This window comes from Gorilla gorilla, chromosome 7, assembly GCF_029281585.2.
Source record: "Gorilla gorilla gorilla isolate KB3781 chromosome 7, NHGRI_mGorGor1-v2.1_pri, whole genome shotgun sequence".
Taxonomy (NCBI): domain Eukaryota; kingdom Metazoa; phylum Chordata; class Mammalia; order Primates; family Hominidae; genus Gorilla; species Gorilla gorilla.
This window is the reverse complement of record NC_073231.2, coordinates 138,732,973-139,014,825: the sequence shown is the minus strand read 5'-3', so window position 1 is coordinate 139,014,825 and position 281,853 is coordinate 138,732,973. Positions and strand designations below refer to the sequence as shown.

Genomic DNA, 281,853 nt, shown 5'->3' with positions numbered 1-281,853 from the left:
TTTTTTGAGACAGAGTCTCGCTCTGTCGGCCAGGCTGGAGTGCAGTGGCGCGATCTCTGCTCACTGCAACCTCTGTCTCCCAGGCTCAAGCAATTCTCCTGCCTCAGCCTCCTGAATAGCTGAGATTACAGGCATGTGCCACCACACCCAGCTGATTTTTGTATTTTTAGTTAGAGACGAGGTTTCACCATGTTGGCCAGGCTGGTCTCAAACTCCTGACCTCAGGTAATCCGCCCACATCAGCCTCCCAAAGTGCTGGGATTACAGGCGTGAGGCATTGCGCCCGACCCTACTTCTGGTTTTCATTTGTCCTCTTGCACTCCCCTCTACCTAGCTGCAAGCGAAAGAGGCGGCTTTCAGTCCACCCATCTAGAAATGATAGGAATTCACAAATAGAATGAGCTCTGAGGCTCAGATTACAGCATCACCTTCATGACACGTGAAAGCCACGGTAACGCATTTGCTGTTTGCCTTCTCTGCTCATTGGTCAGAAGCCGTTTGGTGCTGGAGCTGTCCCCACGTGTCTCTGGATGCTTGCTATCCCTGGGGGGTTGGGTTTCCTGGCCTGCACCCTTATTGCACTGCTGCCACTGAGTCTCTTCCTTGGGCAAGAAAGGAGATGGGATGTCTTCTATGGGCTGTCCTAGTCCAGCCCTGTGCTCACCATGGGGACCGCTGCCACAGCCTCCTGACTGATACCCAGCCTCCCTGCCCACCTTCTACCATCCACACATCTCAGAACAATCCTTGAACTAGCGTCATGTATAGATCATCTTCTGGATACAACTGTCCAAAGCCTGCCCATCACACAGCACAGAATCCCCAGTCCTGGTGTGGCCCCTGGGCCGGCCAGCTCCCTGTACACTTCTTCCTCTCTCCCTTTTGTGCACCATGCCCAACCACAATGGCCTCCTTGCAACTCCTCTCACACCTTGGCAAGTTCTCAGCATCTCCAGGTCTCAGTAGGAATACTCGACACTGAGGTTTAAATGACAGTTACTCCTTCTCTTCTCTTTTCCTGTAGCTTATTAACAAGGGATGCTGAAGCATGTGTGGCTGCTTGGAGGTAGCAGCAGGCTTGTGTTCATGGAAGAGGTTTATGATCCCTATAGACATGACCCCAGAAGAGATGGTGCTGATGATTTCTCCATTTACTGACCTAGGGATGTGCCTCTGATCCAATTCCGGCCAATGAGACATAAGGGAAACCTGCTAGGGTCTTCTAGAAAAGATTCCCTTCCTCAGGAAGAGAATGACCATCTACTCATTCTTTTCTTTCCTTGTGTGCAAATGTGATGGTTGGAGCTGCAGCAGCCATTTTGGGTATATGAGGCTGAGAATAAAAAGTCAACAAACTGAGGATGGCAGAGTGGAAGCAAAAAAAAGGTCTGAGTCGTTGGGACTTCATGTTGTTGTTGGAACCACCATTCAGACTTCTCATTATGTGAAATAATTTAATATTTTATTGCTTAAACTGTAGTTAGTCTGAATTTTCATTTGTTGGAGTCAAGTTGTATACTAATTGATACATGAGGATTACTAAAATCATATATGTAAAATTAAAGGGCAGGGTATGTGGGGGGCACGTAAGGACTGCCCAATAAATGTCAGTCATTTTCTTCTCATTAATTTATTGATGCTTAAAAACAAATCCCAGGCTGGGCGCGGTGGCTCACACCTGTAATCCCAGCACTCTGGGAGGCCGAGGCAGGCAGATCACAAGGTCAGGAGATCGAGACCACCCTGGCTAACACAGTGAAACCCTGTCTGTACTAAAAATATAAAAAATTAGCCAGGCATGGTGGCGGGCACCTGTAGTCCCAGGTACTCAGGAGGCTGAGGCAGGAGAATGGCGTGAACCCCGGAGGCAGAGGTTGCAGTGAGCCGAGATCGCGCCACTGCACTGCAGCCTGGGTGACAGAGCAAGACTGTCTCAAAAAACAAAACAAAACAAACAAACATAGCAAAAAATAAATCCTAGGAAGCCAGCATTGTTGACAGGTGTCATTAATAAATAACCCAAGGTGTTAGGGGCCAATCTAGGCTCACTTGGCTTTTGATGAACACTAAGTATGAACAGGCTCTGTGCTGTAGAGCATCTCATGACTACAAGGCAGACAGTGTTATGAAATAGGTGGAACACATCTCAGAGATGCTAGATGGTTTCAGAGCACACGTATGAGTAGTAGATCTGAGGCTGAAACTAAAGTCTCTTAACCTCAGACAAGGCACAGAGTCAGGACCAGACATTTCCAAGCCAGCTTGACCTGCCAAAGCCTCTCAATGTTAAGTGTAACAAGAGCCTGCAGAGCTGGAAGCCATTGAACTCCACCATCATTTTTAGGAAATCCAATTGTCTCGAGCAATTGAAGCAGGTACCCCAAAACATGATCAAAGTGCTGACCCTTCCACCTGTGGGTGAAACCTCACATGACCCGGTGGGCCTCATGGGCACCTGCCATTCTTCAGTGTCAGTGAAACTGAAAACAAACGGCCCAGTGACCTGGCCAGGATGGTAGATTTGGAGGCAAAATGCCAAGGTGTCCCCCAGCTCTTCCATTTACTGGGGGCCTCGGACAATCAACAACCTCTCTGTGCCTCAGTTTTGCTTGTTTAAAGAAATGATGTTAGTGTCTACCAGATAGGGTCCTCAGGAGGCCAAAAGGAGATAATTGGTGTGTTCCCACTTTCCTGATTAGAGGAGCCAGTATGGGCTGCAGCCTAGGCTGCTACGATTGAGTTGTTGTGTGTCCATCCCCACAAGAGCCGGGCAAACACTAAGTGTCTGGCCAGTGGACCAGAACAATAGTTGCCGTGTTCCAGGTGACACCATCTCACCAAATCCTCATCTCAATTCATTCTCACAACCAGTCTCCCATTAGACATTATTATCCCCATTCGACAGATGAGGAAATGGAGGCATGGAGAGATAAGTAACATTTCCCTGCCATTCGGCTAGTACATGGCAAAATTGTGACCTGAACACAGATCTGTGCAGCTTCAAACAATTTTTTGCCCAAGTAGACCCAGCTTCCTCATGTGTTGAACAAATAAATGAATAAGTAAGGAATGAATGAATTCAGTAGATGATGGATGGATGGGCAGAGGGATGGATGCACTCAAGTGTGGGGAGATCATACCACTGTTTGGAATGTCCCATTTCCCAGGACTTCCAGGGACAGTCTTCCGCAAGGATGTCCCCCTGTCCTAATCACTTCGTCTAAATAGGCCCTCCGGGCTGGTCTGTAGCTCAATCACCCACCTTCTTCCTTCATGGTTCTAGCCCTGTGTGCCATTGTTTGTTTATTGAGTATTGATCATTTCCCTCATAGATTTTGAGGTCCAAGGGTGAGACCAGGCCCACATCTTCCTATCTATACTGTGTCCACAGCATCAGCACAGAGCCTGGCATGCAGAGGGTACTTGAGACATATTTTTTAGTGAATGACCAAATGAACCAATGAAGAAGTAGATGAATGAGGTGGTGAAGGGATGTATGGGTTGATGAATGAAGGGAGGAAGGAGGAAATACTTGGAGGAGAAGACAAATGTGTCCACACATGCTCCTCAAGAGCCAAACTCTGCTCCCTCAAGGTGCTGAGAGGAAGATGAAGCCCATTTCAGGTCTCCAGGAACCACTTATGGAGGGAGCATCAAGGGGTAAATGAAAGACGGAGGTGGCCGTCATCCTGGCTGAGCTCAGGTAGGAGTGTGCAGATTGCAGGTCCTGGGGGTGATCTTCTGCCTTTTCTCCAGGAGTCAGGCCCATAGGCATCACACAGGGTGACTTATTTTCATTGTCAATGGTGATTTATTGGTACCGGTGCTGCAGAGGGTTCATGGCATTCTGCCAAGGCTACACAGGGTCCCCCACTGAACAGGGTCCCCTCTAAACAATTTACCAATGTTCTCCCTTGATCCTAATTCCCCATGCCTCTCCTCTGCTCCCCACTGACAACAGGATCTGCATCCCTGAACTTGGATGATTTGCCTGCACGTGTCCTTGTAAACACAGTGAGGTTGTTCATTCAATAATCACATACGGAGTACATACTATGTGCTAAGCGCCTTTGAGATAGGTGCTCAAACCACGTCCTCCTTATATTTGAGGAAATCAAGGCACAGAAAGCTAAAGGAACTGGCTCCAGGTCTCACAGCTAGCAGGCATTTGACTACAGACTGGAGCCAGAGAGTGGGCTCCTGAGTCCTGCGCCTTTGTGAGTTTTTAATATAGGTAGGTGGTGGGTGCTACAGCCTCCTTCCATTTTTCCTCTTTTCCACTGAGTTCTATATTTTTCAGATCTGTCTGGCAGCCCCTTCCTAGTGAGTGGCTCCTGACTGCTGCCTTGGTTTCCCCAGTGTGACTTCATCCCATCCCCCATGAGGGACCCTTAAGTTCCCTCCAACTCCCACCAGCAGACCCAGCCACTGCTCCTTTCAGGCCTGTTAAGGAATTCCTCTGGGATTCAGGGCTTGCCACCTTGGCTGATGTCATTCTCATGTGGCTGATGGTACAAAGCTGTCCACACAGGCCTGGGTTGAACTTCTACCTCCTGCTACTTACTGCTGTGCGCCCTGGGAGAAGTCACATAACCTCTCTGTGTTCTGGTTCCCTTGTCTATAAAGTGGAGATGAGAGAGGTACTGATCACTCTTTTTTTTTTTTCTCTTGACGGAGTCTTGCTCCATCTCCCAGGCTGGAGTGCAGTGGCGCGATCTCGGCTCACTGCAAGCTTTGCCTCCCAGGTTCACGCCATTCTCCTGCCTCAGCCTCTGGAGTAGCTGGGACTACAGGTGCCTGCCACCACGCCCAGCTAATTTTTTTTGTATTTGTAGAGACGGGGTTTCACCGTGTTAGCCAGGATGGTCTCGATCGATCTCATAACCTCCTGATCCGCCCGCCTTGGCCTCCCAAAGTGCTGGGATTACAGGCATGAGCCACTGCGCCCGGCCAGTACCAATCACTCTTAACTGCTCCTGGCACTGAGTAAGAGATGTAGAAGGATTTATTACACAGCTTAGCACATGGTACGTGCTCAATAAAACCCCTCATCTAGGATGCATATTCTTGTCACTTGCCCTTGCACCTTGAAGGCAGGGTCCGGCTTGGGTCACTTCTGTGTCCCACATTTGGGCCTGGCACATAGTAGGTGCTTCTGATGTGTGTGGCAAGGACAGGGGAGCCCATGGTGGGGACATTGTTTGGGTTCCGGCCTGCATTTAACCTTGCACTGGAGGTGGGGCCTCACACTTCCTCCTCTTTGGGCCTGGGGTCCCTGCATCCAGCTCTGAGCAGGGCTTCCAGGCAGGTCCTGCAGCAGATCTCTCAGGGCAGCTGTAAATAAATTCCAGAGAGGGGCTGGTGGAGGGGGCTCAAGAACAGAGGCCAGGCAAGAGCTTTCCTATACCAAACAGTAAGACCGCCTTGACCACAGACAGATGCACAGAAGATTCCAGAGGCTGCCTCAGGACCAGGCACCCCAGAGTCCCCTGCAGCTCCCATCTGCACCAGATTTACTCATAGCCTATTTGTTTGCCGTTTATTTGTCCCATGAACATGCACAGAGCCCACACTGTACAGAAGGCAAGGTGCCCATTCCTGGGTGACTCAGATGCACACAAAGCATTTCTGCTGAGCCAATACAGTTGCTTTGGAAAAGCAGAGGGGGGTGAGGATGGGTTCTTCTTAGACCTTTGCCTCCCGGCAGTGCAGATGTGTGGCCCAGATGAGCCTCTGCCTCTCTTCTTGGGGCCCAAGCAAGGATGGAGGAACCATTGAAGGGGCACCCTCGACACCAGGCCTGCCTAGAGGCCAGAGGGGCCAAGGTGTGTCCCTTATGCCCTACCTTAAACAGCTAGGTCTACTCTGGGAGGCTGGCAGCACTAGGAAACCCCTGACTGGCTCCCCTTCTTACCACTCAGATCCTGAGCCACAGCTTATTTGGGCGGAAACTCACCTGTAGCCCCAGTCTTGGCCACAGGTGAGGTCTCCCAAGCCTCCTCAAGAGCTTTGGCGTCAGGCTGGCCTCTGCTAAATATACAAGGAAACCCTTGCTGCATTGCATGACAGCTGGGAGATCCTGGAAAGGCCACTCTCCTCTCGGAGATGTGGCAAGACCACATCTCTACAAAAAAATTAAAAAGTTAGCCTGGCATGATGGTGTGCACTTGTAGTCTTAGCTACTTGGGAGGCTCAGGCAGGAGAATTGCTTGAGCCCCAGAGGTTGAGGCTGCAGTGAGCTATGATCATGCCACTGCACTCTAGCCCAGGTGACACAGTGACACCCTGTCTCTAAAAAAGAATACTATTTATTAAAGTATAACTTACATTAAAATGCACACATCTTAAGTGTACAGCTTGATAAATTTTATACATGATTTATGAGAACTTCTGTGTGTATCACTCACCCAGTTCAAGATAGGGAGTTTCCCTCATGCCTCCCTCCCCGCAAATTGCAATGATGACTTCTATCACCCTAGATTCACGCTGTCTGTTCTTGAACTTCACACAGACAGAAGCGTACAGTACATGCTCTTTTACATTTAGCTTCTATGGCTCAACATGGTGCCCGTGAGATTCGCTGGTGTGGCTGCTCCAGCCACAGTATTTTGTGTTTTCAGGGCTGCAGTTGGAGAGTCCACTCCTGCTGTCCAGTTCTGGTCTGCAGTGGGGCCTCAGACTCTAGCCTTGGGACTTTGTCCTTTCCTCTGCTGTGGGGGACTCAGCCAGGGCTCTGTGTCCAGCTTTCAATTTCACCCCTGTTGCCCCAGGACCTGGACTCCAGCCACATAGATCCCCAGCTGGATGTGAGGCTCCTGCTGTGGGCCACCGTGGCCACATCGTGCCCTTTCATCTTTGTGTGCCCTGTGGTCTGGCCCCATGACTTGCGTGCAGTAGGTGCTCAATAGATGTTCAATGTAAGAATAAGTCCTGCTCACCCTCTTTTATAAAAAGAGGATGGTGTCATCTACCTCATGGGGCTCTTGAGAGTTTAAATCACAGAAAGTGTGCACCTCTCTGTTTCTCAGATCCCTGTGGCAAGAGCACTGCTGGCTGCTTCTAGAATACGTGCTGGGGGCTCCACCAAGCCCTCCTTGGGTTTTGATTCTTTAATGCGGAGCCACAGATGAGGCAGGTGTTAACATCCTCCCCATTTTACAGAGGCAGAAACAGTGTTTCTGGGTTCACCATTGGGCTCACAGAGGTAAGTCATTGTTCAAAGTCACGTGCCAGGCAGGGGCCAGGATCGGATACCTGACTGTGGTGGTGCCATTGCGCAGGTGTGGGCCTCTCTGAGTGAGAAGCACTCAGGGTTCCAGAGCCTTCCAAGTGTTCCTAGGAGGAGGAGAGTGTGGGTTGGAGTGTTTGGCAGACTTGGTGGAAGATCTGGGTGCACGTGGGGCTTGGAGGCTGCACTGGTTTGGGTTGGCAGCGAGCAGGAAGCAGGCGTTCTGGGCTGGGAAGCAGTGAGCAGCTGACATGTGACTCTGCCATGGGAAAGGGAGTGATATTGTGCTTGTCCTGGGTGTTGAGTGTTTCCAAAGCACCCATGGAGAAAACGGGAGAGAAGCGGTTTCAAAGCCAGACTGTGCCAGGAACCTAGAGTGACCCCAGCCCCTGAACCATGCCTAGGGAGCCACCTGGGGGCCTGGGCCGGGGGTTGGGGGGCGGGTAGCGATGAGAGTGTCTTCATTCTTGAGCTCCTAGGGCTTAGCAGCTGGCCCACATCAAATGCAGCACATTGTGGAACGGACGTTCTCAAAGCCCTGGTGCATGGAATTCACCTGGAAGCTTTTAAAACATAAAAATTCCCAGGACTGTGACCCAGAGGTTCTGAGTCAGTGTGTCTGGTAAGGGTTTGCAAATTTGCTTTTAAACAAACACCTCCGGGTGAGTCAGAGGAAGAGCATCCTTGGAGCCTGCTTTAAGAAATACGGCAGAGTGGAAAAGTGTGTGCTGTGGATCCAGGCAGGGGCGGGATCTGACTCCACTTCCTGCCAGTGTTTCATCACAGAGGAGCTATTTACCTTCTCTGAGCCTCAGATTTCCCATCTGTAAAATGGGCTGATAATATGTTCCACTGCAGGTTGTGGGGATGGAATGAGGCAATTGGATGAGTTTCCTGGGGCTACCATAATGATTTCCATAAACTCAGTGGCTTAAAACAACAGAAGCTTGCTTTCTCACAGATCTGGAGGGTAGAAATCAGAAATCGGGTGTTGTCTGGGCAGCACGCTGTCTAAGAGCTCTAGAGGAGACGCTTGCCTTGCCTCTTCCAGCTCCTTGTAGTTCCAGGGGTTCTTGGCTTGTGGTTGCATCACTCTAATCCCTGTCTTGGTCCCGCCTTTTCTCTGTCCTCAATGTGTGTCTCTTATAAGGACGCTTGCCATTGGATTTACAGTCCACCCAGATAATCCAGGATGATCTCACACCAAGATTTTTAACTTAATCCCATCTGCAAAGAATTCTTTCCCAAATAAAGTCATGTGCCCAGGCTCTGACTGGATGTAGACATATCTTTCTGGGGCCACCATTCATCCTATTATGGCAACATGCATGAAAACTCTGAGGACAATGTCAGGGGCATAATAGATGCTCAGTACATATCAGTCTCCTCCATCTGCCCTTTCTTGTTTATCTGTTATTAAATCCTGTCATCCCCACCTTAAAATGCACAATTTGATCATTTATCACCTACACTACCACCATATAGGCATTGTGACCTACACCCAGCAGGGATGGTGTCACCCCAGGAGAGTGGCCACCCTGAGAAGAGCTGAGTGGCTTCTCTCATGGCTGAGGAAACTGCTGAGGCTAGATGCATAGGTTCAGGGCAGTGGCCACGATGGAACTCAGAGCCTCACCAGATATAGGGATGGAGCCTGGCTGGCCCTCGGGGAAATCAGGATTACAAGAGTCAGCCCAAGTGCCCAACAGTTCCTGAGGGGCAAACAGTGGCAAATGGTTCCTGAAATTGGGCAAATCAGTGGCCCCTCTGGGCCTCAGAACCCCATCCATGTGCTGAAGAGGCCACTGCTCTCTGCACCTTCCCAGCCACATAGCTCTCTATTTGAATGACTTATGTCTACTGTATAGGCAGGAATGGTTCAGAGAAAAGGGAGATTAGGGAGGACTCCAGCAGAAAGTGGGGTTTTCTAGATGTGAGAAAACAATTTCCTTAGTCTTGTACCCCAGACCATCTTGGACTGCCTCCTGCCTCCTCTCCCACCACACCCACTTCTCCTTCCTCTCAGCTCAGATAAGCCTGGCCAACCCAGAGTTCCCGCAGGACCGGTCTCTGCCTATGACCTGACTCTTCCTACAATGCCTTTCACCACATGCCTTGCTACCAACTCTTGCTCATCCTTCAAGATTCTGCTCAGACTTTTGTCCTCTGGGAAGCTTCTGTATCACTCAGGATTCTATGAGACAGGACGAGTCACCATAAGGGGACACTGGATTCCATTTATTCCACATGGCCATTTATTTATGAAACTTATTCCATATGGGAATTTTAGGCATTCAGGCTTACACAAATGGGAAACAGGGACAGTGAAGATCTAGGAGGAGAGAATAGGGGTGGAGTCAGAGAACAGCCATTAATCAGTCTACTGAATTTTTATTTTATTTTTGCTGCCCATTTCGGTACCCACACCCTCCTGATCTCTTGCAGATTTCAGCCTGGGACTTCATCATCTTCAGCGAATTCAGGGAGCCCATTTAATGGGAACACATCCCACTATAACCACCAGCTTGCAGAGGATGACCCCAGCAGAGGCCTTCATGGTTGCTGGTGCTCTCTCCACCAGTGTATCCCATAGGCTTGGGAAAAGGAGTGTCCTCTGGACCTTCCTGGGGGGTATAACTCAGCTGTGGGTGAGCAGATGGTATGAAAACTCACGCTAGCAATCTGACCTCCCTAAGTCCGTTATGGAACACGAAAGAAGTTCTGTATCTCAATCTTACTCCAAAGTGGCCACTTTGGGGTTCAGGTTTCAGTGAAACTACCAAACAAACTGTTAGAACTATTCCCAGTTGCTTGAGTTGATTGATGCATTAAATCCGGGATCTCTAGCTAGTGAGCCCATGTCAGTGGATATGGCCTGTGCCAACATCGTGTTCCTTTTACCCTGATCCAACATTCTTAGGATTTATTTAAATTCATATGCTCCGAGTGTCTGTTGATGCAAATTAGCAAAATTTTGTAGGTGGTATATTGTATCCCCTGGTGCTGCTGAAGATTGCATCTGGTGATAAGTCTAGATGAAATCAGAGGCTATGGGGTGGATTTTTAGTAGGATTAGTTCCCTTGCAAGGCAGCTATCTCAGGATGTTTCATAATATGTTCTATGGACATGGAGAACTCAACCTCTCAGATAGGGAAGAAGGGTGGTTTCAACTGGAAAGAAAGCTTACAGAATTTGGGAGTTCCAGGTCCTCAAATTCATTTGGAATCTGCTCATATGTTCCCAACTCAATATTGAGGGTTCCACTCTCCCCATTCCTCCTTCCTTGCAAATTTGTGAATTCAACTTGCATTATAATTCAGCCATCTCAGGATGTGGTGTTGTGTTTGGCTTTTATAAATGTCAATCCTTTGGCTACAAAAGACAAGGATTTCTTTCAGGACCACAGTAGAAGCTTTGTGGTTCAGTATTCAGATTTTGAGCTGGGAACTTAAAGTCTGAAGATCAGTTTCTTTCCTTAAGTTCTCCAGTGTACTGGAGAGCAACCAACCGACCCTAAAGTACTTAGATTCTTTGTTACTACTAAAATATTGTAGGAGAGCAGGTGCCAGGACCTTTAAAGTTTTGCATGTTATCAGTTCTTGACCCAGGTAGAAGTTAAAATAGTCATGTTGATCTTCTAGAGTGATCACTTCATCCTTACTTCTGTTCTTCTAGTCTCATTCAAGTTTTACTTTTGGATACGTCTATTTGGAATTATACAGAGAAGGGGGTTCTGGTTGTTAACATTCTCAACCTCAGCCAAATTGGCACATGCAATCCAACTCACCTTTGGAGACCCCAGAGACAGAGTTAAATGCTCTGTCTCAATCCTTTCACTTAACTGTTATTGTATTAGTTCTTGGCATTTTTCCATGTCCACTATGTATTGTTCACCCACCTAAGTTCTCCTGCTGTCTTACCTTCCCACAATGAATTGTACTTGTTTCCTTGTTCTTCATCCCTTTTTACCTATAGAAGTAAAGGCTGTAATCCTTGTTCTTGTCATAAATACTAATATTAACTCCTATTTACTTAGAACTTACCACGAGCCAACCCTGTTCTATGTTCCTTTTATGTGATAAGCCATGTAATTTTAGAAAAACCTGATAATGTAGGTTCTATTGCTATTATCCTTGCTTGGCAAGCAAGAGATGTGAAGCACAGAGGGGTTAAGTAACTTGCCCAAGGTCACCCAGCTAATAGACAACAAGCTAGGATTAGAAGCCTGGGAGACCATGCTGGGTTCACTCTACAGTGTCTGTAGTCTCCATCATTGTGCTGTGACTGAATAGCACGGGGATGGGGAGATGGATGGAGGAGAGAAGGGAGGGCAAGGGAAGGAAGAAAAAAGAGATTGGGAAGAAGCTTGAAATTTGATTAATGAGGGCCAGAATATCCTAGATGGGTATATGGTGGAGGGCTAAGAAAGGGCCCAGCATTGAGTGCCTATTGTCCTGTCTGTAGGGACAAGTCCAAGTAGACAGTTTTTCCCTATTCCACATTTAGGTGGAAAAATGTGTACTTCAGTATCCACTCCTTCCTGAAGGTCTCCAGTCTGCAGGCCTCCCCTGTGGATTTTGGACCTGCAAGCCCTCATAGTCACAGAAGTCAATTATATATAAATCTGTCCATATCTCTACCTCTATCTCTAAATGTATACGTATATCTATATATCTCCTACTGGTTCATGTCCTTGCTGTAGGGAGAAAAACATTCTAGGCACATGATATTCTATTATAGATCCAGTTCTCCCAAGCTCTGGATGGGAAATGTGGTATCTGCCATGGGTGGTCTTGTTTGTCAACTGCTGGATGCTTGGGACCAAGGGCTGGGAGTCATTGCTTTCTTAAAACCACACCCTCTCACTCCCCCTGCTTCCTGGAGATGACCCACTAAAAATGGGAAGCCTGCATGGCCACACCCCTCCTCCCAATGTAGGTTGGGCAGCTCTTCTGCAGAACAATCTAGCATTGCTTAATAAAATGAAGCAATCATGTGCCCTATGGCCTTCTGTGTGTATGCCCCTGAGACATTTTCCCAAGGACCATAAAAAGACATGCAGGAAGATACTTATCCAGGTATTGCTTGCAGTGACAAGGAGCTGGAGGCAGCCTAGGCATCTGATTTGAAGGAAAGGAAAGTAAAAGCAGCCATTCAAAACAAGAGATGGATGTGCATAGAACAACAGGGAAACAGTTGATACCCAGAGCTGAACATAAGAAGTAAAACGGGGAGGAGACCTCCAGTCAGCACCAGTGATGTGAATTAGAATCAGATGCACCTCATCCTGCAATGTACATGTACATGTTCAGAGACACACATGTTAGAGATGCTGCCTATGGCTGTGAAGGAGAGGATTGGAGAGGGACTGGGGTGGAAGGGCAACACAGGAGCCAAAAGGCGAACAAGTGCTGCATGGATGATAACGAGCTGTAGACTGGTAAATTCAGTTAGCCTCACTCTTCTGCATCCAGGACAGTGCAAGAAATTTCAGAGAGGTTGGAAAAGGAGAAGGAGCAGGAGAGGAGGGGAAAGAGATGTAGGAGAGAAATAAGAGGAAAAGGAGAAGGATAAAAGAGGAGAAAGAAGAGGAGAGGGAGGAGGAGATGGGGAAAAGCAGACAAGGGAGAAAGAGGAGGAAGGAAGGAAAACTTATGTCTGCCCAGAAACCTTTACAGGATCATTCATAGCAGCTTTAATTGTAATAACCCAAAACTGGAAGAAACCATGATGCCTTTCAATGGGTAAATGTTTAAAGAAACTTTAGCACAGCCATGCCATGGAATACTATTCAGCAATGGAGAAGAACAAATTAAAAATTGGTCACAGAAAAGAAAGGGAGAGGAACTGAAATTTGGGGGAAATCTCCCATGTTCCAGGCACTTTTAAGTTTATGATTCATTCTATTTTCAAAATAATCTTACAATATCAGGTATTATGACACCCATTTTACAGCTGTGGAAACAGGAGATCAGGGAAATAAACTGAGGCTCAGAGAGATTCCATGCTGTGTTAGTTTGCTAGGGCTGCTGAAATGAAGTAGCACAGACTTTGTTGGCTTGAACAACAGAAATTTATTTTCTCACAGTTCTGGAAGCTTGAAGTCTAAAATCAAGGTGTTGGCAGGATTGGTTTCTCCTGAGGCCTCTCTCCTTGCCTTGGAGATGGCTGTCTCCACTCTGTGTCTTCACATGGTCTCCCTTTTGCACGTGTCTGTGTTCTAATCTCTTCTTATAATGACACCAATTATATTGGGTTAGGGCCCACCCACATGACCTTGCTTTGTGCAATTGGATCTGGAAAGACCCTACCTGCAAATACACATTCTGATGAACTGGGGGTTAGGACTTCAACATAAAAACTTTGGGATGGACACAATTCAGCCCATAACAGATGGCTGAAAAGCAACAGAGCTAGAATTTGAAACCAGACATTTGGGCTAGCTCAGCCCTTTATCCACCCACAAACAAATGTTGATTGGCACCATCAGGATTTTTTTCTGAGCATGGTGCTAGTATGCACAGTGTGCAGGGCACTTGCTAGACAATCAGAGCCACAAATCGTGATTCAGAATCTGTAGTCACTTGGCCCCTTCGGGGAGATTGTAAAGCTGGTGTGCTGTACACACAACGTGGAGATCTGACCCCTGGACCCCCGCCATCCTCACACACCTGTTGGATTTGAACGTGCTTGAGCCTCTGGACTGGCACCCTGGCTCTCTGCATGTGCTCTCGCCAAATTCCCTTAAGTCAACCACAAGTGCAAATTCTCCAAGGACTGGCAAGTGGATGTGGGGCGAGGCAGGGTGGAGGTTAGACCAGGCTTGACTCAACCCAGAAGAGTGTGGCCTGAGGTCTGGGGAAGCCTGGTCGCCACTGGGTTTCTGTTTCCTCCACGGAGCATGGGGAACATGTTCTGGGTTGACAAATGACAGGTCTGTGGCAGGGTTGTGACAAGGCACTCTCTTCCCTGAGCAATGATGCTCAGATTGCCTCAATATTAGGGGTCAGCCACTGGAATCAGACATAAACTCTGAATTTGGCCAAGGGCTCTTGAGTTTCGAACACTAAGAAGGCCTAAGAGTCAGACAGCATCTGAGGCTTGGAGTCTTTTCCTGCCAAGACCATCTGGGATTTTTGAACATGGCTGTGATATCTCCCCAGTTCATCTGTGCAGCAATGTTCTCTGGGGTTAGGGTCATTGAGTGCTGGATGCCTTCAGAATTCTTCCCAGCTCTGTGTTTAGCTTCCATGTCACAGATAAGATGCTGATGTCACTGCGATGAAGCGATCTGATGGCCTCTTGTCCCTCAGCACCAGCCCAGACACTTGCCTCTCTAGTGTCTACTCTTTCACTACTGTTAGCATAAGGGGAGTCAATTTAACTCAACAAGTGTCAGCAGACCCAACAGTCCATGCTGGTACAGAAGGGATGCAAACATGAACGAAGCGACAAACTCAGGTCCCAGCCTCTGCAGGGCCATGGGGGATCACAGCAGGTCCACACACAACTTCTCCATAGGGCAGATTGGGGTGGACCAAGGAGAGAAAACCTAGAAAGGTCATAGAAGGGCCATAAAAGGCATATAAAGGATGAATAGGAGTCTGGTATCTGGGTAAGGGGATATGAGGGGACTCAAATTTTAGGTGGAGGAAAAAAAGTGCACATTCACAATACAATGTAGCATTTACCAAGCTGTTTGTATGTACCAGGTGTTATTTAAAGCACCTTACACGTAGTCATTCACTAATCTTCACCATGAAACAAAACACAGCTTTCCTTCTTTTAGCTGCATTTGGTATGTGAGAGAACAGAGATGCAGAGAAATCAAATCACCTGCCCCAAGTTCCATGGCTGGAAAATGGCTCAGAGTCCACTCCTCAACTCTATTCTGGTCTAGCTTTCTATAATGCTGATGGTGAATCTCCCATTTGTCATACACAGTTCACTGAACACCTCCTATGTACCAGACACTGGAAGGAGCTGGGATTACAGTGCTCAAATAATTACAGTCTTGGCCCCCAAGGACATTAATATATAAGCAAATAGTCAAGTTCAATCCTATGCCATAGGTTTGCAGTTGAGGCAAGCCCAAGGATTATGAGAATACAGGGAAGACCCTTCACTCAGCCAGGGGTAGCCATGGGGTATGAAGCCAGAGGTGGGTGAGAGTTTGCAGATGAAGGAAGCTGAGACTTGAAGCATAGAATTAAGTTAGGTGGAGAAAGCAATTGTGGCTTTCCAGGCAGAAGGAAGAGTAGGTGGTCCAGGGCGAGAAAAAGTGCCACTTGATTGTGGGGCCAAAGGAATTCAGCCTGGCTGGGCAGGACACTCTGGGAAGAGGGAAGATAAGAGAGCCACAGAGGGATCAGATCCCAAAACCCCTATGAAAAATTGTGGCATCCCTCTGGGGGTTATGGGAGTCACTGAAAGGTGTCAACAGGATGCTAATGTCAGATCTTCTAGAATATTCCCTAGGGCTACCTCAGGGAAGGGGCATGGTGCAGAGAGGGTTGGCATCTGGGAGTCCAGGTAGGAGGCTGTTCCTGGGTAGGGTTTGGAAATGGGGTGCAGCAAGGGTGGCTGGGGCTCAGGGCACATGAGAGAATTAGTGAAATAGAGGCTCCACTTTGAAAGGAGACAGTGTCAGGACAGAGGTGGACTTCATCCTCTGGGTGGTGGGATCTCCAAGGGCTTCTGCGCAGGGATAAAACGAGCGATGGATGAATGAAGTCATTAATGCAGGATTGGATGAATGGATGGGTGGACTAGTCGTGTTGGAAAGAAAGAACAGAAGTGGGGAGACAGCTTCCTGGCCTCCGTACTTCCATATTTCCCAGGATAACAGCCTGGAGAAGTGACAGCTGATGAAAGCTCACCTCTAACAGCTGCTGAGTTGATTGACTTAATAATCTGAACATTCTGCCCATGTGGGCTCAATGCTGCATCTGTGAGAAAAGTAGGTGTGAGTGGAGAGTGAGAGGAAAGATGAATAGCTCAGTTAACTGTCCAACAGTGTGCTTGGTGCTGGATACAGCTGGGGAACAAGTCAGCAATGGCCCATGTCCTCATGGAATGCACAGTGCCTGGAGGAATGATGGGAGCAGAGATTCGGTATTGAAACCCAAGGCAGAGTTGGAGATAGATGACTTCTCTTTATTGGGTTTCTATCGTAATTCCATAAGACATGATCCTGAAGGTTGAAATCCCAAAGGATCAAAATCCCTAAAGATCAAAATCTCTAATGTTTAAAACCCTAATGTCTAAAATTCCTAATATCTAAAAGACCAAAAATCACAATCACAGGATAACTGCATGGTGTTACGTGGAACTATTGCCTTGTTATTGTCTTTGTTTGGTTTTGTTATTGTCTTTGTTTGGAAATTAAGTGTAGTATAAGGAGATGTGTATGGATGACAAGTTGACAAGCAGTGGACTTAATTTTAGGTGCCAACCTGACTGGATTAAGGAATACCTAGAAACCTGGTAAAGTCTTATTTGGGGGTGTGTCTGTGAGGATATTTCCAGAGGTTGATTGCGAGCCTGAGTGGACTAGGTGAGAAAGATCTGCCCTCAGTGTTAGTGGGAGCCTGGAGGGAAGAAATATAGAGGGTAATTGATCTCTTTCGGAGCTGGAATGAATTTTTCTTCTGCTGTCTTGAACATCAGAACTCCAGGCTCGCTGGCCTTTGGACTCCATGACTTACATCAGAGGCCCCACTGGTCCTAAGGATTTTAGACTCAGAATGCAAGTCACACCGTCGACCTCCCCAGTTCTGAACATATAAACCTTGAAGCTTCCTCAATAAATGAAGAGATTTTCTTTTTGAACATGCACATTTATGAAAGATAAAATTTCTCCGGATCTCAGCTCTGGGCAACCACCTATACAGCAGTGACCCACTGTGGTTTTTTATTTATCCCATCAAAAGACTCAGGTTGTTCATTCTGATATTTCAGTTGACCACAGTTATAAAGCTGGGTGCATACAATTACCAACCATAATGATAGGCATTTTTACATTTTGCTTTTTTACTGATTTCTTTACAAATATGGCTCATCTGCTCAAAAACATTTTACTGTGAGACTGTCATTAATATACCTGTTTATGCTTGCAAAGATATGTATGTTTTGCCTGCTTATTTTGTTGTGTAAAGTGGCCTATGAAGTGTTCTGTCATGTTTTTATGTTTCTCAAATAAATCTCCATTTATTTATTTTTATTTTTGTAGAGATAGGGTCTCTCTCTGTTGCCCAGGTTGGTTCTGAGCTTCTGGCCTCAAGTGATCCTCCCACTTCAGCTTTCCAAAGTGCTGGGATTATAGGCATGAGCTACCACACCCGGACAAAATCTCCTAAAAATGTAAGTAAGTGTCTTTAAAATAATTTTTTTTATTATTTTTTTTCAGAATTATATTTTTGGGATTTTGATATTTTGGGATTTCAGTATTCAAGATGATGGCATTCAGGATTGTGTCTTTGGGATAACAATTGGCTCCTCCCTTCATACAACTTTCCTGCTGCTTTGAATGCTTTTAGGTCTTCTCATGTCCAGTGTGTCTCCTCCATATAGGTTTCCCCAAGCCTCTAGCCAGAGGTTTCTCTCCTTTTGATTCTTGTAGCATTTTGGTTTTCTCTGTACAGTTCAAATGACAGTTACAGATCTCATACACAAAATATACATGTGTCTCACATGTATTATAATTATTTGGATGCACTGTCAATTCTCTCAACAGATCATGACCGATCTGGGGACAGAAACAAGGGTTCATTCACCTGTGTATCCCCTGTGCTGTATGTCTGACCTGTGTTCAGTTAAGTGTTTACAGGAAGGAAGAGGGGGATGGAAAGAGGAAGAGAGTGGGCAGAGAGGAAAGGAGAAAAGGAACAGAGAGCATAAATAGCAAAAATAAGTTAAAAAAAAAGAATAAATTGGGAAAATAAATATATGGATAAATGAATGAATGGATGATGGATGGATGGTGGATGGATGGGTGGATGGGTGGATGGATGGGTGGGTGGATATAAGGATAGATGAATGGTGATTACATGGATGAGTAAATGAAGGAACACATATCTGGGAAACTGAAAAAGATCAAATTCTGAGGTTTGTAAACCAGGGAATGGCAGGGCCTGCCCTACGATCTATGCTCTGGGGGTCTCAGAGAATGAGACGGTCACTTGGCTGCTAGTTTGAGGACCCAGGCTTAGAGACTGACTCCTGACTGAATTTATGAATATTTCTACTTATGAGTTTTTGTGTGTACAAAGACAGTAGGGAAGACCTCAGTATTCCTGCTTACGTGCTCCTGGAGCAAACTGCATAATCTGTCAGCACTCAGTTTCTCTTTCTGTTAAATGGGCACACAGTGCTCATCACCTGGGTGTGCAGCCTCTGGGTGAGCAATGACCTGTGCACCTCACCCACTGCTGGTTCCCTGGTTCCATGGTGCCTGGTATAGAGTCCATGTACCTTCCTTTTGGATCCAGCTGATGCGGTGTTTGGGTTCTGCAGCACACTTGTGTACTGCCTCCCTGTGGGTCCCTGGGCTGGTCCCTTACCCTCTAGACCTGTTTCCTATTCTGTAAACTGAGGGGTTGGACAGACTCTCTAGAAGACCTTCTGTCTCTGGCTCTCCCTGACTTCGCTGCAAACCTCAGGTGGCTTCCCTGAGTTGAGGGGAATCAGGGACAGCCTCTTATCTGGCTGTGGCCTTTGGCTGGAAGGCACCAAAGGCACCTGATCCATTTGCCTTTGCAGATTCCTGGGGCATCGTTGACTCTGCGTGGGCAGCCTTTCCAGGGGGTTGCCAGGTCTGCGTTGTCCCCAGTCTGCACGCCTCTCCAGGGCACAATGCTGACTGTCTTTCCTTTTCAAGATCTGGGTTAGATAAATTGTCTGCTTTCTTCTCCTGCCTTCTTTTCTATGAGTTTCAACAAATTCTGCCCCCGACAAAGCTGCCAGGTCAGTGGGAATCTGGCATTTGTCAACAAGCTGAGCTCAACGTGATCTTCCACAGGAACAACAAATGAGACTAGTTTCCAAAACAACTCACTCCACCCACGGGCTCACTCAGCAGATGTGGCAGGTTCCTGGGTATGAGGTGTGTGGTGTGGGGAGTGGGGACTCAGGCTCAGGGCTGAGCACCTCGGACTTGAAGAGAAGTGAGGCTTAGGCAGAACTGAACTGACTCAACTGCTCAGTTGCTGGGTGCCTTTAAACAAGCTCCTTAACCTTCAAGTTTCTTTATCTATAAGTGAAAATTGCTAATAATTAGCCAAAAGGGGCTTTTGTGGAAATGAGAATAAAACATTTATAGAGTCTGGCCAAACATCTGGAACATGGAGGCATGCTGGCTATTTTTAATACTGATTTATATTTGTGTGTGTATGTGTTTAGGTACATCTGTAAGCATATGCAAATATATATATTTATATATATAAAAATAATTTTTTTTATCAAAGAAACTTTTTTTTTTTGAGACAGAGTTTTGCCCTTGTTGCCCAGGCTGGAGTGCAGTGATGCAATCGCAGCTCACTACAACCTCTGCCTCCCCAGTTCAAGCGATTCCCCTGTCTCAGCCTCCCGAATAGCTGGGATTACAGGTGCACGCCACCATGCCCGGCTAATTTTTGTATTTTTAGTAGAGACGGGGTTTCATCATATTGGTCAGGCTGGTCTCGAACTCCTGACCTCAGGTGAGCCACCCGCCTCGGCCTCCCAAAGTGCTGGGATTACAGGCGTGAGCCACTGCACTCAGCCCAAAGAAACTTTTTAAAGAAAGAAATCAAAAAAGGTGCCCATAGACTTATTCTCAGAGGTAAGTGCTGTTACATTCTAAGGGACTTTCAGTATGTTTTCTGTATATATGTATGTATATTAGATGTATATTTAGAAAGTGGACTCATGGTACTTGTATTTATTTGCTTTTTACTTAACATTATAAACTAAGCATTTCTGTGCCTTGAATACCCTGTGGGTGCTTGGTTTGAAATGGCTGCATGGTGTCCCATGTATGGACCTGCTGTGATTTGTGAGAATGGTCCTCTATTGTTGGACACTTAACTTGCTTCCAGCTTCCCACCACTCTGGCAGGGAAGGCTCAGGATTTAAACCCAGTTCTGTCTGAGTCCAAAGCACATGACCATTTAGTTACCCAGGAGCCCTTCCTATAGGGCTAAGGTGTCAGTATCCTGTCAATGTATCTGAAGTTTCTCAAACTCTATCTCTGCTTTTTATTCATTCCCCCCGTTCCCCATACAACTGTGGTGTCTCTCTGGGCCTTTTTCCAGAAACGTAGTAGCCAGGTCGCCACCCAACATCTCACTAAGGAGCTATAGATGTGCACTTTTCAGAACCTGCACCTGTTCCCTGCCCACATGGCCTGCCTGGATGGGAGGGGAGAGGGAATGGGGCTTAGGATACAGTGGGCAAGGCCACAAAAGATTGGGCAAGAATCTTTTTGTATTTCTTCAGAGTCTTTGTTTTTTGATCCCTTAGGGTTTGGCCCAGAGCATCAAAGCACAAGTTCAGACATTTCTCTTGTAAACCCTCAAGTCTGTTGTTGTTTTTCTAAGTGAAAAAACCCAGCACCATGTGTTTCTCATTCTATTTACTCCACAGTTAAGAAAACATTGCAAAGGATGGGGGAGGACTCAGGTCTAATCAGATCTGGGTGCTGGATGAAGCCCCCTTCTTCCTCCTGTACACGGACAGCTCCCTAACATGAATCTCAAGAAGACTCAGCAGGGCTGTCATGTAGAGGTCAGAGCATCCAAATGTGCATCTTTTTTTTTTTTTTTGAGACGGATTCTCACTCTGGGGCCCAGGCTGGAGTGCAGTGGCATGATCTGAGCTCACTGCAACCTCTGCTTCCCGGTTCAAGCAAGTCTCCTGCCTCAGCCTCCTGAGTAGCTGGAATTATGGGCACACATCACCACACCCAGCTAATTTTTGTATTTTTAGTAGAGTTGGGGTTTCACCATGTTGGTCAGGCTGGTCTCGAACTCCTGACCTCAATTGATCCACCCACCTTGGCCTCCCAAAGTGCTGGGATTACAGGCGTGAGCCAGCATGGCCAGCCCAAACACGCATCTTACAGCAAACCTCTCTTTGCTACCTTTGCAGGAATCCTTCTCCAATTCATTCTCTCCCAGCTGCAATAGTGATTGGTCTAAAATAGACATCTGATCATTTTACTCTCTTTCTTAAAATCCATAAAAGTTGTTTTATTTTATTCCATTATAACACAAAGTCCTTGAGCTTGGTTGCCAAACTCCTAAGCCCCTATGAGGTACATCCTCTGCTAAGCCCTCTGCTCTCGTGTCTTCTCACACTCTGTGCCCCACCTGAGCAACTGGGTTCCTGCAGATTCTCCATTCTGTCTTTTCATCTGGACTCATCCATCCCCTCCTCTCAGCCCAGAAGATGCATCCCTGATCTTATATTCTGTAGTGGGTGAATAGTATCCCCCCAAAATTCATGCCTACGTGGAACTTCAGAACATGACATTACTTGGAAATAGGGTCTTTGCAGATGGAATGAGTTAAGAATCTCTAGGTAAAATCATTCTGAATTTAGCTTGGGCCCTAAATCCAGTGACTGACATCATTGTAAGAAAAGGAGAAGACACAGAGAGATGCAAAGGGAAGAAGGCCAAGTGAAGACGGGCAGAGATTGGAGTCATGCAATACAATCAAGCCAAGGAATGGAATGAACAAGCCAAGAAATGCCAAAGATTTCCAGTAACCAGCAAACACTTAGAGAGAGGCAAGGAACAGGTTCATCCTCAGAGTCTCCAGAATAAGCCAATACTGAAAATACTTTGATTTTGGACTTCTGGCCTCCTGAACTGTGAGAGAATAAATTTCTGTTGTTTTGAGCTACCCTGTTTGTGGTATATACTATGGCAGCCCCAGATAATGCATCTACCTTCTCTTCCAAGCCTCTTCACCTGGCCCATCCTAAGAGTAGCACTACACAGTGCAGGCCCTCGATCAGGCAGCCTGGGTTCTACTCCTGACTTCGCCACCTTTTATGCCTATGGCATTTGGCAAGTTACTCAACCCCTCTGAGCCTCACTTTCAGAAACTTAAAATGGGGCTAATAATTATACCTATATCATAGGTATACCCTATCATATTATCGGGCTCCAGGGGAACTTAAGGGAGTTACCACATATAAAGTGCTCAGAACAGTGTCTGCCACCTACAAAGTGCTTGGTGCATGTTAGCAAATCCTTGAGTTTGGACCTCACTCTGTGGTCAGATTAATGATGGCTGTAAATTCACTGATACTTCTCCAATGAGAAATGGGGTCTAATTCTACTTCCATTGACTCTGGACTGTCTCCATGACTATATTGACTAGTAGAGTAAGGCAGAAATAACTCAGTTCTGACTTTAGACTTTAGAAAGACAAGTAGCTCCCACCTTGGTCTCTTGGAATCTTACAGGAGAGGTACTAAGCCTATGTGGAGGACAGAGGTGCATGCAGGCCAGGCTTTCCAGCCATCTCTCCAAGATGCCCAGATGAAGCAGCCATCTTGGAAGTGGGTGCTCCGACCTCAGCTGTCCCAGCTGATGCCACGTGGATCACAGATGAACCGCCTAGCTGAGCCTTTCCCAGCTTCTTGAACCATAACATTGTGAGCAAAAGAAAATGATTGTTTTAACACACTGACTTTTGGGTAGTTTGTTATTGCAGCAAGAAATAGCTGAAATGCCTCCTGTAATGAAGCTGCCTGGATTTTCCAAGTCTCAGATTTGTGGCTTTTCTGTGTGCTTAGTGCTGCTGGCTTGCTTACACAAGACTCAGTCTATATTTAATAATAACTCCTATGATAATAATAACTGATATTTAGCTGAGTGGATGGTTCAGTTCTTTCTGAATTGAAGGGAGGGGTGGTTTGAATTTTCCATGGGATTCACATGGAGGCCTTGCCCAGATAATAGTTGGGCTTAGAGAAGCCATGAAGAATGCCTATTCCCGGTGAAAACTCACTCTCCAGAGGAAGTGGGCAAGAACTGCACTGAGCATGCCCAGGCTTTCCTCCCTGGGCAGGACGTACGAGGAGCCAGGGAGACCAGGGGTGATTTCCCATAGGAGGAACAACCAGGAGTTCAGAAGTACTCTTGTTCTACCTGCAGCTGTCACCTTCTTCTGCCACCACTGCACTTTTTTTCTATATTCTACAAGTTGTCCTGGCATGGACTCAAATTTGGAACACAGCCCTTTTCTTCACAAACATGCTCACACACACATGCATGCACATGCACACACAGCCTCTGTCTGTAGCAGAATTTAGTATAAAGCTTTAAGTATATGGAAGAAAAGTTATTCACAGTAAGACAAACAATTTAGAATTGTAGTTGTCTGGCTCTTTGTCATGATTCTTTGTCTTTTTTCTCTTTTCTCCCCACCCCTCAGTCATGAATCCATCTTTATTTTTAACACCTTCTGATTTATTGTGTCTTACTTATGTCCTCGATATTCCAATACCAATCTCATGTTGCTGATCAAAGTCATTTCCTTAAAAATCATCTCTGCTACATGTTACCTCAGTAGGCTTCTTGGACCATCATATCAAAAATGACCAAGTTCCCCCCTCTACTTCTTTATTTTATTCCAAGCACCAATCCTTAACTGATATTATACATATTTTATGATTTATAATTGTCTTTCTCTGCATCAGAATGCAAACTTGAGTATGACAGGAACATTGTTATCTTTACTGTTAAATCTGCACAGCCCAAAAGAGCACAAGCACATCCCAGGGGCTCAATAGATGTTTGCTGTAAAAATGAATAAATGAAGTGAAGAGACTCTGGTGCCAACTATTAATATCTTTTAAAAATTTATTTTGCTATATAGTAAATTATGAGGAGACTGCTTATTACTAAAAATTGAGTGTCCACAGGCTGAGTCTGAAAGCTGAGTCAGAATTAGCAGGATCAGGTCTGTGTAAGGACCGTGGGTGAAGAGCAGGTGGGCCATGGCACCCCTCATGCATCAGCCCCTGCCCACCACTGCCCCAGTTCCGCAATGAGATACCCTTTTCTCTCCCTCTCCTGCTGCCTCCCCTGATGTCAGCCTAACCATGGTCAGGGCTGAGGTTTGGCAGATAATGCTTCAGGGCTTTTGCATCTTTACAGCAAACCCACAGGCCAGGGCTATTCAATGGATCTGTAAGAGGGAAATTCTGTCTTGTGGCTGGACAATGTGCTGGAGCAATCTGTGCTGGTCCTGTGGTACCCACAGCTCACCCACATGAGCTCACCCATAAGCCCTGCAAGACCCCATAAATGTTGAGTAAGACCAGCCTGCCTTGGGCTTGGGATAGATTTGTGGTTGGTTAGAGGCACCCAAAGCCAACACTGGAACTCAGACTTAAATCTCCTGAACCTCATGTTCTTCAGTTGTTGATTTTGTTTCCCTGCCATGAAGAACCCTGGAAGGATGACCAGATATTCCAGGAATTGAGTGAAAACCCGCCTCAGTCTTGATTGTCCTCACAGCCCATCCGTGGACCATAGACTTGGAGCTGGTAGGTTTCAGACACTATCTAGACGACTCACATATTTCACAGATGGCAAAGCTGAGGCCAAGAGAGGCTAAAACCAAACTAGCAAGAAAGGCTGGCTTAGAGGTCTATTTCCACAGGCCCAATGTCAACTTGAGGCGAGGTGAAGGGGAGGCCTCAGCAGTCCTGTTAGCATTGGACAGAGCAGGGGCAGATACTGCTTTGCCATTTTCAGTATGTGTGACTTCCAGGGTTTCAGTCGGTTGCTCTGAACATCAGTATTCTCATCTGTAAAATGGGATGAAAACACACATTTCAAAAGGCTTGGGAAGATTGAATGAGAGAACTGTCAGTATGAAAAATCCAGTTGACTTTCTCAACTCCAATGCCCTTTCCATCCCCACTTCCTTGAAGAAAAGGCTGTGGTTATTCCCATTTCACTCAAAGAGGTTCAGTAGGTTGGGCAAAACACACAGCAAATATGGGCAAAACAAGAATCTGAAATTCAAATTCCCCCCAAAGTACCATCTCCCCCAGTATACAATGAGTGGTTATTAAACATTAGTTCTCATCACTACAGTTAATAAACTGCTCAACAATGATTTATTAAGTGCCTACTCTGTGCCAGGCACGTCTCACACTGAAGATATGATAATGTCAAAGGCAAACTGAGCTGCTCTTACAAAGGAAATTCAGACCATAAATATCTACCAAAATCAATAAAACAATGTGAGGTCTTATTAAGTGCTGTGATGGCAAAAAAATAAGGGAACGTGGTAGAGCATGACTAGGAGGCAGCACATTCCTTAGCTAGGTTCAGGGAAGACCAGGCAAAGTGGGTGCCCTTGAGTTGGTATCTGAGTAACAAGAAAGAGGCAGAATGAGATAGTCTGGGGGAAGAGCACTTCATGCAAAGAAAACAGAGGACACTAAGTCCTGAGATGTGAGTGTGGGATATTTGGAGACAAAAGAAAGGTAGCTGTGGAGAAGGACAGTGAATGGAGGGGATGTGGAGTAAGGTGAGGAAGGGGAATTAGGCAGGATCCAGATGCTCAAGGGCCTTGCTGACCACAGAGATAGCTTAGGTTTAGTTCTAGGTAGAATGGGGACCCACTCAAGAGCTCTACACATGAGGGTGACATAATCTACTCACTTTCACAAGAAGACTGCCTTGTGTGTGGAGAAAATAAAGAGAACATGGTTTAACCCTTGCTCTTGAGACACTGAACTGAAGGATTTTAGGGGCTGAGCCTGGTTCCCTATTTCCATATTAACCCCAAGAAGGCAGAAAGACAGAATGGAAATCCAGAAGGGTTTTTCTCCGGCTGTCCCAGTCATCTCAGACACCTGAATTCTCTGAATTCTCTACTGGAGCCCTAACTTTCGGCCATAACTCATTGTATTTATCTATGTGTGCACTCAGTGATGCTGCTTTTTCAGTTTGAGAGGTAGGATCCAGAGCCCTGCACCCCACTTGGAGAGGGGCACATCCAGTGGAAATTGAATGTTGCATGAGTGTGGCCATTTGGGGACAGGGATGATCAGCTCAGCCCTTGATGTCTCTTTTGGGGGAAGCCCATGGTAGGTAAAGAGATCACCATCAAGGAGTGAGTGGTCTTAGGAAATCAAGAGGCCTCAATTAATTAGTTAACTAAGACTTACTCAGTGGAAGACCTGGTGCTTAATTCTGGGGGTCTAGAGATGAGCAAGACCTGGTTTATTAAGGATCCCACAGTCCCCTGAGGAAGACAGGCAACTAAGCCAATAGGAATGATCCCCATGTGCTGGGCGATCACCATGGGTCCTATAGCTCCTGCCATGCAGAGTGGCCCACCCTCCACAGTCCAGCTCCTGTCCCATTCCAGTAGGACCGTGCCCTCTTCTAGCCCCCTTCACAGAGGTGAAGTGATGCCGTGTGCTATTGCTGGGTCCCTGGTGCTTCCACATCCCTTCTTTACAACTCAATCAACTGTCCCTCCATGGATGCCTCTTCAAGTCCCCTCTGGACATGCTTCCTATTTCCTTCAGGTATCTTGCCTGATGTGTTCAGGGTCAGGCCTTGTGGGAAGCACAGGAAGCAAAGTCCAATCAGATCCAGACCCTACCTTCAAAAAACATGCAGACAGGTTGGGGGTGCAGCTCATTCCACTACAGAACAGATCACAGGATGAAAAGGGTCAGGATAGCATAATAATGGGATCACAGAGGAGACAGCATAGCAATCAGAGATGGGGTGGCGAGAAGGGGAGGGAAACAGGGAGGGATAAGAAGGTGTAGCTGGACAAAGAAGGCATCTGGGCAATAGAAACAGTGTGTGGGCAGAGAATTAGAGGAGCTACTTGAACCTCACTAAGATGAAAGAGAAAGTGTAGGAGGAAACTGGGGAAGATTAGACTGGGAAGCCAGGTAGTAGCCATGCCACTGAGACCTTTAGATAGCTAAGGAACTTGGAATTTCTTCTGAGGGAATGGGAGAAGGCTGTTTGGGTTTTATGGTAGAGACAGAATCAGATTTGTGATTTGGAAAGATCAGATATGGAAGGTAGATTTTGAGGAGTTAGGAGGAATCAGATGGTGAGACTCCAGGCAAAGAGAGACAAGCAAGGATTGGTGGAAGCTTGGGCTAAGGTAGTGACAGAAGATGAGGAGAGAACAGCCATGAACAGAGACAAGAGAACTTGGAGACTGATGGTCATGGGCCACGGAGATGGGGAAGGGATCTCTGTTGATTATCCATCTTTTCCTTCTGATTTAACAAATTTGATGAATGATGATTTTTATTAACAGAAATTAGGAAAGTTGAATAAGAGTCAGCTTTGGAGAAAAAAAAAAACATCAAAAATCTTGTTTTGGACATAGTAAGTGAGAAGAAGCCCACGAGACAACCTGAGAAGGAATATCAAGCAGACAGTTGGGACATGGGGTGGCATCTGTTCTAGAAAAGAGCTCAAGGGGCGTGAGAGGCAAGGCTGAGGAGAGCTAGTTTCTGCAGCCACGCTTTATCTGAGCAAGGGGCTCACACCAGCTTTCATCCTCTGTAGCAGAAGACAGAATCTTGTAAAATCCATAGTCAGATAATTCACACACTGACAAACCTTATCTGTCCTCTCCAAAGCCCATTCCTATTCTGTATAGGCCTTCATCTTGCGAGATAACAGAAAACATAATTTCTATGCAGTCTCATAGTAGAGTTGGAATGAAAGGGAGGGGAGAGGGAGGAGGTGGGTCACGGGGCCCGGCACGGGACCCTTGGAGGAGATGTGGTTTTCAAGCTGGCGTAGCGTCTTCCTGTGAGCAGACCAAGGCCTGGGCCAGCAGCATCACTCCTGCAGCCAAAGACGATGAGGGGAACCAAGTGCCAGGGGAAAAATTCTTCCAAGTCATTTATTTTCCAAAATCCTCAAGGATCTGAGTATTTTTTTTGGAAATAACTGCGTTGAGTTTTGAACTTTTTAAGGGTCTCTTCTCTGCTCTGGTGACCTCATACATTCCAGTGGTTTTAAATACCATGGGATGCCAGCAACTCCTAAATGTGTACCTCCCACCCAGGCCTCTCCTCTGAACCCTAGACTCATATGCCCAACGGATGTGTCATGGACACCCCAGGGACAGCATGTGCAAAACTGAGCTCTTGGTGGGATCTCCAAAATGTTCCTCCACAGTCTTTTTATGTTAGTCAATGGTAACACCATCCGCTTGGTTGCTAATGCCAGAACAATGGAGATGTTTCTTCATTTCCTTATCTAATCTCTTAACAAATCCTTTTGACTACAAGATCCTCCTTGGATCTTGAGTCTTGTAATTCCTCTCCTTCCCATTGCTGTCACCACTCTGGTCCAAGCTTTCTCTCTACTCCCTGCAAAATGCCAGCACCTGCTATTCCATCAGTCTGTTTTCTACACTTCCCCACCTTCAACCTATATTGCACCCAGCAGCCTCCGAGGTCTTCTCCTGCCCCACCATGGTGATCTTTCAAAAACATAACTGTAGTCTTGTAACTCCCACATTTAAAACACATCAAAGGCTTCACATTGCCTTGAGAATAAGGTCCCCACTGCTGATGATGGCCTGATTCCTGCCTGCCTTTCTTCCCTTCTGGCCAATAATCACCCCGTTTGCTCACTTTGCTCCAGCTGCCCGAACCTCATGAGTCAAGTCTTCAGGCAGGTCAAGCTCCCTGCTGCTCCAGACCTGCATCCTGAGATTCCTTCTGCCCAGAGTGCCTTTCCTGGTCAACACTTTTCCATTCTTCATATCTCTGTGGAAATGCTGTCTCCTCCAAAAGCCTCCCTGACCACCCGGTCTGCTGAGGACCACCCCCAAGCCCCACTGTTGCCTATTACAGCTTACTTCTGACCACAATGTGAAATCATTCACTTCCCTGTTTATTTCCAGTCTTCCACAGTGTACCACGGGTTCCACAGGGCAGAGACCATGCAGTCTTGTCATCACTGTCATCTCAGTAGACTTCTTGCTAGCCATGGTGGGCCAGAGATCTCACTCCCCTTTCTCTCCCACCCCTACTATTTTATTGGTTATATTTAATTTAAAATATAATATTTATAATATCATATGGTTTAAAATTAAATATTTACAACATGTAGAATTTAAAATATTTTAATTTTTAATTGTTTATTATGATTAGAGCTTTATATATTATCCACTTCAAGCTACTATTTTTAAGCCATCGTATTTACATGGGACCTATTTATTTTCCACTGTGTAGAATAAGAAAATCAGTACCCCAAAACTTTCCCTTATTTTTCCTCACTCCTTCTGCTTCTCTCTCTCTACTTCCTCACAACTTCTATTGGTCATTCTATCGCAGGAAAGGGTTCTTTTTTTGTGTTTTTCTTCTTCTTCTTCTTTTTTATTTGACTTTAAGTTCTGGGATACGTGTGCATGTGGGAGTTTTTTGTGTTTTTAATTTCACCCTCGCAGTGGTCTGCCCCGCCTCCAGCTCCTCTGAGTACTGGCTGCCCCAGGCCTGTGTCTTACTCATTTCTTTGTGGGGCTGTCCTTTCCATGAGGCGTTGGAAGTTTAAGTCCTACTCATTGCATTTTCACTGTCATTAAAATTTTATTTTACTCAACAATGTATAATGTTCATTTATTGAGTCAGTAGGTTATATATCTAATGTTATCTTTTATTTGAACTTTTTAATGCTCGTCGATGCACATACATGGGATTATATCGTACATGCTTTTGGTCTCATGGTCCTGCTTTTTGTCTTCCTTTCCTTTTTTACTCTCTTTACCTTCTTCCTGTCATATGATGAGACCCCTCCCCTACCCCAACCCTTGAACCCACTCTGAGTAATTTGTTACCAACCTGACAGTCACTCCCTCTGACTTTTCACTCTGCTTTGCACAAATGTGTGCATCCATGTATAGTTTTTTTGTTACTGTTTGCTTTGCCAAAAATGACATCATATGATATAAAAACAATTCTTTGTATCCACTTTTAGTGCTTAATAATATGTCATGGAAATCTAATAATATAATTTAAATACAGTCTCTTAAATAATCACATAATGCACCATGGCATAATGTAGCATTATTTGTTTAAACCTTCACCTGACTGTGTGTGTGTGTGTATCTTGATGTGCTGATGTTTAATTTCTATGGAATTGAGTCACAAAAGTAGAATTGCTGGATAAAAGAATATATGTGTGTTAGTTCATTCTCACACTGCTACAAAGAACTACCTGAGACTGAGTAATTTATGACGAAAACAGGTTTCATTGACTCACAATTCTTCAGACTTAATAGGAAGCATGACTGGGAGGCCTCAGGAAACTTACAATCTTGGTGAAAGGCGAAGGGGAAGCAAGGCACCTTCATCACATGGCAGAGCAGGAGGAAGAGTGAGAGAGCGAAGCGGGAAGGGCCACACACTTAAAAATCAGCAGATCTCGTGAGAACTCACTGTCACGAGAACAGCGTGGGGGAAATCCGCCCCCATGATCCAATCATCATCCACCTGGTCCCTCCCCTGAAACATGGGGATTAAAATTTAAAATGAGATTTGGGTGGGAACACAGAGCCAAACCATATTAATATGTTTTACAATTTTAATAGATGTTGCCCTATTGATTTATACAAATGCTGTGACAATTTGCGTTTCCACCAGCAATATATGCAAACGTTCTTTTCATGGAACACTTACCAGCAATAAGTGTTAATGCTCTTTTCAGGTATGCCAGCTGGATGAATGTAAAATAATGTCTCATTAATTACATGAAATTTATATTAATTTTTATTTCCCTGACTTCTAGTGAATTTAAGTATCTTTTACTATCTGTATTGCTCATTTGGATTGCTTTATTTTACACTTTTTCCTATTTTTTATTGGGTGGTTTGTGTTTTTCCTGTCAATTTGTAGTACGAATCTTTGAATATTACAGCTCTTCATTCTCTACCTGTCCTTATCGTCTGTGGCAGTAAAGTTTGTATACTGGATTAAATTAACTCTCCAGTAACCCTCCGAATTGGTTAACCAAAGAAAAATGCTCTATGCCTCAAATCTATTTCCCTCCCATTTTTCTACCTATACTCGTCTCTATTTTCCTTCACTGTCCTGGGAAGTATCAGGGTAGACAGAAAGGAGGAAACAGACATTTATAAGCACATTCTACTTGCCAGTGAATTAATGGGTAATTTATATGTTACATTATTTAATTAAATAAAATTAAAATATTTTTAATCACCATTTTACTGATGGGAATACAGAGGCTCAGAGAGGTTAATTTACTTCTCAAGGTTGGGTTAAGGAAATGTCAGAGATAAGATTTGAACCTGTATCTATCTGGTTCAAAAGTGTTCTTTCAGATGCCCTCCTCAGGCTGCTAGTCTCACGGGAGACTCACAGCCACCCTAAGGGACCATGGGGCAGGCTTCCTCATCCTCTTTCCACAGGCAAGAGCCCTGCACTCAGAGCAGCTGAATGACATGGTCAGGGACACAAACTGAGATTGCAAACCTACAGCTTCTGTCTTTAAATCTGGAACTGTTTTGAATCTGGTGTCTGCCCACCTCTTTTCTCTTGAGTTAGGAGCATTGGGGTAGGTTGGCATGGGGGAGCCACTCAGCATCTCATGTCCTTCAGTGAATTCTCTGCTATCCAGAGCCACAGAGGTAGCACGTGCTTTGCCAAGGGACTGCAAGGACCTCTCCGTCTCTTCAGCAGATCTTCCCCTCTGAGGGCTTCAGTGGGCAGGAGAGAGAGGAGAAACACACATAACGGAGGAGCTCTGAAATCCCCGGGCCAAAAATAACCTCCTTTCCCCCCACCTCCACTCCCACCCTCCATCCAAGGGGAGTGGCGGCAAAGTTTCAGAAACTCTGAAATGACTCAAAGAAACAGAAAAGTGTTCTAGTTGTCCAATATTTACATAAGGAGCTGGTTCAGTTTTCCTTTCCTGCTGTTAACATCTGAGCTGGCACACAGACATGGACACCTGCCCACATCCACCAATAGATGTGCACCTGGATGCACGTGTGTTGTACATGTAGACACAGTGTGTACGGCACCCATCCCCACACACCTCAGGCTGCAGCACAGCAGTGAGTGGCAGCCAGGGCTGCTGGGAGGTGTCCGTCCCCAGGCTCGAGCTCTGTGTCTTTGTTCTTCACACCAGAGTCTACTGTTGGGTTTCTCCAGAAGCAGCCTCTGCAATAAGAATATGAGTGCAAGGGATTTGTAAGGCAGGTGATCTGAGCAATGCCACTAAGGGAATGGGCAGGTGAGGCAGGGACTGAAAGGAAACCAGTCAGGGAACATTGTCAACTCACAGCAGTGACCATGGGCAACCGCGTCACAATTCCACTGCGGTGTTCTGGGAGAAGGTGGATGGCACACCTCAGAATTGCCTCACTCAAGATGGAGGAAGCTGAAATATGCACCAATCAACTCCCTTTCTGCTGCGGTTGAGGGTTGCTTCCTGGAGATTATTGTGGCAAGAGAAACATGAGCTTCCATATTACCTTGTATAATGCACAGGGCAAGAACCCAGCCAGGCCAAGAAACATGCCCTTTACATCCAAAAAAAGGCTTCAATCCTAGTTCTGTTTCTTGCCTATTTGATACCTTGAATAATTTCTTCCCTCTGAGCCTCTATTTCTCTTATCTATAAAATGGGTAGGATACTTTCCCCGACAAGATTGGAATAGGGATTTGATGAAATAATGCAGGTCAATGAACTTGCCCCAGATTGGCTCTCAAAAGAGACTGATATTTTGTCTCACCACCTACATTGTTTTCATTGTTTGCTGGTTTCCCTTTAATTTTCCAACCTCTGTTAGGATGCCCAGGGCTCAGTCTTCAGGCCTCTACTCTTATCTAGGACACATGCCCTTGGCGATCTCATCCAACTTCAAAGCCTTAAATGTCTAGCGTAACCCTCAGCACTCCCATGCTCATGTGCCTCCTTTGCCGTCTTCAAAATAGAACTGGAATGTGACCACAGCTCACGTTCCCTATCATTGCCCTGGTCCAAACCCTCGTCTTTTGCTTGGATGCTTGCATTAGCTTCCTGACTCTCCATCCTTGCTCCCTGTACAGCTTTTTCTCTACACAAATACCAGAAGCATCCTGTTAAAATCCAAGCTGGATGACACCACTCTATTTAGTCTGCTAATACCTTCTCATTACTCCTAAAGAAAAAGCCCAAGTCTTTACATAGGTTTACAATGTGACTGGACCCAAATCTCCAATCTCCTCTCCTCCATGTTTTCTTCTGCTCACTCTGTCTCAGCTATTCTCACTTCGTTCTGTTCCTCACACAGTCTAAGCACCCTCTTGCCTCAGGGGCTTTCACATGCTGTTCCCTCTGCTTGAGTGTTCTTCCCCCAGACATCAACCTGTCTCGCTCCTTCACCTCCTTCAAGACTTAGCTCAGATATTACCTTCTCAATGAGGTCTGCCTTATGCATTCTATTTCAAATTGCATGGCTGTCCCATCACACCTCCCTGTTTTGTTATTCTCCATAGCACTGACAGACATTTACTGTATTGTAACATTTCTGCTTTTTCTTATTCATTGTCTATTTTCAGCCCACCTAACCCCCAGTAGAATATAACTCTATGGGTGCGTTGTTTTTTGCCTGTTCTGATCATGGATGTATTCTAGAATAATGCCTGGTAATAGCAAGTACTCAACCATTTGTAGAATGAATGAACAGATTAATTAAATAATTAATTAATTAATGGTGTGGTGATTAAGATCTTGATTTTGGGAATCTTATGTATCAATTCAATTCTTATTTCCACAACTTTCTGTCTGTTACCTTGTACACATTACTCATCTAAGTCTTACTTTCCTGTTCTATGAAATGGGGGAGAGGATAGTACCTAACCCTTAAGGCTCTTGTGAAGAGAGGTGAGATAAGATATATTAGACATTCAGACAATGACGGGCACATGATATGTGCTCAAAAAAAGACAGATTTTCTTTTTTCTTTTTCTTTCTTTCTTTTTTTTTTTGAAATGGAGTTTTGCTCTTGTTGCCCAGGCTGGAATGCAATGGTGCCATCTCGGCTCGCCATAACCTCTGCCTCCCAGGTTTAAGCGATTCTCCTGTCTCACCCCCCCCGAGTAGCTGGGATTACAGGCATGCACCACCACACCCAGCTAATTTTGTATTTTTAGTAGAGATGGGGTTTCACCATGTTGGTCAGGCTAGTCATGAACTCCCGACCTCAGGTGATCCACCCGCCTTGCCCTCCCAAAGTGCTGGGATTACAGGCGTGAGCCATAGTGCCCGGCCAGATTTTCTTTTTTAAGTTTCTCTTTCAATTTCATCGTCAATGGCTTCACAGATATTTTAGTGAAAAACTGAAACAGCTCATGATATACAGCAAATATAATAACCCACCAAAAAAGGAATGAAAGTATATATAAATAATTAGTGTTATCTTTAAATTTATACACATCCACACATAGAGACAAAAGGCCAGAAGGATATACATCAAAATATTTAAAATGGTTATTTTTGGAATTTTTGTTGGGTTTACTGGTGACTTTCAATTTTTTAGTTATAATTCTTTTTACATTTTAAATGTGTGACTTTTTAAAATAAAAAAGCAATGAACATTTTTTAAGAAAAAAATAACAAACTTCAGTAAAATGTGGCTTTAACACTGATACACTTATCCCCGTTAAGAATGTTTATTGATTACATTTTAACTTTCATGAGTCAGAGAATTCACACTCTGACAAACCTGATCTGTCCTCTCCAAAGCCCATATTCTTATTCTGTATAGGTTAAGTAGCAGTTTCCATATGTCAAGCCAAAGCTTTCTTTCCCAGCCACTTCCTTTAAGTCACCCAAAATAACATTGGAAATTAAAATGTATAGCAGCAAAAAATAGTATGCAGCATACAAATAAGTCACTTATAAATTATCTTGTAATAGCCAAAAAACAGTGGTTTGGAGTCAGGCAAGGGGCTATAGGTCTTTCTCTCACCACCTTGAGCAGCCTGTGCAAAGCTGTTATTTCCTGGCCACCCAACAAGCAAAGACCAAATCCTGGAAGAGAACATTAACATCAGGTCATGACATTGGCAAACAGAATTCAGATGTCACTCAGTGAGAGAGAAGTCCCTTGACCGTCTATCCCAAAGAGACTGCACATGTATACGCAGTGACTCCATTTGTCAAGAAATGACTAAATTATGTTTTCTGTTATCTGGCAAGATGAGGGCCCAGAGTAGACTTTAAGTTGGACTTTTGTTTATCTGTTTCTGTGACTGTGAAATTTACAATCCACTGCGTTGATAATCAGAAGTTCCCTCTGGTAACGAGCTTCCCATTTGAAACCTTCCCTTCCCTTTCCTCCCCTCCCCTCCCCTCCCCTCCCCTCCCCTCCCCTCCCCTCCCCTCCCCTCCCTTCCCTTCCTTTCCATTCCCTTCCCTCTTTCTTTTCTTTTCTTTTTTTTGGACAGAGTCATGCTCTGTTGGCCAGGCTGGAGTGCCATGGTGTGATCTCAGCTCACTGCAACCTCCGCCTCCCAGGTTCAAGCAATTCTCCTGCCTCAGCCTCCCGAGTAGCTGGGATTACAGGTGCCCACCATTACGCCCAGCTAATTTTTTGTATTTCTAGTAGAGATGGGGTTTCACCATGTTGGCCAGGCTAGTCTTGAACTCCCAGCCATGGTTGATCTGCCTACCTTGGCCTCTTAAAGTGCTGGGATTATAGGCATGAGCCACAGTGCCTGGCCCCATTTGAGATTTTTCAATGAGGCTAACTCAACCAGTAAGCAGTAACATCTATTTTCCATGGCCCAGCCTTTGCTTCATGGGCCATGTGGAGCTCTACTTTGGATTGCCCAAGACCATAAGGTCCCTAGAACCTGGCAGCAAATGGACTTAATGCAGAAATCAAAGGCAGATACAGAAGGGAGGGACAGAGTAGTGGAAGAACAGAGGCACTAGGAGAGGGGATTTAGGGAGATAGGAGGCTATGTGAAGTTGTCCTTTGACTCTGCTCATGGTCTATTGAGTGCTAAGAAGAGGTGGCTACAGGCATAGATAGAACATTCAGTTTGTCCAGAGGAATTGCTGGCCTGGCAAGGGGGCCTCCAGGGTGTCTTATAGCAGCAAGGTTCTAAATGCATGAGTGAGTGTGCATGTGTGTAGGGGGAGTGTATGGAGGTGGGTGGGAGGGATACCCCCCCCCCCCCAGGGGAGCATATAAACCATTGGCAGTGGAAGGGCACCAGCCAGTCAGCAGATAACCTATGGGTGTGCTTGCAGGCTATAAATAACCAGCAGAGGTGTGTCGATGCATTCCAGCTGAATATCAGCACTGCTTCTCTTGTCATTAGCAGGACGTACACACTGTGGTAGTGCAGGGCAGCATAGCTCAGGACAATAACCTGCATATAGGCTACAGCTCCAAGCACAGTAGGTAGCACCATCCTGGGAGTAAAGTGGGACCTTTTGAGGCAGGCATTTTCAAGCCACTTCATGATGCATCAAGATGGCTGGGTCTGAATATAAAATGACTGCCCGTATTGCTGCCTAATGTACTCAACAAATATTCATGAGTCTTACCTGTGAGCCCGACCTAGCCATACTCTCACCTCAGGGTTAGGGGAAAGGATTAGGAACAGAGAAATCATCTTGGACAGATGAGGTGTCTGGGGTGCATATTCTATGGAACTAAGAAGCAGACGCTGTAATGGTTTCTCTGTTGGAGATGGTCTCAGTGGTCCCCTTTCCCGGAGATGATGTCGCTTCTACCTGGCTCTGGGGTGATGGGTCTCCACAGCGGTTGCAAGTAGGAGAGACAGAAAGGGAAGACAGAGCAAATACAGCCACAAGGACACTAATGGAACCTTGAAGGCACTCTCCAGGACCTCTTGGGGAGAGTACAGAGGCTTTAATGGGTAGATCTTTGGATACAGAGTCTGAAGAAATGGCAGTGTGAGCTTTGTTCCAGGGAAGAGGGCCAGGCAGGAGGGAAAAAGTAGATGGATGTGATAAAGGGTCTCCATGGTTTCTCCCAAGCTTTTGGAAAGGAATACGGGGCCTCAGAGGCACAGCCTGAAGGCAGGGTGAGCAGATTCAATTGTGAGACACATTGTAGTAAGTGGTGGGCCCACACGCTTTCGGAATGAGTCAGGGACGGCCTGCTTACAGTGGTTATTTTCCACCCCAGCCCATATGGGCTGATTCTGAGCTTCAGAGGAAACCACTTGGCAAGAGGCAGCCTGAGAAATCTCAAATCCTATACAAATTTCTTCCTCTTCTGCACGCTACCTGACCTCCAGCCCTAGCACATGTAAGCACACATGTGCACGGCACACACACATCCCTCCCGGAACAGCACAAGGGAGTACATCCACATGCAATCACACATACATGTGACCTTCAACTCCAACACATGTATACCCGCTCCCCTGACACACATGCAGAAATAGAGCATCGACTCACTCACCCCCTCATTCACACTGCGCTGGAGTGAAAGGAAGAAGTCACAGAGCACGTGCCCCAGGGAAGCTCCACTGGATACAGGACCCTCTGTTATCATTAGTAGAGTTGGGAGGGGCAGGGAGTGAATCTGCTGAAGTGCACACTAAGGAACTACTAGAATTTTAAAGCCTCAGAAATGTTGTTTCGGTGGGGCTAAAGATGGAAAACAGGGATGGATGTCTCTTTGATGTAGAAAAATGCCATGTGAGCCATTTGGATTAAGAAAAGCAAACTTTTCTCCCCACCCTTCTCAGGGTGTGAACATAGGCTATTTCTAGATGAAGACAACTTTCCTGATAACATAATCATAATTTCAGACTTTTTTCTGATGGGAAGGAAAATGGGTGGATGGCTCGTTGGTGTAGAAAAATGCCATGCGAGTCTCTTGGATTAAGAAAAGCAAAACTTTTCTCCCTTCCCTCCTCAGGGCATGAACATAGGCTAGTCATAGATGAAGACAACTTTCCTGATAACATAATCATAATTTCAGATTTTTTTCTGGTGGGAAGAGGGAGGGAGAGGCCACAATCTGGAAAGAGAAGAGGAAGAGAATATAGGAACATTTCTTAGTAGGAAAGTTCCACAGGCTAGTGGGAGGCTGGGCTTGGGGAGAAGGATGGACATTGTAGTTGTCCAGTGGTATGATGGCCAAGAGCTCAGAATGATCTTGTGTTACTTATCCAGTGTTTCCCTGATCTTTTGTGGGTCATATTTATGTCTCGGCCTTTAGGAAGACTCCTACTACTAAAGCAATTGGGTTTGGGAAAAGGAGGGTGAGGATCGAAGCCATGGATCGGGGAGGCATTTCAGGGAGAAGGCAGCAGAGGCAGGAGGCAGACACTGAGTGAGGAGGACTGGAATTTAGAGGGTCACACGCTGGAGGTGGGCACAGGAGGATGGCCTGTCTGGGCATCACCATTGGCCAGGCATCAGTGTTGGAAACGAATTCCAGTGTTGGCATGGTGTTGGTTTTCTTGCTAAAAGGAAACTTCCAAGGCCAGGTTGGCAAGAGGAGAGGACACAGGAAACTCACCCTTCCATCACCTCTGAGAGGCAGAGTGACTTCCCAGGGAAGGGGCACAGCCTCTGCTATGAGAAAGCAGCCTTCTCAGTGGAGAGGTTAATTGCCAGGCACCTCAGTGCATTTGGGTGTCAGTTGTTTATAGCTGTTGTGTGGGAAACCGGCTGCTCCATGCTTGGATATCTTGAGCACCATGAAAAGTTGCAGTCCCTGCCACCGGGGATGGAAGATCCAGTCTAGCGGGAAGCTCAGCCCAAGTGAAGCCCCTCTAGCTGGGAGGAGAGGGCTCTTGGTCCCTGAAAGTTTATTGTCCAGGCAGCACATAGTGAGTTCCCCAGGCCATTGCCAGACAATCTCTTATTGCTCTTTCCAGAGTTCACAGGGAGGGCAATTGATTTCCCAAGGTATGAGAGATGGCAACTGGAGCCATTTATTCTCATTAAAAGAAAAGGTGACCACAAAAAGGACTGGAGAGAGTCTGGGAAAATGAGGTCTTTTATACAGGCTCCAGAGTCACAGATATCTGTATGACACCTTTCAGCCCTTGAACAACTCACCGTCCAGAGAAGGAGACAGGTGTGTAACTGATTACAAGTCGATGTTCTAAGTGGTAAATGGCACCAGTGATATTCTGTAGGAGAGTTGAGAAGCGAGTTCCCAGCTTCCTAGAGAGGCCAAGGCAGGGTTCACAGAAAGGGAGATGCGAAAAGGAAGAGGAGGTCACCAGGGAGAAGAGAGGAGAGCATGCCAGGCAGGGCAGGAATGCCACCTGAGCAGAGGCAGGAGATGTGAATAAGCCTGACCTGGAAGTTGGGGTTGACGTCTGCGAGAAGCTGTTCTGAAACAACATTCTTTCTCAACCTCTGCCAAGCTGAGTGTCTACAACCAGAAACACTAAGATTTCTGCCAGGAGGCGCTGGCTTTGGGTGGTTAATAGCCCAGGTTTGCCTGCTGCCTTCTCTCACTGTCCTTTCAGAGTAGAAGGGGTGGCTTGCTAGTTGGAGGAAATTCTGCATCTTTCAGACAGACAGTGAGTTGAGGATAGGTAATGGCTACCACAGCAATGTGACTGGCCAGCGTGGTAGAGAAATGTCGTCACCAGAAGAGAACTCGGTTGAGTAAGTCCAGACGAGTCTGCTGTAACTGACTGAGGAAGTTGTGTCCTGCACAATCGTATCAGCTTAGTTCCTGTTGAGGAAGAGTCGTGGTGGAACTCCAGCCCTTGCTCTGCCCACCAAGCCACAATCCTAGAGGGTGGGCCTCCACAGAGTGGGGGACCTTTTTCTAAGTGAAACAAGCTCTCTATATTGATGAGTAAAGGTCCCAGAACCACTGGCCTGGAGCTAGGAGTCCTATGTTCTAGTTCTGCCTTCACTCCCCAGGAGGGTCTGTCCCAACTGGAGAAATGGTTCTACTTCCCCACTGACTTATGAAACACAGTGTGACATAGTGGGTCAGAGGAGGAATACGATGAACAAAAATACGCCGTGGAGTTGATGTCAGATAAATGACTCACAGGAGACCCCAAGGGCCAGCTTTGTGACCCTGGGCAAGTTCCTCTCCCTTTCTGAGCCTGAGTGTTTCTATTTGTGAAATGGGGATGATAATCTGTACCCTGGACAACCTGCCATAGCTGTTGTAAGGTTCAGACAAGTCATGAGCATTCGCAGCCTATGGGCACTCACAAGATGGTAGTGTGTGTGTATGTGCGTCCAGAAGTGGAAGTCTGGTCTCTGAAAAACTGTGTGTCAAGTCACTGTGGGGGCAGGGGTCATATTATATCATACCCAAGATTCCTGCCAGCCCTGCCAGGACCTCAATTAGCAGGTGTCCATGTTACGTGGGCGGAGGTCGGCCAGGCTCAGCCACTGTCAACCTGTTGGGGGTCCCTTACTCCCTTCAAACTTCAGTTTCCATCTCAAAAATGGGAGAGGAGGGGAAGTGAGATGATCTTAAATGTTCCTTCAAACTCTGACATTTTCCAAGAACTGAATTTCTATACAATTCAGTCTGTAGTGTGACTATTTGGGACCTTCAGAACATCTGTTTAGTTCTCAATGAGGAGGTCAAAATGAGGCTGAGGAATGTCCAGCAAAAGGGAAGGCCCACAGGATAAAACATGGTGACGTTGTAACACGAATATTTAACTCTACGTGCTAGGTAAACAGCCATGATGCATCAAATACCCACAGATGCAAACCAACTACTTTTTTTTATAATGAACCAAAGAAACAGGGATCTACTCCCACACTGGAGAAAAAAACAGATTGTGTTAGAGTTGAGAGGCTATACCCTGCACCACAACTGTATGTCTATGGACATAATAGACATTCAACATAATTTTGACAATCTAGGATTTTCACTTAAGATATCAGAACCTAACTTCCTCCCAACAATGCAGGATTCAGTACTAGCCTAGTAAAAAGTGATTAAAAATGGTTTAAAATGGCCAGGCGCGGTGGGTCACGCCTGTAATCCCAGCACTTTGGGAGGCTGAGGTGGGCAGATCACGAGGTCAGGAGATCGAGACCATCCTGGCTAACATGGTGAAACCCCGTCTCTACTAAAAATACAAAAAATTAGCCAGGTGTGGTGGCGGGCGCCTGTAGTCCTAGGTACTCGGGAGGCTGAGGCAGGAGAATGGCGTGAACCCAGGAGGCGGAGCTTGCAGTGATCCGAGATCGCGCCACTGCACTCCAGCCTGGGCGACAGAGCAAGACTCTGTCTCAAAAAAAAAAAAAAAAAAGGTTTAGAATAATTAATGACATGGTAAATGTCCATATTTTATTTAAAAGTTTTTTTAAAAAGCAGATTACAAAATAATAGCAGATGAATCACTTTTGTTTACACATGGAAATAATTATATGCTATAGGGATATGTTTTTAAACATATCAAGTCTGTGAGGACTATAGGTAACAAAAATTGTACCGTATAGTTGCCCCTTGGTATCCATGGGGGATGGGTTCCAGGATCTCTGCCTATGGGAAAAGTTGTGATGCTTAAATTCTTTATATAAAATGGTGTATTATTTGCATATAAATTACACACAGTGTCATATAGTACTTTCTTTCTTTTTCTTTGTGTTCTTTTTAGAGATGGAGTGTCTCACTATGTTGCCCAGGCTGGTCTTGAGCTCCTGTGTTTAAGTGATTATCCTGCCTCAGCCTCCCAACTAGCTGGGATTATAGAGGTGCACCACTGCGCCTACTTAAATCACCTCTATATAAATAGCTGTTCCACTGTATTGTTTTTCATTTGTACTGTTTTTTATTGTTGTTTATTTATTTATTTATTTATTTATTTTTTTTTTGAGGTGGAGTTTCACTGTTATTGCCCAGGCTGGAGTGCAGTGGTGTGATCTCAGCTCACTGCAACCTCTGCCTCCTGGATTCAAGTGATTCTCCTGCCTCAGCCTCCTGAGTAGCTAGGATTACAAGCATGGGCCACCACTCCTGGCTAGTTTTTTGTATTTTTAGTAGAGACGGGGTTTCACCATGTTGGCCAGGCTGGTCTTGAAATCCTGACCTCAGGTGATCCATCTGCCTTGGCGTCCCAAAGTGCTGAGATTACAGGAGTGAGCCACTGTGCCCGCCCTATTATTTTTTAAATATTCTTTATCTGTGGTTGGTTGAAATGATGGATGTAGAACCCATGAGTTTGGAGTGCTGACTGTACATGGGGTTCATGCTAGAGGAGTAGATTTACGCTGCTCTTGCCAGACGAACAAAAACCAGGTGCTAGATATGTTCATTTGCTTCATGGTGGTGACCTTTCTACTATCTAAATGTGTACCATAACACTATATTGTATACCTTAAATATACACAATGATATTTCTTTAAAACATAAATAAACAGGCCAAGCTTGGAAGGCTATATTTCAAAACGTTATGAGAAGCTCTCTCTGGGTGTTGGGATTTGGGTATTATTTCTCTCTTTTTTGCTTGTCTGCCTTTTTAAATAATCTTTAATGCCTCTGTAATCAAAGTTATAAGTCAATCCAAGAAGCCATCTGGGGAAGAATTCCCAGAAGGATTCCACAGGGCATGCCAATGGCTGAGAGGAGAGACCATGCTAACCCCGCTCATTCTCCTAACTGCTAACACATGTCAGAGCTATTTGGGGTCCTGATGTCACCTGGCGAGCCAGCTCGGCTGCGGTTATGATGTCATTCACTGCCTGGCTGGCGGCTCTGTGGCCAGTGAAGTCACTAGGGAGGAGAGTTCGTGGTGGCCCCTTATTCCCTCCAGAGCTGTCTCCCGGCTTCTGCCCACAGGAAAACCCAAAGAGATACCCAAGGGGCTCCACAGCTGCACGTGGAGAAGCTGACAGGAGCCATGCCTGGGCCTGGAGGCCTGGGGGATGTTTTCTGGCCTTAGGCCTAAGCCTTCTTGGTCCTGCCCAACCTGCTGACTTCCTGCCACTGCACAATCGAGAGACAGTGCTCAAATAACAGCTGAATCGCCTGGGCTTTACAGGAGATTTTCTTGGTCACTTTTGACTATTCCCCAGTGCCCTGGAGGGCTGACCCCTGACATTGCCTCATCCTCCTGACGCCTCTGCCCGACAGCAGCCCCTTGGTGCCCTGCATGGTAACAACCCATCCCCAAGGGCCTGGGCAGATGTCCTTCCTCTTCTGATTGCAGAAGTGGCCACGCTTGGGCCCTCATGCCAGACTGTTTTGGTCTAAATCCCTCCTACAGCAGCATGGCCTCGGGCAGGACCTCTCAGGAATTGGGTGAAATGGATTTTTCACTGTTCATTTCTTGTGGGAATGACATGAAGAATTTTATGTACAAGTAAGTGGAGCAATACCTGACAGTTTGGCTTCTGTCGGGTGATTATTTACTGTTTGTTAAGCAAATCATCCACTTCTCCTGCATCTCAGAACCCTCACTCCTTCTGGATGTTTGGGAGTGCTCTGGCAACTTAACTTTCCCACGTAAACTCTCGCAGCCTCAGCTTCTCACTGGGGAAAGGGGAATGAAGACAGTTATTAATAACAGAACAAATATCTAATACTAACACTAGAAATGAACTCAGAAAGAAACATTTGGCTTGGTCTCCTTTCCCAGGTGCCATGGAGATGTTTACAGACGAGGTCATTGAAAAGCCAGGCAGTTTTTCTGGGTTCTTTTTAGCCCCACTGATGGAGCTGGACCATACCTCTGTCTAAACCATCATGCACCCACATTTTTGATCCAGTTTCAACTCTTGCGAGCAAGAAAAGAGGTTGACAAGAAGAGTGGCGGGTTTTGCCTTTCTGGCATGTGGAACCACAACTAAAAGATTTTGACCCCGAAGTGTTTAAGCATGACCTTCTTGAGATGTCCAAGTTTAAGAGGGGACGAGGGACAAGCTCTCTCCAGCAGTCTCCTCCACCAACTCCCAATCACCACCAGCCACGTCATGACCCATGCAATGGATGTGGGGTGTCACATGATTGTATGGGGGCATCTGTGGGAATGAAGTTATGACATTCTTTTTTTTTTGAGACAGAGTCTCACTCTGTCGCCCAGGCTGGAGTGCAGTAGTGCGATCTCGGCTCACTGCAAGCTCCGCCTCCTGGGTTCATGCCATTCTCCTGCCTCAGCCTCCCGAGTAGCTGGGACTACAGGCGCCCGCCACCACACCTGGCTAATTTTTTGTATATTTAGTAGAGACGGGGTTTCACCATGTTGGCCAGGATGGTCTCGATCTCTTGACCTTGTGATCCACCTGCCTCCGCCTCCCAAAGTGCTGGGATTACAGGCGTGAGCCACCGCGCCCGGCCAGGACATTCTTTTAACATGGAGCTGACAGAATGTTTGGGGAAAATCTTGACTTTGTGTGGAACATGACTGGACTCTCATTGCATGGGATTTGCTTAGTTGCAATACATTCTCCACAGATTGTCCTGGCCAAAAGGCCTTGGTCCTAATTTATCCTGCCTGGCACCCTGGAGGCCACAGCCTCAGGGGCCAGGAGCCTTTGTAGCCTCAGAATAAGATAACTTGAAGGGTGGTCTGTGGAGCCGCTAGCACAGTGCCTGACTCAGCGACACCTATCCATGGTGGTGACGGCTGCACTTCTGGTGTGCTTGGTGAACGGACGTATTTGCCAAAGAGGTGGGTGTTTCTGTCTTCCTCATAATCTGGAGGCTTTGTGTATTACTTCTCTGTTGCCAGTATGAAATATGACCACATATTTAGTGGTTTAAAATAACCCGTAGTAGCATCTCACATTTTTTGCAGGTCAGAAGACTAACATGGGCCATACCACATTTAACTCAAGGTGTCAGCAGACCTGCCTTCCTTATAGGAGGCTCTGGTGAAAAATTGACTTCCAAGCTTCAAGTTCCAGGTAGAACCAGCTCCTTGCTGTTGTAGGACAGAAGTTTTTCTTTCCCTGCTGGCTGTCAGCTGGGGGCCACCCTTAGCTCCCAGAGGCCTCTGCTGTTCCTTGTATGTGTGCTCCCATGTCTCAGATTCAGCAATAATGTGCGGAATCCTTCTCGAGCTTGAGATAGCTGTGCCCTCCCCTTCTGCCTTCCTCTTCCTCTGACTGCTCAGACTTTGGCCAGAGAAAGTTCTCTGTTGTTAAGGGATCATATGATTAGACTGGGCCCCAACTAGATGATTCAGAAATCTCTTGATGTTAAGCATCCTAACCTTCATCACATCTGTGAAGTGCCTTTTGTCATGTAACTAACAGAAACCATTCATGGGCCACAGGCATTAGGGCATGAATGCCTTGTCGGGCCATTATTCAGTCTACCACACACCACAGTGAATTTAGTCTCACTGTGAGAATGGACAGAGACTTTGAGCTGGGGATATCTGAGCTCTTCCTCACTCTCTCAGAAAGATCCATCGAGCAAGAAATCGATGTGCCAAGAACTTTTCTAAATGTTTGGGATACAAAATGGAAATGCTAAGACCACTAAGAAGGAGGAAGAGGAAGAGGAGAAAGAGGAACTGACTCTTGAACGTCTATTATTGCCAGACACACTTTCTGCATTCTTTGTAATGCCCAAACGGCATCTCATTACACACATGAGAAAGCTGGGGCTCTGGGGTTCAGGGGTTGAGAAACTGGCCAAGATCATCCAGCTTCTATGTTGCAGTCAGTACTCACCCTTCCTCTCCTCTCTGACTCTCCAGACTTTTGACCATCGAGATACCTCCAGTCCAGTCTACAGAGGAAGCACCACACCTGCTGGGACCAAGCCTTGGCCCCTCCCCGCCAGGGTTCATTTTCCCTCTTCCCCCAGGGCTGAGGCTGTCTAGAACTGGAGGCATGTGACTCACCTTGGTCTGAGTTTGTTACCTTCCAAGGGACTCATAGAGGCTTCCGGAGACGTCTGGAAGGAACAGCTGGCTGGCCTGTGGTCCCTCACCTGGATGACCAGAGTTCTTCTGCAGAAGCCAGGGGAGACTTTGGTGACGGGCATGCTCTGGGCCCCGAAGTCTCCTCTGGCTAAATTTACATGTACTTGGCTGTCCAGGTGCATTCCTTCCTCTTTTTAATGACCCAGTGTACTATTTATAGCTCTTCCTTTAAAGGGCAATGTGCTGTGGGCTTCAGTCCTCAGACTAAAGTCTTACAAAGAACTTGGAACAGATTAGGTGCTTTATACACACTGTGGAACAACGTCAGAAAAGCCATGGTGAAAAGCCAGCAACATCCAGATAAAAAGTGCAGAATCATGAGATTTACCTCCAGTTTCGAATATTCTTCTTCATTATAGCAATCACCTCTAGAGCAGTTGCAGTGTAACAGATACTTTTGTGTGCTTTTTATGTACATTAATTTATTTACTCCTTACAACAACCCTGAGAGATGGACATTTATATATTTTATCACTAACGTAGGACGTGCTCAGAGATGTTAAGTAACTTGTTTTAGGACACAGAGCTAGAAAGGAGCAGAGGCTGGCTTCAAACACAGGTGTGTCCTCTGCCAGTGCTCACTTGTGTTCTTTTCCCCAGGCCACACAGAGGGACCAGCAATTCCTCCAAGTCCATGATTCTATTTTTTTGTTTGTTTGTTTTTGAGACAGAGTCTCACTCTGTCACTCAGGCTGGAGTACAGTGGCACAGTTTTGGCTCACTGCAATCTCTGCCTCCTGAGCTCAAGCAATCCTCCCACCTCAGCCTCCCGAGTAGCTGGGACCACAGATGTGCACCCCCATGCCTGGCTAATTTTTGTATTTTTTGGTAGAGATGGGGTTTCACCATATTTTCCAGGCTGGTCTCGAACTCCTGAGCTCAGGTGATCCACCGGCCTTGGCCTCCCAAAGTGCTGGGATTACAGCCGTAAGCCACCATGCCCAGCCCACGATTCTATTTTATTCCTGCAGCAACTCTGTGCAGACAGCAATTTTCTTGTCTCCATTTACAGTTAAACAAACTGAGCCTCAGGAAGGCTGGAGCGCCTGGCCAAGGGGCACCATAAGGAGCCACAGTAAGGAAGGACACCTGAAGGAGGAAGGAAGGGAGGATTTGGAGCCTGAACCCAGAGCTTGGGCATTTTCATGCTATGTTTTCCTTTTCCAGGACCAGAAAGGTCCAGACACCTGGACTGATTTCTGAGGTCACACTGACTTTTCCACGCTAATAAGACAGGTGAGATCCATGGGTTTTCTTTCTGCCTAAAGGGGCTGACTTTTGCTTACTTTTCCTTGCTTCCTGTTTTTCTTCTTTTCAGATACCCTTCTCCCAGCTCTTCCACGGCTAGCTCCAGCTCCTCAATCAGACGCACAGAGATGTCATCTCCTCAGTGAGGGAACTGGGGACCCTCCCTCCCCATCATGCCCTCCTATGGCCTGGCACACAATTGGACTCCATGAATGTTTGGCAACAGCTGGACTAGGACAAGGGAGGAAGGATTGTGAATTCGTTCAGATGGTGGGGAGACACAATGAGCTCCAGTCTGAATGAGAAAGAGACAAGGAGGATGGGAAAAAATCCCAAAAGTTGGTGATCTTAGAAAAGGACCAGCAAAGGCCAGGGACAAACACAAGCCCCTGCATCATCTTTCAAAGCAGATGGAGCTCAGGTTGGGGGCAGAACATTGGCAGAGCCCAGAATTAGTCAGTTCCCCATGAGTGTTGGTTAGCTGCTTCCCTGCCTGTGTCCCCGTTGTGGCCATAACTCTCTTTTTGAAAGGCCAGAATGCCACTCACATAGGCATTATTAGGGAGTGCAGGGCACTGCCTTAGACCCTGCAGTCTTGTTCTGGGCACAACCTGGGATCACTGCAGAGAGAAGGATGGACAGGGTCCCAGGAAGTACCCCTGGGAAGATGGGGAGCTGATGGGCAATTTGACATGGACTTCAGAAGGGATCCGGGGCTTTCCCAGCAAGTGGGGAAGGCAGCCACTAAGGCTGTGGAAACTCACCAGATGTTTTAAGGCCTGAAGTGCTCCTAGGCTCAGTACTGGTGCCTACACCACCACCCCCACATCCCCAAATACTCTGCCCCAAGCTTGCTTATTTATTTATTTATTTATTTATTTATTTATTTATTTATTTATTTATTTATTTGAGATGGAGTCTCACTCTGTGGCCCAGGCTGGAGTGTAGTGGCATAATCTCGGCTCACTCAACCTCCGCCTCCTGGGTTCAAGCAATTGTCTGCCTCAGCCTCCTGAGTAGCTGGGATTACAGGCGTCTGCCACCACACCTGGCTATTTTTTTTTTTTTTTGTATTTTTAGTAGAGATGGGGTTTCACCATCTTAGCTAGGCTGCTCTTGAACTCCTGACCTCGTGATCCACCTGCCTTGGCCTCCCAAAGTGCTGGGATTACAAGAGTGAGCCACCATGCCCGGCCACCAAGCTTATTTTTATTTGTCCTTTGGTTTTCAGCTTGGGGTCTCCTCTATGGAGAACATCCACTAATATGACTTGGGTACCCTTCTTCTGCTCCTGAAGCCTCCCCTTTATTTTATCCCTATTATCACAAGTATTCCACAGAACTGTGATTGGCTCTTTACTTGCCTGTGTCTCCCTCTAGACTTGGGGCTCCTCAAGCATAGGGAGCTTTAATCATTGTGCCTTCAGCACCAAGCAAGGGGCCCAGTCCAAAGTGATGAATGAGCTCAACAGAAGTAGATTCTGGTCATGAAAATGTCTTCTAATTATTGTTCACCAATTTCTAATTATGCAGAGCATTTAATTCTCTTGCTTTTTAAGAACCTCACAATACTGTTAGGAGAGGAATTAGTTATCTACATTTTCCACGTTAAGCTAATGCCCAGATTGGTGAAGGGGTGTGTTCTGAATCATCCAGTTGGTGAGAAGCTGAGTCAGGACTCAAAGGCCTGTCAGGCTCCAAATATCCATATTCTTTCCTTTATATCCAAAGCCTTAAAGCAGTGATATCACAAACCTGGACAAGACCATCAGGATATTATAAAAACATGCAAATTCCTTGAAGATATATGATAAAGACACAGAATTCAAGGAATTGAGAGAGAAAAAAAGAAGGGAGGAAGGAAAGGAGGGAGAGAGAGAAAGAGGAAAGAAAAACAATTATAAAGTCTAGATAGAACAATAAGATGCAACATAATATTACATATATTATATAATATTACAATGTGATCTTCAGGTAAACAATGTTCCTCTTTAAATGCCCAGGGGTTATAACATGTACTAAGAGAATACAAACTATGATTTTAACCATGTTGCTTGGCCTGTAAACTATATATGTAACATTGGCAGACCCCAGGTATTAGTCAGTTCCCCATGGGTGTTGGTTAGGATAACAATACATATATATAGCCTTAATACAGCAAATAAGGTTAACTGGCCTTCGGCTGTTGGAACTGACCTGTGGAACAAAGCTCAGAAGGCTGATTTGAGACTGCAGGACAAAGTAAGTCTAAGAGTGTGGACATTAAAGAGAAGGGGTGTTAAGGGATGAGGCCAAAGAGGGAAGAAGGAGGGGTGGGGGTATAAGCATGGTGCCATAGCTTGAATGTCCCCTCCAAAACTCATGTTGACATTTAATTGCCAATGTAATAGTATTGAGAGGTGGAGCCTTTAAGAAGCCTTCATAGTAGCCCTCATGAATGGATTAATGCTGTTGTCGTGGGAATTATCCTGAGAGTGGGCTCCTGATAAATGGATAAGTTTGGCCCCACTTCTGTGTTTCTCAAAACTCGCTTCTGCCTTCTGCTAGATGCCAGTGCCATGCTGTTGAACTTTCCAGTCTCCAGAACCACAAGCCAAATAAACTTCTGTTCTTTATAAATTACCTAGTCTGTGGTATTCTGTTATGGCAGCAGAAAATGGACTAAGACAGATATAGGTATGCTCATCATTTATGTAGAAAGGCAGGAAATAATTAGAAAATGTATGGAATACAAAAGAGAATTTTTTTTTTTTTAGAATTAAAAAGAAATCTCAAGAAGGAATAAAAACGTACTGTTGGAAGTATAGGAGGTGGGTGGTATAAGTGAGCTAAACCCTCATTTTTCTCCGAAAGGAATCAATAGGTCTAGATAAAGCTGATAAGTCACAAACAGAGGTAAACTCACACTATCTAGACTTCTGGGGTGACTGAACTAAGATGGGAACTGTTAGAAGAAGTTGCTTCTGGAAAATAGATTTATGGCAGACAGGAGGACCACATAAGACATTTCCTAAGTAGAAGTATTATTTATTTGAACCTTTAGGTTTATGAGTGCTATATTACATCTATTTATTCTAAAAAATTTGGGAACAGGAATCTGCATTTTAATCAGCTACTCAGGTAACTTTTATGCTCTCAGCCCTGTCTTGGAACCATTGTCTATGGCTTTGGATGGCCTGGGAGGGGCTGTTCTTGTCTCCCCAGCTTCAGTGAGGACCTGGGGAATCTCTGAGCTTTGGGCATTTCTGCTGCCTTTGAAAAGGGGCTTGGAAGCTGGGGAAGCTTGCAGGGTTACTTCATAACTTCCCTTTGAAAAGATCACTTGCTTCATCTTCCTGTAATTCCTGGTTGCTTCTAACTCAGGAGGAAGTTGACCCAGTCTCATGAGTGAGCTCCCAGATAATTTCTTCATTTTGTTTCTTAATTCATGCCTTGCAGATTGTGAATATCACTCTGGTTCTCGATGCGAGGTGATGTCTCATTCACCTGTTGACTTTTGGTTGACCCTAAGCTTGATGTGGGTGTACTGTGACCTTCCTGTCCTTTAAAGATGGAGAAAAGAGATTATGACACCTTTACAGTTGCCCTGATGTACACTCATGTTTGCCCATTGCAGTTGGGAATGGGTTATGCAATCCCATGTGACTTCAAGAGGAATCTCTGCAACACATGAAAGATGCAGTGGGAGTCCAGAGCCCAGAGTTCTGGAAGCTAGGTCTGAGAGGGCTGACCGTGGGGCCTGGGGCATTACCTTCCCCTACTTGTCTTAATAGGAACTCTGATTTCCTGCAGCTCACACACCCTAGCTATTGTAGATTGTCTCTTCCGCTACAGGTTTCTGAAGGTCGTTCCAGGATAGGACTGTGATCGCCTGGCCTCTGGGTCCCTCCTATTTCCCATCTTTACCTTTCTCATGCATTGGCACATAGCAAGTGCCTCAAATCCATGGTTAACTTCAAGATCTTTGTGAACAGCACTTTGCTGTTTTCTGTTCACATATATTCACACCCTTAGTCACCAGGGTGAATCTGCAAAGTAGGCATTATTATTATAACAGGATGTTAAAATGGTGTGTTTTCAAAGGCTGAGAACAAAATAGCAGGCATCATCCGGTGGTGCTAGACCATACGTGCAGGGCTTGCAAAGGGGCGGTCAAAAACCAGTTCGCCAACATTAGCCCATCACTAAACTCTAATGTGAAGGAATATGAACAATTTGTTTTCAGGGCCAATGCTGGTTAATTTAAGGGGTGTTTGTATTATACCAGAGTAGACTTTTTATTATCAGAAAAATCATAAGCTAGGTATATGAGGTTTGGTCCAAGGGCAGGATAAAATATATATCTGCACAGGTATAGTGATGCACTCGTTTTCTATGGCTGCTACAACAAATTTTCACAAATTTATGGGCTTAAAACAACACAAATATACTGTCTTACCATTCTGTTGGTCACAAATTCAACATGAATCTCAAATGGGTGAAAATTAAGATGTCCACAGGGTGCAATCCTTTCTGGAGCCTCTAAGGATGAATAATTTTCCTCTCCTTTTCCACCTTCTAGAGGACACCTATATTCCTAGCTTCATGGTCTCCTCTCTCTATTCCAAAGCCAGCAACATCAGGCCAAATTCTTCTCATGCTGCCATCTCTCTGGTCCTCTTTTCTGCCTCCCTCTTCTACTTTTAAGGACCCTGTGATTACATCAGCATCATCTGTGTAATTCCAGATATTTTAAAGTCAGTTGATTAGCAACCTTAACTCCATCTGCAACTTTAATTTCCTCTAGTCTTAGTTATCCCATCTACCACAAATGGAGAAGGGTGGGAAAGAAACAACATTGCTTCCAGCTTGCACCTTGCTAAGCATTGCTCACCCAGTGTAATTGAATCTATTCCACAGGTGAGGAAACTGCAGAACAGGGAGATTAGGAGTGGTGTCCGCTCTTGACTATGCATTGCAATCCCTTAACGCCTGGCCCCATCCTCCAGGGATTCTGATCTAATTGGTCTGGGATATGGTCTGGGCGTTGGGAGTTTGTGAAAGTTCCCAGGTGATTCCAATGAACGGTCAAGGATGGAAACCACTGGGCCAAGGAATTACTCCAATTCATCCAAACACCTGGACAAACATGGTACTACAGCCCAGCCTACCTCACTTCAAAGTCCCACTAAGGGGCTGGTGGAGGAGAAACCTCCTACCCTTTTGCTGGAGGGAATTTTCACTTTAACTAAAAACAGACTGTGATTAAAACCAAAGGAACAGAGCTTCAGGGGTAGAATATCAAGCACTGAATTCCTGATGGCAACACAAGAACAAGCTTTCCTTTCGGAAAGAAAAATGAGACAGTGTTCAGAGGACAGAACCTCATATAGGGCATGAGACCTTGATAAATGACATTGCTTTTATTTTATTTCTATCATTATTAGGGCCAGACTATAGAGAGGGCTATGCCGGAAGGACCTTCTAGATACCTGAAGCCTCATTCCAAAACCCACAGAGGCCCCTTCTTCTTCCTCCTCTTAGAGAGTCTGATTTGAGGGCTTTCCCATAGCACTGCATCAGCCCAGCCCCCGCCCCTCCTGGACATACTGTCCAGTCCCCAAGCCCTGGGTCCCATAGTGGTTTACATTGTGACCCCTCCAAAAGACACATCTAAGTCCTAACCCTCAGTGCCTGTTGATGTGAACTTGTTTAGAATTAGGGTCTTTGCACATGTAATTAAATTAGGGATCATGGGATAAGATCATTTTGGATTTAGGGTGGCCCAAATCCAATGACTGGTGTCCTTCTAAGAGAAAAGAGAGGGAAGTTTGATGCACAGAGAAGAAGGCCAGTGAGGACAGAGGAAGGGATCAGAAGGCAGTAATGAGCTAAGAAACACACTGGCCACCAGCAGCCACTGGAAGGTGGGAGAGAGGCCTGGGCTGGATCCTCCTTCAGAGTCTTGGAGTGGGAACGGCCCCAGTAACACCTCAATCCAGGGCCTCTGGTGTCCAGAACTATGAAATAATACATTTCTGTCGTTTCAAGCCACTCAGTTTGTGAAAATTTTGACAGTAGCCACAGACAACTGATAGAGGTCTCATCCATCCCCCAGTCTGGATACCACAGGAGACCCAAACACAGTGAGAATGCAGAGCACTACCTCCTGGAGCCATGTCTCCTGCCCCTGTCTGAGCCCCCAGATCCTGGAGCCTTACCCTGGATTAAGGGTACACCAAGGAAGCACCAGGGCCATGACCCCTGATTCTGGGAACTCGAGAGCACCTCCAAATACAGCACATGATTTTCAACCCACACTGCACTAAAGGAGTAAAAAGGTGCTTGAGGCCAACTCCAACCCGGGGCCATGCCAGGAGAGACCCAAGGATGGGGAAATGGCCCCAACTCTCATAGTCTTGGGGGCATCCATTGTCTACCCAATAACTGTCTCCTCATTCATTGCTGCTAAATGCACCCCAGCTTTGTTGGGACAGCAATATGTCCTACTCTGGAGGATAAGTCATGCCTGGTATAATTGGATCACAGAAGGCCCTTTCATCCCTCACTGCCAGTGATGGTTTAAAAGGGAGCATATGGTCAGGCGCGGTGGCTCACACCTGTAATCTCAGCACTTTGAGGCGGGATCACTTGAGGGCAGGACTTTGAGACCAGTCTGACCCACATGGTGAAACTCTGTCTCTACTAAAAATACAAAAAAAAAAAAAAAATTAGCTTAGCCAGGCATGGTCGTACATGCTTGTAATCCCAGCTACTTGGGATTCCTTGAAGCCGGAGAATCCTTGAACCCGGGAGGCAGAGGTTGTGGTGAGTCAAGATTGTGCCATTGCACTCCAGCATGGGCGACAAGAGTGAAACTCCATAAAAAAAAAAAAAAAAAAAAAAAAGGAGCACATGACTTAGTTCTAGCCAAAAAGATGTAAGGGGAATTCTGCTGAGAACCTCTGGGAAAAAACTTTTCCTCCAAAAAAAGAAAGAAGCACTGGAGGGGAAAGCCCTTTAGCTCCTTCCCCATTTGCCTCCAGCATGAGATGCTGTTGGGGATTATGTGCGATGTCTGGAGCTGTGGCAGCCATAATATGTCAGTGAATTGAAACACCATTCATGCGCTGAAGATGGCAAAGAGGATGGTTGGAAAGAGTCTGGGTCCTTAATGACATCACTGAGACACTGACCAACCCTGGGACCATCTACCTATCGAGTTTCGTTTGGTTAAGGCCTTTTAGTTCAGTATTTAGGTGCTTTCGCTGAACCATCCTAACAGAGCCTATAATGCAGGTTGGAGGCTAGTCAGGGCTTTCAGTGCTATCAGTAGGTTTTGTAGGACACACAACGTGGCCCTAGGCCTATATTTTATAGTCCATACAGTGCATGGAAACAGAGAAATGGGAAAACCTGAGTTGGACTCTGATTCTCCTCCTCTTCACCATGTGAATTCAGGTATAGTGTAAGTCTTTCTGAGCCTCACCTTCCACATTTCCAAGATAGGACAAAAATCTCAGCCTACAAATCATCATTAATTTGCTCTGAACTCAAATAACATGATGGGTATGAATGCATTTGATGGCATGCCATCTAAGTGAACAAGACTGTTAACCAGCTCCACTTGCTTTTACTTCGGGTGAAGTGTGTGTCCATGTGTGTGTGAAAGGGGGTGGAGAGACAGAACGTTTTAACCAGAATATTTGCCTTAAACGTGTGTCCCTCAGGAGGGTGAACATTGCTTATCCAGGAATCCAAATCATCCCAAAGTTGGGGCAATTCTATCACCTTGCACCAACCCCCTCTCACATTTAATCAAGTTCCATCAGTTCTACTTCCTCCAGGGCCTGTGGCTCTGTTTCTTGCCCCAGCTCCATCCTCACTGTCTTGCTTCAGAGTGCATTGCTTCTCGCTGGACCATTGCACCCATTCCAGTTGGTCTTCTACCTCCACTCTGGAACCTTTGTGAGTGAGTCTTTTCTACCACTCAGGTGGGACTTTGCCACCTGGGGCCTGCTCTTGATGGATCCCCATTTTTTGTGTCACTGTTTGCCCAGCATTCTCTCCTTCTGGAGGAGCAAAGTCCTTGTTTCCCCAGCACCCAGCACAGGGCCTGGTGCATAACAGATGCTCATAAACATTTGTTGAATGGAAACAGCAGCCTGGGATTCAAACCTTAGAAAGATTATTAAGATATAGTTGGTGTTACCCACGAACTGCCTTGGATTCACACATTAGAGTCAACAATGCTTCACCGCATGTAGATACTTTATTGAAGGTAAGTGGCTATTTTAGAGAAAAAGATGACCATAGTGGGCAGCCTCGGGTGAGGTTTTTGGGGAGCTCAAGGGCTGGTCACTTGCTGTAGCTCTTAGAGCCTGGTTCCTGGAGGCTTAGGAGATCTTCTCTTAGCCCAGATCCAGCCGTCAACTCCTCCTCTTCACTCTCTGCTGACTGCCCGCCCTTGGCTCCATCTGAAACAGAGGGGCAAGGAAGGTTGGTCCAAGCCAGATTAGGACTTCTCTTCTCGTCCCTTCCTTTTGTCCCAAAGAGACCCCAGCCTCCAGTGGACATTTCTTGCTAATGCCCTTTAGAGGGAATTTTCCACTGGCTGAGGTGCCAGATGGGTCTCCTGGCTATAGGGACATGCTAAGGGTATGATGGTACTTGGATTTGTTGTCAGCAGACAGACACTTGGCCTTGGAAGCTAAAAGCAGAGTTGAAAATCTAAACTATAGCTGGACAAGATCTCTTCCCTGTTTAATGGTCCACTCCCATTTCTCTGTACCTGAAAAACTCCTGTCATTCTAAAAACCACAGCCCAGCATCACCTCTCCTGGGTACCCTTCCTAGAGCCTCCAGGGAGGAGTGAGTCCTCCTTCCTCTGGGCTTCTGCTCACTCAGACACAGATTTCCATCATGGCCCCAGGAAAGCTGAGGGCCATCCCCTGGGTTGTGTCACTCACACCCGCTATTCCAAAGCTTCCTAAGGGCATTGTGTTTACTCTCTATTCCCAGTGCCTTCATTATGATTTCTTTTCTCTCCTTAACATCTCTGCAACTGGAAGAGGTAGAAATGCCCACTTTTCCCCTGGCTAGAGTTACCTCTCCAAGATTTTCTATCTAGGACTTCAACGACTGTGAGGATGAGGTTCAAGACACTCCCTTCTCTTCCCATACCAACGTTCTAGGCTGGAAGCCCTGATGTTGGTTCACCATTCTACCCCCCACAGACCTTCTCTCCTAGTCACCCCACTGCCCTCTTCCTGTGCCTCCCTTTCTTTTCCTTCCAGCCCTACATCAGAACAGGAGGCCCTTGGCAACATGGAGCTCCCCAGACCATGAACACCTCACAGGAAGGGGCTGTGCCATTGGCACTGGTGACCCCTTGGCTCCAATGCGCGCAGCACAGGTCTCATGCAGCGAGCACAGCAGATGCTGAGATCAACACCCAGCTCCCTCCACTTGTCCCAGGGCTTTGCTACCTGCAGATGCCTTCAGAGACGAGATGTACTTGGACCAGAAGGAGCAATCGGCTTTCTTCAGGCCCTGTCGATTGGGGAGCAGCGCACTGAACTCCTTGTAGTTCTCTCCACCAGCACGGGGTACAAAGTCAGGCCAGGGGGTTGCAAATGTGGGTACTTTCCGTGAGAACTCATAAGGGTAGTTGGGATTTCTGGGCAAATGAGAAGAAAGAAATATCCATGAGGGAAATTTGTCTTTCCTTTCATCACCTGAATCACTTCCCACTTGCACTCGGTATCTGAGGGATAATTCATGTATCTGTAGGTGTCAAGGCTGCATGTGAACTCCCCAAATCTGGCTTCTGGGGTTGTGATCTTGACTGCACTGCAAAGCTAGCACTGCAAAGCTAGGCCATTTCTGGGTGAGGAAAGGTGTTAAGGTCATGACCTGGTAGCATTACCCAGGACCTAGCGCTGCCCTTCTGTCTTTGTGAATGGTCAGGAGATCACTGTGCTCTTCTCTTTCTTGATGTCCTCAGATCTAGACACCATAGCTAGCCTTTGGAATGTCCTTGCTTGTCCAAGGCCCAGGCAGGAGGGTGAATCTGTAGGCCAGCTGCCCCATAAAGGGGATGTCAGACCTGTTCGGATAAAGGCTCCTTCCCAAACTTGCTGCCCAGGCCCATCTTCCGGCATGTCCTGCCGTGTAGCCCAAACACCAGCCCTGCAGCCATCTGACGTTTCCCAGATAAGGTGTGTCCTCTCATCCCTGCTGCATTTGCCCAGACCTCCTTTCCTGGAAGTGTCTTCTTCTTCTTTGCTTATATAAATATTCTATTTATCCCCCAAGGCCCAGCTTAACTGTGACTTCCTCAGTGAAATATTTTCTAAAACCCTAATTACAAGAAATGTGTTTTTCTGCTCAACTCCCATAACAAACTGCATAAAGCTTTATTTTCTCCTGCTTTGAATTATGGTTCATTTTTGTGTTTTCAGACTATTAGTAGCTGGTAGCTGGGTCATGACTTTTGCACCTTTTTATCTTTCCAGGGAACCTAGCACAGTTCTAGGTAATCAACTCACATCAGGCAAAAAGATAAAAGGAAACAGGTAAACTACCATGAAGAGGAAAGAGCAGGAACCAATTCTGCAGGTGGGGACAGCGAGTATACTTCATTGGACTGGAGTACAGGCAGGCAAGGAGAGGAAGAGCCTCAAGGTGAATAAAGGAGGGCCCTGAGCATTTCAACTTAAGCTGAAAACCCAAGGCACTGGTATTCCCCTCTGTGGAGAGACAGTGGCTCTCCTCCAAGTGGTTTTCCCTCCAGGAGACATTCGACATACTTGGTTCTCAAAACTGGGCCGAGGTGGGCACCACTGGCATCTGGTGGACATCTAGAGGCCAAGGATGCTGTTAAACATCCTACAATGCACAGGACACAGCCAAGATTTATCCAGCCCCCAATGTCAATAGCACTAAGGTTGAGAAACCCTGATCTAGAGTCATCAAATGCAGCTGGTATAATTAGAGCTTTCCTTCATGAAGATTAATGTATGCAAAAGCAGTTTTGGCTAGGAGGGGGTGACTGAGACAGGGAGGCCAGTGGCTGGTGATTATAGTGTCTATGGAGGAAAGGATGAGTCTATCGATGCAAATTGGGCCTTTGCGTTCTGCTTGAAGGAAGGGGGAGGAAAAGCACAGTGACAGAATTCTGAACAAGTGGCCCAAAATTACCCTGATCTGATGAAGTGGGAAAAGTACTGCATGATTTTCAGTGACAGGCTCTTCTCCTCCAGAGAAAACTGCCCCTCGTAGGCTGGGTAGAAGGGAAGCCCAAAGGCAAACTGAACATCCGCCAGCAACTCCAGGCTGAGAAAACAGAGGAAAAGCAGCAGCAAAAGGTCAAGAAAAAGTAAACTACTCAAAAACACAAACACACAAACAAAAATATTTCTTCCAAAACCAAGACTTTCCCTTCTTTATATCATATCCAAGTATCCTGTTTAGGGCCCAGTTAAATGGAGATTTGTCTTGGCCTAAATTTAGTCCAGTGGCCCCTTGCGGGGAGATCCATGGCATGTCTGTTGCTAAAGTGAGACCAACACTGAACACTGAAGTCTCTGGAAACAATGCCTGCGAGAAACCTCCCAACACAATGATTTTTGGGTCATATTCTAACCATGATACTTATGGTATCACTGGATATTGGTGTTCTTCTAGTCACTGAAAAAGCAATAATGAAAGTAGCTTGTATTTGAGCCCATTCTCCACGCTAGCCTGTGTTCATATACAACTCACACTCTTACGACTTTTCAAGGAAGACATTTATCCGTGAAGCCCACCGCAGCACAGTTCCTGGCAAATAGGAGTTATTCAATAAATACATGCTAGACTAGATTAGATATCTAGGAAGCAGCATCCTGGTAGGAATAATGACTTGGAAGCCAGTCCAGTGGTGTGAATGGCCTGGGCTGGAGCTGGTGCTGAGGAGCCTGGTACATGGGCCATGGAGTGAGCACTGGGAAGCAGGGAGAGTGGTAGAGTGGAAAAGCCAGGATGGATTTCACCACTGCATAGTAAAAAATCGGGCTTTGCCCAAAGAGAGGTCTGGACTTTGCCTTTGGCTTCTGGAAGGTGAGTCATACCCCACTGCCGGTCTTGTTGAAGCTGTCTTGTTTCTCAATCACCACACTCCCTCTGCGGTGGCCACAGAGAAGCCAGGAGGCCCGGGGTTAATAGGCGCCCCCCTCCTCTTTCTTCCTCCAGTGATATCTGGCCGACTTTCTCCCCACCGGGGCTTAGTCCTTCTCCTCAGTGGGATGAAAGGTGCAACAGCCTGTTTCTCGGGAGGCGCTTCTGGAAAACTGGCTGTATTAATTCTCTATTGCTGCCCTAAGAAATTACCACAAACTCAGTGGCTTAAAACAACACAGATTACTATCTGACAATGTCTGGAGTTCAGAAATCCAGGATGGATCTTAGTGGACTAAAATCAAAGGGTGAGTGGGCTGCATTCCTTCTGAAAGCCCTGGGGAGAATACTTCTCTTGACCATTCAAATTTGTGGCAGGATTCAGTTCCTTGAGGTAGAGGACCCAGGCCCCCATTTTCCTGCTGGCTACAAACTGAGGGCCATTCCCAGTCACTAGAGGCTGCCGATCAGAACTGCATTCCTCCATCCTCAGTGGCCAAGTCCTTCTGATGCTGCGTTTCTTTGGAACACTCCCCTGCTTAGAGCACTCATGTGATTAAATTGAGCTTACCAGGATAAGCTCCCATCTCAAGGTCTTGAACCTTAGTCACACCTGCAAAGTTCCTTTGCCATGGAAGGTAACATAGTCACAGGTTTCAGGGTTTAGGACTTGGACATTTTGCGCGGGTATAACTGTTACTACAATAGCCTGGTCTACTGTTTCCTCCAGAGGAAGTTGCATTCCAAGTATTCTAGTGAACAGAAATAAACTTTAAAGGCCAGAGTGCTCTGTTGAAACCCCAGCTCAGTCACTGACTAGTGTGCAATCTTGGACAAGCTGTCTAATGTCTCTGGGTCTGAGTGTCCTCCTCTGTAAAATGGTGACACAATTATGCTTACTTCAGATGCTGAACGAGGTTTAGCAATAAAATATTTTTAATCTCTCTGACCCAGTTTCTGGCTCATATACTTATTTCCTTTTTGATTAACTGAGAGAGACACCTGAAAGCTTAAGAGTGGGAGTCCTTAACTTGTGGGAGGTTGGGGAGGTCCCATTGCAGGGTTTTGGAGATCCACAAGTTCCCTAAAATTACACATAAAATGCTGTTAAGTGTATAGGTGGATCTCTCTTGAGAGATGTTTCATATCCTCCATCACATTCTCAAGAAGGTAATGATCTGATAAATATTTAATAATCAGCTGGGCGTGATGGCTCATGGCTATAATCCCAGGACTTTGGGAGGCCAAGGCAGGTGGATTGCTTGAGCTCAGGAGTTCAAAACCAGCCTGGGCAACATGACAAAATCCCATCTCTACAAAAATTACAAAAATTAGCTGGATGTGGTGCCGTGTGCCTATAGTCCCAGCTACTTGGAGGGGTGAGGCAGGAGGATCACTTGAGCCCAGGAGGTTCGAGGCTGCAGTGAGCCACGATTGTACCACTGTACTCCAACCTGGGTGACAAAGTGATATTCTGTCTCAAAAAAAGAAAAAAGTTTAATAATTGACTCTCTGGGGGAAAGGAAATCCTATTTGTAATATTTGCCAATTTTTACAGTGTAAATACTCCCACCTTAGCCAATTTCAAAGTGATATCACTGAGCATGGTGCTGGGAAGCAATGTGTACCACCAGCTCTCGTGAACTTGTATGAGCCAGCTCCAGGCCACCACTGTCTGCGACCTTAGAAAGGCCACAGAGCACTGCTTTGGGGGAAAGTCCTGGCATTCCAGCCCATCCCATCTGTTTAATTTGAGAGCCTGTTGTGTATGAGGATTTCTGCTCTGTTTTTTCCTTAGCAGAGCTGATCTCTATCAGGATGCAGGAGTTATTTTGAGCAGTTTAAGGGACATCTGGAGGAGGCACAAACAGTGGAGCCTCTGAAGAGGGAATCTGGGAGTCGAGGACCAAGTCCTCGGTGAATCTGGGCACTGGCTGGGAGTTCCAGGACCCTCTGGAGGAAGAAAAGGGGATTTGGATTCAGCAGCAGCAGCAGAGGAAGACCCAGAAGAACATGCCAGGGTCTGACAAGGTAAAAGGAAAGACTCTGAGTGGCCCTGGTGCTCGCAGACTTGGGGTAGGCAGTTCATGTGTGCTCATGTGGCTTCATTGCCCTGCGCTGTGTCTGATCACTGATAAATCATAGGCCCAGACCCGTGGCAGCTGTGTCAGTATATGGTCAGCCTGGAGGCGTTTAGCTTTTACTTGTCATCTGCTGTTTTTGGTAATCACATTGCAGTGGAACTTGCCCCTCATCTGACAGCTGCTCATCCTATGCCCAGGGCCAGATCTGAATCTTCTCCTTGTCACATGGAAAGGCAGACTTTGGGCTTGGGAAAGCTACCTGCTCAAGCTGGGCAAGCTCTGTGCAAGTCCCACTTCCACTGCTGAATCTCGAAGCCTTGGTTTTCCTATCAGTAAAATGGGTCTGATCATCTCCGTTCAGCCTCCCATATGGTATATCGGATGCTCGTAGATCGAGTGGGTGTAAATTCCTTTAAAAACTATAAGTTGCCACTCAGGAAGAGTTAAGGTTGCTGAAGTTGATAAACTTACATTTAACCAGACTGTGGAAAGAACTGACCAGCCACAGAGCTCTGCGGATGACTCTGTGTGTGTGTGTGTGTGTGTGTGTGTGTGTGTGCATGCTTTTTGTTTCAGTTTCAGGATTTGAATGCCATCCAGTGAGGACAGTGGCAAGTTAGAAAAGGGGTGTTGAGACTAAGACCCTACTCCGCCCACAGTTGCCGAATGCCTGCTGTGCACCGTCCTCTGGATGGATGCTGAGGCTCAAAAGGTGGCTGTTCTGCTGAGGAGCTCACGTTCTAACAAGAAAGTGCGATCAACCACTGCTTTTCAAAAATAAAATGTTGTGAGTTGTACGATAGATAGGTAGGTATCTATCAAGTGATAGAATTACTTACCAACTACCATAAGAAGAGAGAGAAATGAAATACCATTTATTCCAGGCAAGAAAACGGAAAGGAGTTTATGGAAACCGAGAGAGAGGAGGCCGCGGTGGACTTGTGCTTGGACAGATGAGTAGGGTTAGTGAGTGGATGAGGTGAGGAAGGGCATGTGGGTAGTGACTCAGCACTTGTGCCATCACGGAGTGGGCTCTGTGCTTTGTATGGAGCAAGGAATGACAAGGGGTATGGCGGAGCACAAGGAGAGCCAGGGCAGGTGGGGGCTGGTGCAGCTGGCAGAAAACAATCCCAAAGGCACTGGCCTCACAGGTCCTGCTGAGAAGTGCAATTGGAACTTTTTCTAGTCCAGAAAAATCCAAAGTCTGAAAAACCACTAAACTGCATGCTTACTAATGTCTACTGGACTCTAATTCTTCGAAAGGTGTGACGGCCTAGACCAGAAGAATTGACGGTCATGTTTTAAAAGGGCTGGGAACTCTGGAGGTTTCTTAGCAAATGAGTTGTAAGTTGCATTTCTTTTGGAAGGATTACTAGAGGTGTGTGGGAAGAAAGACTAGAACTGAGAAATCCTAGGGTCGCTGCAACTGTCCAGGAAAGACAGAACCTTTTCACATAATGTCTCCAAGTTTACCTGTCTGCCACACTGCTCATCATTAATCCTGCTGGTGCTGCTGAGGACCTGCAGGGAGGCTAAGCCTGCACCCCAGCGAGCCAAAAGCCTCATTTCAGAGATGATCCATTGCACAAGTTCTCAGCTTCCAGGATCAGGAGCCATAATCCATGAAAGTTTGGGCTTATCAGGAAACAGGATGATGGAGGTACATCCATTCAAAGAGATGCACCTGGCAGTGGATTCAGCTGGGGAGGTGGGTTGAACCTGGGTTCCCCTTATGATGAGGTGAGGGTGTGAGGAAGGATCTTTCTTGACAGAAATAAGACACTGTTTTGTATGGAGAAGCCATTCTGCTGATAATGGTGTGAAGAGGACTGTGCTGGAGATGGCACAGCACAGATGGGCATTCGGGCCCATCTGAATGGACTGATTTGAGAGCCTGCGCTTGCAGGGATTTCAGTCCCTGCTCTTCTGTCTGTCTGCAGGAAGTCTGTTGACCTCATCCCCATAAAATATACTCCCTTTTTTTATCCCCAGCCAGCATCTTTCTCGATAGCTTCCTCCAAAGGAAATTAGGGAACAGGGAGGAAGGAAAGTCCCTTTGCTTCCCAGGCTTTTGTTTTGTTTTGTTTTTTTGTTTTTTTTGTTTAGAAGCTGAGGAAGTATTAAATAACTTATGACTAGAAGCTTATAAGTGTGCCTCTCTTTGGGCAAATCTAATATGCAAAAGTTCAGATTCTGCATGTGAATTAATCAGGAAGTAATTATTTGCTTTCCAAATGGCTTGTGTTTTACAAGAGAATTTGCTATGCAATCCTTTAAAAATAAGCTCCCTGATGTACGCTAAATAGTGCAGTCCCACCCCCCGGCCCCAAAGGAGATATTTGCTGTAGTCCCCTAACTTCCTAAAGCTCAGCAAAGCTGTATGATATATTGTTTCACAGTAGACTCAAAACTTTCAACTATCTTGCTAGATTAACCTGAACATTTTATTCCCTCCATAAAGTATGATAACGGTTGTCCAGAAAAAAATGAACTTTGCAGGCCCTAAACATGCATCCTCAATAACTGTGTTGTGTGCTTACCAAGACCCAACTGTTTAAGTCATTGTATTTGTCATTGTGATTTTACATCTAATTGAATTTATTGAATACCATGCAGATACTCCATTTTCATGGATCCCAGACTGGAAATAATAGATCATGCACTATGTTTATGGTTTTGCAAGAAGTTCAAAGGCAGAACTCCAAATAGCATTTTCCAGCTTAACCCTCTGATCCTGCACCAAAAGAATGGCCAGGGGATGCAGATTTATGTGTTTAAAGTTAAAATAAAATATTTAAGGCATCACACCTATCTTACTCATTTTTCACAAGTTCTCTTCTTAATTGACTTTTCTGACTAACTGACCATCGCATTTGATAACAGGGTTGATATTCTACATTTTATTATTTTTTAAAAAGATAACTGATGTTTCAGTGAGCCATTCTGGATATGAATGAAAAGACCATTGTGCATTATATATATTTTCTTTAAAATCTGCAATGCCTTCTCATCACACTCAAATAAAATACTATCTCTCTGCTAGCCACAGCTTACAAACTCCTATGTGAACTACAAGACCCATTTTTTTCCCTCTGCACCTTCAACCACTCCCCTCCTCTTCAACAGGCTCCAATTCAAGTGCCACAATTCAAGTGTCCTAGCGCGCACTCAGCCTCATGATGAATTTCCATGGAAACTATGAACTCCACAGCTGGCCCATCCCCCAGGCATCTTAAGATGAGAGGCGTCCACGTCCTCTCTGAAGTGGCTACAGCTCCTCATGCAATGTCTGGTACCAGAAACCATTTCAGTTGTGGTTGCTTTCTTCCAAAGACCTGTTGATCTCCAAATTGGATTCTTCCAGCATAATACACGAAGCAGCATTAGTAATGCTCCAGTTCCCTGGCCTTCTTTATCCTCAAATATGCCAAGCCCTTTCCCACTTAGGGCCTTGGCCTTTGATGATCTTTCTTTTGGGATTTCCCACTTCTACATGAGGATCACACATCTTCTTATTTCTTGGTTCTCAGCTCAAATGTCACCTTTACACAAGGTTCTTTTCTTATTACTGACCACGGCACCCTAGTGGACCTCCTTCCTAGTGCTGTTATCCGAACATATGCTGCATATTGATGTGCGTATTGTCTATTCTTTACACACTATTCCTAGATACCCATCAGCCCCACCTGCAACTATAGTCTTTGTCCCAAGAAGGCAGCTCTTCTCTGCCTTGCAGGTTTCTCATTTCTAGGACCTGGAAGGGGATCTGCAGCATAGACGGCGTTAGGTAAATCTCTGTCAAATCAATGTTGAAGAAGATATATAGTGCAAACCCTATTATGTCAAGGAGTTGGAGTGATCAGTTTCAGAAAATGATTTATTTTCATCTACACTGGGAAATAATCCCACAGGATGTAGCCAGGCTGATGGATTCAGTTCAATAATCTATCCACTTCGTATTTTCTTTGGTTTGTTAATTCCAACAAACTCACCAAGACAGTCAACTAAAAAGATAATATTTTGAACCTGGAATGTGAAAAGCCTCTGGAATGCACAGTAGTGTCTAGAATGCAAGTGTAGTGGTGTACAAAATGCCTTGAGTCTAGAATTTAAAACTTTGTTTTCCAGGGTTGGGACAACTTATCAAGGAGGAACATTATTGCCTCTTTAGTCATTTTGAATGTTTTGTTTTTCTCTCTCAGAGCCTCAGTTTTCCTAAAAGGAAAATAACCCTAGCTACCTAACATTGAACATCTGCAATGAGCCAGATGTTTAATGTACATGATCTTGAATATTCACACTATGAAGTAGATATAGCTATACCTATTTTAAAGGTGAGGAAATTGAGGTAAAGGGATTTGTTTAAATGCAAACAGCTAATAAATGGTAGATATACGATTAAAACTCTAGTTGATTTAGTCTCAAAGGATGTGCTGTTTCACTAGATTGGGCTGCCTCTGCCAAAATGAAAGACCAGTCTAACATCCTCTATGGGGCGTGAGTAGATGTTTAATCCCAAGAGCCATACCCCAGCCCCCACTCTTCCATTCAAAGAAAAGTTAAATGTGGTCTTGTTGAAACATCTTCCACACCATCGGGAGGTAGGAATGACATCCCAGCACCCTGGAGGCCAAGGCCTTCAGAAGAAAGACCCAGATGCAGCACACAATTCAAGTGCCATAGCACACACTCAGTCTCATGATGAATTTCCATGGAAACCATGAACTCCACAGCTGGCCCAGCCCCCAGGCATTTTAAGATGACAGGCTTCCACGTCCTCTCTGAAGTGGCTACAGCTCCTCATGCAATGTCTGGTACCAGAAACCACTTCACTTGTGGTTGCTTTCTTCCAAGGACCTGTTGATTTCCAATTTGGATTCTTCCAGCATAATACACGAAGCAGCATTAGTAATGCTCACCTAATCAGTGTTCACTCTCTGCCAGGCAGTTAGGCCCATAGGCGAGGCTGTCTGTGTGCCTTGTCTTCTTTAATCCTGACACACTTCATAGTAAGCATAAGTGCTATTACTAGCTCCACTGCACAGATGAGAAAACCAACTCTTAAAGAGGCACATAGAAAGTGGCAGAGCCCTTGAAAGACAGGAAACAGCAGAGAACAAACCGGTGCTCTCTTCTACACTTGCTGGGGCCCAGAGCACAGACCAGGGCTGAGGGTGCAGTCCCCAAATCTGGCCACAGGGTCTGAGTCCTTTGTTCATGAGCAGCAGAGGACACAGATGGGGCTCTTCCTGGGAATGATACCTGGACCTTTAAAGGCCAGTGTGTCCTTTGAAAGGGGCTGTTTAGAGAGGAGGACATCACCGGTGAGTCAAAGAGATGGAAATACCAGAGACGGGCAGGGACGGAAGGATCCCAGCAGAATAAGCAGGTGGTGCCTTGAAAGGTACCTGGGCAAGTGACAGGAGGCATTAGAGAGAATGCCCAGGGCCTCAGACCCGGGAGAGACAGCAGGCCAGAGCCCCTCTGCATGTGAACCTGGAGGCCTGTTGGCCTTCCAGGTCAGCTTTGTCACAAAGAAGCACTGAAACCACCCCTCTGTTTCTCTGGCACACTCCATCTGCTTGAGGAGGTTCCAAGGGGCCAGGGACAGCATCTTGGCAGGGGACATCCTACCTTGATTCAGGGGCAGTGTCTGGGAGAGGGGTTGCTACTTCCTTTCAGGTACTGTTAGTAATAACTTCAGTTCTAATAGATTCCAGCAGTGGTTCTCAACCAGCAAGGATTGTGTCCCCAGGGAACACGTGACAATGTCTGGAGGCATCTGTGGTTGGCACAGCTTAGGGGGACTGGGGCTGCTGGCATCAGGTGGGTAGAAGGCAGAGGTGCTTCTAAACATCCTTCAGTGCACAGCACAGCCTCCCACAACAAAGGGTTATCCGGCCTCAAATGTCAACAGTGCCCAAGTTGAGAAGCCCTGGATTACAGGCCGCGCTGGAAATCCCACTTCCTAAAACAGAGGGCTCCAGAGACAGACCGTGGGAGAAACTGGCTCAAAGTTTCTTCAATGGGCAGAGATGAACAGGAGAAAGCTGGTGAGTTTTTTTCTCTCATCAGTAGCCTTGGAAATCAAAGCTGCCAGGTATTGTACACACAGATACACATACATGCCTACACTCACACGCAGAGACATTCACACAACCCAGATGCCGGCACTGAGCTAAACACCATGCAGGCAGTGTCCCCCAAACCCTCCCACAGCCCTATGGAACAGGACCTATTACTCTCTCCAGATGTAGGTGAGGCTACATGGAGGCTAAGAGAGGTTAAGTGACTTGCCCAAGGCCACACAGATAGTAAGTGGACTTGGCCATTGTAGGCACTCAATAGGGTTTAGGATAACGTTGGAGCAATTGAAAGAAAGCTGGAGAGAGGGCAGGGAACAGGGCATGGGTCCAGACTGCTACTCACTGGCTCAGGGATGGGGAATAATCTGCTCACATCCCTGGGCTTTTGTTTCTTTACATGTAAAATGAAGGAGCTAGACGGTCTCATCTTCTATATTCTATGATTCTTTGAATCTGAATCTGAAACTGGAACCTTCTTCTCACACTAGAGATTTTGATTTCCCTCTCTCCTCTCCATCTGTTATGCCTATTCTTTCCCCATAGAAGTTTGCCCTCAATTTCAGGAATGAAAATCTCATCTATAATCCAGGTGCACAGTAAGAAAACCACACTATTCTGTGATCAGTTTACAATAGTCTACAAGAAAGCAATAATTCATTGTATTTTTTTTCACTAGTTGTTGCCAGGAAAGCTAATATATGCTAACAGAAATGGAGGTACGAGACAGATGGCTGAAAATGTAACACACGTATATTTTAAGTATGTAGATTTGAGCCAGAAATAAAATGAGAGATGTGACAGCTCCAGGGCAGAGAGAGAGAGAGAGAAAGAGAGATGTCTTTTTGGGACAATAAGATAAACTTGCCAAAAATCAAATGAGTTAGTTTCTGTGAGTCATTCATTGATTCAATTATCTGCTACATAGATGGCACCATATGTGATGGTGATGGAGAGAGGAGACATCTACACAGGGGGTTGTCAAGAATGCATTCTGATGGCCAAGAAGAACAGAATACTCTTAGCACTATTTGCCTGTCTCTGTTTTATGCAAAATTAATGATCGTCACAACCTTTGAGATGCGTCCTATTATTATACCCATTTGCCAGATGAAGAAATTGAGTCACCAAAGAGGTTACATGACTTGCCTTAGGTCACTGAGCTGATAAGACTCAAGGATATGTTTTTCACCAAACTAGTAGATGCCAGCGTCTCTGCTTTTGACCAGGGCATTATTTTGCCTCCATAAGAATAGCAATACCGCTACTATAAAATGTTTCAGTGGATCTGCGTGTCTCTTTCCTCTAAAAATGATAGAACTGAGAACTAAACGATTTCTTTAGGTGACTGGGTCCAGTAGTTTTTCATACTTTCTAAACTGAATAACCTGGAAATGTTACTCAAAGCTCAGTCTGTGACATACGGAGAAAGGGGCTGGGAGGCTCAGACCTGCCCCCTCCTCAAAGAGGCTCAGGATCCACGCTGCCTAGAACCCAGTGAAGAATCGGTGCTTCAGACCTCTCCGGCCTCCCTACTCTCACTTCACGGGTGGCAAAACTGAGCCCCATAGAGCCTAAAAACTAAAGTAGAAAGGACTCATTCCTTACCATCTATCCTTCGGTATGATTTCCTGAGCACCTACTAAGTCTTCCTCTGTGCCAGGAGGGTCACTGGGCTCTGAGGTGCAGAGAGCCATGGAGCCACGGGAGGCAGTTATGAGGGCCTCTGCATGAACATGGCTTGGTTTCTTGGGAGGTTCCCTGGGTTGCCGCAGTGGAACCCTGTCTCTAGGGACATGAGGACACTACTCAGCAACAGAGAAACCCACACTGGCCATGGGAGTCTGAGGTTGTGATTCCACTCTGTTAGGATTGCTCCTCTGAGGACCACCCCAATCCAAGGTCCAAAATAGAGCACTTTGGGCCATTGCCATTCAAGAGCCTGCTTGACAGGCTCAGTTATTTTAGAGAAAGGCAGTGTTATGGGTTGAACTGTGTCTCCCTCAAAAAGATATGTTGGGGTCCTTACCCCTAGCACCCCAGAATGGGACCTTATTTAGAGATAGAATCTTTATAGAGGTCATCAAGTAAAACTGAGGTCATTCGTGTGGGCCCTAACCAATATGGGTGGTGGGGACCTTGGATCCAGAGGCTGACGTGCACGAAGAAAGACGACGTAAAGAAATACCGGACAAAGAACACAGATATCTATGAGCCAAGAATCGCCTTAGGCCACCAGGGGCTAAGAGAGAGGCCGGAACGCATCCTTCCCTAGCACCTACAGGGGGAGCATGCTCCTGTTGACAATTTGAATTCATCCTTGTGGCTTCCAGAACTTGAGACAATACATTTCTATTGCTCTAAGCTGCCCAGTTTTGGTGGCACTTTGTTACAGCAGCCTATGAAAGTAATCCAGGTAGGGCCCAAGCACTATTGATTCTGACAGCAATGATATGAATGCTTTCATTTTGTTTTGCTTTGATTGTTTTCACCCTCATGTAGAAGACTCATTTCTTTTTTATTTTGCCACTGTAAATTCTGGGGTCCAACGGTATGTGCATATTTGTAAGGCTTTTAATGAACTTGCTGTGAGAGAGTTACACCTTTCATTGTAATCTCTACCTTACATGTGAGGAAGGCAGAGAACCAGACAAAAGAGTCAGTGGACTGAGGGTGGATTCCTGAGAGCCTTGGCGAGGAGGACACTGCCAAGGCTGATTCTAGGAACATTTCCCATGCTGGGCCTCCCTCGCCGTGGGTGGCCATAGACCACTGGATTAGGAGGGCACCTTCATCTCCACCCAAACCACATGGCTCTTGTCATCATTCCTTCTCTCCCTCAATGCCTCCTTCCCAGAATCCTGGCCTGCCACTTATTTTCTTCTTACAACCTGGAGGCAGTTGCTTGAATCTGTAGGTCAGGCTGAAATTATAGTTCTAAGCAGAGAGACCGCGTGTTAGAGTGGAAAGAGTTCTGAGGCTCAGAGAAGCCGCGGGTGGGTTGCTGCTAACTAACCCGCTGCTTGTCCTCGAGGGAATCATGTTGAACTCCTTGAACCTCAGACTCTGCTATGCTCTGAATATTTACGTCCCTCCAGAATTCACAGGCGGAAATGGAATCCCCAGTGTGTTTGTATTAAGAGATAGGGCCTTTGGGGAGTAACTAGGTCATGAGGGTGGAGCCTTATGAATGGAGTTAGTGCTCTCATAAAAGAGGCCTTAGGGAAAATGTTTGTCCCCTTTGCCATGAGAGAATGCAGAAAGAAGGTGCCACCTGTGAAGCAGTCAGCGAGCTCCCTACTAGACACCAAATCTTCCCATGCCTTGATCTTGGACTTCCAGCCTCCAGAACTGTGAGCAATAAGTTTACGTTGTTTATAAATTATCCAGGCTAAGATATATTTACTATGGCAGGCTGAATAGACTGAGACACACTTCATATCTGTAAAACAGAGGTAACCATTTCAACCCTGCAGAGCTCACAAGGATTCTGGACATTTTTTTGTGGCGTGCTATAAAAACAGAAGAGTCTGTTTGGAGAAAGCAGATGAATAATGGGTGCTCCGGGGAAATGAGAACACTTTGGGGACTGCATGAGTTTCCTGCAGCTGCTGTAGCAAATCACCATAAACTTACTGGTTTAAAACCATTGAAACTTTTTTCTCTCATAGTTCTGAAGGCCAGAAGCCCAAAACCAGTTTGAGCCAAAACCAAGGTGACAGCAGGGCCACACTCCCTCCCCGTGCTCTCCGAGTTTCTGGCTGCTACTGGCATTCCTTCCCTGTGGCCACATCACTCCAGTCTCTGTGATCACATTGCCTTCTGTCTTCTGTAGACAGCACTTCTCCCTCTGGCTCTCACCTATAAGGATACTTAAGATTGCACTCAGGGACCTCACGGGATAATCCAGGATTATCTCCCCACGCCAAGATCCTTAACTAAATCACAACTGCCCAGGTTCTGTTTCCTTATAAGGTAATGTTCCAGGTTCCAGGGATTGGGTCCTGATATCTTTCAGGGGCCACTATTCAGCTAAGGTATTTTACTATGACAGCTCGAATAGACTGTGAGACACACTTCCTCTGTAAAACAGAGGTGGCCATTTCAACCCTGAAAAATTGGGCTCTGAACTTTTTTTGTGGAGTGCTATAAAACTGCAAGAGTCAGGGCCAGGTGCAGTGGCTCATGCCTGTAATCCCAGCACTCTGAGAAGCCGAGGCAGGTCGATCACTTGAGGTCAAGAATTCGAGACCAGCCTGGCCAACATGGTGAAACCCCATTTCTAGTAAAAATATGAAAATTAGCTGGGAATCATGGCGCATGCCTGTAATCCCAGCTACTGGGGAGGCTGAGGCGGGAGAATTGCTTGAATCTGGGAGGTGGAGGTTGCAGTGAGCCAAGATTGCACCACTGGACTGCAGCTTGGGCAACAGAGGGAGACCCCGTCAAAAAAAAAAAAAAAAAAAAAGAATCTGTTTGGGGGAAGCAGGTAACTAATGAGTGCTTAGGAGAAATGAGAACGCCCTTTCTTTCCCGTAGTGGCAGTGAGGTCACCTGGAGAGCATTATTGGGGAATGGGAGGAAGGTGGCCAAATCACTGGCCATGTCAATTATAGGGCAGGTAATAAAGTAGTCCCTGGTGAAAGGAGGACATGGGAAGGAGTCTATCTTGAGGTGGCCATTATTCAGCCTACTTTAGGGGCGTTGCTAATTGTAAAGATAAATGATGCATGTTTATAAGAGTTCCCTTGCCTTGCTAAGTAACACAGGGTAAAGCCATGTTATGGGTTGGACAACTTATGGTCCAGGTACTGTCAATGCCAACCCTAAGAGGAAAAACTTTAGTCTTATTTTGTAGGTAAGGATATTGAAGATCAGAGAGACAAAGAAAACTACCTATAATGGCACAGCGGGTATATGGTGTGGCTGGACCCCCACCTCTAAAGCTGCAGTCCTTTCACCCAGCTCCCTGTTGCCCATAAAATAGACCATGGATGTGAGTGATGAATGTTCTTGACCCCAGATGGCAGGCCTTGCTCCTATTCTTATATAAAGTAAAACAATAATGCTCTTGCATCTTTTGGAGACATGTGTTCCCTGATGATCTGTTACCTGTGAATGCTTATTGGAGGCTGAGCACAAGGACACCACTACTGTCTTCCCTCTAGAGGAGTAGATTGTCTTGCAAAAGGCACCTCACTGTGATCTGATGTGGTTTAATGCACGAAGTCACTGCCTCAGTGGGAAGGGTTCTGGGGTTTTCCCACATGGATGAATGGCTCAGAACTGTAAGCTCATGGGGCAGTAGAACAGATAGCCCCATAGTCCTCCATTCAAAGCGCCGGTCATCCAAGTCCCCAGCTACCCTCTTTGCATTGTTCTTTCACTCTGAAGCTGAGATCACGTGCGTCCCTGTCACTTAGTCTCTCTGCTTCCTTTGTTCAGCTATTGGAGCTATGAAACCCAAATCTTTCTTTTCTTCTTCTTTTCAAAATATTTTCCTCAGCTTCTGGGAAACTCAAGGCTAAATTCTATGCTCATTGCTTGGCCCTTCCTTTATGGTTGGTTTCCTTTCACTTGCACCTTATTTCTCTTTCTTATTTTGATGACTTCATTGCACCTGATACTTTATTCTAAGGGAGCTGGAACCTATTCTGGAAGTAAGAATGATATATAAATCAAGCATGAATACAACTTTCATTTGGCTGAAAAAAAAAGCCTTTTTATACTTTGGAAAGTCAATGTCTTAAGCTAGTGCTCAGTCTCTGGAGGAATCAATATAGAGAGTAAATGAAGAAGCCTCCTCTCTCAAGTCAAATTAATCAATTAATAACTAACATTGCAGTTCTAAAGTGTGTCATCATCATTTGCAAAGCCTTTCACACCATTTTTTTTTTAACTTTCCCCGCCTGCAAGACAGTGAGATGAAGTGGCTACTACAATTATTTCTATTTCTCAGATGAGGAAACTGAGGCTTAGAGGGGTTAAGTGGTGTGTCCCATGTCATCGAACTGGGACTTATCATTCGGTTTTACCTTCCTTTCTCTGCTTCCCTGCAGCGTCTTACCTGCCATGGCCGTAGCTTTCAGGAACATGGTACATGAAGACGTTTCCTCGGGCCCTCTTTGCCCAGGCACTGGCCATGTCGATTATAGGGCAGATGATAAAGTAGTCCCTGGCGAAAGGAGAACATGGGGGGAGTCTGGTTAAACATGGCTCTATGGGCCATGGTGCCTGGAAAGGGCTTCTCCCAGCAAGGGGCCCCCTGGGCCCCCAACCCACCCCTGCCAGGCCTACAAGAACACCTTCTTCCCATTCCCCAGCAATGCTCTCCAAGTGCCTCCACTGCCACATTGATGGGAGAGCCAGGGTATGGTAGGTACACAGTTCCCTCTGGCAGGTGGTGGGCTCGAAAACTGGCTTCCATGCTGATGTATTTTAGGCATCAAAAAACCTGTGAAATAAACATCTTCCCAGGACATCAATTTCACTTAAAGACATGGAAGCAAAACATTTTATAGTAACGTAAACGCAATATACAGTGGAGTTAAATACAATATACTGTGGAATGGAACATAAAATCATTGTGCATTTTAAAAGACGTCAGAGCCCGCAAAGATAGCTCAAGCATGTGGTACCCTTAGCTCAGCCCAGGGGCTCTCAGCAGGGGAGATTTTGCCACCCCATCTCTACCTCCCCTAGAGAACCCTTTGGCAATGCTTGGAGACATTCCTGGTTGTCACAACTGGGAACAGAAAGGGTTGTACTGGCATCTAGTGTGTGGGGGTCAGGATGCTGCTGAACATCCTACAGTGGAAAAGGGAGCCACATAAGAAAGAAAGATCCAGTCCAAAATGTCCAGATGAGTAAGCCGAGAAATCTCCCTAAGTTATATATTTGCTCTGCCTTTGAGGGTAGCATGAATCGATTTCAGAAGCAGCAGCTTACAAGAGTGGGGCCCTGCGTGTGCTGACGCACAGGCTATGTGCTTAGAGAGGCGGCCCCAGCCAGGCCACGAGTCAGACAGACCCTGGCTGACCCTGGGCCCACCAGGTTTTCAATCCCATCTGCATTGCAGAGTAAAGGTGAGATACTCAGCAGTTCTTTTATCTCCTTGAATCTCTGTCTTCCCAGCTGAGAAGTGGGGCCAAAGGTCCCTACCTGGAAGAGGTTTTGTAATGCCCAAGTTTAATAACACTCATGGGAGTCCCTCAGCAAAAGGGGTGCCCGTCTTCCTTTCCTGGTCATTGGGATAAAAGCCTTTGGTGAGTCTGCTGGGTGCTTGAGTCTTCCCAGGTGAGGCTCTGAAGTTGGGTGGGGCACTGTGGGCATCTTGAGGGCAGATGAAGCCAACTGAGTTTCCTCCCATGCACCCTGAGGCATTGTGAGCAGGACAGGGACAGGATCAAACCTATGGGAAGCATCACGCACTGGCAGGCCTCGGGTGGGACACTGCCCAGGAAACTGCCAAGGAGATGGGGCCAGGGCCTGAGTCTGTGCCAGAGAGAAGGAAGGCCTGAGCTAAGGTTGAGCTGGAGTCCGTCTTCTGAGTGAGGCCTCACTTGGTGATATTGCCGTCCCTCAGTCTCAGCTCTCACCCCAGCACGCAGGTTGTCCTTAAGGTCAGATAAGGCAAAATTAAGGCAAGAACCTAGGTTTTTTGATCTCTAGCCCTGAGCTCTCTCTGCAATGTGATCTATCTAGCCCAGTCCTGACTTGATTATAAGCCTCTCAGGGTCAGGGACTGGACATCTGAGAGTTCTTATGGTCCAGCCCAGGGCAAGGCCTCCCAAAATAGCTGTTGGCTGTTTAATCTAAAGTGGAGATCTCCACTAGAGGGAAAATTAAAGCCTTTTAGTCCGCAAGATCCAAGTGGGTGGTACAGTTTTATTCTGAGCCAGTGACCCTCCAGTTGGAAACCACAGGCTCCTGAGTGGAGAGACCAAGCAGGGCAGTGGGTCTCTAACACCTTCCAGCCCATCCCTTCCCAACAGGCTCCAGTTTACCAAAGGATGCTGAGCCTTGACATTGGCTCTGTCCCCAGGGACAACAAGCAAATGGGCCTCCCAGAAGGAGAGAGAAAAGGAGGCACAGAATGTAAAAAGCACTCGCATCCCACCCATTCTTCCCACTGGGACTGGAGAGCCCTCAGAAAACCAAGATGCGTCGCCTGAGGGGACTCAAAGGTGACCTGAGAGCTGCAGTCCCCACTGTGGTCTCATCCTAAGGAGCTCAGAAGGAAGAAAGGACTGGAGCCCTGGTTATTTTCTTGTTTCTATTCAAAAATCATTTCTTGTGCATCTGCTGTGCATTTCTGTAAAAGTTCTCAGCCTCAGTGAGCTCATGCAGTACTAGGAGAGGGAGGCAGGTCTGTCCCGACAACCCCTGGGGCCGGGGGCGTGCTGCAAGAGAGGGACCCTGGGGACAGCAGGGCCTGGGGGCTGCAGCCTTTAGCCATCTTGGGGTGGGGGTTTGGCAGCCTTCCCCCAGTGAGAGAAGCTTGAGCTTGAATGGGGACAAGGCATGTAAGCAGTGGATACAAGAAACAGCGGGCCCCAGAGAGAGGGCGCAGGGCTGTCAGAGCTTGGGCTGTTCCTATGTGGGGAGTGGTATCAGCCACAAAACCTCCCCGCCTCCAGGCCTCTGCTTCCCACGTGCCGGGTGAGCCTGGGCTGCAGGGTGGAATCAGCTGAGGGAGCTTTGAAAAATGCTGCCCCACTATGGGCCCTGTGTGTCACCTACCCTTTAAATGCACTCACGTGTGCCTGATGGGCAGCCAAGACTGGGGGCACTGGGCTCAGTGAATGCAAGGCCAGGAGCGTGGAAGGTTGTCCTGAGCATTTGCTGAGCGGCTGCTTCAGGTGGAGCGTGCACCAGGCATTTCTGGCAAGTGCTTCGTCTCTGCCCTCCGACAGCTCCCTCATGGCCCAGGAAGAGCCAGAGTCACCCCTCATTTCTCTCATTGGCTTGGGGTTTCCTGGCAGCAGGGTCCACCCTACATGTCCTCCAGGGCTTCCCCTCAGCAGGGACACTCCCCACGCTGTAGGCTGAATGAATGATGCAGAGGAAACCTCAAGCACAAAGCCACGTGCCTTTATTTCTCATTCATGACCTGAACATCAACTGAGTCCGCTCCAAAACATAGCAGTAGGAATCTGCACCCTCCTGCAGCTTAGCTTACCGGGTGGCATTCTCCAGAGCCCGGGAGAAGGAGGCATAGTCGTCCGTGGAGTGCTCCAGAGAGTAATACCATGTAGCAGCAGCCTCGACGCGGGCATCTGAGTCCTCGCCACCCAGAGAATTCTGCAGTGCCTGGTAAAAGGCTGTTTTGCTACTGGTCCGGCCTTGACTTTCCTCAAATTGCTAGAAAAAAAAAAAAAAAGATATGAAATTCCTCAGTTGGATTCTGAAAGGTCCAAGTCAGTGTCCCTCAAACCCTTGCTCTAGAATTTTCTCTCTGGGAAGCAGTGGGGCATGGCATTAAACACAAGTGGAAGCCAGACTGTCTGAGTTCGAATCCCAGTTCTGCCTCCTTCTAGCTGTGTGTCCTTAAGCAAATGGCTATCCCTCTCTGTGCCTGCCTTCCCCATCTGAAAATGGGAGTGCCTGCCACATAGGATTATGGCAAGTAGTTACAATGGTACCTGGCACTTAATAAGTGCTCTGTTAAGGTTAACCATTGTTGCAGTCTGAGAACAGGTCAAACCCCCGAGTTTCACTTGCTTTCCCGGGCTCCTTGCTCAGCCAACTCATGAGTAACTGTGGTCTGGTCATGTTAGGAGAGCTAAATTCAGTTTCATTCATGGACTCAGTCACTCATCATATGAATGCTTCATGCACACTTTCATACAGATAGTTACGCTTCACCAGGGCCAGCAGTGCCCCAGGCTTGGAGAAACAGCCACAAACATGCCGATCAAGCTCCCTGTCTCTTGGGGCTCACGTTCTAGTGGCAGAGGTGGAAAATGAGCAAATAAATGTATGGTATATCAGGGAACAGGTGCTACAAAGAAATATAAGGCCATATACGAAGGATATGGAATGCTGGGGCTGGGGCTATTTTATATAGGATGGCCAGGAAAGGCACGCAGTTCTCTGGGGTATGTGTGTCCAGATGGGAGCAACTTTTTCTATTTTCTTTTCTCTGTCTTTCTCTTTCCTTCCTTCATGCTTCCCCTTTTCTCTCCCTTCCCTCACCTTCTCTTCCCCTCCCCTTCTCTCCCCTTCTCTCTCCTTCTCTCTCTATTTCTCTCTGAAATTCCCCCCTCTCTCTGTTCCTTCCTTGTTCTGGTGTTGCTGCTGTCTGCACTGTGGGAGTCTGGGGCCATTCACTGCCTTCCCCCAGGACCCAGTTTCCTCCTTTCTGAAGACAATGGGCAGGGGAAAGTCTGGGATGCAGCCCCTGGTGTGAGGCCCAGCCTCCTGGGCCCCAGCACAGTCCTGTGCTATGTGTTTACATATTTCTAGGACCTTATGTAAACGGTGCAACGTGCTTATCAGCACACTCTGGTGTGTTTAAATTGCTTCTCCAAACATTTACAAGCACACAGGACCTGTGATCAGGATTCCATCAATGTGATTAGAATTCCATCAATGAGCAATCCCTCCTGGGTAAGCACAGTCCCTCCTGGGTGGGAACAGCCCCTCCTGGGTGGGCACAGCCACTCCTGGGTGAACACAGCCACTCCTGGGTGAACACAGCCACTCTTGGGTGGGAACAGCCTCTCCTGGGTGGGAACAGCCCCTCCTGGGTGAACGTAGCCACTCCTGGGTGAACACAGCCCCTTCTGGTGGGATGGCTGACTCTCCACCCGGCTGAACGAGAAGCCAGGCTGAACCATCCTGTGGACTAACTGATCCTTCAGGATGACCGAAGCCAGGAGGGCATGCAAAGAGGGCTTCGTTCTCATTCTATCAATAACACTTTGATTATTGGAAAAAAAAGTCTGGAGCAAATATGAAATTGGGAGATCTGAATGGTGAATCTGTGAATATTCATCATATCAGCGACTTTTAAATATTTTGACCATGATCATGTAAGAAAGTTATTTTATATGTAACAGAACACACATGGACATACACAGACACAGACCTGAAATAGCACTCACGAATAATGTTCACACTCCATACTCTTACCATCTACAACGCATCTGAGAGTTTCCATTCTATTCTACCCTAGTCTAGTCTAGTCTGTTCAAAAAATACTCACCTACAATCTATTATGTGGACTCTACAACCTGCTAATAGTTTAGGGAAAAAACTGCATTATATTCTCTGTCCTTTTCTGCCTGGAATATTTCATTACAAAAATGGTATTAGTAACCCACTGGCACCCCTCTTACTATTTCTAAATTTTGTGCTAAACATTTCACACATATGTTTCGAGGAAGCATCAAAATAACAAGGTGAATTGGGCATGATGTTATCCCATTTTACAAACCATAATTCTGAGGCTGAGAGAACCTGCCTAGCTTGTTTAGGGTTACACAGACAGGATGCATGAGGTGAGATTTAACCCCAGGTCTTACTGCTGGTAAGAGACAGGCTCGTTCCCCCAGTTATAACTTAAGCAGGACCCCACATCAGAGCTGTGGACACTGGGACCTCGGCCCATGGAAGGATGGGTGGTTTTTGTCCACGAAGTCCCTGGCCCAGAGCAGTGAAAAGAGCATTGAGTTTGGAGTCAAAACTTAGGGTTCAAGTGCTAACTGCCAAATTTGGGGGGATCTTGGAAAATATATTTTTTCCTCTCTCTGAGCCAGACATCTTCCAAATGTGAATGTATTGTGTGTATTCATATGGGCCCTGTTTTTGTCTCCTGTGAAGACGAAGTGAACAAAGCAGTCGCCTGCTAAGGATCCCACTCCTAGTCGTGGCTGGTTGTTCGTGGGTGCGGGCTAAGAAGAGCCAGGAAGTCTCAGTGCAAGGTGCAATGGCCTGGAGCTGGCAACCCAGATTTGGGTTCCAGCTCTTGCATTTCCCAGCTGTGTGGCTTTGGGCAAGTCACTTAGCCTCTCTAATCCTCAGGCTCCTCATAGGCAAAATGGAGTTAAGAAAATCTATTTCACAGCGCTGTTTTGAGAATTAGAAATAACGTTTTGAAGCACCTCGCTCAAAGTCTGGCATACGCCCTTAATCAAAGAGACCTACTTGTATCCATCATGGGTTTAATTGGTTTCAATTAGAAAACTGAAGCATGAACACAGGGCCCCAAACCGCTTTATTAGATGAAGAAAGCATTTTAAAAATGCTATGTGTATCTATCTTCAAGGAAGAAGGCTCTCTTGCTTTTATTTCTATTCTAATTCCTTCATACAAATAATATGAATATTTGAAAAACTGTGCAAGAAAATATAATAGTTCGTTCCAGTGGCTGTCTCAATGCTGCAGCCTGTTTGCTCAGCTCTGAGCTGTGAACAAGAAGATTGGGCGATGAGTGAAGGCAGGTGGGGCAGGCAGAAGGTGCCAAATTCGAGGGCCAAGTACTGCTCACAGATGCTTTATAAAGAAGGAATCCATGATGCCCCCACCTCAGATATTGGGTGGGTCTAATGCCCCGGGCTGGAGCGGAAGTGGGGAGAACTCAGTTCTGGGAGCCCAGGAGGGTACAAGGACAAGGGTGCAGTGGCACTAAAGTGGGTTCTCCCCAGGCTGCTTTGCTACATGGGAGGCATAATCTGCCTTCAAATCTTAACATGAGGGAGCTATACTGAGGTCTGGGCACCAGGATCTCCAAGTCCCAGCACCCGCTATCTGGCAATCACTGTACAAACTTGAGAGAGTGGCTTTCTCTCTCTGGGCACCATTTTCTCATACATAACATGAGGGGGTCATAGTGAGAGCCCTAGCCAAGATACCAATGCCTCCTGGGCTGCAGAGGAGTAAAACAAGTTCATAAACTGTCTCCTCCCTGTGCAATGCCATTTGCTGGAACTTAGAGGAGACTGCCAAGGGGTGAGAATGATGCTGCCTGAGTCATGTCGGCAAAGGGAGTAGCCGAGGTCAGCACAAGTGCCACGCACCAAGCACCCATTGCGTGTCAGATGCTGTGCTGGGCCCCTGGTGCACCCTCTTCTCATTTGCTCCCGTAACCATCCTGAGGGGGTGGACAAGGAAACTGGCTCAGAGAGGCCAAGTGCTGTCTTACACAGCTGAGTAAGTCACACAGGTGGGGAACAAACCCAGCTGTGCTTTGCCCTTGCCACCCAGACAAGCTGCCACTTGGCCTTCAATTTCTGTGACTCCTGAGAACTAGGCTGCTGAAATATTACCAAAATGCCCAGGCCATGTGAGGAGTGCCGTTTCCTCAACACCAAATGTTCTCTCCTACTTTTAAGCCTTTGCGCCTGCTGTTCCTCCTGCCTAAACACCTTTCCCTACCTAGTTTGCCTGGATAACAGCTATTGAACTAGACACATGCTTTTTAATCCAATAAGCGTTAAAGTAGACTGAAATCTTGATAAAATACAGATTCTGACTCAGCAGGTCCAGAGTGGAGCCCAGGAACGTGCATTTTAACAAGCTCCCAGGTGATGCTGATGCCGTTGGCCTGGGAACTTCACAGTCAGCAATAAGATTATCATAGAAAATCCAGGTTTTGCTCAGGGCTCACCTCCTCCAGGAAACAGGACAGATAATGGTTGAAAGGTCAGGCTCTAGAGATAATGGTTGAAAGAGCAGAACTACCTTGTAGTTCCAGGACCCCGAGTAAATTGCTGCCTCTCTCTGTAGCTCTGTTTCCTTCTTTATACAAGGTGGATAATGAAAAATGTCTATTGCATGAATTATTAACAGATCCCAATGAAACATGCATTAAAAGTGTTTAGCACAGTGCTTGGCACATGGTCAACAAACTTGAGTGATGATTATTAACCTGTCCCAGGCTAAACCAGGGGCCCCCATGGCCCTCAGGACCCAGGTGCTGTGATGTTAGTTTATTTGCCTATTGTTCCAGAGTACTACATGGCAAAGGGGGCAGGGATTGTGTCCATAGCCCCAGTGCTCAGTATGGTGACAGGCATGTCATAGGTAAATATGCATTGAATGAACGACCTCTGTAGAGATAATACAGGTTAGAGGCTGAAAGTGGGATGCTAAAGTCAAACCTCTTGGGTTTCAAATCCCAGAGTTGGAAAGGTCTGGGCTTGGAGGGTAACTGTGCGACTTCTTAGCTGTATGAACTTGGGAAAGTTATATAATCGCTCTATGTCTATTTCCTCATCTGTAAAATGGGCACAACAAATTACCCTCATCATATGAAGTTAGATGAGATGAAACCTACAAAGTGCTTAGCACTGTGTCTATTGTCGTTGTTGTTAGATATTTGTAGACTCAGCCTTGAGCCCAATTCAGACAGGCCAGGGAAAGTCCATGTCTTAGAGAGAGAGGCCTGAGCAGAGCTTTGTCCCCACTGAGCTTGAGCCCAAACACTTGGAACCCCTTTTCCAAACCCCTGCTACATAAAGGAGTGGTCCCCAGGCCGGGCGTGGTGGCTCACACCTGTAATCCCAGCACTTTGGGAGGCCGAGGCAGGCAGATCACAAGGTCAGGAGATCAAGACCATCCTGGTTAACACAGTGAAACCCCGTCTCTACTAAAAATACGAAAAAAAAAAAAAAATAGCCAGGTGTGGTGGCACACACCTGTAGTCCCAGCTACTTGGGAGGCTGAGGCGGGAGAATGGCGTGAACCTGGCAGACACAGCTTGCAGTGAGCCACGATCACACCACTGCACTCCAGCCTGGGTGACAGTGAGACTCTGTCTCAAAAAAAAAAAAAAAAGAAAGAAAAGAAAAGAAAAAGGACTGGCCCCAATCATGGATGGAGCCTCCTTCATGGGTTCTGCGGAAACTCCTTCTAAGATGAGCTTTTAGGAGTGCTAGGACACCAAGCCCTGGGCATTGCAAAAATAAGTCTCTCTTGCATAAAATGATCTAGAACAGCTTCACAGCCAGGTAGCTGGAGAGATGAGGCCCAGTTTATGCTCCCATGAGACTGAGATTAGAGTTCCACATTTTATGGGGATCTAACACACTAATTGGGTGCAGCCTTGATGACTGGTCTATATTTTGGAGATGACCCAAAAGTTGTCTCCCAAATAGTGGGAGATAAATTCCCAAGCCCCACTGGGGTGCAAGGGAATGTGAAGGGGCACATTTTCAGCAAGACCTGGGACACACATTCCTTCATGATTGGCGAGGCCCCGAGCACAGATGCCATTGCCAGTTTAATTAGAGAGTCAGCAGGCGGGAGTGGGGGCCACTGTGTGACTGCATGTGCTGACTTCCACAAGCTGTAATTACAGGCGGGGTCTGCCTTAGACAGTAGATTTGTTACAGGCAGGAATTACACAAAGGGCTGTCATGAACTGGCCACTCCTTGGTGTGTGCTTTTAAAGGACTGCCATTAACACATCCTAATGAAAAGTAAGAGCCCTTGGAAACACCCAGGGACTGAGCAGGGCCTCAACATCAACCTGAATGTCTCAGAGCCCAGTGGATTGAATGTGAAATTTGGCATTTGAGAGACTCAGGTTCAAATCTAGCTCTATTCTGTGGCCTCAGAAGATTCACCTCCAATGAACAAATGTGTTCAGTGGATATGCCTGTCTGTGCCTTCATTTCGGGTCAATAAAATGGGGTTGATGTTAGAACGAAATGCATTAATGATTATAAAGAGGCTGACACATGGGAGACAATAAATATGACTTCTCTCTTCCTTCTAGTTAGTAAATGATTAAAAAGAAAATCAGCAAGGCAGGTGAGAAATGCCCTTTAGCTCACGCCGAGTGGTGTCTGAGAGACACGATGAGAACACATGGCTGCAGGCCCTTGCTGTTGATCCTACCGTCCCTTCAACAACTATGCTCGGAGTGCCTGAGTATGCCAGGAGCAGCTCGAGGCATTTGGGACACATCAGCGAACAATCGGGCTGTTCTCTGCCTGCATGGGGCTTCTAGTTCTGTGAGACAGGCTGACAATATACAGCACATCTATGTGATATGGACTGTCCTGGGGCGATAAGGAACAAGATTTCATGCATAGAACAGGAGCGGTGAGGGTCCCAGTTGTACCCTGGGGAGCTGGGTTAGGCAGCATGGAGGATGGTTGAGCCCAGACTAGAGAGGGTGGGGTTCAGACATGTGGACAGCTGGGTGAGGGGGAGCAGCGAGGTCCACGGGGTCAGTGGAGTGATGAGGGCAGAGGAGCAGGGGAGAAGCCAGAAAGAACAGTGGGCTGGGTGGCTGGGAGAGCCTCACCCTACCTTTTGCTTTTTTGCTTCAGGCGGGACCTGGGAGAAGGGCTTCCCCATCCTGGTTTGCAAATGTGACCTGCCAGAGAGCAGGGAGCACAGAGCAGGCCAGGCCGGGTGTCCTTGCATTGGCCCCAGGCACTGCAGAGCCTCAGTAAGGAGCCGACTGGCCCCTCAGCGCTGCTTCCCCCTGGCCCTGCCTCCCGCTGCAAACCCCAAGGCCAGCGCACTCTGCAGGCCACACTGCCCTCTCCTCAGGGAATGGCCCTTCCTCCTCTTGGACTGAGGGCCCTCCTTCTCTCTGAGGCTCAGTCTTTGCTGCCCACAGCCCTGGAGCCCCTCGCTGGGCAAACCTCCCCCACTGGCTCTTTCGGACCTTCAGTGTGCAGCTCTCCATAAGTCCCACCCCCACCTAGAGCTAAAGTGCCTGCCTGGCAGTCCGCAACAGGAGGGTCTCCTCCATCTGCTTCATCCAGGTGCTCTCAGCTAGATGTGCACTCCAAGAGCATGTCTACATGGTGGGCTCCAACTGTCCTATAGCCTCTTTACCATATGGCCATCTGGCTACCCCAACCTCCATCAAGGTCACTGATAACCTTGCAGAGGTCCACCAGCAGATGCCCCATCCCCCACCTCTCCATCTCCTCCTCCCAGTCAGCTCTGCCTCAGGCTAATTTCTGGAACCCCGTTCTGCTGTCTCTGACTACTCTTGAAAGCCAAGGCTCCCAGCTGCCACGCTGTCCCCTTTTCCTCCCATTCTGTCCACGAATGCTTGTGGGGTGGGGCCATTTCCTCTCCTTGCTTCAAGAATGACCTATTAAGCTAATGATTCCCAAATCTCTCTCCAGCTTGAACCTCACACCTTCATATAAATGCCTCACATCACCTGGAAATCTCTCAGGCCCCTCAAACTCAACCTAGGCACAATTTAACTTCGTCATCCGTATGTGTTCTTCCTCACCTCTAGAACCTTCTTCCCCTGCTATTTCCCTATCCTTAGTGACTAAGACCAGCCCTCAATTACCTGATTAAAACACAGGTATTTCCTGATTGCTCCTAAAATCATTCCCCTCTTCCCCTACATTTTGCTGTAGCCTGTGCCTACGATCTTCCTCCTGAGTGGCACCTGCCCCCACCTCTGGTCCACCCCTACTGCTGTCCTAGTTCACAGCACATCTCCTCTACCACACTGGGGCAGAAGCAGAGATGCTGCTCTTGGCAGGGGCTTAGGGGAGGAATGCTTTGTACACAGACAGCCTGTAGTCAATTTTTGCTCATTGATAATGCTCCAATTTTTGAAAAACGGTTGTAACATCACAGGTTGGGGAAGAAGGAGACACAGAGCAGAATCCCCACCAGAAAAGTAGGGAGCCTACCAGAGTTCACCTGCTTCTTGCAAGATTATATGAATGAATGAGTGAATGAATACACAAATGCTCCAGAATTCTCTAGAGCTCTGAGGTAGATGGAGACACAACACTCCTTTGTTCATTAGAGGGACATGAATTGAAGACCAACCTAGTAGGAACTGAGGATTCCAAATGGACATGACACAATTCCTGTCATGGAGCAGAACTTGGTGAAGTCAGTGGGGTCAGCTGGTGAATGAGCAAAGTGCTCTGTGAATCCTGGGTGGCCATTTGCATCCAGTGGAGAGCATCACTCAGTGGAGACAGGGTGGGTTTGGGAAGCAATGTGACCATGTCCTCACTTCCCCTCTTCCCCCAGCCTATTCCAATCAGCCTTTCCTTCCTGTTACTCCACTGAAATGGCCCTCATCAAGGTCTCCCATGACCTACAAGAGCCCAATCTCTGCCCTCATCTCTCTTGACTCTGTGACATTTGACTTTTGCTTCCTTTTGGAAATGCTTTCTTTTCTTGGCTTTTGTGATACCGCATTTTCTTGGTTTTCTTCCAAAGCTGTATCTACAGCCCTGACCTCTCTACTGAATTCCCAACTCATATAGTCAGCTGCCAATGCAAGATATATCCCAAATCTGATCATTTTTTACTGTGACCATGTCTGCAACCCTAATTTAAGTTACTAGCTCAACCCCTGGATTTCCACAATAGAGCCCAATCTGATCTCTACTTCCTGGGTCACACATCTCCTTAGTCAATTTTCCATATAGCTGCCAGAAGTGTTCCTTTTTAAAACAGTGAATCAATATAATCACCTTCTATTATTAGCTTGAAACATTCCAGTAACTGCCCACTGCAAGGAAAATAAAGTCACTTTTCTGATGGCCTGCAAGATCTCATAACTGGTCTTCTTCATCCCTCTGACTTCCTCTCCTCCCAGTCCCTCCACTGGCCACTGGATCTCCTAGCACTGACCTCCCTGTGACCCCCAAACAGCCAGGACCACTCCTGCCCCAGGGCCTTTGCACCCACTCTGTACCTCAATCCCCATCGCTGGCTCCCCATTGCTCAGGCCTCAGTCCAGAAGTCACCTCCTCCGAAAAGACTTCTCTGACTGCCCCTAAAGTAATTGCCCCATTCCATCGCCTCCTCTGCAATGGCCCCACTTCAGTGTTCTTCAGGGCATTTCTAAGACCTGAAATTCTTTATTTACTTACATCATCTGTGTCCTTTCATGAGAACATGAACTCTCTGAGTCAGAAGCTTTATCTGTTTAGGTTACAACTGTTCCCTCTAAAGCCTAGAGAGAGTCCAGTGCACAGAAGCCTCTGAATAATCTATGTTGGAGAGATGCTGCATGGGTTAATGCTTGAATGACTCCTGACTTCACTGCTCCTTATGGTGTTAAGGGACAAGGACTTACTTCTCCATCAAGCACAGCTTGCTCAGGGCCAAGGGCTCACTGCACTTTTAGGAACTCACAAAAGTATTTTCTTTCTAATTTCTTTTAAAATCAGAAGAAAAAATATAATAATAATGAAAATGTAATAATGAATCCAGCCTGGTTTACATTCATCTTTATAACAATGCAGTCATGAAATACAATATTTTAATATTTTGGGGGGGACAAGTCAATCCTTCTGATCCTCAGCTTTCTCTGAACCATAATCCCAGCTCACAGGGCCCCTGGGGAGAATTAGACAAGGTGACGTGTAAGCGTCAGCTGTGAGGGGTAATGTGGGGTTATAGCTCCAGGGTGGAGGGTTTACAGTGTGCAAGGGCATCCTAGAGCCATGAGACCTACAGGGCTCTCTGGGTGTTGGGAGATACCTCTTTCGCTTCTTATAACACTGCAAGAGAGACAGGGTGGCTCTCACTGTGTCCATTTGAAGGCTAAAGAAACTGCAGCTCAGACCAGTTCAGCAACTCTCCTACATCGTGTGGCTAAAGCTAAGAATTGTGACCCATTTTTCTGAATCCAGGTCCCCGCAATGCCCTGGGTTCAGACCCTAACACCCTCCCGTCCCTGAGTGCTGGGGATTTAAGGCAGCAGTGCCTCCTTTCAGGAAATCACACACACACTGGAAACTCCTGCATACTCCTCTTACTATAATCTGTCACCAAAGACTGGATATTCCTGTGCTGGGGCTCGTGCCAGCGCCTCGGGCTGCCAGGTGCTGCTTTCCAACTCCCACATGGGCTGCCCTCCCCCTACTGCTACCCACAGGGCCCCCACTCCACCTGCTCCCAGACGAGGCCAACTCCTGGCCAAGCTCAGGGGCACAGCAGAGGCGCTCTGTTTCTGATTTTTCTCGCCTTCCTTGGAGATGCCTGTGCTTGGAAGGGAAGGCAGAACATTGCATCTTGGAACAAATCTGCTTTTGATCATGCAAATGAATGCCTGGATAATGTAGGCAGACTGTCAATTTCACCAGTTAGAAAGAAAGAGAAAAGGGGGAGAAATTCCCCATGACAGCGACTGATGAAGAATTTCAATAGAAAGCTGCTACTTCAGAAAATAAGATCATTTGCCGCGAATGGAGAACATCTCAGGCAGCCCTGATGCTCCACCGGTAGGTTGCTAACTTTGCTGTCATTAGGACCCCCTGGGTGGGCCATAGGTGGCCTGGGGTGGTATGTGGGGGAGGGTCTTCAGAGGGACTTGATGGATCCTGTACCCACCCTCCGTCTTTGGTCTGAAGAAAATGGGTGGGTCTCTGCTGGTGGTGAGTAGCTCCAGGGGGCAGGACTTGGAGTAAGAGGCTCCACTCCTGTCCCTCCGTGACTTCCCTGGGAAGCTGCACTGCATGTGTTTGTGGACTGGGATCCAGCTGATACTTATGCAGCGTCGGCACAAGTAGAGAACATGCATTTGTGTTTACTACAATTTGGAAAATTGGTCTCAGGTCAGCTGAGGTGGTTCAGAGATTGGACGTTCTTTGTATTCCTGCTTTCTGTGTATAATTATCTGAAGAAGGGATAACAGCTTTGGACACTAATCTTAATATTAAAATTAAAAAATTAAGGGAAAAGAACGAACATTTATTGAAGCCAAACTATTTTCCAGATATTGTTGTGTATTTGAATTTTTGAACATCTTTATGAGGATATTTACTAATCATCTCCCAACTTCACAGATAGGGAAACTGAGGCTCAGACTCTGGGTAACTTGGATGCTCATGATTGCAATCCAAGGACACCCAGGACACTCTCCCTGCTCTGTTGACACATGACCAAGGGAGCGGGGTCCTGGTCAGTTCCTGGCCATTGTGTCACTCCAGCTGACAGTGCTGCTATGGGGCCCAATGGCACCTGATCCCCATCTCCTGAGGTCTTGGAATAGATGTCCACTCTCCATATAGTATGTATCAATGGTGTTTCAGTTGTTTGCCTTGTCTGTTATCATCTGACTGCAAGCCCTTATGAGGGGAGGAATTCAATTTGTATTTTATGCTGAAACACCTGGCCCAGCATGACTAAACAAACAGGTGTTGGTGTTACAAAAACATGCTGGACACCCTGTTTAGGTGGATGTGGCAGTTTACTGCAACTGACATGTCCTGTTTCTCATCCCCAGATGGGGCAGGAGGGGCTGGGTGGGTATCAAAGGACAGAGGATGGAGTAAAAGGCATGGCTGAGATTGAGGCCCTCCAGAACCTGCCATCTTCAGGTCCTCCTTGGCTGATGGTGGTTGGACCCAGGTGCCATGGAGCCTTCTTGGGGGAAACAGAGAAATGCACAAGCCCAACTCTAAATTCAGGCTGGGAGTGGGCTGAGGCAAGGGAGGGCAATACAAGGGCACATTGGGTTGAAGTCCAGAGGAGTTTCCTCACTGTTGGGAGGGTGGAAGCATAGCTCATAACTCAGTTTCCACTTGGTTGTCCACTGTGCCCTCTTGCAGTTCTGTGTGGGGTAGAATCCTGAGGATCTCTCTAGGTGATGTTTGCGTATGGTAGGGGTAAGGTGGTGATAGTGCATCCCTGATCTAGTGTTTATCACAGATAGGGTAATGGGTAGAGCCTGCCACCCGCCACCCTCCCCACTCCTGCCCTGCAATTGGGGTCAGAGACCTGCAGTGGAGACTTGGCTTTCCAAAGGACTAGTTAGCTGACCTAGAGACATCCGGTAAACCTCACTAAGCCTTTCCCAGAAAAAAAATCGTGTTAAATACTGGTTCACGGTTCCCTACCTCACAGCCATACAGTTGAGATAAAGTAAAATAAGAGCATGAGTTACTTCACTTAGGCTAACCCCTCAGGCTATTGAAATTTTAAAATTATAAATAAATCAATAAATGACTACAGAAAAAAAAGAATGTGGGTAGAATTGGAAAGCCCTTTGCACATCGTAGCCTTTATTCTAGCTGGGTTTGCATACATTTCAGTACCCAGCATACCGTTGATGGTAGATGGAAGGCTCTCAGAGGAAAGCCTGGCTTTTCCCAGAGTGACGTCATGGGAAGAGGATATTTGCAGGCAGATAGAACTGGGTTTTAATTCTGGTTTCTCTCTGAAATATAGTAATAATACTCCCCACCTCATAGGGTAATAGTTGTGAGGGTGAATTATTTCATTGAAGACTTCCGGGTTAGGGCCCAGCACATAGTCAGTTCTTCATAATTTCATTCATTCATCCTAGTGAATGTTTATTGTGTGCCTGCTGTGTGCAATTTGTCTAGCAGAACTAGAAACATTTCTAGGCACCAGAGATATAGCAGTTTCAAACATTCTAGTTGGGGAAGAAAGACAACAGACAAATACATAATATGGCAGGAGGTTTGAGTGCTGGGGTAGGGTGTAGGATGTAGGGATAGATAAGGCTGGGGATATGGCTTCCCTCCGAATCCAAGTGGTCAAGCAAGGTCTTTCTGATAAGCAGACCCTGAAGGAAGTAAGGCAGTGAGTTATCTGGGAAGAACATTCCAGAAGAAAAAACAGCAAATACCAGGACCCTGATATGGGATGTGCTCAGCCTATTTGAGAAACTCTAAAGGGATAAACCAGTCAGCCAAGAGGGAACAGCAGGAGTTAAGGTCAGAGAGCTAACAGAGGTCACATCAAATAGGCTCTGGCAGTTAATAGAAGACTGGATTTTTCCTCTGCATGAGAGGAGGCCACTGGAGAGAAGGCTTGGAGCAGAGGAGTAAAATGGTCTGACTTATAAAGGGATTGCTCTGGCTACTGTGCTTCTCATAGATTACAAGAGGCAAGGCAGGTGCAGAGAGAGTTTGGGGGCTAGCACAAAAATCTCAAATAAAGTGGCTGGATCAGGGTGATAGCAGAAGAGGTAGGGGAGAAGGGTTTGGATTTGGGATACATTTTGAAAATACAGCCAACTGGATTTGCTGATAGAATGCTGGTAGGATATGAGAGAGCAGTGTCAGGAATGACTTTTGGTTTTGAGCCTGAGTACAGAAGGATGAGTTGTTTAGTTGCTGAGTTGTTTACTGAGATGGTGAAGACTACAGAAGAACATGCTGGTTGGGGATGGGAGCAGAGGTGGAATCGGCAGTCCACTTTGGGTGTGTTATGGATGAGACACTATGAGACATTTAAGTGAAGATGTCAAGTGGGCCATTGGCTAAACCAGTTCAGAGTTCAAGGGAAAAGTCCAGGAGGAATAAATCTGTATGCAGACACATGTTTAGGAGATGATTGCATGCAGTGGCACTGAGCTGTGAGCTGGCTTCCAGTCCCACCATCACTACTCTCCTGCTGCAGGTAGTCCTCCTCATCAATCAGCACCTAGATGAGTTCTTGGCAGGATGCAGGCTCACAAAAGCTGCTCAGCGGCTTCACTAACGCGTATCCCAAGAGAATGAATGAAGAAGTGAAGCCAGAAATGAATGGTCTAACCAATGAACAAATGTGCTGGGGGAACACTGCCCTGTGATTGGTATCTGGGATGACCGCCATGGAGCAGGGCTAGGAGCTGCTCTGCTGTGCCCTTAGAGAGGCTTCTCTATTTGGGGGTGCCCGATTTCAATGCTGGCTTCTCCAGCCAGGCCCCTGTTTGGCAGTGAGCCTCCTGCTGGTGGCCCCATCTTTCTTTGCAAGTAAACAAAGTAAGCTTTCCTTAAAAACCTTAGAGGGAAGCTCAATGAGAAGAATGCAAATGCATCCTTGAGTAGAGATCCCAGTCCTCTGGATTCAGGTATCTGGCTGGACTGCTTAAGGAATTCAGGACAAAGTTAGGAAACTTCTAGACACTCCTGGGACTGTGCTTGAACCAGGGAAGCCCAAGGCAGCCATGAGCCCACAGTCTTCCCTCTCACAATGAACGGGCATAATCAGAAAACATGAGCCCGGGCTACCCTCTGAACACCATGGTCCCAGATCTGCCAATAAGAACAACCCCCTCACCCTCCCTGATGGATGGCATTTCCACTGAGTTGGGAGAGGTCTGGGAACTAACCACAGGGCCGCCCTCCTCCCTAGCCCCATCAGCCCTTTCTAGGCTGATCCCAAGGCTCCTGGGAATATAAAATTAGTTCTTCCTCTCTTTCAAAAGTCGAAGATGGCCATGAAAAGTTTTCAGTACATGGTCCAAAGAACCAGAGCTGTGAGGACATGGTGTCTTGTGCACAGAGATTTTGCATTCCCCATAGGAGGGTATCAAATAAGGAGGTGAGTGGGAAATTGTCCCTGGTCAATGGCCAGCTCCATCCCAGTCGGCCCATGCCTCAGAGTACTGTCTCCAGGGCGGACAGTGTTTAGGGGCAGCAAGAGAATACTAAGATTAGAACTTCCATTTCTTTCTCTTGCTTTAACATTCTTTTGATTCAATAAAGGGTTTATAATAATTCAGGGTATTAGTACAAGAGTACACATGTATATAATTTATACTTAAATAACTAAACTTACTATTTCTTAACTGATGAGGGGCTTGATCAGAAGCAACTTGAGGATCCCTGTTTTAGAGACTACAAACTCTGAGGCGGTGGAGGAGAGTGGCACATTTCCAGTGATTCCTGAATGGTTGTCTTGTCCAATAATAAAATCTCAGCCCCTCGGGGTAAGGGCTATGCTGTGTGTGAGTGCTTGGCAGAAAAAATGTTGAAATGGATCAGGTACAAAAGGTATTTCGCCCTGGCTGTGAGTTAGCTAGATGAAAGCTGACGGTGACTAAGTTTTACTTGACACCCCCCTTGCAACACAACAGACTCACTCATACACCCTCAGAGAGAACTCTATTGCTGCTCACATGCCACACCCACCTTCCAGATAGGAACCTTCAGAAATCAACTTCACATGCAAACCTCACCAGCCCTGCTTCTTTCTCTCTCTCTACATACACATGCACACATAAATATATATAATATGTAACACATTATGCATGTGTGTATATATACAGCAATAGTAATAATGCATAATATTCTTTCTCACATCTCTACATCTCCAGAGGTAGCCAATGTTAATTGCATGTTGTGAATCTTTTTACTCAGTTATCCTTCTATGCAGAAAAACATACAAATATACACACTTACAAATATAAAGATACATACAGGTTGGCTTTTAAAAATATGAATGCTATCTTAATTTCACATTCCTCTACATGTTTTTTGTCATTTTACAATGTGTCACAGGCATCCCTTAAGCCAGCAGAGATAAATCTAGCTCATTCTTTTTAATATCTGCATAATATTTAATAGCTTGTTTGTATCTTAATTTAGTCAACCATTTCCCTGTTAATGGACATTTGAGTGGCTTCCAATTTTTTGCCACAATAATCAATGCCACAATCAATCAATAAACAATGCAATGCAATAAATACTCTTGTATATATATCATGTAAAACTGGAGCTTTTATTGCTGTAGGATAGAGTCCCCAAGGTGAAATATATTACCCAAAGGAAATAGGATTATCCAAAGGGACTCAGGATCCTGTTTGGTTGCTTTCATGATTTAATAAAATTCCGGTTAGACTGCCTTATATTCAACAGAGGCAACAGAGACCCATGTCATGCATGTGCAGGGGAAGGTGCACTCCACCCACGCCCAGAGTTGTCCTCTCTTTGTGCTTTATGCACACTGGGCTTCCCTGTAGGCTTGACCACCTACAAGGCTTTGGCCAAGAGTAGCTTGTCCAAGGCAGGGTGGGGTGGGCAGATGAGCATGTGCTCAGCCTCTTCCAGGGTTAGCCACATCCTAGTGAGTGGCTGTAACTTCTGGCGAGAGCAGGAACTGTGCATTCAAGCAGACTGAAGACCTCACAGCTCACTCCCACTTCACTGTGCCTCCAGCAAGCCACACAAAGCTGCGTGTTTGCCAGGTGCATTGTGCATGCTCTTTTTACTAGGAAATTTAACTTGGAAGCCTGGTGCTTCAGTGTCTTTTTCAGGATTGGGAAGGGGTGATGATTTAACAAGAGTCCCTTCATCTCCCTGCCTCATCATCTCTCAGTTCTCAGTACAACAAGCATCCTCCATGAAATATGGGTGGCATGGTCCAGAATGTGGGTATTCTAACTTGCAGCCCTGAGCTGCAGATCTTCTGGGTCAGCTCCAGTTTTCCACAGCGATTCATTCACAGCTGTAATTTGTGGATGTGCCTGTGTTGCTCACTACCCTGCAAGTGTCTAATTTCTAAATCCCCCCATTACCACCTCCTAAACTCACATAGGCATTGCACACAGTAGTTATTCAGCAATTGGTCAATATCCCTTGATCAAGTCAGACATTGAGGTCCAGAGCCCTTAGGAAATGCTCAGCTGGAGACATCCGAGGTCCCCTCCCTGCTTACCTTCACAGCCTTTGCTCTGTTGATGAGCCCATCGTCCTGAGAACTCCCAATGAGCAGATCAACCTCTACCCGTAAAGACCTCTTCAGTGCTCTGGCTGGAGGCTCACGGAGGAACTGGCCATCGATCACAGGACCCCAGTAGTGGAAAGGGCCACTCACAGCCAGGAGCTGCATTGGATGCAACAATAATCAGTTGTCCTGGAATAATCAGTTGCACTGCTTTGCATAAAGAGGTCTTAACCATACTGAATGCCAATATTGGTTATCCATCTATGACTCTACTGAGAAAAAGTGACCAGGACAACTGGCAGGCAGGACACCATGTGACAAAGTCAGGGGCTGGAGGGTGAATGAATCTCACTCTCAGCAATGATGGTCTCCAGGGGAGCATCCCAGAGGTAACAGCAGGTCCCCAGGTAGGGATGGGAAAGCCTGAGCCTGTATGTGGGTGAGGAAGGCAGGAGGAGACAGTGGTTGAAGAGGAGGCAGTGACTCTGACAGGTGAAATTCACCAGCTCCAGTTATGATCAAATTAGCCTGCACTTAGGGGAGCTGAGAATAAGACCTGCTCCAATTCTGTGAGTCCAGACTCATTGCTAAGGCGATCGATAGGCCATCAATTGCCATGACAATTATTCCTGCTAATGTCCCCTTCATTAATGTGAAGGCCAGCCAGAGATTTGGTCTGCAAGCAAGAACTTTGCATGCTATAAAGGGAACACACAGCTATCCCATATAAGGGAGTGAAGTGACTCAAATACACTGCCATCTGTGAAGCCATGTCTGCAATACTCAATACATCTAGCTGTGACCTGTTAAGGGTTTGGTCCCCTGCCCACCACAGTCCTGGAGTGAGGCCAAATCCTTCACATGTGTTACTTCATTTTCTCATCCTACTCTATAAGGTCTGTATAACTATTCCCATGTTATAAATAAGAAAGACAAATTGCAGAGGCATCTGTCTACCCTCAGTGCCCATGTTTGGACTGTTGCAGGCTGTGGTGCATGCACAGCTCTAGGGGCTAGGGAATGTGAGTTCCAGCTCCAGTTGGTCATCAGCCTCATGTATGGTATGGCTGGGGTGGGTGACACCTCCTTCCTAGGTCTTCATTTTCTATTTGTAAAAGACCAGAGAATGTCCCTTCCCAACTTGCACTTAAGTGCTCACCTTGGTCTGGGCATCATTGAGGACACTGGCAGGCTTCTGGCGGAGGCAGGACACCACTTCTTGGCTGGATGACGTGGGGCAGCTGACCTCCTTTGCCAAAGCAATTGCCTGCTGCTGAGCCCTCTCATGGCTGATGACGGCGGCCGGGGAGAGTGCGGAGCCTCCCTGGAAGAGAAAGCAGGCTCAGAGCTGACGGTTCTGATCATCTCCAGCCCCTGCTCACCTGGAGCCCTCAGTGCCCCATCAGGGTTCTGCATCCTTCCTCCAAGCTTGGGAGTCCCAGGACCCATTCTGGGGATGCACACAATGGGAAGATCAGGATTGGTCAACGCATATCAGCATGCAGTGTGATACTGAACAGGTGTCTCTCTAGGCCTCAGTTTCCTAACCTGTGAAGTGAGGGTGCTGCACAAGGGAACCTTTGGTCTTGGCTGTGCAGATGAATTTGTATATAGAGGCAAAGGGCTGATGGTTCTTTAAGAGGATCAGAGATTGGCAAAGTCCTCTGGGAAGAGAACTCTGCAAAGATAGAGCCATCTCCCTCCAGCACCTCCTGGGGGGCTCCTTAACTAGCAAGCTGCATTAAGATGGAGCTGGACTTTAAAATGGAAGCCCACCTAGGAGGTGACGAAAACACAGTCTTTGTAAGGGTAAATTGCTTCATCAAAATCAGGGTACTCTCTGTTAAAATGACTGGTTTCTCACTTTGGGAGGCTGAGGTGGGCGGATCACAAGGTCAGGAGATCGAGACCATCCTGGCTAACACAGTGAAACCCCATCTCTACTAAAAATACAAAAAACTAGCCAGGCGTGGTGACGGGTGCCTGTAGTCCCTGCTACTTGGGAGGCTGAGGTAGAAGAATGGCGTGAACCCGGGAGGCGGAGCTTGCAGTGAACCGAGATCGCACCACTGCACTCCAGCCTGGGAAACAGAGCAAGACTCCATCAAAAAAAAAAAAAAAAAAAAGACAGGTTTCTTCTTTCTAATAATGAAAGTGGTAGGAGCTGGGTTTCAGGAAGTTCATCTCTGCCCGGACTTTTGGTAGAATTGGGTCATCTGCCCGGGAGGAACAAATGAGCTGAGTGGGGTCCTGACCAGTGTGCAGTTCCAGGGCGCATCCTCTATGGGGCTCCCCGTAGCTCAGACACTGGCTGTCCACTGAAGAGTCATGGGTAACCAGGGGAGGCAGTGGTGGTGATACCAGTGCCACTGCTCTTACCCCTGCTACTGCCACTGATGGAAATAATAGCAACCACTGTGGATTGAGGGCTCCGACAAACTCACTCAAGAGGTTCCCTATTTCAGCTCATCAGATCCTCACAGCAATTGTATAAGTCGGTTGCTCTTACCGTCCCATGTAACAATTATGTAGGAGGCAGGGCTGGGATCTGACCCCAGCGGCCAAACACTGAGCCACTGTGAAGTGGCCTTTCATACACCTGGTAGGTTCCTGATGAAAGGTGGTGGCACTGTTGTTACGATGATCTCTGTTTATTGTCAAGCTCAAGAAGGGACATGTGGCTAGGGTCAGAGGAAAGGCCAGTCAGAATCTCAGCCAGTGGCAAGGAAAAACACAAGTGCATGGAATTGGGGGATCCTGGACACGGCCGCTGTGAGACCTGGTGCCAGAGGAACTTTTGTAATGGCGCTGGGCTTCTCAGAACAGGCCTGGCAACTAGGTCCATAGACTCCAGAAAGGGCTGGGAGATACACGTGATTTTCTGTCCTTAACCGCTTAGACAAACTCCGAGTCTCCTGTTCCTGCTTTAAAACAAAGCAAGGCTCCTGTGCTACGTGATCTCCAGCCAGTGGCTCACTCTGCTCTCAGCATTTTTAAAAGAGAGAGAAGAATCCTAACTCCCAGGATCCTCTGATAAGCAGCAGCAATAAAAGTAAACTACTCAGCCAGGCCAAGGCCTGGAATTCAATGACCCAAGGAACAAGGGTCAATATGATTTAGCCTATTGTTGAGTTCTTGTGCCCTCAGGTTTATTTTTCCAACAATGAGCAGGGCAGCTTTTTTTTAAGAACCATTGGATGTACTTTAAATTAAAAAAAAAAAGAAAAGAAAAGAAAAGAAAACACACACACACACTCAAAATATTCAAGCTCAAAACTCCGTGTTCTGAATAGCAAACAGCAGAAGGGCCCACAGGCAGGCAGAGAGGAGATGTGAATGTCAGGATGGGGCCCCCACTGACTGTTTCAATATTTCCTTCGGCTATAAAAAGCCAGGGATCCTGATATGGTGAGGAAGTGGTTAAAGGCGTGGGTCACACTGATATTGCAAGATGGCTTACAGAATGTTTCTTTCTCTTAAAGTATTTTGTTTAAATTGATCTTTCTGAAGGAAACCTTTTTCACCATGGAAAATTGGTGTTTACGCAAGCCAACGGTCGACTCAGCCTTCATTTTAAAGCACTTGATTAGAGACAAAGCACTCGGGGGCAGGAGGGGAGTTGCTGTGCAGAGGTGTGTAGAGAGCATGGGATTGGGGCAGAAGGGCTCGGTTTGAACCCCAGCTGTGTCACTCCCTGATGAAGTGGGCTTGGGCAAGTGACCATCTGTGATGAGAACAATCAACCATACGTTACAGGGTTGCTGCAAAGATGCATGAGGCCAGGTAGGTGAAGAAGCGTGTCCTCTGCACAGTGGGAGCTGTGGCTGCACTGTGGTTAGTGCAGTGACATTCACGGGACCCCACAGGATGTAAAGGGATCAGGTCTTCTCAGTCCACCCAGCCATGCCTGTAGGTCCGCAGCCCTGGGCTCCGGCTTTATCTAAATCTGACCTAGCTATTCAATGGCGAGGAGTTTCCACTGGCTGTTGTTTTTTTAACTTTAAAAATAGTTCAGGTCAAAACCACAATTGCTGACCACTGCTTTTTGTTCCTGGGGCCTCCGAACATGGTAAGGTGCCTTGACCTCAGTTAGTCACTGTAGTTGCTTCGGAGTCAGGGCCTGCCCCTGGCCAAGCACACATATCCACACACACAACCACAGACGGAGACACACTCACGCAATCAAGGAGTTTATTGGTACCGCTTCTCAGAGGATCCTGGGAGTTAGGATTCTCTTTCTCTTTTAAAAATCCTGGAGATCAGAGTGAGCCACTGGCTGGAGATCACACAACACAGGAGACTTGCTTTGTTTTAAAGCAGCACCAGGAGACTCGGAGTTTGTCTAAGTGGGTTAAGGACACACACAGACACTGACGGAGACATATGCTTACGTGCACAGACACACAGCCACAGATGGAAACACACACTTACACGCACAGACATGGCCATAGATGGAGACCCACAGTCATAGATAGAGACACACTCACACAGAGATACACACTTACACACACAGACACTCATGGTCACATAAAAATCACAGTCATACACTCATGGACACAGGGAGACCCACACTTAGAAACACACACAGTCACAGAAACATCCAGCTACAGAAAGAAATATACACCCACACACATAGACACACACTCACATAAGTGCAGAAAGACACACAAACACACACAGTCGCAGAGACACACACACACAGTCATAGACACACACTCAAAGATACACACACGTAGACACACCCAGACACCTACAGATAGACTCATACACTCAGACACATACACCCAAACACACACACAAAGCTGCCCTTGTTGAAATGGACCCTGCAGCATTTCCCGGGAGGAATCCCTCAGGCAGCCTCCCCAGAGCAGCTCCAAGAAGCAAAGCAACAAAGAGCGGGGTGGGCAGCTACCCGGACAAGCAGGAGGTCTGGCAGCTCTGCCCTGGGGCATCCGTGTGTCAGAGGGTCCTCTGGATGGACTCCGCCTCCCTCCTGGCACCCCTCACACTTCTCAGTCCCACCCTGGAATGTGAATCCTCATCTACAGTGGTGTCTACCTCACATGGAGAGGGGAAGGATGGGAAGCCCAGTAAGCAGGTGCTCAGTGAGCTCCTTATCCATCAGGCACTTCGTGGAATCGAGGAGTTAATTCCTACAAAGCCCTTGCAGCAGTGCCCAGCACAGACACAACAATGAAGACGAGGATAAACATTCAAGCAGCACATCCTGTGTGCCTGGCATTGAATGTGGGCTGTACGTGTAGAAGCTCACCTACCTCTCAGAGCAATCCCAGGAGCTGGGTAACAACAGTATTATTTCAACTTTAGAGGGGGCTCCAGGGTAGAGTTGAAGCCACTTCCCTAGAGTCTCAGAGCTGGGGGTGACAGAGCCAGGATTTGAGCCTAGGCTGCAGGCGCCAGAGCTCCATGTTCTAACCAGTGTGTCATCTCATGCTTGTGGCAGACAGTTCCTTTCTGTTCCCGGGGGGTGGGGGGTGAGGCCAAAGCAAAGTAAAAAGCTCATGGCTCTTGTTCCAGATAGACTGGGGTTTTAATTCCAGCTCTGCCCATGGCCATTTTGCCAATTTCCTTTGTCTTTCTGAGCTTCCAGTTCCTAACCTGTAAAATGGAGATATTATGATCAGCGTTCACAGAGCTGATGTGCAGATTAAAGGAGACAATGGAGGTAAAATACCTGATGTGTAATTTGCACTCAAAGTTGGTTGTATTCATCATTAGGAATGTTATTATCCATGATTTAATGCCTACAATGTAACTTGATGAAACTCGTCATTACAACCTAGGCTGATGGGGAGCAAGTCCCTTGCGCTGTCTGACTTGGGGGAAAGTGCCTCTACATGCAAAGCAGCTGTGGGGCTGCCAACTTGCTTCGCTTCCCTGTGATACCACACACGGGCCAAGGTGCTTTTTTGCTCACTTTCTTGATTTATGTCCTGCCACAGCACTGTGAAGTTAAATCAGGTAGGAAGGACTATGTCTTTTCAGGGAGAAATTCTCTGCTGCACAGAACCTAAACCCAGGTGTTCCAACTCCAAACCCAGGGCTTCTCTCTGCTTCTCCCGGGAGAAACCACATGTGTGATTTCTAAGCCCTGACCAGACCACTGGGCCTCTAGAAACTTGACTATCTCTAGCTGGCTTATTGAATGCTGGCTTATTGAAATCAATCGCCAAGTATTACCTGAGAGTTATCAACCTTGTATTTCTTTTGACTCTATTTTATTCCAGGCAAAGTGAGTCACAAAGAAGCATAAGTCTCAAGCCCCATTTAGGCGGATGCTTTTTAAAAATGTGTACTATATCCAGCAGGACATATGTACTGGTGACCTCCACATGAGCTCTGTGCAATAATCAGCAGGAGTAAGCCAAGAATTCTTGCGCTTTGGGAATTCAGGGGAGGGAGGGATTTCTGGGCACTAGGGTGGCCCAGAAGAAGCTGCAGAGAATCATCAGGACTTGAGTGGGTTTCCATGGGAGGAAATAAATGGGAGGAACAGGGTGGGTGACCATTCCGAGGGGGAGTGGGCAGTGATGGCAGTGGGGTCAGAGGCTGATTACCCAAGGGAATTATAGACAGGAGCTGGGTCCTAAGTAATCTGACAGCCCCAGGACAGGGCCTGGAACTCAAAATATGTATTGCATGAGTGAGTGAATGACTGTATGAGTGAGGGAGTGAACAAATGAATGAATGGCAGGCAGATGGACCAGTGACTTCTAAATGAAGAGAAGAATTTCCATAGAAGTGTAGTGAGAAGTAAACTTCAGAGGTAATTAAATCCCAGACTAAGTAAGAGATGTGATTTAGAAGGCACCAACCCTGGGACACACAGCAGGTATCCTTCAGGCAACGGGCAATGAGGAATCCATAAAGGCTTTTAAATGGGGTATTACAGAAAGGGCTTGGGAATTTCCTGTCACTGGGTCCTTTGTCTTTGCATTCTCAGTGCTGAAAATGGTTGGTAGTGCTCAGCAGGCCCTCAGTAAAGGATGGAGCATCAATACCTCCTGAATGTGAGCTTCTGATGGTGGGGGTTGGGAGGTAGTTATTCCTCTATCCCCAGAGCCCAGCACAAGGTGTGGAACACCATGTGTGGAACAGAAGAGAACTGGAAATGAATGGCAGGATGGTAGCTCGGCTAGTTGACTGTGGGATGGACTGGAGTGGGGAGCATCTGAGTCAGGGAGTCCGTCGGTGACTTGTAAGGTCTAAGGATAAAGGGGTAGTGTGTGACCCAGAGTGCCATGTCTCCACCCTCGCACCGACCTCTCCTGGGAACTCACCCACACCTGGAAGGTGCCACCAAGGTGTCGTGGGCCAGCTGAATTGTGGCATGCTATTGAGCAGCCAGGACAGCTTAGGAAGAGAGCTCTGGAAGCTAAAGCACAGATGGACTTTTTTTAAACATCCAAGTTTATATTTGTATTCTCTTGCATGTTTTCTACACTAAAATCATCTTGTTTTCTTGATCCCTAAAAGCCTGCGTTTTACTCTGATTTGTAACACTTCAGTTTTGGCAAAACTTCCATCACAGGGACGGTAATTAATACAAGTTTCGTCTTGAAATCCCAGTCTTAGGGCATAGGAAAAAAGGTATCAAAACTACCTGTTGGTATAGTCATGATCTAGGAGACAATCCGAAATGTAGGATTTGAAGAAGGCCTAGTGAATGCTATTCCTTCTTTTTTGTATAAAAAGTGTGTGTGTGTTTACTTAAAGGAAAACAGAAAAGAATTAAACATTTATAAGGCACCTTCTAAGGGCCACATCATTTATTCACATTTTCTCTCATGATCTCCAAAACAACCCTCTAAGTGTAATATTAGAATCCCTATTTTACAGATAGAGAGACTGAGGCTTGGAGTGGGTAGGTAATTTTTCCAAGGTCATAGAACTGATCAGTAGCAGGGCTAGAATTACAAAGGTTTCATTGTTCCCCCCACACTATGCTACCTACCCGAGAAAACAGCAAGCACATCACAGACCCTTATTTTCCATTCCAGTCATGAGTGGCTGGTGGATGGCCACTCATCAGCAAGGTTTTTGCAAGGGTGGCTGGGACAGCAAGAGGAGGAGGAGGAGGAGGAGAAGCAGGAGGGGAGCCTGGCTCCTCCATCACAGGAATGCCATAGGGCTCAAAAACACACCATGTTATGTCTGCAGACTGAAAAGGCCTTGTGAGACAAGGGAGAGTTTATCCCAAGTCGCTTTGATTCACATGTACAACCGTGCTGCATTCTGCTTAAGACAGAGCTCTTGCCTCTATTGGCTCCTTTAAACTCCCACTACCATCCTAGGAAGTAGGAAGAACCAATATTACTGAAACCGCTACTTTCTTAATCATTCTTCTGTGTACGGCCCACTTCATTCCAAGAAGAATTTGGGGTACACTCAAGAAAGAGTGTCTAAGAAGTTTAAAATCCTGCCAGTAGCAGGTGAAAGACGTTAAGACCCAGGTTTTCTGGCCCCAGGTTTTCATTTCCCATGATGCCGTGCTGTCTCAACAGCTGGAGGAGGTCACGTGACATTCACAGGCATCCAGTCCCAGGGTACCTCCTGCTGCCTGGCCCCACTGGGTTTATTTGAATAGTCTGACTTGATCAATCCACAGAGCCTTCTAACAATTCAAAGTGAGTGAATGATGGAGGAGTTCTATTGGCTTTTTATACTTTTTAAGACTATTCTAACTTGTCTCCAATGAATTAATGTTAAATTTTTAATTAGAAAAAATTTAAATTACATTTAAAAGATGAATTCCACACTAAAATATGACTGATGCTTGTCAAAATGGAAATAGTCATTATAACTTATTGTGTAAGCACATCAGTGGACAAGTGACGTGGCCAAGTCCATTTAGAAAACCTTTGCAGGGACAATAAGAGGTGGGAGAGAAATGAGGCCCCTCACACCCCGAGGGAGGAAGGAGGTGGTTCTGGCTGAGAGAAGAGGTCCAGAAATAAGCCTTGCTGTCTTCACAGATCGGCACAAATGCAATCCTTTTCGTACTCTAGAAAAAGGCTGTCATATACTGCTCTACATCCATCAGTGTGACCTTAGCTTATTTAAAGGTGAAACAGAAAGCCCTCTGCAATTTTTACAGCAAAAATAGCAGTCCCCAAATAGACAAAACAAGTGAACAAAACAAAGAAAATTAAAATTACACATAATCCTCCCAATCAAAGAAAACCACTGTTAAATGCTATTAGCCTCCAATATGTCTCTTCCGTGTGTGTGTGTGTGTGTGTGTGTGTGTGTGTGTGTGTGTGTGTGTGTACACATATATTCAGGAAATCTAGACAGCATATTGTTTTTGAGCCTATCTTTTTCACCTAACAATCCATTGTCGATATCATTCTGTATCATTACTTATTTATTCACAAGATTGTTTTCAATGCCAGCATGCTAATTACATTTAGGATTTTAGGTTATTAGGGAGAATGTTATAGACAGGTTACGGGCACCTGCAGGCAATGAAATATGATAGACTTGGATACAAATCCCAGCTCTGATTTGCAACTGTTTGATTTGAGACTTTCTTCATCTGTAAGGAACATAACAATATTGAGAGCTTCCCCATAGGATTGTTGTAATAAAGAAATGAGAAAGTTTTCCTGTAACAGTATGGTGCACTACAAATTGTAAATATTTAATAAATGATGGCTATTACTGTTTCAGGTTTTAAGATGTTACAGACAATACTGCAATGTACATCTTTATAACTAAATCTATTCACATATCCATGATGATTTCCTTATGCAAAGGCATTACTGGGTCAAAAGGTATAGTTTTTTTCATCAAAAAGATAATAAAAATGTATTAAATGAGTTGTTTCCATGGCATTTTAATAGTTTCTCATTAAATAGGTGCCACATGAACATCCGTATTAAAGAAGAATATTTTTGTTGTATGATAAACATTTATCTAGTATTTCAAACTATGATTCTTGGTATCTATAGCTAACTTTAGGAAATTGTGTTATTGTGATATAATTCACATACCACAGAATTCACCCACTTAATTCAATGGTTTTTAGTTATAGTCACAGAGTTGTGCAATCATCACCACATCTAATTTTAGAACATTTTCATTATCCCACAAAGAAATTCTGTACCCATTAGCAGTCATTCCCCATTCTCCACCCTCACTCCCAGCCCCAGGCCATCACTAATCTACTTTCTGTCTCTGTAGAGTTACCTATTCTGGACATTTCATATAAATGGAATCATAGAATATGTAGCCTTCTGTGTCTGGCTTCTTTTACTTCATCCATCTTATAGCAGGTATTAGTAGTGTATATCTTCACTGCTAAATTATACTTAATTGTATAGAGAAACCATATTTTGCTTACCTACTCATTGGCTGGTAAACATTTGGGTTGTTTCTACTTTTTGCCAATTATGAATAATGCTGTTGTGAACAGTCACATACAAGTTCTTATAGGGATGCATGTTTTCATGTCTCTTGAATGTTTAGGTAGGGGTGGAATTGCTAGGTCACATGAAAACTCTTGTGTTTAACCTTCTGAGAAGTTGCCAAACTGTTTGTCATAGTGGCCGCATTATTTTATATTCCCACCAGCAATAAAAGAATGCTTTTACTTCTTCATATCTTCAGTAATGCTTACCATCTGGTTTTTAAAAATTGTTATTATTATAGGCATCCTAGTGTGTGTGAGTTAATATCTCATTATGGGTTTAATTTGCACTTCTCTGATGACTGACTAATAGTGTTAAGAATCTTTTGCTATGCTTATGGGCCCATTTGTACATCTTCTTTGGAGAAATGTCTATTCAGATCCTTTGCTTATTTTCAGATTGAGTTATCTGTCTTTTTGTTATTGAGTTGTAAGTGTTCTTTATGTTTTCTTGGTACAAGTCCCTTATTAGATACATAATTTGCAAATATTTTCTCCCATTATGTGGATTTTCTTTTCACTTTCTTCATGGCATCTTTTGGAGCACAGAATTTTTTAAATTGTGATGAAATCCGATGTATCTATTTTTTCTTTTGCTGCCTGAGGTTTGGTGTCTTATCTAAGAAATGCTGGCCTAGTGCAAGGTCCACGAGTTCTGCCTTGCATTCTATAGATAGATATTTTACAATCTATAGATATATAAAAACTTGTTTTTACAATGGACTGCTAACCTGTCCTAGAGAGAGATTATACCTTGGTATATTTTTATACTTGCAAGCTTAAATCACTCACCAGCTGTGTCTACACACGGAGGAAAGAGAAGGAAGGTACCAAAAAGTAATGCAGAGCTGGTGTGCTCCAAGCACTTTACATGCTGTTCTCAGTTTGTGCTCACTAAACCTCTGAAGCAGGGAGACACGACTGTGCCTCTTTTATTAAAAAGTGAGGCTCAGAGAGGGTAAATGACTTTGTCCCAAATCACCCACTGCTGGGGAATTGGATTCAGGCCATTTTTCTCCGAAGCCATGACACTACCCACCCTCCATGTGCCAAACAGAATCTGCACTCAACCTGCCTTCTGCAGACATGTTTGACAGGCACGGCAGTCCATGTGGTCTAGCTGTAGAACTGTCCCCCTTGCCTGTGGAGGCACAGCGTGGAGGCCTTCCCAGGCCCCTGTGGGGGAGCCCTCTAAGGGGTCTCTCCCGGGCACTTCTGCTGGGAAATGGAGAGGACCTGAGCCTTGGCTTTGTCTCTTTAGTTCAGAGCAGGCACCTGTCATATTTTCCTACAGGTCTTGCAGACTTGACAAAATGCCTTTTTCCATCTGTTACAAACATGAAGCCTAATTGCCTCTGTCACCTTCTGGCTGTCAGAAGCCATTTAAATGCTTGGCACTTGAAAATTTCTGATTTCCCAGGCAAAGGTGTCACACTTTAAAAGTGACACCATGAGTGATAGCCGAGGCAATGGCTGCCCTCTTATTTCAAAGAGAATTTAAAATGCAGGCTCCTGAGCCTCCCTTCCATTGTCAATGAGTACTTCATACATACACATGGGCATATGTTTCCTTTTAAAAATAATTTCATCATTATAACTTGTAAAAGACCCTGACTGCTTCTTTCTAGTCATTTTTTTCTGCAGCTTTGTTTCAGGGCCCAGGAGAAGAGCTAGAGCAGTGGGGACTGCCTAGACAGAGGCAAAGTCTTTTTCTATTTTCCTTCCAGTAGCCCCTAGACTGCCCCTCTCTCTCCATTTCGTCCCTCCTTTCTTTGCTTCCTCCCTCCTTCCTCCAGTAAATGCCATGGGCCAGCTCTTGACCAGCAGAAAGGACTCACCATGCCTGCCCTAGAAAACACAATGCATGCAGAAAGTTCTGAGATGCTGATGGGTGGGAATGGCCTCATGAGCACAGGAGAGGGAATGGCATAGATGGTGGGAGAGATCAGGGTCACCTCTCAGAGGACAGTGCCACAGGAGGCATGGCCTGGGCTGAGTGATTGAGGTGGCTCCATGCAGAGAGAGGGGAGCCAGGGGGAAAACTGGGAACCACTGGGTGCAGAGGGACCATCTGAGGAGGAGGTGGCTTCACTAGAACCTGGACGGGGCAGCAGGGCACTGGATGAGAAGGGCACACGTGAGTCCGTGAGCCTGCTTAGATTCTGGAACCCACATCACACAATTCCAACATTATCCTCTTCAAATCCTCTTCAAATAAAATAATTATTATTATTTTAAAGAGATGCAGAAAAAAATAGGGAGACCATGGGCTTTTGGGTTGAAGAAATCTTACTGACTCTTGCACTGACAACTTGATAATTGGCTTCATTCTCTGGGTCTCCATTTCCTCATCTGTAAAATGGGTATGTGATATGTTTCAAGGTGTGGCATCAAGAGCATAGGCCATGGGGTCCATCAGCCCAGATTCAAGTCCAACACCCCCTCTAACCAGCTGTGTGTTCTTAGGAAAACTATTTAAAGTCCCAGTGCCTTAGTTTCCCCTAATGTAAAATAAGGATGAGAATATTTACCTCATTCATTTGTTAAGATGAATTGATGAGATAACATGTAAAGTGCATACATGTTTCAAGTTTACAATAAATAGTGGTAGCAGTTGTTAAAATCAATTGATATTTCAAAGAGTTCTTGTGAAAATTAAGTAACAGGTTCAAAAAATACTTGATAACTGACAACTGTACAGTGCTTTACAGGTTATAAAGTATTACCAATAATAAATAATGATAACTGACATCTGTACCGTGCTTTACAGGTTATAATTATTTATTATTGCTACTCAAACAAAAATAAAATTTTCCAGCCTAAAAATGGTTTTTGGGATTGAAATGTTGTTTTGGCCAGAACTATTTCTATAGCAACTAGGCCTGCCTACTCATCGCTCTCCCTCCATGTCTGCCCCACGTGACTAAGTGTAATTAGTTGTGGCTCAGTGGGCACCGAAGCAGGTGCTGACAGATGATTTCACACCCATCTAGTCGGTTATAACTGGATGACACTGTTTTAAATTACATCGAGGCTAGTTTCGAGTTTGCTTTGGCAAATTGCTATCAGCATAAACTGATAACAATAACAGAATCTTATCATTAGAAAAAAACTATATGCCATGAAAGTATTAAGGCATCATAGAATGAGAACATTAGAGGAAACTGTAATAAAAGTCATCATAATGCTGTTACAGATCCTACCCTCATTTTGTGCTGTTCAAGCACACTTAGAAGTGGTTGGGCAAGGTTTAATGGCATTATTGTTTAGGAGGTGAAAATACCAGGGCAGAGTGTTTAAGAGGCCTGACTCCGGTGACGTGGGGAAGCTAGCCGCAAAGGCCTTATCGCTCAATGTCCAGCCGCTGTTTCCACTTTCCCGGTGCCCACAGCCTGCTCTGCTGCAGCAAGCTAGTCGATTATCAGGATAATTCCATGGGCATCTGTGAGCTCCTTCTATGTGCCCAATGCTGCAGGGAATCAAAAATGATTAAGGCCTTAAGAAAGTTTGCAATCTACAGGGAGGGAAAGATTTTTTTCTTAACTTGCTCCCTGTCTCTCCTGCCCTCCGTCCCTTCTTTTCCTCCCTCTTTCCAGTGGACCTTTGCTAGTTGCCCCAGGCATGCAAAGTGCCAAAGCTAGCCGTCAATAACTGGCCAAACAGATACACTCCTGCCTTCTTGGAACTTACAGTTTTTGAAAGTCAGACCAATAGAAAAGATAAGGAAGGTTGGTGTTATGAGACACCCTTGAAAAAATTCCCTTCATGGGGCCTGACAACACCCAACACCACCAACACCAACACCGTACACCCTACACCATACACCATATACATGGGAAGACTTTGTCTTTTGTCTGTGTCCTTAAACAGAGTTCACAAGGATCTCTGTGCCCTTTGCAGAAGATAGACTCTAAATTGGCACCAAGGGAAGATACAATACAAGGTTTCAACATTCCTGGCTAGAGCCCTCTTTGCTTAGAAATGAGATGCCTGTTTCCTCCTCTGCGCTTCTGTTGGAGCTGTGTTCTGTTGAGTGGGGCCTGTGTGACAATCCTTCAGAGGCAGGAAGGCTTACACAGGAGTGCAGCTACAGGAAGTGAGCAAAGAAAGCAACATTGCAAACAACTGAAATTGGGTCCTGCTCAGAGAACTTCCCAACCTCTGGGAACACTGCTGACCTCTTCATCAACCCTTGCATGGCTGAGAACAGTAAGGTTTCCCCCGATGTGGAGGCAGTGGGTCTAGGTTGAGCAATGACAGAAGAGAACAGCTTGAACGAATCAACGTATCTGTGCAGCTCTTCGCAGCAGACAGTTGTGGTGGACATAAAGCGGCTACTTTTTTTCTTCTTCTTCTTCCTGAGAATATTTTTAGTGCCAAAAGACCTCCCGAAGATTCTGATGACATACACATTTAGGTTCCACTCCAGCTGGAGAAATCAGATCATCCAGATGGACCACTGATCCAACTTTGGAGATGTTCCAGAAACATAAACTTTTATCTCCAGAGAAACAATAGGGTCTGCTCTCCCCGCAGATGGTTTTCATAGTTAGCTTATTGTCTTCCCCAGAGGTGAAAAGTCACCATTCACAATTTATGTACTTTAATTCAAAAGGCACAACCTTCATTTATTCTTTTACTGAGGGATAGTTACGGATCACATCTTTGGAGATAGCCTCTGTGCTAGGCTCCATGGTCATGGTTAGACATACTCCTGCCTTCCCAAGCTCAGGCTCCAATTTGAAAGGAAAGAAAAGCACCTCTATCTGGTGGGTCCCCTCCTATGCGCCTTGCGCTAGACCAGGAGACCAGGTGGGCTGTACACATTATTATGTATGGACCCTCATGAAAAAGTAGTATTAGTAACATCACTGGGCTGAGAGAAAGAATCAGAGAGTCCCACAAGATCACACAACTCCTAAGTACTTCAAATCCTCTCTTGCTCGTTACTCCAATATGCAATGTGTCCCATTCCTAGGATGCAAATAAAACGCCAAGTGGCCTTCTGAGAGGGAGCAATCATTGTTGGTTGAGAGGCATCTAGGAAGATGCATGGACATCTTCCTAGATGTTAGCACTGGATTGGGCCTGAAGGGACCTGCCCCATGCCCTTGCAGGGGGAAAGGCATCCACGCAGGAAAGAAAGGGCAGTGGTGAAGTGCATGAGGAAGAGGTGAGGGGCTTGTCTACAGTGCACAGTGGTAGGGGAGTTCCTATGGTGAGTGGGGCATGGAGGCCTTGAGTGCTGACATTGCCATGGGGCTGATAAGGAGGGTGGAGAACAGATTGATGAGCTTTGAATGCCAGGAAAGGGGTGAAGTGGATCCTGTGGGAAAGGGATGAAGATGGTCCTGAGTTTGGGGCAGCTGCTTGAGGAGGATGGCAGCAGGGCCTGAGTCTTATTTGGAAACACAGGGCTGAAAGAGGATGGGAAGGGAGCATTGGCGGGGAGAGGTGGGATGTGGGAAGACCCAATGGGAGGCTAGTGAAATAGTGACAGCAAATTTCCTACTTCCAGAGCCCATGAGCCTAGGCCTAGTGGTGTCACTCATCAGCTGAGTGACTGGAGGCAACTATGTTAAGCCCTATGAGTGCCAGTTTCTTCAGATGAAGTCTAGATACATACAGTGAGTGGAAAGACTAAATACGTAATATACGCAAAGGCCAAGTTGCATTTCCCCCATATTCATTCCCTTTCCTTTCTGTCTGCTCCTTGAACACAAGCATTTCCAGCCCCAAACTTTTGTACCAGTTATGTCCTTTGCCTGGTGTTTTTTCCTCTGATTTTCATGCCAGAGTCACTCTGGACTCATTTCAAATGTCACCTTTCTAAGGGGAGAGTTCCTCTTACTGTCCCCATGCCTTCAGTTCCCTTCTACGACTTTACTCATTTATTTCTCTAACTCCATACCCAGAGAAATGCCTAACACATAGAAGGAGTTCAAAAAACTGTTATTAAATTATTGTATGAGTGGGTCAGCACTCATCCAGCCATAGAGGGGGCAAAACTTTACTCTCGAGAACTTCTATCTTGTATGCGATCTTGAAGGTCATACGGTTTGATATGGGAATCCCATCAACAGTTTTATAGCACCAAGTGTCATGCCTTGCATTCAATAAGTGGTATTGAACTTCTCTACCAAATGAATTAGCTTACACTTGGTTTTCTCCATTGATAGAAAGCTTTCTAGTTCCCAAGACTGCCTTTTCCTTCTTCCAAACTTTTGAATATTTCTGTTGAAAGAGGAAAACAAATCAAGCTATAAAGTAGGAATGGAAATCTGCTCATACTGGACCAAGCTGTGACTCTGACCCAGCATGGGGCTGCAATATCACACCTGCCGCAAGATGCTGAATTGCCTTAGGATCTCTTAACCTCCTAGAACCTGGAACTCCTCCGAGACCTGAAGCTGGAGAAGTGGCTTTTTATTGCTTCCCCTGGGAAACCCATCAACCCATGTTGGAGAAATATAACAACTGGCTCCTGACAACGTGAAGTATGTAAAGCTAGTTTTTACATAGGGGAACATTTCACTTTAATAAGGTGATGACCACAGCCTAGTACTTAACTGAGTGACTCTCAATCCATGCATGGCTGGCATTGTTATTATTTGCCTATGGTTATTAGTCTGGGCCCCAATAGTTAATTCTAATTAATTTGCAAAGCCCTCTGGAAATCAGCTGCTTCCTACACAGATGGTACTGGGTGTCTTTTTGAGTCCTAAAGCCTGACCTCCTGACAGTGTCATTCGGCCAGTACAGCAGAGCCTGGCCTGACTCCATGCTTACACTTGACGTCCTTGGTGGGGGCATCACCTGCTATGTGTTTTTGTCTTTGCTTCTTGTGCTGACTCAGTACATGGACCTAGAAGACCAAGCTGCTGGGATGGAATCTAATGTGGTCCCGCCATGCCTCAGTGCCATGAAGTTCCTGTGTGAAACCAGGAGCCCTAGAGGTTTCTTGGTCTCCTCTCCTGGCCCCCTCCCTACCGACATCTTTCTTTACCCCCTGGGGTTTTGATATGTGTGTCTGTCTCCTCTGCTAGATCAGAAACTCCATGAGGGCGGGGAGGGATGGAGATACATTCATGCACTACCTGAGATTTCTCTCCCCGTCTGTCCTCTGAATATAGGTTATACATACACGAAATTTACAATAGATGTTGGCTAAATTGAGTAATTCAGCAAATACTTAGTGAACACTGTTTTGTTCTGGGCCTGGAAAACAGAGAATAAAGAGTGTCTGGCTTTGAACTCCTTGAGGGTAGGGCCTAGTCTTGCCTGGCACGTAGTACAGTTACATGCATAGCGTCTGGCACACAGTGAGTGCTAACAAAAGTTTGTTGAATGAATAACTGAATGAATGTATGGAGCACAAAACGCATGCTTGAATAAATGACAATATTCTTGGACTCGAGACTTCTTGATGGATTAGAAGAAAAAGGTGTGTGAATCACTGAGGAACAGTATGGAAAATGGTTGACAGAGGAATGGTTAGGGTGGTGGAGGAGCAGGGAAGACATGGAAGCGAACTCACAACACAGTCCTCCCTGGCTGGGCCTCTGTTGTGAGAAGTCCACCTCCTGCTCTTCCTCTACTGTCCTTAGGCAGCTCGTGGCTCACACGCTCCCACCCCAGTTCTTGACAGCAAACTGCTCCTCCTTTAAGATGCAGCTCACAGGCTGCCCATACTGTAGCTTCCAAGCCCTAATTCCCAGGGACTCCTAAACAGACCACAAACCAGTTCCTCTTCTTGGGTCACGTGTATGATGGTGGAGAGGAAGGATGGGTGACACAGCCACCCAAAGGAGCCTTGCTATACAGCAGCTTCTGAGATGTGTACCAGAGAGCGCAGGCAGACGTGCTGCAGAGCTGAGTCCACACAAAAGCAGGAAAACCAACTGCCCTCAGGGCAGCACTTTACAACCCAAGAAAGAACAACCTTCACACGTGTCTTATTTTGGGATGGGTATGATCCAGTGGTTCTCAACTGGGGGCAATTTTTGCTCCCTAGGGCACATTTGACAATTTCTGGGACATTTTTGGTTGTCACGACTTGGAGGGGTGTGGGGGGCTCCTGCTGTCTAGGGGGTCAGGTCCAGAGATGCTGTGGCACATCCTCCAATGCACAGGTCAGCCCTGCAACTCTGCCCCACACATGCACACACAAACACACACACACACACACATACACACCAGAGAATGCTCTGATCCAAAATGTCCAAAGTGCTGAGGCTGAGACCCCGCTTGGGGTTACCGAAAACAGATGCCTAAGATTTGAGTCACCTGTCTAGCGTGGCATCAGGCTTCAGCCCTGCCCTCTCTGGTTGGGCCCAGGGCCAACACCTCCATTCCATCCCCCTGCTCTGGCACAGCCCAGGCTTTGGGATAGCACAGTGCCCAGTATGAGGAACACTTTCTCAAACCTACTGAGTTTCCTCGGTTACTCCAGGAGGCGAAAGGGAGGTCATAAACACCCCGGGCTGGGGGTCGGGGGAGGTTAGCAGCAGCCCCCCAGTCACCCAATGACCCACTGGAAAAAAACAGAGAAGAGCCTGCAGCCCTGACCTCCAGGGCTCTGCATCCTGCCTTTCTCCTTCTTCTGTAGCTTCTCCTGTGAACGGGACCCCTGGAACAGGAACCCACTCTATGGGCCTCTCTCTTGTCTGCCTCTGCCTCTGACTTGAACATCTTTAGGGCTGATTGTCTTTCCCAAAAACTTTTAAAGCTTGTGTGAAACCAGCAGTCCCTTCTGCGCACACCTCTCATGCCCTGGCTTGTCCCAGGGCTGGCTTCCTTTCCTCCTACAGTTCTCAGCCTAATGATATCTCTAGAGAGAGCCCATCCACCCCACGACTGGCCACCTGTGCAAAGTAGCACATCTGCGCCCCTCGGTCCCATCAACCCATTGAGTTTCGTTGATGGGTCACCATAATTGATAGTCACATATTCAGTCTTTCCCATAGGACTCCTCCTATGGGAAGTAGTAGAATCTGCTGTGTAGTACATATTCAAATAACTCCCACCCCATAATGTTCTTTCTAGTTCTTTTCCCATGACCCACACATTGCACCAAGTCGCCATGTCTCTGTAGTCCCCTTTAAATTAAGTACAGGAAAGGGCAGGGCTTTTGCAGTTTTTTTTTTTGTTTTTTTTGTTTTTTTTTTTTAACAGCTGAATCCCAGTTTGTGGAATATGCCTTGCTCAATAAAGTTTTACTAAAGAAATGACAGGGAATAAATTCAGAGCTTCATCTGTACTAGATTCTTTCTTGGTAAGTGTCTATTAAAAAGTCATCACAACACTCATACCTCTGACTATCAGTCTAAAGCTCTTTTACTCCTCTGTGTGAATCTGGGGGAAAATCTCCACTTCTGCATATTTCTGCCTATCCAGTCTTCCCTGTAAAGCAAACTGCCCACTCAGTCTTTTGCAATAGTTCCTTTGTACCTTCCCAGCATGCTCTTCTTGAGCGGGTGTTTTCACAAGTTGTCTAAGGAACCATCTCTCTAGTGCAGAGTGCCTGCCTGCTAAATTTAGAAGCAGCTCTGAGGGTTTTGATTCATCTTTGCAAACTACCCCAAGTGAGGTTTCCAAATGACTGTCCCAGGGTGGCTGTGTCGGCCTCACTGGACTGGGGCCTGGGTCACCAGCCGTAGATTCTGGCCCTGGCTCTTCTTTGGGACTAGCTGTGTGACTGTGCACAGATCACTCAAGTCTCTGATGCTCTGTCCACTCTGTGAGGTGTGAGGGGCTGTGAGGGGCTCTGAGGGCCATCCCAGTGTGGGTTACCTGGCATTCCAAGCTCAAGCAGGCAATTCCCAGGCAATCTTGGGGTCAGCATTCCAGAAATTTTACCTGTTTCATCAGTAAGCTCTGAAGCCCCATGTGCCTGAGTTTCCCTGCTTGAGACTCACATACTGTAAGTAGGGAGATTTTATATGCAATATTTACATAATGTATAACATATACAACATACATTTTATAATATATAACATAAAGACACATGTATTTTAACATCAAACTCACCAAAAAGTTGCAAGAGTAGAACATTGCACACCTATATCCCCTTCACCTAGGCTCACCAAGTATTAACATTTTGTCCCGTTTGCCTTCTGTCTCCCTCATTCTCTTTCTGTGTCTTGATATATAGATGTAGATGTATTAGGTTGGTGCCACAATGATTGTGGTTTTTGCCATTACTTCTATGGCAGAAACCACAATAACTTTTGTGCCAATATGATGGCTGTAGATATAGGGATGCAGCTTTTCTTTTAACAAACTCTTTGAAAGATATAGCCGTCATGATACGAGACATCCTCTTGGTCACCACATGTCCCCTAAGAACTAGACATTCTCCCACATAACCACACTATTATTACCATGTCCAAGAAACTTAAGACTGGAACAGTATTATCAACTGTGCAGTATATATTCAAACAACTGCCATCTCATAATGTTCTTTCTAGTTTTTTTCCCTTGACCCACACATTGGCACCAAGTCATTGTGTCTCTTTAGTCTCCTTTAATCTCAAAGCATTGCTCTGGGGTCCATTCGGCAGTAACAGAAGGAAGCTGTAAAAATTGGGAAACCGAAATCAGAGAAGCTGCAGCTCTTAGCCACAGCCTTCGTGGGCCCAGAGAGCTCTGGGGATGCACAAGAGCAAATTCACAGCCCCATTGATTTGCCTTTTAATTAGAGAAAGAAGACCAAGCTTCTGAAATCCCAGAATCTAGAGTTAAGCTGGCCATATTCTCAAATGCTTTGTAAAAAAATTAATAACCCATCTATCTTCCCAGTCCTTGCAGAGAGAAGCTTGCTCAGAGTGGTTACTGAAAACAGGAACCTGCCCTTCTGCAAGCCCTGTGCCTTCCTCGTTCCTAGCAGAGGAAGTATGCGGCCAGTTTAGCAACTGCAGTTCTTCTGGGTAGCATGGGCTGCTTCTCCACAACCGCGAGAGGCCCGGCTGCCTGTTTATTCTGGAGCAGCAGCAGTTGACAGACGGAGAGGCAGTGACTCTGCACCCAGCAATCCCTCTGCAGACAGCTCCCACAGGAGTCATGCCCAGTGTGTGAAGGTATTTGGGGGGGATGTGGCAGAGATGGGGTGGGGAGAGACTTCAGGGCCTCTTCAACACGCAGTTGGCAGGGGTTGACTTTCTGGAGTCAGAAAGGAGCTCCCTGAGAACAGGTGGGGCAATGTCTTGAGAGAAGCCCAGCCCCCAACCTGGTGCCCAGCACACTGCAGTGGCTCAGTGGGTGCTGGATGCATAATTCTGTGGAGAGAAGGGCTGGAGGAGCAGGGGCAGGATGCTGCCAGAGGAGACATCCTCGCCAAAAAGGCTTGTACTTAGCAGGCTTCTTACAAAGGACAATTGGGATTTGCCATCAGAATTCCTAGCTGTGCGACCTTGAGGGACTCATTTAAACCTCTCCAGGCCTTCATTTTCTCATCTGTAAAGTGACAATGATGGTACCTAATGCACACAGGTATAGGGCAAAGTGAAGAAATTGACATATGCTAGGTGCCCAGGCCAGTTTCAGCATACAGCATGTGCTCAGTAAATGCTATCAGGCTGGAGTCATGATGTCTAAAGGTGCATGGAGCCAGGTGGGTTGAGGGATTGCAATAGCGCTACTTGGAGTGTGATTGTATGCATCTTCTTTAAGAAGATGCCGAAGATAATTAATAACAATCTGAGCAGGTGGTATGTGTATGGGGAAAAGGAGGAATCAAAGGAAAGGCAAACATGTGAAGTATATAAATTCTGTAAACGGCATGTTAGAGTTGGAAGAGATTTAGGACAACGGGAATTTTCTAAGAAATATGGCACACTCCACATTCTTTTAGGTGTCTACATACGGAGAGAGCCTGGTGTCAAAGAAGTGACCTGAGCTTTGGCCTCAGAATGTCCTCATTTGGGGCTGTGCATGGGGGTGTCAGGAGGTGATATCTACCATCCCGAGTGGCTGGGGAGGAGCAATGCATAAAAAGTTATTTTTCTGCAATCCTCAGAACAATCCTATAGGATTGTGATTGTTATTTGCTTTTGAAAACTGAGGAAATGAGGCTCAGAGAAGTTAGGTGGCTTGTCCAAGTCACGTAGCTGGTGGGAGGTAGAGGCAAGTGAGGGGCTCTAAAGGGTTGGGGGAGCCTCAGTGAGAACAAGCAGATGCAGAGCTGAGGCCTGTGTTTAAAGTGGTGCCCTTGACTTTAGGAAAAATGCACCGCATAGTCTTTAAATTGTCATTGTGTGGTTTGCTATGAGATGCTGAGCTGCAAGTCTATTAAACTGGGCTGTGGTCCTTTGAAAAGTGGAGAGGTAAGCCCAGGTAAAAATTCTGGCAAATTTGTTGCAACTAATAGTCTCCATTTAGAAGAATGCTATTTAATACAAAAATTAGCTGGGCTTGGTGGCAGGTGCCTGTAATCCCAGCTACTCGGGAGGCGAGACAGGATAATCGCTTGAACCCGAGAGGTGGAGGTTGCAGGTTGCAGTGAGCTGAGATTGCGCCACTGCACTCCAGCCTGGGCAACAATAGCGAAACTTCATCTAAAAAAAATAAGAAGAAGAATTCTATTTAAGAGTGCTTAATATGCTCTGAAAGTATAATAATATTAAAAACCTATGGAATAGACAAATTGAAATCTAATTAGATTCCTTCATCTTAAAACAGATCTAGAATCTAGATCAGAGCAGCAAGATGGCAACATAGAACGATTGTGCCATAATCAGCTGCACCTGAGTCAACATTCTGGGTCGGCCACCAAAGAAGTCTGTGACTCTGTACAAGTCACTTTGCCCCTTTGAGTATTTTCCTCGTAAAAAGAAGACCAGTTTCTCTGTATGTTTGAAAGAAGTTTACATGTACTATCTATGAGATAATAGGTACTAAATAGGAGCTATTGATATCATTTCTAAATCAGACAATTAAAATATATCCAATCCCTTTTACATTTCCTAGGCAGAAAGCTATTAATAAACAGTGTTAAATATGATGGATTAAACAGCTAAAGCAATGAGTGGGGCACTCCTCCATTTTTCTGAATATGTATTTCTGCTTGTTCCTCCATCTGATATAAACGAAACAGACAGGGGTAGGTTTGCATTGCAGCAAACTAAAGTCGCTTTCCGAATAACACTTTCCTAAGTCACTTTCAGAAGAAAACTTCCCCATTCTAAATTGTGAAATCTGGCAATGTATTTCCAAGGGAAATGAGCCTTTTTAAAGACAGAAATTATTCATTCTAGTACACCTAAATCAGTGCCCTGCATTAATAGATGCTGCTGGGTTTTATGTTTTTATTTGACATTCATCAAGAATGTATTTCTCCCAGCTCTGAGAGAGGCTGAAACTTAAAGTTCCCATCAAAATTTCCAGCATATTTCAGACCAAACCATTTGGTTCTTGTTAGCAGCTCAAGGGTCCTGTTCGTACATTTATCTGTCCATCTATCTATCTATCTATCTATCCATCTATCCATCTATCCCTCTCTTCCTGCAATAAAATATCCATTGAGGTCACATCATGTGATCGACTTCCTCCCTCTCTCAATCTCCCTACAAGTTCCGAAGGAAATAAGTACACTCTGTTCAAACCACTTCCTCCTATCTGAGAACCGCTAAGGGAGGAGGCAATTTGATTATGGTAACTCTAGCTAAGACAGCAATTTTAGGGGTCGGGGGCTCAGTGTTTCTCTTTTGTTGTCAAACAGCTTTGCAAAGTCACACTTCGCTCCTTAGCACTAGGCAGACTAGAACTAGGGCTGGAGGACTTGGTGTGTATATGTGTGTAGAGGGGGTTGGTGAGTGAAGTTGGGAGACTTAAAGAGCTTCCGAAGAAAGTGAGAATTGTTGCTGGCTTGTGCTTGGGGCAAAATAACTACCTCAGACAATCCAGGCTTCCCTGGAAGCGGACCACCTCTTGCCTATACTGTGCCAGGCAGTTTATATACAATACCTTCAGTCATTCATTCTAACTAACTGAGCTTGCATTATGTGCCAGACACCGGCTAGATCATGGCTTTTCATTGAGGAATATAATAGACATGAACCCTATCCTAAGAAAGTTGCCCTGGGAGCAGTAAGCATTTAGAGAAACAAATACATAGGGACAAATCGTGGTATGTGCCACGAAGGAAACAGAGCCAGGGAGAGAGAAGAGAGGGGACCAAGTGTAGTCAGTGCAGTCGGTTTCATTTAATTCTCCCACTAACCCTGGGAACTGAACGTGTTCCCTCCAGTTTGCAGGTGCGCCTCCTCCCCCCACTCCTCCCCTCTCCCCGCTGCACGCCATCCAAGTCACATGGACAATCAGCTCAAAATATGCATCCTCTGAATGCAAGTTCCAAGCACCAGAGTGTCTGGACCCACCTCTCATTGCACCGCTCTATCCACAAACCTATCAATCCACCTACTGAATAACTATGACAAGCATAACCCTCTAGCACACAAAAAAGTACCATAACCTTGCCAGAAAAAAGGAGAGCTCTGCTTTAGGCTGCCCTCCATCCCTTTCCTCAGGCCTAAGGACACGGTAGCTGGGAGCCAGGCTCTAGAGACAGACGCCTGGATTCCAGTCCCGCCTCCAGCACTTTCCAGCTGGGCAAACTCCGACACATTATGTGAATGCTCTGGCCTTGGTTTCCCCGGTTAGACAAAAGGCCTCAGTGTAATGATGCATACTCCAGAGAGTGGTGGAGGTCAAGTGGAGAGTACATGTAACACACCTAGGACACACAATTCCTCAATACGCACTGGCGCCCCCTCTCCTGTTGTTGTACACGAAGCCTCATCAAGGGCCGGCACCAATCTGGGGTGGACACAGGGAGGCCTCCAGCTGGCTCCCTCGCTACTTATAGAAAGGCTAACTGACACCAAAAGAGGAAAGTGACTTGGCCACAATCTCAGGGGAGTTGATTGGCCCACTGTGGGTTCTAAAGACAGAAAGTGAAGAAAATGAAAATTAGATAAAATTAGGGGAAACAATTGAGATAAATTTCCTCTCACAGTCTTGGAGCCACCCATCCCAGTGATTTTATGACAGAGTTGACAACTACTGTCCAGAGAGAAGGGACAACTTCACCACGGTCAGGAGCGAGGGTGCCTGCAGACACGGGGCAGGGTGCACACCAGCTCCCAGGCCTGTGTGCATCCTCCTCTGGTCTTGCCAGCAGACCCAGCTCTTAGAGCATCTGCTTTTAGAATTAAAGTTTTATTAAGCTGGGATGAAGGTATTACTGAAGGAATTAGGAGTGGGAGTAAGAAGACAAAGGATTTACAGGCTAGACCCAGCCCTGAACAAGCCTTGTAACTCTGAGCAAATTACTTACCTCTCTGAGACTCAGATTCCCATGCTGGCCCCAGCCCTGAGCTAGCTGTATGACCCTGAGCAAGTCACTTAGCCTCTCTGAGACTCAGTTTTCTCGTCTATAAAACAGCATGTTCTTGGGGGCATCAAATGAGTCCGTGTATTTTAAACATCTCCTTTAGGCCCTCCGCATAGTGGATGCCCACTTAGATTAGTCTCTTTTGTTTTGAAAACAAATACAGAGGCCTGTAGGCGACTGTTCCAAAAACAGATGCTTGTTGGGAGAAAGATTTCATAAAGAGTCGGTTCGCTCCAGTGGTGTCTGGATGCAGCCTGTGCTGGCTTATGAGAGCATTCCACTCATCTTTTTCCTACTCTGTCCTCAGAGATGTTACACTGGAAACTGGAAGTCAGCATGGTGGGAGTATTTACACCACAGAAATTGGCACACACTATTAGGAATTTTTCCCCCTGAAACATTGATTGTTTGACATTTACTAGCACACCACCAATCCACGGCCTCCCAGGCCCCACATTGTTTCTTCAGTTCCTTTCTTTTCTTCTTTTCTTTTCTTTCTTTCTTTTTTTTTTTTTTTTTTTTTTTTGGAGCTGGAGCCTTGCTCTGTCACCCAGACTGAAGTTCACTGGCACAATCTCGGCTCACTGCAACCTCCATCTCCTGGGTTCAAGCATTTCTCCTGCCTCAGCCTCCCAAGTAGCTGGGATTTCAGCACCGGCCACCACGCCCAGCTAATTTTTGTATTTTTAGTCGAGATGAGATTTTGCCATGTTGGCCAGGCTGGTCTTGAACTCCTGACCTCAAATGATCCGCCTACCTCGGCCTCCTAAAGTGCTGGGATTATAGGCATGAGCCACCACACCCGGCCTGTTTCTTCTGTTTCTAACTGTTCCCTTTTATTTCCCTAAGGAGCATCTACTGAGGCCCAGCCGAGAGTAGAAACAAACCTGCTGGCTGCTCTCAAGGCACTTATAGTCCAGTAGGGGAGACGGTCACTCACCATTCAGTCACACAAATGACCGTCGAATTGTGACCCACCCTAAGGCAATTGGCTTTCCTGAGGAGCTAAGGAGGGAACAGTGAGCTCAAAAGAGGAGCACATTAACAGCAAATTAAAAACATCATGGAGATCTCTTTAGAGAGACCAAGCCCCATTAGACCAAATGCCTGGGAGCTGCAGAGTGTGGGGTTCTGGGGTCCATGTCCCTGGACAAGTGACTGACAGTGAGGGGAGATCCCAGATCAGGTCATTGGCAAATGCTGTGTCAGGTGAAATGCTGATTCCCATCTTGCTTGATAAGTTTATGAGTAATGCTGTGATTCACATGTACGAATAAAAAGGAAAAGTAACTCTTGCTGGGAAATACGATGCAATAAAGAAATCACGGACTTTATAGTCCCTGTGCCTAGAAGCCTGGGTGACCTTTAGGATGTTCATGAAAGTTTCCATCTACCTCCACCTTCTGTGATGAAACCTCCCTTTCTCAAGTATCCACATTTGAAATGAAAAGAAAAGGCCTGTTTCCTAGTCACTGTTTCCCCATTCTATGTAATGGCTAGGATTAAAATAATTGTCTTTACCACTCTTTCTTCATTGCCAATGTTTGCTAGGCCAGCCTGCTTATACGATCTAGAGGTATCCAGGACCTGGCCTAGGCCAAACCCCATTTATAGCCTGGTTTTGTCAGCAAATTTGTTCTGGTCCAACAGAGCCACAGGCTGACCGGGTGGTGCCCCACCTCACCATCCCTGTGTTGGGGGCCTCTGTGTACAGAAAGTCTATCTAGAAAGAAAGAAATGGGCTCTTTTTATTTCCATGAACTATCAAAGCCACGTCAGGAATGGCTTATGCTGCCCGCCTCCGTATGCCAGACAGCTCTTCATAAGACGCCCACTCACCGTACTGACACGTCTGGGTCACTGAGGCCCTTGCGTCAGTGTGGTGGTGAGCCACGGAGACTGTAGGGTGTGCACAGCCCTCAACACCTCCTCTTGCCAATCCTTCCATGAGAATACCCAGGAAGGCACATATGACTATGTTCATTAAAGACAAAAACAAAAACAGCAGAAAGAGTGGTCTAGTGACTTAATAAAGAATGGAATTAAAACTTGCCCCAGCATTGACAGGCCTCAAATCTGGCTTCTTTCCATGATATCTTAAAATGACCTTAAAATGTACACTAGGACACCTCCATCCTCTTCTGGTCTTAGCATAAAGCCCAGCCTCTCTGTTAGCCTGAGAGTGTATGAGATCCCCTTCTGGGCACTCAAGGGTAGAGGGGGCCAGCATACAGGCTCCTGGACATGTGGGTCAGGCCTGCAGCCTGGTTGACAGATAGATGGGCATTGCCTCTCCTGCAGGGGATGGAGTGCTGGGCAGGGAGTCATGCATTCATCCAAACTTAATGTGTGACCTTGAGCAGATTGCTTGTCCTCTCTGAGCCTTTCCCTTGTCCTGTGAGAGTGTTGAGTTGCTACTTTTCAAGTGATGCTTTATGATGCCCCAGGATTGAGGTATCCTATCAAGAGTAGTAGAGGGATGAGATGCTGAGCTGAGCCCCCAGCCCCAGGCAGCTACTCCCTTTCATCTATTCTATGTATTGAGCTTCTAGGGAATCCTTCTTTCTTTTCCTTCTTTCTTTCTCTCTCTCTTTCTTTCTTTCTTTCTTTCTCTCTCTCTCTCCCCCTTCCTTCCTTCCTTCCTTTCTTTCTTTCTTTTTCTTTCTTTCTTTCTAGATGGAGTCTTGCTCTGTCACTCAGGCTGGAATGTGCAGCGGTGCGATCTCAGCTCACTGCAGCCTCTGCCTCACGAGTTCAAGTGATTCTCCTGCCTCAGCCTCCTGAGTAACTGGGATTACAGGAAGCTGCCACCACGCCCAGCTAATTTTTGCATTTTTAGTAGAGATAGGGTTTCACAACGTTGGCCAGGCTGGTCTTGAACTCCTGACCTCAGGTGATCCACTTGCCTCAGCCTCCCAACATGCTGGGATTCCAGGTGTTCGAAATATCTTAGGTAAGAGGATCCCACGTTCTTCCCCAGGGGGTTCTAAGGGCCTCTGGCTTGGAGTCAGGCCTGAGAAGAAGGCTGGGAGTTGCATTTCCTCTCTGAGCTGAGTGCCTGCCCTTGTAGGTCTTGCCAGTGCCCCTAGAGCCCCTGGTATGCCGCAGCCCTCCTCTGCAGTGTAGAGAAAGGAGAAGCAGATGGGGGTGGGGTGGGAGCAGGTAGAACAGGCCTGCAGCTGCACCTGCCCTAGAGGAGAGCAGGGGACTATGTGGGTCACAGGGTAAGCGGCCTTGGCAGCCCCCAGCCTCACACTAGGAGAGGTGCACCTGTGAAGTGAGGTCAGGATGTGGTGGGTGACCCCGGAAATCCTGCCAGGGAGACCACCGGATGCTAAGCCCCTGTGCCAGCTCTTATTTTTCCTGAAAGGAAGGGTCAGACCACAGGCAGCACTGAGCAAGTCCCTAGTCAATTGTGCCCGTACTGGGTACAGTCACGGCGGTAAAATGGTTGAGGTAAAAGCGCCATGACCAACTGTTCAGCCCAACCCTTTCCCCATCAGATTTGAGGACTCTTTGGCCCAGACAGAGGAAGGTACTTGCTCAAGCTTGCACAGTGAGTTAGCCAACCCCCCAGCCCCTGCACGGGATCTAGCTTTGGTAAATTTTTAGCTGCCATTTACCAAACATATCTCTGTTTCAGATATGACCCATAATTTCAACCTCAAAACAACCCCATAGGGCATATACTTGTATCCCAAATTAGTGGATTTCAAAATCAAGGCTCAGAGAAGTGAACTAACTTGCCCAGGGACACACAGCCAGTAGGTTGGGAGCTGGAATCTGCACTCAGGCCTGCCTGCTTTGAAAATCTCTTCTTTAAGGCGCCCTCATTCTTTCCAACCTTTTGATTATAAAAGCAATTCAGGCACTTGGGAGAAAATCTGGGTATTTTAGAAATGTGTAAGTAAATAAGAAATTTATAAATTCACATATAAAATCACTACCCAGAGAGAGTCCTTGGAAACATTTTGGAAATTTCTCTTTAATATTTTTCCACGTGTATGCATTTGAGTGGCACATTTTTATGAAACAGAGATTCTAAAAGCACAGCTAGTATTCCTTTCTGTTTCTTTTCTTTTGTTTTGTTCCACAGCAGTAACAGCTTTTTTTTTTTTTTTTTTTTTGAGACAGAGTCTCGCTCTGTCACCCAGGTTGGAGTGCAGTGGCGAGATCTCAGCTCACTGCAAGCTCTGCCTTCTGGGTTCACGCCATTCTCTTGCCTCAGCCTCCCAAGTAACTGGGACTACAGGTGCCTGCCACCACGCCCGGCTAATTTATTTTTGTATTCTTAGTAGAGACGGGGTTTCACCATGTCAGCCAGGATGGTCTTGATCTCCTCACCTCGTGATCTGCCCGCCTCAGCCTCCTAAGTAACAGCTTTTTAAAAATAGTGTTGTGAAAGGCTAGAAAACATTCCTTGCGATTCACTCCTGCCCTTTTGACCACAGCATGCCTCAACTGGCCTCGCTCTCTTGTTTCTTCTGCTCCCAGCAGCACTTCTGCACCCCTCATCCCCACTGGAAACCCAGACCTGGGCTTCCAAACACTGCCAAGTGACATCCAAGAGATCTCTCAGGGCCTCCATTGTATTAAAGTTTCCCCTAAAGTTTATGCTTCCTAAGGTTTGCTTTGATGACTTTTATTTTACTTTTATTTTATTTTATTTTTGAGACAGAGTTTCACTCTTGTTCCCCAGGCTGGAGTACAATGGCCTGATCTCGACTCACTGCCACCTCCGCCCACTGGGTTCAAGTGATTCTCCTGCCTCAGCCTCCTGAGTAGTTGGGATTACAGGCATGTGCCAACATGTCCGGCTAATTTTTGTATTTTTAGTAGAGACGGGGTCTCTCCATGTTGGCCAGGCTGGTCTTGAACTCCTGACCTGACGTGATCCACCTGCCTCAGCTTCCCAAAGTGCTAGGATCACAGGTGTGAGCCACCGCGCCCGGCCTGATAACTTTTAAAAATCACTTTTCTGTTGCCTTCTTGGGTTTGAAAATCTCTTCTGTCAGAGGACAGCAAAACAGGGCAGCACTGGTGGCTAGTTAGAGCACAGGTTTTAGAGCCAGGCAGACCTGGCTGGAATCCCAGCTTTACCTTTTCCTAGCAGTATAACCTTGGACAAGTCACTTAATTTATCTCAGCTATAAAGTGGGGTTGTTCTGAGCAACCCAGGACATACTGGCTGGACAGTACTTAGCTTTGCGCCTGGCAGAGGATGCTTGCTGACCAATTGTGGGATGGGGGTGTTCTGGTCATCACCGTTGTTGTTGGCATTCACATATATGGTGGACATTGAGGCTTCGCCACTTGCCGCACCACACTTCCATGCCTTAGAAGAGGTCACATGAATGGGCTTATAGCTGTCACACTTTGCAGCAGAAATTTCTAAGAACAAAGGGAAGGTAGCATCCCTAAGTATGTCTTCAAATTAATTCTAACTGTCACCAAGGGTTCAGTTCCTGGCTTTATGACCTGCCTTCCCTTGGTTGGACTTCCTCAATTTCTCTCCCCTTCGGTGCACGATAAAGGGGTTCGGGCTACCCTCCTTCCCAGCGGCAAGGCCAGGCATCAGAAGCACAAGATGGACCAGGTGCATACAACTGTCCTGGGACACTGTCCCAGGAATGGAAGGTTCTGAGAAGCCTCCCCACCTGGATTTATGAGATAATGCGGAGCACACAATGAAAGGACCCAGATCTGCGAAACAGAAACCTATTAAGAGGAGGGCTGCTGGCCGGCATATCCCACGTTGTCGACGGCAACCCCATGCCAGTATGTGACCTCTCCATGCCATGCTTCTTCACAAATGGCAGCCAGCTGCACACTGACCAGAGTTCCTTACATTGGAGAGACAGCAGCGTGGTCCTGAACAAAAGGTGTAGGTCCTGAAGTCCGGAGATGTAAGGTTTCCAGCTCCAGGACAGTGGGCAGGTGACTAACCCCTGATCTCACATTAACAAAGTGAAAGAGTATCTGCCCTCGGAAATGCTTGTAAGATTAAACACAACAATATCTGCAGATTGCCTCACAGAAGGTGGTTGTACACATTAACTGTCTTCCCTTGATTCTGTAGCACACAAAGACAAGATTGGGATTCTGTCTAATAGGACTTCATTTGAAAAACGCCAATGGTTGTTCTATTAATAATTTTTAAAAACCATTGAGTCTTGATTGCTAAAATTAAATGGGGTTATCAGGCTCGCTCTTTGGAGATCATCTTTTCTACTCATCTCATTTTTCAGAACAGGAAACCAAGGTCCAAGTTCACACAAAGGAAATAACATTGGTCCAAAGACCGGAGGGAAAATAAGGTAATAGCAGTTATGATTCTATGACCCAGAAACCTAAGAGTTACACCACCAAGGAAAGGGAGAAAGAAATCAAGAATTTGCAGAGCCAGTGTTAATTAACTCATTTCTCTTTTGCCCTTTTCTATTGTTCTTAGAAGCAATTATGTCTCCGGTACCCTCTCTCCCACCTTCAGCCACTGCATAAAACTGTCACAGATTAAATCAAATTGTTCAGCCATTTCATTAGAGAGACTCCAGCTCTCATTCTCTGGGGGCATTTTCACTCTTCTCAAATAAAAGCCTCTTTCAGATAAGTTAACTCCTTCTTGAAGACTACAGAAAGCCACTGAGCAGACCACTAAAGGGCTGTTGAGACCTGATGGTTTTTTTGGTGGTCATATAGCCCGGACACAGCCCCTTCTGTCACGGAGACTGAACTCTGACTGGCAAGACAGAACAGGTGGGAGTGCAAGCAACAGGAGAGAAGACTGTTAGCGTAGAGGAACCCAGGCCTCTAGGACTGACTCAAACTTTCTCATCTCGTGACCCTGGGTACGTTTCTTTTCCTGGATGAACTCATTCCTCCAATCTCAAAAATGCAAGTTTAAAGGCTTTTTTTTTTTTTTTTTTCTGTAGTGGATTCCAGGAATCCCTCCAAAATAGCATGCAAATGCTTGAGAAGAATGATAGAGCTGTTGGGAAGAGAGAGGATGTTGGAATTCTCTTTGATGGATAGCAAAATCTTGTTCTGACTTGTTTTCTGGAATGGTTGACATAAAGGAGGGGAGAGATCAGACATTGTGGTAGGAGCCTGCTGCTTAGAAGCAGCTTGCGGGAGGGGATGGAGGGGAGGGAAGGCTGGCAGGGCTAGGGGCACCCTGGCATCTGGAGGGGTGGAACTTATAGGGGCGGGGTTCTGGGCACAATCACTAGGTGTTGAATGACAGTTGATGAGTCAGGCTGAAAGGACAGGAAGGCATTGTTGGGACAGTTTTCTGTGTCTGGGGACACCGGAGATGGTGGCAAATGGGCAAGGCCAGCACACATGTGGTTTCAGAGTTAGTTCTGCATGTTGAGAACTTTCCCCAGAAGCCCAAAGGCCTCGGTGATGATAGACAAGGAGGCTGAGGAACCAAGGCAGCTGGCAGGTTCCAGGAAGCCCAAGGAGCAGGACAGAGGCAGGTGTGTGCAGGACAGCCTGTGCATGTCACATGTGTGTTTCCCAAGGCCTGTGCGGAACAGCCTGTGCATGTCACACGCATGCTTCCTGAGGCCTGTGTAGGACACCCTGTGCGTGTCACAGGCATGCTTCCTGAGGCCTGTGCAGAGCAGCCTCTGCATGTCATATGCATGCTTCCCAAGGCCTGTGCGGAACAGCCTGTGCATGTCACACGCATGCTTCCTGAGGCCTGTGTAGGACACCCTGTGCGTGTCACAGGCATGCTTCCTGAGGCCTGTGCAGAGCGGCCTCTGCATGTCACACACATGCTTCCCGAGGCCTGTGCAGGACAGCGCCTGTGGCTACAATCCCCTCAGGGCCAGGGAGGCCTGGTTTGCCTCTTCCCTCTTGCCTGACCCGGGCCTCGGAGGCAGCACGCTTCATTATGTGGGTGGGATCCTGACTTCCTCAAGGCTCTAGCCCAGGGCCCGGCACCGGGGAGATGCCCAGGAAGTGTCTGCTGAACTGTGGGGAATGTGGGTTGGAGTCACGCCACCTGCTGTGTTTCTGTAAGCATTTTGGGGAAGCACATTTCTTGCGTACCTTCGCCAGGCTCAGGAATGGAGACAAGGCCAATGTATCCCTGCCCTCCTGGACTGCAGGTGTTGCTGTTAGAACCTGCCCAGCTGCTGGAAAGTTCCTACCAGGGTCAGAGGCCCTGGGATTTTGGGTGCGCATGTTTTTCTGGTTTGTGAGGAGGGTAGGGGCAAGCGTGAAGAAAGAAGGGCCCGAGCCTCAAATTTGCAAGGGCATCCTCTTTTCTAGTCACAAAGATCAACAAGGATCCAAAAAGGATGGGATTTGCACTTCACTTTAAACATGCTGCCCGTTCTAGCCAACCCTTCTGTGGTGCACTATGAGTTTATAGCTTTTGCGAGCCTTGTCATTGTCTTGGGAATATTACTATGCATTAGCTTGAGCAGTAAGTGACAAGTTGTTCATGTAAATGTCTAAGATATATGGACTTTTAAACAACTCTCATTTTGGTGTTCCTTGTTTCTTAATATAGTAGGAGTCTCACCTCACACCACCCCTTCCCTTAAATTATGGAGCAGTGCAGACCTCCCTCAACCCGGGGAGGGCCTTGCTCTGAGAGTGTACTTCTTTCCAGAACCTGTACACATAGGGCATGGAGACAGGACTCAAGGCCAGGGTGGGAGTTGGACGGGCTGACTTTTGTGCCCTTCATAAGGTTTGATCCTGAGCTGCAGACACAGGTAGGTGGGAGATTAGTTTCCATTTGGGCTGGAGGCCGACGGGGGGACCCTGTTCCGTCTCTTCTCTTTGACCCCACAAAGCAGGCAGAGCTCTATTTATGAATGTGGCCTTCCTCTCTGTGCTTCCACCATCCAGAGGGAACGTGGCTTCCCTAAAACCCTATTCTCTGATAATCTATGTCCCTTTCCAAAATATTTGTATGAAGGTCCAGACTTGGAAATTTTATCATTAAGGACAATCAGTAAACAGAGTAATAACTAACATGTATTCTATGCCAGGCCACGTTCAAAGCGGTTCCCATGCTTTATCTCAGTTAATTTTGTGACCATAACCCAACACTGTTCAATTAGTGTTCCCCAAAACAGTCAGAAAAAGGTTAATGACTTGACCAGGCATGGAGGCTCATGCTTGTAATCCCACCACATTGGGAGGCCAAGGCAGGTAGATCACCTGAGATCAGGAGTCCAAGATCAGCCTGGCAACATGGTGAAACCCCATCTCTACTAAAAATACAAAAATTAGCTGGGTGCGGCGTGTGTGCCTGTAATCCCAGCTACTTGGAAGGCTGAGGCAGGAGAATCGCTTGAACCCGGGAGGCAGGGTTGCAGTGAGCCGAGATGGTGCCATTGCTCTCCAACCTAGGCGACAGAGTGAGACTGCGTCTCAAAAAAACAAAAACAGAAAAGGTTAATGACTTGCCCGAAGTCATCTAGCTTGTAAGTACACAGCCAGAATTTAAGCCTGGGTGGTTAACTTGAAAACCGTTATGGAGCAACACAGAGATTTAGCATCAGTGGTTCAAATCTCAGTTCTACAATTACTTGCCATGTGACCTCATACAAGTCACTTACCCCTTCTGAGACTCAGTTTCCCTCACTGCACAATGGGCTTAAGCATGATGCAAGGACTTTACAATGATCAAAAGTAACAGTTGATGTGAAAGGGCTTCAGCAGCATGCAGCCAGTCCACAGAATTGTTATGAAGTTTTCCTCTTTCATCCTTTGTTAAAGCATGCTGACAAACTCAAAAGGATGACAAAAAGTAGCAGCAGAAAGTACCTTCTCCTCATGCCTTTGGTTGTACAGACACACAACCCCTGTACTCCAAATTCCTGGCACACAGAGTTGATGGTGAGGGCCCCTGAGTGGAGATACTTTCTGGGCCACCTGAAATGCTGCTTGGTTTCTCACACAAACCCTGCTGTGGCTGCTTACCATCCTCAGCAAGGGTGCGGAGGAATGGAAACTTTTGCCACCAACAGCATTTGCTAGCAACTTCCCTCTCTGTGGTTTTTCTGTCATTCCCTTGATAAAAGAACTTGAGCTGCGCAAAAGTAACCAATCTTCACCAATCTCATCTTCACATATAAACAGCCGGCTTTCAAGAAGCAAGCTGCCAGAAAAATGATGCACGATGCTCTCTAAACTGGGTCATTCTCCACTTGGAGGGCTCAGGGCACGGTTGACTTTCCCCGTCTGTCTCCTATACCACAGGCTCTGGGCATCACCAGCGGCCCCAGGGAAAAAGAAAGAAATGGGAAACAGCATGAAATCCACCCCTGCGCCTGCCGAGAGGCCCCTGCCCAACCCGGAGGGTAAGTCTGGCTTCTCTGGTGAGATGCTTAAGTCTGTGCTACAAGAGCCTGTGGTAAAGACTGGGCGATGGTGGATGCCGGTAACTACTTAAACGGGGCAATGGGTACCGAAGGGCTCATTATATCTGTCTCTCTAGTTTTGTTTGTGGTTCAAATATTTCATAATTAAAAGATGAAAAGAATTGGGTGCTTGGCGCACCTGAAGGGTGTCAAATCTTTGGCATTTTGAGATGGATCCCCAAGATCAGCTGGTTTAATCGCTTTATTTTCCAGGTAGGGAGACTGGGCCTCACAAAGGGAATGGGATCCACATCACTGGGCATTTGCTGATAAATTTCCAATCCAGGCCCATCCAATTCTGAAACCTAGACTCCTGTTTACCAAATTCTGGCAGCCCATAATATAATATCATGCTTATACTTAGCCCCGCAAGAGCTGGATCTGTGTTACTTTTCTAAGCTAGGCACCGTCCTGTGACATCTTCCTGAAAACAAAGGAAACCTTATGTCCCATTGGTGGGATTGCAAGGTGACAAGCATTCTCGGGGGAAGAGCCTAATATTGCAGGTTAATCAGTGATGACCAAAGTCAGCTTTTTGGAGAGATGTCAGGTTTGGTTAGACTCCCAAAGCTACAAAGAGTCCCTCAGCAACTGGTCAGAGGCCTAGGAGGGAACACCAGTGAACAAAGGGTAAAGGCTGAACATCAAATCCACCATGCTGTGGACTCAGCTATGCTGGCCCCTTCTAATGGCCTGACCTTTATTTCCTCAGATTCCTAGTCCATAATTCTCATATTGTGGGGTCTTGGGAAAGGGACGGTTAGGGAAACCAGGGGGCACCTTGGAACATTTCTGCTTCCCACTTTACATGGTAGCATTTGGGGCCTGGTGTCCCATCTCCTAGCAGGGGTGACCACACATGGTTCCCAGCAGCCCCTGCAGCACCGCCCTGGGCGGAGTTCACTGGCGCAGATGGCTGCCCTGTCTGCCGAGCCTGACAGGGAAGTGGACTGAGCCAGGTTCCTGCGCTGCCTCCAGGTACTGCACATTTCATGACTTCTGTGGCTCCCTCACAAAGGAGCCTTCTCACTGCTTCCAAAACGGACAGGCCCAGCTTGTGTGGTCTGATGGCCTCCGATGCCCCCAAGCCAGCATGCCAAGACCCAGTCACCCCACACCCCTTTCAAGTCAGATGCAGAACAATCCTAGTGCTCTCATGTATCTAGTGAAGTAACTCTCCTTCTCAAGCCAAATGCAAGAGGGATAAACAAAAAGAATATTCCCCAGGACCAAGGAGGTGGAACCAGATGACAAGGTGGAACAGAGCATGTGCTCTCAGGGCCCTGCGGACAGCAGCCCTCTACCTCCCATGCCACACTCAGAACAGCATGCAACGTGCAGGGCGGCTGAGCTGCTGCTGCTGTCAGGAGAATGCCGGGCTCTTTCTCACGCTCTCCAAACTGGCTTTGGCCACAGCCTCCTCCTCTGGTCATAACCACTGCTAGAAAACTGACACCGCAGGGCCCTGAGCCCAGGCAGGCTGGGGAGGCACCCACCCACCGAACCCATCTTGGGTCGTCACCTCTCAGCCTGGGGCAGAGGGGGCAGCATGCTTGAGCGAACCTCATGAAAACATCAGTCTCCAAGGCTTGCTCATTTGCCTTCAACTTTTCAATGCAAATCGTCATGAAATAAGTTGATTTTGTTCCATTATGTGGGTGGGAGGTCACCTCTAGAACAGACATAGAGAGAGGGGTCTCCCCACCCCTCCACCCCCTGGTGAAGAGAATTCCCCTGGTCATACCCCGTTTGTGATCCAGGCAACCACATCAAGCGCTGGTGGGCTGCTTTTCCAACCCCCAGCCCTGAAACGTTCCCCCGATCATTGGTCCTAACGTTGTTTCCTCTTTTCTCTTCTACCTACTTGAGTAAGGGAGGGGAAGGCGGTGCAGTGATGCCGTGTTAAGTAGTCCCCATCTGCTTCATGCACAGGGTCAGGGTTTTTATGGAATGAGCTCCTACTCAGCTCAAGCTCCTATGGCTGCTCATCCGGTTACCCTCAAACAAGTAACCTAGGAGACGGTGCAGGTCTTGCTGGTTGCTTTAGGCCAATGTGCAATTAGAGCCAGCTCCCACATTAGCTTCAGTGCCGGAGAGGCACCACAGACCCTGGCCGTGCACAAGGATCACCCAGAGGCCAGCCTGGACACTTTTAGACAACCATGTTTTCTGAGCTTTTGGGAGATCATTCTTCTCCCAAGCCAGGACAGTGAATGCCTTGCAACATGGCTTTACCCATCTGTTTTTTTGTTTGTTTTTTTTGTTTTTTTTTTTTGTTTGTTTGTTTTGGTTTTTTTTTTTTTTTTTGCTAAACTAAGATTTCCAGAATATTCTTGATTAGTCAATTTCTCAGGAACTAATGTCTTAAACCTACAAAAGGAAGCAGGACTTGAGGGAAATAGAGCAAGTTTCAGAGGCAGAAGGCCCTCACTGAGCTTCCAGTAATGTTCCGTGGAAGCTGTGTGACTTTAGGTGAGTCACTCGGCCTGCCCCAGAGATCTGGAACAAGTCCCTCCTCACAGCGACAGCATGATGCAGGGCAGGCACCAGCAAAGAAGGGTGTGGAAACTTTTAAAAACTCTGTTTGGGGTTACCTGACTGCACCAGGCTATATCTAAATGGCCATTCCCCAAAAGTTTTAAAGTGGTGAAACTGGTAGTTCTGTAATTTGCTTTCAAATCATCCCAAAGTGTTCATTTTCTCTACAATTCTATACATACTTCTGTACCAGACATGGGCAGTACAGGATTTTTTAATATAACCTAGGGAAGTCCCGCTGTGGTCAGGAAATGGCATATTTCCACCTTAAAATGAGCACTCTGTCTCTCTGCTGTGATCTTTTTCCCCTCTTTGCTCCTTCTCTTCTTATCACCCTAACCTGAAGAGGCACCAACAGAGGCAGCAGCACAGACCCCTTTCTGTCCGTGCAAGGGTAGAAATAATGCTGTTTACATAGTTGCCCAGTGGAAAGAAGGGGGCGGGTGGGGCTCGGGGAAGGAAAAAGGAGGTAGGGACCTCTCAAACCCAGCTTGCAGCTTCTCAGTAAGTGGTCTTCGCACCACCTGCATCAGAATCCCCTGGGAAGTAATTGAAATGCAGATTCCTCGGTCCCACCCCAGGCCTACGAATCAGAACCTGGGGATGGCGGAAGGTAGCCGCCAGCTGAATTTCCTAGGAGTCCCTGGGGACTCTGTAACCCCTAAAGCTTGCAGACCACAGACCAGCTTTTAGTCCTGCCCCTGCACTGACACACAATGAGAGATGAGAAAGAGTTTATCTCCTTAGTCTCTCTGTCCTCCTTTGTAAAACGGGAATGATTAGAGCCGCTTGGTGCTCACAGCCTCCAGACACAGTGCCCAGTGCTTTACATATGCAGACTCGATTCTCACAGCCCCACGAGGCTTCTGCCTATTATCATCTGCGTTTTGCAGTTGGAGAATCTGAGGTACAAGAAGCTTAAATGACTTGCCTTAGGCCATACAGCTCAGAGGAGACAGCTGGGATTCAAAGCCAGGTGGTCTGACTCCAGGGTCCCTCTCCCCACCTCAGTGTGTGCCTGGAAAGGACAGGGTTTCAAGAAGCCTGCATGCTCTGGAAGAGGATGGGCTCGCTCTCGAATGAATGAGAATGTGCCTGGCCACCAGATTTAATGACCCAGATGTTCAAGTGCCCTAGCAAGGGGTCCCACAGACAGTGACTCCATGTCAAATCTTGGACCAGATCCCTTTTTTCTGTTTGCATCTAACCTCGCTGCTGGTACATGAGATGGTCTTAGGTGAAACTTGATCATTCAACTTTTACATCATTGTACATTGATGAACATCATAAAATATATAACTAGCCCAAGAAATCCATGATGTCACATTGCTTAGAATAGCACTCAAGTTTTTTTTAAGTAAATTAATTTTTAAAAAGACATTATCAAGTAACTAGTGCTGTCAACTATGACAAAGGAGACCTGAGTGGTTCAAACACAGCCATGCCCTGCCCTGCCCAGGGAGATCTGGTTTTGAAACCTGGCACTCAGCTTCCTAGGTGTGTGCTCTTGGGCAGTCTCTGGACCTCACTGTGCCTCTATTTCCTTATACTCAAAATAAGGTAGTTTCAATCTATCAACCTCACAGGGAGGCGTGAGGACTTCAGGGGTAACCTCGGTACCACCACAGCCCAGTGCCTGATTCCCCCCAGAGCTGTGTGCCCTGCTGCTGCTGCTGCTGCTGCTGCCACTGCTGCTGGTGATGAGGAGGGGGAGGAAGGGAATGGTGGAATGAAAACAACTGAAGTCTGAGAAGCCCTGGGTGCCCAAGTAAAGCACATTCTGAGTCTATGCAGTCCAAAATATTCATTTTGACTATTTCTTGCTTCTGTTCTGTGCTAGCCCTGCCTATATCCCTCTAGCATCTAAGAGAGTTGAGACTGACCCTGAAAAGCCTCAAGGTCTGTATAGTTCCAATCTGTCCCCGCTAACATACGGAAAAACCAAGGCTTGGGCAGAAAAGAGCTTTGTGGGCTACCGGGTCTCAAACACAGCCCTTTACATATGACTAAGAGGGTTCACAAGCCTGGTTCATGGTGACCCGCAGAACTCGGCAGACCTTCTACCAGGCTAGATGGCCCAGCTCTGTGTGATTGGTTAGTTGCATGTATAATCCTGTGTGCGTGTGTGTGTGTGTGTATGTGTGTGTGTGTGTGTGTACGTGTGTGTGTCCTGAAGATGACACTGAAAGTCAGGCTTGCTTTGACCCCTGAGGAGACCATGAGTTTAGGCATGACTCCAGGAAATGTAAAACAAGAGGCTGCAATCCCTGGGCTGTACAGCTCCCTACCCACCAGTTGCCCTGAGCTGCTTATGCTAACCCTGACAACTTACCTGGAGTCTGCCTTTGTCTCCCCTGTTAAGGGTCAAGTGTGGGCTGAGGAAAGCTTGAAGATTAAGTGCCAAGGAGAGCTGTGTGGCTCCGTGAAGGACCCTGGGCTTTGAAGTCTTCACACTTTCCCCTAGATAGGTGACTAAAACTCTCCCAGCTTTGGCTTCTTCACCCTTAAATAATCACGTATTTTCTGTAGGGCTGGGCAGGGCACTGGAAGTGACAAACGACTAGTTTTATTAGACAGTTATAAGTGGGAGTGACTGAGAATGTTCTCAGCATTTAAAAAGAAATGGTCATGCAGCACCAAAGAATGACAATTTACAAAAGGGCCTGTCCTCTCTTGACTAAGTCCCGTAAGGCCTGCCTGGGTCCCTCCCCTTTGTGGATTCGTTTCCTATTTTACGCTTTTGTACATTTTGTTCAACCTGACTCATTCTTAAGTTGAGCTATCAGCAAATATTTGGTCTTTTGAATTTCATCTTCTGTTCTCACCAAGTGGAGTTCATTTTTAGAGAGTAAGAAATTATCAAGTTTACACTACTAGTTTGCAAATTTTAGAAAGTTATTGGCTAACACTGGTCTTGAGTTATGGTCTGGTGACCCTGCTCTCCATGAAAATAATATTAGCTTCCACTTACTAAGGCAGGCCCTAAAATGCAAGGCATCTTGAATCCTTCACTCAATCCTATGAGGCAGATTTTGGCAATTTCCCTTTTTATTCATGAAGAAATCAAGCTCAGATTAGTTAAAAATAAATCTCCCCCCAAATCGCATCACTGTGTAGTGGCGGAGGTGGGATGTAAGCCAGTTCTGATTGGTTTCAAAGCCCCATTCTCTTTCCCGAAAATTCTCTCTGGGTTTCTTCTTTCATGCGCAGTGCATATGTCTTCACTTAATTTGTTTCCTTATCTTAAGTCTGCAGTAATTCCACTGACTTCCTCAACTCTCCTCTTCTCTGCCTCACTCATTTATCTCTGCTTGAATTCAAACGCTGAGCTCTCCATAAAGCTAAGGAGTTCTAGGAGTAGATGATAATATGTTTCACCTTTACCAACAAACTTAAATTTCCTACATTGCATTTATTTTTCTGTAGCAACCAAAGCTCAGGGAAGACTTTGAAGGGATCCTGGCACCAGGCCTTGCTTAAAATGGCCACCCTGCCCCACAGAAGTACAAGCCAAACTGTAATACCTTCCCAGTGACTTTGTCCCGTTTGGCTAATGGTGATGATAAAGAGAGGTGAAATCTCTTGCAAAGGATCAGGCACAGGTTATCTGACCCTTAAGCAAAAGCCTAGATGTAAAGTTTCCTCAGTGATGTTTAAGTGCCATAGCTATCAAAACATCACTATTACGGAAATTCCACAGGAAACTTAACTTTGTTATTGTGAAATTGAAACTCTCCAACACTCTAAGCCTCCCTTTCCCTCATTGGAACAGTGGTTTTTATAATGGGATTTTGCTTTTGTTTTTGTTTCTGTTGGTTTTTGTTTTTAATGTTAGGAAAGACAATTGTTCTGTTCCACAGTCTTAATCTTGAATTTGATATCAAACCTCAAACCCCTCTGTAGACACACCATCTACCTCAAGGTTCTATTATTGTCACAGAGAACACACACTGTGCCTCCCCATTTCAACACGTTTTTCACAAGGGGCTGGTTCCACAATGGCCACCTACCCAGCTGCCTCCCACAAATCAGGTTTCCTTCTGCCTGGATCTGCTTTAAAACTGCAGCTTGACAGCTGTATTTAAGGGGCACTGCAGCACAGGGACTGCTCTGCACATTCAGTAAGACTGCTTTGAGCATCCTTTGTAAAACAGGTGTGGCACAGGCTACAGACACAGAAGACACCAGTATTCTGCCCTCCCGGAACTCACAGCCGGGGGTGGGGAGAGATGGGCATTCCCCTGACAGTCACACAAATGGGAAAATGCAACCTGGGGTAACCGCTTCAGAGGAAAATCTTAGGGGCCAAGAGGAAGAATTAGTACAGCAGGAAGGCTGAGCCTCCTCTGGAGCCTCTGCAGAGGTGAGTTTAGAGTTGACAAAGGTGGGAGAGGTGAAGGAGGGAAGAGCAGGGTGTGTTCCAGGCAAAGGGAACAGCCTATCCGGAGGCTCTGAGAACCAGGGTGCCTGGCAAGTTGGAGAAAGGCCCATCACATGTAGCCGAGGCAGCACAGTGCCATGTTAATAAACGGCCCATTCATATGTGGGGGCCATTAGTCCAGGAAGATAGATTTCCATCTTGAAGGTGTTTTTCAACCTCTCATTTTCCAGACTAGGAAACCCAGGCCCAAGAGGAGAAGGAGGTGTCCCACTCAGTGAGTGGCAAAGTCAGCCTCAGCTTCTGGGCAGATTTGCCAGGAAGCCAAACAAATCATACGCCTGAGACCCCCTTGCTGGTACAGCACCTTGCTGGGGTCTGTCCTTCATTTTGTATTTGCAATTGTGTATTTTTTTCTTAAAGAGGACTGCCAAATTTGCTTAAGCTTTATGCCCTGCCAAATGTGAACCTGCCCTTTGTGAGAACTTGGGACTTCCGGCTTCAAACTTAACACAACTGTAATGCTGCCTCTACTTACTGGGGTGGAGTCAAAGCTACACAGGGAAGAATCCCTTTTTTGAATTCAGCAAAGCAGAATGTGAGGGAGCTGTCCCCACAGGTTTGGGGAAGGTCTGCAGCAGGACAGGTCAGAGGTCTGGCTGGGCCAGCCCTTTTACGTCCCGACACGACTGTTTCTCAAAAGCCCTGATCCCTTTCCATATTGTAAAGCCACTAAAGATCACTCTTGGTTTCTGTCTCACACACAGAAACTCTTGCTTTTACATGGCTTATTGTCAGGGACTCAGCTTCCCCAAATGAACAATACATTTGACTGCACTGTTCCACCGTGATTACTTGTTTCTAATTTATTTATCAATCGATAAGCATAACCTTCACCCAAAACCTCACTCATCTTTCTCACTCATTCTAGTATTTAATCTCTCTTTAGACTTAGTCTGCCCAAGAGGCTTATGACTCAGAGGCTGCAAGACATATGAGTTGTAAGAGGCAGGATCTAGAGGTGTGTGGATCCTAGAAAGTGGCTTGTTTGGGCCCCAGAGCCCACATGCCTGAGTACTGGGATTTCTCCAGATCTTGGGGTGAGCGAACCAGGGAACAGTTCCTCCCATGACTATTTATGTATCCTGTAGAACATGAGCTCCATGACAGCAGCAAGAATGGGCTTGCTTTTCTCACCTATGCTGCTTACGACAGGTGCTCAGTAAGTAGTTGCCGAATGAATGAACAGGTGATGATACCCAGAATTTTAAGTTCAAAGTCCCAGCCAGCAGGTGGAGTGATGAAAGTCATAGCAAATAATAACTGTATTTGCTGATACAGAAGACATCTTATTATTTCCCCCAAAAATGTATCCAAATATTACCCTGCATCTCATGCATCTGAATTACATCAAATCGCTAAGGATAGAAGCAGACGTATCGCTCAGTGTCAAAAAGCAAAATCACTGTCTCTCCTCTACAGTCAGGAACCAGACAGCTCTCTTTCCTTTTCAAAACTTCACCAGAATTCCCTTCAATACACTATTAGGAAAAGTACTAAATTTTTCTTCCATCACCCCCACCCTCAACAAATGTCCCTATTAAATAAATGCCCAGCGTGGGGCCTTATATTCTGCAAGAAATAAGTATTTTGTTTAACCTCAGAGTTACTGCCTCGTGGTCCTAATGGGTCCTCAGAACTCATTTTGCCTCACACCCCTTCCCCAAAAATGTCATAGATATAACAACTCTGAGTCCCAGAGTGGACACCCGAGGCATTGGTAATGAGAAGGGGTGTTTTTATAGCAACTTATGTGAACGTATGTGGTGTAACATACTCTCATCTCCTCTCCTAAGGACCCTGGAATGAGGTAGTATTAGTCCCATTTTAAAGATGGAGAGGGTGAGGCTAGTAGACTCGGAACAGGCGCTGAAGCCAGACCCCATGACTCATCTCACAGCCTTTGGATCCCATTTCTCAGATGAGAACATGAGGGCCAAGGCAGGCTTAAGAATAGGAGCATGTCACCTGACCCTCAGGGCTCGTACGCACACCCTGCAGAGCCATCTCTGAAGAGAGGACCTTGCTGTAAATTGGTGGTTCAAAACAAGAAAGGTATTTCCTGCTGGAAAATCTCATCTTCATACCCTCCCTCCCAAGTCTACCTTTAAGCTCCTTGTGAATAAAAAGCACCTTGCCCCCTTCCCCCTTGCCTTTGTTTCCCCAGGACTGGATAGCGACTTCCTTGCCGTGCTAAGTGACTACCCGTCTCCTGACATCAGCCCCCCGATATTCCGCCGAGGGGAGAAACTGCGTGTGATTTCTGAGTGAGTCAGCTCTCCAAAACTTGTGCAATCTTCAAAGCAGGATAAACTTGGTTTGGGAGAAAAGTATTTGATTGTTAGCTAGAGTGGTCTAGTTCCACATGAGTCCTGGTCCTATTATGAGGTGAGAAATTTGACCCATACTGCAACCCTCCTCTTTAATGTGGCCAGTGCTCTAGAACCTTCCATAGCTCCCCACTGCCTGGTAGATCAAATTTAAATTCCTTAACTTGGCTTTTGAGATCATTTATGATCCAACCTCTTCTCATATTCTTCTTATCTCCCACCACACGTGCAGTGTTGATGCTATGTAGGAATGAAGACCGGGAAGGCAGCCCCCAGGGTCTGGAAATGTTTCAGATGAGAAAAAACAAAAATTTGCCTTCTCTCCTCTTACCTCTGCAGTCTGATTCAATATGGGCTATAGAACACGACAGGAGTTCTAAGCCCCTTTTATTTAGATCTTCATTGATGCAGATATACGAAACTATCTTTGGCTATACTGCAGAGTATAAGTCAACATAGTAAACATTTATTTTTAAAAAGCCTCCAACAGTTGGGAACATTAGCTGCTAATCCCTGAAAAGCAGCTATTTCTAGCACATGGGAGGGTTTACCGGTTGGCTTGCAATGGAGGGCTATCCACTGGACACATATACTTTAAAAAGTAAATTTTCAGATGACGAAATACGGGTTAATGTGGCCAGCGACAGATCTTAAAAGAGGAATGTTCCAACCTGTCCTGGGTTAAATCTGATTACTCTGTTCATTCATCCTTTGGTTTTGCTATTTACCTATCTCTGTGTTCTTCTCTGTTCTTGTTCTTACAGTGAAGGGGGCTGGTGGAAAGCTATTTCTCTTAGCACTGGTCGAGAGAGTTACATCCCTGGAATATGTGTGGCCAGAGTTTACCATGGGTGAGTACCTTTCTCAAATGGCAGCAATTAAGCATGATGCGTATGCTGGTGACTCATAAGGTGGAACAAAGATTCCAGCATTCATAGTGGTAAGGAAGGCACTGGGTCAAGAAGAGATAGTCCTGCTCCCAACCCAGTCAATAAGGAAAGGAGCAACCTTCGGCTAACTTATCTCTTCTGCTCTCTGGGACTCAACTTCTCCCTCAGTAAAATGAAGGAAGTTGGACCTTTCAGCTCTAACATGGTGTTCCTGGCACAGAGTGGTAAACAGCTGGGAAATGTTATGGGAGGGCACAGCACAGTGCAGAGACTAGAAGTCAGTGTGTCTAGGTTCAAATCCTGCCTCTGTCACTTACTGGCTGTGTGCCAGTGAACAAGCTTTTTATGCATCAGTTCCCTTTCCTCACCTGTCAAGTAGAGATCATAACATAGAACGACAGGGATAATAATATATGATAATATGATCAAAGTGTAGGGTTGTTAGGAGAATAAGATGTAATGATACATGTATAGTTCTTGGAGCAATGCCAGGCATTACAGTAAGCACTTGATAAATATTAGCTATATTCTAATCAAATACCTATCCAGAAACACACAGAATCCTTACTGCCAAAAATGCTTATGTGCCTTCCTTGAAAAATGGGTAAGATAAACAAGAGATATCTTAGAAAACTAGCTCAACAGATAAGAAAATAAGCACCCTGCTTTCTCCTGTAGTCGCGCCAGTGAGGCCTTTGCAGCCTCCTGGGTGGCTTTGGAGCCCTGCACACCTGGGCACAAATCTTGGCTTCCTTCCTTCCATGTGAGGGTCCTGTAAAAGTCGCTTCACCTCCTGGAGTTACATTATCCTCATCTGTCAAGTTACGGAAGCTGGAAGTTGGCAAAGAAATGCACAGCATATTGGAAATGGAAAAGAAAGAAGGAGGCATCCATTGATAAACACTAAGTTACTTCTTCATGTCCAGAGGACTCTACATGCCACATGCTCATCTTGCAAAACAGAGATAACCACCTGAATTCTTTGAAGACTGGAATTCTGCGAGTTTAATTTTAGTATTCATGATCTTAATTGTGAATACCAGATGCCATTTCCATGCTTAGGATGATGAAGGTAAACAAAACTGAAGCAGGAGCTGCCGTGGGAGTCACATTCTGAAAGAGATGGGAGTCACGTGACTCTTCTACATCAGCTGCTTGCCCTGGAGCCATTCATTCATTAGCAAGCATGCATCAATGCCTTCATGCTGAAGATGTAAGGCTGCAGCTGGCACAAGCTGGGGGTGGTAAGGAACCAGGAGGAGTGACATAATTATGGCCCTATGAGGCTACCAATCCAACAGAGGTGATCACATCCCTTAACATATCAAATAGGAAGAGCAGGGCTGAGCACGGTAGCTCACGCCTGTAATCCCAGCACTTTGGAAGTCCGAGGCAGGTAGATGGCTTGAGGTCAAGAGTTCAAGACCAGCCCAGCCAACATGGTGAATCCCCATTTCTACTAAAAACACAAAAAGTATCCAGACATGGTGGTGCATGCCTGTAATCCCAGCTACTTCGGAGGCTGAGGCAGGAGAATCACTTGAACCTGGAAGGTGGAGGATGCAGTGAACCAAGGTCACGCCACTGTTCTCTAGTCTGGGTGATAGAGCAGGAATCCATTTCAAAAAAAAATACATAAATAAAAGGAAGAGCAGCAGTGAAGTGTGGTGGTTACGGAATTGGATGTCCCAGAAAAATGCATTCTAATTTTAACTCTATCAACTGCTGACCTGGTTTCCTGAGCAAACTACTTAATCACTGGAACCCTCAGTATTCTCATCTGTGGAAGAGAGATGATGCTTCCTGTCTCAGTGGGTTGAGGTGAGGATTAGGTTTCAGGTGCTTAGGACGGTGGGTGGCGCATTCCTGCCTTTCCTGGGGGAGGGCTTGTTCCGGATCCTAATGGCTGTCTTCCTCCTTCCCAGCTGGCTGTTTGAGGGCCTGGGCAGAGACAAGGCCGAGGAGCTGCTGCAGCTGCCAGACACAAAGGTCGGCTCCTTCATGATCAGAGAGAGTGAGACCAAGAAAGGTGAGTGGCCCCCAACTCATCTTTCCCCGTCCGGGGCAGACAAGCATGTTTTGCTCCTGGCTGACTCATTACGCGGCTTCATTTTCCTTCCTCCTACGTCCATGCAAATTGATCCGATGTAGTTAAGCTCCCTGCAGCCCACACGCTGCTGGGGAGGCCAGTGGGGAAGCAAGGGGACTAGAGACAGGCAGTGGGGAGCCGGCTGGGCACTGCCACGGGCCTGGCCAACGTCAGGCCTGATGACTCCTGCTGGAAATTTTTCCAGCAACTGAGAACAAAACTGAACGCAGTGTGTAGGCAGCATGCTGTGCAGATAGAACGTGGCCTTTGGTATGGGCCTGGGCTGTGCTCTCAAGCTCTGTGACTGATTTGTCTGAACTCAGTTTTCTCATCTGTGAAATGGAGAGAACACCTCTCCCTTGTAAGGGTGTGGTGAGATTCAAATGTCATAATATTTGTGTTGCTCTTGCTGCACAGACAGTCCCAATATCAGTTTCCTCTGTGCTCCGTAACTAAATCAGACAGCTCAGAGAATCACGTGTCCTCTCACACAGTCACCATCATCACTAGCATTACAATTTCCTTGCATCATATGCATTAAGTACCACAGTAAAAACACAAATAGAGTGAGCTCTTTGTCATGATTCAAAGCAAGGGTCCCAAGTTCCAATTTTAGCCTTACAAATTACTAAGTTACTGCTTCTCTCTCTCTAAGCCTCAGCTCCCTGATCTAGACCATGAGATTTACAGTAGGAGAGTACCGTGTTTACCCCCAAATACTTAACAGTTAGGGTTTTCCCAGACTGAATAATAATAATAACTTTTTTAAAATTCAGAAGGTATCTTCAAGTTCTTGGCTTGCTTCTTGTACATTCAGTATCAAAGAAGAGAAAACACACTATCTGAGAGTACTTCCCATGCACCTAATAAGTGCCAAAGCCACCTGGTGCTACAGCCCTTCACCAAAATGAGCATCAGCCTTGCTTTCAGAAAGCAGGGACCACATATATATGATTTAAAAAAAATATGGGATCAACTTTTCTCTAAAAAACCCAAATATGCTGGGGTACAGAAAGATCAATGCAAAAGCAAAACATCCTGTGCCTGTCCTAGAGGTCCCCGGAGGCAGGATGCCCCGACTCAGAAAGAAACTCCTAAGCTGGCCTGGCCAAAGGGAGGAAGAACCCAGCGTGGGTGCCGTAGCTCATCTAAAAATAAAGATGTCATCAGGCAGATGTGCCATTGTGCTGGGGCTGGGTGGTTGTGGCAGGCCCACCTCGGGTATGCAAAGCTCTGACAGTGTTTCACTTGCTACCCTTGGTCTGCTTACCACACTGCCAGTTCTGCTGACCTTACGGGAAGGCTCATGCTGGATTGACTCACGGCAGGCCTAGAGCACTATGAGGGATGTGTGAGGACAAGGGTCACACCCCAGGGTGGCATTTCCAAGTCCCATGCCTCTGGCCATATCCCATAGGGGCTCTAGGCCTCTGTTTTCCCATCTTTAAAATAATTGGGGGGCAATACCTCCTATAATCTTTCTGAGAATTAATAGAGATTTCATGGCAATTGCTTAGCCCTGCCCAGCAGAGATAGCAAATAATCAATCAGCTCCCTTTCTCCTCTGTCTCTTGGGTGTTTTCTACTCCTGGAACCCCAGAGCAAGAGAGGACCCTGAAACATGGCCTACATCCAATTCTTTCATTTTGCATTTGAGGAAATCGAGGCACATGGCCACGGTTCTACTCTTACCAACCCATATCAGGCCATTGCTCTAATGAGGCTTAAGGAGCAATAACCCGCCTTTCACGTGGTTCTTACGGATACCCAGAAAGATGACTCAGCTTCTCCAGATTTCTGAGAAGACTAAGCATAAGTCAGAGAGAGTATAGACAAAGGAAAAGGGGACATAACTGCAAGGACCCCCTCAAATGTGTGCTGTGGCAGCATTGGTGGGACAGGGGCTGAAAGAGAAAAACAGTAGGGATCACATCTTGGAGAGTACTCGGGAAGGAGTCAAAAACGACCATGGACCCTGGAGCTACAGGTTGCAACCAAACTACAATCATCCCATTTGGCCTCAGGATGTGGAAGCACCCCAAATGTGTTTGCCTCAAAAAGCAAAGAGGATGAGGCCCGGCATGGTAGCTCAGGCCTGTAATCCCAGCACTTTGGGAGGCCGAGGTGGGTGGATCACTTGAGTCCAGGAGTTTGAGACCAGCCTGGGCAATGTAGCAAAACCGCATCTCTACAAAAAATAAAAGAATTAACTGGGTATGGTGGCGCATGCCTGTAGTCCCAGCTACTCTGGAGGCTGAGGTGGAAGGATCCCTTGAGCCCAGGAGATGGAGGTTGCAGTGAGCTGAGATGGCGCCACTGCGCTCCAGTCTGGGTGACAGAGCAAGACCCAGACTCAAAAAAAAAAAAAAAAAAAAAGCAAAGAGGATGAAACCTGTGTTCCTGAAAACCTGTAAGGACCATGTGATGAACATATCTGCTTTGACACAATAATACACTTCTGCAGTCTCTAACGGGAAGCAACATCTAAACAGAGAAGGGTCTAGTGGAGGGAGGGGCTGCATCCTAGCATCACTGTTGTATCCCAAGGGTGGGCAGGTCTCCCTGCCTCAGTGGTGGTGGGCTGGTTAGCTGGGTGCCTTGGGGTGAGGACAGGTGGAGCCCACTGATTTATCCTCCACCTCCTGCAGGGTTTTACTCACTGTCGGTGAGACACAGGCAGGTAAAGCATTACCGCATTTTCCGTCTGCCCAACAACTGGTACTACATTTCCCCGAGGCTCACCTTCCAGTGCTTGGAGGACCTGGTGAACCACTATTCTGGTAAGAGACATACAATATGGAGTGATTGTGATGGTGGGACCCCTCTTAGCTAATTGCTCTGTGGCGCCATCCATCTGGAATGCGGAGGGGTCTTGCTTACTGCCTATGCTGCCTTCATGATATGCTCTCTTGTTAATTCAGACTGTAAATTTCAGGCTGAAACAGACTGCCTGCGCATGTTGCCTTAATAAGTAAAATGCAGCTAATCTCAAATTTGCCCTCTCTCGACGTGTACATTAAACAAGTTAGGCTGTGCCTAAATTCACAACTTCAACCAGCTTGCACATCCTTAAGTGGGCCATACATATTCAAGCCTCTGGGGCTTTGTTCTAGAGTGCCACTCATTTCCCCTTTTCTGCTTGTCAAAATCCTCATTGGCCTTCAAGACCAACATGAATCGCCTCTGCGATGAAGCTATAGGAGTTAGCAGTGGCCACCTGTCTTCGCTGTGCTCAGAGCATGCCAAGGGTTTCTTTCCCAGCATTCCGATCATGCTTCCACGTGGCCTGGTTAATTGTGTGCTAGGCTGTGTTCCTCGACAGGCTCCTAAAGACTAAGAATTACATTTAATTCATTTTTGTGCCCTTCACAGACCCAGGAGAGAGGTCTGAATTCTCCCAGGCTGACAAGATGGGGAGCATCCACTGAGATAAAGCAAGCATCATGTGGTGTGGTGGCTGGAAGAGTGTAGGATACTGCCAGAGAGAGAAAGTTGAGTTATACTGTGAAAGGCCCAAACGTCAGCTCAGGAATCAGAACTTTACCCTACAGAAAAGAGAGAAATTGTGAACAGTTGGCTAAATGCTACATTTCCAAAAACCCACTCGGAAAGCTCTGTTTCTATCCCAGATCCACTCACTGTTAGCTGGGCAGCCTGAGGTTGGCTGTTTGTGTCTCACTTTCTTCATCTGTGCCAGGCAGACACTAGTAGTTCCCCCTCCCAAGGACACCGTGAGGATCCACAGAGTTAGTTCATGGAAAGTGGGGAGGGTGCCTGGCCCATAACCGTGAGCTCCCATTAAATGCCAGCCACTTTTACCCAGCGGAACGTTGCCGTCCTCCCCACTTCCTCTGCATATTGGAGGAAGGAAAGGAAGAGGTTGGTTTTGCTTTGACAGCATCTTCCCCCTTCTGGGTTCAGGATGCTTGACCTCACACACTGGGGCAACTTTGTTGGCATTCTCTTGTATATGGGCTCTTGAACTGAGCAAGCAAAGTGCATTTCAAGGAGAAATGGGTCCACAGGGCTTTGGTTATCACAGCTGGCCCATGAGAAGCAGTGGGGCATGAGGCAAAAATGGCTGCTCAGGAGAGGCAGGTCCAAGCTCAGATCTGCACCTTGTGAGGCCTTGGGCAAGGTCAGCTACCCCTCAGAACTTGGGGTCCCCATTTATGGGAGGTGGGTGAATATGGGCTCCTAGCAGGTGATTGATTATTAAACACAATCGTTCATGTAGTACGTTCAGCATAGCCTGTCACATAGCAGATGCAAAATAAATGATAACACATATTACTTGTGATATCCGAAAACTTAGCAGCCAGGTAAAAACGAAAGAGGAAGGGAGTCCTGGAAACAGCCAACTTATATTGGTTACCAGAAAAGGTTGGTTGTGGTATTTGGCTTTTAATAACAACCATTGGAGGGGGTGTGGAGACCATAAGTTTTGCATAGACAAAAGCAAACATGAGAAGGATGCTGTCCTAGCAAAGCTTCTAGGGACCATGAGGCCATGAGGCTACCAGGCCAGAAATACGGAAATCTAACTGCCGCTGCTTGACCATGGGGAATATCTCACCCCAGTGCAGCACTGGCGCCTTCCCGCGGTTATGTTCCTGGTCATCGAACCACTCAATGGATTACAGTCATCTGTTCACCTCTGTGAATAACTGAAAAGGGTAAAAACCTGAAGTGCTTCCTATGCCCCTTGAGAATCTCCAAGTGGAAGCCACATGGCCACTTTTATCTCCACTGGATTCATTCTAAGGACACAGAATGGGCCAGGCATGGTGGGTCACGTCTGTAATTCCAGCACTTTGAGAGGCTGAGGTGGGCAGATCGCCTGAGGTCAGGAGTTCGAGGCTAGTCTGACCAACATGGTGAAACCCTGTCTGCACTAAAAATACAAAAATTAGCCAGGTGTGGTGGTGGGCGCCTGTAATCCCAACTATTCGGAAGGCTGAGGCAGGGGAATCACTTGAACCCGGGAGGCAGAGGTTGCAGTGAGCTGAGATAGTGCTGCTGTACTCTAGCCTCGGCGGCAGAGCAAGACTCCATCTCACAAAAAAAAAAAAAAAAAAAAAGACACAGAATGAGAGGAATTGTGCACCAGGGGTTTGAATAGACATCCAGCAACAGGTTGCTTATAATTTTCATCATGATGCCTTTAGGCAAAACTTGGCATCTTGGAGGCTCAATTTTTTTACTTACAACATGGGGATTAAAATGCAATAATTTTCACAGGATTGCCACTAGTCCAATTAAAAAAAAAAGATGCATGTGAAAAATGTGGCACCTAAAGTATACCATGCATGGTGGTTACTGAGAGAACAGAGTGCATGGGGCATACATGAATTCTAAAATATGGCTGGGAAAATCAAGGGCTGGGGACCTTGAGGGTCTAGGAACCCTTCAATATAGAGCTGTTGGACCCTAAAGGTGCAGAGGAGTGTGCATTCTGATGAGCCATGTAGACAGGGGTGAATTAGACCAGGGGGTCTGAACCCAAGAGACAGCTGGAGGATGTCTTTCTTCTTCATTTAAGAGGCAATGAGTTGCTTTTAGAATGAGTCAATAAGATTGATTTTGGTCACATTTCTACGGCCCTGAGTAAGTTACTTCATCTCGGGATGCTCAGTTTTTCCCTCCCCAAAATGGGTATAAAAACACTGACGGCCGGGTGCGGTGGCTCACACCTGTAATCCCAGCACTTTGGGAGGCTGAGGTGGGTGGATCATGAGGTCAGGAGATTGAGACCATCCTGGCCAACATGGTGAAACTCCATCTCTACTAAAAATACAAAAAATTAGCCAGGCGTGGTGGCATGCAACTGTAATCCCAGCTACTCGGGAGGCTGAGGCAAGAGAATCACTTGAACCTGGGAGGCAGAGGTTGCAACGAGCCAAGATCACACCACTGCACTCCAGCCTGGAGACAGAGCAAGACTCCGTCTAAAAAAAAAAAAAAAAAAACTGACCACAAGCTGATCAAGGCCTCAATGAGATCCAGGGTGCGAGGCTAGCTAGTGCTGGGCTCATGTTATGTGCTTATGAGTGGTGGTTCTTTTGCTGTTTGTCAAAATGTATTTTTCACCCCAAGTATTAACCTGTCTAACGAAGGACACTCACGGAGTGTCCCCTGCCTGTGCTGCACACTGCAGCTGATCTCTCCAGCCTTTGCATCTGACTTCATCTTCCTCGCCTCATATCCTGGGAGGTCGTTTCAATTTCCAACCCATGACAGGTCATTATTTCAGATTCCCACCCGATTAAATCTCCCTCTAAATTCATGGTCTCACCTCCCATTTCTCCAAGGGCACCTGTGCGGGTGGACATTTGAGTTCACAGTTCAAGTCGGACTGAAAACCATGAAACGAGGTCTTCCGGGCTTGCCTGCCCTGTGACAGGCTGAGTGTGCTTCTTCCGCTACAAATTCCTTTTGTTCTTTGGCAAGGATGCCCCAGAGAGCACTCCATAAACCCGATGGGAAGTGGGGCCTGTCAGAGGTGTGACGTGCTGTCGAAAACCTGGTGGTGGATTGGCTCTGAGGCCAGGGGTGGCTTAGTCCTGCCGGAGGCCAGTGGCACCTCACCCCCTTGACCACATCATCTCCCCCCAGGGCACAGGAGAAGCACTGGGGTTTTCAGCCTGAGTAAGACTGTGCAGAATTTCCTCAATCTCTAAGATGGCTGAGTACAGCAGAATCAAGTCTTTCTCATGATAACATGGGCTAGGGAGAAGCCTTCCAAGAGACGGAAGCTACATCGTAATGTGCCTGGAAAGATGGGGGATCCTGAGAGTCAGACATTTTATACAGAGATTTTCATGCAAGAGAAAAAAGAAACGGGTTTATTTAACTTTTATTCTTTTTGTGCGTGAGCTTCTAGAGTGAAAGAGAGATTGTCTTCATTCTTTGTCTGCATTCTCTTTGCCCTCTTTACCTTTGTTTTCTTTTCCCTCCCTTCCTGTGTCTTCTACTTTTTGGGCTATTTTCACCTCCTCCTCTTCCTCCTTCTCCCTCTCACCTTTGCTTTTCCTCCTCGCCCTCTTTCATTCCTCCTCTGCTCCCTCCCTCCTTTCCTTCCTTCTTTCATTGTTTCTTTTATCTTTCTTCCTAGAGATCTATTTAGTCCACCTGTTCCATTGTAAATGCACAACTGTGGGGATCAGCGCCGTATGCAGCCCCATTCTCACACCCTGTGAGGTTAATGGATTGGGCATTTGCGGGAAACCCTGGAAGGGTGCGGCTTCTGCAGGCACTCACTTGTTGCCTCATTTCTTTCATTCTGCAGTTGAGGAAAGGAAAGCTCAGAGACGTTCTTGATAATTTACTATCGGGGTAAAGCTAAAATTCAAACCCAAGCTTGGTTGATACTGGATCTTAAACCTCTCTCTCTGCCCATGCCTGGCTAAGTGCAGAGTATACCAGGGCACGCTTACATTTCTCAAACAGCTGGGCGCGTGACTTTCAGCATTGTCACCACCTACCATGCCCCTTTGAAATCTCAGGCCCAGGTCCCCATGGCAGCAGCCAGGGAGCTGCACTGGAGAGTGTCTCAGGCCTGAACCCCACACTGGCTGAGGCGTCCCCAGGGTCCCTGACCGGCTGTCTGCTTCCCTCCTCAGAGGTGGCTGATGGCCTGTGCTGTGTGCTCACCACGCCCTGCCTGACACAAAGCACGGCTGCCCCAGCAGTGAGGGCCTCCAGCTCACCTGTCACCTTGCGTCAGAAGACTGTGGACTGGAGGAGAGTGTCCAGGTGAGTATGGTGTGTGTGTGTGTGTGTGTGTGTGTGTGTGTGTGTGCATGCGAGTGCTCTGTGAACATGTGAGCACAAAACAGTGTGTGTGCCGACCACATGAAAACCATGGCCAGAGTCAGCCAGCCCTGCTGAAACTGGGGGGTAAGCACCCCACACAAGTGTAGACCAAGGGAATCCCTGGGTGCAGGGGCAGCTTCAGGCCTCACGAGGTGTGTGGCAGCTCCCCGTTTCTGCAAACATTTACTGAGTCCTTATTCTATGCTAGCAATATACATTCTAGCTGAAATATACCACTTTTCCTTTTCTAATTGTTAGGATCCTAGAAAGTAACACATCCTGTGTAAATTTAATATTATTTAAAACCCACTCACAAAGCTTAAACACATCAGCAGAATCCTACAGTGACTTCTTTGTTTTTTCTAAGAGAAAAAAACTTTCATGGATTTGTTCTGTTTATTCCATTGTCAGCCTGTGAATTTTAAAGGATATCTGTAGTTTGGGATTGGTGGGTTATCTTAATAATTCAGTATCAATCCAGACATCCCATTGGCAAATCAAAGAAAATCAGGATCAAAATTATGCGAGACATGAAGAAAACTGCTCTTTCTTGTAAATAACAAAAATTAATTTTTACTAAAATTTACAGCTGGAAGTGTCAGCCATCCAAGAAAAGAGCAGTTCAGACAGGTTAAGTGATTTGTCCAAGATCACACAGCCCACAAATGTCAGAACCAGAATTAAAATAATGGGTTAGAATAATTGCAGTTAGAGTAGTTAGAGTAATAGGTTAGGGTAATAACTAGAATAGTAAGTTAGGGCCAGGCGTGGTGGCTAATGCCTGTAACCCCAGCACTTTGGGAGGCTGAGGTGGGCAGATCACCTAAGGTCAGGAGTTTGAGACCAGCCTGGCCAACATGGTGAAACCCTGTCTCTACTCAAAATACAAAAAATTAGCTGGGCGTGGTGGTGGATGGTTGTAATCCCAGCTACTCAGGAGGCTAAGGAGGGAGAATCGCTTGAGCCTGGGAGGCAGAGGTTGCAGTGAGCAGAGATTGCACCACTGCACTCCAGCCTGGGCAACAGAGCGAGACTCCATCATAAAATAAATAAAGAAAAATAATAATAAGTTAGAGAAATAGTCACTAGGATTTTTGTTTTTCTTTTCCTCCTGTTCTCATTCTCTTGCCCTTTATCTCCTCCTCTCTCTATGACTCTCTTTTTTTCCCTTTCTCTACTGCCTTTTCTTCTGGCCCACAGACTGCAGGAGGACCCCGAGGGAACAGAGAACCCGCTTGGGGTAGACGAGTCCCTTTTCAGCTATGGCCTTCGAGAGAGCATTGCCTCTTACCTGTCCCTGACCAGTGAGGACAACACCTCCTTTGATCGAAAGAAGAAAAGTATCTCCCTGATGTATGGTGGCAGCAAGAGAAAGAGCTCATTCTTCTCATCACCACCTTACTTTGAGGACTAGCCAAGAACAGACACAATGGTTCATGCCCAAAAGGAACAGAAGTTCCAACTATTGCCTGGGATCTTGCGAAAAGCGAGGTTCCCTGATCCCCGGGAACCTCATGTATTTTAGAAGCCAAGAGAAGCCACATGGAGACTCAAATTCGCATCTTCTCTATCCACATCATGACCAAAGGAACCCCTCCCTGGTGTCTGATCAGGGCTGTGGCATCACAAAACATTGGATCATGACATGTCGGGTGATGCTTGGAAGAGCCCAGCATGTATGTATGCACACATTGTGTGTGTGGGAAGGACAAAGCCACTCTCACAAGAAAGGGCACCAGGACTGCTCTCCAAGGAACTGGACCTGTCCAGACAGTTACACTCCAAGGTCATTGGAGAGAACTTCTGTATGGGCAAGCCTGAGAGGGAGAGGAAACAAAAGCTGTGTCCTGGCAGAAGGTCTGGGTTTGCAGATGGGTGCCCTGAATGGAACTACTTTAACTAATCCATAGGGACTTCTGGTATGCTTTCCTCTCTTTTTAAAGGAACTTCGTGACACTAAACATTAGCCCAAAGGACTTCTTAGCCTTCAATTGGGAGATACCTTTGGTCTGCTCCTGCACCAAAGCCATATGGGTGGAAGTCAGATGGCCTCCCTGGTTCTGCAGAGGGCCAGAATAATAAGAGAGAGGAAGACTGCTGGCAGGGAAATCAAGGAGGCGAGACTAGAACTGCACCAGCTTCCCTGATGTCTGCAGCCATGGCTTTGCAGCGCAGACAGAGCTTCTCTGGGATGCTGGGATTCTTGCCTGTATGAATGCATCAAGTATTCATTTATTGCCTGAATAGGCATTGCATTAAGTCCTCTGTAAGGTGTCAGGCAAGCCAAAAAAAAAAAAAAAAGACGCATAAGTCCTAACCCCCAACAGAGGTGTTCACAGTGTAGACAGGGAAAAAATGTATAAACAAATGTGTAAAAAGAGAAATCAGCTCATGGCTTAGGATGGAATTAGAGACAGGTGAGGGACACTCAGGAGCTCATTTTCCAGCTGCTCTTCAGAGTGGAAGGGCTGGCTGGATCGGGTAGGTAAGAATAGCTGGATTTTTTAGAAAAGAAATGGATACAGTCTAAAGAATTAACTCACCCGGTACTTTATTCTAAGAAGGGTCTGGCATCCATATGAGGAAAAATGCTCAGCTCCAGGAAAGATGGGGAGTCCAAGTGGATTAATGATGTCATGCATAATTTTAAGAGACAAGGGAGAAAACACAATGTATAGCCAGAGAAGGAGAAGCTCCCATCCAAATCCTGCTAGGAAGAGAGTGGGCTGCAGATGAATCTGTGACTCATGTTTCCCTGTTTCAAAGGGATCCTGGGGAAGGAGGGGAACATGCTTGCAGTATCTCTCCCTGTCTGTCTGCTCACATAAGCATTCCGTCCATCTGAGCTCATCGTGCTAGTGGTATGTGTATGTGCAGTTACACAATTTTCTGTATCATAGATTCTAGTGTGTTTATACAAGGAGACATCTGTGGTTTCCCCAACAGTTCCAAAAGGCTATTTCAAAGGAACCAGCCAACCTATGAGAAATGAATGTAACACTGTGGACATTGACTTCCCGCATAAGGCAGGGTGACCCCCTGAACTCCAGATGTCTGCACAGTATCTTATGTGTTGTTTTCCGTTGTGACGAATGTGATTGGAACGTTTGGGGAGCACCCAGAGGGATTTCTAAGTGGGAAGCATTACACTTTGCTAAATCATGTATTTATTCCTGATTAAAACAAACCTAATAAATATTTAACCCTTGGCACACAGGGAGAGTTTCTGGGTTGAGGAGGATGGGTGGTTCATTCAGAAGCTCAGTGGGTTTCAAATTTTCAAATAAACGTGCAACTAGAGAGAGAGGAGTAAAGATCACCCAGAGAAACCTGGTGCCAGTTAGCAGCTCAGCATCTTCTTTAGGTGTGGCCTTAAGCAAAACCAGAGTGTATGACTCTGGGGGGTGTCTTACGAAACTTGAAGATGGGCCTGAGGGATTGAAGGAAACACCAAATTCTGAACGATTGTTATAAAAACGTCCTGCCTAGATTTTCTGCACATTACTTGTGATAGCTGCGCTATTCGTTCTTCCAAGAATTTCGTTCTGCAGATATTTCTGGACACCTACTAAATAGACACTGCTCAGGTACTGGGGCTATAGCAATGAAAACCAGATGAGGTCTCTGATATCATGGAGCTTGACATCATAAATAAACAAGATGCTTGGTAATGATGGTGATGAGGATGAGGGCAGGCTCCAAGCAGTCACCTGGCAGGCAGGACATCCTTCAGGTCCAGGCTTAGGAAAGGCCTCCAAGCAGAGGCAATGTTTGGGCTGAGGCCTGAAAGATGAGCAGCAAACAGCCATGTAAAGATCTAGGAAGTGTATGGAGTCAGCAGGAATAATGGGGCAATTCCTGCAGGCAGGAGGAGCAAGACTGCATGCTGAAGGAGCTAAAAGAAGGCAGGGTGGCCAGACTGAGGGAGCTAGGGAAGGAGGGAGTGTGCTTAGGAGGTATCAGGAAGGTCCTGCAGGGCCCTAGAGGGTAGGGGATGGCATAGGGTCCATTCTAGGAGACATGAGGAGCCATTGAAAGGATCCAAGTAGGGGGTAAGACCATTTCACTGATATGTTTAAAAGATCATGCTGTGTGGAGGACAAATCTTTAAAATTCCAGCATTGTATTGTCTATTGACACACAAAGTTTGAAAATAAAGGGGCAAAAAATTTTAATGCAAAAATGAACAAAAGGAAAACCTGTGGTGCATTTTGAGACAAAATGGGATTTAAGGTGAAAATAAATTACATAATGGCAAAGAGAGATGTGCAAAAGGAACAAAACATTAAGAAGAAACAATGATTGCAACCTATGTTAATGGGATGATATAGTTTCAGAATATATTAAGCAACTGCAACAGGGACAAATAGATAAATCAATAATTTTATTCGGAGATTTTAATATACAAATCTCAGAAATTGATACAGTAAGCAAAGATAAGTAAATAAATAAATAGGTAGATAGATTTTGATAACACTATATAACTTTTCTGCCAACAAATGGATAATGTATTAGGTCACAGAGAAAGTACTAATAAATTTCAGAGTCAGAATCTTCCAATTCATGCTCTACGATAATAAAGCAATAAAATTAGAAATCAAATTCCAAAATGATGAATAAAAATTTAAAAATTCTAGGGATCTAAAGTCTAAAAAACAAATCCTTAGGTTAAGAAGAAAATAATGCAATAAATAAAATATTATAAATAAATGACATATTGCTACTTTTCAAAATTTCATGGGTGTAGCTGATAGAGGGTAAATTATTGCTTGAAATAAATTGATCAGGAAACAAAGAATGAAAGTAATGAGATTAACTTTCAACTTAAGAAGCTAAAGGGACAATAGATAACCAAGGAAACGGGAAGAAGGTAGAAGATAACAATAAGACATCAGTGAAATAGACTTCTGAAAACACAGCCATAGAGAAGATTTTAAAAAGCAAAACATTGTTTAAGTAGACTAATATGATAAAAATATGAACAAGCATGATCAAGAAAGATGATGGAGAATGAAAGCAAATCAAATGCAGTTCTGCTTGTAACCATACCTAAAGAGGGAGTGTGCCCCTTACCAGCAAAGCCCTAAGACGGCAGGTGTGGTCCTCCTTCCTCTCCATCCCCTCCCTACTATCTGGAAGCCCTGGCAGCCCAAACTCAACCCTACAGATGAGGAAGGCCTTAAGAAATGGCAGAGAAATACCCAGAAGAAACCAGAGCCCTGAGTGATCCAGAGACACCTGGACTGCCCACCTTGGCAGATGTTATGAGAGAGAGAGAGAGAGAAAAAAAAAATGAACTTTTTTATCCACTGAGCTGCTTTAGTACTGGGTCTCCTCCTTATATCAACTGAGCATTTTGCTTCAATAGGTATAGAAATAAACCCGCCATTATTTGCAGAATAACGAGGAAACTTCATAGAAAATCCAAAGAAACCAACAGGCAAAGCATTAGACGTGACAAAACAGCTCAGCAAATTGCTGAATCCACTTATTTCCTAACACTAGTATTTTCAAGCTGGAAAATACAATAGAAAAGAAGACAGCATTGATAATACCAAGCAAATGATGGCATGTGTAGGAACTTACCTCACAATGATTGCACAAAACTTTTATTAAAACATGTTCAAAACTGTACAAAAAGACCTAACAGGGCAAAAATACTATGTTCATGGTTACAGTGTTTACCTGATTCATGAATGCAAGGCTTAACACCATTACAATGTAGTTTTTTTTCTGAAATTAATGACCAAGTCTATGTCACTCAAACTCCCAGCAAAAATATTAGAATAAAACCTCAATAAGCTTATTCTAAAATACATGTAGAAGCATCAAAACTTATGAATATCTTGGTGAATTCTGAATAGACAAGCATAGCATGCTCACACTGTAAGATATACTGCAAAAACGATAGAGAACAGTGTTCTGAGTCCAAACCACCATCTCTCTCATCACTTTAGTGGAACTCAGCACTGTCTCTGAACCAAGCGCTGTGCTAAGTGTTAAGGAAACACTAAGTGGATTAAACTCATAGAAGTTTTCAAGCACCTAGTCATAGTAGAATTGGAATGAGAGATGTTAGAAAAATAATAAGCATGTAAAATAAGGCACAGTTACTAAGAATTGCTACATATAAGTGTTTTCACTAAGGTGAGATTCTTTCCTTCTGTTTCAAGAGATGAGGAAAGGCTTGGAGGCTTCATTTCAGCTGAGCCCTGAAGGACAGCAGGAACTTTCCAGGTGGATACTGGATATGCTGAACACAGAACAGAGATAAAAAGGCCTAGAGGAAGGCATGGCATTTCCTTAGAAGGGTGATAGCTAGTGGGCCTGGAGTGTAGGACTCATGCAGGATTCATGCAGGAATGGAGTAAAAATCAAGACCAGAAAATTTAGCTTGAGGCTGATTCCTGAGGCCAGGAGTTCACCCTGAGGAATGCAGACTTGGGGCGCTGTCATAGAACAGCAAGGGAAATGTTTTCTGGGTCCGTGAATCATACCACAGAAGACATGACCTTCCCTGTCTGAAGACTGTGCAGGGACACAGCCACAGGATGCATGTCTGCAACAAGTCATCCTTCATCCTCCAGCCTGGCCTCAGGACGGGTGAAATACCCTAGGACATACTTCCATCTGGAGTTGCCTTCCCTTGGCAAGGGAAGAGGGAAGAAGGAGCTTGATTTTTGAGTTCCTCTGTTGTGCAAGATAGTTTGCAAACCATAAGTCCTGATAACATCTCAAGACCTTGGGAAATACAATTCATCACACTGATTTGACTTGATAGGTGAAGAATACAAGGTGAAGTGCTTTCTCCAAGACCAGCATCTTCATGCAGGCCTATCTGATCTTAGGCTTCGGCTCTTTATCTTATAGCTTGAGACCCCAACAGAGTCCCAAATTCCTGGAAAGGCAGCATCAGAGTGGGGAAATACAGGACTTGGCTTTAGGTTCTAGTCCTTAACACAGCTTCTTCCTTGCTGTGTGTTCTTTGGTAGGTCACTAAATCTCTCTGAGCCTCAAATTTCTTATCTCTAGGTTGAAAAATAAAATAAAGTCCCCATGCCAATCAGTGCGAGGAATCTGTGAGATAAGACACTGAAAGTGCTTTGTGGTCTCAAATGTGCTGAATGAATACAGGTTATTCATTATCATCACAGGGTTTCCCTTGACCAATGTTTCAACAGTTCTGGCCCCAAGATTTGCAGAGAGACTTAAGATTTTATCCCAGAATAAACTGCCAACTCATATTCATTTCCCCAAACATCTGTTGATAAAGAACACATTTAAGAACTGCTAATATATTGAAGTATTTTAGTTCTCTCAATTCCAAATAATTTCACATGCATCCCAAGGACTGCTGGGAGCAGTTGTAAAAGCTACTTCCAAATGACTAAAACAGATGGAAGGGTTTATTTTTAAATACACTGCCATTTGTTAAAACAGATTAGTATTTGAAATTCCCCAAACACTTAAACCCTCAAAAAGAAAAATCTGCTTTCTGAGCCCATTGGAAGGTATTTTTGGCATCTTCTGGGTCCTAATGAGTGTCTGGTTTTTGAAAGGGCCCTGGAGAAATCTCTCCAGGATCAATTCAACGCAGGATAGTTTGTTTTCAACACCAGGAATTGAAAGATGTTTGTGCTCAATTCTCCTGCCACTGAGATGGATCAACTTCAGAGGGACAGATTGCAGAAAACTGGAATCAAAGGACAAGACTCACAAGAAAGAGGTGGAAGGGAGGGAGCTGGTGTATCCTGTGGGTCCTGGGGCCCTGAGAGCAACAACTGAAACTTCCCCCAGTCATCTGCTCATTGCTGCCCCAAAATAATTATGGCACATCCACGGACTCTAAGATGTGCTGTGTGGGGTGCTCGGGGTCCCATGGAGAGCAAGGCACACCCAGCCCCTGCTCAGCTCAAGCTAGCAGTCTTGTGAGGCAGCAGCTTTGGCACTAAGAGCAATTACTTACTGTTGGAAATCCTGGTGAATGTTGCATAGGAGACGTACAGGCAGCACAAGCCATATAAAGAGGGCTCAGTTCTAGGCTGAAAAGTCAGGAAGGCTTCTCTAAAGGAAAAGTAGGGCAGGCAAAGAGGGGGATGGGGAAAAACTGTTCCATGCAAAGGAAACTGCCTGTATGAGCCAGAACAGAGCATGAACTCCAAGGAACGTGAAAGGCTCCTGTGGCTGATGGAGAGAGATGCATGGCAGGTGACACGGCTTTCTGTTGGCAATGGTGACAATGCTGACCTAGCATCAGTTGTGCCCAAACAATGACACTTCTCCTACCCTCCTAGGATCAAGAGTTTGGATCCCTAAAAGGTTGGGCAAGGCTGAGGTACAGTTAATTGTTCTCCATCTTTCCTTAACTTGAGTAACTTTACAGTATCCTAACTGCTTTCCTTTGCCTCCAGCATTGCCCCTCTTAAATTCATTCTTCACCCAGCTTTAAGAGAGGTTGTCCTGAAGGGCAGCTCTAAGCACATTTCCGTCCTGCTTAAAGGCCTTCTGAACACCCATGTTCACAGCAGCACTGTTCACAATAGGCAAAAGGTAGAATTCAAATGTCCATCAACAGATGAGTGGATAAACAAAATGTGGTCCCTCTGCGCAATGGAATATTATGCAGCCATAAAAAGGAAAGAAATTCTGAAACATGCTACAACATGGATGGACCTTAAAGACATTATGCTAAGGGAAATAAGCCAGACACATTAGGACAAATCTTACATGATTACACTAATATGAGGCACCTACAACAGGCAAGTGGATAGAGACAGAAAGTAGAGTAGTGGTTACCAGGGGCTGAGAGAATGAGGAGATGGGGGTTGTTAGTGGATACAGAGGTTCTGTTCTGGCGACGGATAGTAGTAATGGTTTCACAACATTGGGAATGTACTTAATCCCAATGAACGGAACACTTAAAATGGTTAAAATCATAAAACAAAACAAACAAGCAAACAGATAAATAATCAAAACCACTCTGAAGGCTCCCCATGGACTCAGGATAAAACTCAAGCTGTTCAGGGCAGTCTGGCTCATCTCTGCTCCACACTGCTGCCCCACCAGGGCTCTGTCCTCCAAGCTTTCCCTGTTGCCAGGACTTTGTCTCTAGGTAAATGCCTACCCAGCATTCAGCATTTGGCTCAGACACTCCCCTCAAGGGATGTGCTGATCCAAACTCCCTCCTTCCCTTATGCTTGGCTGGGGCCTTCTCTTAGGGCTGCCCTGAGATATTCTTATAAATATCTGCTTTAAGCATTTGTCCCTCAACCCCCAGTAATGACAAGCTTCCTAAGAACTGGGTTATGTATAATGTTTCATGGCATTTCCAGCATCTTGCACAGCATATCTGGCACCAATTGGATGTGCCATGAAATTAGAAACTAATCAATGACAGATCAATAAATACCAGGGCATATGCAGTGGCCAACCAGGTTATTTTTCCCATCATAATTATTGTCATTATCAACATCATTGTATCATCACCATCATCATTATCATCATTACCACCATCATCCTCCTCCTCCTCACCATCATCATCATCCTCATGTAGCCAGCACTTCAGGCCATCCAGAAGAATTGCGAACAGTGAGTTCTCCTCTTTACCATCATGCATTGACAAGAGAGATAATAGATGGTTCAGATCACTAAATCCTAATGAACCACTCTCAGGAAATAGAAACACTTCACCATCTAAAATTTTTAGCACTTCAGACGTGAGTGGAAAAAAGTCAGGAAAGCTCTTCAGCATTGTGGAATCACACATACATGGAAAACTCCAAGCAGCATCCACACTCAGGACAAAGGACAAGGGAAACCCAAGCAATTGAAGCCAACTAGACTTCCGCAGCACAGGAGAACCACCTCCCCCGGCCGCATCTGCAGTAAGACTGAAGGTAGAACACACACCACTTACCATCAGCAGAGCTCTCCGGAAAAGTTGGGAGTTGGTGGCCCTGGCCGTGAGAAGGTGGATGCTGGCCACATCAGCCCCGCCACGGTCTGCTGCCAGGGACACGCGCCGAGGGTCCCCGCCAAATCCTCGGATGTGGGTCTGCACCCAGGTCAGAGCCGCCACCTGGTCCAGCAGCCCCCAGTTGCCACTCACCTCTCCGGACCCTTCAGAAAAGAGGAAAGCCTTTTATCCTTTGTGACTTTACAACCTTGGATTTGAAAATCATGGGGCTGTCTATGGCAGGCATATACGCGGCCCCGCCAGGGGCTCTGGGCTCTTGTCCTCACAGGTCGAGACTGTGGGTTCCAAATACAGTGAGGAACAGTGGAGGAGCATGGGCCTTGAGACCAGACACACATAGGCCTGAATGCTAGTCAGCTAGGAGACCTTGATCATGTTCTTGTACCTCTCTTTTGCCAGCTAGGAGACCTTGATCATGTCCTTACAACTCTCTGAGCCACAGCTTCCCTGTCATTAGCTGAGGGGAGTTACTCAGATTAGAGGCAGCACAGCTTCAGGTCCACCACTGTCTTGGCCAATCAGTGGGAAGGAGGTGAACTCTCTGCCCCATGTCTTTGACCCCTTCAGGTGGTTGTCCCTGACAATGGCCAGGCCAGGCTGGAGCTCTGGATCCCACCCTTCCCCTCGCCTCATCATCTGAAGCCTTTATTAGCATGGAACTGAATTGATCTCTTTCCTTTTTCATAGAATCCAATTAACATTTGTTGAAAACTCAGCACTATTTTTTTTTAAATAAAATGATCTAGATACAAACAAGTATAGCACAAATATGCTCTTCTCCTTAGGTTTTTTTGAGACACTACATACACTTCTCATTGTCTTGTGAATTCAGTAGATCCTTGTCAAACTACTCCACTAACTTGTCCTCTTTATCAGACCTTGAAACACCAGATCTCATTCTCGTCTCATCTGAGGTTCCCATTCTTCCTTTCTGACTTTGCACTAAGGAACCTCATCAGGTTCCATGGCCTTCATTACCACCTACATGTTGGTGATGGTCCTGTGTGTGTCAGCGGCCCAGCCCACTCCCCGAGCTCCAGACCCCTCATGTTTCTCCATGAGGCACCATAGTTATGATTCACAGGATTCAGCATCCAGCAAGAAACTACTGATGAGACTCCATATTCCCAAATAGGAAAAAAGAAAAGAAAAAACAGAAAAATCTTGCATCCCGATTCCCCAGTCTAGTAATCACAAAGTTGAAGAGAATACCATGGTCTCACCATGGAGGCAGACCAGCCGGCTGCAGTCCCAACTCCACCATTTACAGCCTTGAGGGGCCCTGGACAAGTTCATGTTCGTGTGCTTTGATTTTCCCCATCTGTAAAATGGGGGTGATCATAGCACTTCCTCATAAGGTTGTTGACTAAATCAGTTAATATTTGTAAAGGGAACAGAACAGTGCTTGTCATAAAGCACTATGGAAGATTACTTTTTCATAAAATAGAACAGGTTTAGGTTCTACCATTATGTTGCTGATGCTCTTAGCAGAGTGTTCTTGTCTGCAGCCTGCCTGAGCACTCCACTTAGCTCAGAGTGCATAACGACACAAATTATTCTTCCAGCTGTGGAGATGTTCAAAAGTTCTTCAAATGCATTTTGTGTTCTGGGACTGGTGAAGCCATTGGTAGAACATGATCCTCGCTGTGAACTTTCTGGATTGCTCACATGATCCATTTGTTAGGATGAATGTGTTTGTTTCCTCCAAGGTCTCAGGTAACCCAGGAAAGCAGGGCACCAACTGAGTCAGACCAAGTCCTGCAAATCTGGAAAGTGACATCCACAGCCTGTATTCCAGGGACAAGGAGGAGAGGAAATGTTCCTGACTCTCCCTTCCCATGTATCAGCTTTTTCCCCACTACACGAAAAGGGTCAGTGTTGACTTCTGGGGTCTAGACTTCTGAGAGGTCAGAGGTGAGCAAGTGCTCAAGGGGCCACTCATCAAACAAGTATGAACTGGGCTTCAGCTGCTATCAGGCACTATGCTAGGTAAGGCAGAAAGCAAGAGAGATGCTACCTAGTCCTAGGGACACACAACCTCAGAGACAAATGCAGAAGGCAGTTACCAAGCAATTACAGTCCAACATGTCTGGTCCAACCTTTTCCTTTACTGGTGAAAAAACTGAAACTTTAGAGGGAATGAGCTTGTTTACATGCAAGAAGTGAATTTGAGATCAAGTTGGGACTCAAATCCTAATTCACAATCAGAATTCTGTCCTAACATTCAACCCAATTCAATAAACGTTTGTTGAAAAATCTATGATGTACATTAAAAAATTTCAGTGCTTTATTTCCGAAACTTTCTCTGTTTAAAAAGCCTTTATACCTCCCTCATTCCTACTGCATCAAGTGCAAACTTCTTCCTGGCCTTCCTGACCTTCTAAGACGTGCCATGAGGCTATCTCATCAGTCTGGGTCCCCATCACTGCCCAGGGGCCGCCCCCTCTGCTGCAGTCTGTGTGTCTCAGCTCCAGTTCTTCTCATCCTCAGGTCCCACCTCACTCAGTCATGCCACAGGCACACTCTTTGCCCCTCCTGATGTGCTTCAAGGCTTGGGCCCAGGGGCAAGACACCAGAGGACTGCTCTCAGCTGCCCACAGGGAGAACTGACCTGAATGGAAGCCCTCCAGGCCTGCGCTAACACTCTTCTCCATCCACTGCCGCCCGCCCTGGTCTGCCCCTTACCTCCTGGCTCCTACTCCTCTGCTCAGAGCACCCAGCAAGCATTCACCTGCTCCCTCATTGTTGAATTGGCTCTTGTTTGCTCATTCGATCTCTTCAACGATCTGACAGAAGCCCCTTAGCACTGTTCTGGGCTCGCCCTGGTCTTTCCAGAGAACATCAACAAGAGGCAGTGTAGTGTAGTGGCCATGGAACCAGACCAGCCGGCTGCAGTCCCAGCTCCACCAGGTACAGCCTTGAGAGGCCCTGGACAAGTTAATGTTCGTGTGCTTTGATTTTCTGCATCTGTAAAATGGGGGTGATAATAGCACTTCCTCATAAGGTTGAGTAAATTAGTTAATACTTGTAAGGGGAACAGAACAGGGCTTGTCATAAAGCACCGTAGAAGATTAATTTTTAATAAAATAGAACAAGTTTAGGTTCTAACGTTATGTTGCTGATGCTCTTAGCAGTGTGTCCTTGTCTCCAGCCTGCCTGTGAGAGGGCACCCACTGGGGGAGCATTCTGAGCCTGTTTTGGGTAGAGAGGAGAGCAGACCTGCTCAGTAGGCCTCTGAGTGTCCCAGAGACAATGAGGTCATGGCATGTGTGGTTACTGTTGGCAGCCGGACCTTCTGTCTGGTGTCCTGGCCAAAGCACATTTCCTCTGCTCCCACACCCTGCAGAGCCCATAGGCCCCTTGTCCAGCCTATCCTCCTGTGTCCCGTCTGACGCCACCACCTCAGTTCCCTTCACTGCATCACTTTGCCAGACAGAGAGGAACAACAACTTGGTGCCAGATGCCCCCTGGGGTCTGTCCTGCTACAGGGTCCAGCCTTGGGGAAATGGCCTCCCTTCACCCAGCAACTGCTTCCTTTCCAGCTGCTCAGATCCGTAGGAACCAAGACTCCCTTTAAACACTGGGCTGGGCTTGCCTTTTTTCACCAGAGAGCATGCGTTTGTCTCGTGGGCCTCAGGACTGGCACGAGCTTCTGCTTTCATTTTCCTCTGGTCTCTTTCACAAAGTACCTCTGGAGTCTGGGGCTCTCAGGGACCGTTTTCAATCTGGGATACAGCAGCAGATGATGCACATATTTATCAAATGAGATGATGCTCACGAGGGGCTGCTCAGCCTGGCTCTGTGAGTGACAGGGCTGCCACTGCTGAGATCAGGAGGCAGCTCTGTGCCAGGAGGCAGCTAGATACTGGGCCAGGAAATGATAAAAACACAGCCCTGCCTGGGAAGAGCCCCTGTCTAGGGAAGAAGCAGGGAATGAACATGGGTGAATCCTGGTGCTTGTCCTCACACACTTCATCTCACGTGAGACGCCCTGCAAGACTTAGCATCTTCTGCTCACAGACAGGCAGCCTGCACTGGGATGGGGAAGGAAGGAGCTGCTCAGAGTTTTGGCCCCACAGAGCAGCTCTCAGACCCCATCCTGCTCAGATGCAAAGCCACATTCCCTGCAGAATCCTAGGCTGAGGCTGGCATGCAAAGTAACCAGCTCTTTCCAAATCTATGTTCTGAACTGCAATTTTCAATGACTTAAAGTGGAAAAAGGGAGAGATGAAGAGGTGGAGCACAGGAAAGTTGGAGGGCTACAAAATGATCCTGTTGGACCTTGTAACGGTGGATCCAGGACATCAGGCAACCCACAAACCCTAGAGAGCATCCAACACACAGGACGAACCCCAAGGTAAACTGTGGACTTCAGTAAATCATAATGCACCCCACCATCGGCTCATCAAGGGTAACATATGTGCCCAACCAAAGCATCTTATAAATAGCAGGGCAAGAAGGAGGGGGAGAAGGGAGTGTATGGGAACTCTCTGTTCTTTCTGCTCACTTTTCTATAAACTTAAAACAGGTCTAAATAATAAAATCTATTATTTAAAAATATGAAAGATGGAACAGTTGCACCAGTGTCGCAGGCTTATTGGGGGATTAACTGGGATCAAGGGCTGGCCTCTTTGTGCTTCAGGACGTGAGCAGCTGCTTCCTGTTGGCCTCTGCAGGGCCAGGCTCAGTCCCATCTCTGAGCTTGCCTGAGGCAGGTGGGAGACAGCTCCTCCATAGCAAGAAGCCTGAATCTGCATCATGGCTCTGCTGCTGCTGCTCTGCCCTTTCCCTATCTCTGTGCCTCAGTTTCCTGAATGATTTGGTGAGGATGTGAATGTCTTTGCTCCCTTCTCAGAGCTGAAGAGCAGGGAGGTGCAATGTGAGAGACTGGGAAGTGTGGGAATGTGGGACACATGAGGCAGGCTAGGAAGGAAGGCAAAGAAAATGGCCTGTGTCTCTCTAGTAAAATAATTTATAATCCTGTGGGTATATACCCAGTAATGAGATTGCTGGGTCAAATGGTATTTCTGGTTCTAGATTTTTGAGGAATCGCCAAATCATTCTACAATAAAGACACATGCACACTTATGTTTATTGCAGCACTATTTACAATAGCAAAGACTTGGAACCAACCCAAACGCCCATCACTGATAGACTGGATAAAGAAAATGTGGCACATATACACCATGGAATACTATGCAGCCATAAAAAAGAATGAGATCGTATCCTTTGCAGGGACATAGATGAAGCAGGAAGCCATCATTCTCAGCAAACTAACACAGGAACAGAAAACCAAACACCACATGTTCTCATTCATAAGTGGGAGTTGAACACTGAGAATACATGGACACAGGGAGGGGAAACAACACACACCAGGGCCTGTTGGGGGGTGGGGGGCAAGGGGAGGGAGAGCATTAGGACAAATACCTAATGCATGTGGGGCTTAAAACCTAGATTACAGGTTGATGGGTGCAGCAAACCACTATGGCACATGCATACCTATGGAACAAACCTGCATGTTCTGCACATGTATCCCAGAACTTAAAGTAAAATTAAAAAAAGAAAGAAAGAAAGAAGGAAAGAAAGAAAGAAAGAAAGAAAGAAAGAAAGAAAGAAAGAAAGAAAGAAAGAAAGAAAGAAAGAAAGAAAGAAAGAAAATGGCCTGTGGCTAATGAATGCAAAAGACAGACACTGTTCAGCACAGCTGAAGAACAGGGAATTGAAAGGGCGTGTCCAGCCATCTGAGGGAGCTGCCTGCACTACAGTATTTCTTGTTCCACCAACAGAGTTGAAGGCACAGGATGCCACTTGTGACTGTGGCGATAACATTCCTCAGCCTCACTGAGCTCCGCTGACCCATCTGTGAAATGGCTGCTCCCTGCTGGCCTCAGAGATCTCCTGTGAGAAATAGATGAGGTAATCCAGGAGAAATATCTGGTGAAGACAGACACACTCTATAAGCGTAACTTTCCTTCTCTCTTGCTGATGGTTTTTCCCTTGAGCAAAATGAACAGGCAGGCTTGCTGCACGTCAGGAATGAGCGGGGTTGGGTGTTCTGGAAGCTTCCGTTTCCTTCCCACAGGCTGCCCCTGCCGGCAGCCAAAATGAGTTTGCCTCTCCAGAAGCACATGAATTCTCAACAAGATTACACTCTGTGAAATCATAATCCCCCGCCCACTGAGGGACAGACGACATATGGAAACTCTCTTCTGTCTAGAAATGCTCTAAGCCAACAAGACAGCCATGTCTGGGAAAAGTTCCCCAGGCCCAGGCTGCTTGGGGCGAGTCCTGATGTCACTGCCTCTAGAGGAAGGGGCTACCAATGGCACAAATTATGGTCAGTCTTGTGTTCACACAGAGGAAAGCAAACCCAGGCCAAGAGGTCTCCCTCTTCAAAGAGGAAAATAAACTCACACGTGAATAATTCTTTAAACACTCTCCAAAGAGTTTCCACAAAACCCCAGTTACCATATTCACTTCTTACCACGACATATATGTGAAAGAGGGTGGGGATAATTTTCCTGATTTTACCACCAAGAAAACTGAGATTTGGAAAGGCCAAATGAGGGACCCAGGGTCTCTCAGAGCCAGGAAAGGGGAAGTTATATCTGTCCTTGGATTCCCAGCTGACCATGCTCCCCATCAAAAAAATCTGAAATCTGTTTCTCATCCTCATCTACATAGACATCTGGTTGTTATTTGTCTTAACTTGTTGCCCATTTCATATGTCTAGAATCTTCTTAGCAGCATCCAAGGCCTCATGCCATGTGGTCATCCAGGTTTCTACTCTGCTCATGCTGGACGCCTACCCCACACATTCACACACATTCTAGTCCAGCTGGTCATTCCGACCACCTATCTTCCATTCACCCACGCACACTTAGCACGTAGGATATCTCAGATCTTAAATGAAACCCTTGGGAAACACAGATGAAGCAGTCACTATCCTCGAAGATGTGCAAAACTCAAGTCTCTGAAACCCTTTTTTACATGTATTACCTCATTTAAGCATCTTCATAACTTTGGAATCAGGTAAAATTATCCCCATTTTACCAAAGACAAGACTGAGACTGGGTGAAAGGAAAGGTTTTGTCTGAGTGTCCACAGCCAGAGGTGGCCCTGGGCTCTTCAGATTCCTAGGCCAGTGACTCTGCCCCGACCACTGCAGCTGATACATTCCCTGCTGCATGTGGTAGCTGAAGGAAAAGACGTGGACGGAGGACGCTTAGGTTGGTCCAGGCTGACTCACTTCAGCCCTAGGAGTCAGTGGGGAAGATGAAGGCCATAGATGGGGTGATCAACAGGTTTGTGACAAGGGACAGGGCATTGTTCACAAGTGAGGCCAGTATTAAAAGGAGGTGAGAATCTCCTTATTGATACAGCCCTGATTCCAGATCAGATGGCTTCCCTGTGGGCAGAAGAGCTATGTAACTCATCCCTAGGGTTGTTCAGGGCAAGTCAATTCTTGGCCCTGCTGTTCCCTGACTGTATAATCTTAAGCCAGTTTCTAATCTTCTTGGGCCTCAATTTCCTCTTTAAACTACACACTCACACATACACACACATCACAAGATAAGACCTGTAATGGACTTGGAGCAGTGCAGCTCAGACGTGTAGTAAGTTATCAATAAATGGCAACTATCATCCTTGTCTATGGGTGTCAGTATCCCTGGAGGGTCTCCCATATGTGCTAAAATTTCCACTGTGTGCCTAGCTTGGCTGGAGGAGGAGCAGGGGCAGTGAGGGGATGGGTCTTGGGGAAAAAGGGGCTGAGCCTTGGCTCAGGGGGTCAGCAGCTCCCACCAGAGGCAGCAACTCACCAGAACTCAGGAAGCCGAAGACACCCACTCGGTAGCTGGCAGTGACCACGATGAGGTTGCCAACAGCAGCCAAGAAGGAGCCGTCGATAGCCGGCCATCCTTCACTCTCCTCCCCGTCCATGGTGTTGTGGAAGAACACCAGCACAGACGCGTTAGGGGCCTGTGGGAATTGGAGAAACATGAGGCTAAAGTGTGGGGAAGGCACCTTTCCCATGCTTGGAGCCTGATTCTTGGTTGACACAGGACTCCTCTGGCCAGCTCTGTGGCCTACTTAGCCCCATGCAGTGGATGGAGCTGTATCCCTCTAAATTTATACATTGAAGTCCTAGCCCCCAAGACCTCAGCAGTTCACTGTATTTGGAGATAGTGCCTAATGTGGTAATTAAGGTAAAATGAAGTCACCAATAGGACCGGTGTCCTTATAAGAAGAGGGTGTCAGGACACAGGTACAGAGGGAAGGCCACATAAAGACACAAGGAAGAGAAGAGGAACATCTACAAGCCAAGGAGAGGAGCCTCTGAAGGAACCAATCCTGCAACACCTTGATCTTGGACTTCTGTCTCTAGAATTGTGAGAAAAATCTCTCTGTTGTTTAAGCCACGCAGCTTGCAGTGCTTTGTTATGGCAGCCTGAGCAACTATTAAACCCCATTCATAGAGAAGGAAACTGAAGGTCACAAAAGGTGAGGACACTTCTCCCACATTGCAGAGTGAGCAGGTGTCAGAGATGGCTGCTCCCTGCAGACCTGGAGCCCGTCTCATGGTAACACACAGCCTTCCAGCTCCCAGTTCTGGCCCATGGTTTATTCCAAAAAAACATTCTGGGTCCTTGGCGTCCCCTTTCCCTTGGATGCTCTGTGACTGGACCCATCTTGGTAACACAGAGCTAGAGTTTAGTATGCACCTACTAAGAGCCAGGCACTGTGCCAAGTGTTTACAATGGGGCCTCAAACAGTTCTGTGAAGTTGGCAGATTCTTATTATCCACATTTTACAGATGAAGAGGCAGAGGCTTAGACATGTTGAATGGCTTGCCTGAGATCACACAGCTAGGAGGTAGCAGAGCTGAGGGTTTGGAAGTAGGCTGACCCTATTATATTAGAATCGTGTGTCTGAGCTGGGGATCTGAGGCCCCAGTTCAGGCCATGGGGTAGGCAGGCACCCGGTAACTTGTGCTCCATCCAAGGTCCTGACTCCTTGTGACATCACCACTCCACATATGATGGCCTCAGACAGACACACAGATGTTTCTACAAAGGGGCCCCCTCATGTGAGCAAACACTGCCTGAGGACCTGCCCCCGTAAGTGCTGTGCTAAAGGCTCTGCCCTAGAGTGTCTCATTTGATCTTCCACCCAAGGCGGTAGAAGCTATGGTGAACATAAGCACCCCACTCTACAGCTGTGAAAGCAGAGTTTCAGAGCAGTGGAGTCACTCATTGAAATGCCTTTCAGAGAGGAAGGGGCTGACCTGGAGTCTCTTCCTCTCTGACATTCCAGCTCAGATGCCACCACTTGGTGGCTGTGGATTCTTCGAATATGAGGTCTTTTTAAATGCCACAGAGAAAGACCAGCCTGAGTGGTCTTGAGTTCATTTGTCCTGTTCTGTGGGACAGATCAGTGAAGGCGCCCTGTGTCCCCCTCCTAAAAGTGCCCGACTCATCTTTATTGGGTAGCTCACCAACAAGGGAAAAGGCCGTTTGTCTTGTGGCTGCTGAGGCAAGGGCAAGGCACAGAAAGAAGAGGCAGTCCTCAGCTCCCGCCTCAACGACAGCCACAGGAAGTGTCCAGGAGGCTGGCCCCTCCTGTGCAGGGCCTGTCACCTGGAGGCCAGGTACTGCCTATCTGGACTGAGGCAACACTGCTCCTCCCCCAAGGTCAGGATGGGGCCCGGACAGCCCAAGGCAGAAAAAGCCAAACTCTCTGTTACTGGGAAATGCCCTAAGAAGAAAGAGCACTGGCTTTGGAACACGGCGACAGGGATGAGCCTCCACTCTGCCCATCTGAATATCCTTATGTAACTCACTTAGCCTCTCTTAGCCCCAGGTCTGCACCTTTAAGATAAGGGTAAATATATCTCTCTACATTTTTCTGTCAATCAATTGATTGACTAATCGATCTATCAATCTATCTATCCTCCTAGAGTTGATGTGAAGACCAATAAAATCATAGATATAAAAGTGCTCTTTAAACTGCAAACCACGTCCACAGTCTTCTTCCTGACACTATGGAAAAAGCACACGCTCATGGTCACCACTCACTGGTTCTAGCCACAAGCTCTGAGGACCAACCGACCAAGTCCACAGATTACTCACTAACTGAGTGTCCTTAGGCAAATCACCTAACCTCAGCTCAGCAGGCCACAGAGGAGGAGACTGAACTGTGCTGGCCACAGTGGGGACAGTGGATTTCTAATGGGACAGTCTTCAGGGCAACCATAGCAAGTGCTTTTGAACTCACCACATTCTGAGGGATGAACACATTGAGATACAAACAATCTTCACTGACTCCAGGAGACGTGGATGTTCTGGTGCCTGGCTGCCAGCAGCTGGCCCTGCAGATACAGACTGGGTGACTTCCAAGACATGCTCCATCACCACCCCTCCCCACCCACCACCATGGTCAGAGCCCACTACCCCATTCCAAATCCTGGCATCCCACCAGCTCTGCAGAAATTAGGCAGCCTCAGGAAATGGGAGTGGAAGGATTCAGCTTCAGTGAATGGAGGGAATGACAGAGTGCCCACCGTTCTCTGGCCACTGGCCTGTGGAAGAACATTCCCCAGAGACAATGCACCAACTTAGAGAAGTCTGCTGATGCAACAGCTTGAGATAGAGAAGAAGACAATGAAAGCCACTCAGGACCATGGCCCTTCTTTGCTCCAAGAGTGCAGACTCTCCTCTGGAGGGGGTGTCCTACCTGCTTTCTACACCAGTACAGAGTCCTACAGTGCTGGTTTGAGCAACTCCCAGTATAAGAGCTGACTACAGCTGTGACTATGTCTAATGGCAGCGCAATGGTCATCTACCCAATGGGTGACTTGGCTCATCACCTAATCCTCACTAGCTCTGGACTACAATGACCCAAGCTCTCAACTACTCTCCACTCAAACCTATGTGACTCCGTCATTTCATCTGTCAAATGGGTACATCCTAACATGGTAAGGCACTTTAATTCACGCATATTTGTTATTTTTGTTTCCCAGCAGTGGAGCAGACGGAAATCCATGCCTTTCCACTCCGACTGCCACCATACTAGCTGAAGCCCTTATCATCCTTTTCCTGGAGTACTTTAAGAGCCTCCTAGCTCATCACTCTATCTGGTAATGGGCCCATGGACCTGCTTAGCAGCCAGCCATGGTGATAATGGGTATGGAGGGTGCAGCTGCCTGAGGATAGAGCCATGGGGTACCTGTTGGGAAGGAGATTCAATTGGGAATGAGAAGAGCAGCAGTAATAAGTGCTGTTTTCACAGATACTCTGAGTATGCTTTAATTAGAAAAAAATCACAATATTGTTCTTCAATATGCTTGCTATTTAAAGTGGTATACACGTGGAAAAGAGGAAAAAATGAAATTTTTGATGAGGAAAGAAGATAGGATATGGGTGCTCTAAAAAAAAAAAAACTTGTAATTTTGTTCCTAGTGGGAAAAATTTCATTAGCACATTTACTTTCCCTTCAATGCTGTGTCTCCCAGCTTCATTAAGATCAGATATGGCCAGGAAGCTGAGCTTGGCCACTGCAATAGCAGTGCAAGTGATGTGTGAGCCCCACTTCCAGGCTTATTCTATGGGAACCTCTCCTGTCAATTATTTCACAGCCTCTCTTCCTGGATCAATGTCCAGGGGACCTTGGAAGATTCATGCTGAAGAAGGCAGAGCCTCCATCAGCCTGCGTCCCTGAATCACTGCATGGAGCAGAGCATACAGGCCCCTCCATCACCTGATGGGCTTTACATGAGCAAAACAGTGTTAAGCCACTGATACTTAGGAGTTTATCTGTCACAGCACTTAATGATACCTTAGCTAATATATTCCATCCTCCACACATTGCTTTATCCAAAATGCACTGCTCTGCTACTGAGTCCCATTTGGATAGATTAGAATGGAGAAGATTTCTCTGAGCATTTACCAAGATGTGCTCCACTCAACCCATACCTTGGCTTGCTGGCATCCCAGGAGCCTGTCCAGTTCAAGGGCTCTGGTTCCTGGAAGCGCCTCTCTGCCAGGGGCGGGGCAGCATATGGAACTCCAAGGAACTGGTCCACTTGCTTCCATGAGGTACCCACCTGGATGGCCTGGGACCTGCCCAGCAGCCGGCCATGGGTGGAAATGGGCACAGAAGGTACAGATGCCTCATAGCTGAGCAGAGAGATTCCTGTTGGGAAAGGGAAGAGAAAGGGGTGAGGAAGGGGAGAGGCCTCAGTGAGTGCTCTCTCCACTGGCATTCTGAATGTGCTTTCAACAAAAGAAAAATCACGGTTTTTGCACCTTGAAAATGTCAATCATTCATTCAGACCCCTACAGCTTAAATGTAGTCAGGTTTTCAATGTAAACAAACAAAAAAAATGGCAAAAACAGCTGATCTTTATTAGGCACCAAAATGCACAGAATGCAATGCTAATCCCTTCTATACATGGATCCAGGCCCAGGACCCTTTACCAGCACCCTGGGGCCTTTTGAAAGAACAGAGAAGCAAACAGCAAACAACACCCAATCCCCTGGGGAGGTCTGGAGTGCAGCCCCACCTTTAAACACAGCCATCATTTCTGTGGTGATATGTGTGGGTTACTCATCCTGAGAGAGATGAGTAAAGAATAGAATTTCTTCAGCCACCCATGTCAGATTTTGCTGCCAAATGAGTTAGCTGTAAACTTACCAAAAAAAAAAAAAAAAAAAAAGACTTTTAGGACTTTTGGGTTTCGGAATTGCAGTGTAGGGGTTGCAGGCCCACATTTACATTTCATTAGTGAGGGAAGAGATGTAGAGGTGGAGGCCTAGGGCCTGCTAGGATCACTGGTGATATAGGGTGATGTAGGATTCAAAGCCACACCTTTCTCAACCCCAGCTCTGATCACACCCCATGCACAAAAGGGTTGGGACCAGTTCAGAGCTTTGCCTCTCTCTGCGCCAAGGGTGCCCTGGGTGCCCCAGCTTGTGAGGCCCTCCTGCCCATTTTTTCATGTCCAAATCCCTCCTTGTCCACAAGGCCAACACTGGTGCCGCCTGCCATGCCTCCCACCCTGCTCCATGCAACACTAATCGCCAGCAACATTCATCAGTTTCTCTATAGCCCTATCTTGTTTCCTCGATGACATTTTCTTTCATTCATTGATTGATCTGGTAAACTTTTGTTGGGCCCAGGCTCAGTGCCAAGTACTGTTTTCAGGAACTTAAGACAGGCCTGTCTGATGCCACACAGGACTCAAAGCCCTGCACAAAGGAAGCGGTAAACACTCATGGAGAGATACTTCAAGTGTGTGTGAGAAATCTCTTATTTCTGACACGTAGATTTGGTCTGCTGAACTCCACTCTCGGCTGATTGACAGACAAAGCCTTTCTGCTTTCTCTGCAGATCCTTCTGTAAAAATATGTATCTATTGCAGTGGTGACTAAACAAGACAGTGGGGAGAGGAGGCAGATAGACCTGCAGACAGAAGTCCATCTACTCCGCAGGAGCTTTGTATCATATAGAGGTTCTCAACTGGAAGTAATTTTGCCCACAGGGGACATTTGGCCACATCTGGAGACATTTTTGGCTGTCACAGGGTTCAGGGAGAGATGCCACTGACATCTGGTGGGAGAGACAAGGGCTGTTGTTAGACATCCTACAGTAGGCAGGACAACCACTGCTCCCACACATATACAACAAAGAATACTCCAGCCCCAAATGTCAGCGGGTTCTGAGGTTGAGAAGCCTGGGTATCATGTCTGTCCTTGACTTCCAGGTCACTGAGCGTCACCATGGTGAATTGGTTAAGGAGTCAAGTAGATCTGGGTTTTATGCTTATGGAACAGCTAGTTATTGGAAAAACTTTACAGTCTTTCTGCCTATGAAATGGGAACAATAGCATCTCCTACAACAGGAATAAATAATAACACCTGTAATGTTCCAAGCTCAGTGCCTGAAAAATGGCAGAAGTCCAACACATAAGTAAATGAATGAATGAGTGGAAGGAAAAAAGGAAGGAATTGGCAGGGGTGGGGGGACACAGGGAGAGAAAAAAAGAGAAAGAGGAGAAAAAGAGCAAATGAAGCCTTCTCTGTTGCAAAGACATTGGAATATGAGTTAGAACTCAAAATGGAAACTCAGGCTGGAAAGGAACAGTTGCTGTTTTTTAATCTGGCCTCAATCACAAATCATGGCTGATGTCACCCCCATAGTTCCTCCTTGCAAAACTTCCTGTCACAATCATAAATCAAGGGGTCTCAGGCAAGCACTCAGGACCGTGGCTGCTGAAGTGCTGGAACCTCATTCTGCTATGCAGGAAACAGCCACATTTTGTGTACATGGCACATCCAAAGGCGGGAGCAAAGCCAGAACAAATATAAAGGCTGAAGAATTTCGGGGGAATGCAGGCCTGCTTTCCCATGGCAGTGGTATTCAGTCTTCCCTTCAGAGGCTGCCCAGTGAATCCCCAACTCAATGAGATCAAACACGGGGAAAATGTTAGATGTGAAGTTATCTCTTTCAAATTCTTTTGCAGAAATGGTAGATTCTTTCTAGAATACCCACAGAGGCCACGTGACTACCTGGGTTAAGAAAATTATCTGTGGCCATGTGTATTAGCTGTAAACAAATAATGTCTGTATGAAAGTTGAGACACCTGTAGATGCATATGTGCACACATCTTTTGGAAGTCAGCATTTCCCATTGAATTTTAGTCACACTGAAATAATAGAGAAGCAGTCTAATTTGTGTTTTACAGAACTCAAACCTCAATGTTAAGTCATTTTTCAGCAGAACTACCACACAGATTGGCTACACTGTTGTGAAATATACTATTAAAATCTACAATCCCAGCACTTTGGGAGGCCGAGACAGGTGGATCCCTTGAAGCCAGGAGTTCAAGACCAGCCTGGCCAGCATGGCAAAACCCTATCTCTATTAAAAATAGAAAAATTAGCTGGGCATCATGGCATGCACCTGTATTCCCAGCAAGGCATGAGAATCGCTTGAACCCGGGAGGCAGAGGTTGCAGTGACCCGAGATTGTGCAACTGCACTCCAGCCTGAGTGACAGAGTGAGACTCTGTCTCAGAAAAAAAATCTACATAGCCTGACTAAATAATATAAATGTCCAGATAAAGAGAGGGCAAGACTTACGATTGAGGGCCTAACAGCTCATCACCTAGCAATCAAAGCATTCTCAGGTCTGGAAGACACTCTTGTGGTCTGAAGACTAAGGCTGAGGAGGGGGCAGAAGAGGAAGATATCTCTGGAATCAAGACAGAACCAAAGGACTGTCAATGCTCTAGGACAGCATGGGGCCAAATCTGCTGCTACTTGGTTTTGTAAATAAAGTTTTATTGGAACACAGTCACATCTACTGACTTACATGTTGTTTATTGCTGCTCCCATGCTACAATAGCAGCTGATTAGTGTTAACAGAAAAGAACGGTTGTAGAACCTTGCTCTAGAAGACAAGATGGCAGAGGTAGCTAACAACAGTCATCAATTTCATCCAATAAACATGTCTAGTTGGGGAGGGGATTCCCCCAGATGCCCAGTCCCTGTTTCCTGTTCTACAGCTCTTAGCAGTCTTACTTAGTGATGGATTTATGGCTACTCCCTCTTGCCTTGCCTGGAGCCCCAGAACCAAGACAGTATCTGACACGTGTTTTAAAACTAAACTCAGCCAGGAACAGCTTCTGTCTCCGAAGTGTTTATGATGCAATAGTTAGGCTGCATGGCTTTGGGGGAGAGGATTGCATCTTGAGATAGGTATCTGGCTCCAAGTTCCAGCTCCATCATCATTAGCTGTGTGAAATCACAGAATTAACTTAAATTCTCTGGGCTACAGCCTTCTGATTTCTAAGACAGGGATAAAGCCCTTATCCTGCCACCACACAGGATTAATGTGAGGACCAAATGAGATAAGGCCTGTGAAAGAACTCTCTAAACTACAAAACCATAATAAAAAGTGGGCTTTTGAATTATTTTACTAAGAAGCTTCAAAACCAAGATGGCTTCTATAACTTAAAGGAATAAATGAATAAAAGTGATACAGAAGTAGGAATTTTTTCTACCTTCCTTCAGTCTACCTCAAGTGAGTGCCACCTAGCCCAGAACTTTGGCCAACAAAAGCCACTGTCCTCCAACTCACCAAGTGTTTAAATAGTCCCTTCCCCAGACCCAGTTTCCCAGGATGGCTGCAAAGGCATAGGCTTGGGCTTACCTGGCTTCCGGTAGATGTGGGTGGCCTCTTCACGAAGCAGAAGTCGGCAGTCCTGACCCTGCAGACTATGTGTGCAGCTTTGAGTATCAGCATAGAACATACATCTCACAGCCCCAGGTTGGGTTTGCAGAGTGGTGATGAGACAGGCCTCATGTTGGGAACATTCTGCAGAAAACAGGGAGAAGAGTGATGCTTGGGCCTCAGAGATGTTACTTCACTCATGCATCCATCCAGTCATCCATCCAACCATCCACTCATCTACTCTTCCATCCATCTACCCTTTCATCAAATCATGCATCCATGAATCCATCAATCCATCCATCCACCCATCCACTCATCCACCCTTCCATCCATCTATCCTTTCATCTGCTCATGCATCCATGAATCCATGAATCCATCCATCAGTCATGCAATCACTCATTTATGTGAGCACTACAATAAATCCTAGGCACTGTACCAGGGGATGGAAATAAAATGGTAGCAATGAGAAACCCAACCCTCTGATCAATCTACTTTCCATGCAGCATTAAGGTATTTTTTGTTTATTTAATTTATAAATGTGCTCTTGTTATTTCCCTGCTTAATATATCTCCATGGCTCCCCATGCACTTAAGGATTACCTCAAACAAGGCTCTCCATACTCCAGCCTTTATCTTCAGCCCTGTCTTCCTCTCCTGTTCTTCAATGCCTCCTCAGCTGGCACCATACCCAGTGTTCCACCAGGGACCATGCCCTTTCCCTTGCATGTCAAGTTCTGCACTAGACAATTTAAACTATATGACATTCAGTCCTAAGAACGGTTCTGAAAAAGTGCTGCTTCATTTTATCGATCAGGTTGTTGACAGCCTAAGAGCCCTATTTATAGCTCAATTTCTGTGAATGGTACCACCCAGAGGTGTGCAGTACATAACCTGCATATCTGTATATGGTGGTCCAATCTGCAAGATATGCATAGATTTGTGCATATTGTTATCCAACCTTGCAGAGAAGGAGATTCATGGAATTCATAGAACCTCAGGGGGGGTTAGAATCTTGGCAAGGGTATAAATGTTATCTGATGTCTGCCTCTTTCAGAAGCTAAAATTTTTTGTAGAACATTCCCATCAAGTGGTTATCTAGCTTTTGTTTAAATACCAACAATGACCAAAAACTCTCTAAAAGAATTATGCATCTGTGGGCAGCTTTGCTTATTAAAAAGTTATTCAACTGCATTGAAAAATGTCTCCCAAAATTTGAGTTTTACCAAAACAATAGCTCTTAGGTGTATCCCACTGGCCAGACAAGTGTACTTCCTCCTCACCACAACAGCCCACCTGCTAACTGAGGTCAGCTGCCAGAGCTGCCATGCATGTGCATCTTTCCTGCCTCAGACTAACCCACTAGATCATTCTTCTGATCTTCCTCTGACCTGGGTTTATGTCCCTCATCTTCTGGCTGGCATATTCCCTTGGACACCTTGGCTGCCCTGTGGGGTAATGAGGAGACTTCACCCAGGTCTTCTTCCCCAGGTTAATCCCTTACTTCCAAGCATCCTAGGTTATCACAGTGTCTCACGTGTTTTTCTAAGTTGAGAATCTTGAGCAGCACTTGTGTGAGGTTTATGTCCCACCCAACATGGGGGTTGGAAACTCCCCTTACCCGACAAACAGAGGTCTCGGACAGCAGAGAAATTGCTGGTGGCAGCAGTGCTGACATGGGCAACATCAAAGTGCCTAATGGATGGATCAACAACCACTGAAGAGAGGGCCAGGGACTGCCATGAGTCCAGAGACACTAGGAGAGAAGGCAACGGACAGTCACATGCAGTTGTCACCTGGTGAGTAACAAAGACAGCCGTGTATTACCCAACATCCCCAAAGGCAGCCTCAGGGGCATCCTCCTCTTGGTCTCCATTCCTGTGCAATCTTATAGCTTGATCTGTCTTTCCATTCTACAAGTATTTATTGAATTATTTATGAGCCAGTCTCTGTGCTCAAGCCTAGGAATACAAAGGTTGAAAACAGAACGAAACAAACAGAAAGCATGGCTGTTTCTATTAAGCAGCTCATAGCAGAATGAGAGAGAAGTTGAGAAGAAAAGAAAAACATCATGATATAATTGTTACAAGGCAACAGTTAAAATAATATGAGGTAATAATGATACTAACAGACATATCAGGTTAATCATGTGGTACTATGCTCAGGTCTTTACAGACACTACATCAGTTGCTATCAGTTGTTTTCTGTAAGGGACACTGTGGGGTGCCATTTAGACCCCCTGCAGGACTGAGACCCCCCTGCAGGACCAAGGCTCTCATTTCCCCAACTGTGGTTAAGCTGATGGCTGGCAGCTCCCAACTGAGTCTCTCTCCAGGAATTGCCTTTGATCTAAGAGAACTGTCTCCCCTTCCCCATGGACAGCCTGCATCCCAACACTGTCCATGGGGGTAGATAAATGTTCGTACCCCCAGCCTCAAGATGGAACAAATCTGAATGGCCAGCCTAGCTTCAGAGCTCACTGGAAGATCAGTGGGGCCATCATTTGATTTGCATCAAAGTTCTTCTTCCTCTGGCCAATCCTGCCCCTCACTTCCTTCTATATCCCAAGCACGCTCTGCACCAAGCTTCTTGCATGCAAATCTCCATCTGAGAGTCTGCTTCTCGGAAAACCCCAGCTAAGACATCTTCCTTTATATATGAAGGAAATAAGACACAAGAGGTTAAAATGACCGGCCTGTGAGGGCACTGTTCCTGCTCGGTGGAACAGGATTGGAACTGGCCTTTGTATGTAGTGAAGCTTGTGCCCTTCAACTGCTCTCTGGTGCTGCCTCCCTAGTCCTGTACGTAGGACGTGGCTGTCTCAGCATGAGGGAGGGAAGCACAGGTGTAGCAGCCACAGAGACGGCTTGGGCAGAGGTGAGGAGGTGAGCTCGTCCCATCTGGTGCAAGGGCCGTGCCTAGAGCCAGACGAAGTGAGCGTGATCCTGAGTTTCCACTTAAGTTTCCGCTGAGACAAAGGACTGTGAGTCTAGGTCAATGGATGTATCATACTTTCCACAAATAACACTGAAGAGCTTCAAAGGCTGCCTCTCAAGATAGGCTTCCATGATCATTCGGGAGAGCTGATTCCAGAACACTCCTGGAGAGATGTTCAGTGGGGCATCAGTGATCATTAATAAAGAAAATCTCTGTCTCTCTGTAACATACACACACCTTCTTGCTTGCTTTTGTGTTTTCTTCTTTCTTGTTTTCTTGCTTCTTTTCCCAGAAGACCACAGTAGTGTGTCCTTTAATAAATATTTGGTAGCATTTACCTTGTGTTAGCGAACACTATGGTGATCACAAGCATAGCACTTTGAAGTTTACAAACCATATTCACTTCATCATCATGTTTGATCCCGACAGCACCCAAATGAGGGGTTGGGTAGGGGCTCTAGTGCCTCTTTCACAGAGGAGGAGTCAGAAACTCAGAGAAGTTATATGACATTTTTCAGAACATGGAGCTGGAAAATAACTAGGCCAGAAGAGAATCAGATGTCTTGGCTCTAAGTCAATGCTCCTTCTATCCCGTCTGAGTTTCCTATGCAGCTGAGCACCTTTTCCAGAACATTATCCCCAGGTATGAAAGGGTCTTTGCCTTTGATAACACCCTGTTCTTAGCTATACAGGGAAGTTTATACTTTTTATCTTAAACCTGTCTTTGACAACCAGCACACTGGTGGAGAGTTCACTAAAATTAGACTGGTAAATAAAGCAGCAAAACAATCTATTGCCACGTTTTGGTTGCTCAAGCTGCTATAACAGAATACCATAGGCTGCGTGGCTTAAACAACAAACATTTATTTCTCACAGTTCTGGAGGCTGGAAGTTTGAAAGCGGGGGGCCAACATGATTGGGTTCTTGGTGGTGCCCTCTTTCTGCTTGATGGATAGCTGTCTTCTTGCTGTATCATCACATAGCAGAGACAGAAAGACCAAGCGAGCCCTCTGTTGCCTCTTTTAGAAGGGCACCGACCCCATCATGAGGCTCTGCACCCTGATCAGTGCCCAAAGGCCCCACCTTTTAATAACATCCCATTGGAGGTTAGGGTTTCAACATATAAATTTGAGGAGGATGCAAACATTCAGTCTATGACATGTCTATACTTTTTTACATTAAAAAAAGAAAGAAAAAATAAGAGAGAGAAAAGATTCATCCAGAGAAGTTGCCAAATAACATAATGTTTCACCCACTCCCAGCAAGAGGAAGGTAAACCTCCATACTCTGTCCTGGAGCAGTGGGTGCCATCCTAAGACTCAGGAGATGTGTCTTCCTGAACTTGGGACCTGGGTTGACTGCAAGAGATGCTGGGTTTTCATTTTCTTAAACATCCTCCACATGTTGCTATTTTCATGGTCAATATAAGGGGCATTTTTGCAACATGACCAAACTGAGCTGCATATTTTTAGAGGGTGAGAACACTGCAATTTTAGAGAAGTTCTATGAAAGGGTTTTAGGGCTAGACTCACCAGTTATGGTCTTAAAATGGAAGCCTTGGCCATACTCTATGTTTAGGTTGATGTCTGGGAGAAAGCACTATAATTAAAGAGTGAATTTCATCTCCAAGTGAAAACCAGTTCATCTGTCACCATTCCAGGGCCTGGAGCCAAGTCCTGCCATTCCCTCCACCTGCCACTGTCCCCTGGCCTGCATGAACCCCTGGATGAGTCACTGCTTTTGTGCAGAATCCAACATCTGGGAGGTCCACAAGTATCTCATGAAAATTCTGAGAACAAACTCTTTGTGGAGGCAGAAGGATGATGAAGCAGGAAAGTTGGGGCTCTTGGCAGCATTTTGTGAGAGTTTACTATTTGCTAGGAACTTGCAACACTGCTGCATTTAGTATTCATGATAACTAATGAGGTGGGTACTGTCACTGTCCAAGTTTACAGACAAGGAAACAGACGATCCAGTAATACACCGTTTTGCTTAGCCAATCGGCTTAGCCAGTGTTAGCATGGCTAATTAAGTGGTAGTGCTAGCTAGGGCTGGAGCCAGCTCTTGCAGGTACAGAACCCAGAGTTAGTACATCACAGACTTCCCCTCCAGATGAATGAGGTGGTAGCAGCTTCCAAGCTCACCCAAAGTGTGAGTCTTTTCCTGAAAAGTAGAGTCTATGGTTTATTAATTAATTTTTATTTTGTTTTTCTTTTCATTTTTCTATTTTTAGTTCATAGATTGCAATGCTAGTGTCATTTATTTTAAAATATAATCTCTCCTTTAATTCAAAATGCATGCTTATCACATCGTGAGTACTTATCTGTAAGTGAATTTGTTTTGGTGGGTGTTTCTTCTTTTCCATGAATGTCTTTGCAAATCCTGGCTCTGCCTCCATCCTGCTTAAACCATAGTCACTCTGTATTTTATCATCAAATAGTAAAAGTTTCTCCACATTATTTTGTTTTGTAAAATATCTCCTTGGCTATTCATTCTTTTGGATAAAATTTACCATTTCAAGGTTCAAGAAAGCTTCATTGGGTTACTTGGAATGATCTCAAAGTTAAACATTAATTTGAGAGAAATTTTTTGATTTGAATGTTATTTAATATTAAACTTAATATTAGATGCCATTAAGAATAGAATATGATATTATTCCATTATATTTTCAAAATGGTTATTGTTGACATAGAGAAAAGCTATTTACTTATGTGTTTATATTTTCTAACAGGACAACTTACTAAAATCACCATCAATGAAACTCACAGACATGGGTAAGACAAAACTGGTTCAAGATACTCTATCTTTTTAGTGGGGTATGGGTCCCCTTTACTGACCCTGAGTGGCCACCTAGACTGGTTTGTCTAAAGATTTGACTAGAAGATTCCTAGTTCTCTGCCTCAACACTCCAGGCTCCCTTGACACTACTTTCCTTAAAAAAAAAAAAAAAAGAACTAAATTAGACATATTTCTAATAAATACCTCATTAATATATGCCTATGCCTTTAATTGTCTTTAATCTCATCATAAAATTATAAATTCAAGTCCTATTTTTATAGTCCAAAATTATAAATTAAAGTTCTATCCTTGTCTAAAATTATAAGTTCGAGTTCCATCCTAAAACAAATCCTGATCAGGGTCAAGTCCCAAATATAATTTAGACTTGAGTTCTCCAAAAATGAAGCTAATACTAAAAACCTACCTCCACTAAAATACTCAGTCTGGTCTAATTCTAGTTTTTGTTTATCTGGCTGGCTATATTTTTGGTCTGTGTAACAATATCTGGCCCAAGAAAAATTAAAGACTTTAATGGGCACAAAAAAAAGCCTTGTAAAAAATCCCCAAACTAATTGATCTACACACTCAATGGAAACAAAAGGACTCCATAAACTTAAAAAAAATTTAAAAACACATAAAAAAAACTTACAAAGTCAACTCTTGTGTTTTCTTCCGTCCCCGCCTCTCCTCCCCCTTCTCCCGGTCTTACTCCTCCTTCCAGCTCCACTCCAGTCCCATGACATTTCAGACTTAGCATAAAAATAAAGTCCATAATTTTAAAGGCCTAAATTAAAAAGGCTCTGTCTTTTGAATTCTGCCTGCTTTACTAAATTCTTGCAATAAAAAATAAATCATCCCAAACTAAAACAACAAAATACCAGACAGCCAACCTCCAGTCAACACTTCAACAAATATCTCCCTGGGTGACAGGAGTTTACTAAAAAAAAATTAACATGAAAATGGCCAAAATAAAATTGTGAAATCTTAAAACATGCCAGGTTTTCTGAGATTCCAACTGACTACATATTATGGCCCATTCTAATACACATTTTAAAACCACTGGCCAAATCACATTAAAAAATTCAAAACTGAAATCGTGATTCAAAAAACCTATAACTAAAAAATTAACATCTCGTCTTTTAAATTATTTGCCTATTTTTTCCTGTTTAAGTCTACTGGCTTTTCTATTAATATCAAAATAAAACTGACTATTCATAATATTAATAGGCTCTTTGTTGTGTGGTTACTTTGAAAACAGGACCAAAACTATATTCCGGTCTAGCAAGGATATGCCTCCACGAGGCTGTAGATTAGAAACCTGCGGTATTAACTAAGTCAGCTGTGTATATTTGTTCTTTCAATCATGTATTCATTCAACAACTGTTTACGGGCCTCCTCTGATACTCCAGGACTGTACCTGACAGCCAATGGTGGCAGCCTGGAAAAACAGTCTAAGAAACCAAAACATTTAAGATGATTCTTACCGTCCATTGTAGTTCTCAAACTTGGGTGAGCATCAGATTCTCTTGAGAAATGTGACAAGAATTCCAAAGTCCAGGCTCAGTTCTCACTTCAAAGAGCTGGGGCCTCTGTAGTCTATTAACTTTCCTGGTGATTCTGACACACATCCAAGTTTGAAAATGACTGTGTTCTCTAAGATATCCTTTTTGGTTTTGTTTTTGTTTTGGCCATGATTGCTGGAGACACAGCTTAGGCTAGTGAAGAAACAGTTCTGAGTTCTAAACCTCACTCAGCCTGACACTGTGTGTCCTCAGGCAAGTCCCTTAACTACTCTGAGAAACTCTAATCTTAAAGATCTCTGTGTTACGCATTGCCCTTGTTCATGATCTCTAATAAGCATAATGTCTCTCAGTAGATGACACATGGACCATTGCCTTTGTGGGGTAAATTAATCCATCAGCACCTTTGCTCTGAGGCCCTTGGATCCAGGCCTGAGGAAAGGACTCCTTTTCCTCCAGAGCAGGGAGAAGATGGAGTAGGAGGGAGAGGTGAGCCAAGAGGAAAGCCGGACAGGTTGGCTCCTACACAGTGACTGTCCTGCCTGGTAAGAAGGGATGCCCTCCATGCTCACTGGCATGCTCCCTAGTGGTGCGAGACCACACAGCCCTCTGCACACCTCCCGGGGAGCCAACGCTGGTTAGAGAATAACATCAGGGTCCCCTTATATTGCCAGAAACCAGAGAAGAGTTGAACACACCCAGCAGCTGACACTAACAATTGGCTATGAGTGTATGTCAAAAATGGGACACAGTAAAGCAGCCAGACTACACTGTGTGACTTTGGGCAAGCCACTCCCCTTCGCTGAGCCTCAGTTTCCTCATCTATAAAATGGTTATATTAAGTGACTGTCTCTCCTAGGGTTGTAACCACAAATGAATGAGTTACTAGATGTGAGCTGCTGCCCAGGGGAAATGCTCAGCAAACACAGCCACCTTCACCATCTCTGGGTCAAGCTACTTGGTTCCTGATGCAGTCTGGACACTGTTTTTTCAAAATGATGGGGCTCTCAGCCTGGATGGAAGTACCAGGGGTGTTCTTTAAGGGGCACAGGAGCCCAAACTACTGCCAGTTATGTCCCCACCAAACATCTGACTCCTGACTTCCACCTGACCCCTCCTCCCCTCGCCCCACTGTCCCCCTGTCCCCCTGTCCCCCTGTCCCAGGGAAGCTTGCTTCCTGCCCAGGAGGGCCTCCACAGCCTCTCACCTCCTGCGCAGTGTGCCTGCGGTGCCATGGGCTGGGCCTCAGTTTTCGTGGGAAACTTGCTGCTGAATTGCAGCAACATCTATAAACATCAGTGTTTCAAGGTTTCACGAGCTTAGCAAGTCCCAAAATGAAGCCGTTACTGTCCCCCAGTGCTCCTTTTCACTCGTACACCATGTTCTTTCTTTCCTCAGGGAATGTTTCCACCACTCACTCCATTGTCCAAACCAGAAATCCTATCATCCTTATCACCTCCTCCCAGTGGAGTCTACATGCTCATCCCCTCTAGAAACTGTCTTTTCTTTTCCACCTGGTTCTGGCCTCATCAATTTCACTGCAGTTACCATGCAGGCTCCAAACAAGGGCCTCCTGATCACGAGTCTCAGCCCACTCAGGCCATTCTCATGCTGCTGCTGGGATAACCGTTCTAACATCTGCATCTGGTCACGGCACTCACCACCTATGGTCCTCCAGGGTACCAGGTAGACCTGTGGTTGGCAGGGTCAGTCACTCCAGCTGCATTGCAACCCTCCACTTTTACAGGGTGGTCCTGTGTGCCCCCTACTCTCACCCACTCACCAAACACAACAAACAATCAGAAGTGAAAACAATATCGATTTACAATGTAATTTCAGTTACTTATGTTAACTCGCATTGATCTTCATAACAGATGGGGACACTGAGGCACTGGAGGAAAGACCACAGGATACTCCCCCAGACCATAGAGATACCACCTAAGGTTATAGAGGCATCATTCAAGGTTACAGAGGCACCCCCAAGGTTACAGAGGTAGCCCCAGGTCACAGTGCAGAACTCAGTTGAGGTCCTACCAGCAGGACACAGGAACTGTGCTTTTCTTCTGCTGTGCTATAGTCTTGGATCTCCTCATTGAGATGGTAATTGACAGATCAGCCCTCATTCCCAGCAGCTAATAGGCACCTTCACAGCCCCACAGCATGGTGGTTAAAGGTCTTGGTGACTCTTTCAGTGAGTAGGAGTAGCTCACCAGAAGGCCCTAAGACCTTGGAGGAGAATATGCTCTTGGAAGTAAGAGGCCTTGCCCCTTCCATGGGCAGAGGGGCAACAGTGGCCCTGAAGGAAGAGAGACTCATTGAGGTCATACAGCCTCTTTCCTCTGTGACCAGATAGACTAGCAATGAGTGCTACTATCTATTTAGCAGGTAAGAAGTGCTTGAAAAGTCATGTAAAGATTAACTGGTTCCATCTAATGGTACTCCATTGAGATGAATTGTCCTAACCCTACTTTATAGGAGGGAAAAGTGAGGTTCACAGAGGGGCACTGACTTGCCCAAGACCAAACAGCTGAAAGGCAGGCAGCAAGTCAGTGTTTGCACCCAGGACAGCCCTATATGGTGATATCCCCCTGCAAACCAGAGCTGCTGGGGGGACAAGGGCAGAGGAAAAGGAAGGGTCTGGGAGGGATGATGGGGGCAGCAAAGAGGCAGGAGGTGATGGGGGCAGCTTGGGTCACCTCACAACCTGGAGGCAGCACAGCTGCAGTCTCTGCACGGGCGGGCCTCTGGGTGACATGGAGGCACTCCTATTCCTTTCTAGAAAGCACCATATCCCCTTTTTTAAAGCTTAATTTTTATTTTTAACTGACAGATTATAATTATACATATTTATGGGGTATAATACAAGGTTATGATATATGTATATGATGCAGAAGAGTACTTTTTGAGATCTATTACACAGCACAGTGACTATAGTTAACATATGGCACATTTCGAAACTACTAAGATAATCAATTTCAAATGTTCTCACCACAAAAAAAAAAAATAAGTATCTGAGGGATGGCTGTGTTCATTTGATTGATTTAAGCATTCCACAATGATTCCCTTTTTTTAATGGATACTAAGTAGAAAAAAATTATGCTAGAATATATTTGAAATTTTCCATTGATATGTAGATAATTGTGTTTAATTCTCCTTTCTTCCCTCCTTCACTCTCTCCCTCCCTCCTTCCTTCTTTATTTCCTTTCTTCTCTTTTTTTTCTTTCTTCCCAGACATCAGTTAAAGGAGAAAATGTTTATTTCAAGGTTTATTTTCAGCTGTTAAAAATTGCCAAAAAGCCTTTCAGCTGGAACTACCATCTTCCAGTAATTCGCCAAAATGACAAACACAAAGGGAAAGAGGAGAGGTACCTGGTATGTTCTCCAAGCCTTTTGGAAAACATGGAGTTGTTCGTTTGGCCAGGTATATGTGAATCTGTAAGAAAGGTGACATGGTAGGCATCAAGGGAATGGGCACTGTTCAAAAAGGAATACCCCACAGGTGTTACCATGGCAAAACTGGAAGCATTTACAGCGTTCCCCAGTGTACTGCTGGCATTGTTGCAAATGAACAAGGGCATGATTCTTGACAGGAGAATTAATGTGGGTATTGAGCACATTAAGCGCTCTGGGAGTCAAGATAGCCTCCTGAAACACGTGAAGGAAAATGATTGGAAAAAGAAGCCGAAGAGAAAGGTATCTAGGCTCAGCTGAAGCGCCAGCTTGCTCCACGCAGAGAAGCACACTGTGTGAGAACCAGTGGGAAGGGCCAGAGCTGCTAGAACTTATTTCCTATGAGTTCACGGCATAGTAGATGTTAAAATAAAATATAAGACATCAGACTGTAAAAATGTTTCTCTTCATTGAGTAGAAGTGTGATGTCCTCTCCCCCAAAGAAATATTTAAAGCAAATTTTAATTGTGTCTGAATTTATTGTGTAATGTCTTTGCTATTCAAATTTAATGTATTTCTTGCTGAAAGATGTGAGGCGGCTTATTGAGCAACAAATTAATCGCTTAGAAAGTGGCCAGATATTATTTATGAAATATTTGTACTGGTTTAAAGACAGTCCAACTAAATCATCATGGAAGAAGTAAAATAATTTACATTAAAAATTGCCCAAAAAATTACACATCACTATAGAGCTGCATGCACCCCACAGGCAGAGGTCTGCCGCTTGCTGGCAGGTAATGACAGGTGAGCTTCTGCTCTGGCCATTGCCTCCCTCATTTGAAAAACAGGCGGAAAGTGCCTCCAAGCATTTTTGTATCAGATCCAAGGGCAGAATGTCAAACCAGCAGCAAATGCCTGACACTCTCTCTAACGTTCAAATAATCACAGACCCATCCCATTTATTGTATAAAAAGATCACGTGACTTTCTTAGGACTCATCAAAAATAAACAGTGAGTCCAAGGCATCCAAAAGTCTTCAGGATCCTCACCCTTCTTCCCGCAATCAAAACCAAGAGGAATTTCTTTCAGCTGCTCAGCACTCATCAAGTGATTGCTCCTGAATATGGAATAGCTGGGAAATAGAAGAGGCGGTTTCCACACCTGCACGGGCTGGCTGGGGTAAACCGTGACATTCTGAAACCTTTCAGGCAGGAAAAGTCTTTCAGGCCCCAGCAAACCTTCATGATCCCTGTGATAAGCAGAATAGAAGTGACTGGAAGCTGCCTTGGAGGCCTGTACGGCCACACGGCACTTGCTGGAAGGAAGAGCCCAGCTCACGTCTCCCTGTCGTCATCGGACGGAGACAACATTGCATTGAGACATCCTGCTTTCTCACCAGAGACCATCATTCAAGTGAGAACCAGGACATAGTGGCCTATGTTTGTTCTTAACGGCATTTAGCAAAGACCAGATGTTCCTTTGATAACAGAAAGAAGGAAGACAAAATAAAGACATCCTTGTAATTTTGTGGTTATTTGCAGAATGTAAATGGGAGGAGAGCTGCTGGTTGGTTCAGCATTTCTCCAGGAGAAACTCTTTACACTTGCAGCAGACACTCCTGGGCCTCTTTTAACATTCACAACCCTAGAAAAATACCCAGACATCCTGACCTCTCCATTCAGCCTCCAAATACCTACTTTTGAGCTCCTCAGTGAGCACACTCTTATCTTCGACTCTGCATCTCAGTGCTGAGCAGAGGGGTGACAGTAGGTGTCATGGGTTGAACTGTGCCCCCCCCCAAAATTCATACATTGCAGTCCTAACCCGTAGGTCCTCAGGATGTGACCTTATTGGGATAGACTCTTAACAGACATAATCACGTTAAAATGAGTTCATTAGAGTAGGCCTTAATCCAATGGTGGTCTGGTGTCCTTGTAAAAAAGGGAAATGTTGACAGAGACACATGCACAGAGGGAAGATGGAGTGAAGAGGTGCAAGGAGAGGGTGCCATCTACAAGCCAAGGGGAGAGGCTGGGGACAGATCCTTCCCACAGGGACCTTGGAAGGAATCAACCTTGTCTACACTTTGATCTCAGACTTGCAGCCTCCAGAGCTGTGGGAAAATGATGTCTGTTGTTGAAGCTACCCAGTTCGTGGTACTTCGTTATGGCAGCTGCAGCCGAGTAACAGAATAAGTGTGTACTCGGTGACAGCATCCACTCACTGATTTACAGAGGGCCCGCTCTGCCCCAGTGCTGCTCTCTAGCATAAAATGCTCATCATACTGATACTTCCCACCCTATCGCATGCACATAGTCAAATGGCTCATAGGGTTGAAGCATCTCCTGTACGAAGCGGCACAGACATAATGTGATGTGCTCCGTGTGTTGTCTCCTTCCATCCACACGCAGCTGTCTGATGTGGCTCTTCTGGTCACTCCTGCTCTGAGAGGTGGCATTGCACGTTTTAAGGAAGGACCACTCTGGGGCACTCTGCCTGGCCAGATCCCAGCTCTGCCTCCTGCCAGCTCTGTGACTTGGAGTAAATTATACGCTAAGTCTCAATTATTGGTCTTTTGTTTTAATTTGTGAACAGGAACAGTTTTACCACCTGAACCGTAAAACAGAGCTTCTCATACAGCGAGAGTCACAGTTTGCTACTGATCTTTCCAGACTGTGGGAGGGCAAGGGGTGGAGGGAGCTAGGGTTGGTCCCATCTTCCCATCTGTTTACCCCAATGAGTCATGCAGTTTTCATCATCCCCCATGTGTGCCATGGCATGATAAATCAGGGAGCTCTGGGCACAGGCTGAAGGCTGAATAGAGCCATCCAATGGCTGCAAACTGCTTGGCACAGCCATACTCACTAACATTTGTTAAGGATTTGACCTCCCATACATCAACCTCCAGAGCCTGAGCTCTCACCACTGTCTGCATTGTTGAATGCATGATGGCATCCTTGCTGTCACTTGTAAAACAGGGCTTTTTCAACCAAAATTTAATATTAAGAGTGAATATTAATAGTAGTGGTGTTACTGTTGCTACCCCCTCATCTTCCTGGAAAGAAATGCTGTCACATCAAGATGGTCCCACAGGGGGATGTAGGTCTGGTTGTGTGACCCAGAAGGACCAGAAAAGACCCACATAAATGATTGAGGGACACAGAAGGAAGGACAGAGACAATATAAGCCTTCAGGACAAGGATCAGTGACCTTCTGCTCACTGAGAAGATAGTAAATATCTTCTGAGAAGAAATATCACTGAGAAGATAGTAAAGAGCCAGGTAGTAAATATTGTAGGCCTCACCAGCCACATTTGTTCTCTGTTGTATATTCTTCTATTTTTTGCACCCCTTTAAAAATCTGATAGGCCTATTCTTCACTCCTAGGCTACACAAAAACAGGCTGCAGGCTGCAGGCTGCAGTTTTCTGACCTCCAACCCAGAAGGCAGATCTGAGACAGAGCATGAACCCAGTCGTTATGCCCCTCAGTGGGTGGGTAGTCCACACCTGGGAACCAAAAATCCTACAGGCAGCTTGACAGGGAGTTTGTATGCTTTTTCCAGGAATAAGGAGGAGTATAAGGGATGCCATCTGGAAGGCAAAATATTGTAATTTTATGACCTGCTGATATAGTGGGCCTTCCTAACTGGGGAAATGAATGTCCTTTTGCAAAATAATGAGGAGAATAGATTCTAGTTTTTTTTTTTAATTATTCTTATTTGATAGGATGAAAGGGTGACAACCACATACCTTCCCCCAATCAAAAAGCAGAATACCAGCCCGCCTGTCCTCTCTGCACCATCTTGGCCTTTCTCACTCTGGTCCAGACTCCTGCTCGTCCTTCTCTCTGAAACCAACTCACGTTGTTGCACTGCTACCCCCTGAACCTGTCTCATCCTTCCCCAGCCTCCTGTGTCCCAGAAACCAGGGTCCTTACCATGACTGCAATGTCCCCTCCTTCACTCTGGGCTGCAGTCCTGGTTCTTGGAGGCCCAACCCTCTGACAATGAAATCTTCTAGTCCTTCTCATCATCCTTAACTGAGAATGCCTAGTCATTCTCCCATATTCCTCAAGCCCATTGCCACTCCAAATCCTGCTAAAATCTTGAGTGGTTTCATCATCTTAGGGAGAGTAGAAGCCCATTTGAAACTCTGGTCTCAGTTTCTTGTCTGCTTCAATCCCAGAGACCTTCATTTCCACTCCATTCCAGCCAACTGCCTCCATGATCACACCCCAAATCCTGCCATGGCATTGAACTCCATCACCATTTCAACTGTAGTTTTCCTAAGCTGCACTTGCTGATATGGACCACAGTTTTCTTTCTTCCCAGCACATTCACACTTTAGCCCACCCACACCAGCTCTTTAATTTCACGGTGATTTCTACTCTCCCACCCACTCCATTGTATCCATCCTCAGTGGCTCATCATCCAACCAAGACCTCCCATTGGTCCATTATCTCAGCTTCTCTTTGAGCAATGTCCTCAATTCTCTTCCTCCCAATGGGACTAACCCAATGGGCTCTCTTTCCCTGCAGCTTGTCTCAGTCCGCTGAGCATGGGCAAAGAAATTTCCCATGGCCACAGCTGAACACACTGGTGCCTTTACAACTTGTGGACCTTCAGCTTCAACTGACCCCCGGCACAGTTTGATCAGTTGGTCCCCTCTCTTCCATCCCTTGCAGCCACTGCTTTCAGTGCTTGCCACTCTCTCAGGCCTAGACCTCATCCATCCCCTTCTGCTCTCAGCCAGTGCCTGACCTCTGGCCTCCCAGAGCAAAAAGGGGCCATCTGTCAATATCTGCTTCAGCTTCCTTCCCCTTCATCCCCTCTATAAGCCATTTTATCTTTCCCTCTTGATTTCTCCTAATACAAAAGAAGGGTGTCCATTGGAAGTCAGTCCTTCTATCTGTGCTCTAGAGCTCATTCTTCCTCACCCCTTCAGGGGCCTCCATCTATCAATTACCCCCAACCCAGCCCCACTCCCATTCTTCCTTTATCTTTAGTGTGTCCCTCGACACCGACACTTCACTTTTTGCATAAGAACATGCTGAAATATCCCCCTTGTAAGAAAAACACTTTAACCCAAAGTTTCTCATCTCATAGTCTGGGTTTCAGGTGACACATTTCCCTAAAAAAATATAGGCAAAATTTGATATATATGGTGGAGCATACTGTTTTTAATTCACTGTCACAAGTAATCTATGACCTAAACAGGATTACCAGCTAATGTTCCACAATTCTTTTTTTTAGCTGTCAATCTTGTTCTCTTACTTTCATAGCCAAGATGCTTGGGAAAATTTGTAGTTTCTACTTCCTCAAATCACTACTATTGAGTTTCCTTCCTCTTTACTCCACTAAATTTTCAAACGGCTCTTCATGACTAACTCAATGGACACTTCCAGTCTCCATTTTCCTTGAAATGATGAATCACATCTCCCTGGCCTGGGTTCCATGATAGCAGATGCCACCAGTGTGCCTCCCCTGTCTCCAGCTGCTCTTCCTAGTGTCTCCTCCTCTCCTCAAGGGGCTGCCCTTGACTCTTACTCTTTACATCTGACATTCTCCATGGGTGTGCTCATATCCCTACGACTTCAAATACCACTGACATGCTAATGACCACCAAATACAACCAGGCTAGACCCTCTGCCCAAGCTCCATGCTTATATATTCAGTGCTTACTGGACACCTCCAAGCAGATGTCCTTTAAGCTCAGGATGTTGAAAACTGAACACATAATCTCACTTCCACCCACAACCACATTCTTCCACTGGTTCCCCTCTTACATTCTTTATCTTGGAATTGGTACCACCAGCCATGGGGCTGCCCAACTCAAAACCTTAAGTCTTGTCCTTGATTGGTGCTCAAGTGGACTGAATGTTCATCTAGAAAGGACATTATATAAGGAAAGTCTGAATAAATATCATTTTAAATACAAGTTTCAGATTCTACCATTACAAGTGAATATTGTCCCTGCAGCAAACACACTCCATCTAGGTTTGTAGCAAAACAAACAAACAAAAAACGTAGTGCCTGAGTTTCCCTGAAATCTATCTGATGCCTTCTTGCCTACCTCTCCAACTTCATCTCTCATTAGTCTGCTTCCTACCACCCCACTCTGACACCTGGTGGTCTGTCAACACACTCTGTGTTGTATGACTTTGTACATTATTAGTGTGAACAGCACTATTGACTTACAAAGTTAAGTCAATTTATTTGTAGGATAAATTCATATCATCCCTCAAAACCCAACTCAGATAATCCACTCTGAAATCCCCTTCTACAGCTGCCTCCTCCACCACCATCACCTCTAAATGCCTACTTCTTCTCCTCTAAATGCCTAGATATGTTTACTGTTCCACTAATATACCACATTGCAATTTGTTTATTTTTAAATCTCCCTGTTAAATCATGAGCTCCTTGAGATCAAAAACTGTGCTTTAGTTTCACTGATTCTCCAAGACCTATAATGGCAAGCAAAAAAAATTAGCAATAGAAATAGTAATGTAGTTGTAGTTTGCATTTACTAAGTGTTCACTATGTGCTTAACAGCAGCAATAGTACTATTTTTTTCATAAACTGCCCTAATCCATAAATATGTATTGAATGAAGTTAATTAATAAAGGAGCAATAGAATGCTAATTTATATCTCCATAAAGATTAAGATTATTATCATTCACATACTACAAAACCTCAGTAAATAATTATTGAGTCAATTAGTTAATAGATTAGTCACATAGGAAGCAAATAATGGGAAGAGGATTTAATAAAATCTCACCTCTACGTGGTGTGTTCTAGTTTATAAAACACTTTCATTTACACTGCAAGAATTAATAACTACATCATCCCATGCCTTAATTACTATCATGCTGAACTGAGGCTCAGAGGTGCTACATAATATGGCCAAGATCACAACTTGTGACCGGTGAGCCAAACTGCCAGGGACTTCATCCGTACTACTCCCTCTCAATCCCCACTGCCCCACAGCTGCCACCCCCTCCATATGACTCAGCTGCAGCCTCATAAAGTGCCTCCCTGTGGCTTCTCATTGCAGGCAGAAGTTTCCAAAGACGTCTGTAATGGCCCAGCATCTGTTCAGTTTATGAGCTTGTGTGTTGGTGGGTAACCATCTTTAATGCTGTTAACTTCAAAGACGCTTCTAGGGAAACTTCTAACTAAGGAAAAGCCACACACACGAAACCAGACTTGGATCTATATTCCTTCTATGGCCTCATGACAAATTACTAAGTTCATTACCAGCAAAATTCCTAGTGAAATTTCAAAGGCTCAGATTGAATCTGATTTCTCTCTAAGAAGTTTGACTCCTAACAAGTGGACATCCCCACCAACTTCCCCAAACACAAAAGCTACATGGAGAGAGTACAAGAATTGGGTCTCCTAAGAGCATCTGAACTCCTCTTTCATGGGGTCACATGCATGATCCTGGGTGCGTGGGCAAAACGATAGAAATTCAGAGGCACAAATGCATGTGAACAACCAATCTGAGCTAAGCAAAGTGAGTCCAGCACCATGGAGGCCTCCTTTGGGGCGCTGAACAAGGGCATGGGTGAACTGTAGGGAACTTGCCCAAGCTCACACAGCTGCGTTGAACACAGACAGACTCCTAAGGCGGCACCCTTGCCCTCCACGTTAGAGACCTGTGTCTGATCTCTGCAGGAGCAGGAGCAGCTGCTGCTCGTTCCATTTATCAAGCACTTGCTGTATGTGGTGGGTAGTAGGCTAAGCACTTTACGCATAGGACTTTACCCAAATCTCAACTTGTAGGTAATAGGTAACATGGTGAATTCTACCTTAAAGAAACTGGGGCTTAGAGCAGTGCAGTGACTTTCCCTAGGTTATTCATAGAGTAGGAATAGAATTAGAACAGAGACTGAGATCTGCCCAGCACCAGGCTCTGTGCTTCCCAGCTTCTGCTTTTGCCTGGCTCCTTCTGCTTGCGTGTGGGTGAGCGCTCACAAAAGCAGAAGGGAAAAAATCACACGCTACAGCATAACTGAGCCAATGCTAAGAATTACAAAATTTAAAGGGAAATTTAAAAGACATTTAAGCCAATCCCTCACACAACAAGAGAATCTTCAACATATTTGAATACTCCAGTGACAGGGAGCTCATTACCTCAATCTTACTCCATCACAGCAGGATAACCAATGCTTTCCATCATCTGACCCAGCCCCTTCTCTCCTCTTTCCCCATCTCACCTTCCCATGACACCAGGTACTCCAGTTATACGGAAGCCCTCACTCCATCCTCTTCAGCTGGGTCCCTCTCACCTCCCGGACTTTACACACCGGGGAGAAGAGGTAGATGCTTCTGTAATAAGTCAAACTGAGTTCCTTCAGGAGGTCAGGGAATTCAGCACACTCAACAAGGGAGAATAAATGAATGGATGACTGAAGGATCATTTAAAAAAAAACTTTGTGTGGCACTAGCCACTTGTAACATACTATCACTATTTTTAATCAGTGATTAAAATTATTATAAGCCATAAAACTAAGGAAATCTTCTAGTGGGTTGTACTCAGGGATGGTCCCATTCACCGTCAGCTATGTAGAAGGGCCTGAGGGGCCCCAGGACAGGCAACCTGCCTAAAATATTTCCACCACGTGTTTGGCAAAAGTTTTGAATCTCTGCTCTCAGAATAGAACCGGTTTACCCACTTGTTAAACTGTGAACACCCCTGAAAAAGATATTAAAATATTGATATTTTCACCTTAGTGTGAATAACTTTGTTAATTCCATTTGGCTCAAGAGGCTCCAGGATGGTACTAGAAAATAAAATAATAAATAAACAAGGTCCTTATATTCTTAACAGTTGCCTGTTCAAGGCAACTGTTCAGGGGTGAGAAGGAAAGAGAAACCACTTTTTCATCACAGTGTCCTGCCTTGGGATTGCCATTCTAGATGAGAATCATGGCTTAAGAGCATGTAGTCAGGAGTTACCAAGAGTGGGCAGAGGGGAATTATAGAGAAAGAGGAAGACAGGGCAGTACCAAACGCCAGCTCCCTCTACCTACAGCTTTGATTGAGGTCATTTTTGATTATGTGGTTTCTGACTGATTCTAGGCTGAAGGATATCTTCCATAGCTAAGAAGGATATTTAGAAGAAAACATTTAAAGCTGAAGGCTAAATAACCAAACCCAAATGGTAGGTTTTCTGTTGACATATTTTGCTCTTGGCTCCATATCCTTTAAATATAATTAAGCAAATTTTTGATGGACCAGGTACAAAACTGGTACTGTATAGGGAGAAAGTTACTGTAGAAAATCCATATATTTTCCTCATCTTCTAAGACTCCAAGATCTAGCAAGAGTTTAAGACATAACCATTCAGCAAACACTTGTCAAGTGCCTCCCAGGCTCACTATGTACAGCTGCACAGGTTGTGCATAGCACAACTGCAGGGGTAACATTTACAAAGATTACCTGTGAAAGGACCCCATTAGAACTGGTAGTGCATGACCTGACCCAGCCATGCCACCACTGCCAACCATTACTGAGCATTGAGTACAGCCATTTTACGTATAATATCTCTTTTAAGCCTAAAACAACCTCTTTGAAGTGGTATAATCATCTCCATTTTACAGGTGAGACAACTGAAATGCAGAAAGATTCTTTAAACTGGCCAAGGTCACATACTTAAGGAGTGCCAAAGGGAGGGTTCAAAACTTGGCTGCCCAAACTCATATCCCATGTGGCTTTCAATACTCCACGACCACCCTCACCATTCATTCATTTGTTCATTCTGTTATTCATTCATTTCTTCAACAAAAGTTAATTGATCACTTTTACCTTTAAATACTGACTTAGGTCAAAGTGGAGACTTATATCTATTATTTAAAACCAAATAACTATAAATAAAATAATACTGAGCATCTACTCTATACTGGACATTTTGCTAAGTGTGAAGAACCCAACCATGAATTACAAAATATCTGCCCTCTGGGAGCCCAAAATCTAACAAACAAGCAAGAAAAATCCATTCATTCATTCGGTAAATATTTACTGAACACTGACTCCCACAGGTGCTGAGAATGTCGCAGTAAATGAGACAGATAAAGTCCCTGTCCTCCTGCAGCTCCCATTCCAGAGAGGGCAAGCAACACTCAACAAGTAAACAAATGACAACAGTTCATAGCGATGGTTCCCAGAGGCAGTACAGCAAGGTGAAGGGATGGAAAGTGCAGAAGGGAGCTACTTTGGATGGGGTGGTCAGCCATCCCTTGGAGGAAGTGACCTGGGGCTCAGAGCAGAGGAGGAACAAACCCTATAGAGGTGTGGTCTTTTCCCAGAACAGGACTGACAGTGGTCTCTCTGCCAGCAGCACCCACAGCCACTGGGGTAGAGCCCTTCCATCCTAAAGGGAGTCTGAGAGACCCCACAGCACCCTCCACAGTGTCTATACACTTTAGTCCAATGTGGGACACGTCTGAGGGTGGAATGAGTGCTATGAAACACTGTGCAGGCTCTCCAGCACCAACCCAGGAGCACTGTCTTCTTCCTATTAGGTGGGTGCAAAAGTAATTGCAATTTTCCCATTACTTTCAAAGGCAAAGACTGCAGTAACTTTTGCACCTAATACTATAGCTTTCTATTGAACTGATGGAGCACATTGAAGCCACACAGAATTGATTCTTCATCCTTTTTGGTCCTCCGGCCAGAAGGCCCAGGTGAGCAGGCACTGACTCCAAAATTGTTTAATGTTTGTATAAAACCTAAATTTCCTACCCAAATATGCACAGAGCTTATGCACACACACAAAAACACTCCCAAAGAGGAAGCCTATGATGCATCCTCTGACACACTCATGTTGCTCATTTACAGCCGTACCCCAGTGCTTAGTGCCTGGTACAAAGTAGGTACCCACCAATTGCTTGTTGAATGAATAAGCAACTGAACAAAGGGGAAAGGCAGCCAAGGCAGATGAAACCATTCGAGTCTTAAACCCAGCACTTCTCCATTGGCTAGTGGCTCCCTCCTGCACCTGTGGAGAGAAGTGAAGCCTTCCAGGAAGGAAGGGAACTGGGAACCAGTTTCCTCACCTTTCTCAGTTTCCTAAGACCTACTATCATTGCATCACCAGTTTGCCAGCTGTTTCTTTTTCCTTCTCAATCTCTCGGTCTCAGAGAGACAGAGAAGAGGTCCAGGGGGCTGCCAGATGTGAGGCTGTGCCAAGACCATACTCAGCCTTGCACATTACAGCAATTACAGTCACCCAAGTAGCACAGTCCCTGGCAAATGTGGATCCTGGCTTGGGAGTGGAGTTACCCGCATGCTGAGTGTTGCAGCTGCTAACAACATGATTCATTTGGCACTCTCAACCGAAGTGAGGAAACAGGGCGTGCTAACCGGTCATGTCTTGCTGGCCCCTGGGATATAAAACCTATCCCTGGACGACTTTTCTGATGAAATAGTGACAGGGTATGCACCATGAGCTCCCTCAAAATGGCTTGTGTGTGTGTGTGTGCGTGTGCACATGCATGCATAAGCTCTGTGCGTATTTAGACAGGACATTTAAGTTTTATACAAACACTAAACAATTTTGGAATCAGTGGCCACTCACCTGGGCCTTCTGGCCTGAGGACCAAAGGGATGAAGAATCAGTCCTGTGTGCCTTTAACACGCCATCAGCCCAGCGCCTAGAGTAGTAAGAAAACAGTGTGCCTGGGTTGGTGCACAGTGTTTAAAGGCATGCATTCCACCCTCAGACACGTCCCAGTCTGGATTATTAGAGTGCAAAGCCACTGTGGAGGGTGCTGTGGGGTCCCTGACTCCCTCCAGGACTGCAGGGCTCTACATTAGCAGTGGTGGGTGCTGCTGAGGCAGACCACTGTCAGCCCCCCTCCAGGACTGCCTCGGCTGAAGGTCATGCCCTGCTCAGGGCAGCTCATGGTAATGAGTGACCAGTGTGAGGCCATAACAATTTTAAAGGTCATCCCAGCTTCAGCATCCCTAAAGGGCCATCTGAGGCCTCCACCGAGACAACACTAAGGTTCAACTTCTCCCTCAGCCCAGTCCTGGGCCTTCCCTTGCCTCCTAACACCCCTATTGGTAGAATTAACTTTTTGCTAAAAAAAAAAAAAAAAAAAACTGGCCTTCCTACTAAACTTCATCTCAGAGTACGACTCCCGGGGAACTGGAACAGCGACAGCCACCATCTTCAGGGGGGAGACTCTGGGTTTACATCCGGGATGAGTACAAATTTCAGCTCTACAAAGTACTGGTTATGTGAGTTTGGGCCTCTCTGAGCCTTAGCTTCCAAATCTGGAAAATGGACACAGTTGTGCACACCTTGTAGGGCAGTTGTGAGGATTAAAATATAGAAAGCATTTAGCATGGTGATTGGCATATTCAGTCATTCCATGAATAGGAATTTTTAAAATATATGATTGTGTGTGGTCATTAGAGGTTGGGAAGATCAGAGGGAGGGGGAGGAGACAGGGAGGTTAGTTAAGGGTGTGCAGTTCCAGGGGGACGGGAAAAATGATTCCCACTGCTGTGTAGCACTGTAGTGGGAAGATGGCTAACAATTAGTGTATATTTTCAAAACTCTAGAAGAGAGGATTTGGAATGTTCACAACAAAAAGAAATGATAAACATTTGAGGCGACAGATACGCTGATTGCCCTGGTCTGATCATTACACATTGTATACACGTATTAAGATATCACTCTGTATCTCATAAATGTGTAAAATTATTATATGTCAACTAAAAATAAGAGCAAAAAATGATAGAGCTACTAGCAAACTCTTTACCTTAATAACAGTTATCCATAAAAATGTGTGTGTGACTGTATACGTGTGTGTATACGTACATATATATTATATATATATATAATTGTATAGCTCAGCTTTAACTGGTTGTCATGTGGGGAAGTCACACTCTCTCTGCCTCAGTTTCCTCCTCTGTAAAGCGGTTTGGACTTGGGAATTATTGCTGACGTTTCTTGAACACCCACTCTACAGCAAATTCCATGCTGAGCATTATACTTTATTTGCTCTTCAACAAAAGCCTGCTAGACTGATATTGCTTATATTTCACCATTATTCTCACTTTACTGGGGCAAGCAGGGGCATCAAGAGGCTGTGAAATCTGGCCCAGATACTCAGTGAAGCTGCCCAGATGGACCTCAAAGCCCACGTGCTGCACCGTGATGTCGCACTGCTTCCTCGCTTAGAGGGTGTACATGCTTCCCGCCGGTGCTGACACTTTAGGATCACAGGACTCTGTTTCCGCCTTAATGAAAAACATTTGCAGAAAAGATCAAGTGAATTCCGTCAACCCACGGGCATAGGCAAAGGCACAGGATGGAGGCCAAGCAGACAAAGTTGATTCCTTTTCATTGTGTGGTTCAAAAGCTGTTGGGGCAGCCACTGCTGTTTCCATCTGCCCTGAATTCAGGCTTTGTCCCTGTCACTGAGCTCCAGGATGAGGTCAGGAGAGAGGTGCTGGAAAGCTGAGCAGGACAAACTGTAACGAGACATCTCTCTTCGCTCTGCCTTGCACCTCTCAGCTGCAGCCTTCTTCACAGTCCGCTCTGCCAGCAGCAACCTGTGCTGCACCCATTGCTCAAAAGGGCTCTAAGTCAAGGGCGGGAGCATTTTCCAGATGGTATGTTGAAGTATTCATGTGAAACACACATAGAATGGAGAGGACAAAATCCTAAATATTCTGTGTTTACCCTGGCTTTCAATCCAAATAGTAAATTTAATTCAGTAGCATCTTGATAGGATTTGGCTCTGTGTCCCACCCAAATCTCACCTTGTAGCTCCCATAATTCCCACGTGTTGTGGGAGGGACCCAGTGGGAGATAACTGAATCATGGGGGCAGGTCTTTCCTGTTCTGTTTTCATGATAGTGAATAAGTCTCAGGACATCTGACGGCTTTTAAAAACGGCATTTTGCCTGCACAAGCTCTCTCTTTGCCTGCTGCCATCCATGTAAGATGTGACTTGTTCCTCCTTGCCTTCTGTCATGATTGTGAGGCCTCCCCAGCCACATGGAGCTGTGAGTCCAATTAAACCTCTTTCTTCTGTAAATTGTCCAGTCTCGGGTATGTCTTTATGAGCAGCGTGAAAATGAACTAATACACACCTCTAAGAGAAACGTTTCTCAAATAGAGAATGGTAAGCTGAATGCTCGTTGTCCTGGGAATAAACCCTTAGGAGATCCCACATTTGGGAAGAAGGGAAGGGGTGCGATGATCACACAGGCAGGCTCCAACACTGGAGAAGATAACTCAAGCTAACCTGCAGCAGCCTTGCTGGCTTGGTTGGTGTAAGCCTTTTAAGATGCAATGTACATTTGTCTTACGAAGAAAATATATATTTACTATTTCACTTGTTTATAAAACAATTTTTCTCCAAAGAGAGTACAACTATACACTATACACTGATGATATAATTGTCCTCACTTTCTCAGAATCTAGCTAGTCATCCACCAAAGCACTCTCATGATAGTGCAAAGTAAAGCTTTTACATAGTTTTAAAGATCATTGTTCCACTGCTTCAAGCCCTGCAAGGATCTGCAGTATCCAATGCACTTTACGCTTTGGCCCCTGTCCTCTTCTGCACCTGCTGGTCCTGCAACACTGAGCTACTTGCATGGCCCTGCCTGAGCCTTGCTGATGCATGTCCCCATGCTTCCACACATGCAGTGCCCTCTGCCTCAGACACTATCCATTCTCCTCTTGGCCATCTGACAGATGCACACTAGTCCTCCAAGTCACAGTCTGGTCATAATATATTTGTGGTGCTTTTCCTGCCTGTCTATGGTGAATCTGGGGGAACCTTTTCAGTGTCCCACTGCAGCCTAGGAACAATTCCACTGTGCAGATGGACTTTCGAGTCTAGACTTGTCTGGAGACCTAATTGCTTAGCTTCATTTCGTGGGTGTGTGTGTGTGTGTGTGTGTGCATGTGTATGTACAAGATGCCCATTCAAAGTTTACTTCAAAGAAAGAATTCTGCTCCCCTGACTGGTCAGTGGGGATGGTGTGCAGATGGAGGAGACTTCTGAAATCTCATGCACCTGTCTTGAGTACATACTATGTGATAAGGGCTGCTCTAAACACTGCATTTCTGTTGCTCTAGAGAAGGTTTCTAACACACTAGCTGGTTTGAAGGCACCAGTTTAGCAGGCAGGTGAGTTTTAGAAAGTCTTTCCAGAGAGAAGGGTTTGCATGTGCAAAGAATTCTTTCTTTGAAGTAGACTTTGAATGGGTGGCTTATACACACACACACACACACACACACACCACACACACACACACACCACACACACACACACCACACACACACACACACACCACACACACACACACACGTATAAAAGACATGAAACCAAGAGATTAGGTCTCCAGACAAGTCTAGACTCGAAAGCTCGTCTTTGCTAACCTGTTTCAGAAACTCAACCAAGTAACCTTATCTAACTCTGAAAGGGTCCATACAGATGTGGGTTCAAATCCCAGCTCAGTCATTTAATTTCCGTTTCCTTACTTGAAAAACAGACCATGCTATGAACCTAAATTTCTTGTGAATATTATATGATTTATAAATATTTGATATTTAAGAAATATTTCCTTTTCTCCCTGAATAGAGTACATAAAGATGAATATTTTACACATACACAGTGCATACATGCCTGTACACGTACACATACACATATAGACACATCCTCACAATCTATGTCAGAACCATACAATGACATTTCAACACCCTGAAGGCAGAGTTATCCCCTCCCTCTGATTCACATCAAAGGAACATGCCAAAATTCTTAGTTCTAATTTGGGAACTTTAACACATAGATAGGATGTTGGCTCTGACGTTTCTATGCTTTTAAGTCATACTTGTTAACAACACACTTACAAGCACTGTGACATCTCATTCCACCTTGGAAACACCTACTCAGGCCCATAGGCTGTGTGTATATGTGAAAGGACATGCTCCATGCTCCATCCTTTTTTTTTTTCTTTTGTAGGTAATTCACATGTCAGTAATACAAATGTTTAGCAAAAATAGAGTGGAAGCATTGTAAAATCACCCAAAGAAGTTATGCTTTGGTTTATGCATCTTTAACAATAGTATTTGACATCAAAACACTCTTTATCTATAAATTTAATAAATAATTTTTTAGTGATAAAACTTAAGGATCGCAAGTATATCAAAAGCCGAAAACCACTTTAGTTTACGGCTGGTAAGTATGCAACTAGCAACAACTGTTTGAGACTAATTTGGCAATATAAATCTAGGGTCTTAAAATGTAAATTTCTCAATCCCAATAATTCTGCTTTGGTCAATCTTACCCCAGGAAATAATCTGGACTTCTGGAGGGAATTTTAGGTACCAAGTAGTTCATTTTGCTATTTTTATAATGATGAATAATAATAAATAATCAAATGCCCCAAAATAAAGAAATGGACTAATGAACTGGTGGAATAACAGGACAGCTATCTCTGTTAACAATATTGTTGCTCATTTGTTGTTCATCACTAGAAGGTGAGCATCATGAGAGTAGGAACATAGAAGACTCAATGAATGAGTGACTACGTATATACATGCCTGCATGAATGAGTGATTTAGAGAGATATGTAAGAATTTGGAGATATATACGTATATATATACACATACATATATATACATATATACACATACATATATACATATATACACATATATACATCTATACACATATATACATATATATACACACATATATATATATAATGCAATATTAGGTAAAAGCAACCGAAAATGCAACATTATACATAGAGACTACAATGTTATCAGACCATACAGAGAGCCTAAAAAGATTGAAAAAATAAACAAATGAATTAACTGACACAGAATAACTTCTAAATAACTGTGATTTTCTTTCTATATTTCTGTTTTGTTTGAATTTTCTATAGCTAACAAATATTATAATAGGACCTATCTCTTGAGGTTCATATGAAGTTTAAATGCTTAGCACAGTGCTGAAGACAAAATGAGTTTTCATTAAACATTAAAAAGTTTTGAAAAATACTATAGTATTGTTTTGAATTAAATACTGCTCTTTATCCTCTCTCCCTCCACAACCCCCTACAAAATGAAGTAAAAGAATATAAGCATCTAAACCCACAAAGATAACAAAAAAAAAAGAACAAGGAAAAAAGGAAACGCAAGGAGCAGACAGCAGATGAGGGACTTCAAACACTGTTAAGTAAAGAATGGGAGATGGAGGCGTGTTAACTGACTTGGCAGAGAGGAACAAGCAGTGTCCCAGTGCCTACAGAAGGAAGCACCCACACGACCTGCAGCTCCCCAGGCCTTTGGTGAGCAGGAAGCAGGTGCTGCAGAGGGCAGGGGTACAATAGGGATTGTGTGTGACAGCAGGATAGCTGAAAATCTTGACAATTGTAACAGGATGCTACTGTTTCTCTTTGGGGCTCTGTGGTGAACCATATTTACGTGGCCATAATAATGATTTACTCTTGTTTCAACCCCAAATCTTGATATTAATATATTTTGTGGATAAAGGAGGAAAATTGTAAAAGGGTAGTGATAAAAGAGACAGAGAGCTAAGTCTCCATCAAGGCAAGAAGTGAACAGTCACTTCTGAAGTGGACAAATCAAGGAATAGTGGGATTCCATGGGTAACTGGTTCCAGGACCCCTCCCACCCATGGCTACCAAAATTCACAGATGCTCAAGTCTCTTATACAAAATGGTGTAGCATTTGCATATAACTCACACACATTCTCTGTATACTTTAATCATCTCTAGATTACTTAAAATGTCTAATACAATGCCTACACACAGCTTTGTCTGCATGGATTCAACGTAGTACTTGACGCACAGCAAATTCAAGTTTTGCTTTATGGAATTTTTTGGAATTTTATTTTCTGATTATTTTTGATCTACATGTTATTGAACACACGGCTATGGAACCCACATAGAGCAGGCCAACTGTAACTTAGAAACACGGAGGCCAGGATGAGAAAAAAAGTAGTTAAAAGAGTTGAAAGTTGGGGCTACTAGGAGTGGGAGTGGCAGATGAGTAGAGATGACATAGGGAACTCATTTGTTTTGCTTTTTTTTTTATTTTTATTTTTTTTGAGATGGAGGCTGTGTTGCTCAGGCTGGAGAACAGTGTGATCTCGGCTCACTGCAACCTCCGCCTCCCGGGTTCAAGCGATTCTCCTGCCTCAGCCTCCCTAGTAGCTGGGACTACAGGCGTACGCTACCATGCCTGGCTAATTTTTGTATTTTTAGTAGAGATGGAGTTTCACCATATTGGTCAGGCTGGTCTCGAACTCCTGATCTCGTGATCCACCCACCTCAGCCTCCCAAAGTGCTGAGATTACAGGTGTGAGCCACTGCGCCTGGCCTGTTTCCTTTTTAAACCATAAATCTTTTGGGACTTTTTGATTATTTCAACTGTGTTTGTACATTAACTTGATAAAATTCAAAATCAATTTTGAGCAAAATCTGGCTAGCACATGTATTATCTGTTTGGTCTTGGGCAACCTTATCTGTCTCTAAGCCCTACTCCACCATCTGTGACATGGCAATAACGATGCCAACCTTACAGTATTTCAGGAAGCTAACGTCTATCATGAATGCAAAGTGCTTAGCATACACAGTTTCTATAGAAGGCTCAAAAACTTTATATATAATGTGTTCTCCAAAGTTAGCTATTTTAACTGACTGAGGGAAACTAATAACATATATGAGTAAAAGACATTTTTATACTTTTAGCCACAGCCCTGGTTTTAAATAATTTCCTCCTACATGAGCTATATTCTGTCTCTCCAGCCAGGGCCATAATAGCCATAATGACAGATTTCTAGGGCCCCTTAGACATCATGTCACAGGACAGGAATTAACATCGCTTGGCCTCTTGGCTGAGCAGCGTCTGGAGCCCAGGCTGAGCCTCTCATTTCCTGACAAAGGGAAGCAGAAAAGGGGACGGTGCAGTGAGGCCCATGCTGTCCTGACCCCTCCACCTCACCCCCATCTAGAGCGTCCAGATGTCTCTACTGCACCCAACCTCTCTGCACTTTCTGCTGACTCATGCCATGAGTGAGGAGGATCAGTGGGATGTGCAGGAGCAAGGGCAGCCTGGGTCCAGGCTATGTTACCGGGCACCTGGGCACCTGGGCTCCTGGACTCAGGGCCAGTGTTTCATCATTAGATGTCACAGTGCTGCCCAGTGTGGCCGATAACTGTAAGCTCCAACTCTTTTGCACTAATAAGGAGCTGACTTCTTTCCCTTTTTGGCCATAAATAACACCATTCTTGACATTGCCTCCGGATTGTGTGTGTCTAGTCATTACTCGATAGGGCGAAATAATCCTTAAAATGAACACTGGGAGAACGCGACTTACGTCTTACTCTGCTTCAATCAGCCACATAATTTCCACAAATCATTTCATTCCCGTGAGTCAGTTTTCTCATCTGCAAAGTGGGCATGTTGCTGGTACTCACCCCACTTATACATGTGTTTAATTCATAGGAGCTGGAATTAATGCAAGTGATATGCAAGCTATCAACTTCTGTACAAAAGCAAGGGGGAAGAGGAGAAAGAAGAGGAATGAGGGGGTACTCTCATCCAAGAGATAAAAAGACAATGAACTTACCTTTCTCTGTGAGGGAAGGCAGAACAACCAAGGGGCAAAAACTGGGAGCATTATTTTGAGCAACTGAAAAGGAAAAAGCAGTCTTTTAGTTCTTTTCTACCCCCATGGTATCATCGAGTTCAGAAGGCATTAATATAAGTATAAGAATGGTGATTGTAAAATTGGACTTGGAGGGCAGACAGACTGTCCCAACCTGTATCAGTCAGGGTGGGCTGGATGATGCTGAGCTAACAAACAATCTCAACATATAAGTGGCTTAGAACAGTTCAGGCTCCCTCTCCTTGCACCACCTGCCTACTGCAGAGAGGCTGGGGGCTTTGCTCTATGTTGCCGTCTCTCAAGGACCAAGCTGAAAAAGGCACCTTCTTGCCTCAAGTTTCAATAATTGCCATGCAGGGCAAAGCGAATGCAGCAGATTTACTTCAGTCTTGCTCTTAGAGCTTTTGCCTAGAAGTGACACACATCATTTCTTTTCTCATGACATTGACCAAAGTTAGATTATGAGATCAAGGGTGAGGAGGTGCAGTCCTACCCCGTCCCAGAGAGCAGAGAGCCGAAACGTGTGGGAAACAACACAAATGCTAGCCACTAACACTTACTGACTCTGTGAACTGGGCAAGGCACTTATGCTTTCTGGGCCTCAGTTTTCACATCTGTACAATGAGGTTAGTACTACCCACCTAGAGAATTATGACAAAATTACAGGAGATAACACAATTTATTACATTTGGCACTGTGCCAGGCATAAGATACCAGCTCAGCTAATGCCAGCTGCTAATGGCAAGCAGCACAGCATGGTGGCAGCCTGGACTTTGAAGGCAGACAGACTGGATATGGACCTCAACAGACCACTTGGAAGCAGCGTAGAGTAAGACAGCCTGGACTTTGAAGGCAGAGAGACTGGATACGGACCTCATCAGACCACCTGGAAGCAGCGTAGAGTAACAAGTCCTCTGACTTCCTCTATTTTCAGTTTCAGCATTGATAAAACGAAGATGATGTAAACATTAAATGAAGAACCATTCATACCCAGTATGTGACACATAAATGCAAATTATCTTCTCCCCCTTTTTCTTCCTTTACTGAATAAATCTAAATCTTCATTACTCTTTTCTCTCCAGTGGCCCAAACTAGGACGGTACATGGGATCTCCTTGCTCACAGGGAGCTGCGGCAATGTAGCATGGCCAGCAGTCAAAAGTAGGGGCTCCCGGGTCAGCAGCCCCAGGCAAGATTGGTTTGCCACTTTTCTGCTGTGTAACTTTGAGCAAATTACTCAACCTCTCTGTCCTCAGTTTCCTTGTCTATAAAATGGGCATAGTAACAGGGCCTCTCTTAGGGTTGCGAGGTTTAGATGAGCTGATACTGGTGCAGCTCTGATCACACAGTAAACGTTCAATACATCCTGTGTATGATTCACTCCTAATACTGCCCTTTAACAATAATACACTCTTGCCATGTCTCTTGTCCCTGCGTGCCTCCATGAAAAGCCATGGGGCAGAGTCATGCTGTGTTCTGGTCCCAAAGTCCCTGCGTGGGTCCCCTCACATCCACCTCCTTCTCTGCCTTCTTCACTTTGGTCAGATATGCCAAGCCCCAGCCTCTTTGCGTTCTAGAGCCTTCAATCCTATTATGTCTTTTCCCCTTGGCGTCATCTGCCTGGAAGCACCTGCTACTATCACTCTAAGGCACCAGATCTCCAACTCTGGCAGACTTCCAAATTACCTGGAGGGCATGGTAACACACACCTTGCTGGGTCCCACCCCAGAGTGTCTGATTCCGCAGGTCTGGGATGGGATCTGAGGTCTACATTTCAAGCAAGTTCCCCAGCGCTGCTGTTGCTGCTGATCCACGCTGAGCTAAGGCTTCTGTCATCTCACGTTCTGGGAGCTCCTAATATAACTCAGAATTGCTCAGAAGTACCCCCATGTTCCTCTATATCCAGCTGGCCAGCTTGATACTTGTCACCCTGTTGTCACTTGTTTAAAATGTCTGTTCTTCCCAGAAGAGACTCTCAGAACCAGGCTCCTGAGAGTGCAATCTTCAGAGAATAATTTGACTATCTATGTTGAGGGCATTCAAATGTCCACACCCTTGGATCCAGTAATTCTGCTCCTAGAAATTTACTTTGAAATTCAAAGCAAGCTCTGTCTGCAAAGGAAACATCTCCCAATACTGATTGAACACTGGCAACTACATAAATGCTGAACACTATGAGAATGGTGGCGTGAGCTACAGCACATCTACTGGGGGGATTACCATGCATCTCACGTCAGCAGAGCATTTACCACACAGTCTGCTGCGTTGCTTTACTTTCCTTTCACACCCACTATCAGTGAGAAAAAGTAACAGGCATTATAAGCCTTTGCGTGGGACCTTCTTTATTGTACAGGACTGAGATGAGCCCTGAGAATCCTCAGCTTCCATATGTAGGTAGCAATTTACGTAGAATCTATTCTTTATCATCATTCACATCCTATGAACAGCTTCTTAACCTTTTACTAAGCATAAAGTCTGCTGCTGGCACTAGGCTAGCATTTGGCATGCAGTATCTCATTTAATTCCCTAACAATCTCATGAGGTAGGGCCTACTGTTACCGCATGCAGTGCTGTGCTGGCAAATATGTTACAACTGATTAGGTGGGAGTAAGAGCTATTTTTTACTCACAACATTTCTGATACCACATCTGTCAGGTTTTTTGCCCCCACACCAACCAATTCTTCAACCCTCTGGACCAGTGATTCAATTCAATCCAGACACTAACTACCTGGATTTCAAGTCAGACCCCACAGGTTAAGTCTCAGTCCCAGAAGACTGCCCCCCACTTCAGATACCAATCACAAGCCCTGAGCCTCCTGCACTTCTGACCATATAAATTGGGGGTTTCCATGACCTCCTCCTTGGGATCAATAATTTGCTAGAATGGCTCCCAGGACTCAGGGAAACCACTATCTATTAAAGTTTTACTATAAAGGATACAACTCAGAAACAGCCAAAAGGAAGGGGTGCATAGGACAAGAGGGCCAGAGGGGGAGCCTCTGCACCCTGTTTAGGTGCCCCACCCTCCCAGCACCTCTGTGTGTTCACCAACTCAGAAGCTCTCCAAACCTGGTTGTTGAGGGGACTTAAGGAGGTTCCATCACATATGAGTAATTGAGTAAGTCATTGGCCATTGGTCAATGAACTCAATCTCCAGCTGTTCTCTTCTTCTTGGAGATAGGGGAGTGGGACTGAGAGTTCCAATCTTCTACTCTTGCCTTGGTCTTTGTGGCAGCTAGCCCTCCTTCTTAAGCTGTCTAGGGGCCTCCAGCCACCAGTCATCTTATTAGAAGACAAAAAGATACTTTTGTCACTCTAGAGATCCCAAGGGACTCAAAAGCTCTTGACTTAGAGGCTCCTTCCCCAGCCCCCTTGTCCTATGCACCCCTTCCTTTTGGCTGTTTCTGAGTTGTATCCTTTATAATAAAACTTAATTAGTGTTTCCCTGAGTCCTGAGAGCCATTCTAGCAAATTATTGATCCCAAGGAGGAGGTCATGGAGACCCCCAATTTATATGGTCAGAAGTGCAGGAGGCTCAGGGCTTGTGATTGGTATCTGAAGTGGGGGGCAGTCTTCTGGGACTGAGACTTAACCTGTGGGGTCTGACTTGAAATCCAGGTAGTTAGTGTCTGGATTGAATTGAATCACTGGTCCAGAGGGTTGAAGAATTGGTTGGTGTGGGGGCAAAAAACCTGACAGATGTGGTATCAGAAATGTTGTGAGTAAAAAATAGCTCTTACTCCCACCTAATCAGTTGTAACATATTTGCCAGCACAGCACTGCATGCGGTAACAGTAGGCCCTACCTCATGAGATTGTTAGGGAATTAAATGAGATACTGCATGCCAAATGCTAGCCTAGTGCCAGCAGCAGACTTTATGCTTAGTAAAAGGTTAAGAAGCTGTTCATAGGATGTGAATGATGATAAAGAATAGATTCTACAGAAAATTGCTACCTACATATGGAAGTTTCTATGTGGGTTGCAGAGACACATAATTAGAAGAGCTTGTCATTTCCTTTCCAGATTCTTACATCTAGAATTGCAAGAGGGTCCAAAAACATTTGCTTAGCAGAAGACAGGAACTGTGAGGCTTCAACTCTCTTTTCTAGAAGTCACATTTGACTTTGTAAACAGATCTTGCCCCACTTGCAGACAATGCACAGCTGCAGATAAGATGGGCAGCCCTAGTTCTCTTCAAAGAACAGAGAGTACCAATGCCCCAGAGGCCCACCCCTTCCAGGAAGCCCTGGGCTCTGGGGTACTGCTTAACCACAGAGCAGCCCCTTATTCCACGCGCCACCCCCTCCTCCCCTCAGCACTTATACCCTTGTCCTCTGGAGGCTTAGAACAGTTCCTCTCTGGCTCTACTGCCAGGAAGGGGCTGCAAACAGTCTCATTTGCATTCACATTGCTTAGCCTGAGACTCTGCAATTCTATGCTAAGATGCATGGAACTTTCTGCTCACTTCTGAACTCTGCTCATAGCAGAATCAGAAGGCCCATGGCTGCAGGCTCTATGGACTCTCCTTTTGGTGCTCTGCTGCACTAGGTCTGTGCTTTTCTTTTTCTGAATGCTGGGAGACTCTGCTCCGTCCTTTGATCTGTGACCACAGCCCTGTAAGAAGGTTATGTTTCAATTGTCCATGTGTGCAGGTCTCTGCCTCTGAGGCTGTGAGATCTGTAAGGGCAGGGACATGCTACCTCCTCTCTACCTACTGCCTATGCCTAGTCAGTGGCCACTGCTCCTTCACCCCACTTCCCTTTCTCTATATCCAGCTTTCCCCCAGAGTCACTTTTGTATAATCCCTTGCAGAACAGAATTTCCTGTTCCTCTCTCATGCTCTGAAGAAGCACCCCCAACACCCTACCTCTCCCCTGGGATTCCACTACAGTAATACAAGCCACATCACGGTGTAATTCTCTGAGGCTGGGGAGGAGAACAGCACCCTCCTCCCAGAGGGGTGTGAGTTGATACAAGGAATGCCTTTAGAGTAGTGTCTGTGACATGGTTTGGAGGTGTGTCCCCTCCAAATCTCATGTTGAAATGTGACCTCCAGTGTTGGAGGTGATCCTGGTGGGAGGTGTTTGGGTCATGGGGATGGATCCATCATGAATGGCTTGGTACTGTCCTCGCAGTAATGAGTGAATTCTCGCTCTATGAGTTCACACAAGAAGTAGTGTTTAAAAGAGCCTGGCACCTCCTCTCTTGTTCCCTCTCTCTTTCTCTCACTGTCATCATGTGACAGGTCTGCTTCCCCTGCACCTTGTGCCATGAGTAAAAGCTTCCTGAGGCTTCTCCAGAAGCTGGGCAGATGCTGGTGCCATGCTTGCACAACCTGCAGAATCATGAGCCAAATCAACCTCTTTTCTTTATAAATTACCCAGTCTTGGATACTCCTTTATAGCAATGCAAAATGGATGAACACAGTCTGACATACAGTAATGCTTAAGAAAGGTTTGTTTTCTTTAACATCTGTCTCCTTAGCCAGACTGTCAACCCTTTGTGGGCAGGGACTTCTACCCTCTGTGCTTCCAAGGTGTTTGGCATATAGTAGGAACTCAATAAATCTCAATTCCTAATTGATCCTAGTGGCAATTCCTCAGAAACAGGGGCCCTAGTGTGATATGGTTTGGCTCTGTGTCCCCACCCAAATCTCATCTTGTAGCTCCCATGATTCCCATGTGTTGTGGGAGGGACCCGGTGGGAGATGATTGAATCATGGGAGTGGGTCTTTCCCATGCTATTCTCGTGATAGTGAATGGGTCTCACAAGATCTGATGGTTTTAAAAATGGGAGTTTCCCTGCACAATTTCTCTCTTTGCCTGCTGCCATTCATGTAAGATGTGACTTGCTTCTGCTTGCCTTCCGTCACGATTGTGAGGCTTCCTCAGTCATGTGGAACCGTAAGTCCAGGTAAACCTCTTTCTTTTGTAAATTATCCAGTCTTTATCAGTATGTCTTTATCAGCAGCATGAAAATGGACTAATACATAGTGTTAATGGGCTCATAGTCATCACTCAGTATAGATGTCACTATACTAAATGACCAAACCATGGACTTGAAGCAAGGCCAAAGTCTATTATTGAAAATATTCATCAAATCCTTGGTAAAAATGTTTGTCTCATGTGCCAGTGCTGACAGAGAGGTGAAGGAGAGGATCCTATCCATCCTGCAAGGCTCAGGCCCAGAGATTCCTGTCTCTAGGCAGACTTTCCTAGTCCCATAGAGGCTACTTCCTACTATTATGTATGCAATTACCTAATACAAAGCTAAGAGTGGGGAAAAAAGTAATGACAATGTCAGCTTCAGTGCTGGGATTTTACATCAGTATACTGGTGTGGTTTTGTTTACTAGAGAAAATAGAATCCAATGTACTAATGTTCAGAACTCAGCTAATAAGTATGTTTTGGCTCAAACTATATCATAAATCAAAAGATGGTTTCTTACTGGTCCACATGGCCCAGCTGTGAGAATACTGTAATTTATTAAACCAGTCTCCTCAAGTAAGGTTACCCTTCTCAAACTAGGTCTTAGGAGGAAATAATCCACAAAGTCTTAAGACTTATCCCACCACCCACTTCTGTTTGATGAAGACAACTTAAGGGAGAAAGAACCCTGTCCTGCTCTGCTGGAGAGTCAAATCACACCATGTCAACACAACCTTGTGACAGCCAGTCCTCCTCCTTCTGTTCTGAAATGAGAACCACGGAGCCACTCACACCAGAATGCCCATAAGCCATGTGCATCCCATGGTGTTTTCTGCTCAGGGGCCATGGATGGAAGAATGAGAGTCTGATGACATTGTAGCACTTTTTCTTTCTCTCCCCAGGCACCCAGACACTGCAAGCAGGCAGTGCACAGTGTGAAAGACCACCTGCTTGGGGAGAGGAGATTGCAGGAGCTGGGTCTTAGGCCAAAAAGAGGGCCCATAGGAACCTTCCAGCAACAGACTTCCACACCTCCTCTATGGTTTCATCGTTTGTCCCCTCCAAAACTCATGTTGAAATTAAATTGCCATTGCAACAGTAATGAGAGGTGAAACCTTTATGAGGCAGAGCCCTCATGGGTGAGACTAATGCCATTATAAAATGGCAAGTTTGGTCCCCTTTCTTTTCTTTGCTCTTCTACCTTTCCCCATGGAATGATGCAGCAAGAAGGCCTTTGACAGATGCTGGCTCCTTGATATTTGACTCTCCAGTCTCCAGAACTGAGAGCCAATACATTTCTGTTTATTATAAATTACCTAGTCTGTGGTATTCTGTTATAGCAGCACAAAATGGACTAAGACACCTCCCAAGCACAATTTCTTTCTCCCATGTTTCCGTGACACTTTACTGATAAGTGTTCTAGTATTTCATTTCTTCTGCTATATTTAATCATATTTCCTCATATCTTCCTCACTAGACTGTGTCTAAGGAAAATGAATATATCTTATTAATCTCACTTTCCACAGTGCCCAGCACAGTATATAACTGAAAACAGACACTCAGTAAAGTTGAAAAACTTGTAGTAAGAGAGACCCAGCACAAGAATGTTGTATTTATTTATAATCTTTAACTCCTTCTTAGACTGTGAGTGACTGCAAAACAGAAATCATGGCTTTTTCACCTTCAATCACACAACATAGTGATTTAGGGTCAGAAAGACTTGTGTCCAAATTCTAACTCTGATTTACTTTCTGGTGACCTTGAGTAAGTGACAACCTCTCTGAGCCTCTACTTCCTCATGATACATGGGTGTGAAAATTAAGTGAGATAGTGCATGCAAACTGTTTGGAATCCAGCCAGGCACACAGTATGAGCCCAATACATAGAGGTTATATTGGCAATGCCAGAGGACCCCCAGGTATGATTAACGCTCAGTCAATGTTGGTTGAATAAGAACCCCTCTGTGAATGTTTAATTCACTGCTGTAAGTTTCTGGTCAAAACTCCTGAGTCGAGTCCCCAGACTGACCCCACAGAATATATGCTGGAAAAAGTTAATGATCTATGCAGTCAGATGAAAAGAAAAAGAACAGATGGAATGAGTTTGGACAATGAGTACCTTGATTCCTTCCCCTGCCAACTCCTGTCAAGATGTTGTAACACTCTGGTCTGATTCTCATTACTTCTGAACAAATGAATTACTTCTTAAGCTTCTTTTTACCTGATTCTTCCATGAGTAATATGAAGATGGAAAATGACATTTTTAAGACTTTGGTGAGGTAAGGAGGTGAAAGGACAGATGGGGCAAGGGGGAAGTGAGAGGTGAGAGCTCAGTTCTGAAGTCTCCCAAATACCTAGTGTTGGCACTGGGTCTCCTTTGGGGTCAAAGACCTGGGCAGGTATTTTCTCCCTTCCTCTATGAGTTAAAGCAGGGAAACTGTTATATATGGAACATTATTCCTTTAATAGGAACCCACTGAGGATATTTCATTATACAATCCTGATGTTTTTCTTAAAATAATTTCAGATGTTAAAATAAAATAAAAAGCCAATAGAGTCAATTCAGATCACATCACAGGATGCTGAAGGTGGACACCAGCAGGAAGATTCCATTCAAACTGGTAATAATTAACTCCAGAAACATCTTCCATGAAGTTGAGGCACACACAGGGAATGGGTAGGCTCATGAGCAAGGGCCGAGCGCCAGATCCTGCCTGGGAGCTGCATCTGGATCTTTCATGTTGGCTATGGCTATGGAACAAGGCACCAAACCACCAACTGGTTTGATTTGTTAGTTTATTAGTATTTATTCTTTTTAATGTGTTAGTTAATTTCTTGTTAATCAATTGAGTTGGGGGAAAGTCAGTCAGGAAAGGTATCTAGACATTTTCCTATGTAGTCATTTTTGGAATGTGAAAGACCTGCCAGGAGGCAACATCGTAAAGGGAAGGAGAATAAGTCTGGGGTCATCAGGTCTGGGCCTGAAGCCTGCCTCTGTTTCCTACCAGCTGTGTGGTTTGGGTCAAGCAATTCAACTTTCTATGCTGCAGTCTTCTCACCTTAAAGTGGAAGAAACAATACCTACTCTGCAGGAGTATTATGAGTATTAAATGGTATAACCCACGTAAATCCATCATGGTCTGAAACGGCAGGGACATGAAGAATGTAATTTCTTCTCTCTTTGCCTACTTTGGACAAAGGGTTATACTGAGTGAAATAAAGAATGTGGCTGGGTGTGGTGGCTCACGCCTGTAATCCCAGCACTTTGGGAGGCCAAGGCCGGTGGATCACCTGAGGTCAGGAGTTCAAGGCCACCCTGGCTAACGTGGTGAAATCCCATCTCTACTGAAAATACAAAAATTAGCTGGGCATGGTGGTGGGGGCCTGTAATCCCAGCTACTTGGGAGGCTGAGGCAGGAGAATTGCTTGAACTCAGGAGGCGGAGGTTGCAGTGAGCCGAGATCGTGCCATTGCACTCCAGCCCGGGTGACAAGAGCAAAACTCCACCTCAAAAAAAAAAAAAAAAAAAAAAAAAAAAAGAATGGTCAAATGTAGGGATCTCGAAGACCCCTTCCACATTTCCAGATCAGACAGTCCATGGTTCTATTTTCTAGGGCAAGTGCTAAGTAAGAGCCAGAATTCACCGTATATTTACTCTGAAACTAATAAGGAAGCCACTAGTGGGAGAAGTTGGAAATACTAAACCTCTGCTCAGCCTCTCTCTAATTTGACTCCTCCTAGTTGAACACAGGGTGTCCCATCTTTTTGGATCTGGGACATCTTTGTGAATTTGCTTCTGGGACACAGGATGAAGATGTCTAGTTTCCATGTGGCTGCCCACTATTCCCCAAATCTATCCATACCATAAACACATGTGATGTAAGCGGTGACAGAATCATAGTGAGTCTCATTCGCTGTTTTCACCAATGGAAAAACTGAGGAAGTGGTGTGACTTTCCGAAAGACAAACCCATAGTAAGTAGATGGCAGAGTTGGAACAAACCTAATGTCTCTTTATCTGAGTCCAGGAGCTCTTATGCCACACTGTAAATGCCATTCATTCCTTCATCAATTTCAAATTGAGCTCCTAAAACGTGCCACATAGATATAATCAGAATCATACTTTAAGGACCCATGTTGGGTCAATGCTGCCTTGGCCATGAAGTCCTAACTCTATATGCATTTTCAAATACACATTGGTTGTCCCTGTTTTCCTCCATGGGACTACCATGTGCTACACTGTCTTGATTGTCAAGGTAAGAAAACAAAGGGAATGTGCCAGAGTCTACATCTATTGATTTTGCCTGTCCAGCAACAGTGCCTTCACTACTGTTTGAGGAACACCCCCTATCCTAGTGCATACCATCTTCTTAGGACTGTCAAGCTGTCCCACTCTCCCTCTGGCAGCGTGTTGACTAAGCCCAGGTGGGACCAAACTCTCCCCCTTGAATTTAAAGGTTGAATATAACCACTAAACCCTATGGAGCAGATTAATGATGATCATGGCACACTGAAGAAGTTGCCTACTTGTTTTTGTTACATACATCCATGGAAATGGTCCATTTCCGTCTTTACTGAGACCTAGTTGCTCATCCTTCCTTTGAGTCAATGAGCAAACTTTCAATAAGTTTCTTGTCTGCTTAAGTTAAACAGAATCCATTTCAGTTGCTTGAACCCAATGAATCTTCATTAATCTACTCACCAATCCAAGAACATTGCCCTAATGCATGGCTGGGAAATAGTTAACTAAAGATGTCCATATAGCTGTCATGAGAAGGGTACTTACTGGGCTTCTGGTACCATCCGAAGGGATAGGTGTGGACTTCAATGTCAGGAGAGCCACAGTCCAAAATGCGCCAGGCTCCTCCATTCTCCTCACTGCACATCTGAATTCCCAAGCTGTTCAGAGTGAGACATGTCACCTCTCCTCCTGGGGTGGAAAAAAAAAAAAAAAACCACAATCAGGAAACTGAGTACAATGGAAGAGTCTAATGAATGAGAAAAATTCTGCAAGTACATTGTTCAGCAGACATTTGGGATACACCACTATATTTCAGATACTATCTCAGCCACTGCTGAAAAACCTGGTACCTGAACTCAAGGAGCCTCTGATCTAAGAGCAAAGGGATAGAGATACTTATCAAGCACCTAACATGTGCTCAGGGCTGTGCTAGGTCTCTGTTGGTATCACTTCACTTGGTCCTCACATAACCTTATGAGGAAGGTAGCTTTGGTAGCCCTATATACAGATGAGGAGGAAACAGAGGCTCAGGGAGATTAAGTGACTTTTCCAGAATCACACACTAGTAAGGGAATCAACCAAGCATTAAGTACATATCATACAAATGGATCCAAAATTCGCCAAGCTGCTTGGCCTAAGTGTTGAAAGATGAACAAAAGATATCTAAGCCAAGAGTAGAAGGAAGGAAGTTTGGCCAGGTAGAACTGCACATGTAAAGTGATGATCACTGGACTAGGAGCCATGTCTCAGCTACCACATTTATTAGCCAGTTGCCCTCTCCAAGCCCCCATTTCCTTGTCTGTGAACGAGGATAGGAGATGCTGAGGATTTGCAAAAGCATGGATGTGAAAGTGTTTTCTAAACTGCAGAGTACTGTGCACAGGGGAGAGGAAGTTGTTACTATTATTACCTTTTAACTGGGAAACATTTAGAAATCCAAAGCCAGTGCAGCATGGGTCCGCATCGCACCATCGTTCACATTCAAAGAACCTGGCATAGGAAGAGAAAGAGCAGGCCTGAAGGTTTTCACTGGTGACCCAGGACCTACTGGGTGGGCTGATGATAGTCATTCTTGCTTTGGGGAACTAGCTTTTTTTTTACCCCCTACTTAAACTGGGGGTGCTTTGGTCAATATGCATGAGTGGATTCTTAGCTTTGAGGTTCTTTCTGAAAACAAAATTCTACTCCTCTCAGGAATACTGTCCTGCCATTAATCATTTATTCACCCATTCATTCATCATGCATATATTCTGTGCCTATTATGTGCCAGGCTCCAACCAAGCTAACCCAGGATCCAGAATGTACTCTTTCAATCCTTTCAGGTAAGCAGAAGGTCTCAGCTTTGGACTCTGGGAAAATAAAGAAATAACAGGGAAGGCATTTCTAGAAAGAGGAGAGTCCATAGGCTTACAGTCAGGGTGACCCAGCCAGGGGCCTGTTTAAGCAGCCAGAGCCGAGCCTGTGCTCCCCTTCACTTCCCGTCTTACTCACTGTACAACGTGGATAATCACACTCTACCAATGCATTTCAGTTTACTGGGTCAGCCCATCCAGCCAGGCTCTCTCAAGACTGACCTTCTTATCCACTCAATAACTAAGCCCCACCCTCAGCTTCTAGGGCTATTCATGGCAGGAGGGACTTAATGGCTCCAAACCAACATTTCTGGGGTCAATTCCAAGTTTCCCCTGCCCCGACCACTCTGCTCCAGTCTGACCACTCATTCTTGACTCCCGAGAGCTTTCTCAAACACTTAGCCCCTTCTTGGTGAGGGGATCCTGCCTCGTATTGCCATTCTCCTTCCCTGAACCCAAGCCACATCCCAGCGGTGATGCTTTTACCTGCTGGGCAGCATCTCCAATGTTGGCAGCATCTGTGCCCTGATGCCTGCAAGTCACCTCTCTGCTTTTCCATCTCCTAGTTCTCTGCTAACCTGTCCACTTACCGCTTCCTTTTCCTATCTTGGAAGCTCATTTCTAAGATCCAGTCTGGACCATGGATTTTCCCAGCCAACTACATTTCCCTGAGTCCAGACGCACAATCTACTCCCCTAGTTCCCATCCCAGCTCCGCGGTCAGGCTGATCCCTGGTTCCAACCCTCCTTTTCATCCAACGCTCCCATCAGCACAGTGGTGTCCAGCTGAATCTCAAGACAGACTAGCCTGCCTCATCTTTTTACCCCCATTTTCAAAAGTAGATCTTAAGCACCAGCAACATGATTCAGTCATAACTCAAGAGCACTTCATAGATCAATGGTTCATGAATGGATGACCCTTGAATTTTTAAGTATAAAAGAATCACCAGGGGAAGCTTCCTTAAAGGTCAGATTCTTGAACTCCCTCCCAGGAAATGCTGATTTAGCAGGTTTGAAATAGGACCCAAGGATGCAGTTTATAAATAGGACCCAAGAATGCAGATCTGCAGATCTCACCCATTAGAATTCACATTCAGCTCTCCGGGTGATTCTAATGGGTAAGATCCACAGACAATACTAGGAGAGACATCATCTTCAATTAAAACAACTAAATAAAGACTAAGCAAATAAATCAATCATAAAATAAATTTTAAAAATAAATAAAAAATAAAAAATTATTTATATGTATATGAGTCTGTTAAAATTTCCACTTGCTCTCCAGATTCTGAGCACTGCAATGTGAGGTTTTGACAATCAAATTTAGTACCATACTTGATAATTTATATTAAATAATGCTCAGTGGCTCTTTCATCATCCAGCGAGTAGTTCAAGGCTAAATGTTGTGTTTACTATCAGTAACTTACCTTAGCTGAGGTTTTCAGATATGGTTACCTCCTTATTACCTTTTACCCCCTTAGCTTTGGATTTTATAGTTTTTTTTTGTGCTTTTTTTTTTTTTTTGACAGAGTCTTGCTCTGTTGCTAGGCTGGAGTGCAGTGGCGCGATCTCAGCTCACTGCAACCTCCACCTCCTGAGTTCAAGTGATTCTTCTGCCTCAGCCTCCTGAGTAACTGGGACTACTAGCATGTGCCGCCACCATGCCCAGCTAATTTTTGTATTTTTGGTAGAGACGGGGCTTCACCATGTTGGTCACGATGGTCTTGATCTCTTGACCTCGTGATCCGCCCGGCTCGGCCTCCTAAAGTGCTTGGTATGCTTCTGTTTTTAGCTGTGATTGTGTCATCTTCTTTGAGGAATTATTATTCATAATAAACATTAGGGATGAGACACAAGTAGCTTACCCATTAGAAATAGATTTTTCAGACATGGACACTTTATTTCTAATGGATATCCCCATCAGTTTTTGGAACGGCAGGCGAGTGTAAAAGTTCTTCACTTTATCTTCCAGTATAACTACACAGAGGAAGAAAGAAAATACATTACTTAGAGATTTGCTGTAGTCATGAAAATATGAGGACAAATGAGTAAAACACAGACTGAAAGTTTACAATTAAAGATGACATATTAAATTCATATTAACCCTCATTTCCTATCTCAAATCTCACTAAAATGATGGTAAGTCCACAGGGACAAAGATTTTTTTAAAAAAAGTGGAGACACAGCAACAAAATGTTGGAAGCTAGAAAGCATATGGAGGAATAAAAATAGGCCTAACAGACCAAGAAAACTACTCAACTTTTCTGTGGGAAGAACCAAGAAGCAATGCCATCTGCCCTCTGGAATCCCACAAGGTTTAAGTATGGCAGCCCTGGGGGTGAAGGTGGCCCAAACAGAAGTACTGGCTGGAATCTCTTTAAGAAGCTATTTGGCCTCTAGATGCTCTCCTCTCCTCTCCGCAGCTGACAACAGCCCTCTCCCCACCATGGAAGAAGATAGAAGGTTCATTCTCTCAAGACGACAGAAGAGAGTATCTCTTGGGTGCATCAGGTACAAACCATGGCATAAGCACTTCACAGAAAGTAGGAGATTCTTTCAAGTCAGCCTGCATAATGAATATTGAGGTGTCCTCCCCCACATTTTCCAAATTTATTTGGTGCCCAAACCACCAGGAGCCAGGTTCATGCCCCAAGGCCAGGTGTTGAGAAACTCCTCTGAAGGAGGAACCTAAAAATACTGGCATGAGGAATTCCCCAAAGGGCAACCCAACAGGATTATCCCTCAAAGAAACCTAGAGTCAACATGTTCCCACTACACATTTGGGGCTGCCCAGTCAGCTTGTGGACCCCTTTGACATTCTAGTGGAAAAACAGGGGTCACTGGACATCTGAGAAAGACATCCAACAGAGAAGATAGAACAGTAAATGAAAGGTGACAACATCTGGAGAAAACAGACTGTATGGGGTTAAAAAAATCTCCAAAAATATGGCATCATTAATGGCCTGGGAGAGAAAATCACCTTCTATCTTGTTAAAGTCACTGTTGCTGACATTCTTTGTAATATACAGCCAAATGGGATTCTGATGCATGTATTAAAGGTGGCTGTCTTAGGAGAGGATTATTTTCTATTGTCAATTTGATGCAGTTCTAAATGGCTTCACATCTCTACAAGGAACATGAATAACTTTACTTTTAAAAGAAGAATAAATTAGTTTTAAGTGTGAATAAATATTTTGGGTTTTATTTTTTTAAAGCCCACTTCTGCATTGAAATACTGCCCCCAAATAACCCTTTTTCAAATTTTTTGTTTAAACTGAGACAATTACGCAGTAGTTTTTTGATTCTAACCGTGAAAGTTTGGATCCATGTTCCCATCTTCTTGAAACCAATAAAAGTATAAAGAAAATATTTTTTAAATAAGAAACTAATGTGGATCTTTCTAAAACCACAGAGCCAGCAGAACATTGGAAATACAGTTTATGCAGATCTCTCCAAGTGCTCACCTTTCTTCCGGAACAGGGCCTTTGGCATCTGAGGCAGGACCAGTCTGCAGCCCTGGGCATTGGACTCCATGATGTCATCACACACCTGTGCCTCTGGGTAGAGGGTGCAGGTGAAGTACAAGGATGCACTCTCTGTTATCTCTGCAAGCTGACAGAAAGAGTGCTCCTGCACACAACCTACAGGCAAGAGAGTAGTGTGATTTTAGTTTTTGTGGGGTCTACAGGGGAGAATAATCTCTACAGGATTCTCTGGGTGGAGAAATGCCTGGTAGAGATCCCTCCTAGTTAGGGCAGAGGCCTGAGACTGTCATGATCATCCAGTCTGGAAGGCCCATGCAAAAACGCTGGGGTTCCGCTAGCTGGGGAGGGGGCCATGTGCTCCTGAATAAAGGCAGAGTTGAAGGCATAAGGGACAAACCTCAAACTCAGCAATACAAGAGGCAAAAGAGCAACATTGCATTGGATCTACCCATGGCCATCTCAGAGGAAGTCAGGATCTGCAGACCAGAGGTCACAGGACTGTAAAAACTGTGAACTTTGTGAATGGTCTCCCTGCACCTGTGCCCAAGTCAGCCTGTGCCCCTGGTATATGTGAGCTCCCCAAGGGCAAGGAACATGGTTGATTTGGTTCATTTTGGGTGTTCTCTTTCTTCTCTAAAATCAAACACAAAGCTTTGAACATAATGCATACTTAATAACTGCCAAATGGATGGATGGATAGATGGATGGATGGATGGATGGATGGATGGATGGATGGATGGATGGATGGTTGGATGGGATGGATACATGGATACATGGATGGATGGATGGTTGGATGGATGGATGGATGGATGGATGGATGGATCGAATGGATGGATGGATGGGACGGAAGGATGGATGGATGAATGGGATGGATGGATGGATGGATGGATGGATGGATGGATGGATGGGATGGAAGGATGGATGGGATGGATAAATGAGTAGATGGATGTATGAATGGGATGGATGGGTGGATGGATGGATGGATGGATGGGTGAATGGATGGATAGATGGAGAGACAGGTGGATGAAGATAGGTTATGGAAGCAGAGTAGAGATTAACTACACTGTAACCTTCTTGAAGATAGGGGTTATGTGCTATCTTTCTTTTATACCATCCACAGTGATCCATGAGTTATGACACAAAATTTGGCCTTATCTGTGTCTCAGGAGTTGCCAGACTTGGCCTGTGATGCCTGACTACAGTGTCTGGAAGAAGAAGAATGAGGTCTAAGGATACTTACGAGAAAGGCACCACAGGTTTGCCTGCTGGGCTGAAAACAGGTGCTTGAAAAGCCAGTGCTTCTGGCTGGAGAGTGATTGATTTCCATTGACAATGACCTGGTTGAGGTCCACAGGGGAGAAAAGTTCTGTTGTCAAACCTGAAAAAGAAGCAGGGAGTCAACCTGCACCTTTAACTCTAGTGAATATGAGAAAAACACAAGAAACACACACACACACACACACACACACAGAGACAGAGAGAGAGAGTGTCAGAGATAGAGACAGAGACATTTTTATGCTGTGTGAAACCAGAGCAGGATTGAAGTCAGTAGAGCTGGGAGTTGGGTCAGACAGGAATAATTCAGAAGGCCCCAGGAAGTCCTAAAAATTATGGGATGGCAAAATCTTAGAATCTGGGTTTGGATAAAGCCTTGGAAGTTATCTGGTCCACCTTTTCACCTAATGCAGAAGTTTTCCCCTGGAGACTTCCGTGTAATGCCTCTATAGCTCCACATGACATCATTGTGCTGACCACAGCAGTCCACTCCATCATTAGGAAGTTGTATAGTCAAGTCCTCTCTTCATAACTTTGAACCACTGATCCTCTTTTTGTCTTCTGAAGCCACATGAAAGTCCAGCCTCTCTCCCAAATGGTAGTCTTCATCTACAAAGTCAGCTTTCAGCTCCACTTAACCCAAACTTGAAAGTTTTAGCTCAACCATTCCCTGACTCTGTCTTCAGGTATTCACATGCCATGATCCCAGCTCTTCCTGGAGTCTCCACTGCCTACAGAAAATAAGTCCAGGTTCTTTTCTTAATCTGGGCTCTACTTGCATTTTGAACCTCAACTCGGATTGTCTTGATTTGCACTTCAGCAACACAACAGCCCTGCTAACTCTAGCTCATCACCACACTGTTTGCAGTCCCCATGCAATTGCTCATGCTCTTCCCTCTGTTGGCTCAAGCTCCATTACACCTTCCTCCAGAACCCAGCTAGTGCAGCTTGTGCTTCGAGGATCAGCTTTTATCCCTCCTGCTCTGATGTCCTGTGACTCTATAAAGAGGTTCTATAGGGCCAAGGACCCCAACACCCAGGCCCAGTGGGGATAGCTCTGTAACCTTGGAGTGCTCTGTCTTCCAGGGGGATGTACAACGGTGGCAAGATGCAGATCAGGGAGATGAGCTGGGGAATGTTTGCAATGTCCATTCATTCAGGGCTCTGTATAAGGGGCACTACATCCCATATACACCTCCACTTTGCTGTGGACTTGGGCACTGCACTTTCCTTTAGTGCTTGTCAGCAGCCATTTTCCACACTTCATAAAGCAGGCTCAAGGAGACTGAGCTTCTTCACTAGAAAGAACCACTGGACAGGGTAAAGGCTTTATGAGTACTTGGAAAGGTCAGAAGTTTAGTGCTGGCAGAGACACCAGAGACCATGTCGCCATCCCAGCCTGCATCTCATGTGATTGTATCATGGCCAGTTCCCAAGCCTGTTTCCTCATTGAACCATGCCTGGCACAAGAGGACAGAGACCTCAGAGATCATATTGCCTCCCCAGCCTTCATCTCACATGATTGTATAATGGCCAGTCCCCATGTGGGTCTCCCCATTGAACCACGCCTGGCACAAAGTAGGAGCTCAGGGAGATCACAGATTGCCCCTCAAGAAAGCAGAAAGAGAAGAGAAACAAGGCAGCAGGACTGAAGGCACACCTGCTCTCGGAGCCTTGGCACAGGTGTTCCCCTTACCTGGAACACCTTTTCTCAGGTATACCTGGGAGCATCTGGCAGATCCTTCTGGCCTCCGCCGAGAAACCTTCCCTGGCCCCTGCAGGCTGCTAGCATTCCTTCTCCTGCATTCTCACTGCAACTGACACCTGTCCACATTGCACCCCTTGCCACACTGTCATGCAGTGGCTGGCACATGGAATTCTCACTAGTCTGTGAATGTCCAAGGCCACAGCCACATGTGCTCAAAAACGTCTGGTTGGATGAAAGAATGAATACTGTAGCCACTTCATCTTATACCTGGTTTACATGCCATATTAGATTAAGCCATTTCCTATTTCTCTTAAAACTATGTGCCCTCCTTAAAAGCAATGAGACCAATCACTCTCGTTGGCTTCCTGGGTTTGTCTCAAACATTCAGACTGATGGGAGTAACCTGATACACAAAGGGGAAGATTCCTCACTGTCCTCTGAATCAGACAGGCCATTCTCATGGACCCTGAGAAGCACCGTCTGAGTAAACAAGCCCACGTGGAGATGCCACTCGGCCTGGACTCAATGTGATTTTTTCTCCAGGCACTTTATCTACTTGAGCCCAGGAATGCAATCAACTGAGAAAGGGAAAACTGAGCTGAGCCTTGTCTATTCACCCTGACTCCCCGCAAGGTCTCCAGGAGGGGCCAAGCTCCCCTTCTAGGGGAGAGGGAAGAAAGCAGGGGGCAGGGGGAGCATCTTGTGTGAATCATGTGAGAGTTTTGCAGATGCTGCCCTAAAGTAGCCCTAAAGTAGTGTGTGATGATGGATTTGACAGAACCTTCTCAAGTGCCACTAACTCACACACATTTACGTTATCACAAGCTGTGTGGCTGCCCCTCAAAGGCACTGCCGAGGTTGAGGATCACAAATACAATGCCTGATCAAGTAGGGGAGGGCAGGGTGCTGGGCATTTTTCAGGCATGTGTTAAGTACCAGGCACTGTGCCAAGTGGTTGCTATCTAATGGGATAAGAGGTAGACAAGATTCTTTTACACATGAATCCAGGGATCTTAGCAGGGAAGCAAATTACCCATGGCCGTGCACTAAGGCATGTAGTCAGTGGCAGAAACATGGTTCGAGCTCTAGTATCTGCTCTGTAGTGTGATTTTTTTTCCCTTGTACCATGCTGCCTTCCTGTGCCAGCAGTCTGATCTGGCTCTCCCTCTTCTTATTCCCTTCTCCTTCCTTCTTTCCTTCTGCTCCTATTCCTATTCCTACAGTGCGTCCATGCATGCAAATACACACACACACACACACTGCAGACCACATGCAGATGTCTTGTCTCCTGGTCCTTGCTGAGCCCATATTGAGCAGCTGATCTCCCTCTCTCTCTGAGTTTTAGCTCCACCTCAGTAATAATAATCACAGACTCTGGAGGTAGAGAAGTCCAGACAGTACATACGTACTGTTTCTATTCATGTTTGGAATCACAGCTTTCACTGTATGCCATGACATGCAAAAGATTCTCACAGACATGTCATTCATTAAACAATTTCAGAATATTTACACTTTGTTTATACTCTTCAGGTTTGACATAAGTGAAGCCCATTGGCCACAGTCAGGGGAACCTTGCTCTTTGTTTCTTTTTTCAGGTTTTATTATTATGGTTGTCTTCATTTCCAGTAACACTGATGAATTTGCAGTGATTTTGTCTTACTTTCTGTGACAATTGCCCATCTGAGGAGCTTCCCATACTTACGAGCTGGATAATTGGGTTAAAAGATTAAAGGAGAGTCCATGGATACAGAATAGAGTGATGTCAATACGTCCATTCATTGATTAAACTCTTGGTGCACCATTTAGTCTCTGCATTCAGACACCCAAGTGTGTAAGAAGGTTTAGGGGTCAGTACCTGCTTCTGTTGGAGATGCTGGCCTTGGCACTGTGTCTTTTCTACATCCCACAGACTCAGGCCGAGACCCCATGTCAGAATCTAGGAGGAAAAAAAAGAGTTGTTGCAATGTTGGGGAGGAGGGGTAGTACTCCACTGGTCAACAAAATGGTAGTAGCAATGTGAGAAAAATCAGGCCCTAAAGCCAGGTGACTTAGTTAAGATCTGCAACAGATGCCCTGACATGGATCTGCACTCTTTTTTATATGGAACATCATCCAACCTCTCAATGATAGAACACTCATTATCCGTGATATTGAAATTATTAACATACGCAAAGCCCTTTTGAGTTAACAAAATATGCTCATAAATATTGCTGTTTATAACACCCTGTGTAGGTAGGGAACAAGATTTCCATTTTACTCTTGAGAAAACTGAGACTTAAAGAGGCAAAATAATTTATCCCAGACCACTCAAGTGGCCAGTAAATGAATTAGAAATTTTAAAAATTTAACTAAATGTTCAAGTCAGGAACAGGTCTTCCATGAAAGCAAGTGAGCCTGTGGCAGTGCAGGTATCAGGCAGGCCTTAATGCACTTCTCTATAGTGCGGCAAATGTCCTGGAGAAATGTAAGTCCCTCATTTTTCATCAGCTAACACTTTATCAGAAATTTCTGATAACTAGGAAGTACTGGACTTGGGATCTCCTACCACTGTCTGGTTTCAACCCCAGGACCTCCCAGGCATACCATGGGCATTTCACGTATCCTCTCCAAGTCTCATTTTCCTTGCCTGGAAAATGAATAAAATATCACCCCCTCTTTAGGCCTACATTATAGGTATAATTAAATGAGAAAAGAAGTACATAATCTTATTTTATCTCTTTAAAATGAAAATGATGGTAAACACCTTCCTTTTCATTTTCTCCTCCCCCTCCTTTTCTCCTCTTCCTCCTCCTCCTCTTCTGCCTTCCTTCTTCTCTTCATCACCACCACCCCCACCAACATTACTCAGCATGTATGATATCCACAGCACTGTTTTGTGCATTGATGTATTATTGCTCAGGCAATTCTGAGGCCAGTAGCATCTGTATTGCATGTTACCCATGGGGAATCTAGGCATGAGGGGCTGGTCCATGGGCTCCCAGGCACTTGAGTGGGGATTAATAGGAACAGGATTCCCATCCCATCATTCCAAGTCTGTGCCTTCCTGCTCTTTCAGTTTATCATCTTGTAGAAGCAAGTCGCCAATCCTCTCTCGGGACACTGAAGATCAGCAAGGACAGATTAGCGGAACAGGAAGGAAGTAATATGGGGTCAGAGGCTTTTTCTCATGCCTCTCACCCAGCACATACGGCCATGACCTGTGATGGGCCACTGCTCTATCTGCTCCCTCCTGAGGCCAGAACCCTTCAATAGTCAGGGCTGTGCCTCTCGTCTCTCCCCTAAACGCCTTTCATTTTCCCTGGGTCTGAGTAGGCACTTGGTCAACATTCAGAAAACATGAAGGAGGACAAAGAAACAGAAGGGAAGTGCCAAGCATACATGTTGTCAGACTCTCCATTTTTCCCACACTCTGTCCCACACACCCAGAGTAGCATTATCTCTGAGCAGGAGATCAGGGCACTACCTGCCTGGGGTCCTGTCCCCAGTCCCTGGGCCTCAGGGTGAAAGGCACACGGGGCTGAGTCCACTTGGACAAATGCCTCCTGTACTTTGCAATGGCCCTGAACTCCCCTCCTAGGAACAAGGGTGTCTTGTGGTCAGCAAGCTTTATCTCACGGGAACCTAGTGCTTCCTCTATCCATCCCTTCTTGGGTTTCCACAGTATTCATTTTTCTTTTGGACTTTGGTATCTTATCTGATGAGTTGGAGCCCTTCTATTCCACAGAAAGTATGCACTTGGAAAGTGACTCTCTACCTATTCCTCTACAGAAATAGAGTGCCCTGTGAATGAGAGGTGGTGCCAGACAATCTCATGTAATCAGCGTCCTGCTAACCCCCTCTTCCACCATGGAGCTCACCTTTCCAGAGATAAACCTGCTGAAAATTGGTAAAGGTGTCTTGAGTTCCTTCTAGGGGTGTCAGACCTGCAAAGGAAGATGTTTATTTTTATGAGCTTGAGTGTGCTGTCACTGGGTACCCACCATTACTGCAATAGCCCCATCTCCCTTGACACAGGCTCTTCCTAGGCCTGAAAACTCTGTTTCCCACGTAAGATGTAACCCAGAAGCTTCTTGCAGCTCTATTCCAGCTCCCTAGTACAAAACCAGAGCTGGTCAGACATGGGTGTCATACTCAGGGCACCAAAGGGACTACTTCCGTGAGGGGTTGTGAACCTATGACTCGGGAGAGTCACTCAAAGAACTGGAGATTGGCTTGAAGAAAGTAAAGCTCCTGGGACACTCAAGGGCTGTGTGAGTTTCCCACATCACTTAACTCCTCAGAGACTCTTGCCTCATTGGTAAATGTGGACAGCGATTTTGAGAATGGGAATACTGTATATAAACTATCCTCTGCAGTCTTCAACATTTGATAGGCAGCCACTTGTTGGCAGCTGCCACAACTCAGCTGATTACTAATATTATCCGATTTTCCTTTCTGGAAAACTGCTCTCCCCTGGATCCCATTCTGGATGAGACTAGACTTGCCACACCATTTCCTGATGGTCAATGCTGCCTCTTTTGCCCCTGCTCAGTCTTCAGTTCCTTTCAAATTCCCTGTGACATGGAAGGTGAGGGAAATAGTCCAGATAGCAGAGTCTGGAGGCAAATAAGCCTCATGCTACAGGAGAGGGCTGGCTGACAGCCTGGGACATCGAGATATGATCAAATTTTGTTTTTAATTATTATTAGGAGCTAGTCTTTTTATACCTTTATTTAAATTTTTATTTTATTTTACTTTAAGTTCCAGGATACACATGCAAAACTTTGTGCTGGTTTGTTACATAGGTATACATGTGCCATGGCAGTGTGCTGTGCCTACCAACCTGTCATCCAGGTTTTAAGCCCTGCATGCATTAGGTATTTGTCCTAATGAAGAGCTAGTTATTGATAAACAGTTATTACCATTTATCCAACACTAGCAGTGGTGTCTAAGGGAGAGAATACAGTCATGGGTTCCTAGTTTCTGTTTCTGGTTGGGCCAGTAAAACCCCTTCCTCATCACTCTTTTCTGCTTATCACTAAAGACAGAAACTAAAAACCATGGTTTCAGAATACTAAAAACCTAAAACAAGACAAAACAGAACAACAACAACAAAAGGTGGACTGGACAAGCTTGCACAAAAACCTCCTTATATTACCTAATTTAAAACTCACAGGCATGCTATAAAGTAAGGTCCCTGATTTCCAGATAAAGGAATCAAAGTCAAGAAAGGTTAATGCAAGAATTTAAACCCCATCTATTTGGCTTCAAGTCCCATACTCCTTCCTAACCACCACACTAAGGAGAGGATAATATACAGCCGTGCATCTCTTACCAACCAGAATATGTTCTGAGAAATGCAATTTTGTTGTTGTGTGATCATAGAATGTACTTACGTAAGCCTAGATGCTCTATATACTTTTATTTACATATATTTTTCATACAAAAAAAAGTCCCAGCATCATTAATGAATCTTAATCATTTCCCCTACTTGATCTGAAATGTCAGTATCAAGTGCTATGTATCAGGTTTCTATTATTATCCATTGTAATCTTATGCATTAATCTTATAATCTTATTCTCCATTTAATCTTATGGGACCACCATTACATACGTGGTCCTTCATTGGTCAAAATGTCTTTTTGAGGTGCATGGCTATACTTCAGAATTCTGTCCATCTGACATGGCAAAAATGTTAAAGGTGTTTGTGTTTAAAGAGGTGTGAACTGAACTCTCTGGAAAATGGCTCTCAAAGTGACAAGTCTCCCCAGGGCTACCATGTTCTAGGACACAAAGGTGAGACAAAAAGACTGAGTTGCACTTTCATTTGATTTTACTTCTGAAATGGGAATAAACAATGGTGCTAGAACTTCTCAGACTGTGCAATATTGAGATGTTTCTCTAAACGATCTACTCAAAATTCTGTCATAGCCTTCTTTAGAAGGTAAAAGTTATTTATAACAATTTGCTCAAGTGAACACCTATGGCATCTGAGAGATGTAGACTTGGATCTCTGCAATTACTGGATTTGTCCTCCTTGTCCTCCACACTGCAGAGGAGACCTCACCATATACTCCTACTGCAACAACACAGAACCAGTGGTTGCGCACCTGCTCAGTTTGTGTTCCGTTTTCACTCTCTCCTCATGATATCATCATTTGCTTATTTCAAAGCTCAGGCTATGGGGTTTTAGACTTTGTCACAAGGGAAATCAGATAATTTTTTTTTAATCTTTTTTTTTTTTTTGAGACAAAGTCTTGCTCTGTTGCCCAGGCTGGAGTGCAGTAGCACGATCTCGGCTCACTGCAATTTCTGCCTCCCAGGTTCAAGCAATTCTCCTGCCTCAACCTCCCAAGTAGCTGGGATTACAGGCGCCCACCACCACGCCTGGCTAATTTTTGTATTTTTAGTAGAGACAGGGTTTCACCATGTTTGCCAGGATGGTCTTGAACTCCTGACCTCGTGATCCACCTGCCTTGGCCTCCCAAAGTGCTGGGATTACAGGTGTGAGCCACCGTGCCCAGCCTTAAATCTTTGTATACCCAAATCTATTGATATACTGATTCTTTAAAGATAGATAGATAGATAGATAGATATGCCATATGTAGATACATATAGAGAGAGCTATAGATATAACCTATATACTCATGTAGGTAATACAGATGTAAAGTGAATAAGGTTTTTAAAATACTTTTGGTCATGCATTATAATTCTTATTTAACCTGTAAAACTTAAAGAAACAACATTTATCTCTAGAGTATTGTATTGCTCTCAAGTCTAAGGCTGAAGCCAATGACCACATTAAGAAGCAGTTTACCATGAAATATATTTGCAGCGACCTGGATGAGACTGGAGACTATTATTCTAAGTGAAGTAACTCAGGGATGAAAAACCAAACATCAAATGTTCTCACTGATACGTGGGGGCTAAGCTATGAGGACGCAAAGGCATAAAAATAATACAATGGACTTTGGGGACTTGGGGGGAAGGGTGAGATGGGGACAAGGGATAAATGACTACAAATAGGGTGCAGTGGATACTGTTCAGATGATGGGTGCACCAAAATCTCACAAATCACCACTAAAGAACTTACTCATGTAACCAAACACCACCTTACCCCAGTAACGTATGGAAAAATAATATATACATACGTGTGTGTGTGTGTGTGTGTGTAGTTTACCATGAAATCATTGGGGAATTTGGGTTACGGTCCCTCAGTACAAATACAAATTCGGTCACATCGCCATGCCTGCCCCTTCCTAACAGCCGTAATCCTTAGGAAATGTCAAGAGGAAGGTCTTTACCTCTCAGCAGTCTCAGTGTCTGACTTGCGGTGAATTGGTGGTGAGTATTTCACTCTCTCTGAGACTCTTATTTCTGTCGGTGTGTGTGTCCTGTTTTACATAATGTCAAAAATTATAGATGCTTTTCACCACTCAAAGACAAATGGGTGCTTCCCGCAGGTGCACATCAGTTTGGGACTGTATTTTTGGCCCAGAATGTACTGAACTGTGATAGGAAGCTGACACCTTATACACTCTGTCCATCTCAAGGCAACAGAGCCCTGGGTCTGCCAGCCTGGGAAATATGCTGTCTTAAGTTCATCCTTGGTTTTTGCCTGTTTCAACACAATTTAATCCAATGGAATTCAACTAAATTCAGCACATGTATGTAGAGCACCTCTGTAGGTCCAGAAAGTCACCTGACCAGCACCTACAGAGATTATTGTGTCCTGGAAAGCACCTTTGTCAATCACCACAAGGAAAGTTATAACCCCTTGGTGGTCTTCATTGTTAATATGATTGCCAAGTCTCCATAGGAATACATAGAGAATACTGGGTAAAAGAAAGAATGTTGCCCTTCTTTCTCTTATCTTCCTCATCTCTCATTCCCATCCGTACACCCAAACTCACTTCCTCCTGCTTTCTAAATCAGTTAATAGGACCATCTTCCTCTTGGGTCGTCCTTGACTCCTTCTCCATCAGTCTCCACATCCATTCAGACTAGTCCCTAAACTGTTCTTTAATCCTTCCTCTCCTCCGAACCCTTCCTCTCAGCTCAAGCCTTACCACATCTCCTAACTCCATTAGGTTTAGCTAATCCCCACCCAGGCTTTGACCTTGGCCCCCTCCCATCCCTCAGCCACACAGCCCCCAGGTACTCATCCTGAAAGACAAACCTACCTTTGGTCCTGCAGGAGCTACAAGGATGTCAGAATTCAGTTCCTTGCAATCTGGCTCATGACAGCTGAGCAGCCTCATGCCCTAATCTGTCTCCAAAGTGCCCACCTCCCGAGTCACACCGAATGCTTGCTGTCAGGCCTCTGCATCGTTGCATGCCTTTTTCTCTCTGCCTAGAACCCTGTTCTCTTTCACTTGATTGACCTCTACTCATTCTTTCAGAATCAGGTTCTGCATCACTGCCTCCCGAAAGGCTTCCCTGAGCTCTCCAGCTGGTCACACACCCCCGTCCTCTGAGTTTGCAGTATTCAGAGATCTTCTCTTTCTCTCCCCTCATGCCTGGTAGTTACTGTCCAGATTCCTGGATACACTGTAAGTCCCCTCTTTATATCACCCACTCCCCCAGCACAATTCTTGGCACAGAACTGGTGTTCAGTATATAAATAAATGCAAGGATAAATGAAGGAGGGAGAACAAAACAATGAATGATACTCAGAGCCCACCAAATAAACACAGAACATTGCCTTCCCACGCATCAGAAGGTTAGCCCCAAATTAGTTTTTCTAAACAGACTTCTGACCCTTTACTCCATTCCCCAAAATTTCCCTAATAGAATAAGGAGGTACACAGAACGCAAGCAAGCATCATTCCACCTCTTCCCTGATAAATGATCACAGTTTTGATTGCCTAGAAAATACTTTCATTTCTTCCCCAATAACTGAGTTAAGAATATCCCTTCTACACACACAGGCCTCCAGCCCCTGAATCAGGATCACTGCCCCTGTGATCAAGGCTGAAGGAGCACAAACACACTGAGAACTTGAGGGTCTGGGCACAGAGCCTATTCTCCAGCATTGCTGGGTGTGGCGTGGTCTTTATTCAGGAAACTTCTGAAGAGATCATGCGCTGCATCTGCGGCAGTCAATTTTAATCCACACCCTCAGATTAAACTGGACAGGATCCTAAATGGAAAAGCACACTCTAGGAGTGGTCACATGGCATGGAAAAGCTGCTGTCCAGGAGCCCCGCCCTCCAGGAAGGAGTCACAGATACATCAACTCTTTATCCCAGTTAACACCACCACCACCGGGCTTTGTTAATTAGCATACTGAACACTGGAAATAGGTACATATTTATTGCTCAGATTCATAGCATTCAAAACATATGGCTTGGCTAAATGTATCACAGTGTCACTCCTATGCTGGCAGGAAGAGATTGTGACAGATTCCTGAGCCCAGTAGCCCTAGAGCCGTGGCTTGATTCAAAACGGGTCTGTGATCAGTCACGGATCTGAAGGATTCTTGTTCATCTGATTTTGACAAGAAGGTGCGTTAAGTTCAGCTGTGAGAATAGTATTGGTTCTGTCTTAAATAAACCTTTCCAACAAGGTGCCAAGGATAGCAAGATGGGCCTTCACTGGGGCCACTGAACAGGTGACAGGTCGCGACAGTTTCTGGGCCTGTTTGCTAATAACTGCTTGGATGTGTGGCAGAATTTGGAGACTTGCTTTCATTACAATCCACTAGTGACTTGTGGGGGGAAAGACCTCCAGCCACCAAAGATGACCATTATGAAGAATCAGCTCACAATCCTGGGCCTCCAGTGTTGGTTAGGTAGGTTCAGAATGGCTGCTGTAGGTCCTGGAGGCATTGATATAAGGATGGAGTCTCCCAGGGTCCTTCCCAGCAGATGGTGCCTAGCCTCAGGGGAACCAAGGCCTGCTCAGCTGTACCAATACAGTGGCACTTGCCTCAGGAGGCCATGTGTTTCCCTTGCCCCTCTGCTAGACAGTGAGCTTCCTTAACAGGAGGCAGATATCAGGATCTCTACATGCCACTTCCCAGCGTGAAGCAGATCTGAATAATGATCATATGATCATGGAATAAAGGAAACCCGAGCTGTGCTACTGGTGAGCTGAATAACCTTGAGGAAGTTCCCTTGAGTCCCTATGCCTTACTCTCCCCCTCAGTAAATGGAGAAAATGCCATTTCTCTCCAGGTCTTAGATGATGAGTGGAAATGACGTATGCAACATGAACTGCTGTTCTATGCCCAGGGCTCTGAGGGAGCTGCAGAAAGCCACAGCTGCCCTTGGCACAGTGGCAGGATGGAAGGGTTGGGAGCTGCTGTCCTCCCTGCAATTGTCAGCCATGTCCTCTGCAGTACCACTGGGTACACACCCTGTTCCTTGGCCCAGCTGGCGGAGTCATTCTGAAGTATGTTTTGCACTGATCCAGGGAATTAAGTACAACTGGCCTCAGAGTCCACCCTTTATTGGCTGTTGTGTCTTCTCTGTGTTACTTCCCCTGAGACTCTGTTCATATTCCTTGTCCTTCCTATTTAAATGACACTCCTGAATCTTTGTCTCATGGTTGATTCTGGGGGAATCCAAACTATATATAAACTAAGACACAAACATAGCACTAAGCACATGGCAATGCACAACCTGTGACAGCAGTAACTAATAACTGTAGGGCCCTTTTTAAACGACTCATCCTATTCCTAGGCATTCATCAGCCATCTCATCTAGATGCATCTGGTTGCAATGAGTACCACAGGTGTATTGTAACTTTCTCCACTGAGGTCCTGGCACCCCAAGATAATGACAATCACTGACATAAAACAGACCCCTATAAAGTGAACACCAGGCATCAGGCAAAGCCTCACAATCACTCAACATCAAGCCTTTTGGATTCAGGATGAACCCAGTAGTATTTCTGCCAAGGCTTTTTTTTTTTCTATCAAATTTTACATCTGTGTGGCATTAGGGGACATTTAATCTGCCTTTTTTCCATTCATTTGCACTTCAAGATTTGTCAAAAACTAGCCATATGCAGCCCCAGAGCTTTCTAAGATGTTTTTCTGACAAATAAGAGGGTTGACCCAGCCAGCAGCAAATAGTTGAACGCACTCAGAAATGCTCATTGGAAATTTGGGAGATCCAGATCCTGAGTGGATTTCTCTCTGGAGAACACATGTCAACCCAGTTACCAAGGTGAAGCAAAATCTCATATTCTCAGCCATCACTCATTGCTGATGGCAGGAAAGAGAAACCTCACAGCAAAAGGTGCTGTGTCTCCAAATTAGATAAAAATAGCCTCCAGGTGTTTTGTGGGATTAGTTGTTTGGGGTATAATTGTTTGTTTGTTGGGGGCTGGTATTAGAAGTCAGTCCTAACTTCTGTGTGGCAAGTGACCTGAATGAAGCTTTTACCAAACAGGAAAGGATATGCTAAGGGGACATTCTGTGTTCCTACAATCCCTGTCAGTCCACTAAGGTGGGCAAACAGGAGGCCTGCTGTATTTAATAATCTCTGTATCTCTCACCCCATCTAGCCTGTGAGCTCCTTAAGAACAGAAGCCACTGTCCCCATCTTTGCATCTGGACCTGGCCAGGTCACCTCACCCTCACATCTACCCAGCAGCTGCTCAGGATATGAGGGAGGGAGGAGGAAACACAGGGGCTGCTCCAGCCTGGGGAAGGGCTCCCCACCAACTCACCTCCTCCAAAGGTGTTTGCACATCTCCCAGCTCCCCTCTGCAACTCACAGTTGACCCTACAGCTTTCCTGAATCTTCTTTTCCCTTCTCCCAACAGCCCTGTAAAATCCTTGAAGTAGAATATCCCATTAGCAGGCATTAATACCCAATATCTGGAGCATAGCTGGCCCCAAAGTGATGTCTGAGGAGTGACACTCTCAGTTACCGGAGACCCCTTAATTTTTCTGGCACAATAACAAGGAGAACTCCAAAGCACTTTCCACTTCCAGTAAGTGGTGGTGGAAGCATAGGTGGTGGATGGTGGAAGCAGAAGGTGGCAGCGAGGAGTGGGTAGAGAGCTTCCACAAGATAGCACTGGTCTCCTAAGCTGAAGGCTTGAGCCCCAGCCATGGCACTAAGGCAAAGATTGTTTCTTAAAGTGTGTCATGTCATAGCTCCAAACTTCACTCTCATGAGTGAAACTGTGATATAACCAACTGCCTCACCAGAGTGCCCAAAGGATCGATTGAGTTGCACGTGAAAGTACTTTGCATAATACAGTGCAGATATTAATATATTTACTACTTGAATTTGTGTTCTTTTGGGTTGTGATTTCCTACACCTGGCAATCAATTCATTTGTGCTTTAAAAACAAATGCCAATTCTCCATTACCCAGGTCATGTGTTGAACCATAGCCTGATAGTACCAGTGAATTGATCAATGAAAGCAAATGTCTGCACCCAGAAGTCCCATGGGTGCCTCTGTTGGGTGTGCTGTTAGGGAACCAGGGACCAGAGAACAAGGCATTCTTTGACAGCCTGGGAAGCCTGCCAGCACTTCACTCAGTAATCTGTGAACGAATGCGCCCATTGCACAGATGGAGGCCCTGAGGCTGAAGGTGGTCAAATGTCTTGAATAAGGTCATAGAGCTAGGGGAAAAGCCAGGCTCAATCCCAGGCATTTTCACTCCCAGCCCTTGTGCCATATCTCCAGTGTCCACCGCGAGCCTGCCATGCTCATCACCACTCTGCTGCTCCACACACATTCTTCTTTAATCCTCTCAACTACCTGGAGAGTCAGAGTCCACCATTATCCTCACTGTGTAATTGGGAATACCAAAGCCTAGAAGGGCCACACATTGAGGAGACATTCACACTGGAATTCAAATTCCAGGGCCTGATTCCAGAGTCTGTCTTCACAACCATCTATCCCCTTGTTAAACTGGGATGAAGAGGCCAGTCCCCAATCAAGTTTAGTGGAGATGGAGTTTGTCTTTATTGTCCCTAGCACCCCCTATGTTCTTTCAAATCATTCCATGCCCTCCCCTGCAACTGTTCCTATACCCAGAATCCTCCTCTTTTCCTCCATCAATATCTGTTGTTAGAAAAGGGTATCTATCAGTTCTTCAGGCTGTAGTTAGAATTTAAATTATTACACTCCCTCCCTCTCACCTCCAGGGGTTAATCGTACTAAAAGGCTGACCTCTTATTTTGAAGAGGAAATATCTGTGCCCTGTTGCCTTCAGTTGGAGGTAGCCTCCTACTCAGCCTTTGTATAGGGCAACCTCCAGTTTGGAGTATCAAGGCTGCCTGAAATCCCTATCATAGTGCACACTTCTTAAAGCCTTGCCCTCACCCACAATACACACACACATATAGGGCACTGAAAAAAACAAACATTTCGAAAGTCTTTTGGTAACCACTACTCTAGGAGGCCAGACAAGGGCACAGTCCTCGTTTCTTGGGCACATACCAAGCACATGCTCTGGGTTGAGCAATTCACTCTGGATTTACTGCCATGAATATATCATATGTCTTTCTTGAAATGCCTGTATTCACCCTGTGCTACCTCTTGGAGTAATGAATACCATATGTTTACTACTCATCATATAAATAAGCGATTTGATTTTATTGACCCCAAAAGAAACTATTTGTGCTTCATGGAATTCCACCAAATTCTGTGATATTTTATTTTCAGAATTTGGTGACCATACACTCACAGATATATATATATCTTTTTCTATGCCATCATTATAAAGCATAGCTCAATGGTGGTAATCCAGAAATTAATGAAACACAATTCAGTTTTTAAAATATGACAGAAAACAGTGACAAATTGAAAAAATAATGATAACATCATCTAATATCAATACCACAGATCAGGAACTCTGCTAGTTCTTGATCTGCAAGGGCCCATATAGAGAAGTGGTTAAGAAAGGCAGTGAGAGAGCCAGAATGCTGGGTTTCAGATCCCAGCCCTCTTATTTACAAGCTGTAAGACCTAGGGAAGTCCCCTAACTGCTATGTGCCTGAGTGTCTTCAGCTGGCAAACCAGGACAATGATAATAAGAGTGCCTCCCTTGAAGCACTGTGTTGAGGACTTGTGAGTATAGGTCAAGGCCTCAGAGCAGGGCTGCCTCAGAGGGTGTGCTACATAAGTCATTCCTATTATCCTTTTTTTTTATTGTTATATCCTCTCCTTTTATCCTCCCAACCCCATGAGATGGGTACTGGTATTACTGTCATTATATAGACAGGCAATTAGGCCTGTAAACATTCATTCACCTACTCCAGGACACACAAGTGGTGTCCAAAGCTAGGATTTAACATCACAGACAAACTTTCCACAGACAGGCAAATGCGCAATTGCGGCACGCTGCTGACTGCACTGCCTAACAAAGGAACGGGCAGAGCATCCATGAAGCTCTGTAGTCGAGGAAGCACTAAGCCCTGTGGGTAGTCAGGGAGGGCTCTTGGAGGAGGTGACATGGAATGTTCTGCCATTGGAACCCTGAGAAATGCAGGATATAAAGGTGTGAGTCTCAGAAGCTTCCCTGGGAGGCAGGAGAGAGCCTCTGCCAGCCTTTGGGAGACCACTTCCTGCAGCAACATAAGCACCCAAGGGTTCCCACAGAAAGAACCCCACTGACCCTCTCACATCAGGTGCTCAGCCTATCTGGTCAGCACCTGCACATGCCTTCACTGCTCTCAACTCAGAAGGTGGAGTGGAAGCATGGAGGTGCTTTCCCAGTTCAGGTTCTGGCAGATAAATAGACAACGAGGAGCAGGGCTTCCCCTCAACCTCACTCTGGAGCTGGAAGAACGAAAGGAACAGCTGGCCCCATCTTCATCATAAGTCAGACTCTCAGCGATGGAAGGAAACTTTCAAGCCATCAGTGCTACATAAGCATTATCTGGACCACTTGTTAGAACACAGATTTCTGGGACCCACCCTGAGGGCTGGGGTGTGGCCTGAGACTCTGCATTTCTAACCAGCTTCCAGTGATGGTGGTGCTGGTGGTGCTGGTCCTGTCTTTCCTGATCACATCAGTGGTACATCGTTGGCCAGTCCCTAGCCCAGCACAGAGTGGGCATCCACTTTTTCCTGATGGGGGTCTGCTGGGAGAGGCAGTGCAGGGCTGTGAAGGTGATGCCACTGGCTGGGGGGCCTCAGGCACTAACTGCCCATCTCTGGAAACCGAGAGGCTGGGGCAGATGATCGCAGAGATGCAGCCTCACTATAATGTTTATATGTTTGTAGAAAAGAGCTTCCAAGAGAAAGAAGAGGAAAGAGAAAGCCCAATGGTTACTTCTGTTAGTTGAGTCCATGCAATGGAGCCCATGGTCCCCTGCACCCATCACTAGGGTGGGCAGTACAATTGGTAAACCTGGAATTTCTTAACTCATAGAGGGGGAAAATATGCCTGGATGGGCATTAGTTTGGGGGACAGATTGCATTTCAGGCTCCAGTTTTCCATCCTTCTTTGTAGTCATACTATTTGCACATGACTTGGCAGTTCCCCCCACTAAAGAAGTAGAGTCTATTTCCCACCCTTTGTCTCTTGTTTAGCCATGGGATTTGCTTTATCCAATAGGATGAGGCAGAAATGGTAACGTGACAAATCTGAGCTCCACCAACAGAGGCCTTGCTTATTTCTCCTTTTTCCTGCTTCTGCCATCTACAGAAGAGTACGTTCCTCCAGAGGAGGATGAAAAACTCATAGAGCAGGGCCCAGATGTGCCAACCAAGACTAGACGAGATCCATCAATTGCCAGCTAACTCCAAGATTCTTGAGAGCAGCAGACTTGCCCTGCTGGGCCATCCTGCCCACAGTCCACCTGCAATCTGAGGAGCTATATGGATGTTTCCCATAGAGTTCTGCTGAAAAGCTAGGGTTGTTTGCATCCAGCATGATTGGTAAAGTTTTTTTTTTCAGAAGTATAAGCTCCTCAGGCCACAAGGAGCGCTCATAAGAAAGTAGCAGAGGGCCTTGCTGGTGTGAAGAGTAATTTTGAAAGAATATGGACAAATGGCAAAGACTTACTCTTGATGAACTCCTGGCCTCCAAGATGCAATATCACCTGGTGGCTCTCCTGGTCATATGTCACACCAGGACATGTAGCATTAGCCCAGGCTTCAGAGGGATCCATCCAGTCTTTGACATTACAAAGCAGGACACTGGGTGAGCTCAGCAACCCACAGATGATGGCACCTGAGAATCACAAGAGGTAGGAGAGGTCAATGTGATGGAGGGGGACCTTTAGAGACTCTTCTCTGTCCCCTGAGAGCATTTGCAGATAGAGACAGGTGACAGAGTCTCAGGAGAAGACATAGACACTAGAATTCAAGAGCCTGGTTTTAAATTGAGACAATCCTGCCTGTGATTCCTGCAGTTGTCTTATTGGCAAATTTCCAAGGGGACGGTCACCTTCAAGCCTACTGATCCTTTCCCTCCCTATGAGAGCTTTCCTTCATGGCATCCATAGCACTGACAGCACCTCCAACTTCCTGGGGGCATCACTGCCAGAATCCTCAGTCACCATGGTCTACACCTGCTGAACAGGGTGATTTTCCTGAGCTGCTGCTGCTTCAATTTCCTCTTCCTTTTTCTCCTCCCCTTCTGCCTCATTTCCCGTCATATTCACTCTCTCTCTTTCTCTCTCTCTCGCTCTCGCTCTCACTCTCGCTTTCGCTCTCGCTCTCTCACATGCACACACACACACACAAGATCAACCTTGAAGGGTCTCATAAAGGAGTATTTAGATTCAAAGTAAGAAACTATTTTTTGGGGGGGGATGGAGTAAGAAACTATTAAAAACTAAGACCTATGCACCAGTGACACATATTACGCTATTAGGAAGTGAGTTCCTTGTCTTTGGACATATCCAAGCAGAGACTGTGTGTCCATATGCCTAGGATGTGTGGAGAGAAATCTGTAACTAGGGGAGATGACATTGGACTCTTTTATCTTGAATATGTCTCCTGACTCTGAATTTTAAAAAGCTACCCAAAAATTATGACTTTGTTTAGCATCAGAAAGACCTACTCCCAAGGTAATGGAATTTGATAGTGATTTTGGCTGGATACATTCAAGTAACTCACACGTTTTTTTGTATCTGCTATGTGCCAGCCACTGTGGTAAGTCTTTAGGTATATTAATTCCCTTAATTCTTATAGACATTACTATCTCCATTTGACTGATGAGGAAACTGAGTCTCATGTAAGTTAATTAAGCTGCTTGAGGATATTCAGATTTATAAATTTATATCTATGCCATTTGGATAAATAAACCTTTTAGGGAGTAGAGTTATTCAGACTCTCCTGGGAAAAAAAAAGGGCAATATATTATCCCACAACTCCTACTCCATTCCTCATTCTAATTTCCTAATTTATGTCCAATCTGGATCTAGTTCAAAACAATTCTATCTCCAAAATTTCCCCAGAGTAGGTGACTCCTGGATGTCTGGCTTAAAAATTTCACATTGTGTCCTTTTCTCTTCTGCTGGCCACTGTTAAACTGCAGTAGTTAAAAAACCAGCAGCAGAGAATCTCTGAATTTTTTTAAGCGGCCTTCCAGGTCATCTCATATGGTGGTTTCTGAACAAGGATGCTTAGACTGATGACATCAGAAATGCAGGGAGGGTTTTGAAAATGCTCATTTCTAGGTATCAACCACAGGGTTTCTGACTTGGTAGGTCATGTGTATGGGGCGGGGTGCATTTGGACATACATGTTTGTAAAGAGCACCATGGAGAATCACTGACCTAGTTAGACCACCTCGTTTTATAGATGGGGAAACCGAGGCACAGAAAGGAAGAATGGTTTTTCTAGGAGCTAAGAAATTGTGGAATGGCCAGCAGGCAGCAAGAGCCTCAGCAAGGTGCAGGCTTGAGGGCCGGCTGTGGAACGTGAGGGCAGCACCAGCAAGGGGCACACTCAGAGCCCAGGAGAGTTCGAGGAAGGCTGATCACTGTGGTCTGGCTCACTTGAAAGCCAGGAAACAGAATGATGGAATTAACAAGAGGCAGAGTGCATTTTTCCTTTTGCTCTCAGACCTCAGTAGAGAAACCCATGCAGCTTTCCTCTTTAACCAGTGCCAAATGTCCCTGAGAAGGCTGTGCCTGAGAGGTGGGGCCAGGGAGAGGCTGGAAGTCACTTTGCTGGTCATATATTGCCAGCTTAGCTTCAGTTGCACTCCTGTGACCCTGAGGCCATTCAAGGCCCTCAGAGCCCCACTTCCAAGCAGTCTCCACTAAAATGTAGTTCAGAAGCCCCATGAATTTTCATTAATAACTCTCAGTGGAAACAAAGCCATAGAGGGGTGGAGATTGGAGGAGGCTAGAGACTTGTTGGGAGGGGACAAAGGAAAGGAGGGGAAGGAGGGGAATCCACCAGAGCTAAATGACTTTCCAGACTGTGGTAAAGGATGTAGTGGAATTCTGTTCCTGGTCGTCAGCAGATCCAGCCAAAGCTTCATAAGTTAAAACTCCAGATTTGCCCACTGGACAAGACTGGGGAAAACATCTGCCCGATACTTTATGTGTATCTCAAAGAAGGCTTGACTTTCAGCACTGCGAGGTGAGTGTTTAGTTCAACATAATTCACAGATCACAGGTTAAACTTGGAGGGAAAAGCAAGCAAGCTGCCAGCCAGAAATATCATGGAAAAAAAGGATTTTGTGGGCTTACCGCTCCATGGAACAAAAACATTCTTCCATATATGATCCTAAGGAAAATGAAATCAACCTTTCCAGCTTGAAAAAAATCATATGGTCTGGTGAGTCATCGTGCATCTGGGGAAATTGTGGTATCTTCAGAAAATACATTTAGTTCAAAGAGGAATCCTGGATTTGAGTTATGTTGCTTCTAAATATAGATATACATCAAGACAAATATAGGGTGTGTGTGTGTGTGTGTGTGTGTGTAACATATTTTTCCTATCTAAACACTAACAGGAATCCACATCACATAATCATAGAACATTAAATGTAGAAGGAATTTTAGGAATCAGCTCATTCCAATCTGTGTTCCTGCCCCACCACTCCAACAAAACATTCTCATTTTAGCCACCTCAACCACTGTGAGCTAAACTCAGCATTTTTCAGGAATCACCTTGTTTGAACTCTCAGCAGCACTCAAGACTGTTGACAACTTCCTCACCATGCAACGTTCTCCCACCCTAGCTTTCGCGAGGATCCACTATCCCCATCTCCTTCTCCCCCTCTGGCTGCTCCTTCTCTATATCTGTGCATATTCTCTGCCTGTTATGTAGCTGTTCATCAAGATCAGCTCCATCCCCCTTTATCTCCTCATTCTGCACCCTCCTCCAAGAAAACTGCATTCACATCCACACATTTGATACCACCTCGAAGCTGTAATTTACACATTTATATCTCCCATCCACACTTCCCTTCTGAGCTCTGGATCTTTGCATCTAAAAACTCAGCTGACATTTTTTGGATGTCTCAAAAGTCACTTCAAACTTAGTATACCCCACATGGACCCACGGCCTTCCTAAATCTCCCTCTCCCGTCGCCAAATTGGACATCCAATCTCTTTCATTCTTTGCCACACAACCGGCGAACAAGCTAGATACCCAAGAACAATCATTGACACCTCTTCCTCAACCCCCAAATTCAAAGTCCTATTGAATTTGCCTCCTGGGGATGCTTTAAATCTGTCTTCTATTCCCCCTCTCCACTGCAATAGCCCTAGCCCAGGATACCATACCTTCTACCCTGGACTACTGCGACAGTTTCTAACTCATCTCTGCATCTACTCTGACCCCTAGCCACAACCTTCTCCACATTCAAGCCATGACATGACAAGCGCTCACGTCAAAGTTCAAATCTGATCATGACACTTCCTTGCTTAAAACATTCAGTGGCTTCCAGTCGTTATTAGAATAAAAACAACTATTCATGCCACCTACAAGGTTCTCCTCACTGTGGCCTGGCCTCTCCCTCCCACCCCTTAAACCTCTGGCCTTGTACTCTCTGCTCCAGGGACCACGGCTTCCTCTAGGCTTCTCTTCTTTATCCTGCACCCTCTTCCCACAGGGACTTTGCATATGCTATTCTTTCCATTTAACATCACCTTCCCTCTTCTCTTTATCTCATTTAAACCTACACATGATTCAAGATTTCGGAAAGTCTTAATTTATCTCTCTGAATGGGGCAAAACACTTATTACATGTTTTCAATGCAATATTCACTTGTCTTCAGAGTCTAGCAATTAACAATTATCCTTTTCTCCCTCTGGACCTGAGAGGAGGAGGTGGAAATGGTGGGGGTGGGAGGGGGAGTAGAGCACAAGTGTCTATGTCATAAGTCAGGAAAGCCAAGTTCCCTTTGCTGACCACTGGAACACGGGCATCTGGCAGGTCACTTCCCCACTTTGAGGTCTGCCCAATTCAGCAGCATTCCTCTGCACCTACAGTGAGCATGGCTGTCCTAAAGGCTGAGGATAAATAACTCTTTCATAGCCTGGGGAGTTCGAATCCACCAGGGAGATGGATATGTGGACTTGGATACAAAAAGAAGGGACAAAATAGTACTCCAGGAGGAGGAAATCACAAGGAGAGCCTAAAGTTGAATAGGATGACTTGGAGGATGGGGAATCTAGTCAAGTAGTGGGGGTTGGTGGTGACAGGCCAATTAAGAGACTGGTACAGGTGCCAAGAAAATAATAATACAGGCTTAAATGCAGACTGAGGTGACAGGGATGGAATACACCTCGATCTCAGACAAAATAATAAGAGAGCAACAGGAAATTGGAGTGACAGCTTCACAGAAGTGAAGAGGGCTGTGGGGCATTCAGCACGATCCCAGGTCTGTGGCTTAGGTGCCCTTCACTGAGATCGGCTGGTTTAGGGTAAAAACTATGCATTCAGCACGATCCCAGGTCTGTGGCTTAGGTGCCCTTCACTGAGATCGGCTGGTTTAGGGTAAAAACTATGCATTCATTTGACTTTGAGATTCTTAACGGATGTCCAAGGGGATATATCTGGACAGCAGATGAGTGTATGGATGTCGACCTCTGCAGAGAGGTCACACCCAGAACAAAGACCCACAAGAGGTGGAGGTGGGACCTATTAATATCTAAGGATTCAACCCAGAAAGGTGAAGGAGAAGAGAAGGCGCAGTTTAAGGAGCAAGAGAAGGGCATCTTGGAGGTCAGGAGAGAGAAAGTGGAAAGAACTGGACAGCAGGAAATAGTGACAGCTGCCAGAGACAACAGGCCTTCAGAGGATCAGAAGATGCCCCTGGTGACTGGAGAGCTGGTAGAAGCAGTTTGGGGGTGAGACAGGGTCTCAGCTTGCAGTGTCTGGCTGTGGTAGAGAAGGAGAGCAACTGGAAAGGTACTCGAGGGAAGATCAGAGGTCAAGGACTCTGTGGTGCCATGCACATGTTAGATTTTAAGAAGGGAGAAGGGCTAAGAACACTGTATCTGCCTCCTGCTGGGGAGCCCTGGAAAACACTGGGCTGGTGACAGGTGGAGAGCAGGGAGGAGGGCAGGGGCATTGTACTTGGCTGTTCTAGCAATGCTATAGAGAAATACCTGAGGCCGGGTAATTTATAAAGTAAAGAGATTTAATTGGCTCATGATTCTGCAGATAGTACAAGAAACATGGTGCTGGCATCTGCTGCTGGTGAGGCCTCAGGAAGCTTACATTCATGACAGAAGGTGAAGGGGGAGCAGGCATGTTACAGGAGATCAGGAGTTAGAGAGACGGGGAGGTGGCATATACTTTTAAGGATCTTGCAAGAAGAACTCACTCACTGTCACGAGGACAGCACCAAGCCATTCACCCCTGTTACCCAACACCTCCCACTAGGCCTCACCTCCAACACTGGGGATCACATTTCAACATGAGATGAGGAGGGACAAACATCCAAATTGTATCAGGCATGGGCCTGCAAAGGTAAGACAAGGGGCTCTTATATCCAGGAGGCAGGGTTAGTCCTTCTCAGAAGGAGACATCCTCTACCCTGAGCCTGGTGGGGATATTGTGTAGACGCTGGAGGCAGCAACAGTCCTCGAGGTGATACCAAAAAACACCTGCTTCCTGATCAGCTCCATGTCTCAGTTAATAGCCTTCAGAAAACCTGGGGTCTCTCTGTCTCTAGCTCAGCTCACAAGGACACCCACTCTGAACCAAATCCTCCCACTCTGTCATCTAAATACTGCTCATCCCACAAAGGCTGGCCCAAGTTCCTCTTCTTCCTGGAAGCCTTCCCTGACCTTCCTCTTGTTATCCTCTTCTTTCACACTCCAAAACTTCTACGTCTCTACCTCATCAGGCATTTGCATCGCACACTGCCTAGTTCTCAAGCCTGATGCCGAGTAGTGCTCCAAACATGTTTGCTGAACGCCAGCAGTGATGAATAAATGAGTAAAGGCCATTTATTCCCCTTTCATGGTGCACACTGCCTCTCCCACCACACCCAAAGTCCTTTTTATCTGTTTGTAATGCCTAGAACATTCAATTGCACATATATGGTGATCAGTTAGAGTCTCCTGTTGACTTAAGTGAGAACCATAACAAGATATATCAGACTCTTTCAATTTTTTCTAATCTTTAGAATTTTTCATGAATTTAATGTGACCAGTCACATAGTGGCTTACAGTTTGATGCTGCTAAGGAGAAATAGGATTGGTTTTCACATAAAACAGTCACAGTTTGATGCTGCTAAGGAGAAATAGGGTTGGTTTCCATATAAAACAGTTAAGACTCTCCTAGTCAATCAATGGCACACCAGGAGCCAAATCTATATGCAGCATTTTGCACTCATTATCTTTATAACAAGTAGTCCAGTAGAAAGTATCATTATCTCTATTTTATAAACAAGGGAAGTGCAACTTCATTAAGTAACTTGTCCAAGATCGCACAGCCAGAAAGTGACAGCAGTGACTAGAACCCAGGTCCACAACACCAAAGTCCCTTCTCAACCACTAGGCTACACTGCTGAGTACATGAATTTATTTCCAAAAACAGAAGGGCACCTCCATTGCTGAGATACTATTCAAAATGATAGGCCTATTGATCACAGGACCTGGTATGCAGTGGGCACTCAGTAGATCATTGTTGAATGAATGATCGTGGGAAATGGGAAAGAGCTGACATTTTTTGACCAAATATGTCCAGTCCCGGCTTCACAAGTGACCATAAGGTGCTGTGGAAGACACAACTTGGGTCAAATCCTGGCTCTATCACTTTTCAAGGTGTCTGAACATGAGCAAATGATTTAAATTATCTGAGCCTTAGTTTCTCAGTGTGTAAAATGGAGCTTGCAATATGCCCCGTAAAGACAGCAGAAAGGAATAAACCAGTATTACAAGGTGAAGGGGCCAGCACAGTGTGTGACACGTGGAATGTGAATGTGAGTATCATGTGTGTATTGTGTACTTGACTGTCACCTTCTATTTGAGTGTAGGCACTCACACTGTACTCCCCATGCAGCTCCATGTTGTGTGTCCTGGCTTCTGCATCCCTGTGTGCTCCCCATCCCTTGTTAGGCCCTGGCCCTCACTGCCAACATTACCTCCTTGAACCTGTGTGAGGACGAAGCCATCGCAACACAGATCACGGTCGCATGCAAGAAGACAGAAGAGGTGAGCATCGGTTAGATTGGCTCCTGAGGCTGAGAACACAATGGGGTTGTACAATCCAGAAAGCATGTTTTGGAAACCAGTGGGCTCAAAGCTTTTCTGAAGTGTTGTGGTGGATCCTTGGCCTGGGGGAAAGGCAGAACAAAATTTTAAAAGACCTCAAAACATGGCAGAGTTGGACAGAGCTTACTGATCTCATAGGACAGTTTGTTGACTTAGCTGCAACTGTGCTCCAGGCAGCGTGTGGGCCAAGATGAGATGCTCTATGTGCCACAAAGCTTCTGGATGTGCCTGTGCATGAAGAGGGTGGGGCCAGCCAAGGCCATGGCCCCAAACCCAGGAGATCGGGACAAATGCCCAACACGTCTTCAAGGGTCCAAAGGGTATGTGTAGAAAATGGCCATATATTTTTATGTTTATTATTACCAGCAAATATGTATTGAGCTGTAAGTATATACACAGACCCTGTGCCACATGCTCTACCTACGTGGTTTCATTTGATTTTCACTGCCTTGCTCTGCTATCACAAGTGTTTCTGTCACACAAATTAGTTTAAACATGTGGTAGGGAAGCTTGGCCACTGTAATACTGAAGTCACATTGCTTGCACTATCTACAGTTTTCTGAGCATGTCATTGCCTTGTGCCACCAAACATCATTAAAGGAACGCTCTGTAGACAAATGCAGCTGAATGCAACAAACTGCAAGAACTCAGGACTGTACACAATACCCATGATCCCACATTCTTCCTCTTGCCTGAAACTGGCCCCACCCAGGGGCTGTCTTCAAAGCGACCATTGCAGTTTTCCCTTCCCTTTGTGCAAGCAGCCCTTGTCTCCATAACTCAGCAGCCTCAACCCTTCCTTACACCCTCCCCATCAAGCTACCTTCCCTTTTACATTTTCAGAAGCATTTCTTTATTATGAATTCAAAACATCTTTTTAAAAACTGTTCTAGCATTTTTAAGTAGAATTGTTAATGTTTTTTTCCACTGGTCTACCTAAAAGTGGCACGGTTTGGGTTTCCCGTCCCTAAGTCTAGTTTTCAAATCAGCCCTGTTAATTTTAGAGTGTCACTTTGCAAACATGAGATTTTCCAGGGATAGATATATAGAGCACTATAGCCTAAATGTCTGCCCCATTCTTATGCCCATTTTCCATTTGAGGAAAAGTCTTGACATGTGAACTGTCTGGCTCGGGTTTACACAGCCAGTGAGTGGTGGACAGAACACCAGGGCCTGTGCCCTTCACCACTCTGACCTCCCGTCAGTCTGGCAGATCACCACATCTTATTTGACTCACACAGCTGGACGTCATAGAGAGGTTTTCAGTGTGAGACCCAAGAGCACGAGCTTCAGATCAAACAGATCTGAGGTCACCCTGCCAAGGAAGTCCCTAATTCCTTGGATCCTCAGCCTCCCAAGCTTCCCATCTGTACAATGAGGATGATAATAAATAATCCTCAAGGACACTGAGCAGGTAAAAAAAACATATACTGGGGCCGGGCACGGTGGCTCATGCCTGTAATCCCACCACTTTGGGAGGCCAAGGTGGGTGGATCACTTGAGGTCAGGAGTTCAAGACTAGCCGGGCCAAATGGTGAAACCCCGTCTCTACTAACAACACAAAAATTAGCAGGGTGTGATGGTGCATGCCTGTAGTCCCAGCTACTCGGGAGGCTGAGGCAGGAGAATCCCTTCAACCTGGGAGGCAGAGGTTGCAGTGAGCCGAGATCCTGCCATTGCACTCCAGTGTGGGCAACAGAGTGAGACTCCATCTTAAAAAACAAACAAACAAACAAACAAACAAACAAACAAAACCCATAGACTGTATATAAAAGGGCTGAACAACAATGAGCCTGCCACTTAGCTTATGCTCAGCAGATGTTTTATGTATCTCCAAAAAGCCAGCATCTTCTCCCTCCAAGCATTGGCTCACTCAGCCCCTTCTGCCTCGAATGCAAATCCACTCTTCACCAAAGCCCAGCTTTATTTGAAGGGTCCATCTCTGCATTTGTACAGTTAGAATTCATCTCTGTCTCCCTTGATCTCTCATACATTCTTTTTGTGCCTGTACTAAACCCTCTACCGTCCCTCTCCCTGTATTTAAGCTACTTGAGAGAGTCGGCCTCCCCTACAGCATGTGATTCTCCAGTGTTTGATGCCGTAATCATAGCCTTATGTGACTATTTAAAAATCAATGTCAGTTAATCAAAGTTAATATTGCAATAGCAACCTTCCAAATGCTCAATAGTCATGAGTAACTAATGGACAGCACAGATTTGTAGACCGTTTCCATCACTGCCAAAGGTTCCATTGGACGGTGCTGCTCTGGAGTCCAGGGCCACATCTCAGCTCCCCTTGGTATCTTCCACAAAGGGCAGTGGCAGACAGGACCACCTATCCTGAGAGCTTTGCATGGTGGGCTGCTTTATTTATTTATTTATTTTTTTCTGAGACTCCTGTTGCCCAGGCTGGAGTGCAGTGGTGCAATCTCGGCTCACTGCAAGCTCCACCTCCTGGGTTCATGCCATTCTCCTGCCTCAGCCTCCCGAGTAGCTGGGACTACAGGCGCCCGCCACCACACCCAGCTAATTTTTTGTATTTTTAGTAGAGACAGGGTTTCACTGTGTTAGCCAGGATGGTCTCAATCTCCTGACCTCGTGATCTGCCTGCCTCGGCCTCCCAAAGTGCTAAGATTACTGGCGTAAGCCACTGCGCCTGGCCGGTGGGCTGCTTTTCATCCTTCAGATCAGAGTTCCAATGTCCCCTCCTCTGTGATTCCTTCCCTGACCACCCTGAAGCAGCTCATACCCGTCTTTACCTCCTCGTCCTGTTTCATTTTCATCCAAGCACCTACTGCCCTCTGAGATGATCTTATTGCTGGTTCTATTCCCCTATCAATCAGTGATTCTGTTTTGCTCACAGATGCATCCACAGTGCCTACAAAAGTGCTTATTGCACCGCAGTGGTAGAAGCCTAGACAATGAAGCAGGCCAGGAAGGCCTTTCAGACTCAGGGGAGGTTCCACTTTGATGTCACATGTAGTAAGATGGTTCCTTTTCCTAGACTTCATCTGTGAGATGAGGGGTTGGGCTAGATAATCTCTAAAGAACCTTTGGGCACTGACATCCTTTGATTCTGAAAGACCCCATGACTCATCCCCCAAGTTGAAGGCCACAGACATTAAGTAGGAGTAGGCAGCAGAGGGTATTGGGTGACAGATCAAGCTCTGAGACTCAGGCCCTTTCTTTAGTCCCACTGAAGGTTACTGAAGGTCAGAGATGGGAATGGACATGATTAACTACCTACTGGGAGCTGAAGACGTGTGTGGGTGACTTTCAGAAACTGTGTCCTGTCCTCCTCGGTTGTGACACAGTCTCATTTTACAGAGGAGAAACTGAGTTTCAAGTGAAATAAAGAAGTTGTTCCTGATCAGAGACAGAGCCAGGAAGAGGGAGGTGGGAGTTGGAAGCCAGAACCAACTTACTCTTCCTCCCCTCCTCCTCCACTCCACCTGGGGCTAGAACGGCTGCCGGGCGCATCTTCTGCTTTAAACCAAAAAGCAAAACAAACCAAAAAAAGCAAAACATAGTTCTGCCCTTGATTTAGTTTGGCAACAAGGAATTTTCCCAATTTCCTTTGTAATTTTCCCCCAAAGTACAAACTTTCAGGAGACAAAAAGGAAAAATAAAAATAACAAACACTAGGACTTTCTGTGTGATGTTGAAAAAAAAAATAAACACTTAAACAGAAATACAATTGCATTTTTAAAAATGTCATAAAAGGGTAAGTCATGATTTTAAAGGACATTTTGGGTAGGGGTTACTGTTCTATTTTGATTTTTATTTTTAGAAAATAATCCCTATGTTTTGTTATTTAAAAAGAAAAACAGGACAGTGAAAATAATTGGAATAAAGATTGCGGCAGAAATTCTAGTGACCCTGGTCACTAGATTAGAGAGATCCGAGTGACCCTAGTCACTAGATTAGAGAGATCCGAGTGACCCTGGTCATAGATTAGAGAGAACCGAGCTCTGCCAGATTCCAATCTCCCAGGCAAACTCTTTGTGAAGTGGGGATGAAGGCATTAGGTGAAAGAAGGACCACAGGGAAAAATACATAAACACTTGTCCCTGCTGTGGGCTTGCAATTGCTACCGAGGTCAGGGCAGCTTTGGGCCTGGGCTGTGGCATCGTCTCCACTTGCTGCTTTTCCTGGCATAAGTCTGAAGCTGCTGGAAGCCCCAAGCCACTTGCCCTGAGTTACGAACCTCAGAGAGTGACACCTGTACTCCCCTTCTCCCAACCCCCAAGTCCCAGGTCGAGCCCCCTTTGGCTGTCATCTGGTGCACAACCATGGCCTCGGGCCCTCAGGAAACTTTTTAGCAGGAACAAAGATGATTACAGAAATGTTCTACACTCGCTGAGCTTTCCCCATGAGCCCGGCCCTGTCCTAACAGTTTCACATGTGTCACCTCATTCCAATCTGCCGATGACCTTGGTCCACCATGACTCCTGTTTTACTAAGGAGGAAACTGAAGCTGAGAATGTCAAGGAACAGGCCCAAGACCATGAAGCTCATATGTGGCAGAGCAGGGGTTCCACACAGGCAGGCGGGCCCCACCGTCCTCCCTTGCTGTGCAGCCCTTAACAGCTATGAAGGAGCCACAGGTCACAGGTCAGAGCCTGGCCATGGCCCAGAGCACATGGTTCAGAGCGTGCCTTGCTGGCATGTTTCCTTTCCACCCCACCGGAGAGGAGGCAGGAGGTGAGCAGGGTGGGGCAGAAGAGCGAGCGCAGACCTCAGGATTCCAGGGAAAGAGTTCCTGCCTCTCCCACGTGCCAGCAGCGGCCCAGAGGACTTCCTTATGTGTACATGGGGATTGGAATCCCCTTTGTGCCTTTCTCCAAGAGTTTCCATGAGTGTGAAATGAAAAGATGAATGAGAAAGGAAGCCATAAACTATACAGTACGACACAGCTTGCTACTCAAAGTGTGGTCCCCGGACCAGCAGCACTGGCACTCTCTAAGGGGTGATTAGAAAGGCTAGATCTCGGCCTGATGCCAATGATTTACTAACTCAGGTCTGCACCTTACAGGGCCTGGATTCACTGGGAAGAAAACATCCTGGGAGGGTAGAGATTAAGTGAGGAGAAGGAGAAGCTCTATGAATCAGAAGGCCCGGGAGGAGCAGCTGCTGGGAGCCCAGCACCCAGGCCCCAGCGAGCAGTTTGCCCAGCCTCTTGGGCCACGTGGGCCTTCCAGACGGCACAGGCTGAACTCAGTGTGTTCTGCCAAGATCCTTCACTTCATAGCTTTGTGTCCACTCTGCAACTTAGCTCTGCCTGCAGAATGAGGCTCTCAATCCTTGCTAGATTGCAATGGGATCAAACCTGATGGCACAAAGGAGAATGATGTGGAAATATCTTTGCAGTCCCAGGGGAGATCAGTGCCTGCCTGAGGAGCGTGCTGTGCTGAGTCTGCCAAAGGATGGAGCTCAGAGAAGCCAGACTGAGGGTGTGGAGTGGGGAGCGGGACAGTCTGGCTCCTCCTCACATGCACCTGCTGGAAACCAGCTCCAAACATGACCGTGTGAAGCCACTGCAGGCCTAAGCCAACCAGCCTGACCAACCTACCCTTTTTCAAATACACAGCTGGAGAATCTTGACCACGGCTCCTCACTTTCACCTGGCAGCGAAGACTTCCAAAGCTGGTGGCCTTTGAGTTCCCCAGTGCATCTTGTTTCTGGAGATGGAAAGAAGCTGCATTATTATCCTGCGATATTTTATAATTCAATCCAACAAACATTCATCCGACCCTAACCATGGCTAGGCACCAGGGCTACCAAGGTAAGTTAGTTTCTCCTGGTCTATTGGAGGAGACAGACATGTAAGCAGTAACTTGCAGCCCGGAGTGTTAGCTGCAACGATACACATAATTAAAGAAGAGGTAATTAGAGAGGAAGGAGCAATTGATTCTATTCAGAAAGAGAAGCTAGAAAAGTTTCCCAGAAAAAGTGAATCTGAGTGAGGTTCTGAGATATTAATGAGTTTGCTGGGCCGGGTGCAGTGGCTCACACCTGTAATCCCAGCACTTTGGGAGGCCGAGGCGGGTGGATCATTTGGGGTCTAGAGTTCAAGACCAGCCTGACCAACATGTTGAAACCCCATCTCTGCTAAATACAAAAAAAAAAAATTAACCGGGTGTGGTGGCTGCCTGTAATCCCAGCTACTCAGGAGGCTGAGGCGGGAGAATCGCCTGAACCTGGGAGGCGGAGGTTGCAGTGAGCCTAGATTGCACCATTGTACTCCAGCCTGGACAACAGAGTGAAACTCTGTCTCAAAAGAAAAAAAAAAAAAAAAAGAGTTTGCCAGATGGAAACAAGAGAGGGCTGATTTTAAGCAGAGGAAACAGCACACTCAGGGACCCAGAATTTCATGGGTGTTTTCAGAACTAGGTTCAGTAATTCAGTAATTTTTGGACTGTCAGTTATGAGAGGGGAGTGACGGGAGAGGAGAGAGAGGCTGGAGCTGGCTATGAAAGACCTTACAGGCACTTAGTTTCTATCCAGGGAGTATCTAGAAGAAGGTTCTTAAGCTCAGAGATGGTGAGGTCAGACTTCCAGAGATCTTGCAATTCTTGGCCCTTTCTGATCTCTCTTTCTGACTTACTTTCAGCAGTCTTGCTATGTGGATGAGGTAGGATAAATTGGTTTGTTTTGTTCCCAGTATTTTGCCTTCCCCCTCAAGGTTGCCAAATTTTGAGTTTCCTGTGGGAATTTTTGGAGGACAGGGGCTACAGCAAGGCTGTTTGAAGGCAACAGCTCTTCTTGCTTTGCAGAAAGCCTGAACTCACTGAAGAGGCAATGGCCTGGGGAGAGGAGGAAGAGCCTTGGAGAGCAAAAAGAAAGAAGAGATTCCCACAGACCTGAGAAGAGCTCGTGTTTAGGCACGAGCACGTGTTTATGAATTGGGAAATTAGGAGACAGGAGACTCCTGCTTTCCACTGGAGGAGGACAGGGTCTAATTATCCTAATTTGATGGTACCACATGAAACTGACAATACTCTACAAGCTTTGACTCACAGAACAGCAATGTTATGTGGTTCTAATACTTAACTTGTTTTCCTTTTTAAGCCACAATTATAGGTTTTTTTGTTTGTTTTTTGATGGAGTCTTCACTCTGCAGCCCAAGCTGGAGTGCAGTGGCATGATCTCAGCTCTCTGCAACCTCCGCCTCCCGGGTTCAAGCGATTCTCCTGCCTCAGCCTCCCCAGTAGCTGGGATTACAGCTGTCCACCACCACACCCAGCTAATTATTTTGTATTTTTAGTAGAGACAGGGTTTCTCCATGTTGGCCAGGCTGGTGTCGAACTCCTGACCTTAAGTGATCCACCCGCCTAGGCCTCCCAAAGTGCTAGGATTACAGATGTGAGCCACCGTGCCCCGCCAACCACGATTATGTTTTATTTCTACAATGGGAAGGCATATTCGGGTCTGGGACCCCAAGGGGCAGTGGTGTTTAGGGCCCCCTCACATCTTGCCCACACTGCCTGATGGGGCAGGCGGTTCTCTCCTGACTGACTCGTCAGGAAGCCACAAGGCTCAGGCAGACGCCCCTTACTCCAGCTTCATCTTGGGTCTGTCTCTGGCCTATCGCAGCTTCAATTTGCCAAAGTCCCATTGCTTTGAAGAAATGGAGATAACAGAGGATCAGCTCTCGACAACCTCATTCCATCGCCTGGCCAGCCTGCTGCCCGCTCCTCAGAGCACATCTGATCCAGAGCTGATGAGGAGCAGAACAACCACGTGGCTGCCCCACCTCACCTGGTCAGAAGTCATGCAGGCAACATTGTCACTTGTCCAAGCATAGAAATCACAGGAAATCTCTGGCTCCGTCCTGGACACGGTGAAGAAGCTGCAGGCCTCGTCCTCTGTGCAATCTGCAAGCACCATGGGACAGTCACTCACCTGGCTTTCCCGGGGGACGCTGAGGGCAGAGCAGACACATCCCCCTGCCCCTGCCCCACATGCCCAAACACACACACACACACACACACACACACACACACACAAATATGCAGATACACAAATGCACACACCCCCCTCCAAATACACAAATATACACACACACAGGCACACACACCTCCAAACACACAAAGACACACAAATATACACCTAAAGACACACAGACACACACAAATATACACCCAAATATACACACAAACTCCCCCCCCACACACAAATATGTGGATACACAAATACACGACCCCCTCCAAATACATACAAATATATACACACACATGCACACGCACCTCCAAACACAAAAACACACACAAATATACACCTAAATACACACAGACACACACAAATATACACCCAAATGTACACACAAAAACCCCACACACACAAATACACAAATACCCATCCAAATACACACAAACACACACACACACACAGCTCCAAACACACATACAAATATACACCAAAATAAACACATACCTCCAAATAAACACTCAAACACACACACAAATACACAGAAATACACATTCAAATACACACACCTCCAAATACACACACACACAAATATACACCCAAATACACCCCCCAAATATACCCCCACAAGCACACATATAAGCACACATTTATTAAGTACGTACCATGAACCTCATGCAGTGTTAAGTGTTTTCTGTGTATTGAATCATCGATCCCCCATCTTACAGTTAAGGAACTGAAGCACAGCTCCGTTCAGGCACTTACTCACGGAGGTCACAAAGCTACCAAGTGGCAGAGCTAGGATTGAAATCTAAGTAGTCAGACTTCAGAACTTGTACAGTTACTAAGCTGTATCTGCCTAAATTAAACCTTTTATACATTTTAATTGCTTCTATTCTATGAGGAGCCAAATCTAGGTATCCATTGAGATCACAACTTTGTTCAAGGCTATGTCCCATTTCAATCAGGAGCAGACAGCAGCCCTGCAAGGGATTGAATGATAGAATAGAATCCCCACTTCCTACAGTGAGTGCCCTCTCAAGATGACAGGAGGCCACGTGCTTAATGAGGGCAGGGACCACGGCTGCTTTCTGTGGACACTGTGTGATAGGCATGAAGCATTCAACTGTGTAATATTCATGAATAATGATGGCAATTAATGATTTAACAGGGATAGGAGGTTTTGGTAGAAAATGTAAATTAAGGAGAAAAAGCATACACTTACATATTTATCATTACAAAGCACTTTCACATATATTATTAATACTGATTTTTGCATTAGGTAAGAGGTAAATTTAGAGATGGGAACACCAAGACTAAAAATCAGCACAGTCTGTGGCTGATGGGAGCAAAGCAGTAACTTGAATACCTTTGCAATCCAATTCCTGAGCCCTTCCCACTGTATTTGCCCAGCTGAAAGGCGAGGGAAAGCCACTGGTATCTGGGATAGAGATGTCTTCCTTTTCTCTAACAGGACATCTCACAAACTGCAGCTCTACTGAGATGACATTCTTGGGTGCAGAGCTGGTCTTCTGGGGGTTTTCATCATCTCCTGATTTTCATCTCAGCATTGTATGGCTGTAATGTCTTCATGAACTAGACACTGAGAGGTTGATGATGTCATTGTACCCAGAAACTGTGTGGCTTATTCAGAACGCCCCCCCAAAAAAAAAATAATTCTGTTTTAAAATATTTTTTTGAGACAGGGTCTGGCTCTGTTGCCCAGGCTGGAGTGCATTAGCACGATCTTGGCTCACTGCAACCTCTGCCTCCTGGACTCAAGCCATCTTCCCACCTTAGCCTCTCAAGTAGCTGGGATTACAGGTACGCACCATCACGCCTGGCTAATTTTTGTATTATTTTTATTTTTATTTTTTTGTAGAGATGCAGTTTCACCACATTGCCCAGGCTCGTCTCCGTCCACCTGCCTCGGCCTCCCAAAGTGCTGGCATTACAAGCATGAGCTACCGTGCCCAGCTCCAAAGAAAATAATTCTTACTGGTCCACTGGCTCATGGCTCTAAAGTTCTCCTGTCCCCTTAACTGAACTAACCTAATCTTCACGGCAAGCAGATCCCTGCTTCGGGCTCAGGGACAAATTCAGTCAAGAAAACAATTAAAGTTCTGGGTCAGTGTTAGAAGGGTGAGCACCCTAGACCCTGGTTGGTTAAGTGCTGAACTAGAACCAGGGTTCCTACCATGACCCCAATCATAGCTTCCCCTCACAGCCCCAAAAATCCACATTTCTCTCCTATTCCCGATCACGCTATTTAGTTCTCTAGATGACTTGGTTTTCTTACCAGTCTCCCCTTTCCCCACCAACAATGATATCCACCCCTTCATTGACTCAGTGGCTTTATTTTCCTACCCCTTAAATGGCCCTTCGATCTACCATAAAACCAGCTTGATTTTTCGTTATGGGCTGAATTATGTTTTAGAGTCACAATTTGTATCATGTAGTCCTACCCCAAGCACCACAGAATGTGACTGCATTTGGAGTTAGGGTCTCGAAAGAGGTAAATTAAGTGCATGATGAGATCATTAGGGTGAGCCCTAAGCCAATAGGACTGGCATCCTTATGAGAAATAAAGATTAGGATACAGACACATACATAGGGAAGACCAAGTGAAGTCACAGGGAGAAGTGAGTCACCTACAAGCCCAGGAGAGGGGCCTCAGAAGAAACCAACCCTGCCAACACCTTGATCCTGGACTTCTGGCCTCCGGAATTACAAGAAAATCCATTTTGTTGTTTAAGTCCCCCAGTCTACGGTATTTTGTCCCAGCAGCCCAAACAGACTAACACAGCGCTGGATGCCTGCCTGGACCTCTACTCAACCTGCAAATACTGCTTGTCTTGGATTGCTCTGCTCTCGTTTGTCTGATAGGATGGCATCTTGCTGGACCTCCTTGATGTGGCTCTCTTTTTCAAACTGTTGTCTGTTTCCTCTCAGCATATTTTAGACACTGAACTCAGTGGCCCAGTTGGCTAAACCATCTCTGGACATGAACAGATGGACGTGTTTTCCCTGCTTGCCTCACTCCCTAAGATTCTGCATCCTCTTTTGCTTCCCATCCCACCAGTTTGCCCTTCCTTTTTTTTTTTTTTTTTTTTTTTTGACGGAGTTTCACTCTTGATGCCCAGGCTGGAATGCAATGGAGCAATCTCGGCTCACTGCAACCTCCACCTCCCACCAGGTTCAAGCAATTCTCCTGCCTCAGCCTCCTGAGTAGCTGGGATTACAGGCACCCACCAACATGCCTGGCTAATTTTTTGTATTTTTAGTAGAGACGGGGTTTCACCATGTTGGCCAGGCTGGTCACGAACTCCTGACCTCAGGTGATCCACCCCCCCTCAGCCTCCAAAGTGCTGGGATTAGAGGCGTGAGGTACCACACCCTGCCTGCCCTTCTAACTTAAGCTGTGTCACAGTGCATGCACACATGAGCAGGTATATGACAATCCTTGTTGAGACAAATAACTGCCAAAGCTGTCCCTCAAGTCTGCCATCCTCATGCTGATTCCTCACATCTACTCATTTGACCACTTGGTTCTGTCCCTCCATTCCTGTCAATATCTCTCATTCTACAAATATTTCCTTCAGCTTCTACTTCATGCCTTGCACTGTGTTTGTGAAACAAACTATAGTGTGCTCACCATAACCAAAGCTGATATCCAAAACAGATTCACACTCAGAGTGTTAATTACTTAATAACTACATCACATGTGGGTACTGAGGCAGGCATAATGCAGTGTTAAAATGGCAAAAATAGACACTGGGGACTACTTGGGGGGAGCACAGAGAGGAGCACAGGGTTGTAAAAGTAACTACTGCGACTACGCTCACTACCTGGGTGATGGACTCAATCGTACCCCAAGCCTCGGCAGTATACCACATACCCAAAAAACAAACCTGCATGCGCACCCCCTAAATCTAAAATCAAAGATGAGATTATTTTTTAATATTTTTTATTTCAATAGCTTTTAGGATGCAAGTGGTTTTGAGTTACATGGATGAATTGTATAGTGGTGAAGTCTGAGATTTTAGTGCACCCCAAAGATAAAATCATTTAAAACAAAAAAAAGACTGCAGGCTTTGATGTTGTTACTTTGGGTTTGAATTTAAGCCCTGACCCTTGCTGGTTCTATGTCATTGAGCAAGTCACTTACACTCTTAAAGCTTTATTTTTGTCTTCTGTAACTCAGGATAGCAATGGCCACTTTCTGGGTGGCTTTGGGATTGTGAGATAATCCTTGTAAACATACATGCTCAATAAATGGCAGCCTTTATTACCACCTCTCTGGCCCCACTGTTAAAATAGGGAGATATAGATCCTGACCTGGACACACAGATCTATGCCAAAATAATTTTGTTCATTTCTACTCCTTAACATGTGCCATGTGGATAGCATACAGTAGATACACTGTCAACTCTGCAATTAAGTTATGAATTGAATATGCATTCTGGAAATCAATTCATTTATAGTGTTTTTGATAAATTATGTTTTTAAATTATAGTTTTAATGGTTTGATTTGGTTTGTCTCGACAACTCTCAGCAGAGCTTATTTCCACACCTTCTTCTGAGTGCATATCTCCCCACCACTCCTCACCTGTCAAGCACTTCATCACGGGGAACTCAGAATCAGGAACTTTGGATCTGACAGCCACAGGAGCATTGGCGTCGAAGATCACCTTTGATTCTGGAACCTTCTCAAACTTCTGCATCACTGAAAATATAGCAGATTTAGTAAATCTGACTCAGAAGGGTGTAGGGCATCTGCCGAGAAGACATAAAGACTGTTAGGTCAAGCAGTCAATACCCATTCATAGCTCTTGGTAACACAAATGTCCCAGGAAAAGCAATTCCTTTGTAAGGTAGCTCCAACATACTGCTCCATATCTAAAACTGAGAGTTACAACTTACCAGCTCTCCCTGCTTCTACCTCATTGTCACGAAGTGAGGCGGAAATTTAATGTTAGTCCTTACAACTATTTTCTTCTCATTAACATTGATAATATAAACTTATATTTCTCTGTCCCTATCCTTCAGTGCTAATTACATCATATAACTATTTTACTGGCATTTTCTTTCTGTAAAACAACTTGAATTCTTTCCGAAATGAGGTAAGTTATTTTTTAAAAGACATGTGCATATGTATTTAGGTAAATCTGAAGACATGTCATGTGGCTCAGGCATTTTTAAGATTGTTTAAGTGATTTATTAGCATCTGTTTTCCTAGCTACCATCAACACACTTGAGTTCCATTTGATAGGAATAACAGTCACAAGCTCATAAAACTAGACAAGTGAGGAGGAAGAAATATAATTTCTCAGGGCTATGAGAGTTGGAACTTTTTCTTCACCAAGCAAAAAAGAAAGCATGGAGGCTAACTCTCAAGGAATGAGATTCACCTTCCAAGCCACAAATTCCCAAGAGTGTCAATATCTTGCAGTCTTACAGGTAACTGTCAAAAAGAAAGACTTATGTACAACCTCAAAGGCACATGAGTATCGGTTTTTTGCAAACATAATTATAAACATATATACAAGCACTAATTATGTACATCCATTGCTTTATTAAAAAAGACTTATATCTAGATGGGTTTTCATCAAGTCAATAAATTCAAGGCCATCCAAAGTGATCTTTTCTCAGCTTTCATAATAAGTGCAGAAAAAAAATGTTTATTCCTTTTGGGATTGGGTTGAGAGAAGTGAGCATTAATGACATGCTCGGCCAGGCGCGGTGGCTCAGGCCTGTGATCCCAGCATGCTCTAAGCCTTCAAAAGTGTTGACAGAGAAAAGAATTCTGATTCTACAAACTGGCCCATCCATGTTAATTGCTGAAGTTGACAATTTCATGTGCTCTGCCCACACAAAGCCCTTCTTCTCTCATCTCTTTTTTTATTTTTATACCCTTTAGTAGCTCATTTGTAGAGACTGCAAGCTCCAGTCCAGCAAATGCCATGTTATATTCATCACAGTGTCCCTAAGTCTTGATTGGTACAGACCAGATGCTCAAAATATTCTAGGAGACTAAATAAAATTTGAAAGGTCTTTCAGTTTCTAATTAAATTCTGCCAAAAATACAGTAAATTTAGCACTTCAGTTAGAGAATCTGCTGGTTTTCAGAAAAGGGACACCTTGGCGATAGAGATCTTCACATTTCAGCATTCTGTGAAGAAGCTCATGGCCAAGCAGAACAGAAACAATCCATGAACCAATTTGCCAATGAACTATGCCAACGGAGTCAGTTTGCAGATTTATACATTCTGTTGGTATAATTTCCCATTTATCCAATTTATACTTAACGGCTATTTACAAATGTCTTAAGGAAAGCATAAAAGGTTAACATTAAAGCACAGTATATATTAATATTTTGTCATTTTTTTTGCATAGTTTATTGTGGCTACTTAGGTTCCCATCTCCTTCCAGGGCAAAGGCAATATTCTGATCATATTTGAACTCTCACTAGCCAGGATAGTAACAGAGGGACTACTTTCCTGTATATTGAATGGATGGAGGGAGGGAGGGAGGGAGAATATGAGGAAAGGAGGGATAGGCAAATGAATGACTAACAACATCATCACAACACCAGGAAACCAGGAGATAACATTATGATGGCACAATTCCAACGTGCACACACATATGCACACACAACGTGCACACACATATTGGAACAGAGGTATGTAAATACCTCTGTTCAGGCACTTGATGTGGTATATGAAATCTTCAGCATAGGTTGACAAAGATCAGAATTAGGAAAATGAACCTAAAGTTAAAGGGAAGATGAACTGGAAATATTTCCAGTGAGCAAGGTGGAAATATTTTTACTAACTCTGCAAGTAAACAAAGGAAAGAGAAGATCAAAGGGAGTGCCAGGAAGCTGCAGCAGGAGAGATTTCAGAGAGAGAGGCAGCAGGCAGTCAGGGAGAGGCACCAACTCAGGAGTGAGCCCTCAGCTTGAGTCCTGATGCCACCACCAGCTCTGTGTCCTTGGACACCTTGCAACCTCTGAGAGTTTCAGTTTTCTGGTTGTGAGGACTAAATAATATAGCATGGAATGGTATATGGTATATGGTAACCACTCAGCAAGTGCTAAGTCCCTCTGTTCCCTGCAGAACACCTTTCCTAAGTCTCAGGGCTTGTAAAATTGACCACAGGAATTGAGGTGGTGGAAGAATCTCCTTCCCTGAAGACCTTTAGGAAATAGTTTCAAAGAATCCCAGACAACTAGAGAAATTTATTCATTCTGTCAAAGAGTACCTACGGCCCTGGAATAGAATAAGAAATAAGACACAATTCTAGCCCCAAAGGAACATATGGTCTAATGAGGTTAGAGCCCAGAGGGGAGGCTGGGATACTGCAAATGGTGCTTTATCCCAAGAGCAATGAAGAACCACTGAAGAGATTTAAGGGGCATTGCATAAGCAGAATCTCCTTTTAAATAACAGCTCTAGAAGCATCATAGAAAAACTGTTGGACTGAAGCAAGAAGATGAGTTAGGCAGGTATGGCAGTACCATGCAGGTAACAGCAGAAGCCTGAACAAAGGAAGTGGCAAGAGGGCTGAGGAAGGAGCAAATTCCTCTCAGGTAGGTACCTGTCTGGGGAGGTATAAGTCCCTTGCGTAAGGACCTAGCCTCAAGGACAAAAGCCTTAAACATTTTACTCCCAAAAAGAAAGTTCCTCTCAAAGGCAATTCTGAGAAGAGATGTGTTGACATCCCAGTGAGGGCCCAGCTTAGTGGCATAGAAATCCCCAGGCATATCCAGAAAGGGAAACTTAAGCTCAGAGCTTTGCATAAGAAGCCAAAGATGCTGAAGCTCTATCTGGAGGCTATTCAGAAGCCAGCGCCTCAGGGAGGCATCATCAAAGTTGTCAAAGCTCAGCTGTGACTCGTGAGCACTTCTGGTGCCACTGATTAAACTGTTCTTTCTGCCCTGAACACTGGGCAGAATACACCATGAAATGCCCTACAAACTGCATAAGACAATCCTCAAGTCTAACCCATTGACAGAGATGCAAAGAGAGCTCAGAGCACGTAAGACAATAATCCCAGGACTGATGGTGATCACCAGGGCCGCAAGGCAAGTTGTATCCTGTAAAGACACAGTCTCCTTCATTTGTGAAGCATCTGGCTAACTGATCTCTCAAAGCACTTTCCTGCTGTACTTCCCCTGTTTTTTTCTGCCCAAGAAGAGGGATGTTGGGAAAAAAATAAGACTTTCATTGGATTTGCAATTTATTCAAGAACACACACACACACACACACACACACACGCACACTCCTTAGGACTTGTTAGTACTTCACTAGAGAAGGGAAATGATTGCTCTGAGAATTAGAAAATGAAAATTTCTCACTTGGATTTTCACTAATGTTTTATCCCATGAGCTGTACCAGCTTCCCTGGAGGACAGGTAGGCTATGCATGCGTACATGTGTGCATGTGAGGATATGTTTATTGAGGAAGCAGGTAAATCTAGGTGGAAACAAATTGGTAGAATGAAGAATACAAAGGTTTGGTAGTTTGACATACACCAATTCAAATTCTAGGTATATTCTATCCTAACTATGGAACCAAGAGAAGTGCTTGGACATTCTTTGCCTCAGTTTCCTCAGCTAAAATATTGGCAATAATATCTACCTTTTAGGACTACCATGGATTCAAATTTGATAAACACATAAAACACCTGGCACACAGTAAGCCCATGTATGTTAGGCCCTCTCCTTCCACAGAAATACTAAGAGACTGGCTTGCTTGGGCTTGTCAAGTGTGCAAAGGTTAGCCACAAGACCTCAAGCAGAGGCAGGTGGCTCCAGGGAAAGGTGGAACAGAGTCGTAAAGATTGAGAAGATATCAGGATTAAGGGAACTTGCAGACTGTTTCAGCCTCCCTCCAAGTTTAACAGATGGGGAAACAGAGCAAATACTGTTTCTGAGCCTTCTTATTCTGAGACATTTACTACCGCTGGTAGGTAATGCCATTGCTAAGGCACTCAACACTCTTACAACGGTGGAAACTGATGTCTCCATTTTACAGACGAAGTAAGTGCTGAGGGTGAGTGACTTGCCTAAGACTACACAGCCAGTAAAGGCACCACTGGGATTAAACTACTTCTGATCCCACAGGACATACTCCTCTCTTCTGTTCCTCTGGTTCCCATCACACTATATATTGTAGCATATCTGATGGTTCACCTGGGACTTTCCTATCCAGTATCTCACTGAGGAACCGTACGTGGTACAGGGTAGAGCTCAATACATATTTGTTGACATTATAGGTTCATGTTGATATTCAGGAAATAGACTGAAAGCCACTGGGGAGACTGAGGATCAGAGGGATTGAGCAACTTGCTCTAGATCACCCAGCAATTAAGATATGGAACAAGGCCTGGCACACAAGTCTTCTACAACAGAAGTCCCCAACCCCTGGGCCATAGACTGGTACCAGTCCATGGCCTGTTAGGAACTGGGCCACGCAGCAGGAGGTGAGCATTGGGAGAGTGAGCATTACTGCCTGAGCTCTGCCTCCTGTCAGATCAGTGGCAGCATTAGATTCTCACAGGAGTGCAAACCCTATTGTGAACTGTGCATGTGAGGGATCTAGGTTGCATGCTCCTTTGAGAATCTAATGCCTGATGATCTGCCACTGTCTCCCATCACCCCCAAATGGGACCATCTAGTTGCAGGGAAAAAAGCTCAGGGCTCCCATTGATTCTACGTTATGGTGAGTTGTATAATTATTTCATTATATATTACAATGCAATAATAATAGAAATAAAATGCACAATAGATGCAATGTGTTTGAATCATCCTGAAACCATCCCCACCCCGCCACCTCTGGTCTGTGGAAAAATTGTCTTCCATGAAACTGATCCTTGATGCCAAAAAGGCTGGGGACTGCTGCTCTACAACGTCCTACTGAGGAAGAAATGCTGACTAGATTAGTGAAGGCAAGCTGCCTAGAAGAATGGAGGCCTCCACAGATCTTTTAATTAAAAATTCATCTCTTGTGCATGCTGAAGTACTTAGAAGTAAGGGTTCCTGATATCTGGAATTTACATACCAAATGATTCCAAAAAAGAGAGAGTGAAATGTTAATAATTTTTGAATCTAGGTGATGGGTATTTGTTCATTTTGCGGTTCTTCCAACTTCTACACAGATTAAAATTTTTCAAAACAAAAAGTTAGAGACAAATGCACCTCCAGCTTCTCTCCCTTTCTAAAAAGCCCTTGAGACTACTCCCCAGTCCCCAGGAACCATGACTGATTTCACCCCCAGCACCTACTCAAACACTGTGAGTCCTCAAGTGGGGCCTCTGTTTCCCACCATGGCAGCCTCCGCCCCTCGCCGTCCACACAGAAGGCCTTCCCACTGCCCCTGTCCTTCTGGCTGGCTCGATACTGGCCATTCTGGTCACATTGCAGGCCTGCTTCGTTCCTCTGACAGTCAGTGACACCTAGAACCAATAGATTGACATAGTCATCAATAATGGGCCTCTGGAATCCCCCGACTCCTACTCCCAGGCTCTCGGTCATTGACAAGGTGTCCAAGTCACACATCTAACTCAGACATGCCAGCTTAAAACTCTTCAGTGTCCCCACTGTTCTGATCAATAAGGCCCCTGTGATTTGGCCGCCACCCACCCTAAGTTCTGTACACATACCGCATGCTTCACACACCACCTGCTTCTTTCCATGCCCTGAATACACCAATCTCTCTGATACCATTTGCTCCAACACAAGCTTTGCTCATCTGGGCCCTCTTCTGGCCCACAGCTCCCCCAGTCTTTGCTGTGCGAACTCTCCACCACTCACCTGTTTTCATCCCAATTCTCATTGTCTCAGGAAAGCCTTCCTACTATGGTCTAAATCTATGGGTGCCACCTGCCAAAATTCACATGTGGCAACCCAGTGCCCAGTGTGACAGTATTAGCAGGTGGTGCCTTTGGGAGGTGACTAGATCATGAGAGTGGAACACTCATGAATGAGATTTGTACCCTTTAAAAGAGGCCCAAGGGGGCTCATTTGTTCCTTCCAGCATGTGAGGGCACAGTGAGAGGCGCCATCTGTGATACCTTTATCAGACACCAAATCTGCTGACACCTTGATCTTGGACTTCCCAGTCTCCAGAACTGTGAGAAATAAATTTCTGCTGTTTATAAGCCACCCAGTTTATGGTATTTTCTTATAGCAGCCCAAATGGACTAAGACATCTCTGGACGTCCCAGCCCAGTCAGGCCCAAATGTTACACACTATCCCAGGGACCCACACCCCTCCTTCACAGCAGGGCACACTGTTAAAATTCCCATTTTCCTGTGTGAATGAACGATTGATGACTGCCTGCCTCCCACTCGATAGACGTTCCAGAAAGGCACAGACCAGGTATGGTTTTGCTCATTATTGTAACCAAATGCCTTGCTCAGTGTCTGACCCACAAAACAAGCTTCCGTCCAAAATCAATAAATGCTAGTCAAATCCATGGATGAATACCTCTATATCCATGTTCAAGCTGTTTCTTCTTCCTAGAAGGCCTTTCTCCACCAGGCCCCCTAGCTAATGTCCCCTTGTCCTTCAAGACCTCTCACAAGCTGCTATAACAGTATCTAATATGTACCTCCATTATACTATTCATTACCTCACATGGATATGCTCACACGTTTCTTTTCTCTGTCAGACTCTAAACTCCTTGAGGACAGGGACTTTATCATTACTTGTTTTATTTAATATATACCCCCTATACAGTTGGCAGAAAGCAGGTACTTAATAAATTTTGGATGAATGATATTAAAAGGGAATGCCTTCATTTGGTTCTCCAGGTCTGGGAAGTAGGTGAAAGATAATATTTTATGGCAGCCCAGAGATTTCATAACATCTGAGTTTCTATATTTCCAGACTATTGGTTATGTGATTCACCATTGATTAATAAGACCTTTTTTGTGGGAGGTTACAAAGGCTATTTTTAAATAGAATACTTTGCGTGTCATGCATGCTATACATGAGTTAATACATCAATAAACAAACAAGTAAATGAAGAGCTACTTCTGCTGAAGAGTTATCAGCAGAACCTCAAACATGGTCCAGTGAACCAGCTAAGTTATAAAATGTAGGAGAAAAGTATAAGCAAGATCAATAATAGAGACCTGAACTATATAGAGGAGTTGGGATTCTAAAAGCTAACCTAACACCAAAAGGAAATCAAAGAAATATTGTAATCTGGCATTATTTAAAACTTGGCAGACTCTTCTGCCCTGTGCTTCTCTTCAGTACAATTCCATCTAAGAACACAGGCCTGGTAATTCAATGTGGGTTAATGAGTCATAGAGAAGTTTCTTAGGTATGAACAGATCCTTAGCACAGACTCCAACCTTGATCCTAGAGAACCATTCACTAAAATCTCTTTCACTGCTCAGGGAAGATGTTTGGGAGAATGGCAATGATTCAATACAGCTCTCTACTACTGCATGAAAATGCAATCAATGCTCACCCCCAAAATGGGTGGGGAATAAATGCTTATTGTTTATGCTAAACATTTTGATTCCACTTTGCTACAGACTGATTGTTTGTGTCCCTCCCTTACCAAACTTATATATGGAAGCTCTAATCCCCAGTGTGATGGTATTTGGAGGTGAGGCCTTTAGAAAGTAACTAGGTTTAACTGAGGCCATGAGGGTGCAGCTCCCATGATGTTGTTAATGCCCTTATTAGAAAGAGAAGGACAGGAGATTTTTCTCTCTCTTTCTCTGCGTATGTACTAAGCAAAGGCCATGTGAGGACATAAACAGGAAGAGAGCCTTCAACAAGAACCCAATCATATGGGCACCCTGACCTCAGACTTCCAGCCTGTAGAACTGTGTGAAATAAATGTGTTGTTTAGGCAACCCAGTGTATGGTAATTTGCAATAGCAGCCTGACCTAAGACACCCTTTATTACCACCCTGTGAGTGAGTTATCATTGGCTCCATCCGATACAGGAGGGAGCTGACATTCAGAAGAGGAAGGTAGCTTGGTCTAGGTCACAGTGCCAGTAAGAAGGGAGAGTGGTGATCAAACCTGGTCTGGCTGGTGCAAGCCTCAACCTGTGTCCTCTATTCCTGCCATTTCTGTCATATCCCCTCCGTAAACAAGGCTCAGCACACTACATTAATCTTCTTTTAAGAAAGTGCTTCTCTGGTATTTTGATAGCACTTCAAGTCATCTCAAACTACAAGTACTCAAGTCGCTGTGTACAAACTGAGGGTTATGCCCAGATGTCAAGGACACTCTATTTTCCCAGTGAAGAGTTTATTCTCCAGGAAGAATGCCAGACTCTCAGCCTATAAAATTCCTTTTACTTTTATTTTATTGGAATTACTGTTCTATTATTACTGCTTTCCTGACCAGGAAACTGCCCTGAGCAAAGAAAGTATCTTGATCTTTTCTGATGACTTGTTTTAAAAATTCTAGAAATTATTTAGATTATAAGCACAACAGTTTCCTTCACATTGACACAGTTTCAGACTAACAAGAAGAGATGCACAACAAGGCAAGTTATGGGTCCTTGCTAGGAAAAAAACCCAACAATACCCAGGGGACTATTAAGTAAGTAGGTCGAGTGAAATCACGTGACATACGGGAAGGCCACACGTACATATGGTCCTGGCAAATTCATGCAGCAGAGAAGGAAGATGAGCTACGTAGCAGTAATGACTATAGGTGGAAAATATCTTCCATTTTTCAATCTGATAAGGTTGACTTACAAAAATCAGAAGTTTCAGAATCAGATAAAACCAAGATCAAAGACCAGTTACATCATCCATTAGCTGAGTGACTTTGACTAACTTTCTTTTCTTGGAGTCTTAGCTTTCTTATCTGTAGAAGTTGGGCTACTAATATTGGAAGAGGTATTGGGAGCATTGAATGAGGTAACACAGGTAAAATGCCTGGCCCAGGGCCTGGCAGTAGGTAAGTATTCAAAGATGGCGGCCCCTTTGATTATTATGTTGTGTACCCAATAGTTCTCACAGGTAGGCAATTTTGCTCTCCCTGCCATTTCCACCCAAGAGACATTTGGCAATGTCTGGAGACATGTTTGGCTGTCACAACTTAGGGAGGGGTGCTACTGGCATCTGAGAGCTACCAATGCTACTAAATATCCTACCAAGCACAGGCCAACCCTGCACAAAGAATTATCTGTCCCAAAATGTCAATAGTGCAGAGATTGGGAAACGCTGTTGTGTTCCATTTCATTGCAGGGCTTTTCTTTCAAAGAAGCACCCCACAGAACTTACAGTGAGTCTGGCTGAAAGCTCCGGCAGAAATGGTCATTCTGCCCACAGGACATGGGACACAGGCCAAGCTCCCTGCCTGTTCTTGGTAGAATCCAACAGGACAAGGAATGCATTCCTCATCTTGGGAATAGCTTCCTTCAGGACACTTAACTAGAAAAAAACAGGGAAATGATGTTAAAAATCAAGACACATGCTTCACAGTTACAATCCCAGAACACACAGGGTAAAGAAAATCCTCAAACCAGTTCAAGAGCTCATTCACTTAACAAATGTCCACTGAGAACCTACTGTGTGTCAGACTCTAAGAAGCAGGGAAGCAGCTGTGAAGAAGTCAGGCGAGCTTCCTGCTGTCTGGGAAGTGACATGCTTGTAGGAGATGAGAGGGTCAGACAGGGATTTCAAATATGGGTAAAATAAAGAGGGGAGTTGTTTTACTTCGTTTCTTGGTTCAGAGTTGTGTTCTTGAGAGTTTGCCAAATAACTTCCAGAAGAAGTGAGCTTTTACCCAGTAGAAGGTGGAAGCTAAAATCCTGCTCAATACTGGCAGCACTTAGTCTATCACCCTGTTACATACATTAACACATCACTCCCATGGAAAGTCTGTATTTTATCCCCATTTCACAGTTGAGAAAGCTGAGCCTCAGACATCCATGCATGACTTCTTTGTATGCTTTTCAGCAAAGGGCAGTGGGAAATTAAATTATAGAATATGCCAAGCACAGTGCAGATATTTTAATCTGTTTTTGTTACAACCCTATGAGGAAGTTATCATCTCCATATAAGACTAGAGAGAACTGAGGTTCAAGGTTAAGGATGGCCAAGCAGTGAGGTGTCAGAGGTGAGATTTGAGCCCCATTCATTCATCTCCAAACCAAAGTCTTTGTTCCTTCCACCAATCCAGCCACCTCCCTCTGGCAGAGAAGTCAGTACCAATGAGTGGGACGTGCTGAGATGGAGCCAATGTTGATTTAGCAACCACTATCTCTGGTCTACGTGTGTAGTTGGCATTTCTGAGTAAATTAGAAACTCGAGCCACATCTTGGAAACTGAACAGTGTGATTTTTGGTCTGCCCAGAGCAATTAATATCCTCCCTCCGAGAGTGGAGTTTCATTACTTCTATGAGTCAAGTTGGTGATGATTATCTCTAGCATTTCAACCCCAGAACTGTGGCCTTTTTTCAAGTGGCCTCCAAATTCACCGCTGAAGGAAAACAAAAGCCTTTCGGCCAACCTGCATTGCCCGGCCTCCAAAAGCCTAGGTGCAGGCAACTAGCAAAAATGAGAGAGCTAGAACCTAACTTCCGCTGCAGATCCCACAGGTCCCAGACTCTCGTCTGTGCTCAGGGAATGCACACGCTGTTTCCTCCCACCGGTTCTCTCCCTCTCTCACGTCAAGTCTTTTCCACCCAAAAGAGCACGTTTCTAAGTCAGAATGAGACCACGGCTGCCTTACTGTCAACCTTCCCTCAGGAGAAGGGGCTCTCTCAAGACCATTGGGTCCACTGCCACCAATGCTGAGGGTCACCAGCTGACCCTCAGTTAAATCCCTCAAAATCGCTGGAAAATCCTTTAGCCTCAGACCCCTCCTTAATATTAAGCTGGCGCAAAAGTAATTGTGGTTTTTGCAATTAAAAAAAAAAAAAAATTGCAAAAACCGTAATTACTTTTGCACCAGCCTAATAAAATAAGACAGTTATACCTATATGAGTTTGAGAGTCTCACAGAGCTTTAGGGTCAGGACACCCCTCCTGCCAACCCTTGTCCACAAACCCCCCAACATTGACAGCCGCATTTCTGCTGAAGAAAGACATCTGTGAGGAACCGTAAATGTCCTTCACCCCTTCGGAAGGTGGCTCAAGCCCACACCTGGTCCTCTCTCTCTCCAGCTTAAAAATCCGTCCATGGTCCCATCTCCAGCCCACTCCCCTTGCTGTGCTCCAAGGCCTCTCCTGGCCTGTCCCTGTCTCTCTGGCCCCACTTTCTGTCACGTTTCCCACACACCCCATTCCCCAGCTGTACAAATTATGAGCACTGTTTCCAAAGAGTCAGCAACTTCTTGACTCCCTGCATTTATACCAATCTTTCTGGAATGTTCTTCTTCACTTTAGCACCCTCAGCACAGGTATACACACACACACACACACACACACACATATACATGCACAAACATGCACTACCTTCTGTCTGCTCTTGTCTGAGCAACGATTCCTCCTCACCTTTCAAGACTTCTGCCAGCATTTCCAACCCCAGCACACCTGCTCTGACCACCCTGGCTGTGATGTAACAGGCTTCTTCACAGGATGGTCCAGGTGAATACTCACTGACCTCTCCCCAGCCAGGCTGTGAGTGCCTTGAGAGTGGAGCTTTGTTTTTTGCCTCCCTGAGTGTGTAACATGGCATATAATATTTTGAAAGTTTGGACGGATGACAGGAAAGAAGAAAAAAAGGAAGTAAGGGAAGGAAGGAAGGAAGGAGAGAGGGAGGGAGGGAGGGAAAGAAGGAAGGAAGGAAGGAAAGAAGTAAGGAAGGAAGGAAGGTAGGTAGGCAGGCAGGCATAATTCATTCAGCAAAAAAAAATCCATAGGGAACCAGCTCTATTAGAAGAAATTATAGTGAATGAGTGAAAGTTAATATCATCCAGAATGGAATATGAAAAATATAGACAATTTCTCAATTATTCTCCTTCATAAACTAATCTGCTATGAAGGCTGCCGGCAGGTAATTTCAAGGAGAAGCCATGTGGCTGGCCTTGAGGCAAGAGGGTGAACAAAACTAACTCCATCAGGGCTGCAAATAAGGTCTCTGCTCCCTGGCCATCACCAATTCCCTGGATCAAGGCTGCTGTGCCTACATGAGTCATGAGTGATGGACTTTCCTATTGGACCTCTGAGTCACTGCCCTCCAAGAGGGCCATCCTGATTAGCCCTCCTCCAGGATGACACAGAGAACCCTGCTTTATTGCCACAGGACAGTGCTCTGCCTTGTAACATCAAGGCCGTGTCCCAGATATGTTTTCAAGGGAAAAGTGCCAACAAGAATAGATACAAAAATGAGAGCGTGTGATTTCACCAAGAACCTCCTTGTTGAGAAGGGAGACGTGTGATGCAGAGGACAGAACAAAGAACTTGGAGGCAGACAGAGTTGGATTTAGATCTCAGCACTGCCAATTTTCACAACAAACCATTTGCCAAGAGTTTACTAAGTGCTGTGCTCTGCATTATTTCATGCTGTCTAAACAACAGTAGGTATTACCCCATGCAATAAGTATTATTATCCCTATTTTTCAGAAGATGTCTAGTGAGAATAATGGACTTTCTCCAGGATCCACAATGAGAAAGTGTTGGAGCTAGGACTCGAACCCGGGTCCACCTGACTTCACAGAGCAGTTTCCTGAAGCTGTGTAGCACTATAGGCCCCTCGGTTCCTCATGCATAAGACGGAATTAATAACACCTGAGTCTCTGGACAGTAAAATGTTAGTAAGGCCACACAAATATCAAAAACTCAGTGAGCGACAGGTACTAGAACTGATGCTGAAGAAAATTCAGGGCTTTTGGTACTGCTTTTGAGACTTCCATTCTGGATCTTTCCAACCCTTTGGAGTAAGAGGATGGGGCCATGTGGTGTGATTGACAAGTCTTTGTGAGTCAGTTAAAGGCTGCAGCAGCTGGAAGATAGAGTGTAGGTTTATTCAGAGCAAGACTGGCAAACCACAGTCCATGAGCCAAATTCAGCTCACCTTCTGTTGTGGTAAATAAAGTTTTATTAGAACACAGCCATATGTTTCTCCCCACAATGGCTGAGCTGAGTCACTGAGACAGAGACCGTATGGCCCCCAATGTCTAAAACATCGCCATCTGGCCCTTTACAGGAAAGGTTTGCTGAGTCCTGTTCCAGCCCAGGTGTGTCCTGGGCAAGGTCTCCCATGCAGTCTCTTCCCTACGCCCCATCCTGTGGCTCCCACAGGGGCCCTCGGAAGCCCCGTGCCTTGACACCAGCTGCTGATTCCCAGGCCCTACTCTTTCGCCTTCAGGCAAAGTTGAGCTGAGTGGCCCCTCCCATCTTCTTGTTGACAGGAACTAATAATTGAGCTTCCTAGAAGGAATCTTGAAACCAGGTTTCTAGGCCAGCCCCCTTATTTTACCTGTGTGTTGTGGGAGATGGAAAGGAAGACACTCAGAGGAGATAGAACTTCCTTGAAGGCACAGAGTAAACACAGGTTCTCTGCCTTCCCTTTACCTCCTCCTCTGGCTGCAGAGGGCACCCCTGAGGCCAAGGAGCCTCCTGGGGCTGCTTCCAGACCCATGTGGTACATCACCTGGGGCAGCTATGAAAAGCAGGCTCCTGCAGCCCCTGCTCCCAACACGCACACACACAACATACGCATGTGCATACACACATAGACACATCACACACATGCATACGGACAAAAACACAAACACACTCACACATATGCATATGTACATCAGACACATGTATACACACCACACACAAACACACACATACACCAATACACACACACACACACACACTCATACACACACCACACACACCAGTACACCCCTGCTAGTTCAGCATCTGGCGTTGAAGCCAAGGGCTCTTCACAATAAAGTCTGTGAACATGGGGCAGGTGCTCTCTATGTGACTCTCCCTCTCTGCAACCCTATTTCACCCACCCTGGGGTGGCACCATCCACTCCTGCTTCTGTTTCTTGTCCCCTTGGTTTGGGCAGCTCTGATGGAATAGAAAGAAAGATCACAGGCTCTGGTCCCAGAGGACCTGGGCTTACTCGTCCTCTATTAATCAGTTAGGTGAGCTAGAGTCCCTCCTGTGTGTCAGCTCCACCACAGGCATGACAGATGCCCAATCTCATTTAATCTGAACCCCAGCTTCTTTGTCAAATGAGGAAAGGATCTGCCACCAGGGGCTATTGTGAGAGTTAAATGTTTGTGCAGGTGCACTTGAACTGCAGAATTCTCCATAAATGCTAGTGGGAAGTGGTTGTCTTTCTGTTTTCTGTGTTAGGATTTAGCTGCATCTTAAATCCAATGTGGAGTTTACAATTTGGCACAGATTTCAGAAAAGGAAAGGCCATTTGGCTTTTATGTTGTGACCAACATAAATAATTGAAAAAAATAACTGAGAAACATCTTCTCTTTCTTTAGCTCCATAAAAATGTCTTTCTATCTCACCCCACACAGGAGGAAGGCTTCTCATCAGGAGACCTTTGAATCTTTACTGGTAGACATGACAAAGTTCCCCCCAAAGATATCCATATCCCAGTCCTCAGAATCTGTGAATATGTTAGGTTACATGGCAAAGGGAAATTACCTGTGTAGATGGAATTAAGGTCGCTAATTGGCTGACCTCAAAATTAGGGAGTATCCTGAATCATGCAGCTGTGTGTAGTTCTAAGGTCCTTGGAGGTAAAAGAGTCAGAGGAGATGTGACCAGGGAAGAGGGGTCAGAGAGCTGAAACGTTGCTGGTTTGGTGAGCAAGAAAGGAAGCCACCAGCCAAGAAATGTAGACAACCTCAAGAAAGTGGAAAAGGTGAGGAAACAGATTTCCCCAGGGGCCTCCGGGAGGAGTGCAGGCCCTGCCAACAGCTCGGTTTTAGCCCAGTGATGCCCGCATTGTAATCCAAACCTATAGAAATGTAAGATAATACATCTGTATTGTTTTCTGCCACAAAATTTTTGGTCATTTACTATGGTAGCAACAGGAAACTAATGCAACTTCCATTAAAGGAATCTGCATCACTTTCCCATTAAAAATGGCCCCCAAACTACTCACAGGCGAGGCAAGAGCAACTCAAGTGAACCTCAATCAGGAACCATTTTCCCTGAGTTTTAAAGCCCTGGGCTGATGAATGACCATTTGGAAATTGTGGTGAGTAACATTGCCACAGCCAGACTGAGAAATGTGCGCCCAGGATACAAATGGATGTTAGCCTTCATCACAATGACAGGGCAGGCCAGGCCCAGGGTCCAAGCTTATCAATAACCAACAGGAAGAATCACTGCTAATATGGGGCTCCTCCTTCTGCCATGCCACCTAGCAGATGGAGACTATACACCCATCCACAGTAGATGATTGAAAACTTTTGCTCGTTAACTAAATGGATGGTTCTCAGCCCTGGATGTCCAGAGTAGCCTCTCTCCAGTGCTGAGGTGGCCTTTCCTAAAGCCTCACATGGCTCCACAGGAGATATCCAGGGAGAGAGTGGACCTACCGCATCCCAGTCCGTCCTGACTGGCCTCACTTGTCAAGACTTGGTAGAATCCTTCCGAGCACCCAAACCATGTCCTGGGAGAGGTGCCAAAGTGGTCCCCTTGGAGGAAGCGGATGGTGGTTTCCGCTGGGAACGTCTTGGAGTCCAGATGAAGCTGGAATGAGCCACTCTGGATCAGATCTGTGAAGCGCCCAAGGAGATCCTTGCCCACCAAGGCTCTCTCTGTAAGACACAGGATAAGGTAGAGGTCACCCCCACTGTACTCTGCTAGGGCCAGGGAGGATTAAGCAGGGCAGAGATGCCTAGAATATCCAGACTGGAATGAGACATAGGCATCATGTGGTGTCTCATTTTACAGAGGGAGGAACTGAGGCCCAGAGAAGGGGATGATGAACTGGCTCAGGGTCACCCAGGAATCAGAAGCACAAGTAGGGACTCCAACCCAGATTTCCTGGCTCTTGCCATTTCTGTGGCACCAACGCAACCCATATTAACATAGGATATCAGGTTTTCAGTCACTAGTCTAAGGTTCAAGATTCAGATACTCATCCACCTCAACCCTCATTGAGGCACTGAACACCTCTGAGCCTCAGTTTTCCCATCTGAAAAATGGCTCGGGAATGGCTCTCTTTGCAATTGGTAAGGGTCCTAGGAGAGAATGTGTGTGAAGTGGCCACTCAAAAAGAAAGCAAAGACTTGAAGAGGCAACAGGGCCTTCTGCCTCAGTGTTTAGCTAAACACCGAGAGGTCTCCAGTTGTCAAATGATAAGTAGTTCCTAGGAAGAAAGCAGGCAAGCACCATGCCAGGAGCTGGGGCAGATCCGTGCACATAGCAAACATTTTGGCTGTAACAGGCTACTGTAGAGCCAGCCCATGGTCTCCAATCACAGTCTCGCTGCCTCACCATTGAAACAAGCAAACATCTCATGTTTTTGCAGCTCCAAACATACCCACATTATCCAGGCTCTCTTTGGAGAAAGATGGAAGGGGACACCTAATTCACAATGCTGGGGCTCCTGGAGAATTCATAATTCTTCTGAATTATTATTTAGAGGATTATTATCCTGAGAACTAGTGAATGACAGAGATGCAGTCTCCTTCCTGGCAATGTTTTCCAGAAGTTCTTCCTCATAGAACAGAGGGCAGACTCCAGCCAATCCTGCCCCTGGATTTTTGGCCACTGGATGGTGGAAGAGAGAACGGACTTGCCTCCCATTCTCTGGTCAGAAATGTACAGGCTCTTTCCTACCCTACCAGAAAGCTCAGAGCTGAACACGGCACATGCCCACAGTAGGTATCATAAAATCCATTCTTCTCTCTCTCCTCTGTTGACTCATCCATATCATGACTGCCCTGTTTTAAATGGTGTAAGTGGTCTGAAACGTTTTACAATTGGAAACAGACGAGACATAAGTTAAAAACCAATAAAGACTTCCCCAGCCCACTCTGCTATCCCCTTCACACATTCTGTTTCACCTCTCTGCACGCAGAAAATCAAGAGAAGTATTAGCAGATGTTCACGACACAGAACCAGGCTCTTTGTTGACATTATTTAACTCTAGTAAATGATTGGCAAGAAGTCTATTGATTATTATATGTTTTTAAATAATTAGCTCTCCCCATAGTCTTCACAAGAAGACATCATGGGCTTCTTCACCAGCTCCATTTGGCAGATGAGAAAACTGAGACTCAGAGAGGCTGCATAGCTTATTCTAGGTACTACCACAGAAAAACATACCAATGTCATGTAAGTCAGGAAGAGAAGCCACTGGAATGTCCTCAAGCCGTGATTTCCATGTAACATTCACTCCTAAACGCTCCCTGGTCAGACAACCCACCTGCACAGAGGAGTTGTTGCAGACAGGAATGGAAACCAGGGTGCCAAAAGTCTTCACCTACAAGAAGACAGACACTTTCAGCTCAAGAACACAGAGTAGAAAGCTAGTTTTGTTGGGTCCACACCAGGAACCAGAACTTGGCTTATGTTACTTCCTTCAATCCTCCACCAACCCTACTTCAGGGGGTCAAGGAATAGTGACCCCCTTTTCCACATCTGAGGAAAACAACTTTCAGAGAAGTTAAATAACCTGCCCTGGTCACATGGTGTACAGAAGTATAAGTGGAGGAAGAGCAGGGCTCCATGCATCAAAAGCCCAGTCACCATACTTCACTGGTGAAACAACTTTAGCCAACTCTGCAAATGTCTTCACCATACATATATTCAGCAGGACATCTCCGAACCCCTATAGCATCCACCAGCTCCTCAATGTTGGTTATGCAGCCTGGTCTCTCCTCCCAGCCTAAGTGTGGCTGAGTTGTGCCCACTGAATTTCTGTGAGTGATGTACTGCAGGCTCCTCAGGGTTGGGGAGAAAGACAGACGGTTGTGAGGCCTGTTAGCCCAAGGATGGTGCCAGGCTTTGGTCCAGGGTTGAACACAAGCTTCATCTCTCCCTCTTCATATCAGCCCCTTTCAAAGGGTGTCTTAGTGCATTTGGATGAACATTACGAAATACCACAGACCGTGTGTCTTATAAACAACAGAACTTTTTTTCTCATAGTTCTGGAGGCTGAGAAGTCCAAGATCAAGATGTCAGCCATGCGTGGTGAAGGTTCTCTTCATAAATGTCTGTCTTCTCACTGTGTCCATGGTGGAAGGGGCAAGGATCTCTCTGGGGTCTCTTTTATAAGGACACTAACCCCATTCATGAGGGCTGCACCCTCATGACCTAACACAAAGTTCCCTAATACTATATCATGTTGGGGATTATGGTTTGGATATGAATTTCGGGGGGACACAAGCATTCAGATAATGGCAAAAGGTAACATTCCAAGAGAGTTTACATAAAGCCCAAGAGGAAGTCAGTTTATCAAAAGCTTGGGTGCCTAGAGAGTGACTGGAGGGTTTTAGAAGGAAAGTGAACTCTGTCACCAATGAGTAATTCAGAGTTGATGTGGCCCTGGCCCTCAGCCTTCACCACAAAAGGCCTCAACTACCTTCTTCAGAATGCAGACAGGGCCCTGAAAGACAGCCCCGGGGGTCCAATGCATATGAAGCCTGAATGTAGCACGCCATCCATCCCAATGGCCCTGGCACCCAGACCTTACCGTGTGCCATACCCAGTGCCACACCCCTGGTGAAGGTGAGAACGTGGATGTGGGTGTTCATATAGTTGTCATTTAATGAGATCCTGCTGTGTGCCAAGGGCTTAGTATTCTCAGAAGGCACTGTGGCACGATTTTTGAACATGTGTTATTCATCAGGCCCTGTGTGAAGTGCTTTAAACATATTAGCTAGTTTAATCTCCAAAACAAGTCTATGGAGTTGGGACTTTCATTACCCCACATTACAAATGGAGAATTTGCCTCTGAGAGGCTGAGAAACGGCCTAGGATCCCACAGCCAGTAGGTGGTAGAGCCGGGATTCAAAACTCCACTAACCCCAGAACCTCCTTAGCTCTCAGCAGAGGGTAAAGAGAAAAAGCTTTGGATTTGTATGTTATCTCACTTAAACTGACCCTCCAAGGTGGGTTCTCCTAACCCCATTTCACAGATGATTGACTGAGGCTTACCAAGCCTGGGAAAGGCCCAGGTCACACTGGTAGGAGTGCTGGAGCCAAGGTTTGGAGCCAGATCCATCTGACTTGAAAGTCTATGTATCACCTCCTCCTTCTGAAGAATAAGACTCCCTTCTTAGAAGCTCTGACCTTAGAAGCTCTCTGTCTCATGGTCATACCCTGACACCTTGTTTAGGAAGTCATTAGGACTAGGTCCCTGCCCAGCTTCCTCCTGACCCTATCTCTGTCTTCAGCATGGTCCTCAGCTCTCTAGTCCCCTGGATTCCAGAACATTTTACTCCTTTCTGCATGGGATTTAATTTCCCCATGTTTGAAACACATGTCTTCAGCCATTCCCTGCGTCCAAAACCTTAGTCATCCTCCACACCTCCATCTTCCCACGACACATCAACTACTACCCAGTCTTGTAGGCTCTTTGGTCCCAATATGTCAAGATTCCTGCTGCTTCTCATGTTCTGCACTGCCATCTGGCCCCAGGCTGCAGTGAGGACCCCTGCTCCTACCTTGAACCCCTCAAAGCCTACCCTCTACACAGCAGCTGGAGAAGACTGTAAAACTCCCATCATCCTGTCACTTTCTCAACTTCAGTGATGTCCCATCACATGCAGAATAAAACTCACCATCCTAGCCACAGCCAACAAGGCCTTGAGCCATTTTCAACATGCACACCCCAATTTGCAGTTCCCTCTTTTGCTCTGCTCACTCATACTGGTTCCCTCAATTTTATGGCTCACACTAAGTATGTGCCCATCACAGAAACTCTGACCTTCTATTTCCTCTGCAGGGGTTCCTCTCCCCCAGAACTCACAGGCCCTCAGCCTTACCTCACTCCCGTCCCTTTCAATAGCACCTCTTGGAGGCCTCTTCCTGACCTTTCTCTGTAAAAAACCCCTCTCATCTCACCATCGTCCCTCTCAAGCAAGGCCCGAC

The 281,853-nt window shown here is 45.7% G+C and overlaps 2 protein-coding genes across 10 annotated transcripts; one reads left to right on the top strand and one right to left on the bottom strand.

Annotated features, from left to right (window-relative positions):
• Nucleotides 1–55,597: 55,597 nt before the first annotated feature.
• LOC101148708 (thyroglobulin) lies at nucleotides 55,598–273,991 on the bottom strand. 7 transcript variants are annotated; one of them, XM_063709517.1, is made up of 29 exons: nucleotides 273,331–273,981; nucleotides 271,115–271,264; nucleotides 267,133–267,303; nucleotides 261,454–261,570; nucleotides 256,677–256,792; nucleotides 254,488–254,596; nucleotides 248,787–248,978; nucleotides 241,287–241,454; nucleotides 229,184–229,249; nucleotides 227,182–227,262; nucleotides 223,584–223,721; nucleotides 222,323–222,499; nucleotides 220,724–220,835; nucleotides 218,421–218,500; nucleotides 217,556–217,699; nucleotides 206,806–206,868; nucleotides 178,169–178,303; nucleotides 176,531–176,695; nucleotides 172,291–172,510; nucleotides 170,594–170,687; nucleotides 168,139–168,298; nucleotides 160,259–160,461; nucleotides 95,191–95,355; nucleotides 94,023–94,190; nucleotides 76,849–77,030; nucleotides 73,735–73,842; nucleotides 58,544–58,678; nucleotides 56,830–57,020; nucleotides 55,598–55,818 (listed from the first exon to the last, which is right to left on the bottom strand). In XM_063709517.1, the coding sequence occupies exons 1-29, from the start codon at nucleotides 273,668–273,670 to the stop codon at nucleotides 55,700–55,702; spliced, it is 4,269 nt and encodes a 1,422-aa protein (XP_063565587.1). In that variant the 5' UTR covers nucleotides 273,671–273,981; the 3' UTR covers nucleotides 55,598–55,699. The 7 variants fall into 7 exon arrangements, with proteins under 7 accessions (XP_063565587.1, XP_063565586.1, XP_063565589.1 ...); XM_063709516.1 differs by having other exon boundaries at nucleotides 273,292–273,971; XM_063709519.1 differs by lacking the exon at nucleotides 229,184–229,249 and having other exon boundaries at nucleotides 273,331–273,991.
• Nucleotides 87,557–154,500, top strand: SLA (Src like adaptor). Of its 3 annotated transcripts, XM_063709523.1 has the most exons (9): nucleotides 87,558–87,853; nucleotides 115,264–115,541; nucleotides 130,082–130,182; nucleotides 139,386–139,485; nucleotides 140,313–140,399; nucleotides 142,364–142,467; nucleotides 145,176–145,307; nucleotides 150,150–150,282; nucleotides 151,543–154,500. In XM_063709523.1, exons 3-9 carry the CDS (start codon nucleotides 130,122–130,124, stop codon nucleotides 151,754–151,756), a joined length of 831 nt encoding a protein of 276 aa, XP_063565593.1. In that variant the 5' UTR covers nucleotides 87,558–87,853; nucleotides 115,264–115,541; nucleotides 130,082–130,121; the 3' UTR covers nucleotides 151,757–154,500. The 3 variants fall into 3 exon arrangements, with proteins under 3 accessions (XP_030869910.1, XP_063565593.1, XP_018887812.1); XM_031014050.3 differs by lacking the exon at nucleotides 115,264–115,541 and having other exon boundaries at nucleotides 87,557–87,853; XM_019032267.4 differs by lacking the exons at nucleotides 87,558–87,853; nucleotides 115,264–115,541 and having other exon boundaries at nucleotides 129,965–130,182.
• Nucleotides 273,992–281,853: the final 7,862 nt, after the last annotated feature.

Coding starts and splice junctions, on each gene's coding strand:
- SLA (XM_019032267.4), top strand. CDS start 130,002: ATGCTCTCTAAACTGGGTCATTCTCCACTTGGAGGGCTCAGGGCACGG. Junction 140,400..142,363: donor GTGGCCAGAGTTTACCATGG/GTGAGTACCTTT, acceptor CCTCCTTCCCAG/CTGGCTGTTTGAGGGCCTGG. Junction 145,308..150,149: donor CCTGGTGAACCACTATTCTG/GTAAGAGACATA, acceptor TTCCCTCCTCAG/AGGTGGCTGATGGCCTGTGC.
- LOC101148708 (XM_063709516.1), bottom strand. CDS start 273,670: ATGCCTGCCTGCCTACCTACCTTCCTTCCTTCCTTACTTCTTTCCTTC. Junction 227,263..229,183: donor GCAGGTTTATCTCTGGAAAG/GTGAGCTCCATG, acceptor TTTTCCTCCTAG/ATTCTGACATGGGGTCTCGG. Junction 218,501..220,723: donor GAAAAATCTATTTCTAATGG/GTAAGCTACTTG, acceptor TTCCTATGCCAG/GTTCTTTGAATGTGAACGAT.